The 283,276-nt window shown below is 40.9% G+C and overlaps 6 protein-coding genes across 6 annotated transcripts; 3 read left to right on the top strand and 3 right to left on the bottom strand.

Moving 5' to 3' along the window:
- Positions 1–5,875: 5,875 nt before the first annotated feature.
- On the bottom strand, positions 5,876–67,013 carry PTPN12 (protein tyrosine phosphatase non-receptor type 12). The gene is made up of 18 exons (XM_054178048.1): positions 66,675–67,013; positions 39,547–39,655; positions 35,123–35,199; positions 34,143–34,238; positions 33,210–33,248; positions 32,371–32,442; positions 31,565–31,624; positions 29,468–29,610; positions 28,336–28,402; positions 27,606–27,683; positions 27,408–27,506; positions 21,752–21,837; positions 15,031–15,995; positions 11,633–11,710; positions 10,276–10,364; positions 9,255–9,285; positions 8,215–8,331; positions 5,876–7,171 (listed from the first exon to the last, which is right to left on the bottom strand). The coding sequence occupies exons 1-18, from the start codon at positions 66,771–66,773 to the stop codon at positions 7,110–7,112; spliced, it is 2,367 nt and encodes a 788-aa protein (XP_054034023.1). The 5' UTR covers positions 66,774–67,013; the 3' UTR covers positions 5,876–7,109.
- A 36,667-nt stretch (positions 67,014–103,680) lies between these two features.
- GSAP (gamma-secretase activating protein) lies at positions 103,681–153,950 on the top strand. The gene is made up of 31 exons (XM_054177753.1): positions 103,681–103,827; positions 106,406–106,479; positions 108,427–108,483; positions 109,154–109,223; positions 109,620–109,676; positions 109,788–109,876; positions 110,269–110,338; positions 111,378–111,427; positions 112,275–112,379; positions 113,283–113,342; positions 114,119–114,162; positions 115,721–115,806; positions 118,844–118,921; positions 127,920–127,997; positions 128,487–128,579; positions 130,219–130,436; positions 130,711–130,780; positions 131,445–131,527; positions 132,096–132,149; positions 138,155–138,280; positions 138,685–138,740; positions 139,166–139,197; positions 139,918–139,979; positions 142,995–143,090; positions 146,431–146,501; positions 147,050–147,144; positions 148,233–148,352; positions 149,431–149,492; positions 151,293–151,397; positions 151,544–151,637; positions 152,602–153,950. Exons 1-31 carry the CDS (start codon positions 103,743–103,745, stop codon positions 152,700–152,702), a joined length of 2,541 nt encoding a protein of 846 aa, XP_054033728.1. The 5' UTR covers positions 103,681–103,742; the 3' UTR covers positions 152,703–153,950.
- Positions 153,951–154,122: 172 nt separating this feature from the next.
- Positions 154,123–219,123, bottom strand: CCDC146 (coiled-coil domain containing 146). The gene is made up of 19 exons (XM_054178517.1): positions 219,099–219,123; positions 211,798–211,961; positions 188,602–188,684; positions 185,186–185,395; positions 178,145–178,202; positions 177,448–177,624; positions 176,805–176,878; positions 175,300–175,527; positions 174,204–174,390; positions 170,853–170,948; positions 169,568–169,738; positions 168,685–168,773; positions 168,424–168,588; positions 167,163–167,387; positions 166,321–166,549; positions 158,471–158,599; positions 157,078–157,215; positions 155,458–155,706; positions 154,123–154,360 (listed from the first exon to the last, which is right to left on the bottom strand). Exons 2-19 carry the CDS (start codon positions 211,948–211,950, stop codon positions 154,169–154,171), a joined length of 2,853 nt encoding a protein of 950 aa, XP_054034492.1. The 5' UTR covers positions 211,951–211,961; positions 219,099–219,123; the 3' UTR covers positions 154,123–154,168.
- Positions 202,467–207,179, top strand: FGL2 (fibrinogen like 2). The gene is made up of 2 exons (XM_009902264.2): positions 202,467–203,174; positions 205,783–207,179. Exons 1-2 carry the CDS (start codon positions 202,556–202,558, stop codon positions 206,487–206,489), a joined length of 1,326 nt encoding a protein of 441 aa, XP_009900566.1. The 5' UTR covers positions 202,467–202,555; the 3' UTR covers positions 206,490–207,179.
- A 416-nt stretch (positions 219,124–219,539) lies between the features above and the next one.
- Positions 219,540–249,314, top strand: FAM185A (family with sequence similarity 185 member A). The gene is made up of 8 exons (XM_009902273.2): positions 219,540–219,963; positions 225,866–225,975; positions 227,081–227,173; positions 230,729–230,867; positions 234,643–234,684; positions 239,133–239,228; positions 241,479–241,613; positions 248,254–249,314. Exons 1-8 carry the CDS (start codon positions 219,570–219,572, stop codon positions 248,367–248,369), a joined length of 1,125 nt encoding a protein of 374 aa, XP_009900575.2. The 5' UTR covers positions 219,540–219,569; the 3' UTR covers positions 248,370–249,314.
- A 1,562-nt stretch (positions 249,315–250,876) lies between these two features.
- Positions 250,877–283,040, bottom strand: FBXL13 (F-box and leucine rich repeat protein 13). The gene is given in 11 exon segments (XM_054177843.1): positions 250,877–251,017; positions 257,372–257,746; positions 263,862–263,941; positions 270,459–270,565; positions 271,025–271,170; positions 274,194–274,221; positions 274,224–274,355; positions 274,512–274,627; positions 275,043–275,140; positions 279,824–279,953; positions 283,021–283,040. Coding segments are annotated over 11 exon segments (1,368 nt in total). The 3' UTR covers positions 250,877–250,881.
- Positions 283,041–283,276: the final 236 nt, after the last annotated feature.

Below are 283,276 nucleotides of genomic sequence, written 5' to 3'. Positions count from 1 at the left end.
CCAAATCACACCTATAGCAGCAGCAACACTAATATCCCTGCAAGCAGTTTGGGCATGGTCTCCTTAGCACTGCTGTTTATGCTTGGACATATGCTCAGAACCTGCAGCTAAATGAGACTGCTTTTGCAGCAGAGCACAGAGGATGTGACTGTTAAGCAATCTCTTGGAAAGCTGTGTAAATAGGTGCACATTTTCCAACAGCTGCAGTGGCTTCAGGAGCAGTGATTTTTATGGTGTATCTAGACACACACTGAGTTCACATTACATGTCAAGTTCAGCTTTTAAGACTTTCAGACCGAATTAGAGGAACCTTGATGAAGCTTAAACACCTGACAAAAGCTCTGCCCTTCTTTCCAGCCTGTACTTACAGAGAACTCTATGGTGTGGGGAATTTACCTCAGCTTATGGTTCAGCAAGTTAGATCACTTTCAAGCAGTTTGCACTGATGTTGCTCAAGAAGCCCTCAAAGAATAAATCATCTTCTCTCTGGGCATCTATACCTCGCTGTCATGTCATGTTTATTCACTCCGACTCCCATTACCCTTAATTTCAGTCCAAGACAACCAGTTAATGTTTGCCAGTTCTCTATGCGTCAAGGGAGCTGACAGCTGCAACAAATACATACACAAAATTGCACATTGTTGGCAGCAAAGACAATGAAGAACCTTTGAGAAAGAGTAAGCCAGAGCCTCCACACACATCTTACTGGTAACATCCCAGGCAAAGCCCAGAGGACAAAATCAGTTGTGCTTTATGGACCAGCTGGGAGTGGTAGTGCATAGAGAGAAGTCCACTACCTAGGTATGGGAGGTTCTCACTGCAGGTCTGTATAGTTGCTCATCCTCAAAGAAGAGAAGCAAACCGTTTAAGTGTCTTAAATGTTCACAGCTTTAAGGGATGGTGTAGAAGTGACTTTTATGGAGAAACAGTAACGAGTATGGGCTCCCCTTGTAGAAACTAAAACACCTCTGATTCAACTCCTCAAATATTCCTTGACTTCTGCTCTCCCTTACCTGTAACATCTCATCTTTCTTCCAGCAACTGCATGCAATTTTTGTCTTGTCTCCTCAACTTTTTCTGCTTGTCCTCATTTCTGTCCTGTCCTTGATCTCCATCTTGCTGTTGTCTTTTGTGCTTCCCTCACTCTACAGCCTTGAGTGTCTGTGTGGGTGTATACAAGCAACTGAACATAATACCTCAGCTTTCTGCTTCCCAAAACACCGAATATTTGTTTTCATTTTCACCTCCATGCTCACTTCTTGTGTTCTTCTCCTGAAATGCCTTTTTTGGCCTGTGTCCAATCTGTCTCCTCTCTCAAACCAGTTTCCAAAGGCTTTCTTGATTTCAGATTTATTAAATGCCAGATCCTTTTGCTCCTTGCACTGTCCTGAAAATTCTTCTTCCTGTAGCTTATGCTTTTTCTGACTTTTTTCCTGTCTTACTACTCCCCAGGTGCTCTAGCAGCATGGGCACCACAAGTAGTCCCTAAGAAACCCTAGTATCACATAGTTATGTTCTTATACTCTTTCTGCACAAAGGGCTTACATAATTTGTTTTCTCCTTTTATAGATGCTTAACCATTAGCTCCATGGTTAGGAGCTCCATTTGGCTTAATCAGGTCTTTTCTCCTGTTTTTCTTCTTCTACCCTTTCTTCTCATCACTGCCTTTGCTGCAACCAGCTCAGTCATCACTGATGCCTATTCCCTTCCACCTGGCTTTCTTTCCAGGTGCTCTGATTTAGGTTGGTCAGATCTTGCAGGTCTTTCCTGCTGAACATATATAAGACCTTAGCTTCCCAGACTTCTTGCCCATCTCACTTCACCTTCATGAACAAAGTATCTTGCTTATAGCCATGAGAGGGCAGCTGCCATTAAGATTTTTGTGCAGTGCCTCACTTATCCTCATTTTACCTCTTGCTCTGTTTTCCATCACACTAAACAGAACAACTTGTTTCCAGTTTCAGTGTCCTCCACACCCTTACTTTTGCCCTTCCTGCTGTTCTAAGAGATCAGCTTTTGCATGATTGACCTGCCATGCCAGCAATCATGGTCCTCTCCCAAGTTTTAAGGCCAGCCTTATAATGGCTCCCCTGGTGCCTCTCAAGTTTGCAAGTTTCATTCAATCCTTCCAAAGCCATCTGCTTGCATTCCTCCTCCAAGAGTTTTCCTTGACTGAGATACACCACCACCTTGGCTAGATCACACCCAGCGTTTTAATGTCCTAACACAGAGGACTATCACATGTTCCTTGCACTCCTGTCAACCTTGAAATCAACCACCATTGGTTATATTACCCCATTACAAACTCATACCAAGCGCTGTATGACACAGTGGGAATTACAACCTGAAACACTTTAATCCTCAAATACAAGTGTCTTGCACTGGATCTGCATTTTCTTTCACATCTATCTGCAAAAAATCCCAGTCCAAGATTTCAGCATATAAAAGCTCAGAAGTAATTTGAGGTTTTTCATTGTTCTGCACAGTTCAAGATAAAAATTGCAAGTACATGTAAGTGCAGCAGGTTCTCTGAACAGATAAATAAGAAACCAAATTACTGAAGTAATGCGCTAATTAGTAGAAAGAAGAAAGCTGCCTGCCAAATCAATACAAAACCTAAATATGCTGCACAATCAAGATGAGCAGTGGGCATGAGCAGAGCTCAGCCTTCTGAGTATTCACATCTTTAAACTATAGAGAACTCATTTTGCTCTTGATGTGATAATTTACTACATGATTTACTCAATATTGGTATGTCTAGACCTCTGTTCGTTGATACCTTGCAAACTAATATCCTTTCAATGTCAAATTCAATTCCAAATTGAGGTAGCTTTCTAAGTGAGTTGGTCTGGCAAAGTTAATGCTGGGGGGAAACTTCAACCCATCACACAAATACATAAAAGCAAATAAAGTGTAGGAGAAGGGTGTTCTCAGCTTTGGAAGGCCATCATTAGTCTCTGACTTAGAAAAGAATGCAAGTATCTTGTGACTGAAGGAGCGAAACTGGGCAGAATTTGATTGGATGTGTTAACATATTGTTATTTTAGCCTATTGCATGCCTTAATTACACGCATGCCAGTAGAAAATAACCGAGTAAGATGTGACACCTGTGCCTTCTGATGGAGTACATAACCTTGCTGTGTAACAACAAACGTCTTTGCCTGCTTACATCTTGTCCTGCAAGCTGTGCTCAGGGTGATCGAACACCTATGCTACAACAAATGCTGACCCCGACAACAGCGCTCTACTACAACAAATGGTGACCCTGAATGTGCACCTTGAGCAGCTATAGATGACGACTCTGACTTGCACCACCAACAAAAACTTTGGCTTCATGGGGACTGCAGAGACGGTGTTCGCCACCATTACAGAATGGGAGTCTAAGTTCTTAGTCTCTCTGAGATTCGCTGAAGACTGTTGTCGCTGGAAGGGTAGCCTTCTGGTAACAGTCCCCAACTTAGCGTCAATAGAGGCGTGAAAAGTGCCAACATCCCGATGTGGAATTTAAAAAATATTAAAAAACCAAATAAATAAAAAGAAAAATTAGAGGCTCCTCTGGAAAAATGAAGAAATTGAAGAGAAAGAGAATCTGCAGAACTGCGAAGCAGAGGTGAGCAGTTGGGGTAATCCTAGGGGGTTGGAGCCTCCTTTTTTGGCGAGCACATAAAATAAGAGAGATCAACATTTGGAGTCTTTAATCAGATTTGGGGGAAAAAAAAAAGAGCTGTAACTCTCTTCAAAATATTTTAATTGCAGACAGAAGGGACATTTTAAGCAAAAAATATGAGCTGGAAGAAGATACCTGTCCTGGAAGCCTTAAGAAATCCTGCTGTGGGTGATGTGCTGGCAGCTTGCACACATCAACATCCAGTGGTGTGGAGCACGGAAGAAGCAATGGCATTTACTCTAACCATCTTGAGTTTCAGAGTCAGCCACAGCAGGAGGACAAAAGGCGCCTCAGCAGGAGGTTCAAAAACATGAATTAAGCTCAGAATCGCTGCTATCACCTTCCTCAGGGACTTGCTTGTTATCTTCATGTGAGAATTTTACAACTTCTAGGGAACTTACACAACTTTTCAACACCTCTGATGAACGCTACAGCCTGCTACAGCTGTACACCTATAGTACAACACCTATACTACAACAATAAAGTTATTGGGTTTTGAAGAAGCTGGTACAGCTGGAGAACATGTGAAACTATCCAGCACTAGGAGTGCCCAACACAGTACTTCTGTCTGTGCCACCCTCAAAAATGGATACAAGTAATGACATTGGCAGGTTTTATGTCATACACAAAATTGTCAGTTTACCTGAAATTAAACTGGTGAAAACAGAAAACTCAGATGAACAGAAGCAGGCAACAGTGAGCTTTAAAACAAGTCTGTCGAAGGATGCAAAATCCCTACAGGACAACTGCAATTTCCTATCACCAAAGCAAAGACAGGCTGAGAACTTCCTGTGATGAACTCAGTTTAGAACACTATTCAAATCCAAGGTAAAAAGCATGAACCTGGATATACCTGAATTAATCCTTACCAGGTGGCCTGTATACAGTATACAGACTGCTGTCAGCCTTTGCTGTAAGGGAAATTCAGATGTGGAAAGCCTAAAATCTGCAATCTGCATAGGTCTATACTGTCTTGGTAGAGAAATACAGCAATGGTCCTGTCATGGGTTGAATTGAATCTGCTGCTGTTATTCATACCATGCTGCAGTCATGCTAGCTTCAAAAATTGAAGAGCAAAGTATTATGGGGCTTGAAGTTCTCATTGCTGCTCCTGGGTTCTGGGTTCTTGGGTGTGGTCTCTTTTCTGCAGGCATGGCTGTAGAAAGAGTGGAAGTCAGATAGCTGCTGGATTTGGCTTTCTGTTTTGTGCCTCCCCCTCCCCTCCCCCTGCCGTGTATTTCACTGCAATTCTTCTGCAAACAGGCCAAGGTAATCAGGCACTGTATTTTCAGATTAATTAGATTATTAGCTAAGGTAATTATGCAGTGCTCGTGATCTCTTATATTAAACTCTTATCTCTTTATCTCAGCCTTGAGTTGTGTGTGTTACTCTTCCCCTCACTTTTGTGTTGGGGGAGCAGGCAGGTTAGTTTAGTTGCACTACACCATTACAGGTCCTTAAAAAGTGCAGCCAAAATATATTTGGAATTTTTTTTATTTAACACAGCTACTTCAAAAGGTGAAGCTGATTTGGACCATCTAGTGATGACAGCCCATCCTGTGTTACAAACCATGGGAGGTTTGTCAGAGTGAGAGTCTAAGTTAATTGTCTTCACTGCAGGGGAAGGGAACAAAGCTCTGGCTAACTCCATTCACCAACTAGAAGACATTCCAGCTGTCAGAACTTGTTACAGAGCAGGAATCTAGTTGATCCTGGCTAACATAAAGCGCATACAACATGGAATAATTCATTTCCAAACAAGTAGCTGCAAAATCACCATAGGAAGTTGGGGCCTTTGGAAGAGCCAGGTAGTCTGCATGCACCAAGTGCATGGAAATGAATCCACAAAGACAGCAACTGTAGGTTTTGTACCTTTTGGAAGTTACAACAGGACTGCTAGCTGGTCCTCTTTTAGCAGAGAGGCCCTATAGGTACAAGTAGTAAATTAGACATACTGCTTCCATGGCTGAAGTTCTGACTAAAGTTTCACTACCTCAAATGAACATTTTTTTCCCCCTCTAAACATTCTTCTTCATTTTTCTGGCATTATTGTTAGCCAGAACTTTGAAAGTAGTCACTGAAAATCAGGTCCTGAGGGTCATTGTTTTGCTCAAGTATGAGATCTATAAACTAAGCCAGACTGACATGCTTCACTCTATTTTAGCTGCTTCTGAATACAGTTTTTTCTCAGAGTAAAACCACTCTCAGTAAGATTTTGACTTTCTTTAATTTAAAGATTGTATTACAGAAAAGTTTAAGTAAGGAATCCTTATAAGGATTAACTCCTGACATAATATATTGCCAAGATACAGTGTAGCTGCAAGGGCTCTATGTGAACCTTCATATAAGTTGCTTTCTTACATACACAGTGGCCGACCAACAGAAATAGTATCTGCCGTTTGGAAGAAGACAGTGGTATCCAAACAGTCCTTCCACCACTCTACTCTAGTTCTCCCAGACCAGAAACACACTATAGTAAAACTTTTGTACAGCAGGTTGAGGGAGATGGATTTTCTAGACTGCACCTGATGAAAGATTAAAATGAAAATTAAGGAGTGTTGATTATGCAGAACGGTTTCTCTTTTACTGGCAGGTCAAATATACTAGAAACGTACAAATATTGATGATCTAATTCCAGATGAACTCCAAACACTGAGTTCTAACATACACAGGCTAAGAGAATTCAATACTGTTCCAAGGCACTTACTGAATCTCGGTGACTAGATGAAAACCAGAAGGAATTAGGTCTGACAGTTAAACAGCATATAATATAAAAATAACCTTTTGCTTACAATTTACAAAATGTATTACAATCTTTATCTCTGCTAACCTGCAATTCTGGTTGCGTGTCTCCAGCAATTCTTGTAAAAAACCCCAGAAACTATTTTCTAAAACGTCAGGGCAAATAATTTACAAATAAGGTACACAAAAAAAATTTAGATCATGCAGAGATTTCTTACATCTTCTGTTAATATTTTATGATTGCAACTTTATCAAATTATATACTTACTTGCCCTGTACATATACAAAATAATGCATACGTGATACTCAAACGTTAGCAAAAAGTAGTCCATAAACACAACCTGTCCCAAGTAGTATCTATTAACGTGTGCCTACAAGCAGCGTGTAACAGGGTTAAAGACATTAAGGCAATAATACTTGAAGTTACAATATAAATCATAAGTAATACTTTCTCCTAAGTGTAATAAGGCAGGTAGATGGCCCCAGCACAAAGTTAACTTGTAATACTGGAATCCACTGTGGTGAACAATGTGTAAGGTTTTGCGTGGGATGTACTGCAGGAGTGTACCATTGGTATTAGATCTGCACTGCACTGTGTTAGTTGCTCCCCAGAAAAGGTCAACACTAGGTTCTCTAGTTCTCAGTGGCACTTGAGTTTTCCAGTATAATTTATTGATAGTATGTCCATTCGTTCTTGGCATCATGTCCATTCTGAAGGGGGCTCTCTTGGTCCTCTGGGCTTTCCACAGCGGTTACCAAAACCTAAGGAAAGAAATTGCAAAATGTTAGGGGTTGGAAGGGACCTCGAAAGGTCATCCAGTCCAAGCCCCCTGGCAGAGCAGGATCATTTAGGGGATGTCACACAGGAACACATTTAGGTGGGTTTGGAAAGTCTCCAGAGGAGGAGACTCCACAACCTCTCTGGGCAGCCTGCTCCAGGGCTTTGTCACCCTCAGAGTGAAAAAGTTTTTCTTTATATTCTTGTGGAACTTCCTCTGCTCCAGCTTGCATGTGTTGCCCCTTGTCCTACCATTGGACATCACTGAGCAGAGCCTGGCTCTGTCCTCCTGACACTGCCTTTCACATCTTCACCCCTCAGGCTTCTCTTCCCTAAGCTGAAGAGACCCAGCTCCCTCAGACCCCTGTGGCTCTGTGCTGGACTCTTTCAAGCAGTTCCCTGAGGTCCTTCTAGCACTGAGGGGCCCAGAACTGGACAGAAGTGTAACTAATAATTCTGTTGTATGACAGCAGTCTCACAAAGGCTGGCAGCAGTCAGAAAGACCACTGTCAGACACATTCCAGCTGTTAGGGAAGAGTTTTTCTCTCAGGGCTAGAAAACAGCTCTGCAGTACTAAGAGCTCTAAAGGCACTGTGGTCACAGGAAATACAAACATGAAGAATTTGTATATAGATGCAGTTCACTAACCTAATTCTCACTTGCAAGTGCTTTCCAGTACATGCAGTGTTACAGCCTTTGTTAGTATTTATTGATTTCCACCTCCACCTACCCCCTTCTGTGTACCAAACCAGTTTTCTCAGGTATTCTTTCTGAAAGCTTTCAGTGCTCCACAGAAATTACATGCCTTGTGACTAATTGTACGTTTCACACACTTGAAAACGAGGAATGATTGAATCCCTCATCTGACGAGAAACTCTTCCAGCAATGCTGAAGAGGCAAGGCAGGCTTCTTTGACTGGGTTCTGGACCTCAGCAAGTCAAAGGGAGACAACTAGCAGGTATTCAAACCAGTTCTGCTAATGAGGTTATTTTGCAGCTAAATGATGTTTTGAATGAAGTGCAATTACCAATATCTGTCACTTCTTCAGGAAATTCAGAAACTTGACCTCTTGTATCAGTGGAAACAGAAAAAGAAGTCTGAGGTAAAATGTCAGTTGGTGTTTTGCTGCTTCTTTCAGGACGATCTGAAAAACAACCCCCCTTACAGTTAGCACTCTGAACACTACTTGTAAGCACAGCTCAGACCAGAACACAACTTGCTTCAAACATTATTTACAAAGAAAAAGATCTCTCATTTCTTAGAAAACACTTCCAAATAGCTTAGGAATCAGATTTCAGTGACAGCAACACATTCCTTTTCACAGCTAGGAGTTACTGTCTGATGCGGCACCATTCAATGCAGTGATTTAAATGTATCTATCCATGCTCTTTCTACACTGAAGGTGCTCAAGACGACATGAGGTGCAATGATGTGTTGTGTTCCTGTATGACAGTGTTAGTAAATCTGGTGAAAAACCTATCAGGTAATTAACGTTTGGCTGCAAGTGGACTGTGCAAGCTTCTTCAAGCACATGCAGAAGACACAGGTCAAACAGGCTTACAGCTGAAGCAGGCTGCTGTGAAGCTAAACATCAGCTGATAGACTACACTTAATGCTTAGCCTTTCCAGAAGATCAAAAATGAAAGATGGAGGTAAATAGGCAACACATATCCCCACCCACACTGCTGGACTTGCCTCAGCTTTAGTCTTGTGCTTATGAAATGAAAGAGACTGATTTACCAACTTCCAAAATTTCTATTGCAATAACACAGTAAGGTTTTGATTGAGCTGAACAAATAATGAGTACAATATGCATTTAAATTTAATATTTTTGGTCATCATTATTTCAGCATATCCAAAGTTTAACATTAATTTTTTAACTTGCTTCCTCAGAAGATCTCAGAAGCTTTCAGAACAGGAGATCTTTTCAGAAATACCAGCGTTTGATCGCTGTACTTGGGTATCTTCAGAGCAAAAGCCAAGTCTAGACAGATTTCTGTTGTGTGGGAAAACATGCATTTTGGAAAGAAAAAAAGAGAACATAAAAACCTTTCCCATCACACTTACCAGGTAGTATAGGCGAAGTTGTTTTCAAACCCTGTTAATAGGAAATATTTAAAATAACTTTATAAAATGCTTTCAAAATTGTAAAAGAACACCAGAAATTTAAACTTCTAAAAAGCATCATCAAAAACTATGTAACATCTGTGGAAGTTTCGAGTCACACCTGCTTTTCTGACCTGCTGTATCTCTGACCCAAACAGGATGCAGTAAGTATTTAATTAAAAACTGGTCACATTACAAATTATTACAGAATTTGGTATGTCAGTCCTCATATTATATTCACAGTCCCTGAAAATTCCAATCTGTCCTTGTCACATTTTAAAGTGGTGGGAGATTTTGAAGAGGCTGTGATATGTGTTGGGGATGGGATGTAAAGAGGCACAGAAACAGGCCAGGATGTAAAGAGGCTCTGAATGAATCTGACATTTCACCAGCTGTTTATGCTGGATGACTGAGCAATGGTGAAAAGTGCAATCTGATGGGCAGAAAAGGTGTTGTCTAGAATAAATAGGGACAGAAGGAAACAGGCTGCCCCCACAGAGGATATGAAATTGCCATCTCTGGAGTTTTTTGGGACCAATCTGGTTAAAGAAGCCACATCAGAGTCCCTGCTTCATGCAGCAGGTTAGACTAGAGACTCCAGCTTCAATTAGCCTGTGATGAGAGAACTGTTTTTGTTGAAAGAGTCCTCCAAGGTCAAGTCCAGCCATCAACCTAATGCCACCATGGCCATTAAACCATGTCCCAAAGTGCCTCATCTACATGGGTTTTGAACACCTCCAGGGACGGTGGCTCCACCATCTCCCTGAGTAGCCTGCTTCAATGCCTGACCACTCCTGCAGTTAAGGAAGATTTCCTCATCTCCAGCCTAAACCTCCCCTGGCACAATTTCAAGCCATTTCCTCTCCTTTCATCACCTACTGAGCAGTAGCTGTACCTTTTCACAAATCTGTATTCTGCTTTGGTGCAGCTCCCAGCCAAACAAGCAATGCCTGATTTGTTCAGACTTGTCTCCCATACTTACTCTGGAGAGTGTTTCTTCAGGGCGATGCTGATCATGCAGTGTGCTCCACTCTGACTGTGAAATCACAACTGGCTTCAGCAAGGGTGTGCCTAGGAGACATTAAATTCAACTCAGCATACTTGAGGAAACATTCGAACATAGCTTTAGAAATATGCTATACAGCAACTTTGTTTTTAAATGAAATGCTTGTGACAACACAATCCTATCTTTATGAGAAGAGTGTTTAAGATAAGGGAAAGCTCCACAACATCATTCAGAACAGGAGACTGCAGTATCTGCACTGTGGGTGTTCTTTTCCTTCACCTGAGGGCTTCTAACTGATAAAGAATTTGCATCTTATTCAATACCATTCCATGTTTTGTTACACCAGCTGTGCAACAACAGCAGATCACAAAAAGACATAACTAAGTAAAGAAAACACCCAGGTCAGGACAGTCATATCTATCCTTTACTGGCAGCTGAAACCCACAAATCTGGAGTGTTTGGAGAGAATCCAGTCCCTAAGAAATTTTTTGCGTAAGAAAAAAAAGCTGTTTCTTGTGTTCTCAGAGAAAAGCAGCAAGTCCATAAAGATAGGCTCACTTTGAGTCTGAACTCCTTGTGCTTGCAATGCTCAAGGGAAGTACTTCCAGAAGTTTGATGGTTTTATTCTGAACACATCTCTACTAACTACTCAGGCCAAAACTTTTGAAGCTTTCACAAAGTGCCACTACACAAGACCTCAGTAAATAACTGTGTCACATGAGGGTTTTTGGAACCAAATGTCAACCTAATTTATCATTTCAAGTAATCTCTGTTGTATTATTCCATTAGTTGTTTGATGAATGAAATACGAAGATATAAGCACATGATGTGTGTCAGTTTTCTCTTTCAGTTACCCTTGATACAAAGAATAAACTATGTTAAACTCAGATGAACTGGGCGTGTTCCCTAGGTGCAGTGCATTATGAAGTCGTCATCATTCCTTTGCCCAAGAAAGAAGCACTGTACCTGTGGTTTCTCACTCTGTACCTGGGAGCAGTAGGAAACTCAAACAGCCGGGGAATTCCCTATACCACACGGCATTTCCCCACTGTATCTCATTTCTACATCCTTCAGACTGAAAACCAGCTCCACTAAAATCTATCCTGAAGTATCCAATATAATTAAGTATCCTCTAACAGCATGCTTAGTCAGAGAAAGAAATTATTTGCCTGTATTCAAGGGCTTGTGAAAGCTAAGTTCAAAACAAGCCATTACATGTGCTAGATTGCATTCCATTTTACAATATACTAACCAGAAAGCAAGGGCATTCAAACACTATATTGAACTGCATTTCACATTTGTCCCCAGTTATCACAAAGCATTAAGGACTCACTGTGTTCACTTGCTAATACAAATGATTCTGGTGTCCTTTCTGGGAGTGGGGGAGAGGAATCTTCACTACTATCAGCACCTGGATCAAACATGACATTGAGATAAGTTAAAGTACACTTACATTTTCCTCTTAGGCTCTTGGAAACTGACATTTTGGTATGTGAGATAGTCCTAAACTTGGTATTTGATTTAAAGCTAAGAGAAAATTTGCTCTAAATATTATAAACCATTTTGGTTTCCATTCAAAAGCCTTGGGAAAAACTTCTTGCTACTGACACTATCCTCACATTAAGGGGTATTGGCACTTAATGTTATGAGAGAAAGAAAAGGAAAACATATTTTCAGCCTAAATAATTTGGGAAATTTTTTGGGAAAAAAAACCAACCCTCAGCCACTCCAATTAATACTTTTTCTTCATCTTTCAGGAACAGCATATAAGCAGAACTAACAGTTTGTACTGGACCAGGACCATTTGCTTCTTGAACTGGTGGATCTCTCTAACCACAGCAGTTACTGTAACTTCACTGGATTTCATGACACATCTACTTGCCACCACTCCAAGTGACTATATCTCATTTGCAACGCAGTGGCTTCTTGAATCCTGCAGAGACCAGCTGGCCTACCAACTCAGCATTGGCAGAGCTCCTAAAGCCTATTAGAAATGTGCACAGGCTCTTGAGGTGTGCTGAAGTCAGTAAGGTACTGCTGGTGAGCAGTGATTTTTCTGAAACAACTCTAACCATACCTCCTCACAAAGTGAGCACAGCAAGATTGCTTGGTGCAAGGACATGAAACAATTTTGGTTTTCATGACTGCCTCCTGTGAAATTAGTTCTAGGGAAGCACTGTATTACCTGTTTCTCTAAAGCCTCAAGTTATGCTTCCCAAGTCCATCTTGGGGCCTAGTCAGACCAATATAAACTAGTTAAACAGTCTAGTGAAAGGTTTATGGGCAGGAGCGTAAACAGGAGCCAGAGATGGCTACTGTGGTGCCAGTAACACATCCCATCCCCAAGCCTGTTCGCTCTCAGCTGGCAAGAGTGTACTAGCTCTTCTTGAAGCAAAAGGCCCATTCTAGTTTGCTAAGGAATTTGGAGTAGAAATTAAAGGTTTATAACCATTCCAAGGGGCTGCTGCCATAAGAGGTCTCAGCTGACAACTGCATTCTACCCAGGGTTCATCAAAAGAAATGTTTCACCTGTGGAAGCCATGAAGCTTGTCCTGCCAACATGACAGCAGCTGGGACAGAAACTCCATCATATTTTACAAGTGGCTGTGCTCAAAGTGACTTCTCTGAGATCTGCTCTATCTCAAGTTTACCATACAGCCCAAGAAAACCTACACATATTGAAACAGTCTCTAAAAGTATCAAATAAAGTCACTCTGGAGCATGCACTACCTGAAAGTGAGAGTTTGGTTTGGGTTCCCTGGGGGTTTTTTGGTGGTGGTTGTTGCTGGTTTGTTTGTTAAACCTCTGGGTACAACTACTTTTTACTTGATTTTAATTAAAAAGAGCATCTAATTAGGTGGTAAGATCATGCATGCCAATAGTTATGATTAAGTAACTATAGTACTGCTAAGTTCACAGCAAGCTTCACTGGTGACTCTACCCACATCCCCTATTTCAGAGAGAAGAGATGTGGACAAGCATGACAATGACACGGCAGCTGTAAAACATGGTTTAGGATTACTGTTGCAAAGCAATCTAATCTTACGCTCTTGAGCCTAAGATTAACAGCCTCAGGATAAAATGGGAACTGTTCACTATCACACAAGAGGGAGCAGGTACACCCTAGATAACAGAAAATTACAGCATCATATAATAATTTTAAGCCATTCATGTGAAATCAGCAACATACCAGCAGCACGACGTCTGTGCTGTCACTTTGGGATGTTTCTGATATGCAGTTACATGAAGCAAACTCTTGAGTTACATTTTTCCCCATTCTTTTTCAGATTTATGTCATACCACATCTTATTTGCATATTCTTACAGCATCTACACAAGGAGATGTTTAAAGAGGTAATGATTTTCAAACAGGGTAAACAAGCTGCAAGGATATGAAGCAGTGTTGGTTTTCATGACTGCCTCCTGTGAAATTGGCTCTAGGGAAGCTCTGTATTACCCGCTTCTCTAAAGCCTTAAGTTTTGCCTTCCAAGTCCCTGGGAAAGAAGGAAAAACCTTGGCTAGAAGCAGCGTGGGGAAAACACTATAGTATGCTTGCTATAAACACTGAAGTGACTACGACATAAAGGGCTTTGTCTGCTATGCAGAGCATGTTTGAAGTGTCACAGAGTTAACATCATACATGCATGTGCAAGTATTGCTTTGTGCATATACATCATCTCACTAAGTCTATATAAATCAGACTGCTTTGAAAACTGCAAAACAGCTCTTGTTTCTGAATATCTGAGTTTTGGTAAAAACTTAGCTCACAAAGCAAGTATTATTACAATTCAGCTGGTTCTGCACCTTACATTTTACACTGATCTCCATTTTGTCTCAGAAAGTCACACAAACCTCACAGACTGCTGAAGCTAGGTCATGGCTGTAAGGAACTCCTAGCACGAGAGTCTCATCTAAAGAGAGCAGCTCGTGTTCTCCTTTCAGCCTTACTTGGTGGTGTGTGGAACTTCGGGCAGGCAGTTATCGAGGCCACCTTTGTTCTTCCCAGTGTGCCAGCCTGACTGAAATCTGTGTCTGCACATTTTAGGACCCTTTAGCTCTCAATAAAAGATTTCAGTTTTTGCAGAAGCAGTCTTGCAAACCTTCCTTGCTCAAAAAATTGCCAAAAAGCATTAAAAGATTAAAAGCAGCTGAGTACTTTTCAAAGCACTAAAGCAGCACCTGGATTTTGAGATGAACAGCAACATCACTTAGTCTCCTCTGGCCATGTACAGAGTAAGAGGAAAGCAGGACAAAACATTTATAATGCAATTAAAATGCAGTGGTCAAATCACACTCAACTTGCAAGGCCTGTACAGTGACAGAGGTTACAGCTACAGCTTTAGGACTCACTCATCAATCAGTAAACGTGAATTTGATGCATACTTGCACAAGCCTGGTTCAAATACTTCCACTACCCAAAGCTGCCATGGCTACAGACACTTCATGAGACTGGATGTGGAGGAAAGAACACACCAGTCAGTAACACAGAAGCCTGAAATTAAAATTGCATTCATGCCTTGCAATAAAGTTTGTCAAGATCTGTAGTACCTTGGAACAGACAGAGCTTATGTGCAAAACTGAAAGCTGGGAGGAAAAGAGTTGTGCCCTTCCTGAAGCTGCCACACTTCAATTTACATTTAAAAAATGGTGGTGTCAAGAAATTTACATTGTCCAGCCCTACAGATGCAACCAGGTTAAAGAGTAGCACTTCTTAACCATAGTGAAACCTACCTTTGCCATCTTTGGAACACGTTACAGCTGCTAAGTCTTGCCTAGCAATAGACATTGGCAACACTTTCCTGGCAGCACTGTTTTCAGTACTAGCGGCAGCAGAAACAGTGGCGCTCGCAGTTGAAACATTAGATGCGCTTCTGCTGACAGCTCCGTCAAAGTTCATCTCCTCCACGTCAGAGTCATCTGAGTGCAGAGGATTAGTAAAGCAGAGGGGTGCTCGCATAGAAACAGCAGTAACAGCAATGCTGTCAGTGGGAGGATGTTCAGCTGTGGTGTTTGATACCAGAGAGAGAGTTTTCACACTGGGACACAGGAGATCTGAAGACACATCCTCAGACCCTGGTGTACGCAGTGCATTGTCAGGCCCGTGCAGCGACCACGTGGCATGTCCCTTCTCTGCCAGAGGCAGACGGTCTGGTCTTGGTGGAGGATCAGAAACCTGCTGACTCTGCAGGCTTTCTGGTGAAGATATTAAGGCTGTGTGAGACTGTGGCACACTGCATTCCGCACATGAGTTTTGAGAAGCATCTACAAATAAATCCCCAGAAAGCTGTTTCTGTGGCTTAAAGCTTTTATCAGTTACAGAGGATGACACAGGCTTCACTTTAATAGCATGTCCCCTGTTCAACAAGGAGTTCCCATCAAAGCTTCGTGGCCCCTCCTGAAGAGGAACCTTCTTGATCTCAAAACTTAGGTTGCGCTCCAGCCTCTTTTCTGAACGTTCACTGGGCTCACTCTTCCCTGAATGCTCTGTGGACTTATTGTAATTCTCATTGAGGTCTGTCGAATGCTCTGAGGAAACCATGTGCAAAACTGGCTTTGGATGGTATCTGTCATTGTCCTGCCACACAGTAGTTACTGTCGGATAAGCTGAGGGTGGAGATGGTGTTAAGATTGGTGGTACTGGCTGAGGCTCCGGAGGCTGTAAAATTTCTTCTTTAGCATCTCCTTCCACAAGGCAGCTGCAGAAAACAACAAAACACAACCACGTAAGTTCTCTTTTTGGCAGTGTTTGAGACTCCTATCCAGCTAACTCCATAGCAAAGCTTTCATACCAATACTGAACTCCAAGCAGTGCTCCCACTGCATACAGACAATGGTTATAAAATATGACTAATAAGGGAGGAAAGAACTAAGTCAACACACTCAGAATGTCTTTCAGAACATCAAAGACATGCACTCAGACCACAACTAATCCTGAGTTCCAGGATTGCTCACATCCTTTCCCAGCAGTGTTTTGTCAGACTCTGAGAAAGGCCCTCTTGTGGCAGGATTTCTGTACTTTTTTTGCTTTTTCAGAACTCAACATGGAATTCAATTTTCAGTAAAGCCAAAAGAAATAAATCTTTCCAAGACAGATTTCCATCTTCCTTTTATTGCTACTTTTAAATCTAAAAAAGCATTTTTATTGAGACAACGTGGTCTAGTAACATAGTTCTAGGTCCAAAGAGTCTTCCACATTCTCAGCCAACAGCTTTTAAGAAAAGCACAGAGTACCAACTTATCTTTCATATCCTTTTAGTATCTTATTACCCAGCAATCCACAGTTAGGGTTCTCCTATTACTGCTGGCAGATTCCAACCTGTCTCAGTCATACAGCAAGAGAAGAAGCAAGAATGATTCCAAAATCTTGATCACATTTTCAAAAGGTTACCAGAGAGCACAGCGGATAAAAAAAGTTCCCTAACTACTGCAGAACTTAACTGCTACTTCTCCAAGGGTATTATATGAAGCACTAAGTACTGAATGCAGTTTCTGCTATGGTGGAATGAAGCCAACAGTAGGGTTGCTCTTAAAGGGAACAGGGCTAAAGACCTTTGTGATCATTAACATCAAGCTATAGCAATACAGGATGAAGAACTCATATCCTTCTATGAATGACTCCAAACTGAAGAGAACTCTTTAGACTTTCAGTTTATGAATATCTTCACCCACTGAAGTGCCACAAGATCCCCAGATTCCAAATTATCTTCTAAAGTCACTTGACCTTCATAACTGGAAAACCCCAAATCCCCTTGCAGTTCTTCCATGTGTCCTCTTCCATTCTGTGCCTGACACCTGTTCTCAAAGACTTGGACCTCAAATTCCATCTCTTCCTCCCTCTGCTGTGTGTGTATATTGCTGTTTACCTTTACATTAAGATAGCAGAAATACAGAGCCCATCCAAACAATTTAATCAAAGTAGTCTCTAGACATTCTTGAAAAACAAACAAGCTTGAGCTTAAGTTGTTTGCTTGAATTAGTAAAGATAAGGGGGAGCAGGGGTAAATCAGCTTTCCTCCAGATTAACATACGCTAAGGACAGGAAAACATTTCTCTTCTAGGGAATGGAGGGAGAAAGAGAGTTCACTTGCACAAATATTGACATTCCTCTTCACCAGCAGTGATGCTTATCAGTAATCTACACTAAATTCTCCTACTGAAAATGAGGTCATTTCCTTTTGGCCATATTTTCCTAACCCAAAGTTATAGATGCAGTCAGCAAAAGCAATTTCCTACCTGGTACAGACATACTACTAAGCACCACAATTAGCTAAAGCAGTAAATTAGCATTAAACTAGTTATGACAAGATTATAGGTCCATAACATCAGTACAAAATGAATCAATTTCTTCCCTTATTACTGTTTCATGAAATCAGTTTCCCACTGGATACTGGTTGATAGTAGGCTGAACATAAGCCAGCAGTGTGCCCAGGTGGCCAAGAAGGGCAGTGGCATCCTGGCCTGCATCACAAATAGTGTGGGCAGCAGGAACAGGGAGGTCATTCTGTCCCTGTACTCAGCACTGGTTAGGCCACACCTTGAGTGCTGTGTCCAGTTCTGAGCCCTTCAGTTTAGGAAAGATGTTGACTTGCTGGAACGTGTCCAGAGAAAGGCAACAAAGCTGGGGAGAGGTCTGGAGCACAAGTCCTATGAGGAGAGGCTGAGGGAGCTGGGGGTGCTTAGCCTGGAGAAGAGGAGGCTCAGGGGAGACCTTCTTGCTGTCTACAACTACCTGAAGGTAGGTTATAGCCAGGTGGGGGTTGGTCTCTTCTCCCAGGCAACCAGCACCAGAACAAGAGGACACAGTCTCAAGCTGCGACAGGGGAAGTTTAGGCTGGATATTAGGAAGAAGTTCTGCACAGAAGGAGTGATTGACCATTGGAATGGGCTGCCCAGGGAGGTGGTGGAGTCACCATCACTGGAGGTGTTTAGGAAGAGACTGGATGGGGCGCTTGGTGCCATGGTTTAGTTGATCAGATAGTATTGGATGATAGGTTGGACTCAATGATCTCAAAGGTCTTTTCCAACCTGGTTAATTTTATTCTATTTGATTCACTACTAAACAGAACCCCAAAGCTACACAAACTGATGCCTTAGAGAGATGCCTAGAACCGATGCCACAAGAAATACTGCATAAGTCAGCAACCCAAAACTTGTTTAATCACCTTCCTTGTACACAGCTAAACAATTATGAGAAATGTTTCTCATTATGTTTGAAGTTGTATTTCACTGAGAGCTTACAGTGATTAAATAAATTCTGTACCAAAACCATTCTTTGCCTTATTAATCCTGAAGAATATCCATCCTCAGAAAATAAGATCCCTAAATTGCATTCTGATATATTTGTTTTTTAAAGGACATAGATGACATGCAGGATTTCCTGGTTTTCCCTAAATACATCACAATGTTTCCATTTTACCAGCATCGTGATATCCTCATTTCACATGTCCAGCCTTACAAGTAACATTTTTGTTTCTTTTTACAAAGCAGAAATATGAGGATATGAATACATTTAAGAGCTCTTTGTCTGCCACTAGCTTTTTCTAAAACTCTTGCCAGAAAATCCTGGACATTTGGAGCTGCTGCATAATGCTTTCTTTAGGCGTTTCCTTCAACAGCTGTGCTCTACAGACACTTCTCCCCCCAGAAGCTGAAAATTATCTGAAGATAATAACTACTAATGTTACTACAAACAGGAGACAGTATAGGAAAACCAGCTTGATTTCAATTGCCAGGAAACTAACAGAAAGCTCAGAGAGACAGAGGAATCAGTGACCCAAAGAATACCAGATCATTTGAAGAGAAGTAAGCTTTCCTGTGCTGCATCTTCAAATTAACCCTGCATTGCTTCTATATACTGCAAAAGAAAGCATTTCTCCAGCACATTTGTAAGCTCACAGAGTGTGACAAGAAACAAGAGAACCTTCCCATTCCTCGGCCTTGACAGGATCTCTTCATGCACACCTGCTAACGGCTGTCTTGTAGTTCCACTGCCTCACATGCCACTGTGAATGGCATTGCTCTAGGTGACCAAGGCAGCTGTTTCGTGCACTTTTGCTGCCACACAGCCTGAGCATCTGGACTTAGTACCAGAGACCTCAAGTCAGTGGCTTCTAGCTGTCAGATGACTTAGGTAAAAAATAACTGCGGGGGGGGGGGGAAGATTTCTCAGAGTAAAAGTTAATTATAAATTTGCTGAAAGTACAATAATTTATGGGGAAAAACATAACAAAACAAAACCAAAACAAACCAACCAACCAACAAAAAACACACCAAAAAAAAAGTGCCCTTCCACAACTTTCCAACAAAACCAGACACATGGAAAAACCCAAACCCAAAATGAAGTGATGCCACCACTACTGCTGCTTTTTCTTCATATTCTATATATTCAGAATGCTAAACCATCCTACACTTAATGGAGAAGAGCTGTATTATTAAAATAGGGCACCACGGGTTCAGACTTCAATGAAACTTGGACAGTGTTCAGAAGAACACCTTAAGTAATCCATGATTATTCTACACAGCATACTGTAGGAGTTTATTTTGAAACAAGAGTGATGCCAAGGCTACAGAATGCTGCTGCTGTCATCAACCAAAAAGAGGCATAAAGCTGAACATTAAAATAGGAAAATGAAAGTTAATGGTAAGCAGGCTGCCACCAGACAACCACATTATTCTGCTTTAGCATTAAACCACTACCACTCATGTCAAAGAAAGGCTGCAGCTGAGTGAAGCTGTCAAACTATATTACAGATAATGTATGTAGAATCATAGAACTGCTTGGGTCAGAAGGGACCTTAAATATCATCTAGTCCCAACCTCAATGCTTTCCACTAGACCAGATTGCTCTAAGTCCCATCCAACCCAGCCTTTGAACACTTCTAGGGATGGAGCATGCTGCTCTAAGGTCTCCCCAGAGCTTCTCCAGATGGAATAACCCCAGCTCCCTCAGCCTGTCCTCGTAACAGAGGTGCTCCAGCCCTCTGATCATTTTTGTGGCTCTCCTGTGGACCCACTTCAGCAGGCCCATGTCCTCCTTTGATTTACTTTTAATAGCCTAAAGATGCTTGTAACTTCTAAGAAGAGACGAGCATGGAAGAAGCCTAGAAAAGTACAATTAGAAGTTACACTTTGTAGGATTAAATACTAAAAGGATTAATTATCTTCCTCCGAGTAAGCTTCCTATCTTAAACGACAAAAGTCTTTAGCAGCATCTCATCCTTACTTAATGCACTGAGATGAGAGTTAACTTGATACTCGGCTACACTGTAACAGGAAGAGAGCTGCAGATTTAAAGATAATACAGAGATGATCCGTCTATGATCCTGTCACAAACAAGAGACAGCTGAGAAAGCTGGAAAATACTGTAGAGATGTCACCATCTCATCTAGCAAACAGCCTCATGATTGTCAGGAAACAGCTAACAGGAACCATAAGCAGCACTATCTAAGCAAACAGAGCTTGTCTGGTAGCAGTATTGAAGACAAGCACCCTGAGGCCAAGTGATGTGAATCAATTTTCCTCCTGAAAACCCTCTCTTTAAGGAAAAAAAGCACATATTAAAGCTTCCTTTAAAAAAATTAAAATGCAAGCTGCTTTACTAATTACACATTCTAGAGCCAACTATGACACAGTATAGAAATAATTTGAAAGCCTTATTGCTGTTTAAAAAAATGCTATCAGCTTTAGCAACTTGCTTGGAAGCTCTTCAGAGATGGTGCCTGTACAGCTCAAGAATACATTTGGCTGGCATCCTAAAACGTCACTGAACAAAATATTTTAAGGCAGTTCCCAGAGAGGATTCTAAAACAAACAAAAGATGGGAGCACAACTGGAGTTCTTTCGGAGTACATGTTGAATGTGAGCTTATCCGTAAAGGCAGTGACACTTAAACACCCCTTGAAACCAGTGCCTCCGGAAAAGAGATCTACTCATACTTACAACAGTTGTGCCAAGATACTTTCAGTCACAGCAACGCAGATCAAAATAAAAGAGGGACATGGAAAAAAAGTAGTAACAACGCTCTGGGGAAGAAAGCTACAGATGTGATAAAGAGACAGATGATAAATTTAATAGTTTCCTTCTCCATACAGTGATTACTTTTGAATCTTTCATGGATTCTGCTGGCTCTAAGTCATGATGAATCAGACTTCAAATTAGTAAAGTTACCTCCCGTATCAAGACCAAACAGTGGGTATTCTGAGCAGATGTGACTAAGAGCAAATCAAATCTTTCCTCAGAAACATCTTGCAGGAGGGGAGGTAATTACTTTTCAAAAATAACCTGCATTTAAAAAAGACAACAGCTCTGCTAAAAGCTTCTATTTATTCACCTCTAAGGAACCACTTTTTCTGCCAGAGCATCTTAAGATCCTACAGTATTGGTAGTTTTAGTCGCTATTTCTGAAGCATGCCCATCTGTCAGCTCAAAACTGTATGTTAATATAGTTAACTACCTGCGGGTTCGTGGAGGCTTTGGTGGAGGAGAATCCTGTTTCTCAGCATCTGAAGAACTGACAGCATTCTCTGTATTATTTTCATCCTGATAGAAAGAAAAAAAATAAAATCATGGCTGTAAGGCAGATACATACAATACTTCAACTGCAAGGTCCAAAGATCCACGATAACAGCTCAAGAGCAAGATTACAGTCTTACAGAGTTTTGGCCACAGAGATCACTTTCAAAATTCCACTCTAAATTCACAATATTATTTTATATCTTGTTTGTCCGACTTCAAGTTTTTCTGACTAAATATTGTTGTAATTGTACAATCCACTAGGAAAAAATAATCCTCAAAAGCTCAACCCTATTAAAGAACCTAACAGATGTCAAAGGTGTTTTTAAACTCTATGCATACAGTATGAAGCTGTTTCTAGTTAAGACAGGAAGTAGCTGAAGAGGCATTGCCATTTTTGCTACGAGTAATGAAAGTTATGAATATACCTTGCAAAGATGTGTAAACTCCAGTGTTTGAGGCACACACACAACCACAGTTTACAAAAAGAAGTCTTTAGCATTTTTTTCTGAAAAGGCAAAATCCCTCAACCCCAACCAACAACAAAACCCAACAAAGAGGAAAGACGGCACTTTCAAATTCAACCACAGAAGAAAAGTCAGTGGTTCATACAGTCGGAAGTTGTCAGACAGATTCATGTTCAAAAGCGGTCACTTCTGCAGTAGGTTAAAAATCAGGATCAGTTCACCCTGTTCTAGTTACATGAAATTAGGAGCAAGAATGTTACCCCAAAAAAAAGTTACTTCACTGTTTTGCTTAATTCGTTCAACAGATTGATGCTTCTGTGAAGACTTCATTTACTTTCATACAACTCATTCCCCAGAAAGTGAAGGAATTTTACTTGAGAGGCTGAAGAGGATAAAAATTTAATGCACTAAGCCATGCAGGCAAGCAATGTGTTCATATCAACTTCACACCGCAGCATTTCTAAGCAGTCATGCTCTGTTACCACTGGATCTCTTCCTGTTTTTAACTGAGGAGATACTGCTTGCTGAACTCTCAGAGTGAGTCTCTTACTTGTTCTGAGTTCCAAAAGATAGTGAACAACTGGTACTTTGAGCATTCTTGAGTGGTACCAACTCACAGATTTCCCCTTCTGTCATCTATCTAAAGAACTGAACTGGAAAATATGCAGAAAAACTAGCGTGGAGCAGAACAGAGGCAGCTTAAGTGTAGAAGTCAATGCAGTATCTCACTGGGGTGACTGCATCTGTTGAGAAGAGCAGATGGCAGTATCAAGAAAAAGCCTCCCAGCCTTCCTAATCACAGCTTACTGGCATCAGCAGACCTTCTCTTGCTTCTACAGACAGATGTTACATCCTCAGGCAGAACACAATTTTTGAAAGTATTGGCTTAGATAAACCAGGACAACATGCAGAGCTCACAAGGGTCAGCATAGAGAATTACTAGTTTTTTTTTCATGTGCAATTCAGTCAATTAATTGAGCACTCAGTGCAGTGCCTTTCCTTCTTACAGACCATTTCTATTGGGGCAAGCTTGTCACCCTGGAAAAATGAAACCATTAAATAAACGTTGGGGGGGGGGGGGGGGGGGGAATACAAACTTTGCTTAACATTTGCTTTCATCTGCATCAACTGCTGAACAGATCAAGAGTTAAAACATCCTTGACTTGAGGGAGCAGCTATGCTGATCAAGTAAAATCCATCCAAGTATTCTGTTCAATTACAGACAAATATACACATAGATGGGAAACGTGTACACATCTATGAAAGCCTGCATCAACAAATCAAAAGACCAGAAAGTCAAGCAAGTGTGGATTACATCTGGGCTACAACAATACAGAGCAACTCCTGTTCCTGTGGTAATGTAAAGGAACCAGGAGTTTTCCTGGCAGATGCAGTGTCTGAATTCAACTTGCTAAGGTGACCTAAATTGTGCTATCATCTCCTGAGGGTGAGTCTTTTCCCCACCTACTTCCTCACTGGATGAAGTACCAAATGCTGCTGTCACTAACTGAGCAAACAGAGGGCCACAGACTGAGGTTTCACAGACATTGCCTACAATTCAAAACTGCCCAGGAATTGCAATGCCCAATTTTCTTTTGGAACGCACAGTGGAAACATTTAACATCATTCAGAAGCTTTCTGCACTGTTAAAGTACCATCAAATTTACTGCAAATACTGTTCCAGAAGTAATGTCATGGTTTCCCTTAAAAGGAATCGAGGCATTCCTTTTGCCCTTATCATAAAGCAGCATGGGAACCACAGAGCATCAGTAGATAAGAGAAATAATTCAGACTGAAATGGTGCACTCCAATGATTCATATTAAATAAAACTTTACAGGCACAGACAACAAGATAAATGCTTCTGAAGATAATTAATTTTTTTTAGAACGCTTCAATGGCAAAAAATCTCTTTCTAAGCTGCAAAACAGTGAAGAGAATTTGAACAACAATCTTTTCACTTAGAGTTTCCAAACTGATAACATTTTCAATACCAACATTCTTTCTATTGCAGCCAATTCCTCCACAGCTTCTAAATCTGAGATCAACTGCAACAACAAAATTCTATCACTTTTACTGGAAGAAATCCAGGAGACACTTGAGAGTACCACCAATGCCTTATTTTGGAGAAAGAAGCTTGTATTAATATTACACACTATAAGTAGATAAGGGTAAACCAAGGACTTGCAGTACTGACACACGGTTGGTACTGTAAAGAGACAAAATCCAACAATAAATATTTTTAAAGACATATTTGTTGCTTATCTTTTAATCAATTTTCCTGTTTCTACATACAGAACATCCAACTTGATGGAATTTCTTCGGACTTCCCAAGATGATGATGGCTCACTTCAGATCATGAAGATATCTCTCAAGCAGCTCACAAAACATTCTACTGATACAAACCTAGCTGGTATCTTACCAGATAATCAACACTAATCAGTTCAGGTATGTTTCAAAGCTTCCAAACACAAACCCAAGTGTAGTACTAACAAAACTAAAGATGGCAAGACGACCCAGTTCATGACTTCAAACACATGACACTATCAGCAAGAGTTTCAGTAGGAAAGGGAACCAAGTCCAACACTCAGTTCTGATTTGTCTGATAGTTTAAAAAAGATTGGGGGAGATGGTGGGGGTGGTGTGTTTGTGGAAGAAGCAAAATAGTTTTGGTTATTAAATTTAGCCCTGAAGTTCGCCCACTGTGGGGATTGTTGAAAAAACTCTATCTAGTATCCGAAGAAAGCTCTTCCTCATCCTGAGGGTATAAATGTAATGGTTTCAGCACATGAGGACTTACAGGTCTATCCACTCACTAGATGTACAACTAGATGGTAAGAGTATACAATTACTACATGATCTTATATGCGCATTTTCTAGATGGTTTTGGATCAAACTCCAACAGACATTCAATCCCTATTAAAAGTCTATTTTCAAACACTGTACTATGTTTTTTGTTGACTTTTTACAGTGTTGTTTCCAGTAGGGTGAAACTGGCAAGTTCACAGGAAGATCACAAATTCAGGATTGTCTGAGTTACTTGCCTATGAATGCTGCTCCTTGGTGTTGATCAGATGAACTTCTTACTCTGCTGTTACTGGCAAACACTGCTTACAAAGCCTAGGTAACTCAATTCCAAACACTGCTTCAAATGGGAACAGCAACTGGGTAACAAAATAATGAAGCCAGCCCTACAAAGTACTGCAACTCTTAAGAATATTATAAAAATATAATAAATGAAAGGTAAGTGAAAATTTCCTCTTCAGTTTAGTATTATCTGCTGTATAACTAACAGTAGCATATCCAAAGTAGGCACATTCTTTTATTTGGCATTAATTCCACTGAACATGATGAAAACCCTCACCTTGTATACTATTCCATACTTGCTGCAGCATCAGCAGGCCATTTTTCTTCTAGTTCTGGTTGTTCTTTAGATAGGAGCTTTCTGACACCTTTGATTCTTACCCAAATTTCTAGTGTCTGAATTTTGTAACATGGTTTTGAGATAAGCAGAGTAGATCTGCAGGCAGTATTTGAGTTCCAAGGTATCCATACAATTACATTATGTTCTTTGCTCTTACTAGTTTCAAAATAATTGCTTAAACTCTATTTCTTTGACAGCTTTCTGATTATAACCAAGGTCATATCCAAATACAAGTCAAAGCTCACACTCGCTCACTGCATATTCAGAGTTAGATTTTCCCTGTCTCACTCCCAAACACATTAACCATACAATCTATTTTTTCTTGGTTTATTATTCAGCCACTCAGATACTGTAAGATGTGCCACAGACAGCAGTTCCCTTCGTCACAGACATAGTATCAGCATATTATGTCTCCTTATTCAGATCATATGTATGATGTAATAAGAGACGTTTTTTATTTGATGTGAGAATGTAGATACAGATCAAAGTGCAATAACCGTACAGCAGACTGATCTGCCTATTGGTTGATGACCAAAACTCAATTAATTAGGAATCACTTCCATCCAAAGCTAATAAATCTGCATATTCCAATCCCCACCATGCCCATTCCTTAGTAAAACTAAAAAAAAAAACCACCAACAAACCAATGAAAAACCAACCAACCAACACCCCAACAAACCAAAATACACACCAAAAAGAACACAGCACAAAACAACTAAAAAACCCAAACCTACTAAAAATAAATCACAGCCCATGTAGGCTGCACACCAAACCCGTACCACATTAGAACGGCCTGCCCCCTCCATACAGCATTTAGTCCAGCAGGTTTCTTGCTATGACTGAAGACTATATAGCATTACTGCATGAACTGATATGCCTTTTTCGTGAATTAAAAAACATTTCAGACTTCCTAGAAATCACAGTGCAAAACAGCAAAACCCCTCAAAGTAAAAGGATGCTTTTTAATAAGCTCAGATGCAAAATTACTTACAGATTTTCAAAAGGCCTTGAAGATACCACTCAATCCTTCTAGAAAGCTATATAGCCTACACCAACTATTTACTAAAGAGAGAGATAAAATTACTGGGTAACTGAAATGGTCTAAGGGCATGGGTGGTACACAGTTTTAGGCTGTAGGGGACACACAGAATATATTGACCCAAAAAGCCATTTATCACATAGGCTCAGTAGCAGCCAAGAAAACATATTTTAACACAAAATAAGGGGGAAAAACCTAGAGAACATGACATTTAAAACAGAAGCACAGAAAGAAAGAAATTAAAATCAAATGCTCTGATAACCACTGAAGAATATTAGTCTTCCAAGTATGTTTCTATGTTTGTTAAAAGGGTAGAATATAAAGCTTCCTTACACAGGCAACAGATGAGCTGTCAACTGCTGCCACCTCACCAAGGTAAGGGCTCACCTCCCAATTTAAATACTGACTTGGAACCCAGCATTTCATCCATACAAAACTCTCCCTATTGCTTTCCTCATGGCAATTGCGTTTGGTGTAGGTGGTGAATATTCCTCTAATCATCTGAGATTCTCAGTCCTTCCTACTCAGCAAAAATTATTAGTAGTCCAAACAAGTTCTGTAGGTGCCTTAACAGCATTAACACTTCTCTTGAAAACTGGACTTCACAGGCAAGCGTTGATCAGAAGCTAAGAGATACAGCTGACCGAAATTCAAATGGTAGAGACATACCACTCCATCTGCAATCTTCCAGTTGGCACAGCTCTCGTATTTTTGCAGCTGCTTCTCAAACAGTTGTGCTATGGCTCGGTGGACAAGCTCATACTGCTCCTGGAGTAGGTTAACAGATAGAAATTAGCGTAGGAGATCTTTACAGAAGATGCTGACGTATGCTCAGATGATCAAGATGGATTTTAAAACAACTGATACCTTTGTCTGCACTGCAGAATGCCTTTGCGTCCTCATTTCCTGTATTAAATTAAATACATTGAACTCTTCAGGTATTTTCTGAAATACAGAAGCAAGTCAATTACACTGCTTGTCAGCACAGCATCATAAAATCACTTTGAACTTCCATAGGTACAGCCAACCTGTTCTTTCCACACTGCAGCTATTAATTTATTTGTTTGGGTTGGGTTTGGGGGGTGAGGGGTGTGGTGGTGTTTGGGTTATTTTTTGGTTTTGTTTTTTAAAAAGGCAATTTCTCCAGAGCTTTTTCAAACATTTTCAAACATAATTTAGATCAGAAAAGAGCATTTCAAGTATTTTGAAAATGAGAAATCCAATGAAAGTATGAACATGACACTTCCACCTTAACGATGCTTCATAGTCTAAAAGCCCAGAAAGTTTTATATGAAATATACATTTGAACTATCAAGCTTAAAGAGGCACAAGATCAAGCAGAGATATTGAAAAAGTTGAATTCAAAATAATTTGTATTTAAAAATTTTAAAGGTACTCAGAATGTTAGTGACTTCAAAGATAAAAAAAAATTGCTGTCAAAGGAATGTAAGTTCATACTAAAGCATGACTAATGAAACTAAACATCCACCCTGCCAAAACAGTTCCAGAACATTTCACTATTTTGGAACGCTTGGGAGCTCAGTCACTTCATGAAATGATGAAAATGCCATAAAGTTTCTTCTGTAAGATACCTTACCCCAGCTTTAAGCAAATTCCATGTATAATCTATGGCACAGATGGCTCCTGTTCTTCCACACCCTGCACTATGAAGATAAAGTTGGGGTGTTAGAATCACCTATGCATTTTACAAACACACTATGAGCTTTATATTTCTAGACTCCGTGATGGAGAAAAAAAAATAACATTCTTTTAACTAGCATTTTAAGTTCATTGAACATGACACTAGAGTGTCTAAAAAGATGGAAAATGAAACATTCTAGGTTTTTTGTGCAAGTTTTTCACAACCAATTGAATCACAAAATGGCTCAGGTTGTCAGGGACCTCCAAGATCATACACTCCAATCTCCCCACCATGGGCAGGGACACCTCTCAAACAGACTTGGCTCCTCAAGGCCTCATACAGCCTGGCCTCGAACACTCCCAGGGAGGAGGCATCCACAACCTCCCTGGGCGACCTATTCCAGAGTGTCACTACCCTTGTACTAAAGAGATTCTTCCAAAGATCCAGTCTAACCCTACTCCCCTCAGCTTCAAACAATTCCCCCTTGTCCTGTCTCTAGACACCCTTATGAAAAGTCCCTCTGCAGCCTACCTGTAGGTCCCTTCAGGTATTGGACAAAGCAGCTGTAAGGTCCCTGTGGTGCTTCCCCAGGATGAGCAACCCCAGCTCCCTCAGCCTATCCTCATAGCAGAGGTGTCCCATCCCTTGGATCATCTTTGTGGCCCTCCTCTGGACTTGCTCCCACAGCTCCATGTCCTTCTTACGATGGGGACACCAGAAGTGCAATCATGAAAGATACTTTAACCCTGATGTTTCTATTGCTTCTTCCATCACGCTATTCCTAGTTATACCTGCTTCAACACCAGGGATTTTCCTGAAGTTTAAAATATGTTAACCAGTAGTACAGAACATGTGTGAAGACTTGCCACATTTTTCTAATACAGTACCATATCTGTATTTTCAGGTCAAAGATGGAACTGCTGTTCAGGAGCAAAGGCTTACCAACTGGAAATTGATTTTATCATCATACAGAAGACAGAAAAGTTCTCAGGTAGTGATGCACTTGCTACATGCAACTCATATCAAAAGTCTAGACTTAAAGACTTTTAAAATATATATCAACTTAAAAAACAAATATATTTGCTACCTGCAGTGTATACAGATGGGTACATCTTCATGCTCCTGGTATTCTCTCATCAAGCTGATCATATCCAGAATAGAATCAAAAGATGAAGGGACATCATGGTCAGGCCAGTTAACATAATGGAATTGATAGACACTACGAGTCTCCTAAGGGGGAGAGAGGGAGAAGATTGTTAATGATTATACATATTTGAGGAGTTTGCATGAAATAATTAGTTCTATGAACCTTTAACTTTTTGCATGATTAAGCATGGACAAGCAGAGCAAAAGCCAAACCTCCACAGCTTGGAAGAAAACAGAAAGGAAGTTCTGAAATACTGCCGAAGTGCAGCTAACGCACAGGAGAAAGCATTATTGGACAGTTCACAGAAGCCCCTCTCTCCTGTGGGTAAAAGGATCCACAATGTTGCACTGTGTTAAAAGATTCTTTATCCTTACAGTGTTAAAATGTGAAAGGGAGAAAGACCATCCCAAAAGGTTCTCTTTCCAACCATATTCTGATAACTTACATTGGAAACAAAAGGGGGAGGGGGAAGAAAGGAAATGTTTTTTGTTATTTTGTTACACTGCAAAACAAGTGTGTGTGTATGCAGAGGTGCCTGCACACAGAGGGAAATTAAAACAGGTAAGAAATGTCAGGCCATGCCTAGATACAGACAGTGTTTGCCACAGGAGGTACACTTTTATTCCAGTTAGCTGATGGCACATGAGTACTGAAGACAAGCTACAAAACAAGCTTTAGCACAGCCTAGTTACTCAGCTACCTGAATCCCTGAAATATCAAATTCTCTCATCATTACCAAAAACATCCACAGTGTAACTAGTTCTACTGCACTCTTCCTTGCTGTTGTCACACCTGGATTTTCAAATAACCTCCCAGGCATATCCTAGAGAGGTATATGAAGTTTTTCATCAAATGTTACAAGCTTCAAGACCTCTGCTACTTTCTGTTCAGATAACCGAGGAGCAACATAGTAGGCCTCTTGAGCATGCTAATTAATTTCATCTTCCAACTGAACGAACTATTTCTGATGTTTTACTTTTGCCAGACCTGTGAAAGTGCTGTAGCTATTAAAAACAGAAGAAATTCCAGTCTAAGAAGTGTCAAAAGTCCAACTGTCCAATCTGACATTCTAGTATAACGTTTTCAAGAAAGGCTTAAATCAATTATTCCTTAACACATAAGAGAATGCAAGTGCTTTTATTTCATACTCAGTTCACATTTTACAGTATGTCTCATGTTTCACAGTAGTTTGCATCATAACCTTTCACTGAGCTGAATAAACTCCATTCTTCCTTAAAGAGACTAACTGTAACCATTTACACCCGCCAACTTAACAAACCGTATCAATGAATACCTGTCTGGTAAGCCGGTTCTACATCCTGAACACTAGAATATCAAATTTTCAAGAATTCAAGTCTTGAACTCATTTTTAAAAGCAGAATTCTATCCTAACCCTTGAATATACTGCACACAATTCACCCTTGCATGAGTTCTCCAAGCAAAAAGTCCACGCAGCTCAAGTTAATCAAGAATATGCCACGTTTTTCATGATCTTTTTCAGTTCCTCTTTTTGGAACATTTTACATGATAGAGTGAAAAGCACTGGAGAAAAAGATATTGCTAAGTTGTTGTCATTCTTGCTTTATTTTCATCTGGCAATAAAATTCTATGGATGGGCAACTCTGTTGACAATAAATGAAAGCACAGGGGAAATTCTAACAATGACACACACCTCATCCAAATAGAAGCTAACTGGAAGAATCAGGGAGTCTCCACAAGCTTGATTGAGTTTGTTTATCCCAAACAAAACTATGACGACATGAAATTCACTAGGGTGACAGAAGCTTTCTAGTTGTCAACACATGCTATTGAAGACCATCCCACACCTTTGGTTAACCAAAGAAACACATAAAAGACAAGTAAAGACTTTCAGTACTGTGTTCTTGCATACTAAGTTTTTAACATCACTTCTAAACTTTGTAATTTACATAAACACAGTCAGCACCTACAAAAAAGTGAAGACATTTTAATGAGTTTCCTCTGTAATTTTAGAAACCTTTCTGTAACCACTGAGAGCAGAAGTTATCAAATACTTACATTTTGAAATTCAAGTAGTAATGTTCTAATGAAGTAATCTGTTCTCGCTTGCTCAGCTTCCTAAACATAAAGAAAATAGCAATTGGTTGGGAAGGATCAATATGCAACATACACAACCCAACTAAAAGCCCAAACTTTACACCTGGGTTTCTTTTCTTGAAATTTATTAAGAGTATTTCAAAGTACTTTTTTTGCTGTATTTCTCCATGCATATACAGATTGCCTCCCAGTGCCATCCTCTGTAACACCTCTACTGTACAATGGTCAGCTCTTATCTCTCTAACCTGTGACACCCCCTTCTATTTTCTCCCCTTCCATGATTTCCAGCAAAAATGCACCTGAATGGATCACTGTAATTAGAAGTACAGCTTCTAGGCTATCAGAATCTTCATATTATATTATTCATAGTCTCTTCTCCCAGGCAATCAGCACCAGAACAAGAGGACACAGTCTCAAGCAGCACCAGGGGAGGTTTAGACTTGATGTTAGGAGGAAGTTCTTCATAGAAAGAGTGATATACCATTGGAATGGGCTGCCCAGAGAGGTGGTGGAGTCACCAACACTGGAGGTGTTTAGGAAGAGACTCAATGGGGTGCTTGGTGCCATGGTTTAGTTGATTAGATGGGTGTTGGGTGATAGGTTGGACTCAATGATCTCAAAGGTCTCTTCCAACCTGCTTAATTCTATTCTATATGTGTAAAAAGCACTTGTTTTGAAAACTTGTTTTCGACTGTTTGTTGAACAGTTATTTTAAGTTACAAAAGCATTGAATCCTGCAAATTGAACTTATAAATCTTTATACTTACACAAGAAACACGAAATGGCCCAAATGTCACAGCTGCTTCTCCATATAAAGGCCAGTAACGTTCACATTTTTTCTGTTAAGCAAAGAATCCTAATTTAATTCATGTATTGTACTGAAATGTGATTAACAGAAGCAGAGCAAACAAAATTATAACCTCAAATGCTTTATTACTCTCTCTTGTTGAGTGCTCTTCCTTAACACTTGCCCAGTAGTGCCTTGCTGGACTTCTTTAAAGATAGTAAAGTGAACTTCCTTTTGGATACCAAAGGAAAAACAAACCCCCAAAAATCCCTGTGACAAATAAACACACCTAGACGGACAGGAACTTCATGGCTGCCTACATATGCACAAACATGCCTCATATAGAGGGAAGCAATGAGAGTAAATTATTTTTTGTGCAAGGTTGGAATTCACAACTCTGGACTACATTTTTATTCCTTCTCAGATCCTATGAATGTAGCAGAGAGATTGCAAAGATAGATTGTTTTTGCAGCTGTATCAAATGACAGGAATTTCTGAGGGGCTCAGGATTTTTATAGTTGATCTACATCCCACAAACAGCAAGATTTTCTCCCATAGTGATGTGACCAGAAAAAGACCATTGGTACAGTTCTGTGTATGGACACTTCTGTGTCACTTACACCTGGATAATAATGTAACAGCACAACTGGGCTAAAGCCAAGGAGTCACATGCACCATTTTCCATGCATCCAAACATAAGGACAGGCATTCCCATTCTATCTGGTAGATGATCTTTACAGTTCTGCATCTACAGCTTCACAGGTCTCAGCACACTGCTCACACAGGCATTGCTCATTTGATTTAGTACAGTGTACATACCCTTCCCATTTCAAATTCTCGACAGGCCATTACAATTATCTGAAAAGAACAAAAGGATTCTCCAAGTTAGCTGCTTTTAGATTAAACTTGCTTCTACCTTGGCAGATGCTGATACTCCTCAGTTGTTTACTGCTGAAGAGACTAACTAATATTATTTTCCTACGTGCAGATGCATGCCCTACAATAGTACCCAAGTTGTATCCTGCACAAAATAATCTACAACATTAATATAGTATTTTAAGGTTAATTTGAACTCACTGTAATCCTGTACAAATACCTTATTTATTCATCCTGACTGTAAAGGCTAAACTTAAATATCTGGAATAAATGTAGCTGTACTAGGTTAAAATGACAAAAAGTGCTTAAAACAGGTGCAAAAATTCATTTAAAACACAAGAGTTACATTTCCCAGGTAAAGCTTATTTCAGATACATCCATGTGAACAGTACAACAACACTACCCCAACAAGTAACCCTCATTTAAGCATCTGAGAAAGCAAAAAAATGACAAAAATTTTGTTGAACATACCTAATTTTAGTAATACTAACTAAATTTTAGCTAACTCCTGACAATAGCATTTTAAACAGCTGCAGTAAATAATCTCAAACTAGCATCAACAGAAACAGGCTTTTGTTTGACATACTGCTTCTGTGTCTGGTTCTGTCCCATGAAGTCAAGAGCTGTCAGGTTCTCTATAGGACAGATGTAACCAGGCACCAACCTATTCATTACTAAGCATAACTCCACAGCCATTCAGTAATGCTTTGACTCAGAACTTAGACTATTAAATTGAGTAAATTAATACTAATGTTATACAGAATGCTATTTAAACTACAAAAACATGATGTGAGGACTAAACGGACTAAGCCACCTCAGGCAAAAGATACAATTCCTGTGTCATGAAATAATTTTGGGTTTTAAGCAGGTACTTACTGCAACATTGTATTCCCATATCATCCTCCAGAAGTCTATTACTGTGTTTGCTAATGGTCCCTGGGTAGCAACATATGCTTTTGGCCCATGTACTCCCTAGGAATGCACAAAGGTACCATTAATGTTTATAAAGAAAAAATGTGCACCGAATAAAAAGGTAAACACGCATGTAAATTTAGAACTATTTTTTGATACAACAAGAAAGGTGAATACAAAATTGGTCCATTGACATAAGCAAAAATTTTGAAGGGGGTCCAAGATTATAACAACTACTGTACTGTCAGAAAATGCAACAGAAAATAAAGTTTCTGAAATCTGCATGATGAAAAGTTAAAAACCTTTCTGCCAAAAAGCATCACCTTGAACAAATGTAAGTTTCCCTCTCCCAGTAATAGTATATCTCAAAAAAACAATTTATTTTTTTTTAATATAAAGCTTGAAGATGTTTATAATCAGCTTTTCAACCTAAACACTCAAAAATTAAAAACACCTCTTTTGGAATAAGCATTACTGTGTAGGTGTATCATTGAAATAAGACAGCAAAGAAAGTCCAAGACATTCTCACTTTGAAAACAAGTCTAACCATATTTCAGCCCAATTCTGCCTTCTCTTTCAGAAGGTTGGATAGAATTCCATTGCCACATTTCTCATGAACAGCAAGAACTGCACATTGGCATATGCAATTTGACAAACACCTTATTGTAATCCCTGAAAACAATCATATCTGGATTTTCCTGTGGTAGAGGTATTGTTGCCTGTCATTTTAAAATTAAGCCTTTTTAATATTATACACTTGGAGTAATATCCACCCTTTTTTCTTTCAAATGCTTTATAAACTGTACATTCATTTGAGCCATAATAAAAGAAAAACCTTCCCTCACATGTTTACATTGTTATTTAGGAGTATAATGTTAAAAGTGCACTGATACGAAATAAAAGCTTAACAAGAATTTAAGGATTATTAAGACAGCAGCACATACCTTAATAAAGTTGGCATTGATGTAGTCTGAATCTTGGGGGGGAGTTTTTAATGTCAGTTTAACTCGGCTATGATCAACTAAAAGAAGAATTGGTTTTTTTTAAATAGGAATTACAACACATGTAAACCAATATGGAACAGTAAACATGATAAATATGTATAGAAGAAACTAAGGATTAGAGAATGTTTCCCAAATCTAAGTTACACCATCAAGTCAGTCAATTTAATTTATGGGTAAAGCAACCAAGGTAGGGATAAGCAGAGGAGCTCCTACTGCTATGTGCTTCTGCTGCTCAAGTTAACAGAGTACCAATTACAGGAAATCCAAGAGCAATTCATTACAGAGAAGTAGAAGCCAATTCATCAGAAATAATCTAAATTGTAGTTACACACTTAACACAGATCATGATGGTCAGAATTAAAGGCACATTTAGAGAAAGCAAACCAATAATAAAAGCAGAGGGCAGGTCTTAATATTCTTTGCCAAGGAGGACTCCATCAAGTATTAGACCACAAAATGCACTGGGGTTTATTGGTCAGGCACAGATTGGTACTATTCCCCCAAACACTAGGCTGGGCACTTCGCTGGCTCACTTCAAAATCAGAAGCAGCAGATTTCTGGTCAAGCTGTCAGCCTATGGCTTGAACAGCAGCAAGCTGTGCTGGCTCAGGAACTGGCTGGAGGGCCGAGCCCACAGAGTGGTGGCAAATGGTGCTACAGCCAGCTGGCGGCCAGTCACTAGTGGTGTCCCCCAGGGATCAGTGTTGCGCCCCATGCTCTTTAATATCTTTATCAATGATCTGGATGAGCAGTTTGAGTCATCAGTAAGTTTGCAGATGACACCAAGCTGGGGGCAGGTGTTCTGTTAGAGTGTAGGAGAGCTCTGCAAAGGGACCTCGACAGGCTGGACAGATGGGCAGAGTCCAACGGCATGAGATTTAACACATCCAAGTGCCAGGTTCTACACATTGGCCACAACAACCCCATGCAGTGCTACAAGCTGGGGTCAGAGTGGCTGGAGAGTGGCCAGGCAGAGAGGGACCTGGGGGTACTGGTCAGCAGCAGGCTGAACAGAAGGCAGCAGTGCGCCCAGGTGGCCAACAAGGCCAATGGCATCCTGGTCTGTATCAGGAACAGTGTGGCCAGCAGGAGCAGGGAGGTCATTCAGCCCCTGTACACTGCACTGGTTAGGCTGCACCTTGAGTCCTGTGTCCAGTTCTGGGCCCCTCAGTTTAGGAAGGATGCTGAGTTGCTTGAACGTGTCCAGAGAAGGGCAACAAAGCTGGTGAGGGGTTTGGAGCACAAGCCCTGTGAGGAGAGGCTGAGGGAGCTGAGGTTGCTTAGCCTGGAGAAGAGAAGTCTCAGGGGAGACCTTATTGCTGTCTACAACTACCTGAAGGGAGGTTATAGCCAGGTGGGGGGGTTGGTCTCTTCTCCCAGGCAATCAGCACCAGAACAAGAGGACACAGTCTCAAGCTGTGCCAGGGGAGGTTTAGGCTGGATGTTAGGAAGAAGTTCTGTACAGAAAGAGTGATTGGCCATTGGAATGGGCTGCCCAGGGAGCTGGTGGAGTCACCATCACTGGAGGTGTTTAGGAAGAGACTGGATGGGGCACTTGGTGCCATGGTTTAGTTGATTAGATGGTGTTGGATGATAGGTTGGACTCAATGATCTCAAAGGTCTTTTCCAACCTGGTTAATTCTATTCTATTCTCATATTTACCCTCATTCAGGGGGTTCTGACATTTCACGCATTACTGTCTCAGAGAAAGCAGATCTTTAATGAAAATAGGTATTTGGAACCCAAAATCCTCAGCAGTCTCGAAAATAGCCTTTATTACCTATTGACAGAATAAGCTAAATATCTTGAAATTCTTTGTGTTGGTGAAAAGAATCTTAAGTGTATCTTTAATATAGAAATAACTTGGTGATTCTTACTAAGAAGGGTAGGTGGTTGGCAGGTACATGACTCCCTCCAGCTCCTACTGACACCAACACTTGCTAGATATCATATAAAAATCCCCAAATTATTTCTACAATAGAAGCTGTTTTAACTAGAATACAGATAAAAACATAAGAATCACCTTTGAACTGAGGAACAGAAGTATCTGCAGAAAGAGCATGTGCCCAAGCAATTTCTATTACTTTCTGCTCCTGGGATCAATTCCTCAACCACAGAACAGGTGCTACAACTTCAATGTGTTGGTTTTTTATCTTGAATGTAGCTCTCGTAAAGAAAGAGCCAATTTAAAAAGAGGAAGTATGGTTGGCTGGGGTTTTTTATAATCAGAAGATCACTGACAATAAAACAGGCAGCCGTGCCCACAAGAAGTACATGCTAAGTGTTACTGCCGTACAGAAATAAAGCTGTACTTTACAAAAAGCTTCCAAGACAGTGACATTTTCTGCCAGAGTCATTATAACACACAAAAAATGTTTGTGTTAGCATGTAATGCTTCCTAAAAAAGCACAAGTGTAGATTACTAGATGTTTAGATTGCAGATCTATAGACAAGGCACTCAAATAAAGGCCCAGAGAAACCCTTCAAACACATTGCACTGCGCAACACTCATTGATAGAATGGAAAGGCAGGAGCAATCTAAGCATGCACTCCTGTCACAGACTTAATACTAAAAACTACTTTAATTACTCTGATTTTCCACTTAAAAGCGATAGGCTGGCGAAGGTTCCTATCTTCCCAGCACAGTAGATCCCAAGTTCTAGAGCAGTTTCAATCCCCACATGCCAACATTTCCTGCCTACCTGTATCTGACACAGCTCAGCTCCGTCAGAATTTTAGGTCTGGAATACAATTCTTAAAAAAAAAATATTCCACTGCAAGTTCCAGCTTAAGTGCTTGGATATTTCTTTACAGTTTAAAGGATCGGTTCACAACTGCAAATTAGTATCTTCAGGTAACCAGTGAACTGTAAGGTGGACATGCACATGCTTTACTCCAAGGCTGGTAGGGAATTAGTATTGAGGGCCTGCTTTCTCTGATAGAGAATTTCAGATAAATGTAGCACTAATCTCCATTTAAATTAAATTTGTTAGGTTCTTCACACTATTTATAAAAGATAGGCAAAGTATCAACCTTCTTCCACCTCCAGAATATCTCATGGCTTTCATTTCTGTCAAGCTCATCTCCCACCACTTTATTCCTGAAACCTTTGGATGCTTGAAGATATTCTCACTGTAACTGACAACATACCTTCAATTTCCCTCAATGTCTACTAGGAGCTTCATTCACTTTCCCCACTGCGATGTGTGCACCCTTTCAGATCCCAATGACTGAGGTTTTATTCTTACAAAGAAGAAAGGCACATCTACCACTCTAGCTGCAGCCATTCAATACTGTAGTAACTACCAAGTATCCCTGATATAGCCTATGTGCTACCAAGATTTTGCTATATTGATCAGGATCTACAAAATTCCAGCAAGGAGGAGAGTGTATCACTCTCAATAATAGGATGACAATAACAACTTCCCTTGTCTTTTTCATTACAGCCATTAAATGTGTTTCTTCACAACTAGGCCACACCTTGAGTCCTGTGTCCAGTTCTGGGCCCCTCAGTTTAGGAAAGATGTTGACTTGCTGGAATGTGTCCAGAGAAGGGCAACAAAAGTTGGTGAGGGGTTTGGAACACAAGCCCTATAAAGAGAGGCTGAGGGAGCTGGGGTGCTTAGCCTGGAGAAGAGGAGGCTCAGGGGAGACCTTATTGCTCTTTACATCTCCCTGAAGGGAGGTTGTAGACAGGTGGGGGTTGGTCTCTTCTCCCAGGCAACCAGCACCAGAACAAGAGGACACACTCTCAAGCTGTGCCAGGGGAGGTTTAGACTGGATGTTAGGAAGAGATTCTACACAGAGAGAGTGATTGGACATGGGAATGGGCTGCCCAGGGTGGTGGTGGAGTCACCATCATTGGAGGTGTTTAGGTGGAGACTCAATAGGGTGCTTGGTTGCATGGTTTAGTTGATTAGGTGGTGTTGGATGATGGGTTGGACACGATCTTGAAGGTCTCTTCCAACCTGGTTTATTCTATTCTATTCTAACTGAAAATAAAAAACCGAATCAACCACAAAACCTTTAATAAACTTAAACTACTTTGCTGCAGTGGAGCTTAGTACCACACTACTTTTCAGCAAGTGATGCATCTTATATACCCTACCAAAACAGGAACATGTGCCTTTCCTTCTCACTGCTGCAGCAAGCACTATGTCCACCTTGTTAAATAACCTAGGGCATGTGGCTTTAGGGCAAAATTTCCCATTAGAAGCAGTGCTCCAAGTGCTGACAAACAGTAAAAATTCCAGCACTGGACAAAAAACGAGCACACAGGTACACAATAATCGTAAAGACAAAAACTACATCAAGAGTAACCAGCACTTCCCTTCCTCTTGTATCACCACAGAAATCAGACTTACATGGCAATATATCCTTGTATCTATTCTTTTTAACGTTTTCTTCTTTTTCACCAGTGGCTGTTGGGTAGATCTTCTCTGTTCTGTATTTTGTTGATAATCTTCTTAACCTCTGGAATAAAACAATTATATTTTCATGTCTCAAGATAACAGAAACATGACACGGTATTAGCTTCATTGATGTAAAGTAAGAAGATCACACATAAAAACCTCCTCTCTTTTTACAGTGTTTAAAAATCTCATTTTCAGGTAATCATCAGTTTGCAAATGCATTGAAGCCAGCTCTAGATATCATGAGATATGGAGTGTTGGGAAAGCCACTACAGCAGCGGTATGGAATACAGCTGTACTTCATTTGTAAAAGACACTGCCCTGTTAGAGAGTAACAACTGCACTAAGAGCACCTGTGAGAAACAGAAAATCTGCTATCGCTCAGAATGCGTGGAGGAAGAACAGACTGTCTTAGGTCCAGCTGCTAACAGCCAGTACTCTGCTCTGAAGCCCACTGCTTCTAACACTGACAACCGAGCAAGAAGCAAAATCACTTTTAACAGATGCCAACTCCCAACGCCCAATTTCTGTCAAGTTTCAAGCTTACTTGGAGAGACAGGGTCCCTGACTCCCAGGCACAATGTATTCACAATTAACAGGAGTGATAAGAGATTTTCTGTATTGCCCTGGTTTAAGATGGTCTGCTCTAAGATGACTCTCTCCCACAATCAGGAGTGAGAGAATCATGCAAAATGCCCTGTGGATTGACATATGGAGAATTTAAGGGAATAACACAGTGTGCCATACACCAGCATATTTCACAGAAAAGCACAGCAAAAATCAGAAGGTTTCACCTATTTCAAATTCTAGAAATCTGAAACAGTCATACTCTCCAATAATAAAATCCAGCCAACACCTTCTAGACACCTAGGAAATAACAAGAGCAACACAGCTTTTATCATGCCACTCAAATTAGGCCTTTGCAACCTTAAAACTGAGGAGAAAAGAAAAGAGTGTAAGTTCTATTTTAAACACTAAACCTAAATTCAGAATGTAACCTGTATCCATAACAGGCAGAGAAACCTGGTTTGTAACATGGTACAGACATAAAGGATACTGCTGCACATGGGAGACATTGTCCTAATACAAGACTGCCCTTAACTGTGTCAAAATTAAAAAATATTTGCCTGTGCTAACATTGGCCACAAGCAGGAGTCTAGAAACAGCAAAACAAATGCACATAATTTAGCTATATCAGCTAAGAATTGCAAGACTGAGAAACAGTTTGAAATAGGAATACAACCCCCGAGTTGTGAAAGGAAAAAAATAAAAAGGCAAAGACAAAAATTACTTTCCAAGCACAGCCACTACTATGATTTTAGATATTGTTTCACATCACAACCTGACTGTGAGTTTTGGGATTTGATTTTTTTTTTTTCTCCCTCCATGTAACTGATTTTTGAGACAAACACCAAGACTCTGCTTAGAAAAAGTTTAAAGGGAAAAAAACATCACCCCTAAAACCCACAAATAGAAGTCATCTTGCATGAGAAAGGATACCTCTGAGGAAGTAATACCTGAAAAGGGTTAGGTGTCAAAAAGCACCCAAGGAAGATGATCCTCTTAGCTTTAGCCTATTTTTAAGGCATGCAGGAAGCAAAACTCTTTTCACAGGTACAACTTAGACCTATCATAACCCAAAAAGTCTAGAGTGACTAGCATCAACTTTTGATTTTCCAGGAAGTGACACTCTTGAGAACTCAGAATAGCCTTCTCTCTATGACTCCATCACTGCACAATCTAGTAAACAGACTGGAAAGCAGGATTAGCACAACCCAGGTTTAAGGCAACAACTGAAAATTAAATAAAGATCGATTTTAATACACATTTGTTTCTAAAATACCTCAGGATCCATGCTTTTAATGTTTGTTTGTTAGTTGTTCTGTGACACAAGTAATACTAGTAAGTACCGTACTGAAAGCAATCCAAAAGTGTTAGTAGCACTCTATGATTTGTAGTACTACCTGTTAGAGCAGTATCTGCTTCATGCTTTGGAAGAGGAAAAAGTACAATGGAAACAAATTCTAAAAATTGAGCTTTAAACAAAAAGTACCATAGAAATAGACAGTGCAAGACTCAGCAGAAGATTTCACCCTACACATAACAAATGTCTGCAGAAAGCTATTGCCATGTGCATACTGGAAGATGCAAGAGATTCAGTGCCTCCTAGGTGACAGCCTTGTGACCAGCTGAAGAACATGCTCAGTAGTGGATTGAGGTAATGACAGGGTAGAAGAAGAAAGAATTTTGTTTAGGCTGTGTTAAGTTGATGACAAGATCCATCTCAGTCCAGTTTCATGCTAATTTACAATGAACAGCTGCCTACAATCCAAAGAACACTCATTTGGGTTAAGGCAGCAAACAGCCAAGTCACTTCCCAGAAGATGCTCAGACTCAAACAGCAGGGTTATTAGAGATGTAGCCTGGGGCCTTGGCAGTAACAGGAGATATTTCCATGGCACTCACACTCACTGGAACTGCTACTCTGATACCACAAAAATATACATTCTTCTAGGAACAAAATGGTCAAAAGTAAGGGTGTAGTCATGATTCATCATACTTAAAGAACTACATTCATAAGCCCTTAAGTGCCACTCTTTCAAGTTTAAGTCTGCTTGTTCACTGCATCATACAAGTAGGTTGTGGGGTGATAAATTCTTACCACTTGTGACAGAAGTGAGATGAGCCTTTGAAACAATTTGAGTTTCAGGAACATACTTCCACAGTGGTTTTACAGACTGTACTACACATCTACTAAGGGATTAATAGAGAAATCTGATTAACTATGGTCCCTTGGGAGATTTGTCTTTCATGTTTCATAGCAGGACAATAATGGGTTAAAAACCCCACTGCACTCGAGGAAGCTTCTGTGAAGCATGCAAAAGAAAAATCCTTCCAAAACTAGCCAAGGAAGAAAGGAAGGCATCAGTTGAGCATTAGGTAGTGTACTCTACAGCGCCTTATCTCTGGTACTTTCTCAGGGAAGAGGGGAACTCGTAACTGGAGATTTATATTGAATAAAGAAGCACCAGTCAATGAGAAGAGTGCTGACAGGTCCTGACACAGAGAAGGCCAAATGACAGTACTGAAAAGAACCACCTAAAGAGTATATCCTGCTTTCTTCAGCATCACATCAAAACTGGGAACGGGAAAAACCAAAAACAGAATGAACAACACAGCAGCGTACGCTCAGGAATTCGGTACTGCCAGTGAAAGACTAACATTTTTCACCTTTCCAAATCTGCATTTCCCTAACTTTTTGTTAGGATGTGCATGCTGACAGCACAAGTGTATTTAATCTTGATTTTTCCCTTTAATTGCTTCATTGAACATATAGAGCTCTTATTCATCTTACTTTGCTACATGATTAAAAAGGAAGATGCTGCTCAAGAAAGCTGTGGCAAATAATTTTAGAGAATGGTTTTACAACATGCAATCTGATTCTGTCAATGGAATCAATCAAAATATCTACAAAAAAACCCCCCAGCAGCTCATTACTGAAGAAAACAGCTACTAAACAGTTAAGAAACCTCTGCTAACTGTAGCACCTAAACTATGCCACTTTGATATTTAAGTCTGCTATACCAATCACCTGTCTAATTTTTCACAAGTTGTTGAACTTTCAAGTCAAGGCTTGAGCTGTCTTTCATACAATTTCTTCAATTTTAGGGCAAACAAATCATGATTGTTTGTTATGTGAAAAAGAATTACTACTACCTAAAAACATTTGAACTCTTGAAACTTGCAGAATAACTATGCATGCCAATCTATTCAGTTCCATAGAGAATACCTTTTGCTTTTGTTTCTGTCAGCACTGAAAAAGAAAACCAACAACAAAAAAAACACACCACACAACAACCCACAACCAAAGTTCTCCCTCTTCCTTCACACGATGCAAAATTCTTCTTCTTTTCCCATGCCTTGGAACACATTTCCTTCAAGTCAGTGTTTGTTTTCAGCCCAATTCATGCTAGGGAGGGAGGGGAGGGAAAGGCATCACAAGTGAAACAGGAAACACCAAGCTTTCATGCCAACAGAAGTAAACTAGAATTTTCTATCTGTTGGTCCCCTGCTACCAAAACTGCTATAAACAAAGCCTTTTAAAAAATATCCATCCCACTCCCCCAAAAAAAGGTCTGCTGTGGCTGTTATGCCCTGCCTTTCTAAAAGATGTCAGGGTTTTTAACAGCTATGGCTTGCTGATTTTCCTGAAAGAAAGGTTGTGTCCTGCAAGCTTTTCACCAAAATTTACTTCAAGCTAAAAAGCTGGAGCCTAACAAACGCTCTGTGTAAGAAGCATAACTATTTGTGCAGTCAAACACTGCAACTGAAATTCAGGGTTGGGTCCAACCCCAAATTCCAGAGGGAACATACCCTCTGGAATTCAAAGGTGCTGTTCCTTTCAGTTATGTAATAACCTTCAGCAGACACTGGAATGGCTGTGTGATGACATGAGTTCAGTGTTGAATATGCTGATGTGGGACACAAGCAATTCCAATAAAAATATGCCAGGTTTATTTTTCCCCAGAAGTCTTTTTTCCTAAGTAAGCTTGAACCTTGTACAGAAAACCAGTAACAGTCTTTTAGTAGTTTAGACCCAAAAGCACTGACCAGGCAAGGTGAGAATACCACTAATCTAGTTATGTTAGTTCATAACTGGCAAGTAGAATACCATTGCCCCTCTGAAACGCACAGACACAAACACGAAGGAAGCCCTGGTTTTGGCAAGAACTGAATCAGTACTTCTGCGCAGTAACACATACACAGGGAACATAGAAAGGGATGTAGAGGGAAAGAGAAGGTGTCAAATAGAAAATACATTTCTACTAACTGGAGAAAACATGCTTACAACTATTTTTACCCCTTCTCTGAGGCTGGTTCTGGAAGCCAAGGAATGTTGTAGTTATAAAGAGGCCATTTATGATGGAGTTCAATAGCATTTTAAGAGGCAGAAAGATGTAGCCTCATTAAAGACTTCAGCTGTAATAGCTTTAGCTAATAACCAGCACAATGGTTATGGATAAGCAAAGGATGTTTGATTCATAATTGTCTGTATTTGGAATACCTGTCAATTTTTGTCTAACATCTGTGTCCCCATGAGTTCAAAGCGTCTACTTTTCAACAAGGTTATGCCAATTCTGGTTTCAAAAAGAGATAAAACAGGCCATGCAATGGCCAACATAATTCTCATAATTCCAGAAGAAAGTTATAAAGCAACTACTCAAATAAAACCAAAACAGCAATGACCAGCATAGAAACAACAGCTCTAGACTCTATGTTATTCACAAGTGTGATTTTAGATTAGTTGTCTCCATCAAGGTCTTTGTTTTAAAGGCTGAACATTCAATAGTTAGATATAAAACTGATAAAAGCTGAATTAAAATCCTTAAACCCCTCTCCGCACATGCTATATCATATGCGGTTCTCTTACACAAAAGTAATATAGGTATATACACAGAATTGTCTATGACCTTATAGTACTACCACTCAGAGAAAATGTTTCTTTCTTTATTAATTTTGTTCAATTAACTGCTTAATTTTAATTTTTTTTTAAAGTGATCTTTCATTCTGGGCTGCATCAAAAGAAACCTGGCCAGCAGGTACCTGAGGAGAACCTATATAAAAGCTTGGGAGGGACTGTTTCAAAGGCACATAGCACTAGGGTGAGGGGCAATGTTTTTAAACTAGATAAGGGTAGATTCAGACTGGACCTTAGGAAGAAGTTCTTTAGTGTGAGGGTGGTGGAACACTGGAACAGGTTGCCCAGGGAGATGGTGCAGTCCCTATCCCTGGAGACTTTCGAAGTCAGGCTTGATGGGGCTCTAAGCAACTTGATCCAGTTGGGGATGTCCCTGTTGTCTGCAAGGGGACTGGACTAGATGCCCTCTAGCGGTCTGTTCCAACGCAGTGCATTCTAGGATCCAATGGCTCTTAAGCCTAACCTTTGTAGATTGTGAAGGGTTACAGGAAAATTTTAATTATGAAGACTCAATAAAGCATCCATCAAACTAAAAGGTCAAGCAGCAAACACACTTTTAAAACCAGCACTGAGAACAAAAATCCCTGATACTTCTAAAATAAAGCCTTTAGATACATTTTATTGCCTTCCATACACCAAAACTGCAAGTTAAACTTCAATTTCTAAGCAGTTTGTTTATAGCTGTTTTGCCTTTATTGTATTTATTGTGTAATTACTTATGTAGTTCTTTTAAAGAGCAGAGAAATGTTTACTTCACACAAAGCACACATTCAATCACATAAAGGCTCCTGAAGTAGCCAGTCGATGATGTTTGTACCCTGCAGGTTCGGTTTGTCACACAGGTCATTATGAAATACAGTCTTGCAGTGCCAAATTTCAACAAATAAAAAGGTACTGAAGTCAGCTGGCAAACTTCATCTGACTGAGGCAAGTGTCTTGTCAATTAAGCTGATAATAAATGTTAAATAACTCTCAACTGTCATCACTTTCAGAAGTTGAGTATTTACAATCCAGAATGCAGAAGTCAATAGTTTGTTTGGTGAATAATAAAACCCTTGTTGTATTTTTTTCTGTCTGAAATACAAACAACTTCATTCAACACCCCCAGGTTCTGGATGATGGATTTACTGCCAGGTATTTCAGAAACAGGGGAACACCTTCAGATCCTGTCTCAAGATTTTTATCTATAATTCTCATCTAAGTGGAATAAGTGACACAGTAATAAGACTCCACTTCCTTTCTTGGGAAAAGAAGCTGTTCCAATCTGAGCTTCAAATCAGTATTTGATCTGGTGCCAATTCAGAAGAGTATGTGAATTTTTACAAGCATTCAGGCGAAGCAAGAATCTTCCAGCCCAATCAGGCATTTTCCTTCATGGAGAGTAGAACATGCTAACAGACATTAGATGACAAAGCTAGAGCATGACCTACAAGGGGAAGCTGAGCATAAAACAAAGCAAGCAGACAGACGTCCAGGGGGAAAAAGAAATGAAACTTAACAAATGCCAAATATGGGTGTACACTAGAAGCTGCCAATGAAGGAAACACACCTGCAGATTCTCATAAATCACCTAAGCAGTCACCAAGGTAATAAAGACTTGGGATATTTATAGAAAAATAAGTTGCATTCAGTAGTGATTCCAGCATGCTGGGAAATTTCTAGAGATGAGACAATATCAATTCTCAACCACCAACAGGAGATAAAAATATTTTCTTTGTTTTCCTTAATTAATAGGCCCATTGATTTGGCTTTTTAAATTGGTTATATGCTTTTATTTAAATTCATGGCCTGAAGATAAAACCAATTGAACTTGAAATTTCTGAAACTTTCCTCTGAGGACAGAGACATTCATATTCTACTTTATCTATTGCTTGCATCGCCTAAATTCAAAAATTGCATTGGGTTGGAAGAGACCCTCGAGGGTCCAACACCTCTGCACGGACACCTGCAACTAGAGCTGCTCTGGTCTGCATCAAGACTCTTCTTAAATGTCTCTTGGAGTGGGGCCTCAACCATATCCCTGGGCTATTTGTTCCAGTATTTCACCATTCTCATTGTAAAGAGCTTCCTCCTGATGTCCAAACTAAATCTCTCCTGCTCTAGTTTCAAAGCATTGCCCCCAGAAAGTGTTAGTAGCACTTATATTTGATTGTCTGCTATTTCATGTAAAACGTGAATTTGGTTTTATGTTCATGTTTTCGGTTGTGGTATTTTTTAAGCTGAGGATACTTTCCACCATCACCAAAGAACACCAGTAAGCAGCAAAACAGTGTTAATATCTTTTGGGCAGGAAAGTTGACTTTTTTTTTTCTAGCCAAGGAACCAATAGTGTCATTTTTTAAGTCTGTCACTAAACATTAACACTCTGCACACTGTCTACACTTTCTCTGACTCTGTTACATGAAGCCTGAAAGGCTTCTTTTAAGTCACAATTCAAGTACCTTAAAACTGTCTCTTGTTTTAACCTCATTTAGAAAGTTACTATATGGTCAAAAATCCAAACCCAGTAGGTTATAGTTTAAGAAACACTAGTGCAGAATGACTTAAACCAACAGACTTCAAACCATCTGTAGCAAGGTACTCACAGGCATGACGATTTACTCGTTCACATTGTCTCCAACAGCAGAACACACTGTGCTTATCTACTGAGCTATCAAGCTTTATACAGTATTTATTTACTTTGATGAAGAAATGTGAATTTTATGACTTCCACTGAAACACTTATTTTTGTCTGAAAGGAACACTAACATTTTGATGAACATTTTCAGAAAGTTTGGTTTCTGTTCCCTGATTAAGAACATTCTTGGGAAAACTGCTTTTGTTAAAGCTTTCCCTGCCCCTTGGTTGCCAGGCAAACTAGCCAATGTCCAGGATGAGCTGCAAAGCAACACTATGTGTTATTAGACTTCAAGTGTCATTGGAGGGATAGATGCAGAACTTAAGACAACTCAGAGGCACTGTCTGAGAAGTGAGAAGCTAGAACACGTGCTGCCTCTTGCAGTGCTTGACTACATAAAGCTACCTTTCTTAAAATTCTTGTTCCAAACAACCCTATCTAAACGAAAGCAAAATATAGATAAAAGTCTAGGAGAAAGGTGGCCTTAAAGCAGCAGTTTGATTGCTCTGTGCCTGTGAACCCATCCACTAGATGTCAGTGTCCTCTTGGGCAGAGGAAAATCTTGGAACGAAAAGCAGGCAGCTGAATCATAGAATACCAGGTTGGAAAGGACCTCAAGCATCACCTGGTCCAACCTTTCTAACTAGTCCTTGGTTATCAGGTGAATTGAGAAGAAGGAAATTCTCCTAAAGCATCCCCAGGCATCACCTGGGCCACAACGGAAGCAGACAGCAAGTGTAACATTTGTGGATATCAGACAGCGAACATACAGGCCTAGACACAAAGTTTAGCCAGTGAGGTAAGAGGTTAAAGACCAAGAGCTGTTTCATACAACATCACTGATTAAAACTACAGCACATTGGTCAATAGATATTAAGGCATGTTGAAAATGGGTGATAAAAAGGCTGCAAAATAAAGGAATTTGTTTCCTATTTCGTAAAATGCCCCCATGACACAAAACATTTTAAGACCAAAAAACAAAACAAATGAACAAACAAACAACAACCCAACACCACAAAAGCAACAACAAAACAAATGACAAAAGAAAGACAAAACAACACAAACAACCACCAAAACCCACCAGACATAAGAATGAGCTTTACCTTTACCAGAATTCAAATCAGGCCCCAAGAGACTTAGACTCAAAATTAAGAGAATAAATCCATTTAGTACAGTCTGAAATCCCCTGTGATAGGCATAAGAATACCACACCCTAAGCAAAGGGCAGAGAAGTCAAAGTTCAGGCATATTAAGTGCCCGTTGCAGGAAGAAATGGGTAGGTGTTTCTAGTCACATGCAAAAAATCTAGACAGCAAGATGAACTGTAGATTTCGAATACTTCAGTTGGAAGGGACCCAGCACAAATCACTTAGTCCAACTGCCTGATCAATTCAAGAGTGTCTAAATTCAAGTATAAAAGGACAGTAGCAATATAAAACCAATGATTAAACAGGACAGCAGAAGCACACACCAGGAAACTAATGCCACCCCTACACACTATGAAGGGTTGGTTGGTGGGCAAGGCAATGTCAGAGAGGAAGCAGCATCATGTATTACAAAAGCAGAAATACAATCAAAAGGAAAGTGAGAAAAAGTAAGCCAAGTTGTAATCTATTTTACTGCCCTCAGGACTGTGTAAGACATATACCATCAAGGAAGTAATCACAGTAATTGTAGCACACACAAGAAACCTGTTTTTTCCACATGGAGGAGACTGAGAAAGCTACAAAGCTGAAAAAGCAGAAATTAAGAATTCAGAGGGGCACAATGTACAGATTTCTTTTTTTAAACCTATCAGATTAATTTGCTGGAAAACAATCTCACTCCGTCTTGATCCCCCAGCAAGAAAAAAACCCTGAAGTAGATTTGAGCAAGCACCAGATCTGGCTAAAGGCACAGCTCCAAAAGAATCATTTATAGTTACTGCATACTTTATACCTGGTATCCTTGCCAGACAGGAAAAGGCTGGGGGGAAAAATTAAAAAAAAAAAAAAAAAGAAAATTTCACCACAACTTTTTCCTTTAGAAATAGGAACCTTACAAAAAAAAAAAAAAAGGAAGTTGAATGAAAGGAAATTATACAGAGCTGAAAAAGTCAAACCTTTGCAAGCAACAGAAGGCCTGTTTAAACATGCCAGTTAGCAGTACTTGCTACTGTCCTATACAGCAGTGATGGGTCCTGGTGGCACATGACCGTCCACCTGCTGCTACTGTGTACACAGTCTGGGATCTTCTACTTGGACCCTGTCACTGAAAGAAACTGGGAGGATGGCTCTATCTCATGCCCTGCTGGAAAGCAGCTCCATGGAGAAAGGCCTTGGTGTCCTACTGCACTGCAAGTTCTCCATAAGACAGCAATGTGTCCTTGTGGCCAAGAGGGACAATAGTATCCTGGGGTTCATCAAGAAAAGTGTGTCGAGCAGCTCTAGGGAGGTTCTTCTCCCCCTCTACTCTGCCCTGGTGAGACCACACCTGGAGTATTGTGTCCAGTTTTGCACTCCCCAGGGATCTGCTGGAAGGAGTCCAAAGGAGAGCCACAAGGATGATTAGGGGACTTGAGCGTCTCCCTTATGAAGGGAGATTGAGAGACCTGGTGCTGTTCAGTCTTGAGAACAGAAGACAGAGAGGGGATCTGATCAATGCCTATAAATATCTGAGGGGTGGGTGTCAAGGGGAGGGCACCAATCTCTTTTTGGTGATGCACAATAATAAGACAAGGAACAATGGATGCAAACTTGAAGACTTCACCTCAACACGAGGAGAAACTTCTTTACAGTGAGGGTGTTGGAGCCCTGGAAAGACTGCCCAGGGGGTTGTGGAGTCTCCCTCTCTGGAGACTTTCAAAACCCACCTTGATGCATTCCTGTGCAGACTACCCTAGGTGATCCTGCTTTTGGCAGTAGGGTTGGACTCTCTGGAGGTCCCTTACAACACCTAACATTCTGTGATTCTCTCTCAGTAACCATAAGTCAGAATACAGCATTAGACTGGGTGTATGCATTATTTGAGTACAGAATTTTAAAAAAAAATATTCTTTTAAAGATATAGGAGTCTAAAATTTACCCACTTTCCTCACTAGTTAAGAATATGCCTATTGTACCATGTACAGCTTATTGTATTGCACTGCCTGGAAAGGATATACAGAAGAATTCTCTCATTCACGTTATTGCTTTTGTCCCAAACACCACAGTTGTTGTTATGATCACTTCAAATGTTCATTGGTTTATAACTAAGCTATTTTTAAGGGCCTGTCTTCTAACGAGCTCCTATTTCCCTGAGCAAGACCCAGACAATTTTAGCCCTTTCACTCTAATGCTGTAAATAAGAAGAAAACATGAAAACTGCCCTCAATATAGAAATAACCCCAGATTTTACTTCCCACGTGCATACACATGCACTACAAGAATAGAGAGTTTGCTGGTCCATCTCTTTTCCAAAATCTCTTTCCATGTGCTGGGACACGTCCAGAGAAGGGCCACAAAGATGATCAGAGGACTGGAGAACCTTTCCTACAAAGGCAGACTGACAGAGTTAGGGCTATTCAGTCTGGAGGAGAGAAGGCTCTGAGGAGACCTTATTGTGGCCTTCCAGTATCTGAAGGGGGCCTACAAGAAAGCTGGGGAGGAACTTTTTAGGGTGTCAGGTACTGATGGGACTCAGGGAATGGAACAGAAATAGAAATGGATAGATTCAGGTTGAATGTTAGGAAGAAATTCTTCCTAACATGAGGGTGGTGAGACACTGGAACAGGTTGCCCAGGTAGCTGGTAGAAGCCCCATCCCTGGAAGTTTTTAAGGCCAGGCTGGATGTTTCTCTGAGCAACCTGATCTCATGTGAGGTGTCCCTGCCCATGGCAGGGGTGTTGGAACTAGATGATACTTGAGGTCCCTTCCAACCCTAACAATTCTATGATTTTAATGAGCAAGTGATCCTTCAGCAATAATGGGAACATCGTGGCCAAATACCGACTCTGACATTTCCTGTCCTATATAGACTGTATCATCTTCATCCAGCATGCTGACACTACTGGTTGGGTAAACACAGGTATACTCAGTAACAACGTAACTCATCTGTAGATTCACTTAGTCATCTTTCTGCCAAGTTATGAATATACTTATTGAATCATGAGCATCAAATTGTAGCACAAAAAAAAAAAAAAAAAAAAAAAGAGAGAGAGAAAACCCCTAATGATATTTATAACAATTTGAGATCCTTTCCAGGCAGCATAAGACGATCTCACTCATACTTCTTCAGTGGTTGGTCCTTGGATGCTATTGAAACACTAAGGTATACATGCTAATGGATTAGCGGGATGGAATCACAAGTTTTTCATATTAAGATATCAGAAAAAATATGCTAAAGTAAAAAAATAAAAACACACACCCAACAGATCCTAGGTAATCACTTTGGATACAATTCCATGGTACACTTCATATTTCAAAAGACTCTTTCCTCTAACTTGAGGCATAAGTACATAAACTGTTATCTATCTGTTTCTTCCCCATCATACATTACAGAAGGTAACAAATGGAACACGGGACAGAGGTTTTACTATCTACATCATTATAAGATATGGATAGCGGACTTTTCTACTTCTCCAGCTTTGGGATTTTTTAAAGTTTGGTATGACCCATGCTTCTTCACACAAGACTGCTCAACTTCTGGTACAATGAACTATCACCAAAACCAAATTACACACCCACCCTGACAGACAAAGGTTAGCTGGACTGTTTTTACCATTTTGCAATAAACATTTAATATAATGACAGCAGCTATTTATATACTGAGATTTTGCAGAGCAATCACTTATCCATTGCACCAAGTAGAACAGTTTTCCAGCTCTCAGTAGTACATTCCAATTCCATTTCCCTTATTTTCCAAGTCACTAATCCCATTTATTGCCATTTCTTCCTCTTATCAGAGCAAATGCTGTCTGTACAGCAACGTGCTACTGACACAGAATTCAACCCGTACATGCCCATCTAGGAACAGTAAAGTTGCTCAACAAATGAAGTATTCCTCTTTTCTCTGTTTACAAATATATTTAAAAAAAATTTAAAAGATACAGTTGTGGTCAAATTCATACCCTAATTCTGGATAACTGGAAACCAATTCGGTGAAGTCATAGATTTAACAAGGTGACTTAGTGAGACACCAACTGTAGAAACATCAGAAAAGAGGGAGCAGGTGGATCCCATCAAAAAGCCTTGTTTGTAAAATACTGGTGACAGTTCCTGGCACAAGCAGCACTTCCACATTTTGACTCTTTCAACTCAGTATATTGCTCAACATACGTTATGCACAGAAAAAACAGCAGGCTGCTAACCTGCACTCAAACAAAGAGTACCTTCCCATTTTAGCTGACTGAAATGCAATGTAATCTCCACAAAGAAACTCCTGCTGCCTCCTCCATCAAGATTTTTTTTTACCTCCCTCCAGAAAAGTCACACTTTATAGCATTTTACCAAGTATTGAATAAGAAGATGTAAAATTGGAGAATTGACACCTAATTACGTTTTCATATTGTGGAAATGCAAGTTTGTGAAACCACTAGTCACAGCTCTGCAGAATGATGAAATAAGCAGATGAAATAAAGGAAATGAGAAGAGTTGCATTACCAAAGTTACTTCCTCAGACCTATCAAAGCCACTCTTGGGTGCAAAAGAAAGGTAAGAAAGCATGGAATCAAAACTTTTACAAACTAAGGCAGGAAATACTGAAAGGAAGAAAAGTGTGGGTTTCTTATTTTTATACAAGAATAAAAAAGAGCACCTGGGCAAGTGAGGCTACATCACACTGAACACTCTAACAGTTTTCAAGGCTGTCAACAGCAGCACGACCTACATGAATTGCTTTTCAGTATGGACACATATGCCTTTAGTCAGAAAAAGCCCAAACTTCTACATTCCTTGAGATGTGGAAGACTGCCTATTGCAGTATTTCGAGCTAGGAAACAGGCTAGATATTGCATGTAGTTTGGACAACAGAGAAACAGTGATTTTTTCCAAATATCAGGACTCCCCACATTCCCTGATAGGATAAGTATTTAAGCACTCTGTAAAAGTAGGACACAAAGTTTTCAATCTTATTTTCCTTTGATGGAAGTGGCAGTATTCTAAACAAAATCAATAGCTTTAAAAGATCTCAATTTATTTTCAGTACAACAGTTAAGTTTAACCTCAACCCCAATGTCTGCAGCAGTTTGACTTTACAGAATAGCAGTATTTTTCTGAAGCAATGGCCTCTTTAATCCTTGCATTGTGCATTCCCTTAAAGGCTACCTTCTTCTCATTCCCAGTTGCTAGCATTGTGCATCAGTATTCCACTGGGGAACCAGAACAGCTATTAATGCTAATAAGTCCAGACAGGAACACACGTTTGTTCTAAAGAGACAGTAACTGCATGACAAGTAATAGGACGAAACACACAGGATTGCTATGTCCTGGCTTTAAAATAAAAAATGCAGAAATACATCCTTTAAAACCAAAGCAAATTAATTCACAGGAACAGTGAAGTATCACAATGGCTTATCAGGACACAAGTGCTTCTTATGGATGTATCACGGTGAATAGTACATGATGTGAAAGCAATCAAGTACACTGCTTACTAGAAAATAACACCATGACCACACTGCAAGGTGTGCTGCTGTTCTCTGAATGCTGATTGCATTCCTTGTAACTGTCAGGACTCAGTATTTATGTCAAAATAAAATCAGGCTTTGGACTCCAGAATTCTCTTTTTAAAAAAGGCTTAGACAATGGGTCACTTCTACAGTTCTTCTTTTGAGGAAACTGACTCCTAAGCAATATAGTCTAGTCGACTGCAAACTCTGGAGTATTAATTCTGGTCAAATGAACAAACAGCTTGGAAGAAACTTTTTTAATCCCTGCAGCTGCTTTTAGCCACTCTGGTTAAGCCTCATTATTTGTCTTCCCAGGATCTTGTCCCATTGTCTACAGCTAACACAAGTCTAAGATTTCTACTTATTAAAATAATGTTTATTATCAGAGTTAGATAACATTCACAAACAATTTCTCTTTTAGAAGATAAATTCAATAAAATGTGTGGCTAAGATGATTCTGTTCTGAATTTAAAACCAGACCCAGGTAGACCAGCCAGGTCTACTCTGATAACTGAATTAAAAGAAACAAACAAAACAGAATATTTTTTTAAAAATCCATTTTCTCTCCTGTAACTCAAAAATTGAGCCAATCAATCAAAAAAAACCACCAATGTTTGCACAGCTTACAATCATTTAAGATAATCACTAGACAATCACTTGCCTTCATTGCATTTAAGCAACAATAACCTGTATAAAGTTAATGCTTGTTCTTGTCTAAAAGAAAGACAAAGTTGAAGAAAGGTCTTTAATTATTCACACGCTTTTCCAGTCATCATGTAATGGCCTCCATCTTCCAAAAACAACTGATGGTTTAAAAACATAAGGGAATAATTTTGTAGTACAGGGATAAGGTAGCACAAGCACAGGAGTAAAAGGGAGGTAATTTAAAAAAAAAATCTCAGCAGAAAGAGAAATAAAACAAAAAAGATCAGAGTTGATATGTATTGAATCAAAAATACAGGTTGCAATGTGCATAAGATCTGACAGATTATGGCCAGTGGAAGAGACATTTTGCAGTAATGATTTAACTATCAACTGACAGAAATGCAGAATTCCTAAAGGGTAGTTTGGTTATACAATATCCAGAAGCTAGATCAAACAAGCTAAAGACAGAGCAAAAGAAAGCAGTTTGAATGCAAAAGGAAGCCCACGCAAGTGTTTCTTCTATCTTCTGCAAATATCCTTCCTCCATAGCATTTGAGATACCCTTAAAATTCACAACACAATTTGCACAAAGTTCCCCAGCTTTTTTCCTGTAGGCATTTCTCAAGTCCATTCTGTAAATTTGAAAGGGTTTACATACGTAACTTTCCACACAATCATAAACACATTCAGCTGACCCACCACAGGAAGGTAAGACAGTTGTGGTCTCTACTCAAATCTTCAGCTCAAGCCTAAGAAGTTGGTAAGCTACATTCCTACAAACAAAACATTTCATGTTCTCACTTGTTACCCATAAATACTGAATTCCAATAGCACAGTAGCAAGAATCTGTTAACAGGGAAAGGAAAACTAAAAATGACACAAATCTTCCAAGTAGTGTTGTGTTGTTATCGCTTGTCTTGGAATAGTATGCAAGGAACAGTATCTGAAAGTCTACACCATCAGTACATGATTCAGGGAACTCCAGACCTCAAGATCAAGTTCTGGAGGTTTTAAAGTGGTAATATAATGGCCTTAAAAAATCTGAAGGACATGGCAGTGAAATGTAAGAACAGAAGGAACTAATTTTTGCATTGTTTTACTAATGTCAATTTCAGTGACTTGCCGACACACCCTATAAAATCCCTTAGTTGACTAAAATTACGGTCACTTTTAGTTGAATGGTACTGACTCTCTAGAAATAAATCAGCTCACTACTTAATTGTATCCCTGCATTGAATTCAATTTCTACTTCGCTGATACTTTTCTCACTTTGACACACATCCTGGCCTGATTGTACACTTAGTATGTCTGGAAGTTATCTTCACCAATTAAAGCTAAAAATACCATCAGTGAGGTTTTTATATTCACATACGTTCTTCACCGGATGATCATACTACCTTACTTCATCAGACAGAGTATTATTTCTACGAATTCAGGAAAGGAAGCCTATTATGTATAAAACTGTATGAACAGGATGCTGGCTTCATTTTCACACAATCACCAATTTAAACAGTGCTAATGGTTTTTAAAATACTCTGCCAGAAAGATACATTACTATAGCTCTGCACCAAAAATGCTTAATAACATAGAAGTTACTGCATGCAAGCTCTCATTCAGTCTATTCCATATTAGAATTACTTGTGGAATTAACAGGCATTTTAGAGGTAACTATTATTTCCCTTTAAGAAATCACACTTTATACATAGATTTATGGCAACAGTGTGCTGACTTCAGGACACTTTTTTCCCTAGTCTTTTTAGACTCTCAATTTAAATCACTGACTGCAGGCAATATATTTCTGTAATTTAAAAGACAGACAACTAGGCATCTGTCCGCCAGTTTTCATGTTTTTCTACCTGTTTTTCCAAACAGCAAAAATAGGAAGTCAGCATCCTAAATACAGTCAAAATGAAACCTGCAAATTATAAAAAAAAGAAATGTAAACTCAAATGTCATCATCTTAATAAAAATATTAAGAAATTACATCAGCAGTTGAAGAAGCAAACGGAACAATGTTACCACTGAACATCAAAGCAATCCCCACCACAGTTCTGTGGAAAAGCCTATAGAAAGGTTCTATTGTTTATAAGGAAAACAAGGGTTGCAATTGATTTGTGACTACATGGTTTAACATTCAGCTTAATGACAACTTACTTCAGACCATTCAGTTTTAAAAAACCAGACTCATGACTAAAGCTTTAAGTGCAAAGCCCCCATGTTCCAGTTTTACAGCAGAAAGCTGTTCAAGGAAACAATGCAAGTTACATGTCTGCGACCTTACAGGAAATAAGTTAAAAATAGTTTTGCATTTTAATTTGGTCATAATGAAAAAAAACAAAACAAAACAACAACAAAAAACCAACAGTGTGGCTTTGGGTAATCACTTATACTACTAAAAATGGAAAACTTTCAAGAAATTGTCAAAAGCTTCTAGCTACCTGGGGAGACCCACACTCTATCTAAAGAGATTATATCCTTCAGCATTTTGTGCAATAGGGCTGCTGCCCTATAGGCAATTTATAATAAACTAATTTCTGTGAGAATTCTCAGGGTTTTGAAGCAGTTAAACTAACCTACATATGCCCTTCCCTCCAGAACAGTGGTTCATTTCATGCTTTATTTTGGGATAAATTATTCCCTTGGGTACTACTACTGGACAACTGCTTTCATTTAATTTAACAATTACCTATTTGCTAAAATTGTCAGAATATACATGAGGGAGTAACTAATAATGGAAGCATAGCTTTCAGTCCTAATCCTGCTTTCCAAGCAGGAAGGCAAAGATTCAATTTGAAAATAAAGAAATAATTAAGACTTATTTTCTACAACCAGAAAAGTAGCAGTAAACAAACAAACAAACCCCAAACCACCAACAACAACGCAAAAACCAGCTCTGCACCGCAAAAATTCAGACATAATATATTTACAACTGAGGCATCCCTATGATCGATTTCACTCACTCACACAGCAGCTAGTCATCAACTTACAAACGCAACCTACCCATAGACTAAGTGCAGTGCATTATTCATATAGTTTGTTTTCTTCTCTTCTGCTTTTCATGTTAATCAATTTCTCAGTTCTGTGCAGTAGGACTTTGCAAATATTGGACAACTAAACCACTAAGAAAACATGTCTAAGTAGAAAGTTCTATCCAAGCACCACATATGCTACCAGAACACTGAGTGCCTTTAGGAAAAGAAAAAAACAAACCCACCACACTATTCCACCACAGGGTTACACATTAGAGAGCCAAATAGAGTCAAAAAAGAAGCTAAACATTTAGGACAGAATAGAACACCACTCAGTCTTCTCAAGAACCATGCAGCTCTCACAGCAATCAGTTGTTTCAACATGATGCCTAATCTACACTGGCAAGTCCCTTCAACACTTACAGACATGAAACCCACGTAGCATCCTTTGAATTAACAACTCCATTCCCTCAAAGACAGCTGTGTCCTCCAAAAACTACCAGAGGAATAAAAATAATGCCATGCTAACATAAGTGAAAACCATCTATTAAAAAAATAAACAATGGAAAACAATATGAAAATTCTGGAAACTCTCAAATCTGGCAAGTGACTGGGAATGATGCCTATCAGTCCAGACAAAACCTGCATAAACTAGAACCTTGTCTAGAGACACCCAGCTCAGAACAAGACATGGATAAGAAAGATAGCAATGATAGCAAAGGTACTAACTCTCCATTCTCAGTAAAACCAGGAAGATAAGACAATGGCACTCATTACCACATTCTTTTCAGTCTCCCATTGATTGTCCTTTATTAGCTGTTGAGAAGAAAGTCTTGGCCCCTTGTTCCCATTGTAGCCCAGCTGCACAGATGAAAGATGATCATCTACCTCTTAAGAACCAGAGAAAAAACTGTTTTCAATCTCCCTGACCCACGTAGAAGCTGTTCTTGCTGTGATCATGAAGACTACAAAACATCTGTGTGTTTTCAGATGAAAAACAAAAAAGCAGATGTCATCCACATGAGGCAGTAAGAATGACAAGACAGCAAGACAGATGCAGCAAAATGCAAAATTGTTCAAGAGGACACCACTGTATTCTGACCTTAGAAAAACAAACAAAACCAGCTATGACTTACAAGACTACAAATGAAGAAAGAATGTAAAAAAGTTGAAAACAGAATAGTTCAGTACTGTAACTATAACAGAGATTGAAGCAGTGCATATGCTCTTTAAAGCTATATGGTTTTAACTAAGTTAACTTCTCCTTAGAGACTGATGCTTTACAACCCATGACTTTAAACACCAACACTCACACAACTAAAACTAATCTATTTCAATAATGTTTAAGAATCAAGGTCTGCTCTGCAACATAAGATTATGCCTTTCCTCAAAACAGAAAGGCACCTAAATTACATGGATGCACTTATGACACTTAACAACTGCCAGGATTTCTTCAGATCATGGCAAATTAAAAACTGAACATGCCAACTGAACCATATAGCACTTACAACTTTCAGTTTATTAATGTAGTTGCCCTTGGCACATTCCTAACGCTAGGTAATTCAATTATTTTTATTGGACTAAGGGGGCTCAGAATTAACTGTCAGAATTACTGGTGCTTCCTTCTAGAAATCTGAAAGAATGTAACATATACCTTTATTTGCTTTTGTGCCTAATGACATGTCTAGCCTATCAGGCAACATCATTCACAGCTTCAGCCCTCTTATAATAGCTAGATATTCCCCCCTATTGAAGCTTCTGTAGCCAGTTGCTTGCTACTTTGAACAGCTGATAATTCAATTCTTCAAGGCTTTTCTTTCACAACACTTCCATTACAGCAATATTGCCTTTAAGTCTTCCCATAAATCGATTACCACCAATAAAAGTACCTTTTAAAATAATTAAAAGTACCAGTTTGTAAAAGGATAGATAGAAAGCAAAATTAGGTCAAACTAGGTCATCCATTTATACCTCCATCTGGTACCTTTTGGGAAACGTATTTCTACGCTTCATCTTTTTAGCAGTGGAAGAATTTTTCCTTCTAAAGTTGATGGCAAAAGGGTAGCTAGAACACAGCCCTCAGAGATACAAGCACTAACTTTCCTATGCAAACCTCACAGTGCCTTTCCATCCCAACAGCAGTATTCAAAGATGCTTTAGAACACTTCTCAGCCAAGAATAATGTTCCTGATGTGTGACATACTTCACTCTGCTCTTCTCTCACAACTCCTTTCTTACCTTGCTGCTGCATGCTCAGCTTAGTTAGTACAGCTTTGCACTTCCAGGGTCTCAGCAGTATTGGGTCTGAACACAGCTTTGTTTCTCAAAGATACAGAGGGACTTAAGACAGTACTATTAACAATACAGCTGCTCTCTGGGGCACCTGGTTCTGGATCAACTACTCTTAATTGATACATCAAGACTGTTCAAATTCAAACAAATAATTCATGACTTAAGTTTATCTTGGCAAGTTTGGTGTGTGCTTGTTTTTTTCCCCAGATGAAGCAGGAGAGCAAGAAGCTTAATCTCTTTGCAACATTCAGATGCTAGTTAACAGAAGCAGAAATGCATATCCATACTTCATTTAGGGCAAGCAGTCACAGCTGAGTTCTCTGAGCCTGCACTGGTGTAGCTGTAGCAACTGTGGAGCACAGCATTCCAAGGAAAGCACCAGGATGCAAACACTGCACTTCCCTAATGCACAAAGAGCTCCTGCACTACCCAATTAACTTACGCTGTACTCAGTTCCATATCTGACCTTTAGTACTGATGCCTCTCCCTCAGTGAAAGCTGTTATATAATACCATGAAGAAAAATGCCATCTAGCTTCTGATTTCAGTTCTACAAACAGATACTCAAGTAACTGCTACTAGACACATCTTTTCCCCACATTAACCAAGTCCACCACTCTTTTCTTCTTGTCAAAATTTCCTGTGTGCATATTAGTGTAGACCTGCAGCAGTACACAACACAAAATCCATATGTCTTAAAACAGTAACAGTGATGAAAACCAATCAGGTTTATTACAAATTAATGGCTTTAAAATTAATTTTAAAAGCTTCAGAGTATTTTTGCACTTACTATTAACAGACATACAGATATTAGATAAGCAGCTATTCAGAGCAAAATTCCCTACTTGCAGAGCTGATGGCCTCTATTTAGCTGTAATAACATCAAGGGAAAATATTCTGAAACTGCTACAGTTTTAAGATAGATTATGTACACTCTGAGAAACAATTAATTCTTACCATAGCAATCAGCCACACATATGTAGAGTAGCACATAGACATACATCCAGATCTATACATACCTGGATATACATATAAATGTCTATATTTCCAAGTACACATAGATGTACAAAGCTGTAGACCAGGGTCTAGAATTGAAGAACTACACCCACATGAGATATCTATATATATAGGTATCTGTATACACATACAACTATATACAGCACAGCAAAAGGCACTGTAGAATTGAGATCAGAAAAAAAGTGAAAGATGCATTTGGCATGCCATTTAAATTATTTGGAATACATGTAACATGCCATGAGAAAGCAAGGTGAAAAATCAATGTTTGGTCCTCCGAAACAATTCTCTAGTACTCATCAAAATCAGTAGACAACCCTTTTCTCCATAAGGACAGTAGATTTACATACTGGCTGTCTTCAGAGAATGAGCTAAGAGCACTTACTGCCACAGAAGCTATTTGACACAACCCAGATCATTGCCTAACTGACTTGTTTTAGTTTCATTTGCCTGAAAGAACTACTATAATTTTAGGCAAAGTTCTCAAGTTCTCATACCCCAGGGTCACTATAGCAGCTTTTTGGTTGTATTCAGCTGCCTCTATGGTAATTTATAATGGCATCCTTGAAACAACAGGAACAGCACTCATCTCCTCAAAGGGGACAAAAAAGCTGCATATCTTAAATGAGGATTTGTTCACAGAAAGTTGCATTTCTTGTGTAACATTTTAAGAACAAAATTTCAGAAGCTTCTGAAGTTAATGGTTACTGAAATTATTATTCAGACACAGTGCTCCAACCACATGTCGTCTGTGTAAGTGAAGCTTTTTGAATGGCCTGGATGACTGTCACTGCTCACAGGAAGTAATCACCGGTCTGTGATACACACAGACACACCCCACACCCCACCCCCAGTAAAATTAAGAGCACCTAGCTGAAATACAGCTAATAGAAAGATGACATAAAAAAAACAACAAAAAAACACACAAACACCACAAAAAACATACAACCATTAAGGTTCAAACTAAAGCATAATATGGAAGATGAGTAGTAGCAGACCCATTTTTTATCCTGAAGTTATAAAAAGACTCTAAGCATATCTAGAGTGACATTTGTCTATGAGCTATTAACACACCTCTAAGAGCAGAGCTTCTTATAACAGATCATCTGTACAACATACCTACAGATCAAGGCAATTATTCTGTCACATTCAGGTGTAATGTTCAGAACTGTTGATGTTTGTTCAAAAGCCCACAATTTACAAGAATTTCATGCAAATCTGTATTTACACCAATTAAATCCTTCTTTAAGTTTCAAAAAACAGTCTGCCATCTAGTTGATTCCACCAAAGCATTTTTCCTAGCTTAGCCTTAGAGATGAAAATACTTCTCTTGAAAAAACACTTAACATGATAAAGCATTAAGTTGAGAGCTTATGTTTCAAGCCATATGCTTAGCTTTTATGCCTTTATCCTTCCACCTCACCTTTTTTTAAATAGGATTTTCAGAGAACAATGAGGTAGAAGTACTTCAAAATTCTGAAAATAAAACTATCAAGGTTAAAAGCACAGAAGCTGCCTTTTTGCTTGTTTCAAATCAAGGAGACATTTGAACTCACTTTCATACTTTAGAAAAGCACACACAAAGTTTTTACTATCTCCAAACTTAAGAGTTTCAGCTTAGATGGATTAAACAGAACACAGATACACAATATTCCATTGTGGTTGTTAGCAGTGTCCTCTGAGCGAATGGCAAGGTATAAAAAGATCTGAGACCAGAAGTAAGTACTTAGTAACTCCTTGCAAAGTCATTAAAAAGAAGTGCTACTTAGACTGATCATCTAAGACAGGGTCATTTTGTTACAGCCACCTCCAGGCAACTGCCGAGGGTCCCCTACACAGTACCCATTGCAAAAACCTCAAACACTTTCAGCCTTTCTGTGTTCCAAGACAACAGACTAGCCAGATATAACCCAAAAGACTAAGCAAGATTGTCATATACCATAAAATATTTGAAACATAGCAAATTATTTTTAAGGTAAAGCTTTACAGCAGTTCTCAGTTCTGCTATAATAACTGCAGTCAGCATCAAACAGAAACCAGAGTATCAGAATGCTTTTGCTGAGGCTATTGTGTAGGAAAACAAAGTGTTAGTTGAGGATACATTAAATAAAAATCAGGAAAAACTATTTTAGGTGGCTTGGGTTTTTCCCCTCTGAAATTTAGACCCCAGGCAAACTCTTTTCTTTACCTTGTTTGATGCAAGACACATGTTCATTATAGAAAATCAGAATCCAGATCAGGCTGGTTGTATTTGTACAACATGAGACACCACAAGGAAGCAATCTATACTTAGTTCCTTTTGCCTAAATAACAATATCAGCAGAAAACAAGGAAAAAGTACACTCTTAGATGTAACTATACTAGTAAAATCCTGACCTGCATTATTCTAGGAAAAAAGCACATTTGCTATATTTGCAGACACGCTTATTGGCAAAACACACAAGCAAGCTATGCTGTTTTGAACTATCCACCTCATTTAAACCTAATTGGGCACACCCATAGTATTGAAGTGATCTACTAATAACTCCTGCTTACTTTCTAGTGCAGACTAATTAAAACTAAATGAATTTGATTTCCAGTAACGACCTTGCTATTATTGCCCAGATGATACAATTTATCCTATAAGCAAAGTGGGGGGGGGAGCAACCAGAAATAACACACTTCTACCAAGTGGAACATGTTCTCAGGCATGTCAATAGCATTATTAAATAGCAGCCTCAGTCAGCTACACTATGGACTTCCAGTTATGTCTGGCCACGCTAATCAGTCTACCTACGTACAATTCTAGCTTCTTGACCCTCTCTTCCAGTGCTCCCTGGCTCCAGCCTATCAAATACTTTTTGTTCATTCACTCAGGATCGAAATACAATTCTGTGAGCCTATTACTCAACACATTCAAAGGCAATAAAGATGTGGAAATAAAGAATTGTTTTCAATTGCATTCACCCTCTATTCGATTCCTATTTTTAGATTCCATTCTGACTTGGAAATGAAGTGATGAGTAACAGCAATTCCTATTCCACAAATTTCCCACTGCTTAGCAGCAACACTACATCCTGCACTTAAGTGAGAAAATACAACTTCCTCCCTCCTCCACTCCTCAAAATATCTCTACTAAATCTTAAAGAAAATAGAATACTCAAGGTTTTTACTCCCTTTTCAATGATTTCAAAGCACATTTAAGCATGGTTTCATAAAAAAAAAACACACAAAAGACATCCAAAAAACCAAAGTGAATACCCCAACATATTATTAGTGAAAAAAAACCCATAAATCGGTAATTCTGATTCTTGTTGCCATACTACTTTAAATATGCCTTACTACATGGATGTGAATATTGAGACTAATCTGACTATTAAGGCCAAAGATCAGCAGCCTAGTTTCCTGGTTTTCCTATCATTTATTATGCAAAAAAATTACACGTTTGAAAGTGTTCAGAGAACAAAAGGAATTTTGCATTCAATTCTTTCCAAAGCACTTCACTCTGTTTCAGCTAACACATCTTTCTCTTGAAATGCCTCTCCAGTTAGTTCCTACAACCCTATTTCCCTGGTTTTTTAGCAACAATCTCTTTCTTTGCTGCTCTGTGAAAGTAATAGGAAAGCTTACTGACTATATAGTTGAAAGCTGTAAAAGCAACATGCTGCAAAACAGAGAAATCGAAACAAAAGCTATTATTCTGTTCAGAGGTGTGTTACTGCTTAGGAGAAAAGATGACAAAACCATTGCATACCATTCAACTATCACAAGGCTAAAACATCAAGCTATTTATCAGACATGAAATGGCAGAACTGAGTTATAAGATCTAGTACAAAGTATTCAGCATAAAAGCTATTAAAAACTCCTGCATTTTCCACTCATCTAGGCCACCCTTTCTGTGAAGCACACATAGTTTACGTGAACAAGACAGACGTATCAGTACAAGACCTCAATGTGTGTTTAATAAAACAATCACTAAACGAAGCAGTTCTGTCAAAATATTTAACCTTCAGATTCTCCTGTGAAGATGCTCTATTCAGCAAACAGATTTAGAAGTGTCCCCCAATGCTACTCATTTTACATATTTCTCTCTTCCTTTCCCACACTCAGATGTTTCAGCAGCATACTTCCAGTACTTGCAAAATCCTGCTCAAAGAGCGTGGCCGATTTCCCACGGGTTCCCACCCCACCCTGGATGAACTTGTTACTTCCCGAAGTCCACTGCACTTCCTCTTCCACCCCTGGACCTGCCAGCACTCCCAACGCCCCTCCACTTTGCGCAACATCTGCGGTCTCCTCCCCACGTTTCAGGCCATCCCTGACGTGTCACTTACATTGAGATTTGTATCCTTTTTTTGTTATTTCCAAACCACCAGCAAAGACTGACAGCTTAAAGAGCAAACGATGTGGTTTTGATTCTTAATAGCACCAGACAGTAAAATAAGATAAAGACACACGTACATGTAGGTCGCTAACCCAGCCATCTTCAGTTCTCCTGTGGGTCACATTGGATTTTGATATTAAGTATTTAAGTATTGAAAAGTGTCAGTGGCATCTGCCCGATCAAAATTATTGTTCACAGCTCAGACCATTTATTCAAAAGATAAACCTCCTCAAACATTTTAACAGCCCGATTAAACAGCTAAAACAAACCAGGAAAAGAGTTAGGTGTCCAATAAACTCTTCTCCAGCACACACGTTAACCAAAGGCTGAGGGTGAACTGATCTGGAAGGAAGAAAGGACGAGGGATACAGGCAGGGCTGCGATGGGGGATGGGGAGCAAAGGGAGATGTTGGAGAAGATGAATATTCCTCCAAGGACTATTCTATATATTTAACACATCTCCTCGGAAAGAAGAGAAATCTCAAGCAAGCGGCTACAGGGGCAGATAAAGGGTAAAGGAAGGAAGGAGTGCTCTATTATCCCCAGATGACATTATACATGGCAACTCCGCCAGAAAAGGGGCTGTAAGGGAGAGGAAGCGCTAACAGCCCTCCCTGAGCCGCCTCTGTCCCCTTTATCTGCTCAGGGAAGGAAGGAGGGGCGGGGGGGGGGGGGGGAGGGGGGGCGGCGAGAAGGCTCCCATTTAATATTGCAACAGCCGATCACCTATCATCTCTTCAGGAGCTGAGTAGGGCAGGGACAGGGGGCTGCGGTGACAAACCTTCCTGGACGAAGGAGGCAGGAAGAAGGGCAAATTAAGGCGGCTACCTCCACCTCGCGGAACTCAAAAAGTGGTGGGGGGCACAGGAGAAACGACCGATCTTCGGGGCTACACAATAGCAGGTCATTCCCTGGGAAGCGATGCTGCCCCTGATGCCCGCTTAGCCGCAGGGGAATGGGGAAGGGGCTGCGGGGGCAGCGCGGCACCACGACACCCCCCCTGGCGGGACTACCCCACCCCCGCCCTGAGGGGAGGCATGAGCCCTGCTCGCACCCCCCTGCCGCGCCGCCGCCCCTCACCATGAAGTCGCTGGCGAAGTTGTCTTCCCCATTGTGGTCCGTGTCCTTCATGGCCTGGACTCGCTTAATGAATCTCCTCAGGATCTCCTCCTGGCTCATCCTGCCCCGCCGCCCGCTCTGCGGAGCGGGAGCCACAGCCCCGGCCGGCCAGCCGCTCTCCGCCTCGAGCCCCCTGCGCCGCACGAGCCCGTCACCCGGCTGCTTCCCCTGCCTCGCCTCCTCTCTCCCACACTCGGGGCCTGCCCCGCGGCCTGCTAGCGCGCCGCGGCTCCCCACCCCACTCACAGCCGCTCGGCCGTCCGCTCCATCCTCCCCTCCCTCCGCCCGACCCTTCCCGGACGCTGCTGCCGACACAGGGACACGACGAAGTCCCCACCTCCTATCCCCGCGCAGGCGCGGATCCCCCTCCTCCGACACCCACCCCTCCGCGGGAACCGGCTCTGCCTCACACCCACTGGCTCCTCTGACGGCGGCCTTGTCCTATTGGTGGCTGTGCACGCTAATCACCAGTTAGACAAGCCTCGAGGGAGAACTTTGTCTTTCCCCACTCTGCCAATCCCTCCCTTTTCCCATGGATGGGTCGTTCTGAAGGGCGCCCAATGGAGCACTGGAAGGGACCACTCGGAAGGCGGGGGAGGGAGGAGAGCAGAGCGAAGTGCGGCTTCCCCTGGTTGGAATACAATGGGGCGGTGGTGGGTGTCTACAGCTCCGGGGCCGGGAGGCAGCCGTCGGCCCTGCGGCATGTCGGGACCTGTAGTTTCGCCAGCGCTGCGTCCCCCGCGCCCGGCGGCCCATAGCGGAGGAGGGCTGGGGGACTGGGGATTGTCACCTCTTCGCGAAGCGTCCCACTGAAATGCCCAAGGGAAAAGGATCGCCTCCTTGGGTGGGAAAACAGAAGCCGTAGAAAGTGCCCCGGGGGCTCCCCGTGGTGGCAGTAATCGAGGAGAGGCGAAGGGGCTCCCCGTGGGGCCGAGCCGCGGGCGGCGCCGCTGCTGTGGTAAACACCGGGAGCTGGGAAGATGGCGGGTCGGGCTGGCGGTCGGGCCGGAGCAGGTGACAGGCCGAGCGCGGAGCCGTGACCGGGTACTGCTCCCCCAGTGTGCATACACACAGCTATATCTATATCGGTCTATGTCTATATCAGCTGTATATCCACACTTAATGTACCAGTGTCACACGCGAAGCTGAAAGGCGGCAGTGCTGCCCGCCCGTCGGTGTTTTAAGGGGCTGGGGGTTCCTTTTGGGTGGCAGTAAGCAACACTGTAGGGAATCTGGGACACGGCTGGTTCAGTATGTCCTGAAGGGAAGAGGGGTCCCCCCACCCCGCAGTACAGCAGCAGACTTCTTCGGGGCACCTCGGGCCTTCCTACTGGAAAATACTGAGAAATGTCCTTGCCTGGTGATGGACGTTTTGGCAATGTCAAAACATGACAAGCCAACAAGATCATGTTATTTCTACTTTTATGTGAAAAAATTAAAATTTCCTCAATTTTGGTGTCCTGACTACATTTGTAACTTCTGCTTCAGCAAACACATTTTAGAACTGTGTGTAGGTATAGCCTTATAGCATAATAAATATACTCAGTATTTTAAAGTGTAGTCTTTACTGATGAAGATCTCTACAGCCTTTATTGTAGTTGACCCAATAAAACTTTGTCATACAAACCAATGCTAAAGGTTCATGCTGAGAAGCATAACCTGATTAAAGCACTCCAGCCAAATCACCCATTTTCCCCTTCTCGATCCTACCCACTGGAGCATGTTGTGCCTGCAGCTGCACCAGGATGACCATTTGTTGGACAATACATTGAAGCAGTTTAGGGACTGATTGAGCTGCAATATAAGTGCATAGAAATATTGGGGTTTTTCTTCTCAGACAATTCAATTAAGATGCTGTTGCTATCAGAACAACCCTACCTAAAAGCTTGGTCTTCCTGTGATGAGGTAACGTGCTGCTATTTTAGATGACTGCCAAGAATCTGCAAAATGCATCTTGCCACCCTCAGCCCAATTCATTGTCCATCAACTCATCACCTTCCTAGTGAATACAAGTTTTGAGCTATGACAAGAAGCCCTGAACTGTAGCTGCTGCTGCATGACCACGTTTCCTTCTCCTGCACCTGCTACAGAAGCAGTCATCTCCGTCAGAGGGGCAGGGTGGAAAATTGAGAGCATTAGCATTCTCACATGATTTGCTGCAAACCTCAGCCTCGTATGAAAGGATTATTTTTAAGCATTTGATGCTCATGGAACCTACTATACAGCAGACATAAGGACACATGAAGGAACTGGGAAAGTGGATCCGTTCTTCTGTGCAGAGGTAGTGAGTGTTGAAAAATTCCCACTGCACACGAATATTGAATCTTGAACACTCCACACAAGCACATCAGCTGTCTGAGCTCAGTCTCCTCTCTCTATTTTGCAGCAGTATCCATACGTAAGCTAATCAGTCAGCCCCAAAGAGCCACAAAGATAACTGCTTTTCTTGCTTTTAATCTCCTTTTCCTTCTCCAAGACTCCTTTCCCCACCACCAAGAAGCAAATGGAAATATAGAAACAAGATAGGTAGATGATAGATAGATAGATAGATAGAACAAACACAATGATCACCAAGGATAGCTGTAACTTGGATCAACATAGAATCTTTACATGCCACCTTGTTGTATTTGTATCTACTTCAAAAAGGCTGCTTAGTTTGTTCTGCAGATGCCCTGGCAAATCTACTGCCAGATGTTATGTAACTTTACATAAGTGATAGCTGAGCCTAAGCAACCAATTGATCAAAATCTTTACTGTGGTATGGTTTTCTTCACTGCTCATTTATTCACAGGACAGAGTCATAGTGGACTTGATTAGGAGAGAAGAAAAGATGATTTATTGCTTTTGAATCTCCTATCATTATTGCCTTCCACTGGAAGAACCCAATTACCAGTCTGGCCTTGTTCACAATCTGTCACTGTGTTGTAATAACCTGTTGTAGACTAGCAAGTGTAAGAGTGACCTTTCATTTGAGTTAACTGATAAGAAGGATCTACAGTCTCGAATGGGAAAATGAAGGCGACCCCAAACCAGGCATGTGTGGCAGCCAAATAAGGGAGTATAACAAGCAAAACAAATTAGACATGTCTGGGTGGAGAACTTTGCTTAGTGTTGTTTGAATACCCATGAGAGCCGCTAGACAGTCCTAAGCTCAACAGCACCATTTTTGCCTCTCTCAGCCCTAAATGTTGCACGAGGCCATCTTACCTCTGTGCTATGAACACAGAAACCTAAACTTTCAGTAGCAGAAGCAGTGTTTTAGCCAGGACATCTGATCTGAAAAACGGTCTGGGTTTAGCCCAAGCATCTGACCAATCTAGCATGCATGGATGAGTGTCTATTTGTGTAGCTGTAGGAGAGAGGTGGAAAAAAAGAGAGGCACAGGGTGAATTACTCACCCTACAAATACAACAGGAAGTTGCACACAAAATCTGTAGAAAAAGTTGTTGTGTCCTAACAATCTACAGGAGCATGGTCCTCAGAGGAAAGTGAGTGCATCAGCAGCAGCTTCTCTGCTATTAATCTCATTTTGTCTTGCCATGCACTACTCCAGCTGCTGCAGGGAAGGAAGACAGATTTTTTTTGTTTTCTATTCAGAGTTGGCTTCCCATGTTCCCACACGGTAAGCATGTGTTAACTGGTAAATGTCTGCATGCATACCATGGTTACACCCAGTCAATGGGCAGGAGTACCAAATGCCCTAGTTTACCAAGCTTCGGAGGTTTCCCTGAATGAGATGGAGCACTCCTCAAAGCTGTTTGGCTACACTGCCTGTTTAGCTTGGAGGCATGTTCAAAACCCAGTGCCTATCTACCCAAAACTGCACTCCATAAAGAAACCCAAGAACTGAGATGAGAGAACAGGCTGAAAGAACCCTGCAGCTCCGAGTAAGGGCATAGTCTCCTATGGTTTGATTCCTCCTTTGTCCATCAAAACCAGACAGTGCATTCTTTGTTTATTTGGGGTGACTACATTAGTGACAGTGATAGCTCACTTCATCATGGATTTCTCCTCCCTTTTGCAGTAATCTACAAATTCTTAGATGTTAACTACTTATTTGGAGTAGCTTATTAGTTAGTGGGATGTAATTAGTAATATATTACTGTAATTATAATTAAGTTGTTACCAATACATCCCCTAAATGAAACCTCAAATAATTGTATCTATACTGAGTCTGATTTTTATTCTTTTTTAAATCACAATCATTTAGGAAAAAAATAAGATGCTAACATTCAGAGGTGCTGTAATAATACTCTTGAAATACATTTCAAATGCATTTGGTTGGGATTTTTCTAAAAATGTAGTGTTTCAATGCAAAATGCTGTTTCTATCAAAACATTTTCCAAGGAAACAATTTTGCCAACTATACACCATTATACTTACAGATGCAGGAATGTCTTTACTACTGAAGACAGTAGTAAAGACAGTAGCACTTGGGACAGGGACCCAGCACATGAAAGAACTGGAGTGCAGAGTATAAATACCAGGAAGCTGTTGAGCAGCTTAAGGGTGTATATGGAAAGTCCAAATGGAACATTTGTCTTTGATCTGACAAACTGAAATGCAGCGTACCTTTCCACAAATTTAAAAATGGTTTATGCAGGTTGAAAATGGATAAATGAAACATTCAGGAACATTCAGTGGGTTTTTGTGTATGCTGACCCTCAAAACATTATGGTATTTAGAGTCACTTTTGTTTCTGAAGAGGATACAAATAATCATATGGGGGTGTAGGGCAGCTCCTCAGTTACCATTTGACCACTTCGATTACAAGTAACAAACTAACAAACAGGAATGCCTGTGGTTGCTCAGTTTGAAAGGATGCCGTGGATAATAAATTTGAAGAAGATGCTTTGTATACAACAAATGAATTGAATTTCTGATTTAAACCTGAAACTAATCTCATTTTAAGTGAGTCATAAAGACCTGATCAGCATCTGTATAATATGTTCCATTCATACTAATTAAGTGCCATATGACTGCTGGATTTCTTGACATTTGCCTCTCTAACTCTCGGTTAGGCAATGACTGACTCCCCTTCTAGAATTGCCACTGAAAATGCTACTGCTACAATTTCATTTCACCTGGCTCCATTAGTTTTTATTTGTATACTTACCAGCTTCTGGGATTCATTGCACAGTATTGCTAAAACACTTTAAATGTGGCATTTCTTATACAGCTAATAAATATTTTAGATCATAATTACTGTGTTTCATAATCAGTGCATAATTTGGATTCCTCTATAACTGTAACATACACACACACACCCCCATATGCACAGTTGCCATGCACAGAAGAAACTTTGTTCTTGCTGCTGCTGTACTTACTGTGGCTGCACTGAGGTTTAAGGCAGGTTTGAGGTATTGCTGACACACAACTGAAATGAAAATAAGAGTGTCCATTATGATCATCAGCATAATCCTCTAGCATGAGCAGTTCTAAAAAGAAATACTTAACGTGTTTCATAGAATTAAAGATATACTTTATTGACTGAGGTATTTTGTTTCATTTTTTGAATGTAAAAAAAAGGGGGTGGGGGGGTAGGTGTTCAGAATACAGTTAATATTTTCTGCAGTACATGAATGGTGTTAAAATAAATACCATATGAACCCAAATGAATTGTTGTGTGTCCTTTCAATAGCTGGTTTTAGGCAGTTTCAATGTAAATCACAAGGAGGCCTGATGATGGTTGTTTATGTATGTGGCTCTTAGTGTAGGAAGGCTGATTTAAGTAGGATACTTCCTTTGCCCTGTTGGACATAAGATCAGGAAAGTCTGTATCTTTTGACCCTCTTAAAACTGGATATGCGATTTCAGAGGCAGAAATATTTCTATCTTGCAACTACGCTGCACATTTGACACAACGTCACACATCCCTGGTTTGCTGTCAGCCATCAGCCAGCTGCAGCACTATGGTGGGCTGCACTGGAGGAAACCTCATTTGCCTTCTTGTGACAGAGCTTTCATCATGGGTATTCCCCAGGCACATCCCAGCACATCTGAAACACAAATACCAGCAGCAGAAGGTAAGCCTGTGTACAGGGCATGTTAAATATTTGTGCTCTCAAGTCTTTGCCTCCAAGTACCAGGAAAAGCATAATTTCAAATATCAGGGTGTTTAAGATCCAAGGGAAGAATCTGCATTTTCTAATGAGAGGCACTCGTTCCAAATTAGATTTTGAAAACAGGTGATCGAACAAAAATTAAGTCTGCAGTATCCCTTAAAAAAAAATAATCTTAGTACTAAAATCACGTGATAATGAATCCAAAATACGTGTAAAAACTGCACAAGCTCTGCATCATTTACTTGTCTATTTTTTGTGTATCAGCCTCAAGAACAAAAGAATTAATATTTTTGTTACCAGTTCTATTTCAAGGTTCATACTCATTAGTGTAGCAATATTTGTATTCTGGTTTAAAATCCCCTCAGGATAATTTTTGTCTCTAGTTTTGTATTAATTGATACAAGTTAAAATATTTCCACTTCCCTAAAACATATCTTTACTGAACATAAAGCTCAAAAAATGATTAGACAAAGGCTAAGCCAAAATGATTTAGCACCTGGCATTAGCATTCTCTGGATGCACATCCTAGTCCATTTTATTCTGAAAATCCTATTAAATAATAATAACAAGGACTTAGATTGTTGCTACTAATGTGTTAGATATGCTGGTGGACGTGAGCTCCCTAAATGTTCCTCCTGCAAAATGCTTTCTGTTATGACCATTAGTAGTTGTAACAGTCAGCTCAGATTCTCTACTTTGTAGATTTTATTTTATTTTATTTATTTTATTTTATTTTTCATTAGTTTGTTCAGGAAAATAGTGAGCTTTATAGTTTGGGCAACAAAACCATATTAAGAAAGAAAAAAAGTAAAGAACAGCCCTCCCCTCAAGTCCATGAACACTGTACTGTAGGGAGCCACTCCATATGTGACCAGGTCTGGTTTTATGTTCACTTCAAACAAATCTGTGTATGGTTCTGACTTAGACTTTCTGACTGTAATGTGTTTCCTCCTACATTTCAAGTGAGAGGCTTTCTGTTTTATCTGTGTACACTTAGCAAAGTGACATAAGCCCAGCATCCACTATATGTTCAACAATAGTCATATTTCATTATCAGAGAGCACAACAATGGTTCTATTGTACAGGGCAGCTCTCCTCAGAGGTGGAAGGAAAGCTGCACACAGGCTTCCAGAGTGGTCCATAAATACGATGGTGACACCCGACTGGCTCATGTAAACAGGAAATCAAACCAGGATGTAAACTGGACTGCTTCCATATTCAGTAATACTCAGCTAAAAATAAACAGGTTGAATAGAGGTAAGAAAGCCAATTCTCTCTGTAAACTAATTTGTCAACTTGAATCTTTCAAGACCTGATAGGAAAATTCAAATAAATGTAGTTTTACTGCTACTTCAGCAATATGTTTCTGATGAGATTGCAGTCTCGTCCAGGGGGGCTACTAACATGAAAAAGGAGAATGGAAAGCCTCTCTTCCCAAAGAATACTAAGGACTTGGAGATGAAGACTGAAAAGAGATATGACTGCTTTGTGAATGCATCAAGTGATTAAAAAAATGAGGGAAAAAGAAGTTCTACTTAAAGACAATGTTATCATGACAACAAATAAACATGGACTGAAATCTAGGAGGAGTAAGGAGTTCTCAAGCAGTTATTACAGAATGAGGAGGGAAAGCTGTTTTTTCTCTCTCAGAATTATCTAATGCTGCTTTCTTCCAGACCATCATGTAGAGTTCACCTAGAACATCTCCTGCAGCTTTCTGTTGCTTTTGATTTCTCTAACATTTCTAACGGCTGACCATATCGGTCTCAGAAAAGAAGCCTTTCAAAAAAGGAGGAATTCTTGAGGATTGTTTAAATGACATAAGAAATACACATTTTACACTCCTATGGCAGGGGGCTTGGAACTAGATGATGTTGAAGGACCCTTCCAACCCAACCCATTGTATGATAAGAATTGCCTACCTGTTTATTAAGGTTAGGTATATCTCCTTGGCTTTGCTTTTGTTTTATAAAGAAATAAATATCAGCATTGAAGCTCAACAGTAACATCTGCAATCACTTAAAAAAATGTTGGCATTCACTTTCGGCCTCTCTAACCAACCAGACTGTTATGATGGAATATTCTTTTTAAAAAGCTAATTTCTGTCTGTTGGCACCTATAATTGACACTTTTTGAGTTAAATTTGATGCAGGAATAGAATCCAGAGAATCAAAAAGTTTAGCATGCAATGTTCAGTACTTAAAACTCTTCCATATTCATAACACAGACTTTGGGCTTCTTAGTTTCATGGCAAGTTACAGTGGATGGTAAAATCTATAAATTTATGAACTAAAATAGAAAGATGAAGAAAAAAATGATTCAGTTACGATAAAAGGAAATCTGCATAAAGAATGAAGGTAGACTACAATGCAGCTGCTACATTTCAGTATCACTCATTGAAGACAAGTAGCATGAGGCTCTTTTTAAATGATATCTTTTCCTCCTTTTATGTAGCTCTTGTGTACAAGTATGCAGCAATTGCTCAAATAAATCAGCCATAAAACTATTTTGCACATGTATTTGGCTATCATTTTTGAGCACACACTCTTGAAAGTACTAAGGCTTCAACACGAACGTGGCTTGGGTTCAGTACTGATTGTATGTATTGCATGCATGTTTTTCGTCTAATCATTTAAAACAGCAAAATGCCTTTTCCTTACTAGTTGTACCAATTTATGCTTTCCACTACAGGGAACACCCCCATTTTCATTCATCATGAAAGAAACTGTGTGTGATTAGAGTCAGGAACTATTACGCTTGGTATTTTTTACAGATGACCATGGCGTCAGCCTCTTGGAAGGATATATCTGCTGAAGAAGTGGCCAAGGAGTCTCTCAGAATAAGAAACATAATTGACAACCATTTAATAGAACAAATCTGCTCTCTACAGACATAGGCTGTCTGATTGGAAATACCTGCACACTCCACTAGAAGCTCTTGGCATTACACTATTTTTCTCCCAAACAATCACGAACTCAAGAGCCTGTAACATACAAAACCACTTACCTTTTTTCATCATCTGGCCATGTCAATGAGTAGGTAATATCATGGCTGAATGCTTTGAATACCAAATATACAAAAATAGAGAAAACTAAACTGCTCAGGTCCACAGACAACTACTAAAGCAGAATGCTCTCAGAGTTAGCTGTACTCATGGCTTACATCTGCTTCTCATTTTAGTTTTTGCTTCCATTTTACAAATTCAGAGAAGTCAACTGTCACAGTGTGGTAAACCTGCTAGAATTAGCTAAATAGTCTTTTAACATGCGCAGCAAAATGTGCCATGCTTGAAAAGCCTGAGTTATGGTTAAACTCAAATCTAGATGCTTCTTGAGCTTTCTTTTTAGACTTTTTAAACATCATGAGTGGTTGTCTTGAGGGAAGTGTTGAGCTCTATGCCCAGAAAGCGACCATGAGAGGCCTGTGTGCCATTGCCCGGGCAGAGTCCCTGTGCTACAAGGTGCTGAGAGGCTTAGCGGCGTGCTGGTGAGTACAGCAACATGAATGGCATGGCCCAGCCACTGGCATTCAAAGGCCACCCCAGAAAACCTCCTTGCCAACTCTTCCATTGTTTGGAAGTCCAGTAATGCTGTGCTGGGACAGGGCAGCTCATAAGAGAGATGGACTTTGGGGTGCTGGTGGGTGGAAAGCTGAATGTGAGTTGGCACCGAGTGCTGCTAGCCCTGTCCTGGGACGATCCTCAGCAGTGTGGGCAGGGAGGAGATTCTGCCACTCTGCTGCACTCTGCTGAGACCCCACCTGCAGGGCTGGGGCCAGTTCTGGCGTCCTTAGCACAGCAAAGACAAGGACCTGTTGGAGTGGGGCCAGAGGAGGCCACAACCATGATGGGAAGGCTGGAAGCCTTCTGCTGTGAAGCTAGGCTGAGAGTTGGGATTGTTCATGCTGGAGGAGAGAAGACTCCAGGGATACCTTCTGGTGGCCTTACAGTACTTAAGGGACACCAGGAAAGCTGAGGGGAGAGACATATTAGTAGAGCTTGTAGTGATAGGACAAGGGAGGAAGCTCCAGACTGCATGTAAGGAAGAAATATTTTTAGGCTGAGGGTGGTGAGTCCCTGCCCCAGGTTGCCCAGAGAGGTGGGAGATGCCCCATGCCTAGAACCATTCCAGATCAGGTTGGATGGAGCTCTGAGCAACCTGATCTAGTGGAAGATGTCCCTGTTCACTGCAAAGTGGTTGGACTAGATGACCTTTAAAGGTCCCTTCCAACCTAAGCCATTCTATTATTCTGTTCTATTATTCTTCTATATTGCTCGCAGAAATGCAGATCTACACAGGACAGGAAACACTCCACAGCGACTTTGTAATGAGGCTTCTACAAAGCAATGATCCCAGCAGCACTGCTCAACCCATGTGGCAGCATGGACACAGCATCTTGGAGATGTCTCCTGCATGCAAGTCAAAGGCACAGAGATCCATCTCCCTAGCTGTTTGTCTACGTCATACATCTCCCATAGAAGCCAGCTCAGAGAAGCCATCACTAAGCAGTGTTTATTACCCTGATACCAGTTTTTAAACAGGACTCCAGGACAGCTTTTCAGTACTTTGAACTTATAACCTGTATTGGTTAAACCAGAAGAAACTACAATAAACAACAGAATGAGTAGACATCAGGATAAATATTTGTATGGGGTTTGGCTGAGCTGGAGTTAATTTTCCTCAGAGCATCTTTCTAGTGCTGTGTTTTGCAGTGCTGTAGCTGGGTGTTGATAGCACACCACTATTTTGGCTACTGATGAAACAAGCACCCAGGCTGTGCTTTTCCAACATTTCCCCACCCCAAAAGTATGCTGAAGGGTGGGCAATGTCTTGGGAAGGGACATGGTCAAGCCAGCTGACCTAAACTGGCTAAAGGGGTATTCCATGCCATATGACATCAGTTCTGATATAAGAACTAAGTGAAAGAAGGAAGTGGGGGGATATTCATCCGTGGGTTCTGCCCTCCAGAGAACCCACTACACATGTTAGAGCCCTGCTTCACAGGGAGTGACCAACCACTGTGTGCTGATGGGAAGTGGAGAATGACATCTCACTTTGTTTTTGCTTCCATGCGCAGCCTTTGCTCTTCGCCTATGCTTAGCGTTATTACTGGCTTTTGTTATACTTCCCCCTCTCCCCTGTCTATCTAAGAAGGGGAGTAATAGTGGCTTTGGTGGGCATATGGCCCCCAGCCAGGGCCATACCACCACAATATGGTACAAGAAGAAGAGTTGAAAGACTTTTGTAAAGGGAAGTCATGCTTCACTAATCCACCCGAGTCCTCTGACAGAGTCAACAAAACATGCTGGCAAACACAGATCTGTTTGATACCATCTGCCTGGATTTCCAGAAGGCACTCAAGAAGTTGCTTCCCTCAAGGCTCTTGAGGAAGCTACTCAGACATGAAGAAAAATTCAGAAGATAGGAAGAAGGGGGAAGAATTAATATTCACCTTTCCCAGTAGAAAGGGTTCACACAGAGTGGGTCCCATCTGGCTCTGTGGCGAAGTCTGCATTGCTCAACACACATCAGAGGTGATGAGAAAACACTGTTGAAGAGGGATGAAAATGTTTGCTGGTGACACTGAATTAGTCAGAGTAGTAAAGTGGCTGATTACAGACTCATGGAAGAACCTCCTACCATGCAATGACTCTACAACAAAAAGTCACAGTAGAGAAATGTAAAATGAAAGCAAACAGTGCTAGAATTCACTACAAAAGGAATCCACAACAGAAATTATCTTTTTGCTGTTGTATAAATACAGGACATATCGACACCGTCAGTATTGTTTATAGCTGTGCATCCATCTGAAGACAGATATAGAAGTACTGCAAAAGACAGAGAGAAGTGCAGCAAGTATGGTTAAAGACATGGAGTGGTTACAGGGTGAAGAACAATAAAATCCGTTTTTGTGTGAAAAGCACTAAGAAGACATAGCTACAGATCAATAAAATCAGTGGCCTAGACAAGGTGAATAGGAAATAATTGGTTTTTTTTCAATCCAAAATCTGGAAGATGTCAAATGAAACCAGAATATAAATAGCCTCCAGGAGAACAAAAGGAGCTATGCCTTCACTCATCACAAAAGCTCATCCTCTAACCTGTGGGACTTGTGACAGAACACTGTGGATGCTAAAAATGTACCTGGGGAAAAATACTGCAAAATTCCCTGAAGAGAATAACACCAAGGGCTGTCCAATACAAACCAACGGCATCTAGCCAAGGAAGCCCTAGAATAACTTATCACTCAAAAAATATTTTGGGAACGTTTTCTACGGGGTCTTACTAATCTTCTCATGACACTATTGGAGACAAGGTGCAGAGCTAGAGGAAAGTCTGCTCTGATGTTATTCAGGTTTGAATTTGGGTTATGCACTGTCAATGTAGAGTCAGTGTGCAAATACAAGTCTCTGTGCTGGACCTGCAGAATGAGCCTGGATTTTTTTGGGGCACTGCCATCACACTGTGCATGCACAGCTACACCTTTTAGGGGAACATCAAACCTGTGGTACACATGAAGCCTCAGTCTCCAATTTACTGTGAATGTCCAGGGTTCCCAAAACTATGCCAAGCCTTCGCTCACACCTGTGCATGCTCACTGTCATTGAACTGTCAGATTAACCAGGAAAAGGGCTCCTGCATACCTCAAAATTTTAGATAAACACAGAATTCCTCTGTATTGTGCCAGATAAGATTTCTAAGTGAGAAAGATGTATTCAGGAGAAAACAGAAGGATGGGAGTCCTGCTTGGAATATCCTCTTTTATCTGGAACAAACATGGCTTCTCTGACTTGAAAGATAAGTTTTATATCATTTATATCTGCAAATGAACTGTGTCCTGGTCTCTTTGTAGGATCTAAAAATTTGCTAGACAGTTACTTTTCTTTACCCTCATAATTTTTGTTGTCACAAGTTGCACTCTAATAATGACAGGTGGTTGAGTTTGTGAGAACACCCTCAAATGTCTGGAATTCTGCCAGATTGATCTTCCTGGTCTATACCGCACATGTGAATGAGGCTCTTGAATGCAGAGGTGTGGCTTTGTAGTGAAGTAAACCAAGATAGAGTCTTCATTATCTTCATTTGCCTTTGTGTTTGCTTTGCTGTTTCAACATAGTTTTCAAAGTCCATTGAACTCTGACTCATACAGGCTGCAAGCATGGCTATGAAACCTCCATACCTTTCAAATACTTGAAATTCTTGAGATATTCAATGTGTTCTGTTATCTGAAACAACTTTATCATACATGTTGTTGGCTAATGCTGTCCTGATGGGATTAATTTACTTGCTGACTAATATATTAGCTGAATTTAATAAAACTAGAGCAACAGTCAGTCAACTCTGAGCAAGTCCCAGTCACCTCTGTGTTCAAACCATTTCCTTACCAGATGCTTCCAGGCTCTGCTCACTGTCACACAAATGAGCACAGGCTTATCGTAAGTTCACCCTTAATATTTTCTGTACAGTGAAGAAATAATTTCTTTTGTCTCTGCCTTGTATTGGGTGTTTTACTATTCTTGGATGTTCTCTTGTCAGCACACCACCACCATGCATCTATGTGTTTTCCTCAGAACTGCTTCCTTTTCTTTTAGGACTACTCCACTTCCTACAGTCAACTGTAAGAATTTATGAAGTTTTCAACTAACCATGCAGATTTGATTTTTCCCCCTGTTTGTTTCTATAAAAGCACAATTTTGCTTCTTCCTATGTCTGATAGGTTACTTGTAAATTATGGTAAGTGTACTGTGCTCTTGTTTCTCCTTGATCTTGTATCTTCTTACTTGGAAACTGAGTGAGACCTGTTTGTCAAAACATAATGTAAAGCTCCAGGCTGACACTAAATTGCTTGCTGTATTTTTCATTTTTAAAGTTTTACCATTGAAAAGTTTGCAGCAGAGACACCAAACTTTCCTCAAGGATATTTTGTAGGAATACTACATACAATTTATCTACCCAAAGCTTGTCCAGACTGTTATCTTTGTTGTCCCTATCACTGTGTCTCACTTCAAAGTTCTCATAAACACATGACCATTTTCATGTGTCTGACAAGAAAATATCGAAAGTTTCCTTTCTGTTACTGATGTGAATATCTCTTAGGTGAGGCTGGTGCTTTTGGCTGCTGCTGAGTGATCATAGATAAACTTCCAGATATCTAGTGACAATGTGAAATAATTCTTTTTCTGCTTGAGAACAATCCTGCTACTTCAGCATCGGTGTTCTCCGTTTGCTCCATTCCTGCCACAAGGCTGCTCCAAGGGCTGTTTATGAAGCAGTTTATCATTTAGCATTTTCCCTTGTTTCACACACCTTCAGGAATTATTTGGATTTCCAACTTGAAACAGATTATAAACATGTAGGATTTTCCCTTGTTTAACACACCTTCAGGAAATATTGGGCTTTCCAGCTCACACTGAGCTTTTTGCAGTCAGCTCAGCAGAGGCAGGCAGTCAACACAAAGCCGGAGCTTCCACGGATTTCAGCTGCTTGGCTTTTCTAAAATGATGCATTCTACATACAGATATTACAGATTCCTCTCATTTAATCTCCTAAGGGCCTGAGCAAATGTGATTCATCAATAATGTACAGCCTAGTTTATATTTTATAAAGAGTCGTATTTTAAGGTGAAAAATACCCGGTTTCCATGGGAGATTCTTATGCACCCAAAAGCCAGACAGGAGACAGAGGACAATATGGGAACAGATGTTTATAGCCTTTTGTCCCTATACAGCATTTCTGCCAGAGGACACCAGCCCTGTTTAGGTTTCTTGTTCCACATGCTGTGAGAAGGAATGGAAGTAACCAGCATTAACATTCACTGGGGTCATCCACAGGAAAAGGAGTAGAGGGAATTCTGGATAGAGCTGCTGCAGTCTAGTCAGCACCAGCTTAGCCAGTTCTCTATTTAGGGTGTACTGATAGCTGTGGACTTCTGGATCTCTTCTTTGTGGTGCAGTCACAAGAAATTAAGACCTTGCACTTGGCCTTGTCAAACTTTATGAGGCTGGCTTGGGCCTACGACTCCAGCCTGTCCAGGTCCCTCTGGATGGAACCCTTCCCTCCAGAGCATCAGCTGGACCACACAGCTTGGCGTCATCCACAAGTTTGCTGAGGGTGCCTCAGTGCTACTGCCGCTGGCCCTGACAAAGATGTTAAACAGCACTGGTTCCAGTACCAGTTAAAAATGTTAATGGTCAGTAACCAAAACGTCAAGGCTTACATTTTATCTACCCTTCTTCATTTTTCTTACAGATTTTTGCATATTCCACATAACTCCTTATCAGTTCAGTTAAAAAAACCCAACCCAAAACAAAACAAAACCCACCCCCAGCATATTTCCCCAATGCCTTGACTCAAAACTTCCATGCATGCATTATAATTTGCAGAATAACAGCCAATTTACAATGCAAAATGTCATACAAATTTTTATATACAATTCAAATTGCCAGAACGATGGCACAGGCATTAAAAAGACTGCATTTCGAAAATCTCATCTTATGCAGGCAATATATTGCTGCTGCACCCATAAAAAAGGATCTTAAAACAGTCAGGTATGTCTCACAGGTCATAGCAGAATACACATCAGCACTCCAAGCAGTAGTTTTGTTTGCATGAAAATTAACACTGGGAAATTTTACTGGGAAACTGAGTGCTTGGGTTTTCCATTAAAAGACTGACAGCAAGATATGGAGTTATTTTGACTTTCGTCATGCTTGTGTTCTGCCAGTTCCCATGGAAATACCCATTACTTTAAACTTTCTGGGAAAATCCCACTGAGTTTTAAACAAACTGTGTTTGTATGAAACTCTTTGAAACAGAAGAGTACAACTGTGCTGCCAGGGTGCCTTTGGGGAAGCTATCATCACTAGTCTGCAGTCAGGATACAATGGTGGGGATGTTCAGAGATGGAGAAAGGCTAAGGGAATACAGCATTTCCAGGTCTGGACACCTACCCTAGTCACTTCTTAATACCAGAGGATGATTTGTAAAGTGATCAAGGGCAGAATCTGGCCAGCATTTAAGCAGTTAGAAGTTAGTGCCACAAGACCTAAAGAAAGGCAGAAACAGTCATGCTTTGGAGCTCTCTGCTATCTCTGCAAACTGATTAAGATAGTGTGGCATGAGTTCTGAAGCCTGGATAAAATGGCTAATGTGAGAGATTTCCATAACTATGAGGGTTAAAAAAAATCCCTTTTTGTTAATGATTCCTGAAATTCTGGATAGTCTGAATTTGGTGGTAGGCCCCCAAAATACCCCTTTACTTTATACAGACCCATTGTGCAATCTGTACATGTAATAAGCCTGCTTCAAAGCATGCAAGGGGGCAGATGAGAACCTGCTGAAACATACTTGCTATTTCTTAGAGTTAGTTTTGTTCTGCTGAGTTCCTTTGAAGCTTTTACTATCCTGAGCTTTTTACTATCTCCATTTACTACACTTGCACTAAGTTCCCTCTACAAAGTCCAGAGTAATGGCAGGATGACCATAGCCACTCTTCAGAGAGTTTGTAACTTACATTGAGACCAAATATTGGTCACTGAGGTAAACACTTTTTTCTGTTGTAAACTGAAATCTATATTATGTTGAGAAGTTAATATTTACCATTTACATACCATATTTCATGTTTCTGAAATACTGAAAACATTTGACTTTGATTAATCTGTCTATCGTACACTTTCAGGTCAAATTTGTTTTTATGGGCAGCAATGTTACTCCATCTTTACATGATAAGATAATTTGGCTTTTAATGTTTACTAATCTTTTTTAAGAGGTTAAAGCAATGAATCAAATTTTGTTCTGATCTGCAAATCCATTGCTGCGGTCTTACAGGATTACATAGTTTTAAGCAATGGCTGGATCTGCTCATTTTGTGGTTAAGGGATTGTGTAAGGGCTTACTATGTTTGTGGGATAAAATTTATGCCTGAAACAAATTCACTGAACACGGGTACTTGACAACATCCTAGGCCCTTGCTACATACGTCCTACAAGTGCAAAAATTTATGTCTACACCAATGCATGCAGATACAAACATTCCTCCAGCAGGAGGAAGGGCCTCTCCTTGTGCTAAGGAATGCTCACAGGCTGACACAGAGAAAGAAGAGTGAGCCTAAAGACCACTAACTAGGTCCAATACAGGAAATCCTCACCCTACCAGTGCTATTGTATTTTATCATCTTACAAATATATTCAAGTAATTGCAGGTTTTCAAAACTGAATCAATTCCTCCTTAAATGAAGACCAGATGGTGGATTCTTTTTTAGAGGAAACCTAAGAAATAACTGATTTGATTTATAGCATGGCAGGTTTAGTATAGACATTATGGAAACGCTTTTCAACCTGAAAGATTGCTAAACACTGAAATAGATTAGCTTGGAAAGTCATAGAGTCTTTTATTGGGGATGGTTTAGGATACAGTGGACAAGCTCAGTGCAGGGGAATGGACTTGTGATCTCTTTGAATTCCATCCACTACAATTCCAGAAGGGTAGGGCTGCTTCTAGACTGTTGCAAATAAATCTGAAAGTAAATGACCAACCCAAAACAATTGTACAATTGAATAAATTTAAGAGAAAGAAAATGTCTTCAGAGTTTTCTTACTCTTCTTTATCTCAAAGCTGTGCATTTTATTGGGTCAGCCAAGAAAACAAATGCCACGTTCTGATGCAATTCAGTCCTGTCTGTGTTGCCCGCATTGTTGTTTCTTTTTCCTATCTAGATTATAGATCAGAGTAGCAGGGGCTTAAAATTGCAGTTGTCAGAAGAAGAGGTCACTTGAGTCAGTGCAATTTTCAGAAATGTGGCTTATGCCCTCAGCATTTTCTCTGGGAGTGTTTTGTTGTAAATGAATCATATTTCATATTGCTGGATTTGCAATATTTCAGGAGGTTTGACAAAGTGGGATGGAATGGCTGAAGGTTTTCTGCTTGGTTGTTGGTTTTTTTTTTTTGACTGCACAAACATTAGAACAATACATTTCTGGTTTGGTCTGTTTCATGGCTCACTGCCTGCCCTTCTGGTAAAGGGATAGTTTAAAGGAACCAAACTGAACACTGGTGCTCTAATTGCAGTCTTGTTTTCTGCATCACCCCTCCAGAGAGGACAAATCCTTTTGAGTAGCCAGAGCTAGGCCTCTGAAACAAATTCTTCACTGGTGTAAGTTCTTTGATGTGTATAAACCTGACTTTTGCTTTCTTTAGTTACTGAAAAATTTGTGATTTGTGTTTTAACAGGTATTTTTCATGGCACAAATTACATTTGTCTGTAAAAATCCAATTTCCGACCTAAATGCAGTCTTGGCCATCTAACACTGTAAAGTTAGAAACTCAGCGCTGAAATGACACATTTGAAAATATACAATCATCCTAACTCATATTAGAGAAAACAACCCTCAAAAAAGTGGCACATAAGCTTCACTCATACTCCCCTTAAATCCTGATTTTATTCCTACCAGCAAAATTACCTGTCTAGCCAGTGATTAGATTGCTAATATGTGATTTTCAAATGTGCACCCATACTTTGCTTCTAGGTATAGTCTGTAAAGCTGCAAATGGAATGCAAATGTCCCAAACACTGCAGCAACTTTGGTCCAAACCAAAACCAAATTATGTTCTAGTTTAGCACCGGTAAATCCCCAGTGTAGGTCAAAGGCACAGCCAGTAGCCAACAGAATAGCTGAGCTCTAAGCAAAAGGTTTACTGCAACAACCACACTGAAACAGGAATAAAAATCAGTAGCATAAAATAATAGTAGAGAGTGAGTTACATTTATTCTCTAAAGAGCAGACTAAGTGCATAGTATTTGTGGTTCTCAGCTGCTTCAGAAGATTGCAGAGTATTTAGAGGAAATCTTTCTGACCTGCCAACGAAACTGAGGGACATCTTGTTTCTACACGTTACATTACCCAAATTGGCCATTACTATATTTAAATGAGGCTTTGTTGAAGTTTTTCACGTCCCACCAGTTTTGGACTAAACCAAACAGTGGTTTATTGAAATAGAAACATTTTCCAGTTAGTCTGGCCTGAAAACAAGCCTTAACTGACTTTAATTCTGGAATTATTTCAGTTAATAAAAAAGGAAGAAGGAGAAGCAGAAGCTTAGAGATGCTATGCTAATCATGTTAATTTAGCTTTGCTGCACAGATTTTTTTTCCCAGCTTTTATATTTATTACTTATATTTCCAAGATTCTAATAGCTGCTTCTATTTCTCTTTGCATTTATTCTGTATTCTAGACAGGAAACCTAACCAAAGATTTGGTTATGGTGTTTAGAAAGTATGTTGTAAAATGTAACTCCTAGGAGTTCAGCAATAGAAATAGGAATCTAGCGTTGGTTTGAGAGCAATGAGCCAGTTAATTCACAATGACATTCTCCTTTCCGTTGGGCAAATAGAGAAGATATTTACTGTGGTACTTACAGAACTCAACACATCTTATTACTGTTCAAAGACACCCCATTTTAGGCAAAGATGATACATGCCTTACATGTGCATAGTTGTGCTAAAATTTGCAGCTATATTTTTCCAGGCTTGGCAATAATTTCTGCGCTTTTCTGCTTCTGCAGCACTTATACCCCTGTCTAGTCCAATCCCAGCAAACTCATGTGAAAAAGCCACAGGTTTTCCCCACCTGTATTAGCACAACTCACCCTTACAGACTACTAGGCCAATTTAGTTCAGGAGCAGGCCAAGCTTGTGGTTGCAATCATTTTGCTAGTTGAGTTCATTACTCTTACATATTGCTTGCATGGTTTTGTATTACAGGACCAAGAGTTGCAAAGCACACGGGGAATAAGGGAGAGAACTCTTTCTCCTCTTCCTCCACAGTTTCACAAGTTTAGTTTCTTAGGTAATTCTCAATGACTTGGATGTTTTCATTATCCTTGGCTATGTTCTGAAACTTTATAGCCTCCACTAGAGAAGATAAAGCGTTCCACCTCATACTCATCCCCTTCAGTCTTGGGGAGAACTCTGCGCTCCCTGAAGCCGTCACTGTGTGACTCCAGATTTTGTTCATCCAGGATCTGTAAGTGACTGAGTAGCATTTCACCTGAAAGGACCAGTCTGCTCAGACTAAACTGGTTTTCCAGGAGCAACAGCGTGTTTCAAAACACTCAACTTTCCCTGCTTATGACAGTGCTCATTGAAAGGACATTGAGAGAGGAGTCATTAGAGTGGGGCTGCAGCTCAGAACAAAATTGAAAGCAGCAGACACAGAGCTAATCTTCTAATGTTTGTAAGATGTACTTACACTGGTTGTTTGGAAGCAAGAAGTAACTGTGCATGCCTGGTGAGCCATGGACGTATCTGAACATGAAGCACTCAGAGTGCTCTCTGTCCTCCATGGTGTGGGGGAAGTCATGTCTTGGGGATCCCACTTTTAGATTAAAAGACACAGGATAAAAGGCTGGAGTACAATACTCAGGTTTTCAGTCATGTGAGAATGACAAAAGCTGTTTGGATTTGCATGTTGTGCATTCACACACTGCTCTTCAACATGTTTCTCAGCAGAGCCCAATTGGTGAACTGGTAGTGCAGCTCTCCAAGATGCTGGATGCCCTCCCCAGTGACCCTGATGTTTATTTCATTGTGTTGTTCTGTGAAAGCAAGTTTTCTAACTCCACCTAGATTTTAAGAAAGGTTTCTCTTTTGCAAACTTTCCACACTTTAAACAACTTCAAACCTTCCCAGAAATTACAAAAAGCAGATCATCCATAGCCTGTGTTACTTTCCACTGACCTCACTGGCTTTAGTTTAGGCAGTTTGAGAGGTATTGATATTTAAGATTACCTGTGAAGGTACTTTGACATTGAGAACCAAAAATACTATTTTTTGATTTTGAGAAAAGGAGACTAATATTGACACTGTACAGTAACAGAAATTAAAGTGTAAAGAATAGTATTGTGGTTCCTGAAGCCCAGAATATTCAGAATTCAGCTGAGCTACAGAAAAAATAAAATAACTTAAGCCAGCCATGTGTCCTTAAGGTACTTACACAAGTGTAACCTCACTTCAGAGGGAAGTCACACAACAATCAGACAATTAGAGTTAACACATTCTTTGGTGCATTTAGCTCCTAAATAATTAAAACTGGCTTTTAAAGCCTTATTTACATTTTTGATGTAAATGTTGTTTTTCATCCTGAGAATACCACTCAAGGCTGTTATTCATGGAGTTCTTCAAATAAAATAGTGTAGAAACATTCACTCTTCACAACATGGGACATATAACTCATTAGCTAACCCCCTTAGGCTCTCAGTCCAGAAAGCAGTTCAGAGCATCTAAATTGAGGTCCTTAAACATTTCAGAGCATGAAAGCTAAGCAAGCTTCTTGTTCCCATAACCAGGAGCCACAGATCCACTGATTGCGTGTGAGACACCACCCTGCACATTTCTCTACCCATAGACCCCACCACAAATGCATGAACACATAAACCCTACTGCAACTGCATGGCACTGCTGAGTTTTGTGGCTACTGGGCAAGAAGCAGGTGAGAAAATGGGTTTGGCATGTATCAACCATAGTCATAGCGTGGCCTAGTCTGGAAGAGGCATTTAAAGATCACCTACTGCAGCCCCCTTGCCATGGGCAGGAACATCTTCCACTAGATCAGGTTGGTCAAACCCACACCCAGCCTAAGTCACTTATCATAATGAGGCATCCAGTGTCTCATCAGCCACATGGTAAAAAATTTCTCCCTTATGTCCAACCTAAATCCACCCCCTTTCAGTTATAAACCATTAGTCCTTGTCCTGTCACACTACAGGCCTTGGTACAAAATCTTTCTCTAGCTTTGAAGGCTGCAATAACATCTTCCCAGACTCTTCTCTTCCTCAGGCTGAACAACCCCAATTCTCTCAGCCTGTCCTCACAGCAGAGGGGTTCCAGCCATTGGGTGATTTTTGTGGCCCTCCTCTGGACTCACTCCATCAGGTCCATGTCTTTGCTGTGCTGAGGGCTCCAGAGCTGGACACAGTACTCCAGGCAGGGTCTCACCAGAGCAGAGCACAGTGGACTCAAAGAATCATTTAATTAGGAAAAGACCTTTAAGGTCACCAAGTCCAATCATAAATCTAGCATTGTCAAGTCCACCACTAAACCATGTCTCTAAGCACCACATCTACATGTCTTTTAAATGCCTCCAGGAATGATGACTCAACCATTCCCCTAGGCAGCCTGTGACAGTGCTCGACAACACTTTCAGTGAAGAAATTTTTTCTAATATCTAATCTAAACTTCCCCTGGTGCAACTTGGGGCCATTTCCTCCTGCCCTGTCATTTGATACTGAGACCAACTCCCACCTTGCTGCAACCTCCTTTTAGGGAGTTGTAGAGAGCAATGAGGTGTCCCCTTAGCCTCTTCTCCAAACTGCACATCTATTTCTGCAGCTGCTCCTCATAAGGCTTTTTCTCCAGAACCTTCACCAACTTTGTTGCACTTCTCTGGACCTGCTGCAGCATCTCAATGTCGTTCTTGCAGTAAAGGGTCCAAAACTGAACCCAGTATTTTAGGTGCAGCCTCGACAGTGCTGAGTACAGCGTAACAATCATTTCCCTGCTCCTGCTGGCCACACTATTCCTGATGCAGGCCAGGATGCTGGTGGCCTTCTTGGCCACCTGGACACAGTGCTGGCTCATGTTCATCCTGATGTTGATCAACACCCCCTTGTCTTTCTCTACTGGGCAGCTTTCCATCCACTCTTCCCCAACTCTGTAACATTGAATGGGGTTGTTGCAACTGAAATGCAGGATACATCAATCCAGGCTGCCCAGATCCCTCTGCAGAGCCTTCCTACCCTTAAGCAGATCAACACTCTCACCCAACTTGGTGTTGCCTGCAAATTGACTGAATATGCATTCAATTCCCCACACCCAGATCACTGATAAAGGTATTAAAGGGCCCAAATACTGAGGGGCAGAATTACCTCCCTCAGCCATTCTTCTTTTCACATAGCCCAGGTTTTCTGGGCTGGAAGTGACACCTTACAGTCATTTTTCTTGTCCAACAGTACGCCTGTGACCTCCTTTGTAGGGCTGCTCTCAACCTATTCATCCCCCCAACCTGTATTGATATTGGAGATTGCCCCAAGTGAGATGCAGGACCTTGCACTTAACCTTGTTAAATTTCATGTGGTTCACATGATGCTATGATGTCTTACTGTTAAACCTGAGAAATTCCATTTATCTTGATATTCTGAAACCTTCAGCGTAGATGGCGCAAAGTACGGACTCTTTCTGCAGCAGTTTTGCTGTCCCCACCAGTCTGCCATCCTAGACAGCTGCTACCTTCCCTATGGCTAAAGCCAGCCCTGACAGGTATTCAGGGACTGCAACAAAAATGCCATGTGTGAACTACAGTTGATAATTAGCATCATATGACCTTTGTGCCTGTGAAAAGCAAACCACTCATTTACATGCCTTTGTAAAAAGTGCTTCTGGGAACTAAGATATCAAATGGAAACTAGAAGACCTAAGTGGGAATTTGACAAGCAAATAGGCATTGACGTAAGACAAATTACAAGGAATTTGATTACAATGTTAAAACACAAATTTTGGATCCATGGCCTTCCAAGAAAACAAAAACAATTACAATGAGTAAAGCTTCTGTATCCCATTTCAAATACATTATACAGGCATAGAAACATGCAAAGAACTGTAGTAAGTATAGTAATAGGCAAGGGATGGATTTTACTTGAAGAGACATTAAATAGATGCCTCACCTTAGAATAAAGATGAGAGGTAAGGAAAACATCACAAATTTGTATAAAACCCTGATTAAAGAATGATTATGCATTATTTTCCTGATAATAAAAACTAGAGTACATCACACAGAATCATCAGGCAGCACCAACTTCATGAGGTTCAACAAAACCAAATGCAGGGTCCTGCATCTGGGTTGGGGCAATCCAAGGCACTGATATAAGCTGGGCAGTGACTGGCTTGAGAGCAGCCCTGCAGAAAAGGACTTGGGGCTGCTGGTGGATGAGAAGCTCAATATGAGCCACCAGCGTGCACTTGCAGCCCAGAAAGCCAATCACATCCTGGGTTGCATCAAGCAAAGCACAGCCAGCAGGTCGAGGGAGGTGATTCTCCCTCTCTACTCCACTCTGGTGAGAGCCCACCTGGAGTACTGCGTCCACAATATATGGACAACAAAGATAAGGACGTGCTGGAGCGTGTCCAGAGAAGGGCCACGAGAATGATCAGAGGGCTGGAGCACCTCTCCTGTGAGGACAGACTGAGAGAGTTGGAGTTGTTCAGTTTAGAGAAGAGAAGGCTACAAGGAGATCTTACTGGGGCCTTCCAGTATCTGAACAGGGCCTACAAGAAAGCTGTTGAGGGACTTTTTAGGGTGTCAGGTAGTGATAGGACTAGGGGAAATGGATCCAAACTAGAGGAGGGTAGACTTAAATTAGACATCAGGAAGAAGTTATTCACCATGAGGATGGTGAGACACTGGAACAAGTTGCCCAGGGAGGTGGTGGAAGCCACATTCCTGGATGTTTTTAAGGCTACGCTGGATGTGGCTCTGGGCAACCTGATCTAGTGGAGGGTGTCCCTGCCCATGGCAGAGGGGTTGGAATGAGATGATCCTTGGAGTCCCTTGCAATCCTGACAATTCCATGATTCTGTGTGATTAATTAAATACATAGAAGTACCATGTCACATTAAACTGTCACAGGAATTTTTGCATTCCAAAATAATTAACAGGTTACAGATTGCTTTGGTGCCTGAAAGTTACAGCATAAGGAAATACAATCTTTGATGGTTTTGTTCATACTTTCTCTCAGCATCTGTTACTGGCCATGTCAGAGGCAAGATGCTAGTTAAATGAGCTTTGATTGGAACAGCACAGTCAGGATGAAGGTTTTTGCACAACAAATAATCACCCTAGTTTAGCCTTTGTCTCATCAGAGAACTTTGGCTGCAGTCATATTTTATTCATAGTAAGAATACAGCAATGGCAGAAAGATTACAAATATAAACTGATTACAATATATAAACTGATCTATTTAAAATAAGGTCCAGGCAGGACAAATCCAACCACACTGTAAGGATGAGAAAGTTCACAAGCTAATATATAAATGATCTAAATATCTAATGGTATTAGAAGTCTATAACGTGTGTATAGATCTACAAAATTAAGACCAAAAAAAATCAAGAAAGATTTTTAGGAATTACAAGACAAAAGTCTTTATCACAAGGTCAAGTGGCTGACAGTCTCTAATGACAGACTTATAAAAGGCCTGACCATGAGCATAATAGGACAAAGAGCTCTGTCCAAATAAAGGAAAACCATGCTTCTTATCATCTAATGGACAACAAGCACATATAGCTTATTTTGGGGGTTTAAAGGAAGTTTTTCAAAGTCTCACTTCAGAAGAAGGAAAGGCTATGAAAATGATCCAGAGCCTGGAAAGCATCTTCTCTGAAGGCATATTTGAAAGATTAATAGTGATTAACTTGGGAAAGAGCACAGAAGCCTAGAAGGTACTACAAGGAAGATAGAGCAGAAGTTCAATTCAAAGCAATTAAATGATGGCACTTCCTTAAATAATTCTTTCTTACTTCTCTCTTACTTCTCATGTACTGTGTAATTAGATTGTGGATAAAGGAGATCACTGAACTTTAAAGTTAAAAAGAAATTAAACATTTCAAGAATATGCAGAGTTCTAATTAATCTGAATACCCTGGAATATTAAATGTTAGACTTTGAGGCATAAATCAGTCTTTTATTATTAGATTTCAGAATGAAATCTAATGCCCACGACAGGTGCAGCTGACAACTGCAGGACTTCTTGCATCTTTCTCAGAAACACATGAAATGGACAAGGTCTGAAGGTACAACAATGCAATTCATCTGCAATTTTAAATACACCTTCTATTTCTGTACTCCTGCCATGACAAAAACAATTAAGTCATCTGTGGAAAGAGCCCAGCTGCAGCATTCTAGTGGTTAGGGACCAGTAGCATTTATAGTGGAATAAGAAGCCAGTAGCCCAAAAGAGGAAAGAGGAAGCGGGGTGGGGGGAAGCCTCTTGGTTAAACACCAAGGTAGATGGACAGCTGTAAGAATATCAGATATGATGATTTCAATGCTTGTGTTTGCTGACTGGGGTTAGGCCAGAGGAGTGTGCAGAAGTAAAAATGGAAGAGGAGGTGGCTGGCCAGTATGTGTTTGTAGGGAACTCAGCCCAGATACCTATGGCTGTGTTTTGGAGGGAACGGACAGAAGCTGGAGGCCTTAGAAGAAAAGACAAGACAAAGCATGAAGGCTGCTGTTTGTAGGAGATGTTACAGAAGAAAATGCAAAAAATACAGAAAAAAGTACCATGGTCACACTGCACACTGCAACAATATTCTACTTGCAAACAATTATACTTTGGTGAGGAAAAACCTGCTACTTTGTTCATTAATAATTGTTATGATTCAGAAATTTAGTGACTGCTTTCTTCTGAAAACATATGCACTCTCTTCCAAAATAAGGAGAATCCAGTGCTTCCATTTGTTCCTTAAAAAAACTGAAAACCTAATCACAGTCAGCTTATTGTTATGGTACTGCAAGCAGAACTTAAGTGCTTATTTTTTCCTGTTTTTTGTTTGTTTGTTTGGCTATTTTTGTTTGTTTGTTTTTAATTTTTAAAAATTTATTTATAACATTTCAAAAATAACATATGCAGCCTCAGGAGATGATTCTGTGACATTTACCAATTCCAGGCATCTGGGAACTAAGCCTTCAAAATCATACTCATGAGAATTGACTCGCCAAGTCAGCTCGCCAAACAACAGCTCCTCACATGAGTAAAGCTGTAAGAATAGACCACAGGAGGTGAAGGTCAGTGGTGAGTTTTGGCTGAGTCAGGGTTGGAGGATAAAGCCTTTATGAAACCTTTAAATAGTTAATTGTTACAAGAGGTCAGATTCTGGAAGTATTTTGAGAAAAGAAGCCATTGCGTGACCAGTGACGTACATCTCCCCGAGCCTCTGCCCATTAATGTGACATTTGTTTAGAACCACACGTATAATAAGTAAAAGATATTTTTAGGATCTGCCAAGGAAATGCATTCAGATCTTGAGAGAATACTTTGCAAGGAAAGTATTGCACTGTACCATAGGAGTGGTTGTTACAGCACACAAGTAAGTTATCAAGAACTAGTGGTTACTAGTGGTTTCTAGTGATTCTTTTGATTTCTATTTGATTCTTCCTATTGATGGAAAGAAGAAATCAGGACGACTTATATCAGATAAGAGCTAATACCTAGGCAGGTGTACAGCCAGGTAGCTGTAGTCAGTGGATGCTAGTTGTACAGCTAGAATCCTTTTACTGTAATTTGAAAGAAGCAGGTGCCTCCATGGACAATCAGCCTCATCCTAATGCTGTAGTCTGGCACAAACTTAAACTGGCCTAACCGAGCACCAGCAAAAGCAGTTTTCCTAAGGCTTTTTGTTCAGCATGAGTAGTTTGTTCCCAGTTCTGTGGAATATTTTCATTTTTGTTGGCATAAGAGTTCAGTAAATGCAATGGGTAGCTGATACTACTGAAACCATCCCCTGCTCCCTCCTCCTTTCTCCCCTCAAGGTGATTTTTCAGTTGGATCAGTTATCTGGTCTGGAAACTATGCCAGCGGTGGCTGGACAATGGAGATGAGTAATGCTGTGCCAAAATGACTGTTTCCTTCAATCTGACAGCCAGAGGAAAGTGTTTGGCGAGGGCTCTGAGTGAGCCATACAAGTCTGACACTCCTGCCAATACAGGGAGGTCTTCTGTTCTTCTGTTCCCCTCCCTGCTGCCAGCTGCAGTCTACCACCACTTCCCTTTGCAGCGGCTGTGGCACTTGTAAAAGGCCTTCTGAGACCAGCAAGTAGGGCTCTATCACTGAGGCATCAGATGCACAGTAGAGCTGGCAAATGAAGAGGTGGGATGACCTGGAGATGAGGGTAGGGAGCAAAAAAACAAGAAGAGAAGGAAGTCCAGTACTTTCAAGAGTCATGAGCTGTTAGATTGCCTGCTCATTAAACCGCACCTTCAGAGTTCCACTCCATATCCTCTGAACCCCCTTCCATATTACACTGCATGCTTTCCACCAGGCCTTCAGCTGCACATTCCCAGTAGGCATGACAGGAGGTGGAAGTAACAGGAGACCCAGCATCTAGAACAGGGTTAGATTATGGAAAATGCATCCTAAAATGTGTGGCAAACCCAGGTTCTATAAATTGCTTTCTGGAGCTCTTGTCTTTCTTCATTAAGCTGAAGGAGGCTTGAGAAAGAACTCATACTGGGGCTCTGTAAGATGGCTGAAGCCCAAGGAGATTTAAATTCAATTTATGCATTCATCCTGTGCTGTCCCAGTCTGTAGTCTCCACTCTACCACGTTGTAGCACAAATTTTGAAAGAATGCATTTCTTTTTTCCTTTATAATAAAAATAACAATGAAAACTAAAAGAAACCCCAAAAGTGAAAAGAAGTGGAACTGATCTGCTGATAAATACATTTTTACATTCCTTCCCAAAAGCATTGCAAGTCCATTACAGAGTATCAACACAGTTGCCTTGCAATATAAATTGAAGCCAAAGCTGAAAGATTACAAAGAAAAAAGGCAAGTTTCTAAACTCTATTGATGCGTCCTAATGAGGCTGTAGCTGGAAGAATAAACACAGAGCAGAGCTTCTTCAACAGCTGTTGAGACAGAGTGCGCTCAGAGCTTTCATCGGCGCTAGCAGGGGTTAGTCTCTGGAAAGAACAAAGGAGCCTCAGAGCCTGGGCCACGGAGGGAGAACTGTCAGGAACAAAAAGGCCACTTGGACCACAATCAGTGACTTTGTTAGTTTCCATTCTCTTCCTCTCCCTCACTTTGAGGAATACCTTAATTGTTTCAGAAGCTTTGTTGACTTGAAACATGTTATTGGCTTGAGTATGTTATTGACTTCAGTGGAGATATTTAAAAGGTACTCTGCAGTATGAGCATGAATAGTAAAATGGATTTTTTCTCCTTAGTAGCTGAAAGACTCTTTCCTATGATTAACTATTAAAGAGCTGAAAAACACACCCATGAAGCACTGGCATCTGTAAAGGATGCTGACCGACTTCAGTGAAACTGTTCCAATTTATGTTGATGTTCTGTGGTTAAAGATTCTAAAAAAATATTATTCCCCTACACTGAAATGCAGGTATGTGAGTTTAGTGCCCTTGAATCCCAACTTTTATTTTTAGTACCAAAATAGTAATTTCTAATTGTATCTTGTTTGTGGTTCCTAGAGGGTTTAATAAACATATTGACCACCTCCTTGAGGAAAAATGTTCATATATTTTGTGTTTGGCTGGATGAAAACATTCTTCAAGGAAGCAACTGTCTAGACAAAATGACAATAAACCCTCTGTTGCTAGAACAGTGGGAAAAGAGGTTGCCCTGAAAATGCAGTCATGAGCTGTTTTCTCAACTGTCACATGTTTAAATAATTATTTCAGAGATTAATTCTTCATAAGAAGTTATAAATTACTGATGCCATACACATTGATGACTTATGGCTTTGTGTGTTGGGTTTCTTTCTACAAATTAAGCTTTATTCTGTTGAGAAAGCTGAAAGGTATGTTACACTCATCAGTGCTAGGATGGGGAGCAATGGCTCATCAGACCTCCATTTGTTTCATGCCATGATTTTCTAACTCCTGATGCTTGAACTATTTGGTAAAGGCACATTCACAATTAACACAAAAATTACTGGTAAAAAAATGCTGATGCACCATATCATCAGTAGTGCCACTACCACTTTCTGATTTGCCTGACTGTGGTCAAGGCCTAATCCAGCTAAGAACAGAACCTTCCTAGAACCTTTTTCCCTCTGGCGGATAGGCCATTCTCATGCGCTACGATCTTCTCCCTCTGGGATGGATGTACTCCATCTGTTGCTAGCTGACCTGGTGCCATAGAAATTTCCCCAAGATTGGAAAACCCAAAATTCTTTTGGTGGCACCAGCCTCTGAGCCACTTGTTAATTACAGCTGCTGTCCTGTTTCTTTCAGCATTCCTTCCTGCAACTAAGGGTATTGATGAAAAAATCACCTGTGTCCCTGACCCCTCAACCAGTTCTCCCAGAGCCTTGAAGTCCTTTCTGATTGCCTTGGGGCCTCTGGTTTCAACATCATCGCTCCCTAACTGCATAACTATTAAGGGATAGTAATCAGAGGACTGTACCAGACTAGGCAGCCTCCCTCCCCAGGCCCCAGGGAGGCAGGGACACAGCAGACACCCCTGTGGGAAGGATCCGGCTGACATATGTGCCCTCTGTTACCCTCAGGAGGGAATTACCAATAACAATTACCCTCCTCTTTTTTTTGAGGGAACAAGTCCTGAATTGGAGGGACATCCTCCAATTGGTAAGATGGGAACAGATTCCTGATAAGAAAAAAAAAAACCAAGACAGAAAATTTTAATCTGCCATTTTTTTTTCCCCCTAAGAGCTTTAGTTTCACATCCCAGAGGTTGCTCCATGGGCATCAGTTCCTGTGCCTGCACACAGATTCAGTTCGGTCTAGAAACCCAAGCTAAGCGTGATAACCAGAAAAGGAAACTGAGTATAAAAAGAAAGTGAAAGCCGCGATTTGGTTTTAATGGTGCAAGCAAAAAGGAAGCAAAAGTCAGAAATGGGTTCCAATATTAATTTCACTTGGCAAAGACAAGAATTTGTTTTGTTTTGTTTTTTTACACCAAGAACCTTCTCCACTTAGCAACACTGGCAGATACTATCAAGAATTCAGCAAGCCCTCTGTCTTAGTTCAAAGGCTGCTGAAGAAGGTGCAAGGGTTTGGGGTTTTTTTTTTAGATGCTTATAGCTTTTGCATCAAGCTTTTAATTTTATGTACTAGTGTTGAGGTGGTACAATACACTATACTGAGTTTATACTTGAAGTACTCTGAATGAGTCAGCTTTGCGGTTTCTGAGGAATGTGTGGTGTTTTCTAGGAATTCAACCTTGGTCTCTGGGCCTGTAGATAAGGGCTCTAATGTGCACAGCCAGACTGACAGGTCAGGGAATGATGAGCTTCATACAACAAGCTCTAAATCTGGAATCTTTGCTGTAACATGTCCAGAGAAGTGCAACAAAGCTGGGGAGGGGTCTGGAGCACAAGCCCAAGGAGGAGAGGCTGAGGGAGCTGGGGTTGCTTAGCCTGGAGGAGGCTCAGGGGAGACCTTATTGCTCTCTACAGCTCCCTGAAGGGAGGCTGTAGACAGGTGAGGGCTTGTCTCTTCTCTCAGGCAACCACCAACAGAATAAGAGGACACAGTCTCAAACTGTGCCAGGGGAGGTTTAGGCTGGATGCTAGGAAGAAATTCTTCACAGAAAGAGTGATTGGCCATTGGAATGGGCTGCCCAGGGAGGTGGTGGAGTCACCATCACTAGAGGTGTTTAGGAAGAGACTGGATGGGGCACTTAGTGCCATGGTTTAGTTGATTAGATGATGTTGGGTGATAGGTTGGACTTGATAATCTTGAAGGTCTTTTCCATCCTGGTTAGTTCTATTCTATCTATGATTTTAGTTTTTTTTTTCAGTAGGCACTCTGAGTTTCACTTTAAGGTTAATGCTGACATCAGCTGCCAGCATTTTATGTTTCCTTGGCTAATTTAACTATGCTAAAGCTAATTGATTCAGAAACTGCACCGACTTTGTCCATTTACTGTGAAAGTGATTTGCTTGTTTGGAAGTATTTCCTCTGTACTACATAAACTCACAAACAGGCAGGCAAACCATCTACTTTCTCTTACAATGTATTTTTGGCAACTGAATGCAGATCTATGTATTATTCTCATGACTGTAAATTAAGCTCTCAATAAATTGCCCAAAAAGCAGTTTACACAACCTCAATTAGTTCTCTTTGAAACATCATTCATCTTGTAGGATACAGTCCACTTTCCTCGTGATTTCCCTTTTGTTTTGTTCACAGCATGGATTACATTTTAGAAATGAAAGAAGAGTGAGACCAGAATGATTTTGTTGTCATTCTTATTTGTAACTGTGTGTGAATTTTTGAGGAAGTCCAGATAATTGCACCATAAAATCATAATGACATTCCCAAAGGTTATCAGCAGTGTTGGACCTGTAAGACTCGCATGGAAACCTTTACCACTTGACCCAAAGAAACAGGCAGTAGTATCATTTTATATGGATAAGCCATTGGAAAATAGTGTAATTCAAATGATTTGTTGGACAATAGAGAAACCTATAAATCCTGACTTCACTTCTGGGACAACTGACCTCAGTTTTGCACAAGTTATAAATGTCTGTCTTGTCTTTCCAGATTCCCTCCTTCTCATTCCCTTCTGTTCTGGCTCCTGACTCCCATTAATTCCTCCAGCTCCTGCTGGCACCATCTTCCCTTGCTCTATGTGGTTGCTCTTCTTATGTTTCTGTATCACTGTATCTTGATAGTCATCATCCTTTCCTGTTTCTCAGATCTCTTTATCTGTCACAATACCACTTCCTTCTTCTTACTGAAGACAGGGAAATTTCTGAGAGAATTTATCTTCCTTAGTTTCAGGGACTGGCATCAGAGTACCTTCCATGTTCTGGGATGGCACAGTGGTGGTGAGGTCTGACTCTATTCCAGGAGTCTCAAGAAAGCAGATCTATAAACTTCAGTGAGATAATGCAAACATACTGGCCATATAAAAATAATGAAGAGTCCTTTGCAGTGAAAACAGTCTGAGTGGAATAGCCAATTCCTCAGCAAGAAAAGCTTCTCCTACCACACACCATGAAGTCTTTACTTGTGCAGACCTCCAGCAACCTGTATAAACTCTTCTAGTCTTTTCCTGAATAAGGACTGTAGAATACTGTCCTATACACAGACCACAAGTGACTGGATCTCCTCCATACTTAATTTTGTGCATAGCTACTCACTAGTTCAAATCATCTAGGAATATTTCCAGTTGTCACAAGTCTCAGTCTGTAACTATTAGAGAATGATTTACCTATCAGTTATGTGAGCTGTCTTTCAAGAACTTTAATAAGTGTCATGGTTGACTTGGAAACAAAAGAGCAGTGGCAGCTGTCTTTATTTGGTTTGTTTGGTTTGGATTTTTTAGATGCAAGACCATCATGCTAGGCAGCCATACTTAATCTTCTTTTCCTTTTGCATTTGGAATCCCTGCTGTTATAGGTAGACTCTTTGTTACCCATCTCCACATTTCTTTCTGTTTTACTTTACAGAAGAACCAAAATTCTGCCACTTGGCCATCCTGGCCTTAAATGCACTCTGCAGGTCTGAGCACAAATTTTCTCTACATGAAAATCTTCCTGTGTGGCACATAGTTACAGAGTCATTCATATTATTTGCTTCATTTCCCTCCTTTGCTGACCTCTCTGGTTGTGTCATTCCCAAATACTTGTAACTGTGAATTAGTCCCACCTCATTTCTTAAAAAATGCATCCATTTGGGACCTTTTGACTGTTTTCTGCATTTTTGTTGGAAAGAAGCATTCTGGTCACACTTTCAAGCTTTATTTCAAACCAGTGAAAATACAAGCTGAAATTCTCGCACAACCACTTGATCCATGATGCTTCCTGAAGAATGTGGATTGTGAAACTTGTATAATGTTGTAGAAGTTGGCAATAGGGAGTTTGAGAAGAACCACTTGTCTGCTTTGCGTTTTGACTATCACTTTGCAGGCATACCTGATTCTCATCTGGTCTTTATATACCTTAGCTTAGCAATGAGGAGGAAAGATGAAGAAAAGGATTTGGGGGTGCTGGTGGATGAGAAGGTCAACATGAGCCACCAGTGTGCACTTGCAGCCCAGAAAGCCAATCACATCCTGGGCTGCATCAGGAGAAGCACAGCCAGCAGGTCGAGGGAGGTGATTCTCCCCCTCTACTCCACTCTGGTGAGAGCCCACCTGGAGTATTGCATCCAGTTCTGGAGCCCATATTACAGGAAGGATTTGGATGTGCTGGAGCATGTCCAGAGAAGGGCCACAAGGATGATCAGAGGGCTGGAGCACCTACACTATGAAGACAGACTGAGAGTTAGGACTATTCAGTTTGGAGAAGAGAAGGCTCTGAGACCTTATTGTGGCCTTCCAGTACCTGAAGGGGGCCTACAAGAAAGCTGGTGAGGGACTTTTTAGAGTGTCAGGTAATGATAGGATGAGGGGGAATGGAACAAAACTAGAAATGGGTAGATTCAGATTGGATGTTAGGAAGAAATCCTTCATGATGAGGGTGGTGAGATGCTGGAACAGGTTGGCCAGGGAGGTGGTGGAAGCCCCACCCCTGGAGGGTTTTAATGCCAGGCTAGATGTGTCTCTGAGCAACCTGATCTAGTGGGAGTTGTCCCTGCCCATGGCAGAGGGGTTGGAACTAAATGATCCTTGAGGTCCCTTCCAACCCTAACAATTCTACAATTCTGTAAAAGCTTGGTACTGGATTACAGACTCCAGCTGTCCTATACTCAGCATATGTCTAGATTGGTGTCTACAACCCATCCACTTTGATACCACTTGCGGCTGGCTGACATCAGCCAGCACATGTCAGAAAGGAAATGGTAATTAGAAGCAGACTATAGATAACAATGTAGTAGCATCTTATCAGTGCTGCAAGTATTTTCAAAACCTAAAAAAGTCCCAAGCAACTAAACCACAAAACTCATAAAGACTACCCTAAGGTTTACCTCCTCTGCCAATAAGCAGATGAAAGCAGGATCAGGCCTGGCTTAGCTTGCGAGAACACGCTGAGCTCTGCCAAAGCAGTCTGCAGACACTCGATCTGTTCAACAAGTCACAGTATCACAGTATCACTAAGGTTGGAAGAGACCCCAAGGATCATCAAGTCCAACCTGTCCCAACAGACCTCATGACTAGACCATGGCACTAAGTGCCACGTCCAATCTCCCCTTGAACACCTCCAGGGACGGTGACTCCACCACCTCCCTGGGCAGCCCATTCCAATGACGAATGACTTGCTCGGTGAAGAACTTTTTCCTCACCTCGAGTCTAAACCTCCCCTGGCACAGCTTGAGACTGTGTCCCCTTGTTCTGGTGCTGGTTGCCTGGGAGAAGAGACCAACCCCTTCCTGGCTACAACCACCTTTCAGGTAGTTGTAGAGGGCAATGAGGTCACCCCTGATTCTTCTCTTCTCCAGGCTAAACAATCCCAGCTCCCTCAGCCTCTCCTCACAGGGCTTGTGCTCAAGGCCTCTCCCCAGCCTTGTTGCCCTTCTCTGGACACACTCAAGTGTCTCAATGTCCTTCCTAAATTGAGGGGCCCAGAACTGGACACAGTACTCAAGGTGTGGCCTAACCAATGCAGAGTACAGGGGCACAATGACCTCCCTGCTCCTGCTGGCCACACTATTCCTAATACAGGCCAGGATGCCATTGGCCCTCTTGGCCACCTGGGCACACTGCTGGCTCATGTTTAGGCAGGTGTCAATCAGCACCCCCAGGTCCCTCTCTGTTTGGCAGCCCTCCAGCCACTCTGACCCCAGCCTGTAGCTCTGCATGGGGTTGCCGTGGCCAAAGTGCAGCACCCGGCACTTGGACTTGTTAAATGCCATCCCATTGGACTCTGCCCATCTGTCCAGGACATCAAGGTCCCTCTGCAGAGCCCTTCTGCCCTCTAACTGATCAACAACTGCTCCCAACTTGGTGTCATCTGCAAATTTGCTGATGACTGTCTCAATCCCCTCATCCAGGGGCCCAGCACTGATCCCTGGGGGACGCCACTGGTGACTGGCCGCCAGCTGGATGTGGCACCATTCACCACCACTCTCTGGGCTCGGCCCTCCAGCCAGTTCCTAACCCAGCACAGAGTGCTGCTGTCCAAGCCAAGAGCTGACAGCTTAGCCAGCAGTTTGCTGTGGGGGACAGTGTCAAAGGCCTTGCTGAAGTCCAGGTAGACCACATCCACAGGCCTCACCACATCCACCAGATGGGTCACCTGGTCATAGAAGGAGATCAGGTTGGAGAGGCAGGACCTGCCCTTCCTAAATCCGTGTTGGCTGGACCTGAGCCCTTGGCCATCCTTCAGGTGCGCAGTTATTGCCGCCAGGATAATCTGCTCCATCACTTTCCCTGGCACTGAGGTCAGGCTGACTGGCCTGTAGTGTCCAGGTTCCTCCATCCGACCCTTCTTGTGGATGGGGACCACATTGGCCAGTTTCCAGTCATCTGGGACCTCACCAGTGAGCCAGGACTGGAGGAAAATGATGGAGAGCGGCTTGGCCAGCTCATCTGCCAGCTCTCTCAGCACCCTAGGATGGATCCCATCCGGTCCCATGGACTTGTGAGAGTCCAAGTGGCTCAGCAGGTCCCGAACTAATTCCTCATGGATTCCTCAAGTCATTTCAGACAGCATAATCTCAGAAAACAGGGGCACTGATGGACACTCTGGAAAACACCTAACACTTTCAGGGGGAACCCGAGGTGAATAACAGACGATTGGGACCTTCCAATCAGAGGACAACAGATGACTGTAGACCAGACCTCACCCAAGGTACCCTGAGTCAGTCTGTGAGTAAAGCTTTAGAACGGCTCACCCTTTCTTCCAGCGCTTTATCGGAGGAGCCAGGGCGCAGGCCCCAACGGGAAAACTAGGGCCTTCGAGTCTACCTGGAGCTTGTCGGTCACCTGCGAGCAGGCTGCCTCACAAGCCTCTGGGGCTCTCTCCCTACTGCCCCCGTCCCCTAGGAAGCGGAAGACCACAGAGCCTGACAGTACGACCGGCACCGCCGGAACCCCACAGTGAAACCGGGGACGGGGGACGGGGGGAGGCGGGAGCGCGCCAAACCACTCCGCGCCTCCGCCGACTGAGTGACATCCACCCTGGCCAGTGGGCTTAGAGGCGGCCGCAGCGGGTGCCCGCCCTGCAGGAGGCGGTGTGAGTGGGGCGTGGAGCGCCGACGTTCAGAGCGTCGCCGCGCTGGATTAGCTGACTGCTCCGCAACCTCTGCTGGTCAGGTCGAAAGGAGGGCGCTATGCTGCTGCACCTGGTAGCCGAGTTTGACCTGCAGAGGGATGTGGTTCCCTGGCTGGTGGCACGGGGCTGGGCCGCGGCTCTAGGTAACGCCGCGGCGGGTGGCGTTGCGCCGGCGGGCTCCGCTGCCCCGGGGCCGCCTGCTCCCGAGCTCCCCAGGGAAGACCGAAGACAGTCCCCTTCCTCTCTCCCCTCCGCTTGCTCCCGGTCGCCCCCATGCGCTGTCTTCGACGGACGGAGAAGTGGGCCTTGAGGCGAGGCCCGCTGTGTGCTGTTTCCCCCGGGGCTTGCGCCCCGCGCTGCGCCTTCCAGTCAGGCCGCGCCGCCTCTGGCCACGGGGGGTAGGGTCGAGGGGAGGGGGTCGAGGGGAGTGGCGGCGGCGGGGCGTTCCCGACAGGCTGCGGGGAGCGGCCACTGGCCCCTTCTCGGTGGGGCTGCTGTGCAGCGAACTTTGCCGTCCCCGTACTCTGCATCCGCAGCGGGGCTCGTCTCTTCGGGTGCCTGTAGCCGGGATACTGGAGTTGGACAGCTTTGATGTTTCCAAGGCAATTTGCCTCTGCAGCATTCCACCGCTTGCTTCTTTCTTCTGCTTCCTCGCACTTCCTCCCCGCTCCCCCCCCCCAAAAGACTTTTAGTTTGACACTCTTTGTCTCGCTACTGCCCTTTCGGAGAAGGGAAAGAAAAACCAACAAACCACAAACGCTTTTGTCTACGTGATAAATGAGCGCTAGTTAAAATCAGACAAGTATTAGCTCTCGGCATCAGTGTAGCGAGGGCCTGATGTAGTGGTTGGAAAAACAGAATGACCCTTCTTGTATTCTTGGCCCTGGGGGTTTCTGGTTGTGTTTGTTCTCATTCATTTCCAGGGCAGCAACCTCAGTTCTGCTTATAGGAAACTAGTTAAAGGTACTGTAATAATCATTGCTTTAGTACACGTAGATGGTCGTTGATGCACTGCTAGATGAATTGGAAACCTCGGCACCTTTGATTACTTTTAATTAACTCATATTTAACTTGCCTCCCTCATTGAGGGGCTGTTATCAAATACCTTAACAAGCCCTTGTTTGGCAGTAAACCTGAAAGTATCAGATTTTTTTTGGTTTTATAGAATAAAATTTTTACCAAGCCATCAATTATCTGTTAACCCCAGATAGTTTGCTGAACAACAGTTGAATACTGCTTGAGGTAAAATTCTGAAATTTTCCATACTTAATTAATCTAGGCATTTATGAGTTTATCTGTGATGAATTCGATGAGTCAGTCTTTGCATTTATGTCATCACAATCTCAAAATGGTGCTGACTTGGGAAGGTGCATTTGATCAGATACCAGTTTTGCTGTATGACATCTGAACTAATGTGTATACTGACTTTCCCCTGATGTAGCACAGTCACATTGGGAATGTGAAGGTGGTAGGTAGGATTTGAAAAGATTCAATTAAACAGCAAATAAATACCTATTCACAGAAAGCAAATAATTAGGAGTCATGGTACTTCTGTGTCAGTGGTTTCTGATGTTGCAGTTTTTCATATTTGTTATTTTCTTCCCTGAGGACTTGAAAGCCCTTGACAGTGTGTGAGAATTTCTAATTGCATGAGAGCTGGGAGTAGCTACGGGAGGGGAGCAACATGTGAAGAGAACCAGCTTTGTTCTCTTTATTTCACACATTTTTTGTATGAGCTGCTTATAATGGCCTTTAGGAAATTGAACACTGCATTCTCCTGAGTATGTTGATAAGTGCTGTTTTCTGGGCACACAGCTTGGGTTAGTTCTTTTGCAGCCCTTCATCCCCATTACTGAGACCTAAAATTATGAGGAAGAAGTGATTCTATACCCCGAGTTTTACTGTTTTGGCTCCACATTCCCACTTACAACATTCAGTGACATGAAACTCACCTCTAACAGTGAACTACTGAAGTTCCATGCCACTCCATGGCTTTTTCAAAACCTTTAACATCTCTGTGTGAGGTGATACAGAAATTCATTCGCAGGGAGCTTTCTTGTGGACCTGAATGTTCTAAAGAAGTATTGTACAAGAAAGAAGTGTGAAGACAGTTAGTATTCATCTTGAAAGTGTGAGGTGATTGTTAAATTCTGGAAAGTTTTCAGTAACAGAAGAGCAGAATATGTGGTTATCTGAGACTTTCTCAGACATCACCATCTAGCCCTAAAGTAGTTTGATCTGAAGCCAGCAGAAAGTGATGTGTGAAATGTATGCTAAGGATTTTCATTGTCCTCCCCCAGCAAAAACCAAAATCTTTTTCTTTCTGATAATACTTGGAAAAAGTGTTTTGTGTTGTTTTCCATAGCACTTTTTTTTTCCTGTGAATGGAAGATAGTGAAAAAGCACTTCTCCATTTTCATCACAAAATGTAGTGGCCGTTAGACTCACAATTAAGAGTTTACATAATTACTTTCTCCTGTGTGTTTTGAAAGCCCTCAACTATTTTCTTTCTATGGTATTTAAATCCTGGTGTAATAAATATTCTCCCCCTTCTTTCAGAAGGCAGCAATTTTGGCATGTATGAAGAGTTATTTATATATAAAAGTGTAGTTAGTATCTGTGCTTGAAGTGTGCATCAGTGATATGGCTACGGCTATGAAAATTCCTCCCCCAAACCAGCTCAAAAGAAAATCCTGTGCCTTGTGGTGCTTATCATTTCAGATACTTCTGAGAAGCCGTCAGCACTCTACATTCTAAATGTTGAGAGAAATGGAAAAATTATTTATACCTGGAAGGTAAGGCTGTCTTGGCACATAACAGAGAACAACATGGTGTGTGTATCTATGCCTGACTTAGTCCTTGTGATTTAAATGGCTTGTAGTGAGGGTTAGAACATGAAAAGTTGACTGATTATGACTTGGGGGTTGGACAATGGGAAAATATCTATCTCCACTTCAGACGAAGGTTAAAAATGATGAAATGGAGTGTAAAGTAATTACCTAGTTAATACATAGAATTTTTGCTGTTGTGGGGTTTTTTTTGAGGGGTGAGGGTGCTGAATTTCCCCCTGAATGAAATGCCATTTCTTTAACAGATAAGCTTTTTGAAAGCAGCACATTCTTTCAGAGTATCTCAGGGAAGTCTGACAATTAAATTCATGTGTACTACTTTAGTCAAATATATTTCTCCTACCAATAATTATGTTAAGATGTCATTTATCTGACATTTCATTCTGCTTCTGCCTGCCTTTCTTACTTCAAGGTTCATCTATAGTGCTTTATTGCAAGTTGTTTATTAGATGTCTTGAAATATCTGGAGCTGTTATTTTTAATACAGGACTCTGCTCTCCATGGCATATGTATAGCTTTTAGGTTGAAAGTCCTGTAGTTCCAAGAGGTTTTTTTAAGGTTTGAGAAGTTTTCTCCTTGAGGAGCCAAGCCATGCTTCTGTCTGTAGAACACAGCTGTATTCTGGATCTTGGTTCTTGAAGAGGATAGATTTGAGATAGAAGACTCCAGTAGAGTGGGGTTGCTTTTCATTCCCCTTCAGCTCAACAATGCTAAAACTCTCCAGCTTCCTTGGGGTTAAGGGAAGAGGTGAGGCCTCCATCAAGGTGTAGTACATTTTAACTGTGGGTGGATGTTTCCTTTAGTACAAGCATAGGGAGGGGAGGCTGTACAAGACAACAGTAATCATAAAAACAACACTAAAGAATGTGTCAAGTTGTGGGTTTTGTCATTGCTCAAAGCTTTAGAAAGACTTAATGAAAGTAGCCTATCTAGCTACCATCACACAAGGGGGGGATGCCTTAACTTTGTAAATAACCACAGATTTCTTCCCTCTTCCCACAAGCTGTAGTGAAAAACAATGATGCTTACTGTTTGGGTACAAGCTGATGTAGCTGGATTTAATTTCAACTGTTTAGCAATTTAATGCCTCTACCTAGAGTACATTAATTGACTTTAGCTTGATTTGATATACAATATATTCTGCCAAGCAGAACTTATTCTTTGTATTAGAAAATAATTAGAAAATTTAAAGCATAGTAAAAATTACCAGGAAGAAGAGTTTTTATTTGTATTATTCTAGAAGTGCCCCTAAGAAATCATTATATGTTATTATCCACAAGCTGGAAAGGATGTGTATTATATTTCTTCCCAAAGGCAGCAGCCTAATGGTGTCATCTGAGCTTGTGAAATACATTTAGCTTTCAGACAATCATTTCCTAAGGCAAAGTTGAAATGCCTTTTTCCCAGCCTGCATCCAGGTCACTGGATGCTGTGTTTGGTGATGTTTGATGTTTCTGTGCTCCCTGTTGGAGCAGTGACCCACAAGTTGGTGAGGTTTGGAATACCAGCCTTAAATCTTCCAGGGGCCTTTGCACCCCCTCTTCTGTTCTTGTACAAACATCTCTTGGCCCTACTGCCTAGAACTAAAACCAGTTTAGAATCAAAGCAAGAGAGAGACACTTGGATTATGCATGGGATCATGGGCTGTGGGCTGGCCACATGTCAGCTTTATCCCATGTGTCAGTTCTAAGAGTAAAAAAAAAAAAACAAACTTGGTTCTCTTTCTTGCTTTCCTTTCTTAGCATTACATAATTAGCTGCCTGTTGATAAGAGAGGGAAGTGTGTAAGGATGGGTGCCAACAGGAGTGGGGAAGAGGAGAGTGAGATAGGAAAAAGTAACCCCAGTGTTTATATTTATTTACCTTGCCAGTGCTAATTTGGGTTCATTCACAGGGAAATCAGCGAAATACTCACATTGGATTGTTTGATCTTCACACTAAACAAAATGAGGTGAGAGCAACACCAGGCTTCTCTCTGGTGAAGACAGTGCTGTAGTGTTTCAGTTTGATGCCTTGCAACGTCATCTGTCATGTCCTTAAGGAGTATATATGTATTTGAAATGGGTGGGAGACCAGAGAAAATGTTTCAGTTCATTAGTATTAAGATGCAGAACATTACAGAACATCTGAATGACTTAAGACCACTAAAGCATCATGGCTGCAATCTTGATTTGTAAACAGCCAACCCAAGCCTTTTCCACTCCTTTTTGTGCTGAACATGTATGCTAAGAAGTAAATATTTTGCCATTTTTTTTTTCCCCTCATGTGGGCAACCTCAGTCTGTTTGGTGCTACCATTTGTTAAAAAATATTCTAAACCTGAATGTATTGCAAGTCAGTGGCTGGAATAATGATAACAGACCCATAACAGTATTCACATAAAGGTCTGCTGTGCTGCCTTTGTGGCAATGCAGAACTCAACCAGTAACAAAGAGATGAGCAAAAAGAAGTGATACAACTGAGGCTTGAAATGTGATCTGGCTGTGAAACTATTTGTTTTAAAAATAATAATTCTGTATTGATCAGGAGAGCTTTCCTCAGAAGGAGTAATTAGATTATTTTCATTTTCTTTATATAGCAAAAAGAAAAAAAATTGATTAGCATTAATCTGTTTCTTTGTAGCACCTCTATATGTTTGAGAGGGATCTACACATAATCAGTTGTTCGGTCAACAATGAAAGGACATTATTGGGTAAATATGTGTTCTATCATTACATGTGTTTGTGTCACAGGAAAGATGATGTGGTTTAGCAGGCTGATACATTTGGGTCTGTAAGTACTTGCATCTGTTTTGACCCATATGTTGTCCACAGCAGTTTGTGTGGATCCATGATCAAGTAATAGGTAACATCACAAAGACACATTTGTAATGATAGTGCTGGCTTACAACAATCCCAAGATATGCTGACCCTTTGTTGACTTCCCCATCCTGCCTCCTGCATCTAGAAGAGCTTTTTGCTGTTCATTTAACAGTATGTTTTTGGTAAGAAAAAGTTTAATGCTTGCTGTCCCAGAGTGTTTAGTAAGACAGCTATCAAAATGCATGCTCATCACGATTCTGTTGACCTGTGGGTTTTTCTTCTCTTAGCGGTCAGCTTCCGTCAGTATACAGAGGAAGAAAGAGTAAGCCAGCTATTGCAGTCAGGTACTACAAGTGGTTTAATACTGTTAGAAATATTCTACTCTTGTGCTGCTCCCCCCGCCCCCAGTTTCTCTCTAGAAAATAGCATTTTATCTAAAACATGTTCTTTTGCAGTAACCAAGTATTTAACCTTGCTAATTGAAATTCGTCCTATTAATAATGTGAGAGTCCTGAAGGCTGTGGATAGCTGTGTTCGAGTACAGGTAATTTGTTCAACTAAGCATGAAATCTTTTCAATGCACTGTGCTAGAGACAGAAAGAGATTGAGTGCAGCAATATCTTATGTTCTCCTGCAGCTGTTACAGAGACAGTATGTGCATGTTTGTTCATGGAATGAACAAAATGGGAAACTTCATAAAATGTTTGATGTAGACTGTTTCTGAGGTTCATTATTTCTCTTTAATCCCTCTAAGCTTGCAATTATTGTGGTTGGTGACTGCTAGTCTGTAGTAACAACTATTTTGTATTAATTAAATAGTGTTAGTATGTCTCTCAATTTAAGAATATGTAAATATCCAGCTAACCCCTCCCCTGTTTTAGCTCAGGGTTTTCAACTGCTTGGGTTACTTACTTGCTTTTGTGAAACTTTCTTCAGTTTCTTTACCCAGATGAAGGCAGACGTGCTTCTACAGAAAGTCACCTCTTGCTAGTTTCAGAAGATAAATGTGAGTTAATATTTTGAAAATACCTTGTAGTTTTTACTTTAAGATGACCATTATAGATTATATTTTTGGTAGACCCCAACATCCAACACAGGGGAAAAAAAAAGTGAGCTATTCTAGGTGTTCCAAAACCTGTAAGAAGATCGTTTTCAATGTTGGCACATGGGCAGCTTTGACTGCAATTATTTGCTTGGTTCATGTGTTCATCAGTTATCTTTATTTCTAAAAAAGCTAAAATTGACTTTTGTAGCTGCATATACAAATTCAGAGCAGATTGATTGGCTATGAGAGATGGGTTGTGATTCAACATGTGACAAGTGGTATAAAAATAGGACAGTAGTTCCTTGGATACATCTATCTTTGCATGTTTGATCTAATGGGAGGGAATGGATGGAGGTGGACACTTGGAAAAGGCTGTTAATCCCTCTTGCTTTTCAGTCTTAATATAGAGTGAGATTACTTTTCCCATCCTTTTTGAGAGGCTCCTTTTCTCTGCTAAAGGTAGCCGGACTAGGTGGGCGGAGTTCACCTCCTCATGCATTCATGTAGTGCTGGGAACTGTCAGAAACGTTTTGACATACACTAGGTGAATCTTGCACCCTGCACACAGGCAAATTGCCAGTAACTGTTAGGAATTTTGTGGGGGAAAGGATTCTGAGATGATATTCATGCTAGGAAGTAAACGAGGGCTATGATGCAGTCTAAAGCACAGGCATGCCTTTCTGCGTGCTGTCTGTGTGTGCTCCCTGGCTTGGTTTTGTGTGTTTCAGTTAGCAGTCTTCTTGCTGGAGCTGTGCTGAAGTGGGCAGAGAACTCTTTCCATGAGGTGCTGTGGCTAAGACCATGCCTCACCTCAGCAAAGGAAGCGAGTCCAGGGCTCTGCATAGGCACTTGTTAATATTTCACAGATTTGAACTGAGTTGAACTTTCCTGCCCCTAATATCTTCTTACAGCATTCTAAGAGGTGGGCTTGCTCAGTGAGCTGTGTAAAACCCTGTCAAAATCTGTGCTTCTAATAATTTTTTAAAAATACATTTTAAAGATATTGAACAATTTGGCATTCGTGTTGCTGCAGAAGAGGAACACAAAGTGGTAAGACTTGAAAAATCTTGGCTTTTGAGGCTTTTTTTGCTTTAACTGAAAATTTAAACAGATGGAATTTTACCTAACTGATTTTGTAGTTTTATACTTGGGCAACACAAAATGTATTAAAGTATTGGTAGTACGGCAAGTTATGTAGCTAACCATAAGGCTTCTTGAAAAACCTGCATAATGTGTAAGCTATCAGGAAAGATATCTATTCTATAGTTGGGATTTCTTTTTGTTTGCTGGATGTGTATGTTTTAGCAGTTGGGAGTAAACATATTGTATATACATTTTTAAACCATTAGAAATATTTGCAGTCGCCTTCCTAACTTTGCCCTTTGGGAGTCTCTGTGTCCCAGCAACTGAGTCATTTAAAAATCAAGCAAACAAAAGACATAAAACTTAGAACATCCACAGTTCCTGGAGTGTTTCTAATCCCTTCCCCCCTACATCTCTTTCCTGTTTTTTAAATGTGAATCTGTCATAAATTGTGGGTGTTTTGTTTAAAAGGTTTATTAATAAGCATACTTCCGATATAGTGTAAGAATTACATCATGAAAGCCACTGTTCCACTTTATGGAGAAAAATGTAGCTTTGGAAGGAAAAAATGAAGGCTGTGATTTTCAGTGACTTTGAAGTCTTTAATGTTTGCTTTTGTTTCTTCCCAGTGGTTAATGTATCGGGTTCTGAACTGACTGTGGTATTTCACTCCTCTCCCCTTCTCTGTGCCATCTGTTTTTCTTCGTTTGTTTTATGCTTTTGCTGTCACTGCTTTTCTCTTTAAAGCACAGACTACACACAATTGTTACAAAACCTTATTTGACAACTTCAACTGTTCTTTCTTTCCTTTCAGGTGATTCATAACTCAGGTCAGCTTCCAAGAGTCAGAGTAGCAGATGATGTCATTTGGGCACAATGGGATATGATGGAACAAAGGCTCTTCTACATTGTTCCAAAGGTGAAATGAAAGTAGTTTTGTTGCTGCTTGTCTCATGAGAATAAAGTTTTGAGTGTGTGGGGTAATAACAGCCTGAGTTTGTTTTTCAGTGTAGTAGGTCTTGCTCCTGTCTCAAATAACCCAAAGCAGAAGACAGACTTGCCTTAAGCTCTATTTGTGTGGTGAATTGCAAGAATACTGGTGGTCTTAGTGCTTTCTCTAAAAAAGAGTGGGTTTATTAGATGGTTTGGCTTTAAAAAGGTCTTTTATTCAACAGGATCTTATGCCAAAAACTGGCGTGAGTATAATGCCTCTGTTCTAGGGAATTCCCATGCAGAAAGTATGGTGTACACAGACTTACTGAGTGACCAGACAATGGCAGGTTCTTGGCTAGAAATGGTGTAACTCTTTTCCTTTTTTGTTTGTGGGCTGGTTTGGGTTTTTTGGGGGGGATTATTTACACTTGATGGATTCTACGTAAAAGAAAATTACTTCTTCTTAACTCTTCTTAGCCACCAAAGAATGCAAGCATTAGGAAATAACAGGAAGTGAACTGTGATGGAGAAATTGGTTCTTGTTTTTGTTTCTGAACTGACTGAAATAAGAGACAGTTCCTTTTGTGATCTAGGTGCTTATGAAAAATCTTTTTTCACTTTCTAGAGCTTGTGTGACATGTACTTGAAGGGGGGCCCACGCAATTGGAGATGAGCAGTAGATAATGAGCTGGGACAGGAGGGAAGCATCCATAGTGCTATTGTGGGGGGTTATATGTGGGTTTTAAAGTAATCTTTTGTCCCCTAACTTCTGCACATTTGTTGGCAAAACTGGTTGGGTATGGAGAGGGGTGTGGAGTATCCAGTCACTTTTCCATCTCTATTATGCTTTCAATTTTATCATTTACAAAATACATCCTCTTCATTCCAGGAATCAAAGGCTACTTTAAAATGTGTCCAGTTTTATCCTGATGAAAATTTTAGCTCAATAGTAAGTCCTGAGTATTTTATTACGCAGTGATTTTGAGTGGGATGTAACTGCATGTTCCAGGCACTGATGGGAAGGGCACTTGGTGCCATGGTCTAGTCATGAGGTCTGTGGTGACAGGTTGGACTCGATGATCTTTGAGGTCTCTTCCAACCTTGGTGATACTGTGATACTGTATTTCCATGTCTTCTATTCTTGGAATTTTTGTAGAGGAAAACTGTGGTTTGGATTTCCCTTTTTTTTTTTTTTAAAAAAAAATAAAATATTAATTATTTATTCAAGAACATATTCAGTCAGATTCAAATTGCACCACAGTCAGGTAACTTAGGTAACTTCAGTAGAATTGCACAGATACTGACCTAGAAGTAAGTGACATCCATGACCTAATACTGATCTTACACTTAAGTATTGAAAAGCAGGGTTATCAAGTGCACTAAACAAAGAACCAGTGTACAAATTTTGTGTCCCTTATAAGCAGGAGAGGTTTGTTGTACAGAATATCAAAATGAGAATTGTTGAACGTGTAATTGTTACCAGACTTTTGTCCCAGTGCCTGAAATTTGCTCTAATGCGGGAAGTTAAATATCTCACAAGTATTTGATTCTTTTAAAAGATAAAAACTTTATGGGTTTTGGGGTGACTTATAAGGACTAGGGAAGGATAAATAAACTTTGTTAAAATCTTGAATCTGTTGAAATGTGAGTTTGGCGTATTTTACTGGTCTAGAATATGAATCAGAGTGTACTGACCTCACTAAACAGATTTGTTTTGGTTAACAGCTGGAATCACACCTGGATATTTCTATAAATGACACACAATTAAAGTAAGGGCTTTTCTTAATGTTCTGCTTTGCTTTCCTTTTAATATATAGGGTAGCGTTTTACCAGCCTAAGTAACATTTGTCCAAACCACAGCATCTTTCTTTGCAGCTGCCTACATCATATTGGAACATAAGCATAACATGAATACTGTGTCCAAACCTCTCATTCCTCTTATTTTCATTGGAGTAAACTGTAACATGGAATTTAAGCTTTGACTGCTTACTGAAAAAATAATAAATTGTCCAAAGAGCTAGCTGTAGGTTAAACTATCCCTTCCCTGAGTTTTCTGTATCTATTTAAACTAATTTGTTCTAATCTTGGACATGTTGTAGTGGTGATGTCAAAATCCCTGTCAAGGGAAGCTTTTAGTTTTTAATTGCTGCTCCATGTTTTACTGGACAGTTAGCCAGACCAGTAGCTCCTTTTTATATCCTGTGAAACACTGCCTGTATTATTTTCTCCTCTACCATGCCGTTTCCAGGCAGCCTGTACTTCTAGAGACTAAGATTTGTATGATTCTAGCTGTGTGTACCATGACTGTGTCTGAGCTTGTCTCCTTAAGGCTGTCTTTTAATTGAGGAAAAACTAGTCAGGATGGTCTGACTTTCAGTCCTAATTAATCTCATCCTCACCTATCTTAAATTAGTCGAATTTACATTCCAAAAGGGCCTGTTTCTCTTTGTGAGCAAAAAAGTTGCTAGATCAGATATTGATAACCAAAGGGAGTCAAGTTTCACCCTGCCTGAAGTGTCTCAGAATGTCTCAATGCTGTGCAAAAGGCTCAGTGTGATGCTGCACATGCAGGCTGCCCTAAAAGGGCAGTACACCCCCTTGCAGTTAGTACTGAAAAAATTCTAGGCCTTGTAAGAACGCTGGAATTTTAGAGTTTTTTTTAAAATTATTGCAGAAGACCTTGGGAAAAATCCCTACAGGATCAGAATGTTTTCTGGAGAAAAGCCAAACCAAATGAAAATGCCACCAGCAAAGAAGCTGGAGCAGACTGACTACAGTCTTCTGTTGCATGTTCTGCTGGCAGAAATAGGGCTTGTAGATTAAAAGATAAATAAAACCACTAAAGCACAAATAGCACGCTACTGAAACATGCCATGGTCTAACAGGTTCCATACAATGTGATTTATGTGCTTTCCTTTTTGAGCATTTCTGCTGAAATTAGTGTGTCTAATTGCAGATTAAAATGTAGCTTTACAAGGTTAGGGATCATAGAGTAATGATGGAAGGTCTTGGAGTTCTCTGGTTTTTGGATTTGCAGTACTTTATCAGAGCTTTGACTTCAGAGAACAGGAATGGTTGGTCAGTGCTGCAGTAGGTGAAGACGTTTGCAGGCATAATCCAAATTGTTTCTGATAACAGTGTGCAGTCAGGATTCTCTTTTCTGACAGCATTGAGTGGACTGGTTAAAGCTTAATTTAACTTGAATTAGAGAGCATCTGATTATAATTAAATGAGTATGTTTTGATTACATAGTGACTGTTGTCCAGGTCTTTGATGGACAAGAGATTTAGACAAGAGATTTATTAAATGATCTTTCTTCGCCCATAGATTTGTGAATTTTGGATATGATCACTGTGAAGACCAAGATGTGGCATCTAAATCTTTGAATCTTCAGATTTTTACAAGTAAAGCAGGTAATGAATAAGTACAGGTATTGGCAAAATGATCTCCAGTAGTAATTAGCATGCAGTGTAATCATAATTGATCACTATTTTTTGGCAAGACAGCTCTGTGTTTTGGGTGGGGTGGGTGGTTTGTTTGTTTTCCTGAACGTTTCACATTGCTGTAAGCATGTGTAAGTACATGATACTAAACTTAGTATGGGATACTTAAAGGTTTAGTATATGTATGTTTTTTTTAAACTTAAAAATGTTCCTTAAACCTTTAGGATTTAGGAGTCCCTCTGCATCCTAATGTATGCCATGAGGTGGTTTTGTTTGTTATTAAAAACTGGTCTCAAAAGACATCTGTTCATCACAGATGCCTGCATTTTCAGCTTCTAAATTAGACCATACCACAACCAAGCAGAGGTGGATCTCATTAACCTTGGAATAGGTTGCAGAGTTGTGTAAGGATGTGATGTGTTGCAGAAGTGGCTTTGCATCTCTTAAGGAGTGCTGTATGCACACAAGTGGATTGCTGAGGTATGTGCCGGTTGCCTTGAACTGACAATCAATGCAAGCCAAGTGAAGTACAGTTTCCTTACCCAAACTTTGCTTCTTATCAAGGCAGACAGCACACTTAAAAAGATTAGGGGGAAGGAATCAGAAGTGAGGGAAAGCCAAGTTTCTATGTACCATATATGGGTTAGGCCACTTTTTCTCTGGTAGCAAGACAGACTATTTCTTACACAAATAGTGTGTCCAATAATGGTAAATGTATATATTTATTTCCTTTTAAACCTAAACTTCCCTAGGGTTTGTTCAGATTGAAGCATCTCCTTCTAGTTTAGGATGGAATCCAGTCTTCCTCCAGCCAGACTCATACTTGGTTACCCTGAAGTAAAATGTTCTTTTCCATCTGGTAGCAGTGTTCAGATCCTGCATGGAACCTTTCACATGCAGTTTTCATTGCACTTAGTGTAAACACAGAATTTGACAATTACTAAATGAGATCATTGTATGTGGCTTTTCAGTGGGTGTTGTTTGAAACTGAGGATTACTTTGCACAGCCTATTTTCAGTAACTGAGAGTTTGAAGCAAATGGTTTTGATTGTGAAACCATATCTAGTTGTCAAAGAACACTGTGGGCAGTAACACTGAAATTCTCTCTTGTACCTCTTGTTTGTGGTGGTTTACAAAGCTGGCCTGTAAGCTCTCTGGGGCACAGACTGTGCCTTCAGTGAAACCACTAGCACACTTTAGATGTTAATGCCAGTATCCCTTTTGGTACCATTCAGACATCTCTGTCAGTGAGTAATTGGCATAACTTCAAAATGGAATATTCCATGCAATTTCCCATTTAATAAAACTGTTAGTGGCTGCTGCCAGTCTGAACTCTGAATGAAATCACTCTTCCTTTCTCAGACTTCCACAGCAGAAGAAAAGTAGCCCTGTTCCTTATACCCAGCCCAGACAAAACGTCTCCCTATGTACTTATAGATTAGCCAAACTTAAGCAGTTCTTGTCTCAGAATTAACTTTGAGTCCAGAAATCAGTAGCTATTTAAACAGCACTGAGCTGTTACCTTTTCTTTTAGTGCTTGGCTGCTCGCTGATCCGAGGCTGTCATGTTTTTATCTGTAGTAATAAAGCGCTATTTGGTATTGTCTATTATCTTTACTTCGGTTTGTTGGACCAGAGTCCTGGAGTTGAAAGATACGTGTCCTATTAATAGTCTCCCATAGGCACTGTTGGTGTGATCAGCATGCACCTCTGACACTTTGCTCTGAGCAGGCTCACTTGAATGTTGTGCAGTTTACGGCACAGTGCATACATGAGCTTCCAGCATACAGGAGAGAAATCTGTAGTCCTGGAAGGGAGCTGTGGATAATAAACCAACATTGTGGGTTGCTGGAGCTTTTCCAGTCTTCCTCATGAGGCCTGATGCTGCTACTTTAAAAATTATGCATGCTCTGAAAGATGCCAAGTACTCTGGCAAAATGCCTTGTATGTTGTTTAAGTCACTCAAATATCCAAACAAAACTGCATCAGACAATGTCCAATTAGCTAGGAATAAGCAAAAAACCCCAAACCACAAAATCTCTTTTTGGATGCACTGTTTACCTTCCCCAGAAGTGTGGAGTGGCCCAGCCACATCTGTGTCACAACTATAGTGCATCCTTGTGGTCTGAAGTAGGAGGCATTTAACCAAGTAAAATCCTTGGTAGCTGTACATTTTTTGTACTTGTGCTTTTGTTGTAGTCTGCCTTTTCCTGTATATCTTGTACACATCAAGCTTCATTTTTTACAGAACACTGTCTCTCTTAGCATTACTCTCTTTGATTTTTCCTTTTTTTTTTTTTTTTATCCTTCCCTTTTTTAAGTGGTAAACTTTCAAAGATAACAGGTGAGTAGTCATAGTTGTGGCCCAGCTTTCCCAACTGTATTGGGATAATGTGGTTTGGTAGCTGTTTCTAACAAGAGTGCCAGAGCATTGAAGTAAGTGGATTAACGTTTTTCAAAGAGATGGAAGGAGTGGAGTCAAAACAATATCAGTCTGATTTAGAATTCTGCTGAGAGTAGGGAGCATTTCTGCATGGAATACCTTGGCTGGCATAGGCTTGTGCTGAGGACTGACTTTTCTCCTGAAACAGGGATTGACATCCTTCTGGGCTGCGAAGGGGAGAAGTGAGAAAGCTCCTGTAGTGTATCATGCAGCTGCCAATATGAAAGTATTTAGAAAGCAAAGAGATTATTTTACTAAGTTGTTCTGTACACATGGAAAATCTCTAGAGATCGAGGTAGTCTGTGGAGAGAAAGTCTTGATCAGTTTTCTCTCCAAGCATGATTTCTGCTGGGAAGGGCTAAAAATGTATGTCTCATTGCTTCCTCTTCTCTTACTTTTTGTTTTGCTATGTAAATAATGGCTGGAAATACGTAGTATGTATTTCTGTAATCCTCGCCTCTTTTTGAGAGGTTAGATTCTAATTTGAATCAGTTTAGTTTTGTGCAGGGTAAAGGCGTGGAGGTATTCAGACAAGTCAATTTTCTTTTCCTTTTTATTTTTGTAGGAGGCTTGTGTGTGTGTTGTAGTCCAGCCTCTGCTATTGCTGATGAAATAACGTACTCCATACATTTTTTACATAAAGGTAAGATTAACCTGTTATGCTATGCTTGATTTTGAAGAATGCCACTTTGGTGAAAGAGTCACACAATGTCTTGCAAAGCAAGTAACTGGCAAGATCTGCAGGCAGACCACTGTGGCTGGAGTTTGAAGAAAGCAGTTGCCTTCAGCTGCAAAGTTGACTTTGCTGTTGTAGACTTGCCTAATGCTGAATGAGTTAACTCAAACCAGTGGCCTATGAGTGGCTATTAATCTGGTCCCTTATTTCAAGCCAAGCTTTTCCAGCATGCTGAGCACCAACATCAGTGGAATCTGTGGGAGCTTGCAGGTGTATTGTACTTATGCCATAAGTAGGGGAAACAGAGCCAACAGCTCTTAGCTTGAATGCCCATTTAGAGTTCCAGTTCAACATGTCATTTTCACAGCAAGTGGTGCAACACTGTGGCCGTTTGACGCTGTGCCTTTAAGGAAGGGGCACACTGGCTAAATGTTTGTAAAATATTTTGGTTTTCTAAACGAATTTCATTGGTAGGATTGTGGGAGGTCAGATTGGACCTGGGGGAGCTGGGAACTTTCTCTCAGTCTTCCTTCCTTCGCTGTCCCTTTCGGCTGGATCTGCTTCTGGGATTCTGGCCAACTAAGATAAGATACTAACTCCTGTGCAAGGCCTTTCTTCCTTTCCTGCCCTGTTAACTGTCCTCGTCTCTTCTTCTACCTCCTTTGGGGGAGAAGGGAGGTAGGGGGTTGAAGGGGGCACAGGGGGAAGCCCCCTCTGTGGGGGGTCTGGTTTCTGGTTGAGTTCATTGGCTGTATATTCCTGTATATACTGTAAAATACCTGTATTTGTTGTGTTACATAGAATCTGTTTCCTTGTAAAATATACTCTCATTTCTCCGACTGGGTTTAGCCATGGTCTCTTTCTCAGTGGGGGAGGGAAAGCAGAGCCTTTCCTTTCAAACCACCACACTTTTTTTTTATTGGCTCACCAACGTGGGGCCGGGCAATTAAGGAATTAAGTTGATTTATTGCTTGTCTCAGCCGGAGAAACAAAATGAAGGTGCTCTGGGTTTTAGAACGTTTATTCTTCTCGGTCTGTGGCATGTTGGTCTACCGGTACTGCATCGGGTTGATGTTAGACCAGATAGGTAAATATTTAATGCGTAAAATCTATTTGTGGTTTATGCATAGGATCCAGCTGTTGTATAAACACTGTTTGGGTTTTTTTCGGCTCACTAATTACGGCAATAGAACGTCTTCCACTTTGCCGATCGAGATAAGGGAGTTTAACACTTCAGGAGGTCAAAGAGTAACTTTAAGTGCTGGCTGGGATCTTAAGGTGATTTATTTGACAGGTGTAATCCTGCTGTTGCTGATAATTATTGTGTGTCTGCTGTGGGCTCTATATATAGAGAAAAAGGTTTCTCGACCATGCTTTGTGATTAAGCAAAAATCTAGGAAGCGTAGGCGTTCCTCTAAATCTGCCCCAGAGTCCTCGAGTGACGAGGAAGGGGCTGCGTCAGTTAGAAAAATAGCAAAACCTATTGGCAAAGCAGCCTTAAATGCTCCACTCTATGACTTTGGCAAGCAGCCAGGGGCGGCTCCCATTCCCAAGATGGCGACCGGTAGTGAGGCAAGGTCATTTCCGTCCGCCATGACAGGACCGGAAGGGGCCCCCACGGCGGCTGATTTAGATCAGGACCTGTCAGCTTCTATCAGGATGGCTGTAAATTCAAACACAGCTCCAGTTAAACAAGTAGCAGTCTTAAAGACCAGAGGTGGAAAGGCCAAAGCTGATCCAGGAGCTAGTGGAGCTAATGGAGGAGAAGAGCAGGAGACCGATCCCGGTGAGGGAACCTCTGCTAGACAGGATGATCCTGGTGAGGGAACCTCTGCTAGGAAAGTGCCTGCTGAAGATGAGGAGAAGATTTGTCTTAGAGATATAGCTGAGTTATTGAGATCATCACAGGATGGAGATGCAGCTAAGACAGCAGCTGGCAGTGGCGCTTTTCAGCTTAAAGAGGTCCTTAGGAGAGTGACAGCAGGATTATGGGGACAAAAGGTTCAGGAAGATGTGATAGATGGAGAGCAAGATGACATCACCGAATGCTCGTCACCGAGGGAGGAGATTCGCAATGTCCGCAAAGATTACCTCAGAGCAGATAAGGAACCCATCCTATCTTGGCTTGCTAGGTGTTATGATACAGGTGCTCCAGCTCTAATAGTTGGAGACAAGTCAGCAGCCCAGCTAGGAACTCTCTCAAAGGATAATGGAATAGACAGACATCTAGCCAGGATTCTTGGTAAGGTTAATCTGTGGATACGCCTTTTAATGGCGGTTTCCCTGAGATACCCTTCCCGAGATGATCTTCCATGGAATCCTAAGCCCTGGACTACCATAGATGAGGGAATTAAGCGTCTGAGGGAGTTTGCCATTAGAGAGATACTCTATGGTGACCATGATACTCTGAATCCTGACGATATTCCTGTAGGAACTGGTCTTGCTAAAAAGCTTATCAAGCTTGCTCCTTCCAATTATGCAAACATTTTGGCAAGTAGAATTGTGGCAAGAAATTATGGTGGAGATCCTCCTACGGTTGGCCAATTCACTGATCAACTAAGACAACTGGATGATAGTATGACACGTGTTTCTTTGGTTTCAGCCATTAAAGCTCTGTCTAGTGAGATAAAGGATTGCATGAGAGAGCTGAAGGATGAAATCAAAGATTCCATATGCCAATTGGCACAAAGAGATAATTCCAATTCTTCCTCCAGGTGGGTGCAGGTTTCAGCTGTGAGGAATAGACATCCTCCAAGGAGGTCATTCCAAAACAGGCCAAACCAAAACAGACCACCAAGGCAATCACGTAGGACCATTTGGATAACTCTACGTGATCAGTTTGGTGAGAACATGAACAGGTGGGATGGCCAACCAACTTCTAATCTTTTCAGGAGACTGAGGGAACTGCAAAGTGGCAGAACCCAGGGTAGCAATACCAGAAGGGTAGCTGTTACTTCCACAGTTCCCCAGGACAACAATGACAGCTCCAACAGTGACTCCAGTTCTAACACTGCACAGTGTGCTCGTTGCACCTGTGGAAATGTTCCCCACAATTAGGGGTGCCCTGCCTCCCGCCAGGGGGAGGAGAGGGATAATGGAGATAACAGAATCTATTGGGATGTGTACATCCAGTGGCCTGGCACTTCACACTTTCAGAAGTACAGGGCCTTGGTTGACACAGGAGCTCAGTGCACCATATTGCCATCAAATTATCAGGGATCGGAGTCCATAACTATTCTGGGAGTCACTGGTGGATCTCAAGAGTTAAGTAAGGTAGAGGTTAATATAAGTCTAACTGGTAAACAGTGGAAGAAGCATACAGTTGTGACCGGACCTGATGCACCTTGTATTTTGGGAATTGACTTTCTGAGAGAAGGGCGTTTCAAGGACCCTAAAGGTTACAAATGGGCTTTTGGAGTAGCTTCTGTAGAAATTGATGGACAAAAACTGAAGCTGTCTGCTAGACCTGAGCTTTCTGATGAATCTGCAGTTGTGGGACAACACAAGATTCAGGACATTAAATTGCCAGTTGCTTCTCGGACTGTGCATCACAGACAATACAGAACCAACCGTGACTCTTTGTTGCCCATTCAGAATCTGATTCGTCAGTTGGAGAGTCAGAAAGTCATCAGCAAAACTCATTCACCTTTCAACAGTCCAGTGTGGCCTGTGCGAAAGCCGAATGGAGACTGGCGTCTGACAGTGGACTACCGAGCCCTGAATGAAGTAACTCCGCCTATGAGTGCAGCAGTACCAGACATGATGGAACTCCAGTATGAGCTGGAATCCAAAGAGGCCAAATGGTATGCTACCATAGACATTGCTAATGCATTCTTCTCTATTCCCATAGCAGAGGAATGCAGGCCTCAGTTTGCTTTCACCTGGAGAGGAATCCAGTACACTTTCAACAGACTGCCAATGGGCTGGATCCACAGCTCCAGCATCTGTCATGCAGTAATCCACGATGCTCTGGAGGAAGGTGGTGCTCCAGAACACATCCAGTTCATCGATGATATCATCGTCTGGGGTAAAACTGCTGAGGAAGTCTACGAGAAAGGTAACAAAATCATGGACATTCTTCTGAATGCAGGTTTTGCCATCAAGAGAGACAAAGTGAAAGGTCCTACCACAGAGATCCAGTTTCTGGGAGTGCAGTGGCAGGATGGACGCCGACACATTCCAGTGAATGTGGTAAATAGAGTCTCTACCATGGCAAATCCCACGAACAAGCAAGAAACTCTACGTTTCTTGGGGATAGTGGGATTTTGGAGACTACACATTCCTGGATACAGTCAGATTGTGAAACCTCTGTATGATGTGACTCGGAAGAGGAACAGTTTCCACTGGGGACCTGAACAACAAGCAGCCTTTGACCAGATAAAGCAAGAAGTGGTACAAGCAGTGGGTCTGGGACCTGTGCGAGATGGTCCAGACATTAAGAACATTTTGTACACAGCTGCAGGTGACAATGGTCCAACCTGGTGCTTGTGGCAAAAAGCTCCAGGTGAGACACGTGGACGACCTCTTGGTTTCTGGAGTCGAGGTTACAGAGGTTCAGAGGCTAATTACACTCCAACAGAGAAAGAGATTCTAGCTGCCTATGAAGGAGTGAAAGCAGCTTCTGAAGTGATTGGAACTGAATCACAACTTCTCTTAGCTCCCAGATTGCCAGTTTTGAATTGGATGTTCAAAGGCAAGGGTTCCACACCACATCATGCTACAGATTCCACCTGGTCCAAGTGGATGGCTCTGATAACACAGAGAGCTCGAATGGGAAATCTTGAAAGACCTGGTCTGGTGGAGGTGATCTCAAGTTGGCCTGAAGGTACCAACTGTACTAAACCTCCAGAGGAGAGAGTAACTCGTGCTGAGGAAGCTCCTCCTTACAATGACCTTTCAGATGATGAGAAGAAATATGCTTTGTTCACAGACGGTTCCTGTCGTCTCGTCGGGAACAAGCGAAGGTGGAAGTCTGCAGTGTGGAGTCCAACACGCCGAGTTGCAGAGGCGAAGGATGGAGAAGGAGAATCCAGTCAGTTTGCAGAGGTAAAAGCTGTCCAGCTAGCTCTCGACGTAGCTGAACGTGAGAGATGGCCAAAGCTTTATCTCTACACCGACTCATGGATGGTAGCCAATGCTCTATGGGGTTGGCTAAAGAACTGGAAGAAGAATGGCTGGCAGAGGAAAGGAAAACCCATCTGGGCAGCCGACCTGTGGCAAGACATTGCTGATCGAATCGAGAGAATTCCAGTGAAAGTGAGACACATTGATGCTCACATTCCTAAGAGCAAAGCTACTGAGGAACAGCAGCACAACCATCAGGCAGATTTAGCTGCAAGAGTTTCTCAAGTAGACAAGGACTCTGAACTTGATCTCGACTGGAAACACCGAGGGGAGATATTCTTAGCTCGGTGGGCTCACGATTCGTCAGGACATCAAGGCAGAGATGCAACATACCAATGGGCTCATGACAGATCCATAGACATTTCCATGGATGCTATCACACAAGTTATCCATGACTGTGACATTTGTGCTGCTATTAAGCAGGCAAAGCGAATTAAGCCCTTGTGGTATGGTGACAGATGGTCCAAGTACGGGTATGGTGAAGCTTGGCAGATTGACTACATCACTCTACCACGTTCTCGTTCTGGTAAGCAGTACGTGCTTACTATGGTAGAGGCAAACACTGGATGGCTGGAAACTTACGCAGTCCCACATGCAACTGCACGCAACACCATTCTCGGTCTGGAGAGACAGATCCTGTGGAGACATGGAACTCCAGAGAGGATTGAGTCAGACAACGGAACTCACTTCAAGAACAACCTTGTAAAGAGCTGGGCAAAAGAGCACGGTATTGAGTGGATTTTCCATATTCCTTACTATGCACCAGCTGCAGGCAAGATTGAACGCTACAACGGTTTGTTGAAGACCACTCTCAAAGCCATGGGAGGTGGATCTTTGAAAAACTGGGAGAAACATTTAGCACAAGCAACCTGGCTGGTGAATAGTAGAGGTTCAGTGAACCGAGCTGGACCGGCACATTCAGATTTGCTACGGAGAGTAGAAGGTGATAGAGTTCCTGTTGTTAGAGAAAAGAATCTGTTAGGTAAAACTGTTTGGGTATTTTCGCACTCAGGAGAGGCTAAACCTGTCCGAGGGGTGGTTTCAGCAGAAGGTCCGGGTCACACTTATTGGGTAATGCAGGAGAATGGTCAAATTCAGTGTATTCCACAAAGAAATTTAACTTTAGCTGAAAAAGCTTAATTTCAGACTGTTGTACAGCTACAACGCGCCCAAAGGAAGAATCCCTGAGGAATCTACAGTGCACGAACCCTGAGAACCCTGAGTCAACTGAGAGTCCCTGTGTTCCTGTTTGCCTTTTCTTCACTTCGTCTGCAGAGAGACAAGCTGGTTTCCATTTTCTTATTTCCTGACTTGTTTGGACTTCTGAATCGTCTACATCTGAGTGTAGCCGGAACGGACTATTAACTTTGCTCACGAACTGTAAATATTGTTTCCAATTGGATGGACAGTGCAAACGACCAATGAAATTGTTTAGAAGGGGTGGATTGTGGCCGTTTGACGCTGTGCCTTTAAGGAAGGGGCACACTGGCTAAATGTTTGTAAAATATTTTGGTTTTCTAAACGAATTTCATTGGTAGGATTGTGGGAGGTCAGATTGGACCTGGGGGAGCTGGGAACTTTCTCTCAGTCTTCCTTCCTTCGCTGTCCCTTTCGGCTGGATCTGCTTCTGGGATTCTGGCCAACTAAGATAAGATACTAACTCCTGTGCAAGGCCTTTCTTCCTTTCCTGCCCTGTTAACTGTCCTCGTCTCTTCTTCTACCTCCTTTGGGGGAGAAGGGAGGTAGGGGGTTGAAGGGGGCACAGGGGGAAGCCCCCTCTGTGGGGGGTCTGGTTTCTGGTTGAGTTCATTGGCTGTATATTCCTGTATATACTGTAAAATACCTGTATTTGTTGTGTTACATAGAATCTGTTTCCTTGTAAAATATACTCTCATTTCTCCGACTGGGTTTAGCCGTGGTCTCTTTCTCAGTGGGGGAGGGAAAGCAGAGCCTTTCCTTTCAAACCACCACAAACACCCACTGACTCTAAGAATAACTGCTATGTAAGTGGTATTCTAGCTCTTCAATTGAACTTTTTTTTTCCTTGAAAAGAACAAAGAATGTTGTTTTATGCTGATCAGAATGAAAATTGTCATCAGCAAGATCTTTCTTGTCTGCTCTGTGGAGGAAAGAAGTGAATTGTCAGTTGAGAAGCTGAATATTGTGGAGTAACCTTGTTCAAGTGGACAGCAGGTGTCTTAGGTTTTTGCTTTCTCATGTGAGAGAGCTTGTCATGTGTCAGAGCAGCATCAATGTGTTGCTTTGCTGCTGGAACCTTGTGAAATTGAATGCACTACATTGTTGTGCACTAAAGAATTGGAAAAGTCCCTTCTGGCTGTGTCAGTGTTCCACACTGCACTGCTGTGAAAGGCTGATTGCCCCAGATGTACTCGAGACATAGCTGAAGGTTGACAGCATTGCTTGGCGCCAGCCACGGCTCTTACACGCACCTAGCTGTACCAGCAAGAAACTGGGAATCAATGTGTTGACCTTGACCAGCTGCATCTGAAATGATCTTCGTGGAAGGAGTTTAGTGCAGAGCTGTTTGTGGGTTCGTGTAAGATTCATCAGTCATGCAAGAGAGTCTTAAGACTGATCCCGAGGTGACCCACATAAGCAGCAGTATATAGGGCCCATAAGCCACACACTGGAGACATACAGAGTACAGTCTGTGCTGCAGCACCTGTAAACTCTGAAGGAAGCTTCATGCCCCCTGTTAAAACAGTCACTTGATGCAGCTAAACACAAAAGCCAGAGTGTTGCAGGTGTGTTCTGCAGTGCTGGTGTTAGCATGCATGTGTTGGCATTGTCAAGTCACAGGGTGGCAGTTCATGAGTATATTGACTTCAGTCAGTGTCTTGTGTGAATAGCTACTTGGTTTAGATTCTCCTTCATCTATTGTGTTGCTGTTGGTCTTGGAGCTCTCAGTTTTCTATTTTCTTGCATCAGAGATGAAGTGCATCTCTCTGCTGAGCTCAGGAATCAGTCCTGCCTGAGTAGCTGAAGCGTGGCCCATGATCTGCTTTTTCCCTTGGTGGTCCTGTAAACTGTGGATCTCTCATCTTCTCTGGAATTTTCATGCAGCGTTTAGTAGCATCCTGTTTGTGACACCATTCAGCCTTTAGGATAGTGTAGCATGGATATTTGGAGGACAGTCATTGTCTCTTCAGTTGTTTTAATCTTCAGCTGTTCTTAGAGTCTGAGGGAGTTTGAGGCTTCTTGTCATTTACTAGAGTTCAGAAGATGTTTGGCGCAAGTGTAGCATAAAATAGCAGCTGTGCTGATGCAAAGCCCCTGCAAACACAGCAGGTCTGCAGATAGCCACTGCTTAAACAGAGCTGATTCAAATTATTGCAGTAGGGCATCCAAGTAAACAAACTGGAAATTCTGTAAAGCAGTTGAAAGATCACCAAAATGTGAAGCACAGCTACATAAAGAATGTGTTTGGCTTTTGTGTTGTGTTTTTGTGGGGTGTTTTTGTTGTTGTTGTGTGGGGTATTTAGTTAGGTTTGGGTTTTTTTTTGGTGGGGGAAGGGGTTGGAGAGGTATGTTTACACAAGCCTTCTCTGAGGTGGAATGCTTCTTTCTACATGAATGTGTGTAAAGAAGCATTGGCTAGTTGCCATGTACTGAAGAGTGGCATTGTGTGGGTGCAGGTCTAAATGTGCTGCAGCTCTGCATACGATGAGGTAAATCTGTACAGACAGCCCCATAAAACAGTTTAAAATATCTCTGGGTGTATTGGCACTAATGAAGTTTTTTAGCTATAAAGTAATACTTGGATTGTAGCAGCTGGTGTTTATTGTTTGGGTTTTTGTAAAGTGATGTTATTTTTCCTCAGGTTACCACAAAACTTTTACAGTTTCTCTAGAAAGAACAGAATATCATCAATTGAAGGAAGTGGCTTTTATGAATCTTGGTAGGTTGCTTGTGTTACTTCCCTGTGTGACTGCTGTTCTGGCCCCAGCAGTGAGACAAATGGTTAACCCTTCTCTGCAAGGAAGGGATTTTTTTTCCTTGACTTTTAAGTAGTTGTGCTGTTTTGCTACTTTTTTTTGGTTGGGTGGGTGGTTTTTTGCTTAACTTTTCTATTTGGCATTTGATACTGCAATGTTTCACTATATAAGTAAGCAACCTCCTCTGAAATTGCCTTAGAATCTGCTCTGGAGATCAGCTGCTGAGTTCTTGAGTGTCTCAAGGCTCTTGAATCCTCCCCCAGAAAAGCAAATGAATTGCTAGTGTTTCCTGTGCTAATACAACAGCAGCTTTTAATTAAGTCCTTTATATTTCCTAGATGTAATCAATTGCATCAGAGAGAAGTGGGCTGAGATGAGAATCATGTGCAACAGCCTCTTAAAGCAAATAAGTGCACAAGTGCTAAATTGACCACTGTTATTTCTTTAAATAGACTATTATGTGGCTGCTTATTTGCCTGGTCAGTTCCTGCACCTCCTGAATATTCAGCATCCTGACCTGCTGTGCTATAGTTTGTTTCTGACAGGTATGGTAAGACTGCTTCTTGAAGTAATTGCGGTGTTGTAGTGGAAACTTGTTCAGATCTCTTTACTTGAAGGTTTAATTTCTCAGTGTTTGCTTTGTTACACAGTGCTCTGAAGGAGAGAGACTGAAATACTAAGATTGGCATTTTTGCCACTTTCCATTTTAAAATGGAAAAACCTGCCATGTGAGGAAATGCTGAGAGAGCTGGGTATGTTCAGCTTTGAGAAGAGAAGGCTTGGGGGCAACCTTATTGCCATGGACCAGTATGGAAAGAGTGTATACCAGGAGGATGGAGACTCCTGGAAAAGGATGGAGTCCTTTGGAAAAGACAAGGGGTGAAGGGGACAAGTTACTGCTGGGGAGATTCCCATTGGACAGAAGAATTCCCCCATGAAAATAGTTGGATATTGGAATCATCTCCCAGGGGAAGCATGGAATCTCCTACTTTGGACAGGTTTAAGACAGCTTGACAGGATGCTGGGCCAGCTCATTTCAACTAGACTGTGACCTAGAAAGGTTGGACCAGATAAGCCTTGGGGTCCCTTCCACCCTGGCATTCTGTGATTCTGTGTAAAAGAGAATCTGAAGTAGCATTTCATACTTCATCTGCTGCCTACTTCCAGCTTGTTATGAAATGGGAGAACACGTTTCACTGAATTTGAAATGCTGTACTTAGTTTTATAGTTCCCCTTCCCCCATCTTTGCACATACTTGGTTCTCCACTGTTCTCAAATTTCACATGGAGATGTAAATTTGATTTTACATTTCCTTCCTCCAATTGAGTTGCTCTGAATGTGTGTGTTCGGAGGGTGTGGGGAGAGGAAATCTGTGTTTCCTTCACCTGATCAGGCTGATGCAATTTGATTTAGAGTCTCATCTGAGAGACATGTTGTTTCATTCCCAACAAACATCTTTATGGGAAGCAGGTTATTTTTGGAAGTGGGGGGCCTTTGTTTGGAACCAGAAATTTGTTGTTCTGATTGGCTGAAGGAGAGGTAAGTAGTGGGAGCTGGTGCAGGGGCAGCATCACAGGAAGCTAATACCTGTTGTATATCCATAGTGGACTGGTGTTCTGCTAGAGGAGAGTGGAAAGCATGACTGTGGTACAGTGGGACTGATTTCTGTGATGCAAAGGGTCTGGAATTCTATATAGAAGTGTGGCAGTGAACTTCAGTGTTAGCATAAATAAAGTGGGTTTGAACTGATACTTCAATCAGTAGGCATAGAGCAGATTCTTCCTCTTCTGGCCTTTGACTTCGATGACAGGAGTTCCATCAGTACAAGTCTGTGTCATGAGTCTGCATGTGCGTGGCTCTGATTTGTACTAATATGCTTTTAGATGCTAATTCTAGCAGCAAATCTCCACTACTAGCCTTGTGTCCTTCTCTAGTCAGTCATGACAGCACTGTGAGCCTCTAATCTGTGCACCTCTGCTTCAGCAGTAAGGAAGGCAATCAATGAGCATGAACTGTGCTCCTCATTTACAGCCTTTACACAGCTAGCACCATTCCTTCTCTTCAGTGTGGTACCAGGGCAGGCAGTACAAGAGGCAAACTGTTTCTTACTGCTGAGTACCTGCAAGTCTTAGCAGTCAAATTTTATGTTCTTAGTGCTTTTTGTTCTCAAACCATGTTCTTCAGGTGAGGATGCAAGAATTGACATGTTACAGAACTGCTGCATTCGCTCCCTGCTCACATCAGCAGTGCTGGATTGCCAGGTGGGGAGGATGTATGCAGTGAGCATCAGTGCCAGTGCCTTGCTGAGCTTCCTGCAGGGCAGCCAACAAGACAGCCAGAGGCTGGCAGCTCTGCACTGTGCCCTGCTCTACTTCCGACTCCCAGAAGACTTGGAAATGCAGGTGGGAAAAGAATGTCCTGTAAGTTTTTTCAGTGACTGACATAAATCAGAGTCAGAGCCTGAATGATATCAATCAAGGATTCACAGAATTGTAGAATTCACCTTTAAGGGTCATCTAGTCCACCCCCATGCTGTAAGCAGGGACATCTTTAATTAGATTAGGTAGTAATTTGGAGTCCTAATTGCCATGTGCCTTTTGGCAGTTCTTATCTGAGCTGCCCAAACCACTTTACTGCAGAGAGAGATGACAAAGTCCCCTGTTCTCATTCTGACAGATTATTTGGTGGCTTTCTGAGAACCTGTCAACGTGTCATTCATTTGACCCTATTCAAGAATTTATCATAGGTAGGTATTTCTTTCCTGCATGCCCTAACTGTGACTTCAGAGGAAGCCATGGTGTCACAAACTGACTCTCTTCTTTCCAGACTCTTTGGTTACAATTTATGTTAACTGACCTGCATCCTCTAGTGACAGTAGCAGGAGTTTAAGAGATCGATAGATCTCTCAAAATCAGATTGGCAGTAAAATGTTTCAAATGCATTTGTCTAGTGAGACAAATAGATTTATTGGTGTTTTAGGTCACTGAAGACCAAATTCTCTCTCTGGCTCCTGTCTTGGCCATCTAGGATGTAAATAAATGAGATTGGAGCAGAGGAACAAATCTCTGTTTTTTGTAAGGATTTGGCACATCATGATATTCTCCTCTTAAGAGCTGATTCCTCAGCCTAGCCAGTGCATGTCCTGTGTCCTGAGCCGTTGTACAAAGGACCCCTGCAGTGCTGAGCTGTAGCCAAGCAGCTGACCCAGCCCTGCAGCCATCTGGACTTCTCTTCCTCCTTTTGTGCACAGAATGAGACCAGTTCCACCATAGAGGAAGCTGCTTTTCAGAGACAGCAGCAGGATTTGTCCCTAAAAAAGTTCCTACATAGGAACTGATTCTGAAGTCTTCTCTTGTTAAGAGGCAGTTTATACAGTCTTGTCCTTATAAATCTTTTTGCATTGCATTTAGCTTCTCTGTACTGCAGAATGTGTGCAGAAACTCACAACCTGGATAAACTTTTGCCCTACACATCCCTGCTTGACTGGATTGGGGTAAGATGAAAGCTTGTTCTTTAATAGCTAGAGTGAGGTGGTTTATTCTCCCTTAGTACAGCCTTACGTTTTCATAGACATGCTCCAAATTCATGGGCTTCATCCCCGTTTTATTTTGTTAAGTCTTAAGCTTAGTGGAGGTTCCCATGAGTCTTATTTTTTATTAACAAATAAAAGCTTTTGTAAAACAAGAACAGGTACTATAATGAAATGCGTGATTAAGATCTGTTTTCATAATGAGGTATTTATTGCTTATCATATTATGTTTATAATGAATACAGACTGAATAGCCAGCAAAGTCATGCAGTTATTTCCAAGACAAATGGTAGCAGTTAAGATTTATGAGCCAGTAGCTTATTTCAGTTTCTCTGATCTGACACTGCTCTAAAATTCAGATGAATGAGAGAAACATCTTCTGTATTGTTCTTGGGCAAAACTGCATGTACAGGTTTGGCTAGCCAGCTAGTTTTACAAAGGAAACTGGTTATGAAGATTCACTGAAATCCCCAAAGAGGCTCATGCTTTTTGTGAAATGATTCATATTATTATAATTTGTCTGTGTTTCTAGAGCATCCCTGGAGTAACATGTACAACAGACATAATCTCTCTACCTGTCTTAGAGGTAAGTTCCAGTATAAACTCACATTCATATTTACAGATTAGGAGCTTTTCCCCCCTCCCGTGTGTGTAGGTTGGGTGGGTGCTAAATAGCAATGAAAAAATGTCCCCCCACAGCCTCATCCAAAAAGAGGGGTGAGCAGAAAATTGTGCTGTTTGAAGTGGTTTATGCATTTACTAAAATACTTGACTTGTTCAAATAGCTATGTCAAAGATGGATTTTTTTTTTTCTCCCCTTTCTGAAGAGACTTTTTCTATTCAACAGGCAAACTCCTCCAAGAATTATTTCTAGCTAGATTTGATTTGATACTCCATTATCTCTGAAGGTCCCTTCCAACCCCTAACTTTCTGTGATTTTGCAGCTTCATTAGCTGGAGATAAACTTGGCACCATGTGTAGGATTTCTACCAATGTCTACATATTCCCCTTTGAGTGGTATTTCATTGTGCTGCCGCTGGTACCAATGGCTCACGACCCTCTCACTATGTTTTGTCCAGAGCATTCTGTGATTACACTGATGCCAGGGTTTTGGCTAGCTCAGTCTAGACACATTCCTGCAGAGCCTGGAGAGGTGGTGGAGCTGGCTGGGAAGAGCACATGTTGTTGGGCAGGAAATTGTGCATTGCGTTGAACACAACAAAATGATTCTTCCCATCTGCCATCCTGCTCCCTCAGCTCCAGTTTAGACAAATACTTGAAGTTTTCCTAGGTGCTGCCATACCAAATTGAAAGAGGCTTTTAAGAAGCAGCTTGTTGTGGAGGAGCTCATGGGAAGAGTCAGAATTTGGATGCAACAGTACCAGCAACACGTTTGCAGATTCTGGATACATGATGATGTTGTTTCATGTGGTGCTTTAAAGAACCAAGTCTCTCTTTCCTCCCTGGTGCTTGTAGCCAGCTCAAAGCTTCACACAAAGTCTTTTAGAATCAGTGGAGTTACTCTCTGCTCACTTACTCCACAACAGTACATCGTAGCTGTGCTGTGTCAGATGCATATGACTGCTGTCAGGGAACCATGCTTCACATTGTTTGCTTGGGAAGGCTGTCCTGAGAGCTGGGACACCTGGGAAAATCAGATCTTGAGAAAATTTGTTGCTAGATAATCTGTGTAATTCACTGAGGTCCAAGTTAGTAGACCTTCGCTTTGTCTGAGATTGAATCTCAAGTGCTTGGGGGCAAATGCCTTCAGCTATACTTCCTGATTATGGAACTCATTTCCTATTTCTGTCTGAAACCTAAACAGATTGAGGAGGTCAGAGCTGAGCTAAAGACAAATATTTTGTGCTACTTCTGTCTGCAAATTCCTCTTGAATAAGGACAAAGATGATAGCACAGGGAAAGGTTTAGTGCTTTGACTGCTTTGTGCTGCTCCAGTGGCACAAAATCACCATGGCTTGGCTTCCTGTGGTCAGTTGTCGGTGTTTCAGTTGGTGTGTGTGTCATTGGCATCACAAGTCAGACCATGGTGACAAATCTGGTCCTGCACGTAGGATTTCTTTTGCAAAGGCTTTGACATTTTTTGACAGACAATGTTTCACAGAAACAACGGTGAATTGTTGGTTTGAGAAGCTTTTTGGACTTCTCAAGGCTATGAATTGTTGACAGCCTTTGAGAGGGCTACATCCATGTTAAAAAAACGGTCCTAGTTAGGTCACAGGTGTATTTTTATAACCAAATTTCTGTTCAGTAAGAGAGGCTGAGTCTGTGAGGAAGGAACAACAGTCAGTCCAGTTGTCAAAAAGCTTTAAATAAGGATTGCAATTAATAAGATTCTGATTTGTATTCTTTTTTAAACATAGAAACCAAACTTGAAGGCATGTGCACAGGCTTGATGAGAAGGGGAGAAGGAAGGTGCAGAAGGAAGAAGGGAAGAAAATAGGAGGGGGTCTGGGAGAAGAATGAAACTATGTAGCATAAGCGGCTGTCAGAGATCAGCGCAAGAAAAGGCAGGCTCTGCCTCATGCTGTGCTGAGCCACTGGGGTGAGGAATGATTTAAGGAGTAGCTGCTTATGTAGCTAGGTAGTTAGTTACACTTTCTGAAGTTACAGCTTTCTGAATATCTTCACTGCTGGGGACACATAGCACTACAGAACCCTGGGAGAAGACATACACCTCTTGAAGGTCATTGTCACTTTGCGTCCTTTCAGAGGGGCAATAGCAAAGAGCTCTCTTTGTCTTAACTTAAACCTTGTACTTAGGAAAGGTTTTCTGGGAGTTTTTCCACTGAATGCAGTCTTCTAAACGGTAATGAAATGGCTTTTAGGTCTTCATGCTTACTTATTCGTGATTCTCTAGAAGTGTTTGCAAAATAACCACCACCTAAGGTGAAGAAGCCTTCTCTTCCCAGGCCTTGCCCTGGTGATGCTCAGGAAATAACAGGTTTGATTAAATGAATCCTTTCTTTTAGACTTTTGACTTTTCAGTGGTACCTAATACAGTGCAGGTTTCCAGTGGTGTCTGCTTTTAATTCTGTAGTTTCCACTTCCTGTTACAGTTTTAGGCTCAAGAGTTCAAGAGGGACAGTGATGTGCTGGAGAGGGTCCAATGGAGAGCTACCAGGATGAGTAAAGGACCGGAGCATGTGCCCTGTGAGGAGAGGCTGAGAGAGCTGGGGCTGTTTAGTCTAGAGAAGAGAAGGCTGAGGGGAATTTGATAATTGTTTATAAATATGAGGGCTGGGTGTCAAGAGGGTGGGGACAGGCTCTTCTCAGTTGCACCCTGTGACAGGACTAGGGGTAATGGATATTAACTACAGCACAGGAAGTTCCATCTCAACATGAGGGGGAACTTCTTTGCTGTGAGGGTCACAGAGCACTGGAATAGGCTGCCCAGGGAGGTTGTGGAGTCTCCTCTGGACACTTTCAAGACCTATCTGCATGTGTTCCTGTGTGACCTGTGCTAGATTCTCTGGCCCTGCTCTGGCAAGGGTGTGTTTTGATTGGGATTAAACTAATGAGGTGGGAATTATAAAAATACAGTTAACTTTATTCTGGGGTGGGGTTATTGGGAAAAATAATGTATAAAACTGATTAAATTATTTACCAGTTCTATTCAGTCCTGAATTCTACCAGGATGCTTCTGGGCAACTAAAGTACAATTTAGATAATTCAGAAAATGGAAAGGCTAAGCCACAGAATAGCTTTACTCCACTTACAAAATCAGAGAAAGCCAGGACCTTAGGGAAAGAATGAGAATGCCAGTTGTACTCACGAGGACGGAGCAGGAAGTTGGAGCTAGTCCCTAGGTCATTCTTCAGTGGCAGGCTCCAGAACTGCAAGTTTATAATCAATGTGTGGATAACACATTGAGACAGCTGCCACGAGGGAAAACTCCTGCAGGAGCACTGTCTGAGCAGTGGAAGGGAAGTCACAGTTTGACAGCAGGCAGGGTCACTCCAGCAGCAGGCAGGGAGCAGGATCCCAGGGCAGGCAGGTCCGGGGAGAAGCCAGGTCTGAGTGCTGATCTCTCCAATTTTGCCACAAATCCAGAGCGAGAGCAGAGCGAGTCCAGAATGAGCACCGAAACTGATGCAAAAATGAGACCCAAAATGAGAGCACAGGCTGCTTTCTGGTTGCTCTATTTAAGATTTTCCTAGACAATGTGTCCAGTGCCAACATATACTTGGGTGCGAAGAACCCAGCCAATCACAGTTCCAAATCCCAGCATGGGCTTCCCCCCATGGGTGAATCCATGTGAGTGACCTCTGCCCCGGTGGGAAGAATGGGTGCCTTTTACCTGTCCCCAGGGGGCAGGGAAGGCAATTTCGCACCTGTAATAGAAGTAATAGAATTAACCAGGTTGGAAAAGACTTTTGAGATCATCCAAGTCCAACCTATCATCCAACACCATCTAATCAACTAAACCATGGCACCAAGTGCCCCATCCTGTCTCTTCCTAAACACCTCCAGTGATGGTGACTCCACCACCTCCCTGGGCAGCCCATTCCAATGGCAAATCACTCTTTCTGTGAAGAACTTCTTCCTAACATCCAGCCTAAACCTCCCCTGGTGGAGCTTGAGACTGTGTCCTCTTGTTCTGGTGCTGGTTGCCTGGGAGAAGAGACCAACCCCCACCTGGCTACAACCTCCCTTCACGTAGTTGTAGACAGCAATAAGGTCTCCCCTGAACTTCCTCTTCTTCAGGCTAAGCAACCCCAGCTCCCTCAGCCTCTCCTCATAGGGCTTGTGCTCCAAACCCCTCTCCAGCTTTGTTGGCTTTCTCTGGACACATTCCAGCAAGTCAACATCTTTCCTAAACTGAGGGGCCCAGAAATGGACACAGTACTCAAGCTGTGGCCTAACCAGTGCTGACCTCCCTGCTCCTGCTGGCCACACTATTTGTGATGCAGGCCAGGATGGCATTGGCCTTCTTGGCCACCTGGGCACACTGTTGCCTCATGTTCAGCCTACTATCGACCAGTACCCCCACGTCCTTCTCTGCCGGGCTGCTCTCCAGCCACTCTGACCCCAGCCTATAGCACTGCATGGGGTTGTTGTGGCCAACATGTCTTCCCTCATTCAAACCTGCACTGATGCAGGTGGGGGAAGCGGGGTTTGGAGCACCCTGTAACAGGGGGTTGGATTCGATGACTTTCAAAGGTCCCTTCCAACTCCTAACATCCTGTGAATACATGACACAAACTTGCAGTCTTGCTTCCCCCCTGCCACACCCCAAACAAAATCCTGTGTGCCCTGAGTGCATTTCTGCAGCAGTGGTGGTGTTGCAGTTGCATCAACTGCTCACTAGATGCTACTCTTATGCTATACTCTTGATATTCCTCTTCGTTTCTGATGAGTAGCATCTGGGGAACATGCTGCAGGAGTAGATTGTAGATCTTGCTCGTTAGCTCCAGCAGGCTGAACATATGGTGCCATATGCAGTCCTAGTGTCCAGCTGCTAAATATAACTAACTTGAAGCAAAAAAGAGCTTGATTTTTTTAATTTTTTTTCTCTGCTGCCATTACAACAATAAAGTGAAAGCACTGGCAGTGAGAGGGAAGTGGCTGGCAGGATTGAGTCTCTGAAATGTGTTTTCCTTGGCAAATTGTAGTTTATAGTAGGAATTGATTTGTCAAGGCTTTTGAGAAGTTCTGGAATTATCAGTGTAGAAAAGTAGAGGGGAGAGAGCAAAATCCAACATGCTAACACAAGACAGAGGAATAGTGTGAACTCAGCTTCTTTTCCTTCAGCAGTCACTGCTGTGATGCCTGTGCTGGGAGACAAATGTGTATGAAGAGGAGCAGGAACAGCTAGTACCACCTCTTGCTTTTGGAAACTGTAAAGAAGAATATCTTGAATCTCTTGTCTTCCTCAGCAGTGATCACATCACTCCCTTTCGTAAACCGCACCTTCAGATCTTTACAGCCAGTCCAAGAGCTAGGCCAGGAAACCAGCACATGTGTTTGGGTTTTCCTCATCTGCCTATTCACAGCTGAGTTTAAATTAGTTACAGCATTACATTGGCAAATGGGTATTTGCAATGTAAGTATTAATGCAGCTTGAAAATGATGGCAGTCTGCAGCTGCCAGTGTCATGGTAATGTTCCTTTACTTGGAACTACCTAGAAACCTGGAATGGGATTTCTTTGACCAACTGTAAATATTTAGAGCCAGGTCAATTGCCTGATGCTCCTGCAGTCAGTGGAAGTCTGAGACCATATGGCCGGTGCAGGCTGTGAGGCAGTTCTTCCCAGCCCATCCCAAATGTGTGAAAGAGGTCAGAGGAATTCTGACCTACAAGTACTTATTTCTTCCCAGTGACTTTAAAAGATTCTAAGATGACAAAGTGCGTTACAGGCACCAAATCTTGACCTCAGGTTTAAGCTAAGCGCTACCCATGGCATCAAATCAAAGAAATGAAAATACTGAAGGGAAAAAAAATTGTGTAGTTGCTGTGGACTTTTTTCACTTGGGTTGCTATGAATTGCTATGCCAGTTATCACTTAGTGGGAGAGTGATTAAGTATTTGAGTGCAGCCTGTGTTCATGCTTTCCCTGCAATACTTTGCAGTTCCAAAACTCTAGAGGCTTCTGGGAGAAACTTAACTCAAACCTGGAGAGTGTGAAGTACTCGGAGCCGCACTTGCACTACCACAGTAACCTGCTGAGGAGGCAATGGCGCAGCCTTTCTGAGGAGGTAAATATGCAGGCTTTAAAGAGTCTCCAGAGCTGCTTTGAGGTGGGTGTTTTAAAGCCAAACAAAGAGGAATTTGCTTTATTTTGAGGATAAAGAAATGGGCATATGCTTACGAGAAGTGGAAGAAGTAATTTTACTTACAAGGTGACTGTCTGCAAGTCTTACTCTGTTAAAAGAATGCAGGAAACTAACCAAATGCAGAGCTTGCAGGTACCTGGGTTGTGGTGTAGGTCAGATGTGTGTCAGTGGGTGTGAGCAGGGGTGGTTGGGTTGAATCCCTACTACGTGTTATTTCCATTCAGAGGGAAAACAAGCTTAATTTCTTACCTGCATTTTATTAGAGTATATTTTAATTGGTCTTCTGCTTTTATTCATGTGGGGATATTTGTCTGCTCACAAACCAGAGGGAAGAGAGAAGCAGCACAGCTTATTTGAGGAATATTTTCGAAAATGCCCAAAAGTAGGTACTGCATTCTGTTTTATTTATTCCTTTTTGTTTGGTTCAAGCATATGGAAGGATTTACTGTGTCATTTAAACAGTTGAAGAGGTATCTGATTAGATATCTTGCTTTAAAGAAGATGATCCAGCTGAAAATCAGTTATTGGAATCCTTGTCATCACTATGGCACGATCTGAAATACACAGGCCTCTAGAGCTAGGGAAGTTACGGCAGGTGGGAAGTTGTGCAACCTAGGCAGAATGTTATCAGTGCTATTTACATATTTACTAAATGTAGTCACATGCACAGTTCTTGGATTTCTTTAGCTGTCTTTGGCAGATCAAAGGGTCATGTGAACTTTCTAATGTTGGTGTGAAAGTGTGTAGAGTATTCCATATAAAACAAGCTGACGTTGTTGTGTTCGTGCTTTTCTCTCTAAACCCCAGGGTGCTTTCTCATCTGGACACTTGGGACTCTGGTAAGTAAAACTTCTCTTGATACAGGCCACAGGTGTAAGGCTTATTGGAATATTTTGATCTAACTGTTGTTTGTTGAAGATAAATTCCTGTGTGTGTTTTTAGAACTCAAGAGTTTGAGGGATTAAGATGAGCAGTTACTAAATTAGAGGAGAACTTTGGTAGTCATGGTAGGACCATATACTGATTATGACACCCTTGAAAATTAAGTTCTTACTTCTTACTGGATTTAACAACATAAACACTAAGCCTTTGTCTGCCAAAAGGTTTCTTCAGGGTTTTTCTTCTGGAGCAGAGTATGAGTGATAACATGTTAACTGCTGAGTCTTGTCCACTTAGAGCTGCCCTTGCAACTCTAGAACTTGTGTACAGCTGGTTGAGCTTGTTGGTTTGTGAATGACAAGATCTAAACAGTATATGCTGAACACCACATTGTGGTAACCATTATTTAAAGAGTAAGACAGATGAAGTGTAAGGTGTGACAGGCATCTGTGTTCCTCTGGGTTCGGCACTGGAGAGAGGAGACAGCGATCCAGGGCTGGTTTCCGTTCCTCGTTTCTCTCTTATGCAGTCCTCCATTCTTTGCTCTCTTAATGTTGTAGGTGAGTAGGTCAAACCACAATTGTCTGTGTACTTTTCTGAGCACTGGTGAAGCTGGCTGAAGTCTGGTGGTGGTTTTACAGGGACATGTACTTGACTGATTGTTGCTGTGTTTATTTCAGAGGAAAGGCTGGCACCTCTCTTCCAAGAGGAGGATTACCAGCAGCAGCTGCTGATGGGACTGGTATGTGCTTTTGTCACCTTGTGCACTAGGGGACGCACAGCCTCAGCAAATGTAAAGCGTAATCTTACAAACCCCAGTGCTGAGTGGAAGCTCACTCGGGTACCATGGGACAACGATGGTGTTTCCACAGGTTCAGATTTCATAGGTCAATGTTTTTTCCCCATGCAACTTTTCTTTGGCTAGGAACTGTTACTCTGTCCCCCTGGAGTTCATCTTAATCCATCACTTATTTTTGGACTACTCTACATCTTTTCAACATGTATAAGTGAATTTACCACCCGCTGCTTTGCTCAAGGAGATCACAAGTTGTCTTGCTCTGCAATTTAACCTTTTTACTCTCTTCCTTCTACCTCACTTCCAGGATTACCATGGCTGTTGTGAGACCCCTTCTTTGCACTGTTTTCACTAATGATTTCTGTAAAGAATCCTCTTCTGGGTAATAAGTCCTGTCTCAAATCCCTACCTGTCTACCCTCTGTCTAAATACACACATTTATCTCTTTCCTCTTACTATTATAACCAAATAAAGCTCTTCAGTGTACACTGGGATGCCTCAGCACTTCATCGGTGAGCAGCACATCAACACTGTCCTGTCTGTCCAGCCTCAGGCAAGTTCTCATTCTCTGCACTCTTGCCCCCTTGTTTTCAAGTTCTGACTCTCATTCTTAGAACTTTCTCTGCATTCCTTTCCTGCACTTTATTCAGACAGATCCAAAAAGCAGGTCACTACTGTCCTTTGTCTCTGTTCCCTAACACATACTGCTGTCCTGACACAGTGAGATTAACTCACTTGTAAACTCCTTGAGACAGATTATTTGCCTCAGTTTTAGTCTGAGCTTTGAAACAAATAATGCTTCATGATAATCCTCAGCAAAGACCTGACAAGGACTTGAATTGTAATCTGAAGCTATATGAGATCAGAGAGTATTTCAGAAAGGAGGGGATATGGAGTGGTATGGGCTATGTGATAACAATACCTGATTTTAAAGACTCTGAAATTAATCTTGAACCTGAACCTGAAGTTGCTGTTCATCACTCAGGTTCTCCATTTCTTGGCTGCTACCTGTTGTGAAGGCACATTATGCCCAGAATTAAGCCCCAGATACTGAAACTTGTCCCAGCATGTGTGGACATACCCCACTCCTTTCCTGAAGGGAACAAAGGCCAAGCGGTCAGCCAGGCAGCATAAACAACTGCACGCACCCATCGCAGGGATGCGCGTGCTAATACCAAGTGTGGGCATAACTCTAGCTTCACGCTTTCTATAGGCTAAAGCTGGTTGTTTACAAGAGTGCCCATTGGCAAAATCTGGCCTTGAGAAACTATAAGTATTACCCCAACTTGTAATCAAGTTGCCCTCTTTGTCCTCTTTGCTCAACCTACCAAGCTCTCTGCCTACATCTCATAGCTTTTGCTATTAATCCATTGCTAGTAAGTCTTCTCACTCCCACATGCAAGCATGCTAGTGGCCTCTGCAAGTCAAGGAGAAGCCAGCATCTGGGCAGGCCTGTCAAGCCTCAGCCCAAAAGTCTCCAGAGGAGGGACCCTCGCTGAAAGCCTGAGAAGCCACAGCGTTGTATTGCCAGCCCTACCGGTCAGAAGAGCCCACAGTGTCTTCAAGAGGACTGGACCCCCGAGGGTAAGACTGCCCAGTTGATGGGGAAGGGACTAGCTGAGTCCGGCAGTCCACACATCCGCTACAGCCTTAAGTAGCAGACTAAAGAGCTGCACAACCCTGTGTGCTATCTTGGAAAGCAGGACCAGCACCTACCCGCATGCCTGCATGACCCCACTGTTGCGGGAGAGAAGAGGAGCCGCCACTTCACAGCTCCGTGCCCTGTGAACGCCCCCAGAGAAACCCAGAGCACCGTCCGTGCCTGTGCTCCAAAGGCGGGACCACTCCGAGAGGGTCCCGCCCGCTCCTTCGAGCCAAGCAAAGGGGAAGCCGCCGCTCCGCACAGCCCTGCCTCTTCCCCGGGGCTGTCCTCACTGGCCTCGAAGCTCGTTATTGCAGGGCTGACCCCGTCCAGGGACCAGCCCTACCGGCCCTGCCAGGCTGACCCCGCAAGAATGCTCCCTGCCATGCAGAGGGAGCCGCCTGAGTCCCGCAAAGAGAGCCTGCTTACCGGCTAGCCTACGTTCTGCCCCGTCTCCGCTGCCGCGGGAGGGAGAAGGTTGCCCCCACTGTCACTTGTCTGGACCAGCCCAGGAGCCAGCCCCGGCGCCAGCAGCCTGCTGCAGCCTAGCACCTAACCTTGCTACAAACAAAGGACAGAGTGTACCCTCCACATGCTTTCCACTCACTAACATTCAGTTCAAAGCACCCGCGCCTAGCAGCGTAACATTTCCAGTTCAAACCTCTGACACATTGTAATACTCTGTATATAGTTGAGCAGCTGCCAGCATCCTGTCGAGTTGCTGCCTGGTGGACAAGCGGCAGAATTGCGCCCTTTGTTCCATTAATAGAAATTAATTCTATAAATATTCTAATTGGGTCCAAATTGTAAATACTAAACCACTTATGGGATGTACTTCACAATCATGCACTAAAATATGTATATAAAATAGTGATTAATCGGTTATTAATAATGTTCATAATTAATATTTATATAACATTCATAAATTAATAACCTCTTCACCACACTACCACAAACTGTACTTGTGCTAGTTCTCTCTGTTGTAAAATCCCTCACCTTTATTTGTGTGGGCAGTGTTCCTACTGAAATCCTCTTTAACCCTGTTGACTCAGAGGTGTAAGAACTGCAAGCTTTTTCTCTTCTATGTCCCTTAAAGTTCAGTTTAGCTCTCATTTTGCTGAATTTGCACCAGGTGAAGATGTTCACATCTGCTTTAGAACTTGGCAAGATTGCAGGGTGGCCTGGGACCTCTGAGCTGGAGCTTTGTGACATGGAAACGTTTTGCTGTGCTAATGCTTATTGATCAGGTCCTATGGCAGCAGGGCACTGTCTGTTTGAAGATGCCTGGGGACACTGAACTGTTGGCTTTTGTTTTCTAGATGGTTGCTCAGCTAAAGGATCACCTTATGAGACATCTCCAGTACGTAGGAAAAAAGAAGATCGACCAAATAGTTTTGGATTACGTTGCAAACCTGGTTAGTTTGATTTCATAGTTGCTGTTGTGGACAAGCATGCATTTGTTGTAGGGTAGGGTCTTGGCTATGTGTTGTGTGTATCCTGCATGTGTCTAGTGGGGATAAGATGCTTAACCATACTTGGCTGCTTAATAGCGTTTAATTGAGAAGAAGTAATAATGCTTCATGTTAACCAGACTTGTTTTGGTCAGTAGGAATACAGAAGAAACAGTTCCCCTTATAGCTTGTACACATGTGATCTGCTCCCAGAAGTGAGAACATGAACTCATCCTGAAAGTTGAAGGAATAATGTTTAGATCAGTTTTGTTTTGTGTACAATACATTGCTGCATGTAGTGAATAATCAAAGTGCCATCAAAGAAACTCCCCTCAGGGCTGTTTTCTAGAGGTGGGAGTCTCAAGGAGCTTTGCTGAGGCTGCTATTGCCTGCATCTTTTCAGCAGTCCTGTGCAAACTGGTTGCACTGTCATTGTTGCAGTGTTCTCTGAACTGCTGAAGCTTCCACTGAGGTTAGTGACTCACTCTGTAGCCTGACAAGTTGTTTCACTGGTAATCAGCATCTGTATCACCTATGTATCTTTACAGGAAACAAAGAAAATATAGTGGCTAACTAAAATAGGAACAGTACAGTATGAATCAAAGCTTTGAACCTGAAAAGTGTGCTGAAAAAAATGCAATGTTTGTCCTTTCAGTTCTTTCCCAGTTATCATTTGTTCACTCTTGGCTAGGGTGATAAATTTGAAATCATCTATGAAGCCTTGATCTGCAAGGCTAAATCACTGTAGACTAAGTCTTATGATCCACACAAATGTCAACTGTTTCCAGCAGCAAATTCTCAAGGTTTTTTGTTGTTTGCTTTGTTTTTAAGTTCACTAGAAGTAAGAATTCACTCAACTCCTTTTACAGACTTCTTGCTCTTAGAAACAAAGAGAATATGTCTCTGAAAGTTGCTTCTGCCCTCTGGCTGGCACATCTGTGAAGAACTCTAGAATCTGTTTAGTTTTGGGTTTTCCTTCATCCTAATCAGAAGCTCTTAAATTTTTCTAAATGTTTGGAATTTCTTCAGGGGAATGAAGTGTTCTGATTCTGACACCAGTTTTCTGTGGCAGCATCAGCATGTAGCTGAGCTACCAAAGCTGATGAAACAGCAAGAGACTTGAAATTGCTTGTCTGTTTTCAAGAGATACTTTTTATTACGTTTAGAAGCAAAGTTGTGGCTGAGAATAGGGCTCCTTGGTGTGTAGCCATCAACTGCAGCTGAAGTGGGATTAGAAAGGACATGCAGCATTGACAGTTTCTCAAAGCAGAGGAGAGGACAGCAGTGATAAGGACGGATCAGACGAATAGGGGAGTTTGATATTGTGAGATGGCTGGAGGTTTCATGTTAATAGCCACTGTAATGAAGTTGATTGCCCTCAGGATTGATGAGATGCCTGCTAAGTGGAGTGAGAAGATGGCTGGTTGCTGTCAGAGAACTGTGTGTGTTCGTGCACAGAGAAGTGACATGAGGAAGTGGGAATTAAATGTCTCAGTGGGAATTGCCTCATCTGCTGAGGAGGTCTGCACAGCCTGAGTGTGCCTGGTGACTTCTCAGTCTACATGCCACCTAGCCTGCAGCAAGTGCTGCAGCTGTGCTCTCACCCTCCCCTGCAAACACTTTATCTTAGCACTACTCCATATCTGGTTTTCTCACTCTTTTAATTTCAGTGGAGCAGCAAAGGGGAACAATAACTTAGAGAAGCAGATGAACAGCCAGCCTGTGACACAGGATGGCAGCAGACTGAACTGTTGACGTTTCTCTGAAAGTCACTGCAGTGGATGCACCTCTTTCTCTGATGCCTGTGGCTAGGTGTCTTCTGATGTGGTCTTCAACTGCAAGGGAACAGAAGACAGCACCATTTGGAGGAGTTTCCTCAGCAGGAGGACTGCCTTGTGTCCCCTGTGCAGGAGGGTATCCAGAAGACAGCAAGGCTGTCTCATTGAATTTTATCCTTTGCTCCTGATTCTTTTCTCTGGCTACTTCCATGTCTTTCCTGTAGAAACAGCCACAGGAACTGAGCTCTTGTGTTCCCAAGTAACTTCAGTCTGCTCATCACCACTGCCTGGAATTGTAGATGTTTCAAGACAGCAAGGTGCTTCACAAATGTCAGCTTAGGCCCTTCGCTTGCACTGTCTCACTTGGGTTCATTCATTAGTTTAGAGCACTTCTGGTACTTGCTCAGAAAAATCTTATGTTATACATCAGTCACCAGAAGGTGGTGATTCTGTATCAGGTAGCTGTGCAGGGCTGGATGGAATGGTGGAGAGTGGAAGCAAAAGGTGCTGCCTCATAGAGCTTTCTGGCCAGCATAGAGAGAAGAGCACTGGGGAGCGGTACTGAAGACTGATACTGCTGTGCTGGTGTTGCCTGTGAACATCTCCTGTGTGTCCTGTTCCTTAGTCTGCTAAGAGGCTGGAGAGGTCAGAACCAATGAGGAGAGGGGGAAAAGAGGATTCCTGGTTTCTGGCCATCTTGGGGGTTAAAAGGGTTTGTAAGTTCTCATGACACCTCTCTGCAAAACACAGGGCACTCTTGCTTCCTTGGAGTTTACTGGGATTGGTTGATTAGTGCACTTTGAGGCCTAGAGATAAAAGGCATCTCAGTTCTGTTACTGAGACATGGAAGTGGTTACATGGGACACATGTGAGGGGCTGGCTAGGGGAAGTGATTTCAGTTCTTTCACGAGTGGTTTCTCTCAGCTGCAGAAGCTTAGAAGGTCCATGTGAGAACAGGGCTTGTGGCTTTTCTACTGGAGGTCCATCTGGGAGCACAGAAATGACAATGTGGGTCAAGGGATTGTGGTACTGTGTTGAGAGGCATTTGCTTGTCTCATCTTTCCTCCTTGCTAGGACTAGATTTTTGGTTCCTCCTGCAGGCTTTTTTTTCAGCAAACTGAGCATTCAAATGTCTTCAGCATCATCCTGTTTTGTTCCTTGCCAAATGCTCAGCCACTTGGACATGAGATTTTTGCTGTCATGGCAAACAGCTCTTTGAAAATGTGATGCAAGAGCATGAGATCAGTTGATATCCAAGAAGCATGATGTCTTAAGATGCTTTATGTCTTACATAGTGCTCTGATGAGCTGTAAGCATTTGCTTTAAACTTCTGGCATAGGACAATTCAGTCACAATTCCAGTTTCAATCAGTGTCGCATTTGAAGCCTCTAGGGCAAATGGATAAATAATGAAGGCATAGTAGGGGTCTCGTGGTAAGTTTTTACCAGGCTGGTGTGTGAAATGCATGAAGGCCACACAGCTCCAGTGCTCAGGCTCTTGCAAACAGCCTTTCTCTTTTGTTTTAGCTGAATCTGGTACATCGAATAATGAAAGAAGTTTGGAGAAGATATGAGCTTCATTCCTGCATCTTCTGCTTGTGAGCAAGTAATTTGTTAAACTTTACCACCTGATTTTTGAAAGATGGGCACAATAATTCTGGTCCTCAGCAGCCCTACTGGCTTGGACAGTCAGTGCTTACTCTGCTGGGAGGGTTGCTGCAACTGCCATGCACTCCCCATAACAAAGGCGCTGGCCCTCTCCAAGCCAATGTGAATATTAATCATGGAGGCAGTTTTGTGACTGAGTTCAAAGCTGCTGGGCTCACAGTGGTCTCAACTGGATGTTGGGGACTGAACGTCTCTAAGAGCCAGATCACTCTCACCAGCACTTGAGTCACCTGCTGCTTGTACTAGGGACTGCTGAGAGACTGGCAGTGGGACTAAGGGAAAGGGGACACCACAGAGACTCTGTCAGCATGGAACAGCTGCTGCTGTAGACACCTAAGTAAACCATATAGCACCCCATGGCAATTCACCCAGAATGTAGGGTGCACTAAGTGCAGGTGCAGTTCAACAGAGTGACCCTGTCCCCAGGAGGGTGGGGGCATCTCAAAGCACTGATGTGTTGCTGCTTTTTAAAACACAGTGAGGAGAGAGGGAGTGCAGGAGAGTTTGCTGTGTTCCACATCATGAGTCGGATCCTGGAAGCCACAAATGGCATGTGCCTGCCTTTGCCTCCTGGTAAGTCTTGTCTGTTGCTGGTTTAATCATCAGGGAGGAGAGCACTGCTACCAATCCCTCCCAGAAGAGCTCTAGCTGCAGGGCAAGTGTTAAGTTACCTTTGATAGTACTGAACTCTGTCCAAGACAGGGTGGGGAATACCCTCCATGAACATATGCAAGTGAAACAACCCAACACTGAATAGTTACTGCAAACAGTAACAACACATCAGAGGTATAGTTCTGCTGCCAGTAGAATGCCTGAGCACAATCTTAGCTCAGAACTAAGATTTAGACTTCTTTCATTTATATATTTTTCTTGGACAACTGGACTTTTAAGTGTAATGGGCAGCAAGGGAAAATTCTGTCCTAGAGGAAAAAAAAAAAGTTTTTCTGATGCTGCTGCCCTGATAATATTTTTAAGTTGTTGTTTTCTAAAATGATTACCTCCAGCCTTGCTGATCTTGATAGTGGACTTCGATTTCACAGCCCTCCTCAAAATCACTTCCAGTCTTTTCAAAGCACTTGCTTGTTTTTATTAGAATTTGAAAGCATTCAGAAGTCTTTTACCTGTTTGAATCTTTCTAGTTCACATTTCCTGATGTGTCTCCACTGTGTGAAACTGTTTGGGTGCAATCTGTTACACTGTGTGGGTGCAAATGGCGCCCTGCGATGACAAGAGCATCATGTGGCTGATAAGTAACAAACCCAAAGTCTTAACTCTGTCCCTGGGAATATGTGGGTGGCATCCATATACAAAGGGTGGTGAGGCCTCAGGTTTTGATTAATTAGAAAGAAAGAGGAATATACAGACAAATCAATAGAACAATTCATATATAAGGCAACAGCTTGGAGATATTTAATGACTATGATTATAGTGACCGTGTTCAGTCCCCCTGGCTTTCCCTTTCTGACAGGGTTGTACTTGAGAGGACTTAAACCATGCCTGAGATTACAAGACTTTTGATGAACTGATTTCCTCACCAAATAGAAATGGAAATGAAGAAAAGTGGTTGCTTTTGCTTTAGCTGGAGTAATGCCAGTCCCTCGTACAGGCTTAGGGGAAACCCCAGCATGGTTGTACCACCCAAGTGTGTCTCCCTTTCACAGGTTTTCACACTCTGCACTTGGGGCTTGGTGTTAGATGTCTCCCTCTGCACACCCTCCTGCACTACATTGATATTGGAGTGCTGCACTTGACAGAAACCTGTGTAAGGAAGCTGCTGAAAGGTATAGTGAGTTCCTTTGTTGTCATCTGGCTAAACTGGGAGCAGTGGCCTTTAGCTGCTCAAACTCAGACACAGAATTCCCTGCCAGTGAGACTCACCTTCTTGCAGTGCTGTTTCACTGATGATGGTGTCCAGCTGAGTGGAGAAAGTTAGGGTTCCAACTGTAGGGCTGCCAGAGCAGACAAGGAAATCCCCATTTGGAGAGTATCTGAGTTGATCATTTTACCACATGCAGCTTCTCTGTGAAGTGAATAATGAAGCTCATCATAAAACTTGCTGGAGAACTTTGTGATTATTTCTGGAAGTGACAAGGAAGTCAAGTTTGCTGTCCAGGCCTCAGCTTTTGCCTTCCTTATGTTTGGAACCAGATAATCCTGGGGCAGGGATTAGCAAACGGCTAGAAGCTCTGTGCTGGGAAGTAATTTAAAAATAAGGAGACAAAACCCTGCCTGAACCAGCATCACAGTATTTTAGTAAATATTAAGCTTGTGGACATCTAAATATAGTGTAATGTTAACTGCAAATGGGAGTTAGAATGAGTTATATAGAAATCTGTGTAGTCCTCAAGAGCAGAGTGTGTCTGAATGTGGCTTTATCCTCAGGAGAAGCTAAGTACCTCATTTCTACAGAGCAGGCTTACGGGCTTCAGAGTGAAATGGGGAGTGGGAGAAACTGGCAGTTGGCATCACATCTGTTAACTACCTTTTCTGCATCAGAAAGGATAGAACTGCAGCAGAAACTTCCTGGGATGCAGCAGTACTGTGGTAAGGTTCTCCAGCAGTAATGCATTTGATCACAGCTGCAGCCACATCCCCTTACAAGAGGGGATTTCTTTGGTGTTCATGAAGAGGGACAACACAAGATGCTGTGCCTGGTCTTGATCAATGAAACACTGTAAATGTGGGAAGTTACTTAGTCCAAACAGGTTTGAATGACTAAGTTGTTAACTAAAATGGTGATGTTCTCTACAAATACACAGGAAAATATTTATCTGAAGGCTATAAATGTAAACAACTCTGCAGTGAAAAGTGACAGTTCAAAGTTTTAGTTATTGGTGTTTTGGGCTTTCTTCTTTCTAGATCTGGATGACACTGAGCAGAATGAGAAGCTGAAGCTCAGTATTGTCATGAGGCTTCCTGAGGTAACCAATGACTTTGGATGACATTTCTTGAATCTTGGAACTCATAGGAAATTCTTCCCTGTGATCAGGATCAAGCCAATGGAAGACTTACCTCTGAATATAATAGGGCACAAAGGTCACCTGAACCTCCAGTTTCTCCATTTGCTGCTTATGAGCTGTGGGGTAGCAGATTTGTCCATGGTGGGATCCATGCAGGGGTTAGAGGACTGAGTCTGTTGTGCATGAAGCTATAAGGCTTTAATGGTGTATGGGGTTTGTGTGTGTGGTTTTGAGCATCCACAAATGCCCTTGTTTGTGAGGTCTGCGCTTGGCTTTATGTATTTTATGTCCAAAAGCTGACAGAGTAAAAGCAGTAAAATCTGATCCTGTCAAATCTGTCAGGAGTTGAACTACAAAAACTCCTCTGAAATTCCCAGCTTTGTCCACTGATAAACTGACTTGTTTAGCCACATGCTGGGACTAGCTACTGATGCTCCATTACAAGTTAAGCAGAATGAGAGATTGACTTCCCCTTCCCCCTGTTCTTAGTGCACAGCACTGCAGAGGAAACACTGGGTGAGCAGAGGAAAAGTAGGGATCCCCCCTCAGGAACTGCCCTGCTGCGAAACAGGCTTTTCTCAGCATAAGTTTCTTATTGTTTGCTCATTATGGGCTCTGACATATAGTTCAGAGGGCCAGAAGTGCCACTTGGGTTTTCCTCTAACAAGGGCTTCTTTATTTGACAGCAGTTTTGAAAAGGGGCAGTGAAGAGGAGCCCCACAGGAGGCTCTTTGTCCTCTGTCTTGTTTTGGTCAGGGGTTGGTGAGCCGGGGTCAGTGCAGGGCCCCTCTGTGCTGTCAGCTCCAGGCCTGGTGGGTGGGGAGCTCCATTTCAACTGCACTTGGATGTGAAGAGCTGGGAGGAACTTCAGGGCTATGCACTGCCAGTTCTGCACAGCAGACTCAGTGCCTTACTGTGTCTATTTACAGCCTTGGGGGAAAACGCAGAGAATAGTTTGTTTGCCAAAAAAGGACACTTTGGGGTGAATTGAGCTATTTTGAGCAGGGTTTATTCAGTAGATGACTTCAGCTGCATCAAAAGCAGCCATCATTGAAGCTGTCCAGTATTTCTAAATGAATTCTTTCAGTAGTCTGTGCTGCAGTACAGCTGAGAGTGAGGACAGGAGGAAGATCTAGATGGGGAAAACAGCAGGAGTTGGAACTGACTTCATTGCATGTTTGTTTATGTGTTGGTTAAGACTGGAAGCTTTGGGATATCAGGACTTGAATCTCTTTTGCCTTTGGGAATGTGAATTGATGTTATTAATTCCCAGGATGGTGTCCTAAATAATGGGATGCAAATTCTGCTCACAGTATCTCTCCTTGTTGGCATTTGGCTTTTGTAAGAATCCTTAGGCTGAGCCTGAGCAAAGCTCTGTTCTGAACAGAGCACTGAGGAATGGGCCATCTGTGTTACTCTTTGGGAGAAGAGAAAAGGAGAAACAGTCATTTATCCTCAATTAATAGTTAAGTATGCATGCAAAGAGCGACAGAGGGCACACCAATCAATAGAAACTTGCTGCATAGCTCAGTGGGTACTGAGCAGCAAGGGTTTGGTTCACAGCTATCTAAGAAAGGCTACAAATGATGACAGCTTATTGGCGTAATTTCTTTTGTCTTCTATTGTCACTGTCTGAAAGCAAAGCATCTGTGATACAGCCTGGTTTTCGTTCCAGTGTTTTCCCTTGTCTTCCCCCTCCCTAAACTTCTGCTGTCCTGTGCTTATAAGCTCAGGTTTGGGGTTTTGTTTTTTGCCTACTAGGCTCTTGGTCAAAAGGTCCATCAGTTTTGGGCTCATCCCATAAATGCCAACCTCATTGCACGGAAATACGTGAAATTTTTGCTGGAGAAGTTGGGGAACAGGCAGGTAAGAGCACAGAGTCATTTCACAAAGCTTCTGCTTTGACAGTGGTGAGATTCCTGGCCGCTCTGTAGGCTGTAAGACACTGAAGAGAAAGCCGGACTTGGTACTGTACACATTTCTGAACTAATCTGAAATGCTTTCCCTTACAGTGCAGTAGGCCTAGCCCTGAGAGGCTCTCAGTCCCTGTGGAGTTCTTGCCACTGAACTACCTGACCAATGTGTTGGCAGAGATAGAGAATCAAGGTACCGTTCCTTCTGTGATTTGGGATGTCAGTAGTTGTTACCCTCAGCTGTGCCCTGACTGTACTGACGTAACTGAGTTTGAGAACTCTAGAGATGGAACACTGTAGATTTGGACATCTTTCTGCTGCTTAGGGCCATCAGGGCCGCCTTCACTGCAAGTCCTTCCATCCACATCCTCTGTGTTTGGAATCATGTTAGCCAAGTTGTTGTCTGAGAACACAAGTAGTGAAATGTGGTTCTTGTTCTGTGTTCAGATGGAGAGAAGGGCTTGCTCCTGTGGTGCCTAAGAGGCAACCAAAATCAGACCTTCCACCTCAGGAAAAAGCACTCACAGCAGTAGGCCCAGAGGTACTTGGGAGGAACAGATTTATCATTTTTCAATGTTACTACTTTTTTAAAAAATGAAATATACCTTAGGGCACTTGCTTGAGAGTGAAGCAGATGGAGATGTTCCGTTCCAGAGGGAGAAAAGTGTATTAAGGCAAGTTTCAGGCTTTTTACATTGCTGCCTCTGCCTGGACTGGGGAACAAAATAAAGTCAGGGCAAGGAGCTGGAGGCTGAAACAGGATTGTCCATGTGTGGACATCTTCCATTTTGGAGAAGAAAGAGTTAAACCATACAGAATCATATGGGGATGTGCCCTGGGCCATTTTATGTACTTGCACCAACACAGCCATGGTGCTGAACTCTTCTTGAATCTCTCCAGTGTAGAATTAATATGGGAGTCCCTAGCAGCCTCCAGAGACGGTCCCAGCTTTCCTGCAAGCAGGATATCATTTACTTGTGTCCCTCTTAGGGGGAAGCTTCTGCTGTGGGTGAGCATCCAAAATAGGTATTTTGTGCAGAAAAAAGACAGGCCCATCTCTTCCAGTGTTCAGGTGGAGATGTTGAACAGGCTTCAGGACTAAGTTTTGGAGAACACTGAGGAGTTTAAATGCTGACTGCCTCACAATGTTTTTGTAGGTGTGCATCCACATGAAAACCAAGATCCTGTTAATGTCAGATTTGTAGAGGAAACAGCACTCAAACATACTGTGGCACTTCTGGGCCTCAAGTATTCCTGAAAAAAGCAGCAGCTGAAGAAAACTGCCCGGGTAACTCCTTCCATGAAAGCATTCACACACACACATGACCAACTCTTTTGTTTGTTTGGAATGCCAGCTTGTTTTGTGTAGCCACTGTTACTGACGTAAACTACTCAAAATACTGCTTGGTGCAAGTTTTTTAGGCTGAAATCACTGACTTCTAGAGAAATCCTAGAGAGATTTATCTGACACAAACCCAGGTTTCCAGCAGGAGAGATCTGGTTTCACAGGTTCATCCTGAAGGGGTCAAATAAATGCAGCTACAGCAGGTATTGAAAAGGGCTGTGAAAAATTGGTATTGCTGATAGTTATTTTAAACAGATAGTCCTGAAAAAGATAATCCATAAACTGGGCACTGTTTACTCATTTAGATTCATAAAACGATTTCTTGCTGTGGCCATGTGCTACAATCCTCCTGCCTTTGAGCTGGTCCCTTTTGGAATTATCATGAAATAGCATCCTAAAAAGCATGTGACAGGATTTTGTTTTGTTGAAGATATGTGAAATTTGTTGTAAGCAATACAGGGTAAGAAAAAAGCTCTTCAGAAATTTACCTTAACTGTGCCTTCAACAGATTCTTACTCAATTTTTCTGTTACAACTTTTAGTGTTACAGTTCCAGCTTCATTTCTTTTTGAAGCTGATGGAGGTTGGTTTTCCTTAATTTTCTACTTTTATGTATATATAACTGAGCCAGTGTTGTTTGCTTTTGTTAGTTTTATGTTCTGGACTGTGCCATTAATTTAAAATAGTAGATTGCTATGCAGAGAGAATCTGAAGTTCTGATGTAAGATTGCTGCAGTCTTTGCTGGATTTAAAACAACTCCATCAAAACTTGCTGATACTGATAGATTTTTAAGTTGTTTCAACAACAGCCCCTGATATTCTCTTAGAACAGTGTCCACAGCTGCTCCCTGTTCCTTACCAGTGAAATAAAATGACTTGGTAAGTTGGTGGTCATTCCCTTGTCATTACCATCAGTGGAGAGTTTCATTTTCGCAGAGTTTTTCTCAATATAATCTGTCTGGCAAGTGTAAACTCCAGCCAAGCCTGCAGCAAGCGGGGTGGGTGTGTTTGTGTGAGTGGTGGGGACTCTATTTCTATTATATTAATAAGAGAAGATTTTGTAACCTTTTTTGTTTTAAGGAAATGTATTATAAAATATAACTGGGTACAATAAAACCTCACCTGGAAACAAAAGAGCCTTAGTATGACGACCTCTCATTTTTCTTAACATATTAAAGCACTGCACTGCATTTGGGATACCAGGCTCCTCATAGGCAGAAGGGTCACTGACTCTTCAACTATGCTGTAGTATCAACTCTTGTTTCTGACATGGCGTTTGGCTAAACACCAAGGGCCATTGTTTCAGTGCAGTGTAAATGCCGCTGACCCTTCAGATCCAGCTGCTGGTAATAGCCTCTCCTGCTTTCAGGTGCTGTCTCTTCAGACTTCAATGGGCTTCACAAGAGGTTTTCTGAAATGTCTCATATTTGAACCAGGCTCACTTGGTTTGAAAGGAGCCAGAGCACCGTAGGGCCGTGGCACCGGGAGGCTGAATTCATCATCGGGGATGTAGGCGGTTGGGCGCTGCACAGCTGTGTGCATGTTTGCAGCTTCTTCCTCCTCTGTAGCATGCTGTGGAAGAAATGCACTTTGATTGCTCGCTGCTGGCTGTGAAACTCCAGTATTCTCCTAAGCCAACCTACAGAATGCCTGACAAAGGACATGCCATTGGTTTGTCCTGAGCAAAGCAGGAACCCCAGAGGGCTGCTGATTGTTCAGGGAAAGGAAAGTGTGAATTGTTCCCCACTTAGACCTGGGTGCACAATTCAAGCCTGCAGTGCCTCTGCCACTTGTGAAGAAAACGGATTAGATGAGCTCTTAGGTGGTGGTGTAAGTGTGCACAGAACAGGAACAAGGTAATAGCTCTGTGCTTTAAACCATGGCTGTGCTCACGCTGACAGCAGCTGTTGCTAAATACAGTTACTGCAGTGAGCTTCTACCACAGTCCTGAAAGGGAAGCATCTTCAGCATAAGAAGTGTTAATGACTGAGAAGTTTGTTCTCTAAACCAGTTTTACTGCAGCACTTTTAGTGTATACACAGTGTATTCCTCTCCCAGCATTGTGTGCCTTTCAGGGTCCCTTGGAGTAATCAGCTAAAAGGTTTACAAAGCAAAGCTAATTCCCCAGCAGCAAGTGTTTTCTCTATACACATCTGATTTCTATGCTATTTTTTCCTCTTCTGGGAGTTCTCTGCTCTAGGTTCATTGGTGGTCTCAACTAGGGAGGCATACTGTCCAGCAGCGTAGAATCTGAAGCACTGATAAGCTAAGCTGCCTTGCCCAGCAGTTTGATTTCTTCCTACTTCTGATCTGATCACTGCAGCTGGTACATAGGAAATGCAAATCAATCAATATTCCTGAACCCCACACCCAACCTTTTGCAGCATTAGTTTGAAATCAAATGGGAGCTAAGCCTTCCTTTTGGTGTATTCTTTCCTAAAGACTCAATGACCAGGGCTAAGTGGTGTGCCTGAGTGCAGTTATAACTCCCAAACCCACAATATTTCACTTCACTGCTTGGCTCCATCTGTACTGTCATCTCCACTGACTCCTGCAGCTCTCTGTTAGGCAGCAAGCAGCCACTCAGTGAGCTAGCATAGCTTTTTCTGAACGAAAAGCAGTGAAAAGATGGGGCTGAAGATCCTAAGTGCAACATGACCAACCTTTACCTTAGCTCTGGCTTCAGCTGCTGCTTTTTGCATCTTCTCGTTGCGTAAGATCTTCAACCATTCATTTTCTGTTTCTTTGGGAGGGGGAAGGCCTTGATCTATCCTTGATGAAACAGTCATCAAAAACTGTTCTTTGTCTCTCATTTCCTGCTGGAGTTTAGTGGCAAGTGCTTGTTTCATGGATACCTCTGCAACAAGAGCCATCACCTGCCGTGTTTGGTCCTTTGTTTTCTTCCGCATTTCATTTGTCTGAAGGAACAATTGCATGTTGCTAAAGCTTCCCTTTAGACACTTAACAGGGCATGCTACTTAGGCCTAAGTGCAAATAAATATAACTTGACAGGGTTTTAAAAGTAGTGTGCTTGAAAATCATGTCATGGAATAGGACGAGTCAGAACCACAGAAGTGGGCAGCTTAGGAAGTCCCATTCACTCCAAGACACAGGAAAACAAGTTAGTAATTTCCTGCTGCCTTTCTTGGCTTAACAGCAAAACTCCCACTGATTCTCACTTTCTGCAAAATTAACTTCCTCAGAAAGGTGCAAGAAGCCTAATCCTTACAAGACAATTGAGAGAGAATGCAGATGGAGCAGGGATGTGGGTTGTGAAGTTATCCTTTGCAAGATGATGACCAGAAAAAGAACAGGACAGGAATCCTTGAGTCTGAGTGGAGATGATTTAAAGAACAAACCCCTAAACCACAGCAAAACTGAAAGGCTCTTTTCTGACTGACAGGAATGGGGACAATCAGAGCAATTGTGCTTGTAACTTATGGCACACTGCTGTTTTTACAAGAGTTTATTAGCCAGTGGCAGTTATTTGGGTGTGTGAAATCATGTTACTACTTGTTTGTGAAAAAATATTTATTAAAAAGATTTGTTTAAAGCCTGAGTGCCAAATTTAACACCTAAGTAAAGGCACCAAAAAATAAATAAATAAAAAAAGCAGCAACCCTGGCCCTGTTTTACATTAATTATTTAACTTTTTTTTTCTTTATATCTTTTACTCTAAATAGAGCTTTTTCGTGAAGGACATGGTGTGGGTGAGAGGATTTTTGCTATGGCAGCTAAAAGGAAATAGCTATAATTATATAAAAGCAACAGTACTGAAAATGCTGTGTTGTTCTTGTGTGGTTCTCCCTACCTGAACAACAACAAAACCTTTAGCCAGATGTCAACTTTATCTTTTCATGTGATGGAGTAGAATTTAGCTGCCTCATCTTTATGTCTTTTCAGCCTTTGATATGTTTGTTGTGGAAAGGCTGTTAAGTATTCTCATCGGATGGCTTAGGTTGGAAGGGACCCTAGAGGTCATCTACTCCAATCATGTGCAAAAGGAGGGTTCTACAAGTTTGCAAGCATTTACCTGAGAACTAATCCCAGACTTTGATGAGAGGAGCTATTTATGGTGCACCTTTCAAAGGCAAAGTGCAGTCACTTACTGCTTCTGGTTTGTCTGTGTTGCTGTTACTACTAAACGGCTAACATTTCTGAAGACTAACTTGATTTGTCTCTCACTATTTCCAGCCACTTTAGTAATCCACAAGTGAGTCACCTTACTTCTTGCCTAGATATTTCATTTCTCACAGGCCAGCTTGCAGAATGTGCAAAGCCCTTCTTACCCTTTTAGCCAAGAGCAGTGCTTTCTGATTCCTGTTTGCTGCCATGGTGCGGATTCCGTCTGTCAGCCTGGAAACGTGCTCATAGAGAATATCTTTTTCCAGTAACAACTTCTCCTTCTGCAGCAGCTCTGCCTCTAGCTGTAGTGAGAAGGTGTATATGGGGTCTAGGTGAATGACAGGGGAAGGTGCAGCACAAAGTGTTCCAGCAGTTGCATTGAGAACTGCTGAAATCATGCTGGTGTAGATGTAGCTAGAAGTAATTCCTCAAGGCCTTTACCCTCTCTGCCAAGTATCGGGCCCAGGTTGGTTTCACTTGGTTACTGTCTGTTGCACAGCTCTTCCATAGCAGACTTGGCCCTTTTTGGAGCAGGGGGGTTACACCAGCACTATTGCTGCCTTGCTGTGATTTTCTTGAAAGCAATGGGGGTTTTACAGTGGTTTGTTTGGGGCTTTTTACAAATCTTCTGGCTCTTTGAGTTGAGAATAATGAGAAGGTTTCAGCTCTTGCTTTAAATAACTTCTCTGTGCTGCCACTAAAACCAAAAGAATGTAGGAGGTGCAAAGACGAAGAAAGTCCTGTGCAACTAAAAGAACTTCCAAATCACAAAGAGATTGGAAAAGAACACTTAACCTTATTCTCAGGAGTCCAAGCAACCTGGCTTTTTGACATGGAGGTTGCTGTGTTGTAGCCTGCTTGGCTAGGCAGAGTTCCTTCCTGTGAAGGAATATGGGACAGTAGAGCAAAAAGCTCAGGTAATTAGAAGTGTTCATGGTAAATCCTTACAAACTGGATTTCACAAGGAGGACTTAATTATGTTCTGCTCCAAGCTTGCCATTACCGTAACAATTTCACAGCCCCACCTCAATCCTAAACATTAAACCCAGAGAGGGGACTTTTGTGCCCCTGCAAAGGGAACAGGCAACAACAGCTAAGAAAATACCACAGCTGCTTCTTCCCTTTCTTTTCCCCCATATGCCATACAGGAGGTGCCCTAAATTAGCTTTCATATGAATTTCATTTTGCAGCCTCTCCTGGCAGCTACTGACAATGGTGCAGCCAGGTGTGCAGCTGCTTGGCTGGCCTAGCTGCCACTTCCATGCAGCTTTCCATGCACTTCTGTGGCTTCCTGTTTACTGTGGAAACAAAGCAGTCGAGCCAGAAGACAGGTGTTTGTTTGATTCTGTCATGTATGAAGACTATGCTAAGAGGGCAGCAGGACCGCCTCCTGCTCACAGCCCCTGCAGAGGTGAAACAGCTCACAGCCAGCTGCAAGAGGACAGCTTTATTAGCACTTTGTTATCACAGAAAGTTTATTTCTAAAAATCCAATATTTGATTTTTCAAAGTAGTCAAATCACAGCAGGAGGGATTGGAAAGTGAGAAGTAATGTTACCTGCTCAATCTTTTTTGTCAGCTCAGGAGGAGATGGGTCCTTCCCTCTCAAGTCTCGCTTTCTACGCTCATTTGTGGGCTCAGCCAAGATGTCCTCCATGTGTTTAATCCTGTCCTTGCACTGGGAATACTAGCAAACAGAAAGACACCACAGTTATTTTTCCAGCCCAAAAGCCCAAAGCTTTGCTGTTACTGGGTGACAAGAGAGGGATGGTCTTCATGTGTCTGACTTACAGCAGAACTGCACAAACATGGCCGGGGTGGCTGCACAGCCAACACCTGGGCTTGGAAGCAGGACTCCAGCCTTGCTGGGAGATGCTTGGGGTGTTTGGGCAGTGTAGGACTAAGCAAAACGATTCTAGTCAAACATTAGGAACCATTTCCCTACAAAACCGGAGATGGCTGTTTGCCATAATGCTGTTCTACTGCTAGTGAATGACAGTTTGAAAAGCAGGAGACTGTCCCAAAAGGTCATCTACAGAGTGCACTAACATAAATCAGCTTCATCTTACTAGTGTTTTAGATGTTTTGCACACTTGTTCCTTTGAGCCCTTCTCCACGTGCAGCACAACCATCTGTAATTGTGTATTACTAACTCAGCAACCCAGAAGAGGCTTTTCTGAGTCACCAGGTATCATGACAAGAGCCCTAGACCAGAAGATGATTCTTACATGCTGAACACGTTTGGTAGATCAGGAAAAGGCTGTCTTGAGGCCTGATTACCTTCACCTTCTCCTGGGTGGCCTGGATGGAAAGCACCTGGATGGAAAGCACCCCCAGGTGAGAATCCCCACCTAACTCACCCCCAGACCTTGATCCTGCAGACTTTAACAGACAAGGTGTCCTTGCACTGGGAAGGAGGGAGGGTAGCACAGAAGTTAATGAGCCTTTTTAATTTTTTTTTTCTTTCAAGGAACTACAGTGTTGTACTTGCAGGGCATAGGAAAACCCTGCTGTCTGCCAGAAATTCAGTCCCACCTGCTGCTTTTTCCACAGGCTCCTTCTTTATCCTCCAGAAGAGACTGTTTGAGGTGGAGATTTTCTTTTATTCCCTACAATCTTCTATTGTACCCACAAGATCTATTTAGGGATGTGGGAAGGATGCAAGTGCCTGACACTTTGGTTGCAAATCAAATCTGAAAGTCTCACTTCCCTGCTGGTTAGCAGTAAAGCTCTCATCCCTACAGGCATCCAGCTTTTTTGTGTTAAAGTTCTCAGGCATGTGTCCTGAAGTGACTCAGTGGTGGCAGTGAGCTATGTGGTGCTGCTGGAACCCAGAGAAGCAGGTGTTCTCTGACCTTTCTGATGTGAGAGTTTCCCATGGAATAATACTTTCCAGAATACATCAGATGGACACCCGTGCTTTGTGTAAATACCCACTGAAGAAGTGACTGGGCCCATTTCTTCATGTTTGGATTTGCAAAACTGACAGTGGTGAGGTTTTGTGCTTTGATATGCACCTGAACATCTGTCAGTACATTGTCATTCCAACCTTAATCTATTAGTGCTAACCTACCATGACCCAAACAAGTTGATCTAAATGCAGTCAAATGCAGGTGATGATAATGTTAAGGAAACAAGTGGTCAGTGGCTCTTAGGAGCAGTCACCAGAAAGACAAAGAAAATATTTACATGTTGCTACCGGGATGGGGTTTGTCACTGGAAATTATCATGTTTAACTGGCAAAAGGAAAACTGACAGATCTTGGGTGAACACTTGTCTTAAACACTTCTTTTTCTGTTAAAAGAAGCCTCATGAAGCTCCTTCTTTCGTGTTTTGTCTGAGAGCAGGCAAGGTAAAAACCTTAAATAACTGTAATGAAAGATTTCCTTGTCATGTCATGACTCAGTTTACAGTGAATGCCAGCTAGGTACTTGTTACAGTTTGAAGGGAGAGCTTAAGCCTAGTCCATGACTGCAAAGAAGTAAAATAAATTACCATTGGATGTAAAAGGAAAACAATGATCAAGTCTATATAATTCATTGGATTGCTAACGGGAATACAGAGAGAGACATAACCAGTTCTTTCTCTCTTTTCTTCTTTTGTCACTTCTGCTTGCACCTTTCTCTCTCCTGTGGCCTTGCCAGGATATCTTTGTTTTGACTGCTGTGTGAGGTAATGGGAAGGAGGGAGGGAGTTGGGGAGGAGGTGAATGGGTCCCCATGATCCATCCAGGGGGTTCTGAGGAGTTTCTGTGTTGTTTGTAAGTTATAAATATATATATATATATATATATATAATGTATATTTTATACACAGTCATTGTATTTCATATTTCTAGATTGCATTTTGCTTGTAAATATAGCTTCATTTGCTTCCACCCTAAACTGAGATGGTCTGGCAATTTATTTTGGGGGGTAGTTTCTCCAAATTAGTTGGGGGGTAATTTCAACCCACCACAGTACTGAAAGGTTTAATGCAATTATAAAAAACTAAACCACAAGACCAATAATACATGGAGTGCATGAATGTAAGAGCAGGACCAGCACAAACAACAGGATGCAGCTATGCTTCCAGTGATGTTTCCTATCTGGGGCCACCCAGATAACCACTAACTCAGCTGAAAATGCCTTGCTGGAGGCAATAGTACCTTAATGAGACTAGGGACAAGTCACCAAGTCAATTTTTGCATGATTGAATAGTTACATTAGAGAAGAAGGACTCCTGTAGCCAAATCACTGTCCAAGATGGTAAAATAACCCAGCCAACATAAAAAGCTTCATGTTAAACTTAAACATTGGGCTTCATTTCTTAGTTTTCAATACACTATGAATCAGGAGTGATTAGATGCAGGCTAATCTGTAAGTCCAGAAAACAAAGCACATTTAGAGATAAGCACACTTCTGTGTCTGTTTCAGGGATCTGACCATATATATCTTTATTGTCTCCTGTTTGTGGTGTTTTCCTTGGACAGACCTTATCTCACTTCTGAGAGACTCTAAGTCTTAAAACCAAAGCCCCAATCTTGGAGTGGGTTTGATAGAGGTGATTGGAAAAGGCCCTGCCAGAAGGGCTTTCTATATCTGAAGGTAATCAGTCCAGAGGCATTCTTGAAGGATGGACAGACAAGAGGGAGTGCATGCCAAGACAAAGGAAGTGCTCTGAATAGGTGGAGATCTGGTGCTTATTTTGGAAATGCCAGAGAAGGCAGGTGAGGTCTGCAGGGCATTAGGGCAGATATCATAACTGCTTTTAAAAATAGCAGGGGAAAGAAGCTATGGAACCACAGAAAACTTTGGGTTTTTTGAGAACAAATCTGGAACAAATCATTCAGCTTGCTTTGTAGGCAGCTAGAAAAGGAACAGGATAGAAGTCACAGCCAACACAAGTGTGTTGAGTTGTGCCACACCAAACCCCATTTCCTACAATGATAATTTAACAGGTCTGAGGATGACAATACATCTGGATTTTTACATAGCTTCAATATTGTTTCATATGACACATACACAAGGTAAGAAAATGGATTCTTGATGAAAATAAAAGTACTGTATCAGCAGAATGAGATTAAGCTGAAACAGACTGCAAACACTTTTTGGAGGAGAAGATTCAGAATTACCCTGTCCTGAACAAAAGGGAAAATATCCAATAACAAATGCAGGAAAAATTACCTGTACAAATATAGACTTGAGGCCATCTGATCAGATAGACTTTCTTCAGAGAAGGCTCTGGTTGCTACATGCAGAACCAATATGGCACCTTGCAAGAAAGGCTCCCATCCTATCTGCACACAAAAGCATCAGTATAACCTGCAAGATGCCTGAATGAATTCTCTCACTCTCAGCTAATGCTATTAGACACTGCACCTCAAGAAAAATAATGACCAAGTTCCCAGAAATAAAGGAAATATTGAAAGAGAATGATGTAAGAAAAATCTGTAAGGGCTGATTAATTGAAACAGGAAAAGGATGGGAGAGGTAGATGATTAACTTTCTTCCATTAACAAGAAAGAGAATGATCCATTTATCATGTCACTGGTAGATAGAATACAAATCAATGCAGCAGGAAAGATCCAGGATAAAGGTTAAGAAAATCCTTCCACTCTTAAGGAAGGACTAGGATAGCTTGCTGAGGGACTGGGTGATGGCTTAACCCTTAGCAATGACAGGCAATCTGTTGCTGGAGCAGGAGCAGGACTGCCTAGATGAACTCTCTACCTCTCTACTAGGCCCATTTTTCTGTGGTTGGGATGATGTAGTCTGGAGTTGTATTAAAACTTGGCCAAATGCCTCAAATAAATGGTTGGTACCTTTATGCTAACTGAACTCTGAGGCACTGAAGTTCCATATACAGCATCTTGACAGCTCAGCAGTGTTGAACTAATTAATGATTAATGCCAAGTATTTCTCATTGATGCATGAAGGCAGATTAGTTTTCACAGGTCACTTCAGCCAGCAGGAACAGTTCCCTGCTGTGCAGCCCCAATTAAAAGTTACATAGTTTCATGACCAGAGAAAACCACTTTAGGATCTCACTAGGCGGTTTTTGTGCTAGATAAAGGAAGTACCTGTAAGTATTTATGATTGTAATGTTTTACATTCACAGTAACAGAAATACCTAGTCCATGCTATTAGCACTTTCACATTTCACTATTTTCACAAATTTCACTAGTATTCACTAGCTGAAGCCTACTCACCCATGTTCTGCTCTCTTGGGGAAGAATGCAAGTTCTGCTGAGAAGCACATGGGTGGAACATGCATCAGGCTGGTGATCAAGCAGCTCATGTGGAATAGAGGAGTCCCAGGTGACATTTTTGTTCTGGCTGAATTGGCACACAGCCCTGAGCTGTGCTTTTGCAGTAGGGTACCACAGCCACCCAGACAGTGGGGGCAGCTTCTGCAGCCTACTGCTGATTAAAGCATGTGGTGAGAATACTGGGACTTAGATTCAAACAATGTTTCTGTAAGAGTCAAAATACCTCAAATGCAAGCAAGAAATTCTGAAATCTTTTCTATTTTGTAAGGCTGAATCTTGTTTTCCTTTCAGATCTCTCCATATGTTTGAAGTATTACCAATTATGTATATCTGTTGTTGGAAAATCCTTCAGCATTTAGTACTAGAAAGTTTAATTCACCTGTGGAGTGAGAAAAAGGAAGAAAGGTCTGGGGTAATGGGAAGGGTGGGAAATGCAGGAGAGCAGGGAAAAAAATTAATTGGAGTAAGATGGCAAAACATGAACAATACCAAAGACTTAAGGAGACAGGAAGGGTAAGTAAAGTGAAGAAGAAAATGTAAGAGGTACAGGTATGGGATTCAACCTAATTCAGATGATCTAAACTGTATTTTAATTGTAGATGCCTTTTGAAGCACTCTTCTCATACGATTCAAAGTTTCCCACACCACTGATGAGGTGAGAGAATAAAGACCTCCAAGAGGAATATTGCACTCCCTAAGTAAGGGTGTCAGGATCTCCCTCTGGAGGCTAAGGCATCCAATTCTTGCCACTAATAGAGAGAACTGCTCCCAACAGAAAGTTAAGGTTGATATACTGACTCTTACACAAGGTCACAACAGTAGGGTTAAAAAATTAAGATAAAAACTCAGAAATGAGATTTCCTATCTGCATTAGAGGACATCTGTGTGCCCTTTGACAGAAACTGGGGTTCTGTGGTGCACTGCTCAGCTGTCTGTACATTCATAATTAGCTAAATTGAAAGATAGACTAATGGTAGTACAAAAGGAGCTCCAGTTACAATTTCTTCAGATTTCTGCTTGGCTTCAGAGAATAGAATAGAATAGAATAGAATAGAATAGAATAGAATAGAATAGAATAGAATAGAATAGAATAGAATAGAATAGAATTAACCAGGTTGGAAAAGACCTTTGAGATCATTGAGTCCAACCTATCACCCAACACCATCTAATCAACTAAACCATGGCACTAAGTGCCCCATCCAGTCTCTTCCTAAACAACTCCAGTGATGACGATTCCACCATCTCCCTGGGCAGCCCATTCCAATGTCAAATCACTCCTTCTGTGTAGAGCTTCTTCCTAACATCCAGCCTAAATCTCCCCTGGTGCAGCTTGAGACTGTGTCCTCTTGTTCTGGTGCTGGCTGCCTGGGAGAAGAGACCAACCCCCACCTGGTTACAACCTCCCTTCACGTAGTTGTAGACAGCAATAAGGTCTCCCCTCAGCCTCCTCTTCTTCAGGCTAAGCAACCCCAGCTCCCTCAGCCTCTTCTCATAGGGCTTGGGCTCCAGACCTCTCACCAGCTTTGTTGCCCTTCTCTGGTCACCTTCCAGCAAGTCAACATCTTTCCTAAAGTGAGGGGCCCAGAACTGTACACAGTACTCAAGGTATGAGGTTGGTTTCATAGATGGAACAAGTGATTTGGAGCTGTGTTCACCACATCAAGTCAAAGTCTTGTAAGACCCTTTACAACTCATACCTGAACAGAACATGAGTCAGATTTCACCACGGGGCAAATCTGTAATCAGTACACAAGTTAGCATTCTTTTATTTAAAGCACAAAGATAAAGCCAGATAATTTGAAACTGTTTCTCACTAGCTATAATGACTGTTGCTAGTGGAAGAATAAGAATGCTAGAATGAACTGGCTGGGTTGATGGCCAGGTTGAACTATGCAATGTTCAATAACCACAATATCTAGTTATTTTAAAGGCTGGTAACTAGTTATTTGCCATTGTTCACTAGAAAATTTCTGCCTTGGGAGCATTTGTTAATACTACTCCATGTGCTGTATCTCACCACTTTGTATTTTTCTACTTTTTAAACCATGTCAATATTGCAACAAGCTTTAATGCACCTGTTACACTATCCTCCCTTTATGAGTGTTTTCAGGCTTCACATGAGCCATCACCACAAACAAGAAAGTTTTAAGAATGCAGAACAAGCAATGCAAAGCTTTATGAATGATTTTGAGTCCACAAAACTCATCTGCTTTTTGTCACTGTATTTGACTCAGTCTCATTCTAAATCTTACCTGAAAATCTCTCTCTTCTAGTTGTCTTTATCACTGTATGTTTTTCATACTGCCCCTGTTCATCATTTAAATCTGTAGTGGCACTGCCAAGCTCTTTGGGGTATGACTTGCATAAGGTATTGTCCAACATCTTACTCTTTCAGCAGAACATACAACTTCTTTACAAGACCAGAAGTACCAGAATAGTGCTAGCACTATCTAACAGTGAGTCACAGCTCCCAAGGATGTGATTATGAAAGGCAGTGGTACAGTCTCATTTATGATTTTGTGCAGACATTAACAGAATATGTATGGAAAAAAATTCCATCTGGAGAGAAGGTCAAAAGTAAATGAGCCATTTCAGAAAGCAAGGAAAGAATGTCCCAAGCACTGCAGTTCGCTTAATGTCATTTTGTAACTAGAACTACAACTTACACTGGTGTTATGTAGGAGAAAATCTATGTGGATTATATCATTGTAGGCAGCAGAGCAGGCTCAGGGTCAAGTGTGAATTGCGTTATTATTTTCGAAATTTGAAGAGCTAAGTAGATCTTCCACCCCTCCACCTACCCCATCAATACACTTCTAACAGATTTCATCTACATTCCCATTTTTTCCCCATGACTCCCATTCTCCAGCTTAGTCATTCTGACATTTCAGGCTGTGGGGAGCATTAGCTGAGATTCCATGCCCAGGAAGCATTTGGCATACACATAGCAAAGGGCATCAGCCAATTACCCATAAGTGTAGAGACTCACAGATCTGAAGTTAAAAATGTACATCAGTGGTTTGCTAGACAGGTGCATTGCTGGCCTTAGTTTGAATATACCTCCTGCATCCAGACATTTTTTTTTGCTGTGCAATTATGTTAAGCCTTAAAATACAGAAAAATACAAACAAAACAAACAAGGTTTTATTTGTCACCAACCTGTATCTGAAGTACCACCAGCTGTGCATCCAGGGCATTCTTCACTGGCAGTGTTCTGAACCACAATTTAATCTGTCTCTTTTTCTCAGCTATCTTCAACTTCAGCAATCTGATCCTTTCATCCATAGCTTGCATCTCAAGATCTCCATTCCTACACAGCAGCTCTTGCGTGTTTACTTTTTCATATAAGATGCATAGTTCTTCTTCTCGCTCTCTCAGCAGAAGACCACTGCAATAAACCCAAAATAAAAGGGCAAAAATTTAAACAATTTGACTCACATTCAGCTTATATTCAGTATATTCCACTCAAGAACATAGCTGGTGACCAAAGACAGCAATAATCCAGGAAAACGCACAAAGCTTTCACAACTCTCGTTTAATATCATGGCAACGTTCTAAATCTGTAACAAAACCATTACAATGTGATAACAATAAACAATTGCAAAGGTTACTCTAGTCTCTCATTTGATTTGGAAAGCTCTTTTGGCCTTCCACAGAATTAATTTAAGAATGGTTTAATGATTATGATCAGGGAGATTTACATCTTTGTTGTTTGTATATGTCATTTGCACAGAAATGGCAGCAAGAGGCTGAAGTTCTCAATCAGGCAGCAGCCAAGGCACCCTATTTATTTTAATAATAGTTCTGAAGAATGAACAACTTCACCAATCAAGAAAAAGTCTGTGTAATGCACTGCACTGAGGCAGATGACTGTTTAGCCAGTAGACTGCAGCGAGGCAGCCTTTTAGTATTCCCAATTTGGAGTGCTTGTAAATTGAGAACTATGTTGATTCATCAGTGTCAAAATTAAACACTATATGAGATCAAACATCCACGCCTACCTGTTTGTTTGTTGCTGAATAGCCCTTTCATATTGTTTGCATTGCTGCACGATTTCCTCTTCAATGTGTGTGACTACGCTGGTAAATTTCTCAAGCTCCAGACACTGTTGCTGCTCCTTTTCTTTCATCTCATGCATGATCTGTACAATTTTGCCACAATCACTTTTGAGACTCTCTATAATTGCTGCATTATTTTTATTCTTCAGATGTAGTTTCTGCAATTTTCTTTAACATAACAGAAAAATAGGAAGGTTTTTAGTCTTTTAAATTTGAAAGCATTTTCAGCAACTAAAAGCAGAGCTTAAACTAATTCCTCAAATCCACAAAATGTTGCTCTTTTTGACAGAAGAATTACAAGAAGCAGAAAGACTCTGAGAACAGCTTTTGTCTGCAAGCTCTTTCCAGCTTGAGAACTGGATTGTGGCCCTAAAGCACAAATGGAGCCCTGCATTAGCTCTTTTCTTCTCCACTGGGTAGTCCAAGTGGACCTGAGAAATGAAGTTCAAGAGCGGAAGCATAAACTGTGGTCCTAATGTGTAGAAATTGTTCCCCTCTATTTGAAGAGTGACATTTAAATACTTTTTTGATTGCAATTCAAAGTTCTGGGCCTCTCAGTTCAGAAAAGACAGTGAGCTGCTTGAGGGAGTCCAGCGCAGAGCCATGAGGATGATTGAGGGAGTAGAATATCTTCCGTATGAGGAGAGACTGAGGGAGATGGGGCTCTTTAGCTTAGAGGAGACTGACAGGTGACTTCATCAACGTTTATAAATACGAAAAGAGTGAGTCCCAAGAGGCTGGAGTCAGGCTCTTCTCAGTGATACCAAATGACAGGACAAGGGGCAATGGGTGGAAGCTGAGGCATAGGAATTTTCATGTAAATATGAGGAAAAAATTTTTCACTGTGAGGGTGACAGAACGCTGGAACAGGCTGCCCAGGGCGGGTTGTGGAGTCTCCCTCTCTGGGGATACTCAAAACCCACCTGGATGTGTTGCTGTGTGATCTTTTATAAGTGCTCAGGGGGTTGGACTGGACAACTTTTCAGGGTCCCTTCCCCTGCCCCTGCAATTCTGTGATCTACAAGTGTATTGTTTACAAAACAATGTATCACAAAGTTCACACAGGAAAGAAAATTACCATTTTCCATGATAATTACTATCAAGGATGGTACAGGCATAGCTCTAGTTGGACTGGATTATCTCTTATGACTTTTTCTAATCTTACATTTCCATAATTGTGCTCTATAGCTTACTTAAAACTCACCTTTCTTTGGTTAGAACAATACTCCTTAAATTTTCCATTTCGTTTCCTAGCAATTTTATCTGGTTTCTAATTTCTCTTGCTTTGTGCTGACAAGCATGCACCAAATTTATACATTTGTTCCTTTCCTTTTGGATAACATCACACATTTTAGCAAATCCTTGGAGTCTGAAGAAATGACAAGTGTGGACAAAATTATTAAAATTTTATACATACTTTGGCTACAAATTCTTTTTAGCTAATGTATGATTATTATTGTCTTACTGCTTTTGAATTTCTCTTTTCCTCATTTTATAGTCTCTTATTTCAAGATCCTTTCTTTTTATTTCTTTAATAACATGTTGGATTTGCACCTGAAATGTAAATAGACATCAGTGAGCACTTCAGATATGTCAAAGAAATACCTCAAAAAAAGTTCTCAGAGTGGCTATTCCTCTTAGACAAGGAAAAGACAGCAAGGTGAGATTATTCTAAGAACTTCCTCTATAGTAAAATGCTTTTATCATAACAACATTTCAGAACACAGTTTTTTCTAGGTATATTAAGCTTACAACAACTGTTCTTAATGTAGACATTAGGTGCTACATCATAAAATGCTTAGTCCCTTGTATCTGGAGTTCTTCTCTCTCTGTTACTCAGCCTCTCAGTTCCATCACAACATAATGATTTGGCACGTGCACCATTGAAACGGAACCTTTTCAAACAAGATTTCTTTTGTACCCTTTTCTGGCTTTTAAGTAATCACTGATGAATGAATAGAGCAGTACATTTTCATTCTGTTACGGCTCTAAACCTTTTGTTTTCTGTTGTGTTCAGTCTTTAATACCCCATGCCATTAACCTTCAAAGGACAGGCCTCTTCTCACCTCCCACTGCTAGCAGGAAGAGGAGATTGATATGCAAAAAGCTGGTGCACATTGGGCTGCAGCTACCTCATTTGAGTTGTGCCATGATATTTTAACATGCTCTTGCACTTCACCATAAATTACCAATGAAACAGCACAGTATTGTGATTTTCCTAAGCTGTGATGGAACTTCAAAACGTAAGTGGGAAATGGCAGTCCCTGAGGCTCTCCTTACTAGTAATTCAATTTGCCCATATGTCACCTTTCACTTTATGAGAGTCTTACAGTCATATGAGATTTTACCCGTGCTTTCTGAACATCCCTGGATTTCTTTTCCCTCTCTTCAACTCTGAGCTTGGTCAGATGTACAAGTCTGGATAACTCATGTCTGTGTTTTTCCTGCTCTTGGAAAAGCTGGCCCTCTTCAGCAATACATTCTTTTAACACCTGGGCATCCATATTTGACATGGTTTCCTAAAGGAAATTCAATTAAAATCCTTACACATTGATGCAGCAATGTTGGCACACATTTAGTCAGAAATGTTTTGGGTTTATCTGCCAAGTACGTATAAACCCAGAGTACAGAGAGATTGTTAAAAAGGGAATATTGCTTTAACATACCAGCTGAAAGGCCATGCACAATCCTTATAATAATGTCAGAACATTGGGCAGGATGGTTCTTTATGGCTGTGTAATCTTTAAGCTTGCTGTCAGTTCTTAACTACACAATATATGACGCTAGGCTTTCACATTAAGAGACCAAATTTAGACATTGAACCTGGAGTAACATAACTAGACACTGGAATTGTTGAAGAATCAGTCAATACAGCCAGAGAACTCTGAAGAGTTATTTGTTGTATCCAGTGTATGCTAACCTCTTTAGGAGGAGGTGTGGGGAAGGCTTCCCAGGCTCCATGGACTATGGTGGCATGCCAGATACATCAGCCACACACAAATAGTAATGTGTTCAAACAGAACTGAATGTCATCTGATAATGCTAATGAATTCAAATACAGCACAAAAAAAACCCTGATGTAAGAGAAGGAAGCTAAGGAGGCATGAGCTAAAGATGAAATATGTCTGAAATACATTACTTCTTATAGTCACTTACAGCAGAGGCAAGTACTAACATTCTCATAATGCGGACAGCTGCATTCCCACACAATACATGGCTGTGCTGATACATCCACAATGTGGAGAGACACCCACAAATGACAAAACTCTGGAGATTAGAGTGTAGTGTATGGACACTGAATTGTCCTTGTTTCAGCAGCACATTGTGCCATATCCCAATGAAACTTACAGCTATTGTTTTTCTAGTTCAAATGCCATTAATTATACCCAGAAAGACTTAACCTAGAAAGTAAATTTGCTTTCTACCTCTCAATATGTGACCACTAGCACCAAAAGATGTATTTGAGACATGACAAAGAAGTGGTCTTTAAAACTGAACAAACACCATCACACTTTCTCACCAGAAAGCTGCAGCTACAAACTCTCACCATTTTTTCCTCAAACAGTCCCTTTATTCTCATAACTGAAACTCAACTACTGCAGTGACAAAGTATGAGAAAACAGAACTCAGCACCTGCTCAGCTAAACGTCTCTTGGTCACTTCCACTTCTTTCTGCAGCTCTCGGCGTCTTTCCAACAAAACTCCATTACTTTTAGAGAGAGTTTCTACCTGCAAACACAAACCAAGCACACTGAGTGTTGCCAACAGAGATGTGAAAAAAATGTAAACCGTAGGTCATATATTTGAAGCAGTTACACAAAGGAAGAAATTAATTTTGTCTTGCTACCCTAACTAGTCCAAGAGGTGTTTGGTGAGTAGAGTTCCTCAGCAATATATCCATATTTATCTTTTTTTAAAAATTTTATTTTAAAAATATAACTATAAAGCCTAAACTTCAGAGAGCCCAGTTTAAGCACTGAATTTCTGAGAGCTGTATTTGTTAGCATCTAAACAGTCATTAAAAAAAGTAAAGATCACTAAGACTCACCTTCCAAATTCACAGAGGATTTTTCTGACCTTACACAGATTTTAATACAGACAGCATTTCACATCTGTGTAGATTTGTTATATTTCATGGGATTTGTTATTAAAAGTAAAGATTTTGATGTTTCATCCTTAGACTCTAGGAAGTCAAAACTAACACCATAAACAGTCATGTACTATTATTTCTTGGGAAAATTTGTTCATTCAATCAGATTTTATAATGGAGTGCACATAGGAGGACAAATTAGTAACTACCTTCTAACTGAAACCTATCATCTTGTGAGACCTTGAATACTGCGTCCAGTTCTGGTGTCCCCAACATAAGAATGACACAGTGCTGATGCAGTGAGTCTAGAGGAGGGCCACAAAGATGGTCCAGGGGCTGGAGCACCTCTGCTATGAGGATAGGCTGAGGGAACTGAGGGTGTTCAACCTGGAGAAGAAATCTCCCGAGGGGGACCTTAGAGCTGCCTTCCAATACCTGAAGGGATCGTACAGGAAGGCTGAAGAGGCACTTTTCATAAGGGTGTTTAGCAATAGAACAAGGGAAAATGGTTTGAAGCTGAGGGACAGTAGGTTTAGGCTGGGTCTGCAATGAGGGTGGCAGACTCTAGAATGGGTTGCCCAGGGATGTTGTGGATGCCTCCCCCCTGAGGGTGTTCAAGGCCAGGCTGGATGATGCCTTGAGCAGCCAAGTCTAGTTGAGAGGTGTCCCTGGCCATGGCGGGGAAGTTGAAGTAGATGACCTCTGAGGTACCTTCCAACCTGAGCCATTCTACAATCTGCACAATCCCACCACCACTACTTGCCTGACAAAACTTGTAAGGCAAAAGGTTGTATCAACCTCACATGGACTAATTTCTTAGATTTAAACTTAGGAATTCTTCAAGAAATAAACACAGAAGGCTAAGTATGCAGGCAGATGTTGCACATTCATACAGGTGGGGAAAATATGACATGGAATCACATGTCTGGAAGCTATTCAAAAAGGATACATGCAACCCCATGGGACTGCTCCCGTATCTCAACCAGATGTTAAGAGTGCCAAACACTATCACTCAATATAGCTAATGAGATGGTTTGCATTTATATTAAATAATGTTATAAAGCTGGATGTTCACCTGCATTAGGGAAAGGGAAACAAGAGGCACAGTAAAGGTCAAACTGCAGAGTTACATAAGTTTCATCTGCCAGCTTTGAGATTTGATTTGACTTAGGTTTGCTGAAAGGTCAATAAAACCTGTTCTAAGGAAGTAACTTCTACCCTTGTGGAAGGAATAAATACGGCTCTTCTGTGGACCCCTGTTTACCAGTTCTGCTGTGTAGAAGGCTGCAGTGTCTGGAAGTAGGCATTTCCACATTTTCAAGATGAGATTCTACAGATGCCATCAAGTTCTTGAGTCTCAAAGTAGAAAGCTCATATAAACACAAAACATCACTAAACTCAGATACTTTTGGCTGTCTCTGCATTGGCCTGGCTGAAGAGAAGGCATGCATGGAGAGGAAGAAGGGGCTCTGTTCCAGTCTGGTGGCAGCCAGAGCGGCCAATTCTCTTTCACACAGAAGGTTGGTGTTTAGCAAGAGCTGACCTTTCACAACTTACTGAGAAGAATAACATATTTGAAGGAAGTGTTCCTGTAATTAGCTTATTTTACAAACCAGTTATTTTGTACTTGGCATGTGACTCAAAGTAAGAGAAATTTGGGGAAGCACACTGTTTTAATATTAGCAATTAATTCTTGTGAATTTTTCACTTGGAGCCACAATGGATAAATGGAAATCCAGCTTTCTAAGCAGTTGAAGGACCTTCAACTACTTAAAATATTTTAACTCTTCTAGGTGTGCTACCAAGGCTTCAAAAAATAGTCTCAAGACAACAAAGGCCAAGCAGAATCAAGATTCCCACTCCAGTACCACAGCTGAACAGCTCATGCTGCAAAGAAGCAGCATCTTCTAAAAGAGCCATGAAAGGAAGCAGAGAAAATGCAGAGCGTGGGAGGATGGGCTAAAATAAGGATATTGCCTGGCCTGTTTGTGTTAGAGTAGCATCCTGCAACTTCTGGAGTAAAATACTGCTTAGAATTCTATGCCTACTGCCATTGGAGGTGTTCGGGAGGAGACTTGATGGGGTGCTTGGTGCCATGGTTTAGTTGTTTAGGTGGGTTGGATTGGTTGATGGGTTGGACGTGATAATCTTGAAGGTCTCTTCCAACCTGGTTTATTCTATTCTATCCTCTTTCCTTCACTCTTCATGATGATGCTACTTGCAAGACACATCCAAGCCTAGAGGGTAACCTAGTATTAGCACCAAGCCTTTAGGGGTCTCATTACAGGTCTCTCCCTTTTGCAATGTGAAGGGGCTGGGCTTGGATTTCACCCAGGACTGTGAACCAGAGCCATCAGGGACTTATGGCATTCAATTTGAGCATAACATGGGTTTGAACAATCGTGGTTCTCCCTCAGGAATATTTCTTCAATAGAAACACAGGAAGAAATATGATTTCCCAGATTCTCTTAGCTGATACTGGACAGAAACTCAGTATGTGGTTTAGGATCAAAGACTGGAATATGAGTCAGGCCTTTAATCAATATTCCAGACAATTCAATGTGAAACTTTTTAGTGTATTTACAGAGCTTTCCTCTCTCCTTCCAGGTGGGCTTACATTACTAATAAGTACATATATGGCTTCAGAGGAACTTCAGTGAATCACAGAGTAGAAGGGTTGGAAGAGACCTCTGGAGATCATCTAGTATTTTTATTACACCCAGAGCACCTAGCTGCTTGTCTATCAGTTTTAGCAACCCTCTTGACACTTTCACCTGCCTAAGATGTAAAATGATCTTCTCCCCTTCCCCCTTTTACAACCAGTCAAAAGAATTCACAGACAGATTTCTTGCAAGCAAATTTAGAATCCTTATGATCAATGCATTCATACAGACCTCCAATTTGAGTCTTTCATGCTGTGACTTATCTTGTTTCAAGGAATCATAAATCACATTCAGTTGTAACTCCATCTTTTTTAAATTTCTCAGTTCTCTGTCTTTCTGTGTTTGCTTGTGGAGGAAAAGATCCTGCTGCTTTTTTATCTCCAAGGCACGTATTCTTAGGTTATCTTCCAGAGCTGCTCTGTAGAGAAAAACACAGATTTTTAGAAGCAGGTAACCTGACCAAAATACACACACAAGCAGTCACAGTCATTTTAGCAGGTTTTAAGTACTGCATCAGTATGGCTGAGCAGCAAGAGAAACTCAAACTGCTGACACAAATTACCTAAGAATATAGCAGTCAATGATAATACTCCTAATAACAGCAATAACGTCTCACAGTCCAGAGTGAAGAGAAATTATTATTTAAAAGATGAGAGCACCCCTCTTAGCATGAGGGATTCTTTATATCTTCACTTCACTATTTCAGTTTAAAGAGTCACTACCCCTTAATACAAAGCTTTGTAGGAAAAGGCATTGTTACAGAGCACATGGCCATAAGTACAACTACACATCTTCCTCTGCAAAGAAGGAAGCATTTGAATCTTTCATTGACTCAATCAACCTAACAGGTTATTTGACCAAGTATATATAACCTCATAATTCAGGGGGATATTAGAAAGGTAATTAGTCAGTCCCCAATGAAATTCAGGAGTATGTGAGTGAAAAGTAAAATACTTAAATACTTAGTTGGTTGTTTTTTCTTCCCGGTTCAATATGCTTTCTGTGGGTTACACCACAAAAATTAAACATTTCTCTGGATTAAGAGATCTTCTAAAAGATTTCTCTATCAGAGCAAAAGCCAGTTTCACACTCCCAGGATTTTACTAAATGCTTATTCTTTTTGATATCCTTCTTCAAGCCAGATCCTAGATTCCAGAAGTCTGTACAAAACATTCTAAAGTCAAAACCAAGCCTGATAATTTCTAATCTGTGCTGACTGCAGCATAAAAACTTGAAAATATAAGTAATAGAGCAGAAGAAAGAACTAGGTCTTGGAGAATAGGGAGTTGTTCACTCATACTACATGGTTTATGTTTACCCCTCTAACCTGTCTAATAGGACTGCTGATTCCTTCTCTCTGCTGATTTCTAGGGATTTTGTCAAAGCAATGCATTCTTTTTCTTTGCTTTCCAGCAAAATTTGTTTCTCATGCAATTCTTCCCTTACATCTCCTCTTTCTTGCAAAATCTCTTCAGTCCTTTTTTCAATGGCTTTCAGAGTGGCATTCAGCTCATCTATTTGGTGATTAAGGGCTTCTTTCTGCTTCTCTGCATCCCTGGGGATATATTTTAACAGAACAGTAGGGGTTAACAGCTCCACCTGTATATTTAAATGGCAAAAATGCAAGCTGCCAGTTTTCATGGACGTGCAAAATCATTTCAACACCACAACTATCTACATTGTATGTTTGCAAGTGGACTATATACAGAGAAAAATTTCAAATGCTAATATAGTGTAACAATAAAATTGTAGACTGGCACTAACATGAATTGAGCACCATGACAGTATTCCAAAGAGTCCTAGTAAACTGATTTTCATCAACATGACATGGATGTGACACTTCTAAACATAATTCCCAAGACTGGGAACTCGGGTTAGTTCACTCTGCAATGTGACACAAGTATAAAGTCTCATTTAAACGCTTCATCTACAAATTCTGCTAGTTTTTGAAATTGCTTCTCTGTAACACCACAGGAAAAAGTTTTTATATTTATGCTGCATTAAGCAGAGTAGTGAGGAAAATGTAGAAGAAAACCATTATGCAAGTTTTAAAACTGAGAAATTGAACATGCTCAAATAATTTCCATGTTACAAATAGGGACTGTGAGCAGCAAACACAAAAACTTCAGTGTTACTCTGTGCCTGGTCAGATATCTGGATAGCAATTGGACTCCTGGGGTCTGTGACTGACCTGGCTGAAGCTGCACAGTGCTAACTAGATTTTACACACAGAAAGCAGCACATAATGCTTCATGGGAGGGAAAACTCAGCTACACAAGAGAGAGAAAGAAAAGTCTGGCTACTGCATTGCATTTTTTCTGTTGCAATACTGGAGACCAGAATTCACACCAGGAGCTTACAGCAAAGCAGGTCTGACTAATAAACTGGTATAGCTGTATTAAAGGAGAATGAATACTTAGCTCAGGCCAGACTATCAGTTGTGAACGCTGCTGCTTTCACTGAGGTCAACAGAGATCAGCTGACGAACAGGCACTGAGGACCCAAAACTAAAAAGCCTAATTGCCAGATTCCAGGGTAACATAATTCTCCATTACAAATCTACTGAGTGGATCTGATATACAGTAACACAGCACAGTAAGATGGTTAAGCATTTTTTGACTAATCTTTCTTCTACAATTTCTTTTGTGTACTTAAATAGACAGTGTTTCACAGCATACAGTATATTTTTTCCAGCACAGCACATGCATTTTAAGTGGATTATAAATGTTTTTTTCTAAACATTGATCCTAAGGTCACTCAACAACGATACTCAACCATCTCTGTAACAAATGGATGAAATCATGCAGAGATAATCATTTATTAAAGGCATACCTTTCTTTTCGATTCATTTTCTCAGTTTCTTTTCTGAGATGTGTTGGAACACGGAGGATCTTAACCAGCTCATCCTAGTGACAAAACAGAAAGGTTAGATTAATAGCCTCAAAATCTGATGAGATTTCACAGATGTAATATTCACCTTGAGCTGCTGTGAAAACAGCCAGGTAACAGTTTCAAATTGCTTGAGCTTGTCCCAGGGAATTGCAGCTTTTGAAACTAGACATTGATAGTTATAATTTCATTATGTCTGCAAGATACAAATTAGGCTTGAATATTATTAATACATCTGATCATGTTATCCCAAAGACCTGCTGATGTTTTTAAATCCTCAGCATAAATCTGTATTAACTTGGAACTGAGCGTCTGTTAGAGAATCCTACAATAATATAATCTATCAAACAAATCTTTAGAGAAACCACTTTTTAATGAAAACCATGACTGTTCTTATTTCCTGTAGAAGTAATAATGGATATGGCACAGCCACATGGTTTTTGCCTACTGAAAAATGGTGAAATGTGATTTAATGAATTTGGAATGACAGTCATTCAGAGGATTCATTTCCTTGGCCGAAGCAGGCACTCATATAGACATACATGCACACAGAGATGTAGACGAGACACAATTCATTTAGGGTTACTTTTAAAGCATCCTGCTTCTCCAGGAGCTGCTCCTTTTCATTCTCATCTGCTAACATCAGCTTTCGCTTGGATGAAATTTCTTCCTTAATTGCATTAATTTCTGCTTTCCTTTGAACTACTTCTTTGAAGAGCTCATCACAATTGTCTTTCAACCGTTTCACTTTCTTTTCTGTTTCCTTTAAGAACAAAGGAAAAGATCAGATTAATTTCATTTTCCCTTCTGTATTCTGCAGGTTGGTGATATTAGAGAATCATTAACATTGATGACAACATTTTACAACAAAGTATGAAACCAGACACGTTTCTTCCATCAACAAACAGCAGAATTTTAATTCCAACAAACCCACATTTATTCGTCAGGATTTATAACCATAAATGTATTTTCCACACTTACATTGTAGAACCAAAAGCCTGCAGCCATCTTTACAAGCAGTATCCATTTGCTGAATACAGTAAAAAACATTCTTGAGCAAACTTCAGAAAATCCAGATCTTTTCTGAATCAGTTGTTTATTGCTTGCCACAGAGTTATAACAGCTGAATAATAAAATATGGCCTCTCCTTGATTTCTCTTTGTATTCAGATTTAAAATAAACTCTAGAGCTACATACACTGTAGCTGTAGACATTTTCATTGATGTTTCTGTATGTTAGCTAACAGAACACAAATCATGGCTTTTCTCATGCTTCGTACTTACTCTTTGTCTTGGAATTCTTTCATACTCATTTTCCAGAAGGCTTTTTTCTTCTTCCAAACTACAAGAAAATCAAACCAGATATAAATACATTATTAGCATGATAAATATTACTACAATATTGTGAACAGTGAAAAAAGGGGAAGTTTGTCTTGTGTTAAGACTAAAATGTATGATAAATTATCACAAGGGACAACTGAAGGGTGCTGACTGGCAACTGGAAGTCCTGAAAGACCGGCTGTACCTGTGCAGGCTTTTTCTGCAGTGCATACATCTAAACAGGGATGCATTTATGTTTGCACTTACCCCCAGGTTGTCTAAATGTATAAGTACATCAATATGGACAATCCATATTCCAAACACATGTTGGCAGAATTCCTCGTTGAACTCCTTGAGAGTGGCATAATCACACTAATTATAATGAACATCCACTTTGCACAAATACCTGTAACAGCTTGACTGCCACAAAATCTGATTAAGTCAGTCCTGGGCAAACTGATCAAAGAGGTTGCATTATTCGTCGTCATTCCATGCTGTGCCTTCTTTAATATCATACCACATGATCAAAAAACAATCTCCAAAACCAGGAGTGAGAGCAAAGTTGACACTTGTTTTGCCTTTGTCACATTCCTCACTCATGAGGACAGATTCCTGTGGAGCCCTTCCAGTTAATACAGACTTTTCCATCCAGGAAAAGTAAAATGATTTGAACATTGCATTTTCTGTGACCTAAACAAAGGCAACACTGAACAGCAGTCAGCAAGGTACCTTAAGAGCTGGCAGACAACTACATCCAGACAAAAAAAACAGTGAAAGTGAGAAAATAAAAAGGGGGTAAAAGAAAGAAGTTAAATCTCTGCCTTGGGAGCAATGAGTTTTGTCCAGCTGCCTACAGCCAAAAGTTAGACAGGCGCCCCTATGCTAAAATGCCCAGGCCTCCTTACTGTCAGAGGTAAAAATGGGAACTTCCAATGGACATGGCATCTGACATCCCAGGGTCTCATTTTAGGAAGATACAAACTATCAGCTGAAGATAACATCTTTCTCTCTGTTGATTCCAGAGGAAAACCAAAGCAATTATCTCAGATTAAGATATCTTCAAAGATTTTAAGTTCAGTCTCTGGTTTAATAGCTATATGGACACAGAAGCTCGATGCAGGGTGAGCAGCGAAAATCTGGTCTTTCATTTAGCATCTGTGTCTTGCTATCTGAATCATGTAATCTGTGATATAGGGACCTCAGCCTCATCACTGCCTATAAAATACTTAGACATCAATCACGACGACAAACAAAATGGCTGCAGCTGGCCTTAGGCATTTATAATTCCCATTGGTTTAGAGGCCTTCTGTGATGAGTGCATTTTTCAACATCATGTGGTTTTTATTATTATCATTATTATACCTATAACAATATACAGAATGAAAAGAAGATTAAACTCTTCAGTTTGAGCATTAATGTTTCCAAATGTTTCTCACATTGCTTTATTTATTTTCATGAAGCTTTATGGCAGTAGTGCCCATGAAAAGCTATCATGGATGCAGATGTAAGGAGCTGCAAAAAAAACCCGCACTCGGAAAATTGGACCATTAATGAAAATACATTCCAGACTTTTCCCTGAGAGATGTCTACAGCTGCAAGCTGACCCAGAAATAAAAAAAAAACTAAGCCAGAGAGATTAAGAAATATAGTGGTAGTTGTCAACAGAGTGCAGCTCCTCAGCTCACAAAATAGCCAAAATGTTGCTATCATTACGAATCCCATCACCAACTCCCTCAGCTGCTCTGATCTGTATAACTGGGATTTCTGAGGAACCCATAGAAGGTGCTCAGCACCTCACAGCTAAATCTAGTGGCCACAAGTAGAAGATATCACAGCTGACAGGATGCCAGCATGAGGTTCCTGTAAGGCTCTTAGCTGTAATTTGTATGTACTGGACAATGCAGTCACAAGACTAGCTGATAACTTTAACGCAATTTATTTTACTTATGGCTTGTAATTCTTTACTAGAAAAAGTAGACCAAAGCTTCACTCCTCACATTCTAATTACTAAGTGACTAATCATGAAATAATTACAAGCATTGAAATAATTTTCCATACTTGCAATGCTTCTACAAGGACAAACTTGGTTTTGCAATCCTGACTTGGATTCAACAGTACTTCTGTGAATAGCCACTTTGCTACATGTGAAGGCTGTAGATTTGATCTAGACTTTAAAATACAGTTGTTTTCCAGAATCAGACCTCTTTAACCTCACAAACTCTTGTGATAGATAATTATATTACAAAATAATTGCTTACTTTAAAGTAGATAAATTAGATTCTGTATTTATTATATATGTATCATTGTTGACACTATTACCTGACAAAAAAAAAAAAGCATAGCTTCTGAGACTCATATGGCTATTAGAATGAAAAGTTTTTGTGCTATAACAAATCTTTGCTGATCACATTCATCCTTTCCTTGTTCTTGTGTTAATCTGATTGCCTACATCCTTATTTACTGAGGCTTGTTCAGTCCCAGTTATATGGTGAAAATTCATGGTTCAGAATGCAATTGTAGCATTTTTCCTTTTACTTTATTACACTTACCTAATAGTTTTTGAACTGAAGAGCATGCCAGAAGTCAGCTCTGATTCTCTCAGTAAAATCCTTCCGATAGCTGTGCAGACACACTAGCAACAAACCCAGCATAACCATGCAGCAGAACAGGAACACAAACTAGAGGAGGCACACACCTACAGTCTCTCTCAGGCTGACTCCCTCCTCAGCTAATGTGCACTATTCAAGCTATGAGAAAAGTCACAGAATTTCTGAAAACCTGCTGATATGGCAGTGCTGAAACCCACTGAAATTTACTCTTGGAGTGATGACTGCTCATTGGAAGAGTAAAGGCCTTTGACACTGTCCCCTCTGGCAAACTCCTAACCAAGCTGCCAGCCTGTGGCTTGGACAGCATCACTCTGCACTGGGTTAGGAACTGGCTGGAGGGCCGAGCCCAGAGAGTGGTGGTGAATGGTGCCACATCCAGCTGGCAGCCAGTCACTAGTGGTGTCCCCCAGGGATCAGTGCTGGACCCCATGCTCTTTAATATCTTTATTGACGATCTGGATGAGGGGATTGAGTCCACCATTACTAAGTTTGCAGATGACACCAAGTTGGGGGTGGGTATTGATCTGTTAGAGGGTAGAAAGGCTCAGCAGAGTGACCTTGACAGGCTGCACAGAAGGGCAGCATCCAACAGCATGAGATTTAACACATCTAAGTGCCAGGTTCTACACATCGGCCACAACAACCCCATGCAGTGCTACAAGCTGGGGTCAGAGTGGCTGGAGAGCAGCCAGGCAGAGAGGGACCTGGGGGTACTGGTCAATAGTAGGCTGAACATGAGCCAGCAGTGTGCCCAGGTGACCAAGAAGGCCAATGACATCCTGGTCTGTATCAGGAACAGTGTGGCCAGCAGGAGCAGGGAGATCATTCTGCCCCTGTACTCAGCACTGGTTAGGCCACAGCTTGAGTACTGTGTCCAGTTCTGGGCCCCTCAGTTTAGGAAAGATGTTGACTTGCTGGAATGCGTCCGGAGAAGGGCAACAAAGCTGGGGAGCACAAGCCCTATGAGGAGAGGCTGAGGGAGCTGGGGTTGCTTAGCCTGAAGAAGAGGAGGCTCAGGGGACATCTTATTGCTCTCTACCTGAAGGGAGGTTGTAGCCAGGTGGGGGTTGGTCTCTTCTCCCAGGCAGCCAGCACCAAAACAAGAGGACACAATCTCAAACTGCACCAGGGGAGGTTTAGGCTGGATGTTAGAAAGAAGTTCTTCACAGAAAGAGTGATTGGCCATTAGAATGGGCTGCCCAGGGAGATGGTGGAATCACCATCACTGGAGTTGTTTAGGAAGAGACTGGATGGGGCACTTGGTGCCATGATTTAGTTGATTAGATGGTGTTGGATGATCTCAAAGATCTTTTCCAACCTGATTAATTCTATTCTATTCTATTCTATTCTATTCTATTCTATTCTATTCTATTCTATTCTACTCTACTCTACTCTATATTAAAGAATTAAAATAGAAATATCCCCTTCAGTTGTTGCAAAAGCTATCTGACTGATCTGGGAAAAAAATCGTTTACAGAGGCAAGCAAACAGGAGAAGAAATATGGAAAAGAGCACAGAATACTAAGGGACTTTGTGACAAAACATAACTTTGCTGATGTTACAGTATAACTAAATGACTCTTCAAGAGAAAAGGTTTACTGCTGTCAGATTTGGATCTGAATGCCAAAGGGGTGCTCTTAGCTATCAGAGAATGTGAAGGAGACCAGAAGTGAAGGAAACAGAGACTAGAGAGATGATTCAAAGAAAGAAAGGCTTACAGACATAGGGGAGCAGATCTGCTGAGGCTCTCACATCCAGCTCAGTGGTATTTCTCAGTAGACAAGATCCAAGACTTCTAAGAAAAGGATAAAGCAATAGATAAGACACACAGATATTGCCTTCAAAAGCTTTCCTCCTCCATGTTCCCCACCTGTTCTACCTAAGAAGGTAAATAAGCAACACGTTTGTTTTCAGACTAATCAACCATTAGTGAAAGCTCCCAAGAGAAGTTCTCTTGTAAGTGCCAAGCACAGCTGGGGCTGTATTAACACAGTTGAACAACAGGGAAAACTGTATTCCAGAGAGATCAAGGGCCAAGAGAAGTTTGACCATGAGGATCTATCTTTCTGAGTGATGAAGGAAACCAAGAAGTTACCTAATAGCACACTTCTAATATCTTTGATGCAGCTTCCCCTCTGTGACACCAGCCACGCACACCAAGATTTTGGAAATTGCTTTATCATTTGTATAAAACCATCAGGCATACAGGTCCTCATTTTACATCAGTGTTCCTGTCAGACCACCTGCTACTCACAGCTCTATTCTGGACATTCATTTCCACTTTAATTCACAGACACCAAATCCATCCCTTCTTTAGAAAGGTGTATTCACATGCAGTAGCTGTTCTGTTTTCATAGCTCATTTCTTGTGTCGCCACTAGTTTCACTTCCCATTCCCAACACAGATGTGTGCTCTGCCAGTCCTGTTCATCCAGCACTACTCCCTGCCATTTCTCTAAAGCAGCATCTTCTCTCCCAATAAACAAATCCACAGAACCGTGTCCCATCCTCTTCACTCCACACCCACAACACACATAAGACACAATGCTCCCACCAGGCAGTAAACAGATTCCAAACAAGGAACAATCTTCAGCTCTTCCGTTTAGAAAGTTGACAAATTGGGAGTGGAATAAAAAAGAGGTCTGCCAAACCATCCTGCAGATGTTCACTGTCTCATCCAATACAAGAACTACAAGGCACAAAATGAAGCTTGCATGAGCCAGGTTCAAAAAAGAAAGAGGTGGCAGTTCTTGTGTAGTTAACCTGTGGAACTCATTGCCCAGGGTGTTGCAATGCCAGAAGTTTATTTGACTGAGGAGGACACATGAAAGTTCAAGGAAGAGGGGTCAGCTGAGGATTCCTAAATACAGAGGACTGTATCTGACTCATGAAATCCCCGCATCACAAATGGCTGGGGGCCGCACTTGTGGGTGTTATTAGATACTGTGCCATGTGGACCTCTGATCAGACTGTACAGCTGGGTTTAATCTAATGCAATACAGAGAAGGAAACAGAGGAAGTTTCTTATTACAGTGAAAGAACACATCTCAAAGTATGACTGGCCTAAAAAGTGCTTTTTTAATCTGCAAGATAAGATAGTAAACTCATGTACAGAAATTAATGCAGGGTATGTGCTAGGGTAATTGAAACAATACCTAAACTGTATTTGTGTCGGACAGAAACCACCTTTTGACTATAGCTTGAAAATACAGTGTATTAAATGGCCTCTGAACATATAAAACCCCATCATACTTTTGAAAAGTAATAAAACAAAAATCAGTTAAAATTGTTCATAAGCTGTGAGGACAAACAGGTAAAAGCATGATATCTTGAAGAGCTCATTTCTGGACTGCTTGGAAATTGAAATAAATTCCATATTTAACAATTATTTCAGGAAACTTCACGTTGCTTAGTTATCTCATAGCACATAATTTTTTCCAGATGCTTTCATGTTTCTTTATTTCTCCCACTCCCAATTTGCTTCCCTCTCAAGCTTCTTTCTCACTTAGAGCAAACATTTAGCTGTAAAAAAAAAAAAAAATCAAGAAATAACTGCCAGAAAAATCTGCTCTATGCAGTTTTTTTCAGTGCCACTGCTCTCCTTGGAGAAAATAGCTTTAACTGCTGAGATGCTGACATCAGTTATTTGTATTACAGGATGAATTCTGTATGAATTTGTATGAATTTGTATGAACCACACTACATCTGGATTGAAAATAGGTAAAAATAGCAAGGACCCCACAAAAAGAAAATGTAAGTTCTTGTCTATAGATTATTTTTAAAATGCAATGTTTGTAATTCACTATAAAAGCTTTAATACACCACACTAATATATGCAGATAATTAAAATATATACAATAGCAACCTTTCTCTGGACTTTTCTCTCTTTACAGAAATGTCAAATATTCACCCCTCTCACAGCCAACTTTTAATTTTTCCATCATAAGCATACAGAATGACTTCTCCTCCTTTAAATACCTGACTAGAGAAACTTGACTACACTGTGCTGCTGATGTTAAAACAGCACTGGATCTATTGATGACATTTTTTCAGTAAAATCTCAGGCCTCTGAGACACTTTACTCATAGACATTAAAGATGTCCTAGACTAGAATTGTTTCCATACTTTTTTTCCTACCTAGACATTAATCATGCAATCTAGTAAAATTTAAACAGCATTTCAGAGGACACCATAGCATGGTCTAAAGTTAACATTTTGCACCAAATTTTGCACCAGGGTAATTTTATTAAGCACTGAAATATTGCGGTCACTAGGGAAAGGTTTTGGCAATTTGTTTACCAAAAGCCATCAAAGCAACGTGTCGCATAAGATGGAGATCAGCTGATACTCTGTTACTAGCTAGCTAGATAATCTATGACAAAACATGCATCACCTACCATTCGATCTGGAACTGAACCTCATACTCTCGGTCTTTAATGGCCTTGTATTCATTTTGGCAACCAAGAAGTTGTAGCCTTATTTGGGAAGCTTCACTGGAGGAGTCTTCAGGGAACTGTTCTGCTTTTTCCAGTTCATGTTGTTGCTGTTCCAGTTCTACACTAAGATGTTTGGCTTCCTGCAACAGCTGGATCTCAGATTCCTGTAAACTATATTAAATACAAAAACTTAGAAATAGGCAATGAGAAGCGTAAGCTTTGCATTTACCTACCTGTAATGTTTAATTCAAGGCTTTCAAGATGAACAGGAGGTTGGATCAGAGACCTCCTATCTTACGATGCTATGAGAACAGTGGAATCTGATATGAAGGTATTTTTCTCCACACCTGGAGCTGGAGTGAGATTCTCTCATCTAATAGTTAATCAGTCTAATTTATGTTTAGCATTTTCTGGAACTAGTGAAGAGACAAGGAATTTGTTTTATCCTATGAAGTGCTAAAGGCTCAATGTGAATCAGCATGAAGACCAAATAACAGAGAGGTATCCACCAGGACAAGGCTCACTGTGGGCTGTAAGACCTTTAAGTTCTTTGTAAATATTGGGACACCTACAAGTGCTGAACTGCATGTAGCTATTGCTGCAGTGTTACCAGGATCTGAAGTAACTCACTTAATGACACACAAGTTGTAAACAGACTTGTGGACCTCTGTGGAAGTTTACTATCAGGCTTGCTGCCAGGATCAGTTATCTGATGAGACTTAGATCACCCAAGTCTAGCTTCACAGAAACAAATGGCGGGAGACTGATGCTCATAATATACTTAGACACCTATCTGGTGATAGCTAAATGACATTGATTATTATGGAAAAGCCTTGAAGGGACTTACAGTATGAAAACTCATAAATACTATACAACATATAAACCTGTTCTTGATACTACAGAAATCATTGTGACTTATTAAAACATTGTAACTTTTGTATAATGGCATGCTAAAATGATGTAGAAGAATAAAGAACTCTATCTCTTGCCATTTATTAATTACAAATACCATGTAATTTAATATCTTTTACAACAAAGGACCTTATAATCTCCAATACTGAGGAACTCTACACACAAATGTTAGTTCAAAGATGACCTTTATGGCTTAGCAACAACCTCAAAATTACCTATCATACTGAAGAATGGAGCTGAGACGGTAACTATAAAAACAAACGGCATACAACTGACTGCCCTGCAGCAGCATAGCTGAAACAATATAGCAGAAGTGTTGCATTGTGTAACATTTCTACTTAGATAACCACTTCCTTTTTTAAACCAGAACGCCAGGAAACCACTGACATCAACAGAAAATAGTGCGCCTTTATCACGAACCAGTAACTTCATGTCTGATGTACTTATAAAGTAACTTTTGAAGGGGAAAGTAAGCTGAGATCAAACTCAACTGTGATAAGCAAAAAAAATAAGGTGTTGCTCCACTGAACTGTACTGCACATGTAAGGCAGGAGAAATAAAAATCCATAGAGTTGTGTTGGTTGGAAAAGACCACTGCAACAAAGAGTACACACACATACTGAACCTGTCCTCAGGGCTCACTTGATAACCAGTGGAGACAACCAGGCACTTGCAGATATCCATTAAAGGTGGATCTGTGTTTTCACTATTTCTTTCTACTGTCAGATAAGAGACTTCTGATATCCAGTTCAGGTGTGCATGCCTACTGGTATTAACAAGTGAATCCCACTTTTTATTCAGAGATTCATAGAATGGTTTAGCCTGGAAGGGACCTTAAAGATCATCTAGTTACAACCCCCCTGCTGTGAGCAGGGACACCTTCCACTAGACCAGCTTACTCAAGGCCTCATCCAACCTGATGTCTGAGAAGTCCTTAAAATACACAGTTTTTGGTAATGGATATCCCATGCTTTCTTCTAGCAGGAAGAACAATTTCTCTGTGGGAATCAGCCCTCTCTCATGTGTTGGCCTTATTCTGCTTCCACACATCTAAGCAAAGAATGTGACACCACTCTCCCTGATCCACTTTCACACTCCTGTGGGAGCCTTGGAAAGAATGAGAGATGGAATCTACCATCTCATGGTTTCATGCTTTTGGTGCACGGTGTTTACTGCAGTTTTGTGTGTGACAGAACAGACAGCTGAGTCCCGTTCTAAGGGCATTTTCCACTTACACACACAAAGGAAGTGTCTTTGCATAAAAGAATTTTCTATACGAAAGAATAAAAGATATAAATATACAGAATAAAACATGTAGCAATATACTTGTCATTTTTCCAACCAAAGGCTGGTTTCAAACTAATACTAGGTGAAAGTCAGTCAAGTTCAGAAGATACTGGATTGAACAATAGTGTGGTAGAAACCTTCTCAAACAACTAATCCAGTCCCACATAATATGTTTAGTTCTGAGCATCATAAAAAATGCTTCCTGCATTTTCTAGGGACTTGAACTGATTTAGGAATGCTGTTTTTAATTTTGCTTCCCAAAAAATACTTGCTATGCAGTAATTTGAATAAAGTCAGTTGACTTTTTACAAAGCTGTATTCCAACTCCCCATTTTATTAAGATGAAGCAAGAAGATTTATCTAACCCCAAGAAAAATTGTGGGTTTAGTATTTTGGGAAACTCTTCTCAAATTCCTTTACATTGCTTGGCACTTGTTCTTCAGGTTGCCAGGAGGCACACCAAAGCCTGGTAAGCATCTTGAATTATTTTTGGAATCCTAAAATAAGGCTTTAGCTTCAGTGACAGAATAGACATGGTTCTCTTACAAGCAAAATAGCCATAAAGGTTTTGATACAGGCTGCTATGGAAACTGGGCCAAACGCTGTTTATGTGGTGGATATGATGACACATATTACAGAATTATAACAGGAATATTCCTATTGATACTGATTTTACTGATAATTATAGATATACCATAAGTAATCTCAAAGATCTTAGTCACAAATACTGATGTAGTATTGCAATGCTTGCAACAAGCCCACTCTGTGCTGTGACACTGCTCATTCTTCTTCGAGAAAGGAGCCTTTACCTTCTGCAGTTGCTCTCTACAATGTTAGCTCAGCAGATCAGAAGCTTTTCAGGTTACAATTCTGGCTACATGATCTTCAAGTACTTATTTATTCAAGCTTCTGTATTGTCTGTTACAATTTATGCTTCCCTCCATTGTCATTATATTTATATATATTATATTTATATTAAAACCAAAGATGTTGTTCAAACAAGTGTTTAAATATCCCAAATTGCCTCAAACATTCCTATTAAATATTACTGCTTTTCAACTTTGTGTTCTTGCTTTCTCTTTATGAACAATTACTGTAAAAAAGCTTAAATGAGCAGGAAAATTGCCTTCAATACATAATGCTCTGGCTACTTAAAGTTTAAAAAAGCATTATTATACCTTATCACAGTCTTATGCAGCAGGGTGTACTTTTCTTTCAGCTCGTTTGCTCTGGTGCCTGTGATTTTTCCAGCAGAAAATAGCTATGGATGGAAAACAGACAGTTATGAAATCTGCCTAGCACTAATATTTTCATCCTGGTGCAACTTTCTGTAACTATAATTGGCAGCCTTATTGTTTATACAGTCTTTGGTGACAAACCAAATTAAATACACAACAAAATCAAGTACAGAGATAAAAAAATGCTCTTTTACATCATAAATCAATGCATGAACACACAGAATGTGTCTGTCATAACTACAGTGCTGCCCACACCACCATTTCTTCTCTGATTTTCTGTCTCCATGAACATTTTGTGATAATTCTGCCATGACTTTGCACTCAGGCTCTAAGTCACCTCTGTTCCACGCTGCTTAATTGGTTCAGTTTTGGTAAATAGCAGGTGGCGTGCACAGCCAATATGCTTGCAAAAAGGAGGAGCTGGGCTCATCCGGCATCATCCGCAGGCCATGGAACTCACTGCTTTCATGTCTGTGCAGACCTTCAGCAAACAACAAATTCAAACTGCTCTGCATATTTAGTACTGCACAACTTATATGTGTGAGCTGCACACCCATCTCTTAAGTAACCCTTTAGGTGTCTTGAGGGCAGAATCTTGGAAAGGGTTTGGGTTGCAAGGCACCTCAATGTGCATCCAGTTCCAACACCCCTGCCATGGGCAGGGACACATTCCACTATATCAGGATGCTCAAAGCCTCATCCAGCCTGGCCTTGAACACCTCCAGGGAGGGGACATCCATGACCTTTCTGGGCAACCTGTTCTAGTGTCTCACCACTCTCACTGGAAAGAATTTCTTCCTAATCTCCAGTCTAAATCTCCCCTCCTCAAGCTTCAATCCATTCCCTCTCATCCTCTCACTACAAGTCCTTGTAAAGAGTCCCTCCACAGCTCTCCTGTAGCCCCCTTCAGGTACTGCAAGGCTGCTCTAAGGTCTCCCCGGAACCTTCTCTTCCCCAGGCTGAATAGCCCCAGCTCTCTCAACCTGTCCCCACAGCAGAAGTTCTCCAGCCATCTGATTTATCGTCACGGCCTCCTCTTGACCCACTCCAACAGTTCCACATCCCTCTTGTGCTGGGGGCACCAGAACTGGATGGTGTGGTCTCACCAGAGCAGAGAGGTAGAATCCCCACATGGCTGCCTCCAGGACTGTCAGTAACCATTGCTGGCTTATGGGGAGTTCGTCATCAGCTGACACCCCCAAGTCCTTCTCCTCCAGGCTGCACTTAAACCACTTCTTACCCAGCCTGTATTTGTGCTTGGGATTGCCCTGATCCAGGTGCAGGGCTTTGCATTTGGCCTTGTTGAACTTCATGAGGTTGGCTTGTGCCCACCTCTGCAGTCTGTCCAAGTTCCTCTGAATGGATTCCTTTCCTCCAGCATGTCAAATGCACCACACAGCTTGGTATCATCAGCAAACTTGCTGAAGGTGCCTCAATGCCACTCTCCATGTCACTGACAAAGATGTTAAACAGCACTGGTCCCAGTACCAACTCCCAGTTGGGGGTACCCCCTAAGACCTTAATTTGGGCCAATGACTCAATCCTTTTCCATATAAATAGGAAATCAAAGCAGGAGCCAGATTTTACCACTGGAAAATATCACAGCAGCAATACAATATCTTGGTTACAGGTAAGGAGAACCGGGTTAAATCCAAGTTAAAAAAATTAGGTGATCTGCCTCTGTAAAAGTGCATAGCTCGCTTTTTATTGCAGCAAGTCAAATCTGCACCTTCTAAGAGAACTTGCCAAGAAATGTGATGGTGCAGATGTCCTGAAATAAAAAATGAAGTTACTGCAGCGCCAGGAAAATCCCAGAAGTTGTACTTCAGCCCTTATGTTTAACAAGAACTCCAAGAAAAGGCCTTTTCCTAAGCTAAGGACCATTTAAGAAAGTAATCTGTGGGCTATTCTAATTTAGTTGTTGGCCATTGGAATGTGCTGCCCAGGGAGGTGGTGGAGTCACCATCCCTGGAGGTGTTCAAGAAGGGACTGAATGTGGCACTTGGAACCATGGTCTAGTAGTCATGAGGTCTTGGGTGACAGGTTGGACTTGATGATCTTTGAGGTCTTTTCCAACCTCATTGATTCTATGATTCTATTTTGTAGGTGCATGTTTCTTGAATATCCAGGAGAAACTGTCCAGAACTAGTCCCATGGTCAAGAATCAGAACCCAAGTTAATATGCCAAAGGAAGTCTACATTTTGTTGGTAACTGTTTGATTTAAATATTTTTTTAAGATCCATTGCAAATATTTCATGGTAGCAAAGACAACCTTTGCTGTCTAAGGCCCTGAGAAAAGGAAAGGAAATCTGCCTTTCATTTGTTTGCATGAGATTAAAGATAAGAAGCTCTCATGTTTATTTTGGCATCCCCTATGATCCAAAGACACCATTCACTGAAGTTCACAATAATAAATAGCTCTTCTGTGAGAATGAAAATACCTCCCTATCTCAACCCATTTATGACTTATATGGAGGTATTATTGTCCTGTTTGAGTCGTACATAACAAATGTCCTCTCTCCGTACTCCTCTGGTCTGTACCTGTGAGTGCCTGCTTGTCTTACTGCAGATCTATGCTATATATTGACAATGTTTCTGCAAAAAGAAACTTCCTTGTCCTTGAGGCTATGTCTTTTCCTTTCTATCCATAAGCTTTTTACACCTTTTACACTTAATTTCTAAGTTGAGTTCAGAGTGAAGATCTCTATGCCAACAAGGCTGGTCCTACACCAAGTGAAGAAACAAATCTTTGAGGCCTACATAAGGCAGACTGTATGGATAACATATCAACATGTCAAAGGGAGGTCAATGTCTGGGAAAAGTATCATCACCATATAGTTCCCATTACCACAGCTTCATCTGGAGAGTTATCAGAGAGTCAGTGCTGGGCTACTCTAATCCCAGGATTTGTTATTATAGACCAGCATACTGATTTTCTCCAAGATTCTTGGGAACGCAGAAAGGAACAAGGTCACCACTCAAGGGGAAGAAACAGTCAGTTGTGAAAGAAGGCAAGAAAAGCATGAGCCTGCTGTAGAAAAAAAAGGTGCTATTTGTGGGGATAAAACCAGGCAAGGGTTCATGCCTCTGATACATAGATATCTACTGCTTTCAAGGCTGCCTTTCCCACGGGTGTGAGAGCAGGTGATGTGCAATGAACCTCACTCAGAAGCTATGTTAGCTGAATCAATGGATGCTTCCAGAAATCCACTGAGCCCCTAGAAGGAGGCTAGCAATTGTTTTCCTGACTTTTTTATCAATCTGTGGACCAGCAAATCTCCAATGCCTGAACATATTGCCTATTGATAACAAAAATTAGAGATAGGGCAGGAACTATAGCTGTGCACAGTCAGCAGAAAATGAGTAATTCTTTTTAAAAAAGATCTTGAAAATGAGTAGGGGTCACCTTTCTTTAGAGCCACCATTCAGGGTACAGTATAAAGGGTAGAGCCTGGCTTGTTTGCCATCAGGGGGCTGAGAAGTTAAGAATTTTCTAACTGGAATGACTTTGATTCCTACTAATATCTAGAATGGAATTAGAGAAAAGAAATTGATTGTACTTCTGTCTTCTGAAAAGGCTATTCACAGTCCTGAAGCAAACCACCTCTTGTGGCCATGGACATCCTCCAGCTTGATGGCAAATTACAGTAACTCTAATAACAACCTTTCCTGTATAGTTTCTTCTCAGAACATTTTACACTTCATTCCATTGCACATTTGGCCTTCTTGGCTTGTAATCACAGATTTTGCCTATCCCTTATACGTGGCAATATCCTTCTGCTTCTGACATTCCACTCCAGGTCATTGCAGTGTATTTTTTTGTTTACAAGGACAAACATCTTATGGTCAAGAACAATATCAGCTACTAAGTTTCAGGGTAGCTGTCAAAACAGCATTTGAAATATTGTAATCTAAGGACAACAATCAGATTATCATATCAGATAATCTTATTTTTGTACATGTTTGTATCTATTACATCTACTAGTAATGTCATGATGTCCATTCTAAATGGCATGTACAGAGGTCTGCACAACCATGTTTTAAAATACAGCACAACCATAGAATCAGAATGGAAGGGACATCCAAAGGTCATTTAGTCCAACACACTACAAGTTAATTTTAAAAAGTCTACTTGGAATTGATTAAGTTAATACTCCCTTCCCTGATGTTCTTCACTTCATCCAGAATAAATCTGATTTTGCAGGCAAATGATACATTTGAATGACAGAAGGCTGTATGGAAGGAAGTGTCCTGTACAAAGTACCTAACACCTCAGACTTTCAGAAGAGAAATTCTTGCCAGAGAGCACTAACATCATGTGTACAGGTCAGAGTCCCCAGATTCCTGTCTTGCAAAGATTAAAAACCAAACAAAACCAACTAAAAATCTTAAACCAGCCATTTTTTAAAATGCAAAGCAATTTGATTAATTCCTAATGATTGCAACATGAAAATTTAACGCAAAACCCCCAGAAAATATTTCTACCTTTATTACTGTTTGTAAAAATACTTGAGGTTAAACAACATACGTTCGAATATGCACTGGGTTAAGTCAAAAAACACTCTACTTTGGCAGCAGTGACTGCCTCCAGATTTCAACCTTAGGGAAGTAAGGTTCCAAGCCAGTTTAAAAAAAGTCATTACTTAAAAGCATGCAAATCAAACAAGCAATAATAAAACAGTCAGCAGTATTTATTTATATGCACACACAAACATGCCATTTCTAAGTTATGGTTTATGGCCATTTTCTTCTACTCTGTTGAATGGTCCATCTTTCTATTAAAACAAACAAACAAACAAACAAACAAACAAAGCTGTGTACAGGGCTAATATCCCAAGTTTTGAAAATATGTTCCTTCCATTTCACTCCTCCCTTTCCCTTCCAAGAGAGACTCAGATTTCAGTTTATTGCTTGGAAGCTCTCACATTGCTGAACTAAGTTTAATACCACTTCTCTGTAGTTCCATTAATTGTGTTGCTATACTGGAAAGGAAAAGAACAAGTGAGAAGACAGAGGAGTGAGAGGGTGGAAAGCAGCTTGTGAATGGCAACTGAGGATGGTGGGTTTTAGTCCTGTGGTAATCATAAATGTCTTGGAAAGCACTGAGAGGACTTTGTCATACTGGTAGTCTCAAATCTAGTCTGGACTATAGACAGAGAAACAGTATTAAACTGCTGAGTCTTCCTGTCTCTTTCCATGCCACTTGCATTTAAATACATTTAGCTTTTTCAGCTTTTCTTTCTCATGATACAATGAGATGGGCTCTCATACCTTTAACGCACTTAAAAGAGATAAATCATCTGGGTAGGCTAAAATAGACTTTTCTTATCTAAATGGAGAATTATTGGAAAGTTGGAGAAGATTTGACTGCTAACAGAGCGTTGCCTGGCAACTTTCTGTTTTCCTTTTCCCCATACTCCCAGCAACGTAATGACATAAAAAGTACACATGGAAGAAGGTATCTTATTATTGGATTTAGTTCTATTGCTCCCTTTTAATTTAAAATTTCTCTTATGTTTATTTTACCCTATTAAGTAACTCTTTCTTTTACTTTACACTTATCTTTAACTGATTAACATGAGTGCAATTTTCTAACCTTGGTACATTTTTTCATGTTACCTCACTATTTGGAGCCTGGCTCTTCTACCAGAAAAACAGAATATAACAAACCCAAACCAAACCCCTAACTGAATTCCAAACTAAATTGTTTCCTTCAAACAGTGAAAATCCCATGAAGTAAAGCATTAGGTACTCCTGTATTATGACAAAGACTGTGGAGCAAGATTCTGCTGAAAAGTGGAAAGGGAAGAGCATATTTTTCTAGGTGGATTTTGTTGGCTCTGGGAAGGAACCTTTTAAGTACAGGAACCCATGAGAAATCCAGAGAATGCTTACACTCCAACAGTTGTTCTGTACAGCTGTGCAACTCTTCCCTATACACATATAAGTAGTAAGCTCTTATTTGCTTGCTACCGACACCTCCCCATCAGAGCTGTCTTCAAAATCTCTCAAAGACAATTCCAAGAAGATGTGAGCATAATATGAGGATATACGTAATGTGATGGAGCTCTCGTATAACCTTCCAGCCTAACTTCAGGTCCACTAGCCCCTAGATGTAGGGCCACAGGAGCTTCCTCAAAGCTGGAAGGTGATATGTTGGTAAGAAAATGTCAGAAATGCTAGACAAGGTACTCTTCCACGTGAGCACAACTAAGGAAATCTGGCCCTAACTCCCCACTCACCCATTAAGTGTAGTAGGCTTTTATTCTCAATCTTAACAGATGGCATTCAGTCTTTTCTGACAGTCAGCTCGAAGTAATACACTCATCTGGAATTTCAAAACAAGTCTTCTGTAACTCAAGTGTGATATAAATAAGAATTCTGACATTTCCTGTTTGAATTTCAGGGCTTTTAAAGCTTCTTTTCGACTCTCCAGAAATGAACAAAACTAAGCCAGATTTTAAACTTAAAAAGATCTGAATGTTCATCTAATTTTAACTTCCCACACTAGGGATAAAAAGCAACAAGAAATGGAAGGTAAATATAGCCACTATCAAAAAATTACTGATTGACAACAATTACTCATTATGCAAGTGAAATACTTGAAGGCTTCTTAGGAGAAATGATGCAGCTAACACATGTTTCTAGTTAAGTTCCCAAAATAAGTAAAAAGTATTCTAAGCTCAGAAGAACAATACTTTCCACCTCTCATTCTAAATTGCAGGTTTTACAATGATAATGAGACATTGTGACTATACTTTATGTTGTTTTACACAGAATAGCCAACATTTTCTAGTATTTATTTCAAACACCTGAAAGGGCTTGTGAAACAACTTAATTGCCTTATATTAGGAGGAAACAGACAAATCTCAAGGGATTAATACATTTTATAGTGTGTATACACTAGGGATTTCAGGACAGTATTAGCCACTTGGCAGATGGCTCTTCTGGCCAGTCTTCTATTTAAAGTTTGTAATTTTTTCTCCCTATTTTTTATTAGAAGAGCTTTTTTTACCTTTTTTTGGATAATATTTAAATGTTCAAACATTCAGGAAAAAGAAAGGGTAAGTGCTCATCTTTGAACAGAATGCTCTGTATCTGTCAAAATCCTCACTGAATCCACATAATTTGTTTACTTGCCACTTGGCTGAGGTGGTTTTAGTCTGGGAAAAAGGCAATCCCATCTCCCTTCCAATAACCTCGTTTTCAGGGGTTATTTCTAAATTGCTGAGGGGCAACAGGTACTGGTGTTTGACTTGTCTGTGCCTGATACCTCCAAATTAGCTGGACAAAAGCTTGGACCCATGATAATACACTAAGGGAACTAAAACTTTTCTCCTGTGTTCAGCCCATTGCTCAGAGCAAGTTCATAACTGAGCTTGCACTTATGACAGAAAAGTACAGAACTGGAATGGAAAACAATTAGCATCTCCTCCAGGTCTCCAGAATCACCCTTGCCATCAACTAGGACCGATAGTGATATGCTACAAATACAATCATCATGCTAATGTGGCTTTAAAATGGCCAGATGTAATAGTTTATATTGTTCTCAGTTTCCAAGAAGTTCTATGGTATCTCATTACTTCGGACGATTGTGACTTGGCTACTCCAAGATGAGGCACCCAAAAATGAAGGAAAACCATTAAGTCTATAGAGGTAGTATTTGTAACCTCTGAGGCAATAGATTTCTCTTAAAAAAACCCACCAAACAAAACAAGAAAAGTACTGGTCCTGCTGACAGAGAATTTAATGGTCATAAGGACTTCTGTGACACTGTCATCTGATTCCTTGAACAATACATAGGATATAGGACAATTTTTGCCATCTTTACCCACTTTTGCTACAGGCCTCGAAGTATGCACTTCATTTTCAGAATGCCTGCAAATTTTCAGCAAAATAAATTACTCACATGTAATATAAAAGAGGAGGAGATTTGGAAAAAACAAGGCTGGAAGGAACCTCTGGATACTATTTAGCCTGACTTCCACCTCCAAATAGGGATGACTTCAAAGTAAGACCAGGTTATCTCAGGGCCAGTCAAACTCTGAATATGGATCCAGTGGCTGAATGAGTATTGCACCAAAAGAAGACATTGGCTTGTTCTGAAGCACACTGAGCCTAAACACTGACTAGCTTACTTTGCCTCACTCACTTACTTCTTTCAAACCATACAGTTCAAGATAAAAGTATTGCCTTTAGAATTTAGGAAGCACAAGGATGACAAAGAGATGCCAGAAGATAATAATTAAGCCAGTATATTTAAGATTCCGATCCCTTTTAATAATAAAATTTAACTCAATAAATCACTTCAGACTGCTTTCCAGCATTTATAAGAAAAAAGAAACACCTTCAGTGAGGCTTTTATTGGCCTTTGAGAATAGAGGGAGACAATGATAACTAACTAGCTTAGACCAAGCACCAGATGTTTAGATGACCTAAACTCTTTTTTCACTATAAAGTGCTGCATCACAATTTATATATACCCAGTAAACATCATTACATCATTTTTATTCTGTCATCTATACCACTTCTTGGTGGTATAGATGGCTCAAGGGATGGTGACAGCAGTGGAATTTTGGGTTCTTTGATCAAGGGGCAACTTTTGCCTGCTGGACCAAGATGGGCTGAGTCTGTCTAGAAAGGGCAAGAGGACTCTAGCACTATAGCTAGCAGGGCTCGTTGAGAGGGCTTTAAGCTAGGTTTGAAGGGGGTGGGTGATGAAACTAGTCATTCTGGAGAGGAGATAGAAGGACATAAACCAGAGTTAGTGGAGAAATCAGCAGCCCAGCTGAAGTGCATGTACACCAGTATAGGTAACAAACCAGAGGAACTGGAAGTCTTGGTTCACCAGGAAAACTATGATGTAGTTGCCATTACAGAACCATGGTGGGATGATTTACATGACTGGAGTACTGCACTGGATGGTTACAAGCTCTTTAGGCACGACAGCTGAGGGGGGAGAAGAGAAGGGGTGACCCTGTATATTAGGGAATCTCTTGATGCCACAGAACTCGAGGTAGAGGATGAAAGGACTGAGTGCCTGTGAGTTAAAACCAGAGGGAAGGCTAACAAAACTGGTTTCATTGCAGCAGGTTTGCAGGAATCAAAAAGGAATTTTGCCAAAAAGACAGAGCAGGGAGAGGCTTCTGCATTTGATATGTCATTGTTCTTAGTGTATACTCTGCTTTATTTCCTCCATAGACTTGGCCCAGCCACAGCATTTTCTGTGGCTCTAGACAAAGGAAATACTAAGCAGTACATTCCAGGTTCTGGGCAAGCAGGTCTTTAGCTGTCATGGAGAAACAGAGTGAATAGGAACTTAGCTCCTGGGAAGTCTTCTTTACAAATATGGTCTTCACCTTAACAGAAACAGTGATATTCTTTGACCAATGACCATGTGAATTTTGTAATATGTATTACATTTACAATAGCTTATACAAACATGCGGTCTGCTTCTGGTATGTATTCCATATTATGGGAAATCCTGAAAATAACATGTCACGGTATCACTGAATCTTAACACACCCCAACTCTGCCACCAAAGGGGTTTCTATGAATAAGCCCAGATGTGGTTCAGGTTTGTTCATCCCTATAACTCAGGCTGCTTACACAAACCTGGATGCTTTGCAGCAGCTCTTCTGCAGACGTTAAACCCCAGCATGAAGCCAGAAATCAAACAGATGGCAAGCTGTCTTCTTTTAAATAGTCACAGTCACTAGATAAATTAATATCTGCCTACAGCCTTAACTTTGCTGTTTTCTATTTGACCTACATTCCACTATCTGGCAGGGAAAAAACACCCTTTGCTCTGAAAAATCATGGGAATTGTCCATGCTGCTTTTGATAATCTTTGAATAAACAGTTCTCAGACAAGTCTGTTAAACCAAAACATTTTACTTCTTTAACCTTGCAGCTATGGGTACTTCTGGAAACACCACTGAAATCTTTGTTAGTACGGTAAGCTCCCAGTCATTTACTTCATCTTTAGGAAGGTATGTCTGTAAGATCCCTCCACAGAAGGAAAGATAGATTCCTTAAAAGACTAAAAGATATTAAAAGCTACATGAAAATGACCTTTAACCAAATAAAGGTGCTTGGTAGAAAATTCTCACTTGTGGACATCAGCTGTTACTCTGTTAGATCCTTTCACAGTTGACAGATTGGCTTTTGGGCTTTGTGATTGCTTAACTATTTTAAAGTACTACATAGAACACTCTAGGGATCTAGAAAAGCTCCATTTGTGAAGAAACTTTGTTTATAAACAAACTGTAGTTCTCAGTTTTGATCTGGTCCAGTATTTTTTTCTATTACTTAAGCTGCATCAGCATCTAACAGTTATATATTGCCCAGTGCCCTTTCTAAAGGCAAAGACTTGTGGAAAACTCAGTTTTGAAAGTTTGCTTCATTTATCCCAAAGGAGATAAGAGGCATGAAACACTGAAAAAGCTGTGACATACCATTCTGAGTGCCCAAAAGAAGAAAACAGACCGGACAAATTGCTGGGAGTGAATGTTCCCTGACAGACAGGAGAAAAGACCAGTCCTCAAAACTTCTCCAGGTATGAGAAGCATACAGACATCTGGTGGAGAAATGTGTCTTTTAGGCTGATAACCTAGCAGCAGAACAGACTAATAAAATAGCAGAGCATCACAAGATGACAGAAATCTCATTCAAAGGAGGAAGTAAATATCCCAAACCAACGGTATATAAAGGACCAAAGAATGAATGTTTCTGAACAAAGCTGTTTGAAAAGCTCAGATACCTCACATTACCTCAGGTTACTATCTGAATTTTCTTTTCTTTGACATTCAACATTGCTAGAAATGTCTGCCCTTTTTGAAGTTAGTAAGTTCTAATGATACTTTTAGCTTTCAATGCAGCATAATTATATGCAAAGCAGTCATAAACAATACTTGATATGTATTCAAAACATTACAAGGCAACTCATAAGATGTGGTCTGCCAAGAATAGTTATTATTCATTACAGAATCACAGAAGGTAGGAGTTGGAAGGGACCTCTGGAGGTCATCTAGTCCAACTCCCCTGCTAAGACAGGTACACCTAGATTTGGCTGCACAAGAACATGTCCAGGCAGGTTTTGAAAGCCTCCAGAGAAGACTCCACAACCACACTGAGCATCCTATTCCAGAGCTCTGTCGCATTCAAAGTAAAAAAGATTTTCTTCAAGTTCAAGTGAAAGCTCCTCTGGTTTAGTTTGTACCTGTTACCCCTTGTCCTATCACTGGCCACCATTGAGAAAAGCCCACCCCCATCCTTATGACCTTCACTCTTTAGATATTTATATACATTTACAAGATCCCTTCTCAATCTTCTTTTTTTTTTTCAGGCTAAAGTGCCCCAGGCCCCTCAGTCTCTACTGTCAAGACTCATGGTCCTCCTTTGGACTCTTCAACTGCGGAGCCCAAAAGTGGACGCAATACTCCAGATGTGGCCTCACCAGGGCAGAGTAGAGGGGGAGAAGAACCTCCCTTGATCTGCTGGTCACACTCTTAATGCATTCCAGAAGAGCACTGTCATTCTTGGTCATCAGGGCAGATTGCTGGCTCATGGTGAACTTATTCACCAGCACTCCCAGTTCCTATTCCACAGAGCTTCTTTCCACAGGTCAACCCCAAATCTGTACTGTTCATCCCCAGGTGCAGGAGCCTACAATCGTCCTTGCTGAACTTCACGTGGTTCACCTCTGCCCAACTCTCCAGCCTGCCCATGTGTCACTGAATAGCAGCATAGCCTTCTGGTGTGGCAGCCACTCCTCCCAGTTCTGTATAATCAGCAAACTTGCAGAGAGCACACTCCGTTCCTTCATCTAGGTCAGTGATGAATGTTGAGCAAGGCTGGACCCAGCACTGAGCCTTGGGGAACACCACTAGCCACAGACCTCCAACTAGATCTTCAGACAGATACAGAATAGTTTGTCCAATCCAAAGTCCCAGAGCAGATAGGAGAGTTCATCGCAAACTGAACAAAACCCAGTGAGTAGGGATTGCGGCTTCCCAAATAGCAAGGATTTAGGAATACTGTTATATTTCTAAATCCCCTCAAAAGAGCAGGCAGAGCTTTTCTCAATTTGATAGGAGCAGACATACAGGAGAGCAAAATACCTGATCTTAGACTGATGAAAAAAGAAATGCCATAAATGAAAACAATTCAAATTTTACTCACAAATTAAAGTAACAAATCTAATCCGTTACAAATAGTTCCGTTTTGATGCAGAAGTGATATCAATACCTTACATCCACGATGCAGTCTGGAGGGAGTCTTTCACCTCCCATGAACTGGAAGGCAGAGATACACACGTTTCCCATCTAACTAAAAGCACCATGGCAGGTTCTGGGAGGTTAATTTAGAATACAGCAGAGGTAGATTCAAAGTTCATTTCCCAGAAAAGTGCCCAGGGCATTGTGCTATGCAGGAACCCAAAGCAATTGTTGTAACAGGTTAGACAAATAAGGTTTTTTTTTTACCAAAACTCCTTCCTACCCTATCAGGGTAAGTAACTTCCCAGAGATCATGAACCTGTGTGACTAATGTGTTTAATGTTTAATCTGTATTATGACTAATTTCAAACAGGGTTTAGAGAAATGAATTGTTCAAACTGGACTAATTAAACAGTAACTGGTGTAAAGCTGCTTTACTCATGCAAGTAATTTGTCTCTCAACTGTGTTCTGAATGCATGAAGGCATGGCCATGGAGTGTTGCTTTGGGGCACAAGAGAAAGCATAAGGAACATTAAAACTGTGTGGGGCACAAGAGAAAGCATAAAGAACATTAAAACTGTGTAGGCAGCGTGTGAGAATGGCCAAGGTAGTGCAGAAGAAAAATGAGGAAGCATATGGCAGTTGTCACCTAGAGCTGAAGTATTCCATCTTAAAACTTATACAAAGGCAGAACAAAAAGAAAAGCAGGAACCAAAAATCAAGAACATAAAAAAAGAATATCCCAGCCTGATGGGCCCACAGGAGCTCCTTCACTAGCTCTCTGCCTTGCTTTAGATTTGGAATTCAGGACATCACGCAGAACACCAGAATCTGCTTAGGGTTTTCTGGACAACCAATCCTACAGCTAGGATCCTATGCATCAAAGGGGGCTCTGTTTGTGTGTGTTCCCATCAGTTAGATTCAATAAGAAGTACTCAGAACTAGCTACCAAGGAATTTTAACTGTAATGTGTCACATAAATTATTAGTAGTCCAGATAACTCTCTTAAGCAGTGCCAGGCAAAGTAGGAAGGAGAAAGCCCTGCTCATCCTCCTTAGTTTGTGACTGTGTCCTGAAACATGTTTGAAATGAAACCATATGTGTGTTTCAGTATGCTTTGGGATTTAAATAATTTTCATTAATATATCCACTAATTTAAAACAAGTTTTAGGAAGAAAGGGAGTGAATGTCAGTGAAGCTATTGCTGTGATAAACCTTGGATAGGGAAAGGGGCTGGTTTTCAGTTTCCCCACCTGCTGTGGTAAAACCAGCCTGGTTTTCAGAAGCAGTTTTCAAAAACTCCATAAACAGATGTTAAAGACTGCTGTAACACAGAACTAAGTGATTTCCATAACCCCCTACCCACCCCAACCCCCCCAAAAAAACCCCAAAATAATCCATGAGGATTGAAATTAAACTGCCTAAGTGATCAGCACACACACATTCCATCCTTTTGCTTACATACAGTAGTTCTGTGTCAGGAATGCCCACTGCAACGCACTGCTCTGGAAAGCACTACCTCCTTGGCTCTGCTATTAATCACTCATGATGCAAGCACTCCCACCCATTTCTGAGAACAGTGGAGGCAGTCTGATAACTTACAGGCTGTAAGCTGCCCTTATAAACTTGTTCCACTTTTGCATACTTCCTCATACTGCTAGCTTCTCTGTGAAGATGAAGCTGCTTACTTACTTAGTCTTGCTGAAGACAGCTCTCCTTGCTTTAACAAATGTCTTTGCAGTTGCTTTAGAAGATGAAGAGGAAGCTAAAGAGAAAAAAGTTGCTGAGACTTGTCCTATAAAGCTCAAAACTAATCAGAAGTGTGATGGAGAGGATTGTCCCTATCAGATAAATCTGCCTTCGATGACCATCCAGTTACCTAAAGAATTCAGACTGTTTGAGAAGACTCTCAAAGAAGTACAGACCCTTAAAGAAGCAGTAAACAAGCTGAAGAAATGCTGCCAAGACTGCAAGCTGCAGGCAGATGACAACCAAGAAAGAGACAGTAGTAATGAATTTCTGCTACCCAGTGCAGAAACTCCCTCAGAAAACAGCAAAATCCAAGATAACAGAGTAAAGGAGCTGCAAAGCAAAGTTAACAGAATGGCAACCAGCTTAAAAAATGCAAAGAGCCAGATCCAGACACTGCAGGGTCATGTAGAGAAGATGAGCCTCATAAATATGAACAATGTTAAACATTATGTTGACAACCAAGTTGCTAATTTGACATTTGTCGTTAACAACCTTGATAACAAATGTTCTTCTAAATGTCCAGCAATGCAGCCAAGACCTGGTACGTAGCCTGTTTATTCTTACTGTCTGTATAAGCTTTCTCTGCATTTCATAAATATCAGTTAAAAAAAAATTAAATCTATTTTAACCAAGTTGCTGTGCTAATAACTTTACAAGTTAGGTGCTTGCTCTTTTAGTATTTATTTGTACTGTTGTAAAACATTGCAGCTGCCACAAGAGGGTTACAGAGAGCTGCAGGTGTTCGGTTCCTCCTAGAACTGCACCTTGTTGTGTGACTTAAAACATGAATTTTCAAAGGACCTTTATTTGCAATTCAGTTAATAAACATGAAAAAAAAAAATTGATTTTACACACCATGCTACCCTTCATTAAGGATATTAAACATCAAAGGACGACACATTTTCTTCTTGTATGAAAGGGGGAGAATTCTCTTTAGGTACGCCTTACAAAACTCCATGGGTTTTTTTCGATGTGGAACTGAAAAGGTTACTAAGATATTATTAAACAGCAAGTGCATCTAGTAAGTGCTTAGTTTTTGACATATTGTTTCTATCATCACAACAAATATCTGAAAGGCTCAGCTAAAACCTTATCAACAGTATTTCTCAAGAGGGTAACATATGTATGATAATTTTCATACTAAATCCTTAGCATGAAGATAATGCATAAGCAATATGAAACACAAATCAGGAGTTAGCACTGACCTAATTGTCCTAATTAAAATCAAGAAATAGAACTTAGAATTTCTTTCTAATGTTGGCTTACTAAAGGAAGATTAACAGGGGGGATTTTTGAAGCAACAAAGTTTTTATATCACCTACAAGAATCTCTGAACAAACCCAAGCAATATTCACTACATTGTTTGTGTATTCTACCACTGATAACATGCACATGAGGATAGGGCTCTCTAGAGACTTAAGCAAAGGAAGATTAGGCTGTATCATCACTTTTAAGCATTTGTTGCTTAGTATGTAAATGTAAAAATCAAACTCTTTTTCTGCCTACTCATGTTGAAATTTGGAGACTCTGCAGATGGTACAGCATCGGTACAGCGTCTGTACAGCTGATATTCTTGAAAGTGTGAGAAGAGCAAATGAACAGAGTATATCAACAATCTGAAATCATACATAAATCAGTACAAATCAAATAAACTAATTCAGACATGAAATATCGTCAATAAAAAGAGAAAAGGCAATATACTGATAATGGGCAACGAATCAAATTCAAGTACAGTGCTTCATAACATGTTAGATTAATTTGAGATGTTGGACACTGTTTATGATCATGTAGATATTCCTGTATGTTTTACAGTAACTGATGCCAAACGTTTTGTAGCACCAATATATAAATTATGAAAACTAGCAAGGGTAGCAGCTATGACTTTCTCCTACACAGAAACTGTTCCTGCATCCACTGAAAGTATTAACAAAACTTTATTTAAATAAGAGTTGATGTGGATTATAAAAGCACTTTATCTGAAATTAATATTCTCTGTCAATATCTGCCCTGAAACTTAGCCCACCAAAGATCTTACACAAAGTTCAGTGAAATAAATTGTGGCTTTAGATTTGGGGTTTGAGCCTCTGATTTCTGTAATTGTGCTATCACAGATGCCCAATTTTCTGTACTGGCAAACACGGAGTCCTAACACTTATTCCCTGCTGCAGACTGCAAGCACTCATCCCTTTCCAGTGGTTTGTTTAAACTTCCTAGGAAAAAAAAGCAATTCAAGCCTGCAAATTAACATGCCCATAAATTCAAAACTGCACTATAAATTAACATGATGGGTTTGATTCTTCACTCAGAACCTCAGAGCTCTCTGTATCACCCACTTAAGAACAGGATTACTGGATGACATAAAGCGATCATAAAGGGATTTTCACTCTGCCAAAAAACCCTGGGGTTATTTTTCTTTTGAATAAACTGCATCACCCATTGTTGAGCAAAATCTGTGATAATGGCAGATGCTCAGAGTTTTCCTTACTATAAAGTCAGCAACACCACATACACAGGACAACACTGTTACTTTCCTAGCTTCATCTTTCTAGAAGTCACAGTATTACTATAATGGATGAGATAATTTGATTACTTTTTGTCCCGCTTTCTGAAGTACAATCAACATGACCACTGAACAAGGGCCAGATTCCCACATGGACAAAGCTTTTCTCTAACATACTGCTGAATGAAGATTTAAATGACAGGCAAGGATTGATGGTATACTTTTAAATACAAAAAACACCAAGTGTGTAACCCCAAAACATTAGAAATATGGACTAAAGAAATCAGGCTGAATTTACAGAAGACAATGAAAGGATAAAAAGAATAGTAGATAAAATGGAAAGTAGACAATCAAAATGCCTCATATTAAGCAGCTTTTATTAAAGAAAGTAATTTAAATTGGGAGTTTTGGACAGGTATCTAATGCTGTGTGGCCATTTGAACCGTGTGATCCTAGGTGGCATCTATTATAGAGTTAACCTGAGGGAAAAAAGCAGGTTCTACCTAGAACTGAAATTGCTTCCGCACTATTTCCTATGTATAAGTCTCCCCAGTTCAAGCTCTCTATGCCACATCAATCTGAGTACAAAATTGTGTTTAGTTTGAAATGGCAATGATGTTTCTCATAAGATTATCTGTTCTTCCACCAGTTATACAAATAATGCAGAGAGACTGTGCTGATCATTACATGGCAGGCAGAAGAAGTAATGGGCTCTACAGGATTAGCCCTGATCCCAGAAATGCTAGCTTTGAGGTTTACTGTGACATGCAGACACAAGGAGGCGGCTGGACAGTACTGCAGCGGCGTCAGGATGGCAGCACTAACTTCAACAGAACCTGGAATGACTACAAAAATGGCTTTGGAAACCTCAGCAGGGAGTTTTGGCTGGGGAACGACAAAATACATCTCCTGACAAAGAGCCAGGAAATGCAACTGAGAATTGAACTTGAAGATTTTGATGGTATCAGGGAGTACGCAAGATATGACCACTTCTATGTGGCCAATGAATACCTCAAGTACCGGCTGAGTGTTAACGGCTACAGTGGCACAGCCGGGGATGCCCTGCACTACAGCAGGCATTACAACCATGACCAGAAGTTCTTCACAACTCCAGACAAGGACAATGACAGGTATCCTTCAGGAAACTGTGGAGCATACTACAGTTCAGGCTGGTGGTTTGATGCGTGCTTGTCTGCCAACCTCAATGGCAAATACTACCACAAGAAATACAAAGGTGTCCGCAATGGCATTTTCTGGGGTACATGGCATGGTATTTCTGATGGTATTCCCAGTGGATACAGGCAAGCCTTTAAATCAGTAAAAATCATGATCAGACCAAAAAGCTTTGTGCAGTAATTCCATACCTTTCTCTTAACTAGTTTTCATTGGATTGCACTCAAAATCATACTTACTCAGTATTAGAATTCAAGTATTCAGTAATGTTTGGCATAAAAGAGCTCTAGACTAAACAGCATCCTGCCCATACTCTTTTAGAGATGGTCTGACCCATACCATGTATTAAAACCAGCATGAATGTTTCTAAATAGTTTCTGCTAAAACTTTGCACAGGTTGAGTCTTGATATCCTTATGTAAATATTCTAAACACTGCTTTTGGTGCTTTTACTGACTGTGATATACCAGTTTTCACCATTTCAAAGTTACATCATGGCAACATCAGTATCATTAAGTACTGCAAATAATTATTTTTAAAAGACTAGGAGAGAGAAGGCCACATGATCTGCTCAATCACACACACACAATAAAAACACTTTGAAGAAAACTTAGAAAATGAAGATGAGTCCTCAAACATTATCTCTTTTATCAAAGATCATTCAAAGAAGTTGGTGAAGGAATTGAATAAATGCAAGTGGAAATAACGTAGAGAGTATGTAATGAAAGACAACAGCTCTTGCTCATGTTGGGTCCTCCACTCAGGCTCAAAGTTGTAATGTCATTTGTAGAAGAAAGCAGCTGTTATGTAGTTTATTGCACAATTCTGTGGGCAGATAGACAGGTAGGAAGAAGACACATCAAGAAGAATCCATGTCTCTCTCTAAACACATACAAAAAGAGTTTCCAGGCCACTTTGCTTTCTCCTGGAGCTTTTAGGCAAGCCAAATGCTACAAGATGGCTGTTGTAGACACTCCAGCTCTCATTTAAGTACTTCTCACTCTAGGTGCAGCTAGTACTTAATATTATAGGAAAGATTATAAATTTCTGTAAGATAAAAGAAGATTGTGTTCTCCCCGCTTTCGGAGCCACAGAAATGTGAACAAACCACCGACAATCACAAACAGAACAGAGAACATGTGAAAGACTTTTTTCTTCTAAAAAGTAACAAATGAAACAATCAAATTTTCATCAGGAAAATCAATCCAATTTACATCAGGAAGTGCAAATTAGCTCTTGCTGTAGATAGCTGGCTCAAATGTAGGTGTGTGTATCAATGGCTTATCCTAGGAAGGACAAGGTTCTGTAACTCCAGTGACTAACACTGAGTGGAGATGCAGTTAAGCTTAGCAAGAGGCTATTTCGCTTGTGCCAAATCTTGAGATGTAACTCAAGACAGTAATTCTTTACCAGTTCAAGTGTGGTCTTTGCTGGCATTGCCTTTTTGACAAAAAAAGAGGCACACCAGAAAAAAAAAAAGTGTTCACCTCACCCAATGCTTTACAAAGATGACCTTTACTGTTTTGTAAGATTATGACAAGAACTCTTGTGGTTACAAGTTATGCAACATGCAACAGTGGCAATTGCTAAACTGTAAAATATTAATATATATTTTAAGGAAGTAAATACTTTGAATGATATTTCTGTGTAAAATGTCATTTGGTTTAGTTTGTTTCCATTTTAAAGGCAATGGAAAATTTTAATTCTAAGATGTATAATCTTTGCTTGAGAACTTGTTTTGAAGTTATAGAATATTTATTTTGGAATAAAAAAAGGTATTGTCTAATTAAAAAAAAAGAGGCAATTAATGAAGTATTGGCTAGAAGAGCAAATATCTATTTGCATATGGTTATTTTAAGCATTTTGCATTAAATGCCCAATGTGCTCCTATTCTTCATGTGGTAACTAGCGAAGTATCTACAGCTTCTACTTGAAAATGTCTTTTTCCTGCTAATTTGTTAGAAAAGAAACTGTTCTCTTCATCTTATTTGAAGGAAAGTTTGTAAAGCACAGACATTTTAACAGACTAAGCAAATGTGACTAACATAAGCTACAAAACCCTGACTGTTTTTTTTTAAATAAAAAGCAGTGTGATTTTACCACATACATCTGAATGTTACCTGCCTGGAACTGTTGTAGCTGAATCTCTAGCAATGTGTACTAGCTTTACAAAGTGTAATTCCAGGTACTTTTTGCAAGCATTGTTTTGGTTTACTTTGGTGTAATAAAGTTAAGTCACACTGTTAAAGCTGGACTACTCTCATAGATGTTTGTGGGGACTATCCAGAAAGTTCTCATTGATTCATTTATTGATTTTTCTGTAAAATTCAAAGCAAGAAGAAAACTTCAGATGTCCAACAAAGACAACTCAGTGACATGCCAGGAGAGTAACTGCTAGTAACGATAGCTCTGTTTTATACCACACTGCAGCTGCCAGACAGTATCAAAGACTGAAATCTCAGACATCTTTTTGAAACCATTCATATTTTGGAAGAGAACAAAGTAATTGACCAGTCCAGAGTTTACACAAAACTTTATCTTCAGTATGAAAGAGGAGACACAAACTCATCTGGTTTTTGCATTACACAAAACCTGTCAGGTCAGTGCAATCTTCATCAAAGCACGTGCATAGAAACCATAACCCAAATTAAAGCATGCCATTCTTTTATCCAAACAAATGCATTTGGTCTCCGCTTAAGGCTTAATAATTCAAAACACATATTTCAATTTACAGAAAATATCTATGTAGCACTGATTAGCATATGAAAACATTTGTGGGTTTGTTCTTGCTAATACTTACATTGTGAACTTTAGTGAAGATTACTAACAGCAGGCTTCCTAGCAAAATTCCTATGACTCATTTCCAGAAAAATAAAGGCACAAACTCATCCTTCAATGTGATCAGACAGAGAAGAAATGAAAATGAAGTCTGAAAGCAGCGATTAACAATTTCTTTCTTTTCTTTTTAATGCAAGTATCTGTTTCCTTAATGGTGTTTTTTGGGAAATACTGCAGTGAAACACAGAGTGAGCAGCAAGCAGCACAGTTTGACTTTTTTTTTTGAGAATAAACTGAAATTTATGTGATTATTTTCAAAAGGAAATTAAGATGGTTCTCAACTCATACCTAGAACACCATGTTTACAACAAGATAGAAAGGTGCCTATCACAACAATCAGTCTGTTTATGTTCACCATGTAAACTACAGCTTGCTTGCTGAGAGCTGCTGCAAAAGCCCCAGACACTCCAGTTTTTATCAGCTCTATAGTCCCACATTATCATCCCTGACTCTCCAAGTGACCATACCAATACAGCTAAAAAAAGGTTTATTTAATTAGCACTCAGATTCCTATTGGTGGAGGTGGAAACAACATCTGTCTTTGCTCTCTGTGTCAACATACTTACACAGCTTTTATACTGCGCCAGGAGCCTTTCAAGTGTGAAATGTGGAGTGTGCCAGGATCAGTTTAAGTCAAAAATGTTGTTTATGTTCAACAGCTGTGTTATGATTTTTACATTAATTGAACACATACATGTTTGGAGAGTACTGAAACAAATTATCCACTGCCATGGTTACCATGCAAAAATATACTGATGATCACGCTTTATAAGAGTAGAAATAGAAAGCACACAGAATCACAGAATCTTACGGGTTGGAAGGGACCTCAAAAGATCATGCAGTCCAATGCCCTGCCAGAGCGGGGCCACCTACAGCAGGTCACACAGCACACTACAGTACACTTAGGTGAACAGAAACCAAATTAGTGATCATATTAAAAACAAAAATTATTTCTTAATCTCCTAAACTAACTTTTCTAGGAAGATTTTCATTTAAAGAGGTATTGACTTGACCTTTTTAGACAGGAACATTGCCTACACCTACCATTTAACCTAAGTTAGGAGAGAATTAAAAATAGTTTGTTAGCAGAAGAAATTGGAAAAGTCGGTTTAGAGTGACAATGTTAGCTTGCTGGAATGCTATTGAACAAATGTATGGAATACAGATATCGAGTATTTCTATTTGAAAGATGTAGCCAACCTTTACATGGTTTTCTCCTCTTTCCTGCACCTCAGATGAGGATGTTATCCCATTTAGTTTGGTTTTATTTTATTTGGGGAAGGGAGAGATCTTTTACCAGGCATATGCTTCCTGTTGACATATCAAAAATTCTACCACAACTGAAAATTCGAAGAAAAAGTATGGCAGTGGCTGGAAAATAAAGTACTCTCTGTGGTACAGTTTCCATATTTCCAGTAGACAGCTGGATTTCTGCAAGGTGGGACATCAACTGCCTTTAAGAGTTGAGCTGTCCTGGACTTTTGCAGCTGCCTTGGACTGAGAAGAAAGGACTTCTGTGCTACAGCAACACTGGAAGCTGTGAGCTCCCCATATACTGGCACTGGACTGCAATTGAAAAATCTTTTTCCCTCCCATATGCTTCACTTGAATGCACATGACATTAGAGAGGAAGACTGTGCAGCTTCATTCCATGCTCAGTATGACCTAGTAGCAGGACAGGAAAGGGACAGTCCTATTATCCTCTTCTCTACAAATTCTCAGCCCCTCTTTTCTACTGACCTAAGATCTAAGGCAGAGAGTTTGCTGGGCTAGCCAACCAATCTGACAGATCCAAACTGGAAAAAGCTCAAAACAGTGAAATTTTAAGTAAGAACTTTGAGAAAAATGTGAAGGGTACAAAAGAGATGCACATTTTTATTATAAAGTGTGCAGATATGGACTGCTCTCCACTCTCACTGTAGGAAAGACATGAAGAAAGTTGCATTCACTCAAAAGGAAAATTTACAGCTGTATTTAGGAAAAACTTCTTTTTAAAAAACTCAAGCAATGCTAGATGAAGTGCTGGAAAAGGATACCCGAAGAGCTATCTCCATAAATTAAAGCTTTAAAGGATAATTTAGACAAATATCTGCAGAGAATTTACTTCAGTGCAGATTCTGGATTAGATGATCTCTTAATGTCTTTCCTGGTATTACACTTTGAAGGATTCCATTTGATATCTTACTTCTAGAATACCAGAAATATTTTAGAATGTGTGCTTAACAGAAAATTCCACAAAAGAAACCAAGTTCCAAAAAGTTTCTTCTATCAGCATCAGCTGTCAGTGAGCCACTTACCTTGGATTTTTCTGCAGCTGTTGAATCTTTAAAAAATCATGATGCAATTACCTTTATAGCTAGAATACTACAAAACCAAGAACTCTCTACTCTCATTCCTCTTAAGGCCATGATCACTGAAAGAAATAGCATGTTTATCTATAAAACACACTAGTCCATCAGGAGCATGCCCCATGTATGTTTCTGCTTCACAACACATTCTTGCCAATCAAAAAAATATCAGAGAAGAAACAGAAAAGCTACAGTTAGCCTATGGTTACAACTTTCAATTTCTAACAACAAAACAGACATTTCAGATTAATCGATTTGGACAAAATATGCTCTGCTGTAGGCAGGAAAGGCTGGGTTGTGTCGTACCTCATCCAAACACTGGAATGCAGGACTTGCTGTTACATCAGTGGATCCCTCATCTTGGCTATAAACTGTTGGAGCTAGAGCATAGATGGGTTGCTCCTCGATTTCCAATTCTGTGTCACTGGAACAAGAACTTTCTCCACTTGCCTGACTCATTGTTTGAAGTTCTAGGAAGTAACAAAAATACCAAAATAATGTTAATTAGATCCAGGGATATATATGACTGTGCAAGACAAATGTGCAGTGTAAAGAACATGACATGGACCCATGAGACCTATGTGCCAACAACAAAAGTCACGACATGAGCAAAATAGGCAAGTCTACAGTTCCAACCCTGTCAGAGACTTGTAAGAGGCTTCCTATCACTCCATCGTGAAGTAGTTTTTAATTCTTCTAATAGCTGGAGTTATTATCACATAAATGTCAGACAATGCACAAAACAGTATGTCTTAAAGAATAGACAATAAATAACAGACTTAAACTAGAAAAGGCCTCTGGGGCCATCTAGTTCAAAGTTCTGCTCAAAGCAGGGCTAATTTCCAAACTAAATTGGGTTGTTTAAAGCTTTCACCAAATTTTGACAATCTGTTAAACTGAGGAGTCCAGACATTGTCTCCAGGCAGGTCCTTATAAAGCAAAGGACCAAGTGGATGGGACTCCCATAGGTATAACCACTACAACTTACATAAAACCTTATCCAAGAATGTGTTTCCCCCCTCTCTCCATCCAACTAAAGCTTAATCTTCATGGTGTTCCTTGACCTTGCAGAAGGTAATTACATATAGAAGGAATCCTTTAACAGAATGTACAGATCTTGAGGAGAAAGAACTGATCTAACTTATGTGAGTAGTATCACTGAAGTTATTCACAGCTCTAAGTCATTGCATGGCCACAATTAAACGCAAACAAACAACAACAATCAAACCAAGCAAATAAATCCTGAAACCATACAAAATGAGAAAAAAATTATATAGAATCTGGAGGCAGAAAAACACTGGGAAGAAAAAATCATTCTGAGATCTTCCCAAGTCAGAGCTCCTATGTAGCAGTTACATAGCAGGTTACATAGCAGGTTATATTTTTAGTATCTCTCTAAGATCAAGTCCAACCATCACACCAACACCACCATGGTCATTAAACCATGTCCCCAAGTGCCATGCCCACACATTCTTTTTTTAACACCTCCGGGGATGGGGGCTCCACCTCCTCCTTGGGCAGGCTGTTCCAGTGCCCAACCACTCCTGCAGCAAAGAAATTTTTCCTAATAGCCAACATAAACCTCCCCTGCTGCAACTTGAGGTCATTTCCTCTTGTTCTATCAATACCAGGTAGAAGAGACTAAAACAGGTAAAAATTCAGCCATTCTCATAACATGGGAGACCCTTCTCTTTTAAAAGAAATCAAGGGCAATCAAAATCAAAACTGCAATAAAATTGAGAAGCAATTCTGAGACTATTTCAATAGCATATACAAGCCTTCTCCAGTGAAACAACCACAACACAGTTTTGCATTCCACAGCCAGAAAACTGCCAGTTAATAAAAAGTTTTGGGTTTGGGTTGTTGGTGGTTTTTTTTGGCAATTGTGAAGTGAAAATGGGTACAAAAATGTCATGCTGCATGTATCCAGCTTTGGAAAAGCCACTTGTCTATAAAGGCAGGGAAATTTAAACTAGCAAGTTTATGACCTTCTTGAGTCCTGTTTGGAATTTGTTCTCGAACATTTTGACTTTTAGAGAGATTTGAGTGACTGTATTTGTTTATTGAAGAAAAAAAAAGAATTCATGATCCCTTCTGGAGAAGACAACACATTGTGAAACAAATGTAAACATCCTGGAAGCCAAGAAATACTCTGAAATACTGTACACAAACATGTACACACATTTAGAAATAGAGCAATTTTTCATCTATAAAGAACTACTGAATATTTTAGAATATGCATGTTGTGGGCTGCTGCTTTGTTTGTTCCACTAAACCTAGCTGAGGAATCCAAACAAAGGAAAAAGCCCAGTACCAGAAAAAAGCACAGAGGCAAAAACTCCAAGCACAACAAGGCCAAACCCTAAGTGCCTCATGGGTGTAAGCATTTTTGTCCATACTGTCCATACATGTGAAATGTTGATGCCAGTCAAAAAATACACTTCCTTGCACTACAAGTCACCAAGCCTCCAACTTACTGGGCAGGGAGAGAATAAAAATGATTGCCTGAATCTGAAAAGTTTCTAGTACTATGTTAAGGCACAACTAGATAGAGCTGAGACAGGAAAACAATGAGGCAGCCTTAGCTAGTGTGATAAATGCTTCAAAGAGGGAAGGGGAGACAGTAACAAAAGATACATGGGACATTAGAAAAATTTTAGCATTCTTCAATTACCTACTACATAATTAAAACTCAGCCCATACAAAATAAAGTTCAAAAGCAAAATGGAAATGTAATTTTTTGCAGTATCTGGGAAATAAATAGTCTAATTCAAATAGAAATCAAGGTTGGCATGATTTCTAAATTTACAGAATAGTTCGACAAACACAGATGATTTCAAACTGTAGAGCTGCAAATAATCTCACTGCCTTGATCCAACACACAAAACTTCAGAGAAACAGAATTGCAAGTCTGTTTTGGAACCCAGGTCAAATCAAGCTGAGAACCATAAAATGTTAGGGTTGGAAAGGACCTCAAGGATCATCTAGCTCCAACCCCGCTGCCACGGCCAGGGACACCTCACACTAGATTAGGTTGCTCAGAGCCACATGCAGCCTGGCCTTAAAAACCTCCAGGGATGGGGCTTCTACCACTTCCCTAGGCAACCTGTTCCAGTGTCTAACCACCCTCATGGTGAAGAATTTCTTCCAATCTGAATCTACCCATTTCTATTTTTGTTCCATTCCCCCTAGCCCTATCATTACCTGACACCCTAAAAAGTCCCTCACCAGCCTTCTTGTAGGCCCCCTTAAGATACCAGAAGGCCACAATGAGGTGTCCTCGGAGCCTTCTCTTCTCCAGACTTGTGAAAAAGTGTCAGGACAGCAATAAGAATAGATCGCCAAGATGAATGCCAGGTCTGTACTTCAGAACCTTTCTGGCAAACAGCACTCTTGATAGTCAAGAAAGTGCAGAATTCAGGGAGGTGACACTTAGCTGCACTGACTCTTTGCAGAGTGATAGGTGCAAATAGTAGTGAATTCTCATTCCAAATATGAAGAGATGCAGCTCCATGTATGAGGATGCACCAACCAGACTGATTAAGAAGACATCAAATGTATAAAAGTCTGTGTTGAGGGAACTACATTTCAGGTGATCAATTCATTTACATATACTAATTAAACCCTTTGAACTTTATCTTTACCCCTTGCATTTGTAAAGTCAAATGAGAAACAGATTCATGTTCGGAAGCGTCAGGAAGATTTTTATAGCAATTACCCAGTCGTATGCTTCAAACTCAGCCTGAATGTGCTTCAAGTTTAAAAAAAGCACAACAGGGGGAAAAAGCAATCATAAGAGGTATGAATTAATCATGGGAATAAAACTATTTACAGTGTTAATGCTGGAGGCAAAAACTGTTACATCTTGAAAAGCACATGTTAAAATAATGCTTTTTAAATTATTTTAGTAAAACATTTTTTTATGAATGTACATTCAAGGAAATTTATAATACCAACCTACTAACATCAGGCCAAAGTGTGAAGTCAGAGTGTGAACAGCAAGCAGTTATTTGTGTACGCAGCCTGACTTAACTCATGAGGAAGTTCTTATGAAGCAGCTGATTACCAGTGTCCCATGAGGGTTTGTAACTGGATTTATAGTTGGCACAGTAGACATTGACATATGTGCCACTTTCCTTCCTGATGGAAATGATACATTTTTTAATATACTCCCTTATTCATTCTTTCTTGCCACACAAATCTGACCTGTGTCAGTTAAGATGGATTAGTTAAGCTGGTGTAGACACATAAATGCTCCAGCTCACACAGAATCATTTTAATACAACACAAGTCTAAGGTTTAGCCAAGTTTAAACAAATGGGTGTAAATATGCATTAAGCTGAGCTCAGGCCATAAACACAGCTCTCCTTCCACAAACAGCTGCATCTGTGCATGTTATATATTATTTCCACCTCTTGCAGGAAGAGGTACCTTCCTCCTTCCTCTACACTTATTTACAACCAGGACCAGCTTTATAACTTCCTCAGGCAAAAAACAGCTAAGGAAGCCCCAGTAATTTTAATCAATGTTATGAGCATCCCCTGAAATTTCTTTCCCACTATTTCTTCCCTAAAGTTAAAGCTCACAGTGTGTAAGCACAGCCTTTCTGTTTTAACTGGTCAGAGCCTGGGCTTCAACATGAAGGGGTTTGTCTTCAAACAACAAAGCTATGCCAACATTAAATCATCATTAATATTACATCATGTGAAACAGGGCACTATAGTATGCATGTCATTCAGAATGGATCCTTTGATTAGACCCTACAACCTCATAGGCAGCTACTTTGGGGAAATCAGAGTACACCATGCACCCAAACTGCTAAACAATTGATTGTTAGGTTCCACTGTTTCCCCTTGTTTTCAAGTCTCTGGTATTTGGGATGGAATCGCACTGAGCCATACACAGACTAGCTGCTGGAGCTCTAATTAGATATGGCTAAGACAGGGGGAATTGGAACGGTAAGATTTGCCACCTCCCTTTTCATGTGGTTTCCATGAGGAACTTCATTTTCTCAGAAAATTTTTGGCAGTGTGACAAACCAGAAATCCCTGCAATCCAAACCATTGTATGTTTTGGAGACTATCTCCCTCTGCCACCCTTGAGAAGAAATGGTTACCATCACTACACACACTAAAACAGAATCACAGAATCAACAAGGTTGGAAAAGACCTCAGAGATCACCAAGTCCAAGGGGACTTGAATACTGAAGGGGAAACAAACAAACCATGCTTGATCTACAAACTGAAACAAACATGCCTTGAGAACTAAAGTGGCAGTTCAGAAATACATCACTGAAAAAATACAAAATACAAAGAAAGGAGCTAATATAATGCAATACAAATATTTCATCATAGAAAGACACCAACATTTTTAATGAACTTGGAAAAATTATCCTAACTACAAAATTCTTAAGCCTTATGATATGAAGGCATGTTGATCAGTAGTTGACCCTGTGATGTTAACTTACACCTGCAGGTGTAGGATCCTCTGTATGAGCCTAGCACCAGCAAGAACACTCTCTGCAGGTCATGCCCATTTTCCTGAGCAGAGAAGTGGCAATATTTCTTCATTACAGGTATAGAAAATGGGTGAACTTAATTCTGACCAGGCAGACTAGATTTATATCCGGTGGATGCCTGAAGCTGCCTGATCTTATTCTGTGATTAATTCCAATTAGAAAAGTTAGAAGAACATATTCCTTCTACAGCCTGTTCTTTATGTTCTCCATATTCAAATCCTTTTCCCTTGAAACTTCTCTCTCACTTACCTTAGCCTAAAAACACCTCTATTAATATTTGTTCTATAACACTTTATAATCTCATTTTACTGTTGAACTCTGCCACGTACCATATCAGCTGATATAGAATTCAGTCAAGCATGAAAATAAAATTAAATCAATATTATAGCCAAAATATAGATATCTATCATAACTACATTGCAAATATAAGGATGGAGAAAGAAGAACTTCTTCTTTGCAATTACTTTTTATCTTTTTTCTTCAATATTTTTAACTAAGTATGCTTAGATTGTATCTAATGAAAAGAAAAAACAACAAACCAAACCAAAGGACGCAACCACCAAAAAACACAAAACAAACCAAGACAAACCAGCAAAATATATACATAGCTTAAGCATCTTCGAATGGATTCTTAAAGTTCTCAATTATGCAGAACTTGACCATACTGAAGATAATGCATAGCATAACACAAAGCCAAATGTGATACACCTCTGCGTACATAAAAAGCATGGAACACTAAGATACTGGAGGAAAATCGGGCAGTGGGGAAGCAGCACTAACGTTTAAGAAGAGGTAGGAGATGATGACAGGGAACAGCAGCCCTGACTTCAGGTGGCAGCAGGAAGCCCCAACTAACAAAAGCCCGGGGATTCATTTCACAGTTAACAGTTACTTTGGCTGTCACCTAGCGGAACTACAGCACACTGCACTACACTTCTTAGAGGTCGGAAACCGTTTCCCCTGACAAATTACCTAACTTGCAAATTTGGCATTTGGTTTCAAGAGTGAGAATGTTGTTGTGTTTTTTCCCAAATCAACTATTTCTGAAGACTTAAAAAAGGTAACTTCTATTCCCCATCATCTCTTATATTTATTTTTGTCTTTTCTCCCTTCTATGCTAAATTAACATATGGCATGCTAGTCCTTTTGGTGTTTCATCTAATGACTTTTGAGTACTAGCCCTGGATGCCATTATTTCTTGGGTTGCAACATAGCTAAAACAACACACCTTTCTATGCATGTTTTACTCTCATTGTTGTTATTAAACTACATCTATGGCAAAAATGCATCCACTGACTTTACATCGTCTATACCCCCATTCCCCACATAATTAAAAAGATTTTTATACACCGATAATGTGAGCTATTATGTCCATTAAAGTCCTTCAAACTCAATTAACTAGTTCCCTCTTGTTTGTAAACCCTAGAAGTACAAGTGTCTCATGACGTATTTGTACAGAACTTGGGAAAACATTTATTTGGCTGGCTTTAGAACTGATGTATTCTAACTACTAAAAAAGTTACAATAAATAACATGTTAATCAAGCTTCCTTGGCAGAAAGCAATTGTGAAGCTCTGCAATACGACTTGAGGGGCGGGGGGGGTGGGGAAGGGAAACGTTTTTCCAGCTCATCTGCCAAACTGCTTCTTTATCTCCTGATCGTGGACATTTCAGCACGAGTCTCCCTTCAGGCTTATGCATAACAAAGCCCAGGCTGACACACAAAGTCCTGTTGCTGACCCCATCCAATTCCTCTCTTTTTCTTTCCCTCTTCCTTGCAGGTGTTAAACCCTGCGGGCGCTGAGGGTGCTGCAGAAGGGAACTGAGCAGGCTGAAATCCAACCAGCGCGGCTCTTTTACTGGAAACAAGTGCTTGGCCCTCACACCCTGAGGCACACCGTTTTCTCACGCGCGAGACGGCGCTACCCTGAGCCACCAGGAGGGTGGCCCGACTGGGCCTGAGGGAGCCTAGGGCTTGCTTCCCGCTTCCTACTTCTAGATCGGAGCTGCGGCTTTAGTTCGCGCACTCTCTGGCGCCGTCCCTCCAAGCCGCCCAAACCTTGGCGCCCGGCCCGCCTCAGGAGCCTACCTGTGCGGCTGCAACCGACACCATCTTGCTGACCCGCGTCCCGCGTTCCTATGGTGACGCGATCACGTCCGTTGGCCTAGCCCGCGCCCTCCCTCTCGCTTCTGATTAGCTCCAGCATCCATCCCTGCTGAGCAATAGAAGCAGGCTACGGAGATGCTCCTCCTGCCTCCTTCGCTGATAGGCCGGGATCGCCCCTTTTCTGGCAATTATAGTTCCCGCCGCTTGCTGCCGAACTACAACTTCCAGAAGCCTTTTCGGTGAAGGGTGCGAGAGGCGTCCGTCGTTGCCGGGGCGCGGGCCAGCGGCTGCCGCCTGTTTACCGCCGCCCCGGTGCCTCTCCCCTCGTACAGCCGCGCCGCGTGACGTGGCGGGGCGGAGCTAACGACTGTTTGTGGCGCGTAGGAGCGGTTCTCTGTCCCGTTCCGCCTCTCTTTTGGGGCCTTCTGTCAGCCGGTGCCCCCGCCGGGTGACATGAGGGCGCTGCCCCCTCGCTGGGGGCCTCTGGCTGTGAGGGCGGCGGGCGGGTGGTGGGGTCCGCCTGTTCTCCGCCGCGACTGCAGCGGCTCCGCTGAGGCCGGCGAACGTAAACCTCTTCAGGAGTGGGCGTTTACGGTTAGCCCGCGGGGACGGCTGCAGGTAAGGCTGCCGTGCCAGGTGAGCATCCGCCCGCTGGACCCGCAGCGCTACCCAGGCGCAGACCGCGTACTGGTCGCCGTCAGTGGCGCCGGCGGCAGTCCCCCGCCCCGCGGCCGGCAGCAGGACCGCGTCCGGGTGGAGTACGACGAGGCACTGGAGCAGGTGGCGATCGTTGCGGACGGCGTGGACAGCAAGACTGCCGTGGATGTCAGGACGCCTGTGAAGTTCGGTGGGTGAAACGGGGGTGGGTCTCTTCCTGTGCCTTCGTTGGGAGAGGACGGCCCGCCCAGCTGTCAGCCTGCCCGGCTGCTAGTCCTCTTCTTCCGGTATGCTAGCACATGAAGCCGGAGGAGAGAGGGGATCGCAGCCGCAGGTGGGGCTCAGAGGGGACTGCCGGCACTGCTGCTGCTTCGGCTGGAGGTGCTGGTGGCGGCGGATATTCGGAAACGGTATCGTGCGCCCTCTCATTAAGGAGTTTCAAAACGGCCCGGCTTTTTCTTAGGTATACGCGATTTGTTGTTGACCGTTTTGTCAGCAGTAGGTGTGAGGACTTGAGCTCTTAAGTGGAACTTGCGAAGCACCCTTTTATCTTTGCTCTGACAGCACATGTTCCAGAGAAGACATAACTGCAGCTCAGGTGGGAGACAACAGTTCATAGTATGTGTTGTGTGCAACTGCAGTTGAAGGGGTTGTACCCAGTAGGGTTGTTTGACCTACCAACTCCGTTAATGGTTGTTATGCTGAGTGGCCTTCTACTGATCTCATAAGATTGTTTTGGTTGGTTTAAAAAAAAACTTCTGGAAGGTAAAAATATAGATTAAATACTTGTCTTGCATTGTGCTTTTGGGCAGAAGGCAAAAAAGTCTGTGCAAGGTTACTGGTATGGAACCTACAAACAACTTTGGAGAGTGGTTGTAGTGACTGAAACCAATAAATGTCTGTACCAAACTGACATGCCATCAGTAGCTCTAATTTTGAGGAAGTGAAAGGGCAAGTTTGCTAGGGTAATTCCCTTCATTGACCTGAGGTTTAGAGATTACCTGACCTGTAGACATCTCTGTCTAGTCATTGATGTGTTGGGGTTTTTTTTTGCTGTGGATTTGTGCCATTACTTATATACACACACACACACAGAGAATCAACCAGGTTGAAAGAGTCCAAGATCATCAAGTCCAAGATCATCAAGTCCAACCAATCACCCAACCCTAACTAGTCAACTACACCATGGCACTAAGTGCCTCATCCAGTCTTCTCTTAAATACCTCCAGGGATGTTGACCCCATCACCTCCCTAGGTAGCCCATTCAATGGGCAGTGTCTCTTTCTGTGAAGAACTTCTTTCTAAGAGCAAGCCTAAACTTCCCCCTGCACAGCTTGAGACTCTGTACAGTGCAGAATAACTTTCACCATGACTGGAAAACCTTTTTGGTTTAGAAAAAGCCCAGCTCTTTACTTCAGATGGTTCTTGAATACTCCTGCTTTGTTTCATTTGATGCTCTGCTGTAGTTGTACGTGAGAAAAGGTGAATAATTTCATTATATTTTAGCTTCATGCATCTTGTCTATGACTTATATAGATCATGATGTTATATTCTCTTGGTTATAACTTCTCCAAACCTTGAAGCAAACATACTCTGCACCTTTAATCTTCTCTTACATTTCCCCCCTATATCTTGAATCCTGCTGTGTTTATTACTCTCTGATGTAGTTTACTTTTTTGGAACACTGTTGATAATTGAAGGGGTGTTTCTTAAATGTGTTTGCCAAAAGTTATTGTCTCTTGTTTCCTAACAACTAATGTAGAGACAAACATTCTATAAATAAAATTGGAGCCTTCCCCCTGTTTTTCTGCCCTCACTATACTTCATGTTAGAATGGCTATGCTGATTTGTACCGTAAGTCCAGCTAGCCCACTGTCCTGTCTCCACAAGTAGTCATAAACAGATGCTTAGGGAAGAGTAAGAACAGGGCAATCATAAAGAATTTTTCTCCTGAGTGTTCTCTTAGCCATAAACTGTTTTCACTTGAGGGATTTCCTCAGCTACTCAGTGGGTCTTTCTTCTGAGTGTCCACTTAAACACATAGACAGTTTCAGGGTGAGAGCTTCCTAGCAAGATCCATGCCTCAATAATGAATCCTGAATGATTGTCTAAAAATCATTTCGCCTTTGTCCTGTCTTTGAGCATCCTCTTATTCTGATTATCAACCAACCCCACAGACTGTTACAGCTTTCCTTGAAACAGACTTTATTAGTTTGTAGTTTTCTAAGTTGTTTTGCTTGGGTTGTGGTTACCTCATGTAGTTGAGGTACACTGGACAGTATGTGGATTATAGTCCACTTCTACTGGCTCTAGTTTGTCACCTCGTGGTTAGCGTGATGTTAGTATTGTCTGTTCATGGTGTTATCCAGGTGTATTCAGACAGAATTATCCATTAGATATCATTGCATAAGCAAAAGATCTTATCCCCTGTAAAAACACAGCAAACAAGAAACAAACTGTTGTTCAAACACATTGTCTTTTCGCTGGCCTTCCTTGAACGTGTGAGTAGGATATTAACTTGTTCTGTTCAGACCCTTTTATTTGCGCTCTCAGTCACTTAGCTGTAAAAAGTTGGGGAGTTGATGTGTATGTCTTCAGTGTTCTAGTTTCTTAATTTCTGAAGTTGAAGTGTTTCATAACATCTTGTGCAATTTAGGTTGGAGTTTATCCAGGAAACTCTAAGTTAGCCAAAACTCCACAGACTCTGAAGAGCATACACAGAAGATACTAGATGATGAGCTTAAATACACACTTTAAACCAAAGGCAACTTGTGCTTGGCTTGCTGGGCTGCTTACTAAACAATCCTCTATCTCTTATTGTCAAGTTATATACTGTGTATAGCCTTTCAATCTCATACACAATCTCATAATTCTCTCTGGTACATGTAACCTTCAGAAATGATAGATGTCAATAAAAGCCCATGAAATCTCTTCCCTTTTTAGCTAAAATACTGTAGATTTGTGTGGACTGAAGTAGGCAAATTGAATTAGTCTGTGGTTCTTGAATGTTTCTGTAAATCATCAATGTAATTTTATTATATTGTTTAAATTATTCTTCTGCCTGCTTATGTAAGGAGAGAACCTAAGCTTCTGGGACTTCTTTTTGGTCTTTTTTTTGTTGTTTGTTTGGGGGTTTTGGTTTTGTTTGGGTTGGTTGGTTTGTTTGCTTTGTACTTTTTAAATGGTAATGGAAAGCAGGTGTGAAGGTTTTCATCAGTGTGTATTTCTGAACTCTCAATGTATCACAGAATATTAGGGGTTTGAAAGGATCAAACCCCCTGCCAGAGCAGGATCACTACAGGCCTTTGGAAGCAGTTTCTCTGCAGCTTTCTTGTAGGCCACCTTCAAGTACTAGAAGTAGTCCTGAGGCACTGGAAGTATTTTACCAGTCTATTTCAAATATTACATCTTAAGGTGCTATTTCTGGGTTATCCTTGTCTACATTCTGATGCCACAGGTGGTTTGTGGGTTGTTGTTTGATTTTTTTCCCCTGTGTACCTTTATTTCCAGTACAGGTCCTTTACACCTCAGATTTTCACATGTTCTTTGAGATTTGTGTAGATAAAGTTTGCTTCAGCCCTCAGTTTTGCTAAGGAGGAATCAGACAAGTTAATTTTGGAGCTCTGGTGCTGAAACAGATTGTATCTTTTTCCTCCCAGCTTGTTGAAATTTTGTTCTCAAGATCGTCCAGCTCCTAGGCTGCCTCTTTGTGGAGACGCTCATGTCTGCTACAAGGGGCCTGTTCGTGAGGCGCAGGGATTCCATTCACTCATCACTTTTTTTTTTTTGCTATATCAAGGCTAGCAGTGCTCTGGGACTCTGCAAGGGATCAAAGCACAAAGGATGTTTCCAGAAACCCCTGGTGTTTCTTAGCAGCATGCTTGTGACCCCCCACATTTTTGTGTTTTATTTCAGCCCCTGTCTTCAGTACATCTAGGATTACACTGCTGTCTACCTGTCAAATAATGTCCATAATATGCTCTGCAGGATCAGAAGTTTTTATTAACCTTATTCTTATAAAAGCCATATTAAGTTGGTATTGTGGCTAAACCCACTGCTCTTAAGCCTCTTCCTCCTGCCTTTTGAGGGAGGCTGTCAAGCTGGTAAGAGTTAAAGATGTGCCCAGGCAAACTAGATTTTGGACCTCTCACTTCCCTTAAAGCAAAAATAGCTGAAATCTTGGGAATAGGCCCTTCAAAGGACCATGCAGTTTTCCTGTGGGTGAACTGAGCAGTTATGAGCAAGAAAAACTGTCATTTTTGAAATACAGGCTTCTTTCTAGCCTCTCCAGGTCTGTGCTGTGCAGGTACATACTGTTTAGAGCTTAGATGTTTGGGGAGTGCCTCTGTTTGTGTCTCTCTGGGAACTGTGTTTAGACAACCCAACTGTCCCCCAAGAAGCAGCACCTTATGGAGAAGTTTCATCTGCCCTCCTTACTACCTTCAGAATCTGCAGATCAGCATTGGTCAGATTAAAAATGAGTGGTATCAGAAATATGTCAGTCTGGTGAAAATGTTTGGGCTTTGCCTCTGATGCCTCTGAGTTTGCCAGGTTTTGTGCTTTTACAGGCCTCAAAGCCTTTCTTAGTGTTTACTTAAATTTAAGAAACTTAGAGTTTGAATTAGAATCTTGGTCACAGTAGGTCATTTTTGGAAGTCTTCTGTGAAGAGACTAAGAAAATAATACCTGCAAATACAACAACTTTCTGGGAAACCTTCTTATCCACATGTTCTAGCTGCCTTTCTTAGGGAATTGTTAGCTGTGAACACTGTCTGCATCCTTCACTGAATTTAATGTCTCAGCTTACCGTGGCTAGCACTCTTGTAGCAACACATTTTGTCTGTACCTCTTGAATTCTCCTGGTTTGTCAGTGACAGCATTTCCCTTTGTTGTTAATTGAGGTATTCAGTCTCTATCCCTCATGATCTGCAAGCTATTGTCATGGTTCCAGCATGAGCACTAGTGGGACAGTATTGATCTTTAGCCTGTATATGTTGTGCTTGCTCATTCTTGTCATTCTTCTGGTCACCTCGGCAGATAGTGGAGATGAAAGACTTTCACAAGTGCTTAAATGGAGGTTTCTTTCCCAGATAATCTTCTCTTTCTCTCTCAACTTCTCAGTTCTGTCTTGTAGCATACATTTCTGACTCCTTTTCAGATGTCCTTTTTCTTCCCTCTGGCTTTTTTTCCTTAGAGAAGCCTTTACCTTTTTCCAGTGGTCATTAATATAAACTATTATTAAGCCAGCCAGAATCTCCAGACTGCACATTCTCAAACTTCTCCCCTGTTCTTTAAACTCAGGGGTGAACTCAAATGGCAGAAAAATACTTCTGCTCCTGTATGAAGCATTACAAACCCACATAATTCTCCCTTCGTAAGAGAATTATCTACAAGATGTAGGGATTTTGCGGGATCCTGCGAATGGTAAGGTGAGGTGATTCAGGCCAGAGGCAAATAGATCTGTTCATGCCAGAAAACTAGGGAGGATTGATGCATGCAGAATTTTCTGTACCTGTTTTTTGTGTTATGCTAGTTGAAGGAGAATAGATCTAAACAAGATCTATGTATTTGTGCTGCTGAATCTTGTTACCCAAACAGCCTGCTAACCTTCCTATCCCAAAAGCTATGTCAGGGTACCCAAATGTCTCAGTAGAATTGCTAATAAAATTGATGATTAAAGTAGCTATGAGATGGGAGGTGGAGTTTGGGAGTAGGTTAAAAAGCCCTCAAACACACACACCCCACCCCAAAACCCCCCCCAACATCCTGACCCAAAACAACCTTTGCAAAAGGACCTCACCCTGCATATTCCAGGCTAGGGGTTACAGTCACTCTGCTGTCTCTCAACATTCTCTTTTGATGCAGGATGGTTATACACAGGCTTACAAAATTGTCAATAATACTTGTACCTAGTGACTATCATGCAGCCAAATGGCCAAATATTGCAAGAAGGGTCTCTAAGTAACAGAGCAGCTGCTTCCCCCCATCTTCCCCTCCCACTGTATGTAGTTACTATATAAACTGATGAAGTACTATGTGAAATAGATCTGACTTTCTTAATTCTGTTGCTAATAAAATTCTTTCAATTCTAGATTTGGATATCAAAACATCAGGGACTGGCTGCGTGAAGGTACAGAAAATAGAATGTGATAACTGCAAAATAGAAACGGAGAAGGGGACTAGTGTCTTGCAGTCAATAAAGGTACAAAGAACCTTCCCCCACTCCATCAGTGGTTTCTTTTTTTAAAAAAGGATTGTGTGATAGAATGAAAATTTGGACTGCATTCCTGGAGATGAGTAGTACTCTGATATTTCTAAGTGTTACTATGTGTGTACCTCAGCTGTTTTGTTTGTGTGTTTGTTTTTTAATTATTGCATGCAATGGCAGCAGAGTCAATAGCACGAAATAACATGGAGTCAGAAGTCCAAGTACCCTTGATTGCCAGTCAGCAAACACAGTGATGGTAGTAACCCTGAGAAACAAGTGTTTAGTTAGGAAAGTACGGAAGTCAGTTCTGTGTTCCTGGAGGCTTCAAGTATCAATGACAATACTCTCTAATGCACCGAAAAAAAGGCTGCAAAATGACCAGTTTGGGGGCTCTGAGACTAATGCCTTTGTGGCTTCATTAGAGTTCAGAGGAGGTTGGTGTTATTTTCTCTGTCAATGCTGAGCCTTGCTCAATTCACAAAAATGTCAGGAAAACTCGAAGTGTAAAATATGATCCTTCCCTTCTGTAGGGCAACAGTAACTCTGGTTTCTAATTTAGGTTTTGGAATTATACTCTCTATTAGCAGTAAAGCAGAATTATTGGTGTGAAGCAGAATCGTTGGCCTTTTGGATTTGGCCAAGGTACTACAAATCTGACAGTCCAGAATCTGTAGCACAGTACAAGGGCTGGTTCTCCCCTTGGAAAGGAGCAAACTGAAGTGAGGCTGCCCTCCCCTGGATGGAGTAAAGAGCCGTTTAATGTTGCTTCACTGTCACATTGTTCACAAACCTCACTGAGTAGGAAAGCAGGACCCCCTTTCTTTACAGTAGAAAGTGGAGTGCTGATCAATGGCTTCAAATGAAAATAAAGGTTCCTCAGCATGATTCTTTTCCTTGTGTTTCTGGTGACTTGTTTTGGTTTTGACTCTACTGGAAATAAACAGCATATTTAGCAATCACTAGAGAAGAAAACTTCACAGTAAAAGGAATGCTTGTGATTCAAGGTGGTTGTTGTGGTGCAGCTTAGAACAACGATGTAAACGTGTTTCGAATTGCAAATATCCCAACCATAGCATTTTTAAACTGTTTTTTTTTTCAGAGCCATAAAATTGATATAAGAACAGATGGTGGCAAAGTAATTGGTCTTGGAACACTTTATGGAAATACAGATATTTGTGCAACAGAGAAGGGTGTAAGTAATAAGTAAAACTTGCTCTTCACTGGCTTGTTCAGTTTGTGTGTTGCAAAATGACTAAGATTTGAACAATATGCTGAGGAATGTTTAGTGACCCTCATTAGCTTATTGTGATTTCTCTGTTAACTTATTTCTCTGTTCAGTTACACTATCTCACTTCATGCTTGATTTGGATTAGTAAACAGGCTCCACAGAAAGAGCAGTAACAAATGTGATTATTCCATCAGCACAGTGGCTGTGCTAGCTGATACAGTTCACCAGCTTTAATTAGATAGACTCTCACAATGCTCTTAAACTTATTGCTTGGCTGTTGTTCAGACACCTGGATTCTACAGTAGGCCCATGAGTTTGTTTTAATGTCTCATTAATACTGTCTTGATATTTGTACATGCTGTACATACACTTCCATCATTATATGGTTGCAAGAAAGGAAGAGTGGAAGGAGTGTGTATTTCAGCTGAGGAAATATAATCACATGTAGTCTTGTCATGAGATGCAGAAGAGTTTTGTAGAGAAGTAGGTTGTTTTTTTCAGCAGATGGCAGCAGGAGACAAAGCTCCTGCTGCTCTAATCCAACTTTGTTTCTTGCCTTAAGTACTCAATACTTCTCCATTATTTAAAATAATGTAGAGCTAGGCTCCCTTACACAGTACTACAGTTCTCATACTCAGGCTGGGTTTTAGGCTCAGCTTGAAAGCTTAGGTGTCATAATGTCCATGCATATGGTTGCATTAGGACGCCTTTGTTCTGAAGCGTTGGTAGATGAAGCCTGGAAGTAGCTTGGATGCGTGCAGGATTCTGTCAGAATCAATAGGTACCCTTAAATTCAGTACAGTCCATGCAGCTAATGTCAAGTAGCATATGACTGGTGTTGATAAAAGCAAGTGAATGGTAGAAAAACAATTAGATACATCTATGCAAAAACATATTTCTCATTTGCATGAACTAAGATTGTTTTGTTTTAAAAACTTTTTTCAAACACATTGTCCTTTTGAAGCGAAACAAACCATGCAGATAAGCTGAATTTCTTCTTTGTGGTCATGAATATTTATAATAGTCTGTAATATTGCTGGAAGTCCCTCTTGGAGTTGTAAGCTCTTGAGTGAAGTGAGTAATTTTGACAGGCATTTACAGCTATGGAACAATATTTTGGCTTACATTATTAAACTTGTTAACAAACCTGACTGTGTAGTGTGAGATTTCTTTTCTCAAGTGGCCACTTGTGTAATAATCACTTAGCCTCATGTCTCCTGTGTGTGTTTGTATAAGATGTTTCTTCCATCAGTTGTCATTATTATGTAATTATGGTTCTGTTAGCCTTTCCAGTCCCCTCCTGGAGGTGGGTAGGAAAAGGATGTGGTAAAATACACTAAGCACTTGAGAAACAAAAGATTGTTAAGGGGGGAAATGGAGAAGACATTAGTAAATATTTTAGCAAGGATGGCACCAAAAGGAAAACCAAGAAATGGAATATGTGGGTAAGGAGTCATTTTCATAGCAAGGTGCTGGTTTTCACCTTGAAAATGTGTTAAGGTACAAAACCTTCTCAGGCTGATTTTTAAAGATAGACTGTCAGTTTTGCTTTAAAGGGTAAGAAACTAACGGAACTTGGGCACGTGGTGAGTAACTGCAACTCCCAAGGGAAGGAATTTTTCCAGAAAACCTGGTGGTTCAATGGACAATCAAATTTGTTTGACTGTGGAGTCATTAGCTAATCTGTGCCACAGGGACTTGTCTATAACACTTGTTAACAGAGCCAAACATCTATGTTCTGCCAAAAAATTAATAAAAGTTAAAGAATTTGAAATTGAAAACAGATTTAGGCTCAGCAAAAAGCAATCCTGTTTGTTTGTTTTCTTTCATGCTTTCCCTATCTAGAGTATTTATTTATTTATTTATTTTTAGTCTGGTACTTGAGCAATCTGACCTCTCACCCCAGCTCCCCCCACCTCAATTTGGGTTACTCTGAAACAAATGTACATTTCACTGCTAGGTTTGGGTTCATTCTTTATACTAACTAGCTGACTCAGTACTTTTTTTGTCATGTGCTGAGATGACTCCTTTTATTGCTGTGTGTTTTTAAGAGAGGTAGTTTAGGCTAGTAAATGAGCAGAGTTTCTGTGTGAGCTTGTTTATAATAAAACACTTCATGATATTTAAAATAAGAGAAATACTAAATAGAGTCAAAATTTGCATACCATAGCAACAGATGTAGCTTTTTGGGCTTTCCTTGTCCCGTTTAGGAATAACACAAGGCAGCCAGTTTGCACTCAAACTGCAGATATTCTTGTCTCCTCTGCCTTAAGTATTCTGTTTTTACTGTACTGATAGCAATGATGGCCCTGATTTAACTGGAAAGGTTCTTTGCAAGTAGTTTAACACTCTTGGAGGCCTACTTGGTGTTATAGCATCATGTCCGAAGTTGTAAGTCAATAGTCCATTCTGTAATCTTAGGACTTGAAGTATAAAGATGATGTAAAGCTTAGCATGTTGGTAAGGTCACAGTAGAATGTGGGTGTCATGTAGTCCATACTAACCCAGTGAACTTTTTAGTTCACAGGACAGAATGGAGTTTGTGCAACACTACCCCTTATTTCACCCCTACCTTACGTTTTATGTAATATACACTGGAAAGGCCAACATTGATCTAGAAGGCCACATGATGTAATTGATAAGGATTTTGTGCTATGTGCTTAGTCTTCATAATTAAAATAAAAATTGAGTGAGGATTAAGTAAGAAATACTGCAGGATTCTATCATAAATCAAGGTTAACTGAGAAAGAATAGGGTTTCATTCACATTGTTTTGTTCAGGTAAGTGCAGGTTAGGTCATGCAACAGGTTCCTTGTACACAGATTATCTCCTTTATCATCTTTTACTCCCCAAATCTATCTATAGCACAACTTTTCCAACTTACCCTTTGTCTGCATTTCTATTGAGAAGTAGAAATGGAGATTTTGTCTCTCATTTTTCAAGACTTTGAACAGAGGCCTTACTAAACAAGGAAACAGGAACAATTTTACTGAGAAAGGGCAGCTGTGGCCTTTTTGCAGATTTTCATCAGAGCTGTGTCTAAGAAGTGAGCCAGCTGAAGGTCTGACTAAAGAGCTGTGTGTAACAGAAGCACTGGGTATGTTAGCATGTGGAGCCAGAAAATTGCGTACTGATGCTCTTAGTGTCAGAATAGTTACAAACATTAAGGCTTCATTTTTAAAGTTAATTGTTTTGGGGTTTCTTACCTTCACAATGAAGGGTTCTGGGTTTCAAAAAGAAATCAAGCTTTTCTTTCATTTATTTGTGACATTTGGGTCCTTCACTTGTGTGATGGATGCAGTAATTCATAGCAGTGTTGTAAAGAATTACTAACTTGGTCAGAGCTCTTGGATGAAAAGATTCTTTTTTTGTTGTGTTTTTGTTTTATAGCTTTTGTTTGTTCTGCACCAATGACTGCTTTCCATTTATTTTGCCTCTTAATACTGTTACTTCCTTCTGCCTTTTTCCAACTGTGATGACAGGTTTTCCATTATGTTTATTTAAGTCTGTTTCTCATAGAGTGTGAATATAGAGAAGCTGCAGGGGACATCTATCAACATATCTACTGAATATGGGCTGCTGAAAACTAAGTACCTCTACGCAGAGTCATCATCTCTGTCTTCAGTAGCTGGTGATATTCTACTGGGAAGCATTCATGGTAAGAAAGACAGTGTCACATGGTCAGGGAGAGGGTGCCACAAATCTAGCTGCTTTGAAGGCCGTGTTCACAGTAGGCAACGGGCATAGTATATGAGCAGAACAGCTCTATGTTTGTTGGAGACTGAGTTGATGAGAATTAACTTGCCAAATAGCACACTGTATTTGGTTTTTTTAAACAGTTTTGCAAGCACACTTGTGAAATGGCAAAAAGCACACATTATAGGAAGAAAACATCATGCATACTAAGGATGTCAAGATATTTTACATTTCACCTGTGAAAATTGTATACCAAAAATAGTAAAAAAGGCTTTTTCCCCCTCTTTCCATAGGAGAAGTAATTCTTGCAGCAGTGGCAGAACTCAGGCATGTTTAGACTCTTTTAGCAGCGATAGTCTCTGTGTGCTGGCATTCTCTGCTAACAGTGGGGACAGTTTCTGTTCTTTTTTGGGGAAAAAGTGTCTCTAATCCATCCACCCTTTAACCTCCTTCACCTAGAACTAAAACTAATTTGAATGTCTTTCATATAAACAGCGAGGGAGGTTGGAATCTCTGGTGGTTTTCCAGTTTAATAAAATACGCACTTGGTTCTGACTGTGCTGTAATGTTTGTGGTGATTTAAGTAAAACAAACTGAAGGATATACAAAGGGTGAATATTGCACAGCTCAGAGTTCCAGGTTGTCAGCTTTATGCCTTATAAACAATTTGCTGTAATTCCTTTGAAATTTTGTGTTGTCTTCTTGCTTGAGAAATGACTCTCCTTTCTTCCTTAAGGGAGTAACTCCTTTGTCCAGCTACACTAAGTTTAAGAACAGTTTTCAACCTTGTTAGGTAAAGTCTGGTAGAAATAAGCTTTATTTCCCTTCTTGCTGTTACTGTGTTTTTCTAACATGTAGACTGGTACTTTTGTCTGAGAAGATGTTTTGCTTTGGTTTGTGGATTTTTTTCCCCCCTCTAACTTCAAACCAAAATAATGATGCTGTGAAGTGGTCAGTTTGTGACCATCTTCTTGCCTCAGCACACATCCAAAAGATTATTTGTACAAGCATTCCATTTTTGTACCAAGATAACTGCTGTAGTTAGTGACTTACTTCCTTAATAATGCCCTATTGCCATTTAGCTGATGAACAATGTGAAAACCTATGGATCACCATACAAATGACGCAGACATTTGCATTACTTCAGGTTTATTTTCATGAGATCTCTTCTAAATGGGTCTGGAACACCTAATGTTATGTTAGCTGTTTCCTTGGAAAACAACTGCATGACAGCATTTGCTTTGTCCTTCTAGTCTGTTTGTTCAGAAAAATATTTCTTGCAAAACATCATGTTCCTCAATCATGTTTTAATAGTGAGAGCAAGTATTTTTAAAGTCTTTTAAGTTATTATATTGCTTACACATAGGTACACACACAAATGTTAATGGCAAAGATAAACTCCGGTTACAACTTCATGATGGAAATGGGACACTTTCACTCCTAGTCTTTGCTCGCAAGGTGACTCCATTTTTTTCATTAATGTTGTTTGTAAAAACTTGGGCAGATTGTTTCTGGGGCAATTGAGGCCAATACTCCCTATAGCCAACAGTGTGCTGATATAGTTAGCATAAAATCAGCACAGCTGAGCACAAAACTGGGCTGGACTTCATGGCTTTTGCACTGAACTTTGAAGTTAGGGCAATGCAAGCTTTACAAATCGTCTGAGACCCATTTTGTAGCTGAATCTTGAGCAGAACAATTCCAACACTGTCAGTGCCCAGGCATTCTTTTGCATGCTTCATACTAATATGGCAAATGAATAATGCATTATTTTGAAGAAATTAGTCTTGAGTAATTGTTACCAATTTCTGTAACGGGCATTAGAGATGTCAGGCACCATGAAGCTTTTGAATTGACACATGAAACAGGCAAGAGCTCTGAGCCTGGGAAATGTGCTGCTCTCTCCATAGGCAATAGTGTTATGGTGAAACTTCCTCACAGCAGGGCACACAGGGGAAAAAGGAAAGCCCTCTTGGCAGCTGTGCCAAAGTCTTGGGCTGAGTTGCATTAATTGTTAATTTGTTTAATCCACAAAATAGTTCAAGCTGGAAAGGAATTTGACATAAGTCCAAACTAATGCTCAATTAAAGCAAACTTACTCATGGCTTTGTCTGTTTAAGCCTTGAATATTCTCTAGGACAAAGATTGCGTGACCTTTCTGGGTGACTTCTTCCAGTCCTGAATTCCCCTTCTGGTGGGGAAAAACTTCCCTCTTTTTTCCTGCTTTATGGGGGTTTGGTTTTTTGGTGGTTGTGTTGTGAAATTTTGGGGGAGGGAGTGAAGGGTTTGCTTTTAATAATTTCCTTTATGGCAATATGTAACCATTGCCTGCTGTTGCTGCATCATTGTGAGGAGAGTCTGGCCCTGTACCCTCCCATTAGGTAGTTGAAGACCACAACGAGGTTTCTCCTCAGCCTTCTCCTTTTAAAGCTCTCTGAGCACTTGTAGTGTGCTCTGAGCCCCTAATCTCAGTACCCTGCTCTGGACACAATATTCCAAATGAAAAGCTGCCTGGTGCTTTTATTTGCTTTTTGCACAAGAATAGCTCTGCCACCTTGAGAGCCTTCAAAACATGGGAGGGATCGTGAACCTGTCATGCTGATATGTTCACATTGTGCCACATTAGTCATATCTGCCATCCAAGCCTGTGGTTAAGAAGAGTTGCCAAAAGCCTAGGATTTGTTACAGTTTGTACAAAAATAAGTACCAGTCAGGATAAATTGGAGAAAGGGTGAGATAATTATAATGTGCCTTTTAAAAGCAGCTACGATTAAAGCCAAACATCTTTCAAGTCTGTTGAAATATGACTTTTGTTTCAACTCTGATTTCCAGAACCCTTAAGTATTTTATGTAGAATGCTGTTGAAATGGTGAATTGAAGCCTGTTGATGATAGGCTGCTTTTCTAGCTTTCAGCCCACAGACCACTAAGAAAAACAGTGCAGGTCATATAGAGTGGAATGCATCCTGCCCTAATGGCTGTTTGCTGCTGTGCAATTAAGAGAAGATGGGAGCAGAGATTTATTTTTGCACATTTTAAAGGAGCCTTCAAAAAAATAAATTGAAAATTGGTGTATTACAAAATAAGGTTTTGGGTTTTTTTATTTAAAGCATTTTTTGGTGAGGGAATTATACCTTTGTAGCACACATGGAACTATGGAAGTTCCCACCAACTTTTCTAGGCCATTAGTAGTATAGGTAACTTTTCTTTTAGTAGGTGCATCTGTTCTTCCAGATTCTCTTCATGCTCTGGGTAAGGAGTGTTATGTATTTGGTAGAGAGGGTATGTCTATATAAAAGAGGAAAATACAATCTGTTTCTCTTAGGCATCTTATTAAACTGCTTGAATCATCCATAGTGCTGTTGCATGCATCAGAGCAATTAAAAAGAGAATTGGCCCCCAGATAAAATAACTAATTATTGTGCTTTATCCTTGCAATGCCTCTCTGCTTTTCTCTCCCTCACATCCAGTCTGTCTTTAAGTTTTACTCAGTGTTTTTTCTTGTCTGGCATCACATTGCTTTTACCCATAGGTAGTATGATTTTTGTTTTTAAAGCAGTAATATTCACACAATAGAGCAGTTTATGGTATTTTGCTTTTATATGCTGTATGTAAGAGATACTTCTACAGCTACACTGCCCTTGTATGGGATCTCATTACTTTAGCTTTTGTTATGATTTCAGAAAACAGTTAAATAATATGTTTAACATATTTTTTTCCTTTTTCTTTTCCTAATAGGTAACACCAGTCTTCAGACCAAAACAGGGAGTATAACAGTAGGTAGGTTCTACCTTTTCTCTAAGATATCTCTTTTTCACTCTTCCCTTCTGCTTTCCAAAAGATGAATATCTGCAGGGATAGTAAAAAGGACATGATTCCTTACAGATGTTTCTGCCCTTTTTTCAAGAGTAGCACTGATAGGTGGCAGAGATCTTTTCCAAACTTGGCTGTCAGCCTTTTGCAGTTGGGCAAGGCTGTCTAGTTTTTGCTATGACAATACCTTCTGAGCTTTGCAAATTAGATGAGACTAGATGTCATGTTTTGTATTCGGTGGTGATAAAAGGACACAAGGAAAGACTGCATGCATCAAACGCAGTAATTTTGCATTTGAACCTTGTTGTCTTTCACATTTGCTGATACCACTGATTAGCTATATTCTGTATTTTCTTTTGATACCACAAAGCATTAATCACTGATATCTTGCATGTTGTATGGGGAAGGCTTCTGAGAATTTAAATGTTTCTGAACTGTTATTGTAATCATTGTTTTTTCCTTCAGAAATAGAACAGCTCAGAAGTTTTCCTTCAGGGACTGAAGCTTTCATATAATAGGAGCATAACTCAGAGTTGTCAATTACAGTTGATGCTGTATCAGTTGCATTATTCTGGAAATATATTAGGAACTCTTCTTTAACCATAATGCATGAACACAAGTGAGAAACTCATTCTTTGACTTTGTCATAGAGATAAGAAGTAACTTAATCCTAGATGAAGCCAAATGTCTTTTGTATGTACACAGAAGAATTTTCCCTTCTGTAAATAAAGTTGGTTACAGGCCCACAGCTCAAAGGCTTCTGCTAGTGGTAGCACCCATAGTCACTAAGCACGGTGCAGAGATGAGATGTGCTGTTACAGTTCTTATGTTTCTAAGTGATTTTTACTGACTCTCTGGAAAATGAGTTGGTCTTTAAACCATAGAGTTAAATTAAGCTTGCTAGTTGGCTCCTCCTTCAGTTAAATAAACATTCTTCATATTCTGAGTTTAAATAAGTTTCTTAGCACAGGAGGCAGTTTTTTCCATCAACAGATCATGCTTATTTTCCTTAATTAGCCAGGTTCAGCTTAAATGTTAGGACACCTCTTACAATTGAATAATAACTTTTTTTCAGATTTCAATTCTGAAGGTCTTATTTGGGCTTAATCTTTTCCTAAAGAACATCAAACAACCTTTAGATTTTTATTAATTTTTTCAAAGGCAAATAATTGTTAAGCTTCAGTGGTTCAACTCTAAAAGCCTGAGAAAGAAAATGTTGAGTTCTAAGTGAAAGGTTTTTGTGTTTGAGAAATTTATTCCACAAGATAGTTGGTTGGATTGCCAGAGACCTGACAGGGTTTTGCTGTTAGAAACAGGAAGAACAATTCAGACCTTCCAACTTCCCTGGCTGTGTTTTCATTGAGATGAATTGAGGATTTGATCAGTTAATGTGGCAGTTCAGGCTGGGTGCCTCCTGTTCCTGCCACATAGGTTACACATAGGTGTTCAAGGGGAGATTGGACGTGGCACTTGGAGCCATGGTCTAGTTGTGAGGTCAGACTTGATGATCCTTGGGGTCTCTTCCAACCTTAGTTACTGTGATACTGTGATACCTCCAGTGTCCCGAATGTCCAGCCTGGTAGCTGGACACAGGGAGCTGCATATTTCATACCCATAATATCCTGCGCCCTATAAATCCAGCTGTAAAGTCTTTCACTTCCTCTTTCTTCCCGTTCTGCTCCTGTAGGGAGCATCTCCCAATCAGGTAACAGTGGGGGAGTATCTCAAGGCCTCTTAGGCCTGGCTAGGCCTAATGCCAGGAGGAGAAGGGGGAGGGGCAGTCTCAGACCTGGCCAGCTGAGACTAGCCTAATGGGGGGCAGGGAAGAAAGAGCCCTGGGGACGTTTGGATATAGCCCTAGGTGGGGAGATGGGAAGTGTTGGGAGGCTTTTGGGTGTGCTGTGGGGGCCTCTATGCTTTGGGTGTCTTGTCACTATGCTTGTAGCTTTCTGTAAAACACTAATTGCTTTCTCATTTAAACTTTCCATCACTTCTGCAATCCATTTGTGTGAGTGTCATTCTTTTGCCCCTTTAGGGGCAAGAGAGGATCTGTCTGGCCTCAAACCCAGGACAGTTAACTAAAAAAAAACACAGTCATCTCTACATTTTGGGGATGCATCCTTACAGGTCAGGCTAAAACACAGTCAAGAATGCTGGATTCTTTTCCAAAATACTGTGGGGCAAATACTACTGTGTAGTTCTATGTTAAAATGGGGAACTAATGCTGTTCTCACCCTTTAAATTTCTGCTTTATTATTTATAAAATAAATATAAATAGAATTAATTTTGTTACTGTTTGTGTAATCTATTTTAATTTTTTTTGACACTTCATAGAAAATTCTGTCTGCCATATGGCAGAGGCTTAAAATCAGTGTTTCACACTGACACTGTTGAAGTATGGAAGTAGGGATTCCTGATTAGTCACAAATAAATTGCTTTCCAGCCCTATACTAGAAGCTTTCTTCTTCTAACAAACATTCTGAAGATTTTGAATGGATTTGAATTTAAAACTTATTTTTACTTCTAGCTGAAGTTGCTACTTAAAAGAAACATGAATAACCTTACAAAAAGCAATGTGGTACTTGGGTTTTAGAACAGCTTAATCTTTTTAATTTGGTAAATTAATAGTAAGTCTCAGGTTGGAAGAGACCTCAGGAAGTACTAAAATCCCAGAATGGTTGAGGTCACAATAGACTTTCAGAGGTCATCTTGTCCAGTCCTGCTGTTCAAGCAGTCTTTAGTCTTTAACTTCCTGCTAGAAGCCTTGCCATCTGTGAGGCTCCTGAGTGCTTTATCCTGTGTCTTGAAAGCCTCCAAGGATGCAGACACCCTCTCTGGGCAAGCCGTTCCACTGTTGACTGTCTGAGAATTAAAAAAGGTTTTCAGACTGAAACTCTTTGTTCAGCTTACGTCTGTTGTTTATTTGGCTCTCATTGTGCACCACTCTGAGGAGCCTTGATCACCTCCTAGCAGATACTGTGAAGCTCTGTCAGGTCCTGAAGCTCTCATCCCTTGGTCTGTCCTGATGGGGAAGGTGTTCCCTCATTATCTTGGTGCTTCTGTGCTGAATTCACTTCAGTTTGTTGATGTCTACCTTCTCTTGGGAGCCCCCACACTGGATGCTGTATTCTAGATGTGGTCTAATGAAGTGCTGAGTAGAGAGACATGATCCCTTCCTCAATACACTGGCCATGTTCCAGTTAATACTGCCAAGAACGCTATTGGACTTCTTTCCTGCCAGGGCACACTACTGGCTCATGGTCAGCCCTAGAAGTTGCTTGCTTTTCAGTGTTATTGGTATGGTCTGATTACGTATTCTCTGTGGGGCTGCCAAGTCAAATTTTACCAGCTGGGGAAAAAACAACAACTTTTCCTTCCTGGATTACCTGTGTAATTTAACCCAATTATGTATTGAAGAAATGGGTCTTCTGTGTTTGGTGTAGTCAGAAATGATAAAGCTTGCAGTGGCTGCTTTGAGTCAAAGGGGAGGAAACAACCCTAACCTGGCAAGGAAAACTGTCAATTGAGATCTTTTCTTCTGCCAGTCCCATGGAGATTCTGTGGTTGACTGTTACTAATTTGGTTGGGAACATCTGCAAAAATACCTTGTACATGAAAATGTCAAGCTTTCAGTACCGGAAATGCTCATTAAAGAGGTTGATTCATATTAAATGTTCCTGGTTTAATGACTTGAACTTTCAAATATCTATTATGAACAACCTTTAAAAAAGCCATCAGTAAAATGTTTCATTGCCACTAAAACAAAACCTTTTTTCCTAGTTCATTGATTTCAGTTAATGAAGATTTGCTGTTTTGTTGTTAGCCAAAGATGGTCTCAGTTTCTCAGCTGAATAAATGTGGATTGGCTACTTTTTAAATTACTTCCCTCTCTAAAGAAATCCATTCTAGCTGTGGGATGATCCCTTTCCATGTTTTCACTGTCATATGTAATACACTGATCTTCCACATCTGTGCTTGAGAACTGGCCTCAGAAAAGCTCCAGATGAGCTTATTTAGAGCTAAAACTGCTATGGCAAGAGTACAGCATTAATGCTGGACATCATTGTGATGATTAACCAAGTTTATTTTTACTTTTTGAAAGGGGAAGCATCTTTCAGGTTTCATTTAGTTGGTTTAGCTACTTTTGAAAGTTTGACTGTTTCGTTTTTTGTTGTTGTTGTTTGCACACCCAGAAGCTGAGAAATGTCTCTATCAGGACTTAAAGGTTTTTTGCCAAAACTTTAATTTCTGGTGTTGTATCTAAAAACATATTTCACTGACTGTCTCTTGCTCATGTACATAGCCCCTTTTTTTTTTATGCTTCTCTAGAGTTGCTCCACAGCACAAAGATTCCAGCAACATTCTATGTTAAAAAATGAATGATACACCAGTTCTCTCCTCTTTGTTTTCTTTAGATTCATCAGATGGAAATCTCAAAGCTTCTACACAGCATGGGACAATAGATGTTTATGTCAGTCAGTTAAGAGAAGTGGATCTGAAATCCCAGACAGGTTAGCAAACTAAAACATTTTTTTTTCTGTGTCAACTTATGATCTAATAGAAAAGGGAATAAGTTGTGGGGGTTGTTTGTTTGTTTTTCTGTCTAGTTTGTGATTTTAGGTTATCTACAATTTTTTAAAACCTCATTATTAGAAGTATATAAACATGTGCAGTAAATTCTGGAAGGGGCAATGATACCTAAAATGGATTACAGAATTTTTGTATTTTTCAATATTTTCCTTTTTTCTTGGCAATATACCCAGCAGAAATCTGCAGAGTTGGATTCCATTTTCCCTTTGCTTTGAGCAGTTTACTCCATGATGCTGTTATATATATGTGCAGAGTGACAACTGACACATTTGCATGTCTTTTTCCTGCCTGTTAAGGGTGAAATGTCATGGTACAGAAATTGGAAGGCAGAAAAACAAAGATGAGAAAGTCTTACACTGCCATTCTTCCTTTTTCTCCCCTCCTGATTAATCACTAGAATTACACTTCTTAGTGAAGCTCACTCTAAACTTGGATTTGTAATTCTTCCATGCAGAAGACAGGATACTGTAAATGACAAAGCCCTGAATACATCTTGGTTTGCAAAAAGCCCACTACAGCATTTTTATACATCATGATGTCAGGCACTTCAGGTGGTTTAAATGAACATGGTACTTGATACCCCTCCCTCATCTGTGAGGCAGTGCTTGTGCCCTTGTAAAACCTAGCAGATCCTCAGAATGGGAGTCATGAAGGAAATGCACAGAAATCACTTGTGCACCATCCTGCTGTGCAAGCTGTTCTGGTTCCTTCCACTGGTGCAAAGGAGGCTATTTTTATATAACTTCTCAGTTACCTTTTGGATCACTTACTACAAAGTTAATGTCTTTGTGATTTAGTGAAAAAGAGGAACATATTTAATAAAAGCTATTTCAAGACATTGCCTGCCATCTCCTCTGGCAGCACAGTTTAGAAAAGACAAAGCTCATGAAGTTCTGGTTGTGCTTCTCTAACTTCAGAGTAACTGCTGACAGCTGCAGTGCAGAAAATGCCCCATTGGTGATAAATTAGCTGCACATGTGCTGGGGTTTGTGAGTCACATAGCTGAGCAGCTCTCCAAGGAGAACCCAAGACAAGACCTTTTCCATTTCTTTTACTAAAGCTTTTGTGTATCCAACAGAACTTAAGCTTAAATGATACTGACAGTTACTTGTTCATGAGGTCTGCCCCAGGCAAGTGATTGTGCTGAATTTAAATTGAAAGCTAGAGGTGCTTTATGACTGCTCTTCAGCTGTTAGGACATCAGTTTTCTTGTGTTCTGCTTCAGCTTTTGTGACCTACTTAAAGACAATTTACTTCTATGCCTAACTGTTTGGTGGGATTTGGCTTGGTTTTTTTAAGTGCATGTTGGCACTGGGCAAAAACTAAGGAGCACATGTACAAACACAAAGATTTTTGTGTTAATGTGTAGGGTGCAGCTTCTTGACATTGTGACTAAGTCATTATAAACATGACTAATGTGGGCACGCTGAGGGCCTGACATCTACCTTCAGGATAGAAGCACATACTGAAGGGGAGCAGAGTTCAACATTTCTTTTTCTAATGTCAAGAGTAGAATTAATTATTCAGGCCACCAAAGCTGCAATTTTGCTAATAGTTTAGACTATGTATCACAAAAATGTAAACTGGTTAGTGACTGAGCCTGAATCTGCTTGAGGATGTGAACAGCTGGCCCTGTGCACTAATGCAAAAACAGTTGCTAGTGCTGACAGTGTGCAAGGGACATCTGATCATGCCAGAGGGGCAGCTGTTTCATAATGTGCCATGCACTGGAGGGATCAGTCATCAAATCCCATCCCCTTGCTCAGGAGTGTATATATGCAGCTAGAAGATGCAAGTAAAGGCATTACAGTTGAGAGCTGTTAGACTTGATTCCCTTGATCATTCCTGCAATGAGATCCTCTACCAAGAGCCACTGCTAGTGGTGTATGTCACTGTTAATTTTTCGTCTCTGCCAATGAAATACTGTAACAGCACTTCCTGCCTGTGACATACAACATTCTGGTTTTCATAAATGAAAATATCTTCATTTATCCATTCAGAGTAAAAAAAAAAAAAAAGGTTTCTGTCTCTAAGCTGTAAAAACAAAAAACAAAACCCACAATCCAAGAAAATAAGCCAACAACAAACCAGCAAAACAACTATTTGATTAGTTTGCCTAGTTTAATCTTTGATCTCAGTGCTAAACTAAGTTTCCTTTATATTTATACCAGGTTCAATTACAGTCAAGGTGCCTGCATCTCTTAAAGCCTATTTACAGTTGTCTGGTAGGAAAGTGGATGTGAGCTCAGAGATCCAGTTAGAAGAAACACAGAGTGCCTTTAAAGAGGACCATGTAATTCTAAGTGGTAAGACTTACTAATCTTGGCTTTCAGTAACTGTCTGGTCTTAGTCAGAGGAGTTTATTGCTCTTGGCACCTTGTTTTGTCTGTTTGAGGTTCAAATGTTTGCTTGTGCCATTGTACTCCCCATGTTTCTAGGTAGCTTTTTTAATTTTGTTTGGTATAAGATATGTAAATGCAAACTGCCTCTCTAACCAGAGTCTTAGATCATCTGCAGCATTATTCCAGTGAATCTGTGGGAGGTAATGCAGGGCTGAATTTGACCCATTGCTTGGTTGGCTTAGACAGTCACATAAGGAATTGCCATGGAATGTCTATTAAAAATATACTGACAAGTTTTCTTTTTCTGTCAGGCAGGAGGGGGGGAACATGGCCTATTTATAAATGTACAATGTAAATGTTAAGCAGTGAAGGACAGAGTGAGAAATGAAGTGTGGGAGATAGCTGGAAGAGCTATAGAGGAACAAAGAGTATATGGAAAGGTGCCTGCAATTACTGGAAGCATTCTTCCAATGCATTTCAAATTGAACTTGGGAATCCCAAGCTATGCTGTTTCCTGCTTTAGACAACAGTTGTGCAATTCATTGTCAGGGTGTGTGTTTCTCTCCTCCCCTCCAGATGTGTCTATCTAGCAGTTAAGGCTGTTGCTGTTACCAATCACTCAGTTTGCTCAAGAGAAAGCATTAACACAATGAGTCTGAAGGCTCCAGCTTTGGTTTTCAAATGTCTTATGTCACTGTGACCTGATTTGATAGCAGATTGGGTGAGGCTTTCAGTTTTTCTTTGCTTTTAAACCTAAGAGGAAGAAAAGCACAGAATTCTTCTGTGTAAGATGATATTCTCAAATTAAGGAAATGTTAGAAGTGTTTACACACAACTTTAATCTGTAGCCTGCTTGTTTAGAATAGTAGCCTTGAAATGTATAGGCTTTTTTCTTCTTGCCTTGAACTGTAACCAGCATTTAAACTTGCCAGTGCTTATAATACAATTGCTTTTAAAACCACGGTTACAAGTTCTCAGCCTAGAAACCTGTGAAGGCTCCCACATTCTAGCAAGGCTCCAAGGAATTAATCTCCTCAAAACATTCCTCAAAACTCCTCCCAGTGAACAAGGACCACTAGGCAGGCAATCTTGTCACTGGAAGCAGTGAAGAGTGAGATAGTCACAGCTGAGTGGCTGCTGTGGTTCCAAGTTCACTGAGTGTTTATGTAGGATACTCCTTGCTGAAGCGGATGCAATTTTTCAACCCACCACTCTGTGGAAGTGATCAAGGCAGTTGAGGTCAAAAGCAGCTCTGAGTAGTTAACCCTTAAATTCATATATCCCAAAGGCATGGAGATCAGATGGAGTTATGGAGAGGCAGCAACATTAGGCTGGTGATGACCAATTGTTTGAAGAGGTTATGGCACTGCACAAAATGTTTATTAAATACAGCTCTAAACTGATTGTAATACAGCTGGATGAAAAATAGCCCCTGGAAGGGATTTCCTGTATAACACAACTCTGCTGAACCAGTGCTGGCCTGAAGTAAAGCATCCTCATCTGTCATCATACTCAGCACTGAGCTTCGAGTGTTTTCTCATATCATGTAACCAGTTCTTCATAGGAGCTCTGTGCTTGCTCCCTTCTCTTCACTGATCAGCAGAAAACAAGCCTGAAGGTTGCTTTTAACATCTGTTTTGCTGTTTTTCTTGCCATTTGGAAAAGAGGGCCTCCCCTTTTTGTTCTAAGCCAGCAATATTCCTTTGCTATGATGAGGGAGATGCTTCCAGTTTCTCCTTCTCTTTGCCTTATCTGTGGAGATAGTGCATCATTTCTGCAGGCCAAGCACCTGTCCCCTCATTCTCAACAATCTCCTCTTCTTCAAGTTGGTATTTGAGAATTTTCTTGTACAGGTAGATTCTGAAATAAAAATTGTGTAATGCTGTTTATATAGCATGAAAACATTATCCAGTGTCGAAGTTTGAAGTTCAGAGGCTGTAGCTGATCTTCTGCTGTAACTGAAGGATAAGATGTAGACAGAAGAGGGAGTTTTGCAAGTAGAAAACCTCTCTGTACCACAAGAGTATGGCAGCTGAGATTGTGGAAAAAAAAAATCTATTTCTATATTAACCTCTGAGCTCAGAAGCATAACAAACTGGCCAGTTCTTGTGTGGATGACAGGAACCAGCTGCTTCCAGGAAGCTTTACTTATATCTGGGAATATTGTGAGAAATCTTCTACAGTGGGAAGACAGGGTAGAGTTCTGTGACTTGGGTAAATATATGTGCCTAGTCTGTCACCTACTTTAGGCAAGCATTCCCTGCTCTGCTACAGTGGCTCTGATGTGTTGGCATCTCACCCTGCTTCATGGCTCCCATCTCCATGCTGAGTGGGAAGTCAGTACACAGCAATCCCACGAGCAGTCACACCCAGGGCTCTGCAAGATAGCAAAGGAATAGAGCAGGACTTAAAGCTAGAAGATGAAAGCCTGGAGTGAGTGCTTGAGAGGCAGAATAAGAGCTTTCAAAAGTGTCTTTCAAATATCTTGGAAGACTGGGGCATTTACTAAGAAAGGGCAAGAACTAGAGAGAAGTGCTAGAGCGTTTACTCTTTGGTCTAATTTGCAAGGGTAAGGCATCTGTTTCTACTAGCATCAGTAGGCACTGATGCCTGTGCCTCCCACTGTGTCCAGGTCTGCTGTACTCTTAAATCAGCCTGTAGAGATCATTACCTATATCTCAAACTACATATGGTAAGGGGCAGGATAGCAGTTAGAGTGTCAAGCAGAAAAGAAGCTTAGGAGACTGTCAAGCCAAACTGGTTGCAAACTGGTGGAAGGGCATGGTTAAAATTCAAATAATCTTCAAATTCAAACATTTAGGGCATCTTTCTAATAAGGCCATTTCAGTTCAAAGTACAAGAGGAGAATTATCTCTGTGGGCCCAAAAGGAGGAATGCAGGGGGTTCAGATAGATGTGTCCTACCTCAGTGTCCTTCAGGAATGACTTGTTTCTCGCTGCTCCCAGAATGGCTTCTCATCCAGTAGTACTGGGGAAAAGGCCTTGTGAGGTGCTGTGGACTTTCCCTGTAGGGTTGCTTCAGAGCCAGGGTGAAAGGAGCTTGGTGACTGCCTGAGTCTCATACACCACACAAAAAGCTTTACAGGTGTTTTAACTGCTTTGGTCACCAGAAATTCTGTGGTGTTTGAGGTAATTTCTGCTGCTTTAGCTGCAAGGTGTCCCAGGGTTAGATAGAGCTGAAGGGGGACAGTAAGCAAGGCAAGCAACCTGCCTTTAAAAAGGAAATCACTGGAAGAGCTTGTATCATGGCAGCCTGCTGAGGCTTAGGTTTCTTCTGGAGTTGAACAGCTGTTTGCAGCGCTTCTCCCACAGTGAAGCTGACTAGGGCCTTTTGGACTGAGAGTTAGGATTCTGATCCCAGCAGTAACATTATCCACTTGCTTTGTCCCTCCCTGTTTTCTCTGTTCTCAAGGTGCTTCTTCAAAACTTTCCTTCTTTCCTAGAAGCAACTTTTATTGACTCCCTGCCACTAGAATTGAGTGGGAAGGGCTTTGTTTTACAGTGTCTCTCTAAATACTCTTCCTCTGTGAAGCCTTGATCCTTAAGCAGTATCTTAAAAAGACAAGGACAGACCCAGGTTGTATCTGGAAAAGATTACATTCTTTCAAGTCAGAGAGAAAGTTCATCCAGCTGTTAGAAAGTACATAAGAGGAGATGCTGTCCTGCAGATTTGTATTGGTTTCAGCTTGGACTGAACTCAAGCTGTCTCACAGCCTTTGAGATACCACAGTCTTAACCACACCAGTGAGCAGTGTTTACAGGCTGCCTGCCCAGGGATGTTGTGGAGTCTCCCTCTCTGGAGACTTTCAAAACCCACCTGGATGCATTCCTGTGTGGACTATCCTAAGTGATCCTGCTTTAGCAGGGGGGTTGGACTCGATCTCTTGAGGTCCCTTCCAACCTCTGCCATACTGTGAAATAAGCTCCTTTTCATGTGTTTTATGATATGAAAATGGAGCTCTTTTTAACTTCTCCAGTTTTCAGTAAGACAAGTGAGTGGAGTCAGTACTCAGCTGTGTAAAGTTCTGCAAAGGCGTCCTCTGCCTTTAGACACCAAACAGGGGCACAAACCCTCTTTCCTTGGTGTTCAGTTGAAATGGTGGCCACACAGCACACCAGTATAGGTATCTTTTCCTGAGTTCATGCAGTTGTCCTGACTGGTCGAGTTTGAAGTGAATTTGGTTTTTTCCCTTCCTTATCCTCAATCCATCAGACTGTTTGCCTTCATGGTTTAATTGTGCTAGCAAAGTCATCCTCAAGCCACTGATGTTCCTGGTGTTCAGGCTACAAGCAGTGAGTACAGTTAAGACTGAACTCATCAAAATATCTCCAACCAGACCTTGGTACTTGATTAGGGCCTCACATATAAAGCTGTTTAAATAATCTTAAGCTTGATTTGAACCTGCAACTGGCAATAGGCTTAATAACCTTCAAATGGCTTGAAGATCTTTATCCCTAGGGAGTGGAACCTGACACTTCCTTGCAGGCAGTTTGATATTTTCTGTGTTCCCTTCACAGGCAAATGTCCAAAAGAAGCATAAGGAACCAAACACTTTTCTAAGTTCACATTAGCAAATGTAAAATGAGAAACAGAGCCCAGACAACCCAGCCTTACAACAGCTCTTGGTCATTTGTTTCTGTCCTTCTGCAAAGCTCTTTCAGCAAAAGTGTAGCAGGATGTAAGCAGGGCATGAAACTGTTCCTTTCTAGGGCTGATGCTATGCTTCAGTGTTTATTCTTTGTGCAGAAGTACAAGTCACATCAACAGACACAGGAGAGGGAGGAATTAACACCAAGCAGTCCAATATGCATTTCCTGGAAATATATCTCTGCCTGACTTTTATTGTCTTCTTCTTAAGGAAAAAAAAAAACCACAAACCAACCAAAACCCCAGCAACAAACAAACAAAACCAACCAAACCCCCCAAACCACAGTATTTTCAGTGCTCCACAACTCTAAGAGATCAACTGAAATTTTCCTTTTCATTGCTGGGTTGTTTTTTTGGGGGTGCGGTGGGTTTGTTGTTTGGTTTTTCTTTTATGCCTGGAGGCTGTTTCTTGTTTAAAATTCAGGTAGATTTAATGTTTAAGGTCTATCTTCTATTCAAAGGTAGACTCTGTTTTCTGTTCTGCATTCTTTGATACAACACTATTGATTCAGGAAAGCATTCTGAAAAATTGAAGCTTTAGATTTGAATCCATTTCATGTACAACATATTCATCTGTGAGTCTGTAATTAGCTGGGGAGCAGAATTGTGGAGTCTGCCTTACAGCAGGAATTACACTGAGACTGCTGCTGCCTGGGGCAGTCAGTGGTGCAGAAATGGTACTAGAGCATTCACATGAAGATCCTTGAAGGCATGCTGTGGTCTGATAACAAGGGACACTGAAATAACTCTGCTGTCAGTGTTGGACTTCTCTGATGGTCACATACCTCTAACCAGTACCTCAGCCTGCGAGTGATGTGGCTTTGACCTGTGACCTTATATGAATCCCACTTAGAAGCACCAAAACTATTGAAAAGTTCTGGCACATGGGCTTGGGCTGTAGAAACTAATGCAGTGATGTCACTTGGAGTTTTGCCACTGGTTTTGACTTGCCCAAAATTTAATTTCAGCTGTGTTACGAGTCAGAGCAGAGCATGTTTGCAAAGTTGCTTCCCTGCCATCTCTCAAGTTGTTCCAGGCTCAAGTTAGTTCTAAACTTAGAACTTTCATGCAGTGAGACAAAAACTAAAGTAATTATAAAAGATACTCTCTAAAGATAAACCAAAGTGAAAGCTGAGCTTGTGATGAAGCACTAATTTGGGTTATAAAAGATCCCAGTTGAGCTCCCAGTTTGGTCATAACTTTTTCTGTATAAATCTGCCCTCACTTTCTTAGTTGTGAAGTGACGGTGAGCTGAACTTTCTCCATAGTCTGTTCTACAGTGAGCTTTCCAGAGCATCACCTTGCACCCTAAGTCTGCATGAAACATGTAAGGCAGACATTTCCCAAGAAGGGGTTGAAGCCATTATCAGAGAGCAGTGATAGCAGCAACATGTCTGGTCATCTGGAAAATCTGGTTTTGCATAAGGCTCTTCTCTGTGCTTGCAGTGAAGGTGAAGGCTTCCCCAATGAGTTAGCCACATGAATGTCCTATGTAGGGGTATCTGTTGGGTTTGCGTGGTAGTGGGGGGCTGCAGGGACAGCTTCTGTGAGAAGCTGCCAGAAGTCAGCCAGCTCCAACATGGACACATCAGCGGCCAAGGCCAAGCCCAGCAGTGACAGTGTCAGCGCCTCTGGGATAACGTATTCTCATCCAGAGAATGGGGTGATGCTTTGTGCGAGAAAACTCCATAGGTGCCAAGGTCATTGAAGAAGGAGGGAGCGGAGGTACTCCTGGCATTGGAGCAGAGATTCCCCTGCAGCTATGGTAAAGACATCATGACAAGACAGAATTAAATGTCAAACCCCTCTATTAGAAATGCTTACATTCTCCCAAATAAGTCTTAGGAATATTCCCAGGGGGCTGGAAAAAATGGCAATGTGAAGATGATGTGTTTGCTGTGTGTCAAACTCAACTGAACAGAACTCTCTTTTCTAGGTCACATGAACCAAAGGAATGAAACAGACAAATGGATTAAGGCTGACACACAAAATGGCAAAGTGTATCTTAAAAGCCAAAGCTGGATCCAGTCTGTCAAGCTGAAGAATTCTTAAAGGTGAAATAGGCCCAAGAGATTCAAGCAGGAAATTGTAAAGGACTGTTTCTGTAACACTATGACCCTTGGCTCATGTACTTGCTTAATAGAAAGGAGAAAAGATTCATGAGGGTGTCTGAAGCCCCTGACAGTGGCTGGTGCTTACTAGGTCTGTTTTAATTTTAGTGCCTTTTAGGAACAGCAAGATCTTAAATATGCAGAATTTGTGTGACCTGACCCACTGACCACAGCAGTTTAAGAGCTGGAAACTCAGACCTTTAAAAATAAAAAGCATTTTCAATGTGTCCTATTTGCAACATGAACATTCACTTCCAAGATGACTGTTCTGCAAGCCATTTTGTACCTTTGAATTAAATGTCTCACTACTGTGGGAATTCTGCTGGTTCATGCAAAGTGCAGAGGATTTTCTTAATCCAGATGACTTGTATCATGGATAGGATAAAATCACTTTCAGGACTGTAGTTCTTTGGTCTTAGGTGTCTGATCCCTAAGCAGTTTCTGCCATGGGTACTGTATGTGTAAAGCTATTTACATGAAATGACTGAACTTGCTCTATGTCATCCACAACCACTTGTTTGTGGATGGAAATAAGAAGTTTAGCTGTTTACCAATGTTTGTTCCCCTGAAAGAAAGCTGCCAAAGAATGGAAGCAGTGGCCTAATAAATGTGAATTGTAATCTGTTTGATTGTTCCCATTTCCAGGGGCTTGCTGTCAGCCTTGTATGGCAGCACTGCAAGCTCTTCAAGGCAGGAAGGTAGAAGAGGTGAGGGAAGCAGATATGCCCTGCACGAGGGCACACAGGACTCTTGTGGAGGAATTTGTGTTACCATAATACACAGTAAATGGACTTTTTAAAAGCCATTCCATACTTCTCTGTGGTACCTTATGAAAGAAGCAGTGACATTCGTGTTCTAAAGCTGAGATGCAGGAATTCCTGGCAGCTGAGTGACAAGAGTTCAGAGAGTCAGCTTGGGTTTTGTGTCTGTACTTCAGATCATTATGGTGCGTCATGAAATGAACCTCTCTCTTCCCATAGGACACTCCAAGAGGTATAATTGGCCTTGGCTAATGGACTTTGGTAGTCAAGGGCAGCATTTTTGGTGTGACTGGGGGTGCTCAGTTTATCATTGTGTGCACTGTTTGTTTGGCTGAGGTAAACACTGATGTGTGTTGCAAATTAGTTGTATATTTAATATAAATACTAATATATAAATCAGTAGTGATAATAGTTCTTAAAGCAATCAAATATTCCTCTTGTTTGGAATTATTATTCATTCTGCATCTTTTAAAAGTATAATAATAAATGAGTACTAATCTTAGATTGCTGAAAAATGTTTGAAGCTAATAATTTCTGTGCATTGCTGCAGACAGAGTGGAAGGAGCACCTCTGAATCCATACTGCTTTGTGCAGTAGGTATTTCACAAAGGCCCCTTGATGGTTCCATTATTCACCTGCAACACAAAGCCTGGCAGCACCTGTGAGTTAAGGTTGTGCTTTTTGGGACCTGCTGCAGCAGCACTTCAAGGGAGAACACAATAAGCAAACAAGTTCTTTCTTCCATGTTCAGAGGAAAGCAAAGATATCAAAGCAACTGTCCTACCACTAAAGTCACTATGATTTTATTCTTTCCAAGTTAATAAATGTTGATAGCAGGTCAAGCTTTAGTGTAAAGGTCAAGACTGAGCTGAAGAAAGACAAATCTTTGGGAGCTTCCCCAGAGGCATTTGAGCAATGTCTTGTTCTGCTACAATGAGGTGAAACTCATTTGCTCTGACAAGGAAGATGAGTTATCAGTAACTGACAAATCCCATCTGTGCGCTCTCTTTTTTGTCCATTTGATGGGAAGACATGTTTGTGTAACTGCAGAAACTTGTCCTTTAGCACTTTCCTCATCTCTGCTCCTTTTTATTTCATTCTTCTGCCAGCCCTCAGCTCAGACCTGCAGATGTAAACAGCAGCTCACTTAGAGCTGAACTCAGCCTGAAAGGCTTTTCTGAGTGTTAGGACTCTGGGTGCATGAGTGGCTATTGAGAAGCACAGCACTGTGCTGGAAGGGACACATGTAGATGTATGAAGGGAGGGGTGGTCAGTGCCTCTTCATTGTTCTCTGTTGCTCAAGAATACTACTTGATGAGTACCAGCTGTGTCACATGTGAGGTGCTGTGAAAAGGCAGTGTATTTGTTGTGGAGAGGATCTTTGTGCCAACCAAGCCCCCCCAACACTCAGATACATTGATTGCTTAGTCTGTGTGGTCCTACAAAAACTTGCTCTTACTGGAAGAGGAAGGCACCTGAAAGTCAGCAGTGTGGTGCCAGTGCAGCTGTCTTGCTTGAAGGCACAATACAACTGTGAGAGTGCTTCCTCAGTAATGTGGTGAAACACCTCTTATTAAAGTGTGATTAGTTCTAAGGAAAATAATACAGTGTCCTCCTCATGCCCTAGTGAAAAACTCTGGGATGGTAGAAGAAGTTGCGCAATTTCTTCATCTTTCCTTTTGAAGGATTTGTTTACACAAGCTTTGCTGTGTGTGTTTTGGTGAAGGAGAGCATGCTATAATCACAGTCATACCGAAGCCAGGAAGAAGGGTCAGCATCATTCTGTTGTTGTCTCTCCAGCTTGGCTGTGTGTTTCAAGACAGCTTGTCTGCAACAAGAGGTTAAAAAAAAAAATAAACACAAAAGTTAAAAATAAAAGCATACAGAGGCTGTTTCTGCAAAGAACACTAAAAGTTTTTTAATGAACAAAAGCTCCTTCTTAAACTGGAAGCTATCACTATTACAACAGATGTTGTAGAAACTAAAAAAGAAGATAACTGGTTAGGCCACAGAGTCATGGAATTACTCTGGAAGGGTCCTCTGGGCATTGTTTAATCCTGGTCTTGCTCTAAATGGATCCAACTAGGCCAGATGGGTCATGCCTTTGCCAGCTGAGTTCTGACTATCTCCAGGGATAAAGATTGCACAGTGCCTCTGGGATCTTGTTCAAGGGTTTGACCAGGTTCCTGGTTGAAAAATAGTCTCTTTGTACTATCAGAGCACCTCTGGGAAGAGCCTGACCATGTCTTCTCTTCTGATGAAGAGTTACAGATAGTAAGACCTCTCCCCTGAGTTTCCCTGCTTGAGACTGAGCAAAGCAATTCTCTCAGCCTTCCTTTTATATCTTACATCCTCCAGTCCTTTAAGGGGTGTGGTGGCACTCATCTGCTTTGCGGTGTTAGAACACAGAACCAATGGACCAGAGCAAAGTTAGACAGAAATAAGGGTTTCTCACTCAGCAAGACTGCTTTTCCCCAAAAAGAAGCCAGAGCACAATGCTCTCCTCTCCCCTCTTTACAGGCACTATCAAGCCAGAGCTTGCATTGCTTTCCTGAGCTGAAGAAGCTCAACCCACCAATTCCATTCTTTTGAACATCTCTTTCCATCACTTCTGCACCTTGTCTGCTGGCCTACTCCAGGCTGCACAGAACACCCTCCTCCCCCTGCCTCCCCAGGGCTGGTTCCTGTGCTCCAGACAGTCCCTGGACTAAGCCTGCTTGTGCGGGCTAGAGAAAAGCCAGCTCTCCATCTCCTGTCCTCTGCTGGAGTTTGGGGTGTCACAGCACAGCAAGGCAGCCTTGCTCCATGCTGGCCACTTGCCTAAGCTCTGTAACAGAACAGAGGACCTGGCACCTAGACAGAAACAAAGACTCACATTCAAGCTGGCTGTTATCTGCTAGGAATGCTCCTACAGTCTGGGTTTGCTTTGTCCCCAAAGTGCAGACACTAGCTGATGCCCAAAGAGGCAGACACACACTGCTGCCATACTTGCACCACCACAGCAGGAAAGGAGACATGGGGAGGGGTGCAAAATGGACAAAATTTATGATGCAAGGAGGGCTCTTTTCCAGCTGCTGCAGGGTTGTTTGTTAAGCTCTGACAGTGGCACATTGTGTGACCCACAGCAACACAAGGCTGGGGCTGTTTCTGTGCTGGGGAGGCCCCTGCACTGAGGAATGTGTGCACAGTTTATATGCACTATAAGCTCTGAGCTATAAAATAAAAAGCAACTCATACACATCCAAATTCCTGTTTTTCATGGAAAGTGCAATGTATGGGGGCTGGCTGAAGCCTCTGTAAGGAGAGCTTTTACTGCTTTTTTAGAAACTTACGTTGTCCCTTGCTTGGAGCTACAGCTGAGTAGTCTGCCAGAAAGACCCATTCATTAATGATCAGCCCATGGCAAAACAGATTAATTTCTTTAAGATATACTGCACTCTGATAGACTCTACTTACTTATTTACATGGTGTCTTAAATGAACACACTGATGAATAAAAGCATTGCAGCACAGAATTACCATGCCCTTTGGCAAAGCAAGCATGTTGGGCCAAGCCCATGGCTTGAGAAGCACTGCAATATATAACCGAATCCTTACCCAGACTGTCAATCCCTTTTGCTAAGAGGAAGGAGCTGGAAATGACAGTTTTGCATCAGTACAGTTCTGCATTTTGGGCTGAATCCTGATGACTGTATCCATCATAATAAAAAGCAGAGATTTTGAAAAAGACTTTACAAAAAACAATCAAGAGCAAAAAGTAACAGAAAATAAAACCTTAAACATGAGAGAAAGAGCTGAAGAGCCAGGTGGAGGCAGGCAGCTAATGGGAAAAGCAGAAAGCATCCAGCAGCATGCTCCAGGTTACAAAAAGTGATAAGACTACATTAAATGTGAAGTATTCTGGGATCAGTCAGCTGCAATAGTTGTATCATTTGATGGCAGCTGGTTCAAGTGCACAGAAGGCTGAAACAGCACTCCAGGTGCTTTCATGTCACTTCTCAAGTGTGCTTTCCTGTCAGTGAGGAGACAGTTCAATGACATGCTTGTTGCTTCTTCAAGAGAAAACCTAGGAGCAATGATTCCTAGTCCTTTACCAAATAATGCACAGACTGCCTTCATTTCCAATTACCTCTGTGTTGGACTCCCAGATCCTCCCTCCCTTGAGACCTGAATATTTGGGTAATAACTAAAAAATTCTGCTTTTTCAAGAAAACAGTTTCTAACCAACAGCAGCCTTCAGAAAACACAGCAACAACCCCCCAAACAAATCAGAATGCTCTCCACTTGTCAAATGCATTGTAGCTATTAAGACCCAATGGCATTTCTGTTTCAAAGGCAAAAACTGACCCAATATTTGTTGTTGGGTCACTTGCTAAGAGAGTAGCCAACAAGGTTAAAATAAATGTAACTGGTTTCACAGTACAGACAAGAAAGAAAGTAGTATTTAAATGCTCTTAGAAAACAGCTTTTGATGGGAGCAGACTGTTACAGATGAGACAAGACTGGCTGCCAAGGGCTACTTAAGGCAAGGGCAGATTTCCTTTCTCATTTTGCACCAGAAATCTTCCTAGACAGCCACAACCTTTCTCAGCACTGCAGCTGACTTTAAAGGGTGTTTGTGTTTGGAAGCATAAAGAGAATGTTTCACAGGGCAGAGAAGAGTTTCTTTGAAGCTCTCAGTGAGTTCTCTCTTGCGGGATTAGTCCCAGGTGACTTAGAAGCACCCTCGTTACACTGGATCGTTAGCTTGCTTTCTCTCTACTAGAAGAAATTAATTGTACCAGTACCACATACTCCCACAGACAGAGTATCCATGATCCTTTATGGCATTGAGGAACAGGGTTAACTAAGAGTTCATTAGCCTCTGGCTGCAGAAATAGGCAGCAGGATATCAGGCCATAGATCTTCTGACATTGAACAAACCTGGCACCAGACTGGTGTGTTGGCAAACATCACATTGAATGTTCCCTGATACTGGAAAGAGTGGACAGTTCATATGCTCTGAGCTGCTCCCTGTGGAGCTGCATTGGACTGGATTGTGAAGAGCTTGGTGGCTCCAGATGTTTCCTATTTCAACCTAACAAAACAGTAAGAAAAGGAAAAAAACAGACTTTGAAGAAGAACGTGACACAATACAACAGCTGCCTCTGTGTTTGCAAGGCTGAGCCTGCTGAGAGATGGCTGCTAGGACTGGTTAGTGGCTCACAACAAATACTGGGGAATTCCTTTAGCAGAATGAAGTATAGATGACTAGAGATTCTGTAGGGCAACTTAAACTAAAACTGTATTTCTTCTATTACATATTTAGAACCCCACCAGCAGTGTCTTAGTTCTCCAGATTAATCTGATTTTTACATTATCCCATCTCCTTAAATGGGGACTGAAATGTCTCTGCAATGTAGGTTTCACACCTGCAGGAACACAAATCACACCCGAAACCAGCCTCTTCTAAATCCTGTGAAAACCAAAGGACCTGAGTAAGATTTTAATAGTTAGTCTGGAAACAGAGAATGGGGCCCTGTTCAGTTTTCTGACAACCTGTTGCTTTTCACACAGAGAGGTGGTGAACGCAAGACACAGTTGTGTAAAACCATTGTGAGACAGCAGTGACAGTGCTGCCTCTGCTTTAGATGTCACTGATGACGGCCCGTAGAATCACTGGTATTTTGTTGTGCTCTTCATGGTGGAAGATAATTTTTTTGTTAATCTTTGCATTACTGGCCTTCAATTCCAATGTAAAAAAAAATTTCCAAAGTGTGCCACATGCAGCATGTGGAATGTATCTGAACATAGCTGTGACTCTCCTGTGTTTTCTGAACACCATCCCATCGAATTCAGTGCTGAATTTTTCTACCTGATCAATCCAACTGATACCTTTTGTCCCAGACTCAGATGGCATAGAGTAGGAGTTTCCAATCATTGAACATAGGGTGCTGAGAGGTAGAGACTGGGGCTGGCAAAGAAAAGAACTGCCCACCAGCTCATACCAGAAAATCAGCAACTCAGGGTTCGAGAAAGTAAAAGCAGCAACATTTGCCTAGTTCTAAAAACCACAAAAAGGGCAAAAATGACCCTGGGTGGAGATGTGTGTCTCATGGTTGCTTTTTGTTTTGCAAAGAGCTGTAAATCTCCAGGGATTTCTTTGCAGTAAGGATAACTGGTTGGGAAATTGTTGGCTGAGTCAGAAGAGTTTAGTCAAGGCATTTGGAGAACCCATAGCAATATGGGACTTTGAGGCAGAGGCATAATCCTGGGTCATCCTGCAAAGGCTGCAATAATGCAAATGGTTTCTGAGAGGTCAAGTCAGGCCTTTGATGAGGGCTCACCCAACATTGCCTAGAATTTGCACAAAATTCTGTTTCTACTGCATCTCACTGCTATGGGAAGAAGTAGAAGCAATCAGAGCCTGAGAGGAATCGCTGCTTTTGGCTGGATGGAAACAGATCCTGAAAGGGATGGCTGCCTTGGTCTGAATGAAAGCAGAGCCTGAGAAGGATGACAAGGGTGGGGAAGGTGTTTCTTTCCTCTCCATTCTCTGGTGACCAGTAATAGGATAAGAGAAAATGGACTGAAGCTGCATTGTCCATTAGGAAAAGGTTCCTAACTGAGAGGGTGGTTGGTCACTGGCACAGGGTCCCCAGCGAACTGGTCCAGCCCCAACCCTGTCAGAGTTCAAGGACAGTGCATTCTGGATTATGCTCCTACTTGTATGGTTTAATTTTAGGAAGTCCTGCAAGGAGCAGGGAGTTGAATTAGATGATCCTTGTGGGTCTCTTCCAACTTGAGATGTTCTGCAATTCTGTTATTCTAAACCTAACCAGAACTGACAGGCTTTTAACTGCCATGTGTAATCAGAATTGGTCCCCTGACACCAGTGGGGAAGCTGGGTTACTTTGTGGTACATGACCTATTTTTTCCAGATGTAGTCACACAACAAGCGTGTTCCACTTGATGAAACTGAACTTGATACCTTGACTCGCTGGCTGTAACCATACTGGATTTTGAGCACAGACCCACATCTACTTCTACCATACCCTGACAGCCAGTCACTGGCAAACAGGTTCCCACAAGGCTTCAGAGGGAGCCTGAGTACCTTGTGCAATGGCTGGCAGCATTAGGTTCAGTCTGGGGTTTTCCCACATGTTCCCATGTCCCCTTCAGGTGAGATCCTGTGCCTGCAGGAACTTCCTTGCATAAAGAGAGATGGGGTCCCTATTCCTCTTCACTTCTGCATGTCATTGGAATATGTAGAGAGCCCCATCAGGCCACAGGGCTCCTAATGCAGCAATGTGAACATAGAATCATAGAGTTGTTTGGGTTGAAAAGCCCCCTAAGATCATTGAGTCCAACCATCCACCTAACACCACCATGGCCATTAAACCATGTCCCCAAGTACCTCTGAGGATGATGACTCCACCACATCCCTGGGCAGCCTGTTCCAGAGTCTGATCACTCTTGCAGCAAAGAAATTTTCCCTAATCTCCAACCTAAACCTCCTCTGGCACGATTTCAGGCCATTTCTTCTCATTCTATCATCTGATACTAGGGAGAAGAGACCAAACCCCACCTCACTGGAACCTCCTTTCAAGTGGTTACAGAGAGCAACTCAGTCTCCTCTTCTCCAGTCTAAACAACCCCAGGACCCTCAGCTGCTCTTCACCAGACCTGTTCTTTAGACCCTCCACCAGCTTCACTGCCCTTCTCTGGACATGCTCCAGCTCCTCAATACCCTTCTTGTAGTGAGGAGCCCGAAACTGAACCCACTATTCAAGGTGTGGCCTCACCAGTGCCAAGTACAGGGGGATGATGACTTCCTTGCTCCTGCTGGCCATATTGCTGATCCAGGCCAGGATGCTGGGCACACTGCTGGCTCATGTTTACCCAGCTGTTAACCAGCACCCCCAGGTCCTTCTCTGCCCCAAACCTGTAACATTGCATGGGGTTGTTGTGTCCCAAGTGCAGGACCCGGCACTTGGCCTTGTTAAATCTCCTGCAACTGACCTTGGCCCATGGATCCAGCATGGCCAGATCCCTCTGCAGAGCCTTCCTACCTTTGAGCAGATCAACTCTCCTGCCCAGTTTGGTGTCATCTGCAAACTTATTGAGAGCAGATGACACTAGATAAAGGAGCAAGATGGCTCAAGCCAGATAACAGGCACCATGGTGACAATTTAGAGAAAAACAATGAATTAACATAATGAAATATCCTCTTGGTAATATTTCTGCAATGCAGCATCTTGAGGGCTCAGAGTCTCTTACAACCTTTCCAAAGACATTTCAGTGCTTTGTCAGTAAGATGAATGCAACCTGAAACGTCCAAGAAGTGAAGATAATGGCAGGCTGCAGCCAAATACTGAATACAGCTATCAGTCATCTGTAAATGAAGCAATGAGAGATGCAGAAGTTGGAAGATTATTCAACAGCTGAAGATAAGAAAACATAGAGCATGATTTCAGTGTCTGATTTGTGGGAAAACTGTATTGTACAATATTTTGTGAAAGAGAGGTTTAGCATAGCAGAATTCTGAACCCCTGCAAGAGGCTCTGCAGGAGCTGTCGCTTAACCATCAGGACCATATTAGGTATTACTGTGAGTCCAGCACAGTCTAAAGTATTCTTAGGATTCTTTTTTCACTTAATCAGAATGGTTTCATTTTCCCAGCCTCATCATTTTGCATGCAGCAGATATGAGCCTTTAGCCTTACCTGCTGTTGCATTGCTCTTACTTAACAATTAGGCTGCACTTACAGTTTAGTTTTATCAGTTTTGCATCTCAGTTCTTTGTTACAAATTAGTGTCTCACAACAAGACCTTCTTAAGTTGTAGCTCTGAAGCAGAGCTGCTTAAGTTTCACCTCACAACTCTATTTTTCTAAACTGAAATTCATTGCCATTAATGCTGGAAGTTGCATTTCAGAGAAATGTGAGACATGAAGTCTGCAAGACACACAAGCAGCCACTCAAGCGACTTAATTGCTCCACTGATCTCAGCAAGAAGAGTCAAGAATACATTATGCACGTATTTTAATTACATTGTTCAGTCAGAACCAAAAATCAAGAGGGCATACTAAATACCTTTTAAAGATGCTTGATTAAAATCAGGAGTGGGATGGTGGAAAGAGTCATGAGACTGTCACTTGCATAAAACAGCCAATCTCATGAGAGTCTAACAGGGACACATAGGCAAGATTAAGCTGGGACCTTGTGTTGCAGAACAGAAAATGATCACACCAGTTTGTGACACAGTCCTCCTGGGACACAGAGGTAATTCTGCCCTTTGCTTATTCCAAATTGAGCTATATGCTCAATGTTAAGATCTGTAATGCATTAATAGATTAATATTCCTATTGAAATAAAAACCCATTTCTGACTCTGAAGGCAGTAATCAGCATCAGATGCATTCCAGAGAAACTACATTAATCACAAACTCAGCCCTGTTCCCTTTAGAGGACTGAATTTAGAGGACTGTGATGCTCTGAGCCTGTGAATTACAGAATTCTCTGTTCATGGAACCATGTCTTCAGAACTCTGCTATTTAAATAGCTGATTCACTTAACAAGAGATTTCAGTTCTCGATGTGTAGGATGTTTCCCACAGCAACTTCATTTTTTTCCTGTGAAGAATTACTTCTGAATCATAGTATTATAGTATCAGTCAGGGTTGGAAGGGACCACAAGGATCATCTAGTTCCAACCTCCCTGCCATGGGCAAGGACACCCCACACTAGATCAGGCTGGCCATAGCCTCATCTAGCCTGGGCTTAAACACCTCCAGGCTTGGGGTCGCAACCACCTCCCCAGACAGCCCATTCCAGGGCTTCACCACTCTCATGGTAAAGAACTTCCTCCTCACGTCTAGCCTGAATCTCCCCACCTCCAGCTTCATTCCATTCCCCCTAGTCCTATCACTACCTGATATCCTGAGAAGTCCCTCCCCAGCCTTCTTGTAGGCCCCCTTAAGATACTGGAAGGCCACAATTAAGTCACCTCGGAGCCTTCTCTTCTCCAGACTGAACAGCCCCAACTCCATCAGTCTGTCCTCAGACTGAATCATGCTCAGAACTACACTGCTGCCTATTGTGCAGTATCAGCACTGGCAAAATGACTTGTTCACGTTGTAGGTACAGAGAAATATGACAGGGAGGCTTTCTGCATGTCCACTGGAGCCAGTGCAGTTTGTTCAGACAGCTAGTTTGCACAAGTAGATATGACTAAAGTGACTTTAGAGTAATCTACAGAAGACACACCAAAACACTCTTAAGGCACATGTATTTCTGTACTGATTTTTCCCATGGTCTCTTGCTGATTTTCTGTTTTCAATTATTTTCTGATAGAATATAGCTGATGTTGCAGAATATGACTGTCAGACTTAACACAGATCCTTTAGAACAGGTTCATTCTTACTTTAATCTCCTGATGATTCTTAAACAGTCTCTGAATGGAAAATATTTCCTTACTTAGCAGCTGGATTCCCTCCATTTACACTAGAGATTGCCAAAGGATTTGAAAGAGCCATTAGCTTTAACATCTACAGGTGTACCCATCTAGTTTTATGGATTCAAGTTAAACAAAGACTTGTAAACTTATGTGTAGGGTTTCTTTGGAAGAGCCTTCATGTTCTTTTCTGAAAATAGCGTGGTATTAGCAGTTAATAGCTTGGCTTCATAACCATTTAAAGGAAAGATACCATCTAGGAACAAAGCATTGGAAGGAGATTGAGTCACCGAGTCTACTTCTTGTTCCCATTTGCAGGAACTACAACATAAGATCAGTTCACTCCCTAAGCAGGAGCCATCCTAACATTCATTAATGCTTTGTCCCCATCTCCCTTCCCAGGTACTGCCCCAAAAGTTCTGAAAATCAGAAACACTCCCAATTTCCCATCCACCCCATTCTATTGGGATTTGGTTCAATTTGATTTCCTGTATTAGTATCCAAGGTGTAGGGAAAACATTACAGAGAAGACTGATAACAACACTGCCTAACTTCAATGACTTTGGGCAGACCTCTATGCACAACTTCTAGTGCCATTGCTATTGTGCAAAAACAGCTTACTATGTGTCTAAAAGCAAAGGACAGAGTAAATTGAAACCTATCTATATAATAATTAATGGTGTATAATAGGTATCTGTAAGATACAAACCAAAGGCTGTTGTAAAGAGCAGAGCAACTACCTCGGCCTGCCAGAAGCAGCCCCATGGGTTTTATGCTCGCAATCCTCAAAATAATTCAGCATGGATTTACATCCCTGAGTGCATCAGCTCTTTCTTAGGTACTACTGCTGTTCTCAAAGTAGCCAGAGCCCTGCCATGTAAAGCCACAGGCAAAATTTCTCATGTCCCAGTTTTTGTTTTACCTGGGTGCAGAAAGAGTGCTGGGGAAAATAAAACATGAATATACCAGGAGTTATTAAAACAAACACATCACCCTTTGGAAGCACCCAAACTACCAGAAGCTGAGAGAGTATTTGTAAGAAGCATCACTAAAATCCCTTTTTTCTTCACCCTTTACTAGACATCAACCCCTGGAGAGACAACCTTTACCTGATGCAGTTTGTTGTAACTGCAACACTCTCAGGAGCCAATTCTCAAAACTCATGGGATCCCAGCTGAACTTGAGCTCCGAATTCCAAATTACCTGAGTACATTGTACAGTTGTGACAAGACACAGACCGTAGAATCATAGAAACACAGAATGGTAGTGGCTGGAAGGGACCTCTGGAGATCAGCTAGTCCAACTCCCTTGCTAATACAGGTACTCCTGGGTCAGGTTGCACAGGAATCCAAACTCTGAAAGTTTCCAGAGAAGGAGACTTCACAACCTATCCGGGCAGACTGTTCCAGTGCTCCATCGCCATCAAAGTTTCTCAAGGTCAAGTGAAACATCTTGCAGAGGAATGGTTAAGCATCTCAGGGCTGCCACCATGGCTGACCTGCTGGTAAAACCAGAGGGCAAGTTGGGACTACACAGGAAATGGAAGAAGGGATAGGCATCCTGGGAAGAGTATAGGGACATTGCCCAGTCATGCAGGGACAAGGTCAGGAAGGCCATGGTGCAGCTGGAATTGAACTTGGCAAGGGATGTAAAGAAAAACAAGAAAGGCTTCTACAAATAGGTTAACCAGAAAAGGAGGGTTAAAGAAAGCGAAACCTCCCCAGTGAGCAACAGTGGGGAACTTGTATCAATGGACAAGGAGGAGGCTGAGATTCTCAACAACTATTTTGCCTCAGTTTTCACTGGCAATCCCTCTCCTCATGGCTCTCATGTTGATGGCCCACAAGTTGGAGACCAGGGAGATAAAGTCCCTCCCACTGTAAGTGAAGTCAGGGTGCGTGACCATCTGAGGAACCTGAAGATATAAAAGCCCATGGGACCTGATGAAATACATCCCAGAGTCCTGAAGGAATTAGCTGATGTAGTTGCCAAGCCACTCTCCATGATATTTGAAAAGTCATGGCAGTCAGGTGAAGCCCCTGGTGACTGGCAGAAAGGAAACATTACACTACAGGCTGCTTGTCACCTGAAATACTCTAAACCCAGAAACTGGATGGGTTTTAGAAATGTATAAGAGAAACTACACTCCCTCCAGAATTCAGCCTCAGCTGTGATGACTTCATCACTACATTCTCAGCTGGGGTATGTAGTACAAGCTGACACCAGGATCTCACTGCCTGTGAGATAGGTTTATCTTGTTTTTACTGGCATCATTTGCCTACACACAAATTTAAAATACCCTGCACAGTTAGGTTCTGAATTTTCTCTTAACTTTAACTCTACATTATTTCACAGATAGCACTACAATTATATTCGCAACCAAAGGCAATGGAGTTTTGTTTGCTGTCTTCATCTCTGTATCCCTGATTCTGTGCCTATAAAGAAAATCACAGAAAAGGTTGTGAAAAATAAATAATGTTAGAAAAACATTTGGACACTCCATAGAGTCAAATACCATACAAAGGAGATAACTTTCTAACTGATTTGCAGAGTTTTAATTCTGGGTAAGTAATGCCTGAGGACACAAGCATCAAGGAAAATGCAAAATATGGAACACTAAATTGCTACTCATTAAGAGAGCATCATCTGAGTTATGAATGAGCAAAGATCCTACTCATAAAAGATGTGACCACATACCTGTTTTCACACTGTCACAAGGGCTGGGAACAAGTAACAGAATTAAGACTGTACAGTCAAGGTACATATGATCATAAAATCATATGATTTTGGGTTATATTAGTTATTTAGAATTATTTCAAATTAGTTATTTCATAACTTTCTAGCAATTTGCCTTTTCACATATCTTAAGTATTGTGTATATAATCAAAGGATAACCAAGTCACGCAGCATACAATGGGGCTACTCTCTTTTTTCCATAGAATCATAGAATTTTTGGGGTTGGAAGAGACATCCAAAGGTCATCTAGTCCAACCCCCTGCAGTGAGCAGGGACATCCTCCACTAGATCAGCTTGCCCAGAGCCATAAACTTATGGTTAGATTGACCTTACAAAAAAGGACTTGCCACTTCGAGTTACTTCACACCTCTTCTTTTTTCTCCTACCTAGATCCATGCCAATATGGCTTCTGTAACTCCTGTAGGTACTCCCTGCTGAGGCTTTCTCCTCAAAAAGTTCAAATTCATAGGCAGACAAGGAAATCATGAGACAACTGAAACAGCTTCTGAGCCATAATCACAGCACCAGCAGAAGGAAATATTCCCCTTCAAATGCACTGGTGTTACATGAGGTTCCACAAGGTACAGAAGGTGCACTTCGTTGTTGTTTTGGGTTCAAACATAGAACTTTAGATAGAAATTCATGAAAGGCGAGTCAGAATTACTCCTAAAGCAGCAAATCCTAATGGCCTGCTAAATGTGTTGGGTAACTAAATTCAATCCAGATGTATCCCTGACTCATCCTTACAATATATGGCTATAAAATGATGGTTGTTGGAGCTTTATAATGGAAAAAATGTAGACGCTGAAGGCTAGGATTGTATGATGGCATTGTCTGTACCTGCAGCCTTGTGATCTGCAACTGTTTATGGATGGGCAGGGAACTGATATAATTAAAACCCATGACCCTAGGTGTTTCTGTTACATATGGTTAGGAAAAACTCTCAGTTACAGAAAGAAGTGCTGACATTTGGTTGTAAGTCCTCAACCCTTCCTAACAAGACAAAGCATTATTTTTTCTACTGAAGATTACCAACCAGATTATTTCTTTCATTGTTCTCAAACACAAAGCAACAAATCTATGCAATCATCCTGAACTTGTGAAATCTCAAAAAGGATTTAGGTACATTTCAAACAACCTCTGTTAAGGATAGGGAATTCCACAGCTGAATTACACATTTTGGAAACAATAATCTCCTTCTCTTTACCCTGAATTTATCCTGGAAGTAAATACCAAAAAGTCGACCCCTATCCAAGTGTTCATGCCACTTGCAATTGAACAGATCTCAGTCATATTCTCCTTACAGACTGCAAGCTCCTTGCTCACTTATCTGTTCCTTTTATGGCGATTGTATCACAGCTCTGATCATCCCATTAGAGAGAAACGAAAAGGGAGAAGCATTTGTAAGAGTGAGAATGCAGAATGGTGCTATGGAAAATGAATGATGATGATGCGAAGAAATAGAGAGGCTTCCAGGAAACCCTAAGCAGAGAGGTGAAGCCTTACCTGAATCCCAGTATCACTGGGATGTTTCTGCACTCTGAAAGTTCCTTTGTTTTCCCCTAGCAGCCAAGGGCTCTCAGGCCCTAAAAAATTCCAGAAGAATTAATCTTAAAAGTCAGTAGATGGACCATGTGAAGATAGTCAATAATCTCTTCTGCCTGTATATTAAAACTTCTACCCAAGAGTTACAGCACCTTTTCAGACATTCTCTTCAGCAAAATGCATACAGTTTATCCTCTGAATTTTGCTTGAAGTACATGTACAGGAAGAGAATTCTTTGCAGAAATAATTCAATTGAGAAAGCAAAATAAAAATAATTAGTTAAAAAGTTTAGATTTTCCTACTTGTTCAGCAAGAAGCTAAAGAAAACTACTGTAGTATGAAATACTTTTACAGGACACAGACCAGACTGTCATAAATGAAATACATTTACACATCTCCAAAATTTAGCATTGAAGGAACTTTTAACATTTTGGGGTTTGTTTTGGGTTTGTTTGTTTGTTTTTTGTGTGTGGATTCTTTTGTTGTTGTTGGAAGACCATAATATTGTTTGCTACAATCAAATAATATCTTTACATTTCTGTCTTTATGATTTGCTTACTCTTAAGAGTTTTATGGCTACAGCTATGGTACAAGACAACATTTGAACTGGTACAGTCACATTCATAGGTGAATGAGCAACCCCCATATTCAAGACAACAGGGAGGTGAAAACTGGTAAATTCCTATTTCAGGAGTGCAAAGAGAATACATAGAATACATAGAATAAACCAGGTTGGAAGAGACCTTCAAGATCATCGCGTCCAACCCATCAACCAATCCAACACCGCCCAAACATCTAACCCACGGCACCAAGCACCCCATCAAGTCTTCTCCTGAAAACCTCCAATGATGGCGACTCCACCACCTCCCCAGGCAGCCCATTCCAATGGGCAATCACTCTTTCTGTATAGAACTTTTTCCTAGCCTGAACCTCCCCTGGCACAGCCTGAGACTGTGTCCTCTTGTCCTGGTACTGGCTGCCTGGGAGAAGAGACCAACATCCGTCTCTCTACAACCTCCCTTCAGGTAGTTGTAGAGAGCAATAAGGTCACCCCTGAGTCTCCTCTTCTCCAGGCTAAGCAACCCCAGCTCCCTCAGCCTCTCCTCGTAGGGCTTATAAATTAGGGCTTATAAATTAGATTCAAAAATGCTTTATGATTTTTACTGCTTGTGCATCAGGAACCAGGAACATGCTTTGATCCTAAACTCACTGATCTGAACAATTAAATGTTGACTTTGTAAAATGCATTTTGATAGTCACAATATTTCTATGCTTCATATCAACAAAGTAAACTTGTCTGAAAACTGAAGTGATCGCTTTCTTCCATATGGTTAATAAATTATCTGTAATTAGGCAGTGCACAGAGAGGAAACATCCTCTTGAGAGAATAAGCACATGTAAAGAGTGTCTGGAGTGCAGATGTGGACACTGCCATTGATAATGCTGGAAAAGTGCGGCTGGAGTTCAGATTTTGCAAATTCCTGAAACCTCATGGGCTGAGCGAAATGAAAAAGTGGTCCAGTGGAAGAGCTCTCCAATCCTGGATGCTTATGCAAACAAAGACATTTGCATTTTTCTCAGCACATACAGTCAGGTGGTGACCATTACTTTCAACGGTTTCATGGAAATCCACAGGATGCACATTTGTACAGAGCAGAACCCTCCTGTTCCAGATGAAAAACAATTATGTACTTAAATCCCAAATGGGTTTGCATCAGAACTTGCCTTTCTTATGCCAGAGACTGATAGTGGAGGTGTGGTCTTACAGACATCATTTCTTCTTGCATTTTTCTCTGTTTTAAAAATGGCCACTTTAATGCACTTGGTAACAAAATATTAAAGAATATTATCAAGACACTTTTGCTACAGGACCACAAACACTGCTGTGCCTTGAGTTCACTTGCCATAATTTTCTAGGATTAGAATGACAATGAATCACAGGACACCTTCCTTCCTTCCTTCCTTCCTTCCTTCCTTCCTTCCTTCCTTCCTTCTTCCCTTCCTCCCTTCCTTCCTCCCTTCCTTCCTCCCTCCCTTCCTTCCTCCCTCCCTTCCTTCCTTCTCTTCCTTCCTTCTCTTCCTTCCTTCCTTTTCTTTCTGAAAATCAAGGTCTCCTTTGAGGTGCTTCATTAATAATTCCAGATTTGAGAAGGGAAAGAATGAAGCCATGGAAGACAAGCAGTGTCATTAGGAACTGTCTATTATGTAGATACATGAAACTTTTACATTTCAGAAAATCAACCTCTTCAGATAAGACCTCCACACTCTATATGAAACTATTAATGATTATTTTTTGATCTATCATATATACAAAGGAGCCAATTGTCACTGGTTTCATTGGATTTCCTGATTTTTTCCAGTAATATTTGCTGATAAATATCATCAGAGGTCCCCATCCAGGATACTGATCTATTTCCAGAGACTTTTGTTTTCTATACTAAGCCTCACACCACTTTTTATAGATATGATCAGAGCTCTCACATTGCCATTAGAACTCCTGGAAGGTGATGCTATCAAAACAAATACTGTGCAGCATACAGACTAGGATCCTCCACTCTGTTTGACTCCAGAAACATATTTCCCCTTTAGCATAATGAAATCACCCCCTATATCTTACATCAATCTCCTTTTGCCATAGAGAAAGGGAAGACTTTGCCCTGCGTCTCTTGTACAGCATGCACAGTACCATTTCCATTTGGTAAACAACTTCAAAAGAGACCTCTTATTCTTCTCCAACAGCTGGGGTTTTCAACCTAATTTTGCATTTTTATTCTGTTTCCTTTATTTTATTTTATGAGGCTATAAACATTTACAGAACATGATTAGTTGTTATTCCACCATAGTTTTTGTAGATGAGAAAATGAGTATCAACTACACCAACTAGTGAGGAGCTTCACTCGCTAGAGACAAAAGCCATTGAGGCTACAGCATGCCAAAGAACCTTTCATTATCTATATTCACAAGATGTAAGTCTCTCTGCCTTTCAGCTGCAGACTCTCTCTAACAATAACCATGTGCTACACTATTTTCAACTTCTTCTGAGATCTCTATTCACATATCTCTTCAGAACCTTAAAGGTCAGCATCTGTAATGTATCTATACGTTCCAGAGATATCTCACTTCCTGTTTGTAGCCCAAACCAAACAGATTGACCTCAAAGTGACTCCAGTATTGGAAGACCTCCCACCTTTCATTTCTGAGCCATTTCATATTATTCATCCTCTGAAATGCTCAGACTTCTGCATAGATTAGCCACAGACAGGCTTCAGCTTCGTGGATCAGCTACTGCAAGAGAAGGATGTTGTTCCTATCACTCATTATCATTTTGCTGATAACAACACACATATGTGGCAGGACAAAAACAATTTTCAGACAGCAAAACCCTTCTGGAAAATGGCTCATTTCTTAAGCAAATGTAGCTGTGGTGTTTCCAGTTCCTGCCCTAATATTACAGGAACTGTAGAGACATTGTTTCTATTGAATGCAGAGATGCCCCTGTCTGACTATGTATAATGCATGCCATACAATTTAATTTCTCTGCCTGACACTCTTTAGGGTTAGAACAGGTCCCGGTTTGTGAAATAAGGTTGCCAGTGGTGTTGATATTAAGTCCATATGACCTGGCTCCCATTGTAACTGAAGGTTCTGGAAAAATATCAAGCCCAATTGTCAATATTGCTAAGTACCATTAACAACTACTGATCGGCACTGGCACTCAAGGTGCTGCACATCTGACAGCGATTCTGTTGACTCTCTCTTAGTATTTCCTCTCTCCACACAGAATTAAGTTGCTAAGTGTCCAGGTCAAATTCTCTCTTTTCTCCCAAGAAAACTGGAATGCTAACATCTGAATTTGGAGCCCATTTTAATGTATTTTAATATTTTCTTTTCCCTGCCTGGGAATGCATGTGATTTGTTACATCCTCCCCTTTGGAAATCAAATGCAACTAATTAATTTTCAGTCTGCTGCTGGTGAGATCTATTAGACGGATAGTATTTTTTTCTTAACCTTCATGAGGCTCTTCCTCAGTTCTGTTGGGCTAATTTTCTAACAGACTGAAATGTGGAGCTGGGCTATGGATTCAAGTCACCATAGATTCAGAATCCCACTGGAAATGTAAAGAAATTACTCTGGATATCTATAGAAAGTCAAAACTCCACTGCTGGGTTGTCATGTCATTGTCCCCCCAGCCCTCCCAATTAAGAAACTTCTTATTAAAATATTAGTAAATATTTATGTTAGAATTATTGAATCATAGAATGGCTTAGATTGCAGGACCAGCCAGGATCCAAAGATCATTCAGTGCAAACATAAGAACAGACAGTTGAGCTCACTGTTTATACATGCACAAAACCACCACTACAGAGTTCCCAATGACTGCAAATACTCAGAAAATCTGTGACTGGTCTGTGACTGTAGCTGATTGATACCACAGATAGCTCATGAGGAGGCATTTAAGCCACAAAAGAGAATATGGGCTTGCATTATTAAGAGAGAGAATTTCATGCCTGACAGCCACTGAAGAAGAAAATGCAGAAGCAAAGAATATTTCTTTGCATACTTCATATTTCCTTTTTAGCTTTGATTTCAGAAAGGTATCCAAGTTCTTCCCATTTAAAAATATTTTACCTATTTTTTATGTTTTAGGCTCTTTTTTTTTTTCCCCCTCTAATTATTATACTACATATAGTCCACCACTGATATTAATCTTCCCTGTGTCTGTGCCAAGGCATCGCCTGGTTTTGCTGCTAGATGCTCTAAATAACTCAGGAGTCACCTATTCTTTGCTATGGTTTCTCTGTCTAAATCCTGCTTTACTTAAGACATTTTCCTCAAATGTCCTGACACTTCTATACTTAATTCATGTCACAAGAAGATGGGTGGTCCAGGCCATATGCATCAGCAGCATGAAGATAAAGTCAGTCACAGTCAGAACACAAATCTATAAGAAAATCCGACTCTTGCATTTTTCCTTCTCTTAAGCATATGTCATCTTACTGCAGGAAATTCTGTTTTCCTTCAATGGGCAGAATGTTTTTACTGTCATTAAAAAAAAAGCCCCACCAAAAACACAGAAAGGAAAATTCTCCATAGCGCAAGTCTGTGTTGCACATCCTTCGTTTGGACACAAAATAGCAAGACAGCAAAGCCAGCAGAGTTCTACTGCATGGACTGCAGGAAAGCAACGAGTCTTACAGCTTCTCTTTGCCAGCAGAGCATTACAGAGCTGATTACCGCACGTAAGGCATTCTGCTCCCTGTTACATTAATGAAGCAACACTAACAAAGTATACATTGAAAGAGACCTTAATACAACTTCATCTGTATGCTAATAAAAAGTCAGAGCACACAAATAGTAGCTTGTCAGCAAGCAGATTACTAGATTTCCTTTCACCATACGATGTTTTAAGACTAGAAAATATATTTATTATACATGTGTGAATATTATATTACTTTAACACAGTAGCTAGTACTAGCTATCAGAAATTGCAGAAATGATAAACAGTCTGTTTCTGGGTTAATTTATCTATCTTCTGACAGAGAGAAAGCTGAAAGCCTTAGCAGTGCAGCATAAACAAAAGAGGTTGGCTTACAGCCAAGGTCATGGGCTGTGTTATGTGAAAACTGGAGTAAGAAGCAACAGAGCCTTTTAAAAGCCTAGCTGTGGCAGGCAAGGGGAAAGAAAATATTGATGCTGAAATATCATGAGACTGCAATTCAAGGCAGCATAAATTTCATTCAGATATAATTACATGAAACTTAAAATGATCACATTAAATGAAGCCTTCTTGGGTTTCCCAACCCTCTTTATTTATCCTTTTCATGGTTCCATAAAAGATATGGCATTGTAATTGCCTTTTTTTCCAACAATTTAATTATTTTTGGACAAACTCTGTGCTAGAGCCAAATAATAAAGTTTTTGTTCAGAATTCTGACCAGTGACTGAGTGAATAGTTTCTTCATGAGGTTTCTCCCAGGAACTGCAGAATGGGCTCTGAAACCTGTGCAGAAGGTAGTATCTGCCAAGAATATCTAATGTGGAGGCCTGTGATGTTTAACCTGGCTCCCTCACTCACTGCTATGCTTTCCAGGCTCTTAGCAACTCAGTACAATTGAAATTACCTTGTTAGCAATTCTCTCACTAACAGTAATTTCCTAGACCACAGTGTAGAGCAGTACCTCTGCTGGAGCCAGCATTCAGGATTTAGTTTGTGGAAAACACAAATTTTTACAATTTTTCAAAATATTTTTCCCTGCCCCCCCAGTCTCCCTTAGATCTAATCACCCTAGAACAACATGAAAAGAAACACTCTAGACCCACTGAATTGTAGCAAACTTCTGCTGCCTAGCTTACAGAGGCACGTCCATGGATTGTACTCATAATGCATAAGCATTTCAAACCATCAACAGCAATGACATTGAATCAAAATACGGAAATCAAGGATCTGCATTACAAATAGTTTTTACATTATATGATGCTTGACTTGATCCCATCTCCAAACCCCTCATATCTTGTACAAGAACTTCAAAGATCACTGCAATGACAGAATTCACTACCTTATGACTGAACCCACTCCAATCTACAGCTACACAAGTAATGGTAGACAGCAATGAGGACATTGCCAAGTTCTGCAAACCAGCACTCACTGACCATATATGGATGACTGAGTTTTACTGTGTAATTAAGCACTGTAATGCACCACAGCCAATGAGACCTGAGAAACATGACTGCTCAGACAGTTCATCTGTGGTCAGGGATGCTCAGCTATCCAACACAACAACTGAGGAACTGGAATTGGAGAAGTATAGCAGTAGAGTGATTTTTGTTCATACAGACATCAGGATTTAAGTTTACAAAAATGTGACTTATGCACATTGATCTTTTCATACAATATGGTCACTGAAAACCTTAAGCTAAGCACTTTTTTCACCCTAAAATCAGGATTTCACAGGTTTCTGTATATATATATAATGGATCATTTTTAAGGGACTCCAAATGCCAGCAGGGACTACTCATTTATCTAGTCAAAATTTGCTGTCTGTGATTGCCTGCATAATTTTACCCACTTTGGTAACATATTCAGAGCACTAACATTAGAAGTATGATGGAAGTCTAACCACACATGAAAAATATACTGCACTACAGTACCTTTGTCCTATTTCTGTGACAGAAGCATCAGTGAAATGAATACAATTTGCCAGGTTCAGCTCTCTTAGCTTAGCTCCCGAAGAGCCTTGTACAAATGGCCTTACACCACCATTGCTGATTCTAGAAGAGAAATGCAGGGAAAAGCCATGATACAGAATTTTTCTACTCCAGACAAGTCAATATACAATTTTCATTCAGCAGCCTGTATGGTAGATCACAGAATCACAGAATGCTAGGGGCTGGAAGGGACTGCCAGAGATTGAGTCCAAACCCCCACCAGAGCAAGATCACCTAGGGCAGGTCACACAGGAACACATCTAGGCGGGTTTTGAAACTTTCTAGAGAAGGAGACTCCACAACTTCTCTAGGCAGCCTGCTCCAGTACCCTCACCATAAGAAGTGTCTCTTCAAGAAGAGGTGGAACTTCCTGTGTTATAGCTTGTACCTGTTTTCCCTTGTCCTATCACTGGACACCACCAAAAAGAGCCTGGCACCTTCATCTTGACGCCCACCCTGCAGGTATTTATAAATGTTGATAAGGTCCCCTCTCAGCCTTCTCCAGACTAAACAGCTCCAGGTGTCTCAGTTTTATGAGCAGTCAGATGAGCAGAAATTAATAATGGTATATTTTTAACAGCTTTTTATAACCCAAAAGTATTCAGAATAATTAATGGCTTGATTAGAAAAACACTGCTCTTTGGAACTGCTGAAAAGAATAACTTTCTGAAAGAGTCTGTTGGAGATGATGAGAATTTCCATTAGTTCCACCACTCAGATATGATAACACTCCAAAAAAGAGGGCTTGGAAAGTATATGTAGAAAGCATCAGAACCTGCTTAAACACTTCAGAGTAATACTAGTTTGAGTATCTCTGTTAAAGAACTGAAATAATTCAAAGCAAAAATGCTTTTCCAGAACAGAAGCAGAAGTCACAGGTAGTGTATGCATGTTGTAGCTGTTCTGTACACACATGTGAAGAATTAACCTATGCTCTTCCTGAGAGTATTTTACTTAACTGTATGCTTCACACACAAATTGGTAACTCACAGCAAACACAAAGGTTATAAAAATTAAGTAGACGGAAAATCTTTCAGCCAAGTTGAATGGGTTAGAGAGCTGACCCAAATTTGTTTCAACACAGTCAACACCTCTGGCATGTTTAGCATTGCTTTCTGCACTCAGATTCCAGTGCATTCCCAGTATTTACACTGTGTTCCCCAATGTATAAAAAAATTAACTGCAAAATTCTTTAGAAAATAGTAATATTTTGGCTTGTACTGTTTGTTGAGCACAAATAATCACTGCAAATTCCAAAGTCCTAGAGACACATTAATAAAACGATAACCTGAACAGAGCCTCATTGTGAGACCATGAACTACAGATGTAAATCACAGCAATAATTCCAATTTGTGGCACCTGTGGTGTTATTTCACAGTGCAGCACTTTTTCATTCCAGATAGATATATCTAAGAAACATACTCTCAGAAGAATCACCTTGCATAAAATCCGTAAGGAACGCAGAGCCTGGCAACACAGCCAAGTTAAAAAAACAAGGGGAGGCAGATTTTCTGTAACCATACTGGGCCTGGGGGCTGAAATGGTCACCTTGTAACTTTTGAAATAGTTCTACTGTGAATAGAGGTGCTGAAAGTCACTAATCAGGGATTAACCATACAGGACCACAGGCCAGACACTATCATACATGAACATACTTCAAATGGAAAGATGTCTCAAGGGTATGAGCCACCACTCTAGCCTGGGTCCCTTTATAGACACCTTTTCACTCACATATTTATTATTTCTAAATCTAATAATTATGATCATTTGTAACTATGATCAGTTATAGATGCCTTTTTTACTCACACACCTATTATTTCTAAATCTAATCATTATGATCAGTTAATTTCTGTCTTCAGTTTTCACACATAGTCAAATACTTCCTGTAACCCAAGAATTCTGAGTTGTTAGATTTGCTCTGTCTCTTGCATTTCTCAAAATATTTTCCATATCACTAAATTTGAAAGGGCTTTGACTCATAAGCTAAGATAAAATGTCAGTGAAAAAAGGGAACTGACTAAGAGCACCAAGATGGCTAAGTATTGCAAAATCTGTTCTTATTAAGATTCTGCCACCATCATGGTGATTCCCTTGATTTCTAAGAGAAATTCCTAAGTGTTTCTGACTCACAATACGAACTTTTAGGGCAACACACTATCCAAATAAGAAAACCATAAATACTAACAATTTCCCTTCTGTATTTTCATATCGCTTCTGATAAACTCTTTAGTAAGCTCAGATGTGTTAAAATCTAGAACTTTGTTATGCTGAAACTTCTACAGGTGTCTGCAAAAGTAATAAAACAAGTACAGAGTTTTACAATACTACTGCTTAAAATGTTTTTAAGGCAATTCAGCAACGCTTTAACAGTAGAGAGTGTAGACATGTGCAAACACACTCTAGGACCAAGATCTGGCTAACAGCCTGGAAAATCCAACCTTCTAAATATTAAACCAGAAAATGCAAGCAGCTGTCCCATCTGTCCAGCTGAACTATCAGCATGATGTCATATTACTCCAGCACTTCTCAGCTCATCTACAGGCAATGTTATCAGAGTTTTAAACATCTTAACAGGCACAAAAAACACTTCGGTCACAAACTAAAGCAGAATCTCTACAACTTCACATCAGAAATTTTAAGATACACAGCAGCTCTATCTCATTTTTATTATTTAGTAGGTCTGTTTGTTTAGGAATGTTTGGAGGTTTTGCCTTGCCTGTTCTTTTGCTTGTCTTTGTTTCTACTGATACATGACATACCTGAAGCTGAGAACAGCCTTCACATCATGTATACCCTTCCTCTGCAGCAGGAATTACAATGTTGTCTTGGAAAAAATGAGAAGTTGTGTTCCTAAATTTTTTTGCTTGAACTGGGAAAATAATGACTGGATTTTTGAAAATATGAAACAGGAACAAAAGAACTGCTTGTATGAAATGTTTTTTTTTTTATGTTAACATACATGTACCAGCATTCTAAGAGTTTATTTTTAAAACTGAAAGATGTATGAACAGACTTAGTATGAGCACAATTAACTTTACTGACATTCCCCTGCAATGGTTTGCAGAAATCTGGGTTTAATACAGTACCTTATGCAGTCTGCTACGTTCAGTACAAAATATGCTCCAATGGGGAAAGCATCTTCAGACCAGTGTCTGTAATCTTCTGGCAATCAGCCACATGAATGTGCCTGACATACGGGCAGCCTTTAGTCATCAGTTCAAAACTTGAATCAGTAATTTGGTTATTCCCTGTTGAAATACATCAAGACACAAATTACACGTCTGACACGCATTAAGGGTCTGATCCAAATACTCATGGAAATCAGCCAAAAGATTCACATCAAATTTTCTGGATTAATTTTAAAAATCCATCATGCTAATAATTCTTCGAATTATTATACCAACCTTCAATGTTGACCTTGATAAGTTTACATTCAGCAAGAGCTCTAAAAGTTGTATCAGAAAGATGTGGAGAGTCAAGAAAGACAACAGACATCTGTTGGCATTTTTCAACCAGAGCCCTCAAAGGAAAACAGATCAAATTAAATTTTCCTATACCTAAGCTGTCACGTAGCAAAAGACAAGCAAATATTCTGCCTAGAATACCAAAGATTACCATGTCAAACAGTTCTATTCCATTTTAACAGTGATTGGAATATAAAATACTGAAATACTCCATACGTTTATCATGTTGGGAACAAAAGGAAAAGAAGTAACTAGTGACCTAAAGTATGGCAGAAAATTCTTCCTTGATGGTCAAAATCAGTAGCAAAACAGTATTTGCTTACACTGAAAAAAATAAAACTTACTCTTTTATAAACTAGACCATAATTAAGCCATACCTGTGTAGCAAAAGAAGACAACTGATACTGAGATTATAACCCAGTCTGAATATCAGAAAGTCTATTGAGTACAAATTTATTTTCATTTCTTACCTGAATACAGCTCTCTGTAAGAGTTGGCATTTTGTTGATTAGCAAATCTCAAATCCCACTGCATCCATTGGCAGTATTTCTGAAGCCATCAGATGAAATCTAAGTAAAAAATCAAATATTTATGTTGTAACAAGTCTAACAAAATCAACACAGGAAAGGTTTGACATTTTTGTCAATACTTCACAATCGCAGGTACCTAGATGCTCACTAAACCATGAAATTAATTAATCCTTTTGAATGAAAAACAGACCAAGGAGGAATACTCTGAAAGAGCTGTAGAAGGAAAAAGAGCTGTTTTGGGAACAGGAGGGAAAGCTATAGTAAAGGATTATACAAGAAGATAACCATCTTGGAACCAAGAGCGGGTCAGACCATGTAGAGTCTGTTGGTACACTCCAGCACTCCCACCCCCTCCAAATGAGGCATGTATGCTAGACAAAAAGAAACCTTGACTTTGGAAATGTGGTTAATGTGGGTAACACACCAGTGAGGATGTGCAGATAGTACTGCTGAGACAGTGCAGATCATGCCATATTCAGCTATGCTTATTGTTCATACCAAAGAGAGTTTGCAAGCCATGGTTCAAATGAACGCACCACTTGTAGCCAACTACAACTCACTCCTAGAACTACTAATCCAAGGATGGTACCAGGCTTAAAGGGCCTGTTGCATGTTGTTCTTAGGATTTTAACCATGAACACATCATTAATGACTAAGAGTACCCACCCAGGCTGGTGACTACAGTTAGACAGAGAGCAGGAATACAAGATCCCTTCTGTCTGGGTACCTACAATTCAGATGCAAGGACAATAAAATGATGGATCTTACTTACCTTATATATTGCTTTGGAAAAGAGTTTTAAAATGTCAGTGAAAAAAAAAAATAAACACAGACTCAGGAGCCTGGTTTTAAGTTCCTGACTTTGCAAACAAAGTCATTTAATTGAGCAGTAAAATAAAAATTTGCAAGGCCTAAAGGGTGTTCTGATAATTGTAGAAAAGGAATCACAATTTAGAGGACTTCAAAACTGAGGCAATAGGAAACATGCTAAGTCAAGAAAGTGCCAAAAACATTGATGGTGATTTTGAAATTAGACTGCAAATGCTAAAGCCTCTGTTTATGCAACTGAAATTAGAAATATAACTGAGGAGTCTGTGCTAGACAGTTATGAAATCTGGGATATCTGTACAACAAAGACAAAGAAAGATCCCAAGACAGGTCAGTCCTGAAAAAGTCTGATTCACCTCTGGAGACCTTCTCTCCTTGCTTAATTGTTATATACACAAATTAAGGTAATTTTCTAGGCACTGCCTTAGATTAGCATCTAAAATGAAGTGAATTTCCCATTCTCAAAAGATTAGCTAGTAGCTTGCAGGTAATCAGATCAAACTCATCCATACTGATGGACAGAAGTAGTGTATCTGTTTCTGGAACTCAGTAATGATTGCACAATGTTAGGGGCAGTCTAGAAGAGTTCCACTGAAACCACTGTTTCCTTAACAGCCATTTGAGACTACTAATTACATTTGCTTCCATGCAAGGCAAACCAAATTATATTGAAGCAGCTAATATCCCTTCTTCAAACTGTCATTTCACTTGAACTGTTTTGTAAACTTAAACCTGGAAAATGGATCTCAGGCAGCAAGTTGAACTAGATCCAGTGTGAAACATACATTCAGATAAAATGCAATTAAATTGCTCACCATTTAGATGCTGCTGCAATATTGTGTGTATTTGTCTTTGTTTTCTTTTTTCCTTCTCAACATTTAATTTCTTTTCTGTAGTCCCTGTGGATTATCAATGAAACTTAAGGCACTCTTGAAGATAAGGTGTAGAAAATCTGGTATTTTGTGCACATTTTAATAAAATAAATGCTTTCTCAACTCACTTGGAATTTCAGTGTTTCAAAGACTGCCTCAAGAGCAAACAGCTTGACCCAAGAATCAATGTTAGGATATATATGGAATTTAATAATGCGTTCTTTGCTCTGGATCAGTAAAATCCCACTTAAACCTCCTTCTTCAAACCAGTTGTGAGGGAGGATGTTTTGAAATTTACTATGAGTCTTAGATCCTATAAAATTCAGCAAAATAGATTTTTCCTGTATGACTCAGTAAGATATTTTGTAAGTGTATTATTTTTCTTGCATGTACAGAGTTAGAAGTCAGTGCAATGATTGTACATAAGATCTAATTCCTCGGCTCAGAGGAGTGTTCAGCCTAATATGCAAATGACTGATCTGGGTTTTTTCCTTAACTGTATGCCAGTATACTGTGATCTGAAAGTACATCAAAGGAAACATGGAACAAACCACAGGTAAAGACTTGTCCCCGTAGTTTTAGAAAATAGAGAAATAATGATTTGCTTGTAAATATGTCAACATTTATTTTATATTGTTATATTTATGAAATTTAATTTAATCTTTTTATATCTTCATAATCTCAAGGATTAGGGGCACTTAGATTTTTTTATTCAGATTTTGGCTTATTTGCTACATACACAGTACTGCTTTCAAATTCTTTCTTTCTCACCCTGAACAGATTGTACCTGTGGACAGGAGATATTTATAAGAAACACTATTTTGTATTTCTACTGTTGTCCATGCACTCTGAGTGCAGAAAGTGGAAAATCAGTGTTCAGGATTGAGGAAGTATTCTTATGGTGCAAAGGGGCTGTCCTTTTATTTTTGTTCTGAGTTTGTCAAGACTAATACAATGAATTGTGACACCCTTTCAGCTGCTTGGCACATTACATTGATGGCTTGCCTCCATGTGCTATTTTTCATTTAATATTCCACTGTCAAAAAAAAGCTTATCGTAACAGACTCCTGAATTAGCCTGTTTCTAAATAGAAATCATAGAATCACAGAATCGTTTGGATTGAAAGGCACTTTAAAGATAGTCCAGTTCCAACCCCGTTGTCATGGGCAGGAACACTCTCCACTAGATCAGGTTGCTCAAGGCCTCATCCAACCTTGAACACTTCCAAGGATAGGGCATCCACAACTTCTCTGGGCAACCAGAGGGTTTATTGAAAAGCCTCATATCTCCAATTCAACCATCATTGTTACCATGAATTAATAGAAGAGGAAAGACTGCCTTGGTTTATAGCAACAGACTAGGAAATGTGTGCTTGATTCCACCTTCTAACTAACTCTGTTTTAACAAGCTATTTAAAAGTCTTGATCTCCAAGCTGCCACTTGCAAAATCATGAGCACAACCACACATTTTACAGATGGCCTTTCTAAACAGATGTGCAAATCCTACAGTAGTAATGGTAATCGAAGAACTCCTATGAAAAGAAGTGTCATGGTAAAATGAAGGAAAAAATAGGAAGCAAGAAAAAAGGAAAAACATATATTCTACAGAATGTATGTTTTGTTCTATAGAACACGTGCTTAATGTTTGCACTCTAGTTTCACTGCATTTCTATAAATAGTTCTGGAACACTGGTCTTACAGATGTTCCCTTTGTTTAAATTCATCCAGTAGTGGTGGTGGTGAAGAAAATTCTATGTTGTTAAAATGCAATTTGATGCTCTTTTTTGTTTTACCTGTGTACTTAAGCACTATTCCAGAATCATTAAGCACTGTTCCAGAATCTTGGGGAAACCTGAAATGGAGGAAGCTGTGGAATCCCTTCCAGTGCTCTCAAACTCACTTTCTTCTGGCGAGAGAAGGGTTGTGATTTGCCCAGTTTGACGATGATCAGCCTTCTCTGACTATTATTAGCTAATGCTTTCTAGAGACAGATCAGTACAGCTCATGATTGCACTTCCGGACAAGCAGAAATGTTGCTTTTGGAAAAAAGAACCAGTTCCTGGCATTTTGAAAAGGTAACTCAGAGGTAGGTAGCTTTTACCTTCCCTCTAACCTCAGCTCTTATTTCAGATTACACACTGTCACTCCACAACAGTCTCTGTGTGATTCTCAGAGAAAAGAGACACCCACAGTAACAAGAGGTCAAAATAGGACTGCTTCCCCTATCCGTCTCCACCTCTGGCTCTGGAAAAGCTTTGTTAGACCAGAGTTAAACCATTAAATTCCTCAGCCTCATCTCTTTCTAATTTCACATGTATTTTCTAACTTGGGGAATCTCTCAGCGTATAATGAAATAAATGTGGGAGTCCTCCTTAAAACATTGGCAGACTTCTGTTGCTTTAGAGTTTGTCTCTCACACTGCTTTGGAAGTATGCTTCATGATAGAGTCTGTATTAGAAAGTTTCTAAAATAGTACCAGATTCTAAAACCTTGGTTGTCTTTAGACGTTTAGTAGGAGATTAAAATAATCCAAAACATTAACTATTTTTAGACTGCATTTATAAACATTATATATTAAACCGATATAAAACAGCCACAGAAGTCCCATTTTAATTAATTTCCTTCTCAGGAAATCAAGTGTAAATTTGTAAATTTCTGTTGCAGAGTAGCTTTTATATGTGTTGATCTCTTAGTAAAAGCTGCATTTTCAAAGCTGCTGATTTAAAATCCCAACTAATAATGACATAAAATGAGTCTATTTATGGCTACAGAAAGCAAGCCTTGTTCTCATTATGCAGTCAGCACTAGCTGTTTATAGATCTGACAGTTAGTTGGAAGGGATCCAAACCTATAGTGCTATTATTCCTTAGTAAAACTTAAACAGCTGTAGTCCTGTAATTCAAAACCCTGGAAGTCTGCTGCAGTGCTTGTTCTGCTTCAGTATACCATGAATGCAGGATGCAGCCAGTCACATAAAGGATTCTCTTCTTCACAGAATGAAAGAAAGATGTGAATGACAAACCTGAATGCAACCTGAAAGGTCCAAATAGCGGAGCTTGTGGCAGCCTTTTCCAGAGCCCAGGTACAGTAAACCTTTGTCTGTGAATTTTCTGCAGTGAGCTAGACTCAGATGCTGTAAATTAGGGAAGCTGCTTTGTAAGAAAAACAATCCAGAGAGCAAATTATTACAAGGGTATCTTACAGAATCAAAAGAACATAAAATGCCATATTTAAACTAGTCTGAAAACTACTGTAAAGAAAGGATGTTTGAACTGAAATAGAATTATCTACTTGCTGAAGTTTCAAAATCTCCTCTCCTGCACTTTTTACTCTGCTCCTTGTACTGCAAATTCCTGGAGAACAGCACTATCACACAACATATTCCACCATAAGAAAATGGAATAATTTTAAATGTATCTCAAATAACTGCAAAAGCATGGAAGTTTAATTACATGGAGTTTTCCTGTGCATACTTCAAAGGAAAGAGACTTTTCAAAATAAGTTTGCTAGACTGTGTTTGCCATTGATTTCACAAGCAGTGCCTGCTGGAAATGAAAACCACAACTCTGACAAAGGATGTTAAAAGCATATATGCACAGCTAGAGCTTCTCAAATCGTGTACTGATTTGCAAGAGCACTATTAAAAGAATCTGAAAAACTGAAAGAGATACAGAAGAGAATTACCAAAAAGAATCACCCAGGGTTAGGGCTCGAGCTGTTCTTTTGGAAAACATTTCTTTATAGTAAATGTTAGTTACAAGAAAGCAGACTGTGTGAGTGGAAAATGTTAATCAACAGCACTCTGTAACAGCAAGAGTTTATACCCTGAATACTCTTAAGTTTCCATCTGCAGCTTTGGTTTAGAACATACTGAAAACTATTAATTTTACTGAGCTACATTTCTAACTGGAATAAATAACAATTGCCACAAGCACAGAAATGAAAGCATGCAGAAAAACCAAACCTAGAATTAGGACCTACTGCTCTGGTAGACATTTACTTGTAGACATACAGTCATGCAGTTCTGCAAGTCAGCAGAAGTGGGTATTTTGAAGAGAGATGGGAACACCCACTGAGGAGCTGACTGCTTAAGGAGCGGCACACATTTTTGGAACTGACTTTATACTTTCAGTATAGAGTGGGGAAATATGCTGACTTGAACTGAACATGAAGAGAAAATACAAAGGAAGATGAGAAAGAGTGTTCTTGTGGAAAAAAAATTTATAACACAAGAATATTAAGAAATTAAAAATATTATATTTCATAGGGGGGAAAAAACCCAACACCAAACACAAAAACCCCCAAGACAGTGTGCATGAGAACCGGCTACTAGAATATAAGGGCATGTATTTGTGGTACATGGTTTTATAAACAGAAACATTTAATTACTATGAAATGCAGTAATCAAAGTACCCTTTATAGTACCCTTTACAGAAGCATAAGCCTTTTTCCATTTTAGTGACATATTCCACAGAAAGGAGGGGAGGAATACAACTCTGAGAGAACACTTCCAAACTTATCTGACAAAATAATTTATAAATTAAGAGACTGATTTTCATACCCTGGCAGTTCTGAGTCTTTCACAAGTGTATGTTGCTACAAGGTTGCACAACTTAAGACGCACGGAAGCCTTTCTTACTGCACTTTGAAGACTGAAATCAAAACACTTTTGAAGAGACATTGATTTTCTTTACAGGTCATATGACCCATTTTTATGATCTGAGAATTTTAACACATGCCACCTTCTGCCAATTTGAAAGTAACAGAGCACACAGACTACTACTACACAGAGATACAGCCAAATTCTGCAGTTCTGTCATGCTAGTTTTTCAGCTAATTTTGGCATTATCAATCTCAGAATCATTTTAAAGCAACCTGACAAAATCACCTTCTGACATATACTCCTGCTTGACAATACTTATGTCAACTATAATGCAGCATAACTTTTCAGAGGAGATTGTAGTTGATGATCCCTAGCGTGTAATATGGAGGTTAAAATGCCTCTACAGAACAGTAGGAGAGAATCAAAAATGACCAAAGAGTTTTGAGCACACAGTTTACATTTCAGTTGCTCCTTGTTCCAGTAATGGGAATTTGATGCACAACAGCAAACTTCATGTGCAGTAGTGTGAAAGGCAATACTGCCACCTCTAAGAACTTTCTGTTAGCTGCTTGCTAACAGAGCTAGTGCTCTTGAGATGGCATGCAACATGTTTATGACATTTGTCTGCTGTCAAAATCTTCACAGAACACCAACTTTATTACATTCCCCATAATCTCAGTAACAACGAGCTTTGCTTTTTATTCAAAAGTTGTCAATAAAACCAGTGGTATTATACAGGTTTAAATCAGAGTTAAATCATGTGTGTTTTGGAACATGTTTTATTAACACAGTACAGCTTAACTGCAAAATATATTTTGTTGGTGAAGAGTTTTTATTTTTGCTTTAAACATTTTGTTGCATTAAAAACTTTACCTACTCTGGAGAATTATTCCTTGGATATGTGCTATTTATACACCAAAAGAAAGGAATGGTTCTGACTCTTGTTGGCAACAGCATGCTTGGACAACCAGAATAACATAGACTGAGATTACTTCTAGAACAGCTGTTCCAAACTTCAACAGGAAGATAGGAAAACTAAAAAAAAAGTCAAAATATCAGGCAACATAGAGAAAACACAGATCATTAGGAGAAGAATACTGAGGAAAAGATGAGTGGTAAGATTGGAGAAACTAAATGGAAAACTTAGCCAAAACAAGTGCTAGCTATGTGAGGATGTGGCATTATGAACTAAGTTTAAAAAAAGTCAAAACACGCTATGAAAATGCCACAGAAAATCATGGTTCTGGACTTCTTGGGGCTGTTGTTGAAAGGCAGGCATAATTTCTCCCTCACAGGAAAGAGAAACAAGGTACAGCTAGCTTCAAATCCACATACATTTCTGTGATGGCTTGTGTCATAGACCAGCAAGCCTCTTTCCCTTTATGGCAGCTTTATATGCAGCAACTCTACCTTCCAGGCAGACTTCAAATCTCATGAAAGAAGACACCTAAAAGAGACTTCTCTGCAAAAGCAAATTTTCTACCTTCAGCTCACTGAGCTTCCAAATAAGAGTTTGGAATAACTCTTCTGCAGTTGTCACACAAGGCCTTGGCTCACACAATGCACCTATCCACTACTCCCTTTTGCAAAATGAAATTTTTAAGAACATATCTAACTTGCAAACCTCTTGCATCATCGTGACTATCTGGACATGCCCGAGACACTCTTTGCTAGCTTGTTCTTTTGAAACTTCATGTGAAACTCAGTGAAATACATAAGGTAGCCTTGCCTGTATTATAATTATACAAAAAAAGAGAACAGAACTGCTAAGTCAAGTATATGGGGCACTTTTTTCACTTTGTATAGCACACAGAATGCTGTAAATCACTTGTAAAAAGCATTTCTGTTACAGCTGCCTTTAAAGTCCTCTGC

The sequence above is a fragment of the Dryobates pubescens genome, chromosome Z (assembly GCF_014839835.1).
Source record: "Dryobates pubescens isolate bDryPub1 chromosome Z, bDryPub1.pri, whole genome shotgun sequence".
Taxonomy (NCBI): Eukaryota; Metazoa; Chordata; class Aves; order Piciformes; family Picidae; genus Dryobates; species Dryobates pubescens.
Note: the sequence above shows the minus strand (reverse complement) of the source record. Positions and strands in the feature narration are given on the sequence as shown.

Excerpts from the sequence above, each read along its gene's own strand:
- CCDC146 (XM_054178517.1), bottom strand. The coding sequence starts at position 211,950 with ATGAGTCAGGCAAGTGGAGAAAGTTCTTGTTCCAGTGACACAGAATTG. Across the intron at positions 176,879-177,447 it reads AGAAGCAGGATGCTTTAAAA|GATGAGCTGGTTAAGATCCT; the intron begins GTAACCCTAAAT and ends TTTTGTCACTAG. Across the intron at positions 154,361-155,457 it reads CAGCTGAAGCCAGAGCTAAG|CATGCTACAGAGGAGGAAGA; the intron begins GTAAAGGTTGGT and ends TTTCTTCCACAG.
- FGL2 (XM_009902264.2), top strand. The coding sequence starts at position 202,556 with ATGAAGCTGCTTACTTACTTAGTCTTGCTGAAGACAGCTCTCCTTGCT. Across the intron at positions 203,175-205,782 it reads AGCAATGCAGCCAAGACCTG|TTATACAAATAATGCAGAGA; the intron begins GTACGTAGCCTG and ends TTCTTCCACCAG.
- GSAP (XM_054177753.1), top strand. The coding sequence starts at position 103,743 with ATGCTGCTGCACCTGGTAGCCGAGTTTGACCTGCAGAGGGATGTGGTT. Across the intron at positions 128,580-130,218 it reads CTATAGTTTGTTTCTGACAG|GTGAGGATGCAAGAATTGAC; the intron begins GTATGGTAAGAC and ends CATGTTCTTCAG. Across the intron at positions 132,150-138,154 it reads TCTCTCTACCTGTCTTAGAG|TTCCAAAACTCTAGAGGCTT; the intron begins GTAAGTTCCAGT and ends AATACTTTGCAG.
- PTPN12 (XM_054178048.1), bottom strand. The coding sequence starts at position 66,773 with ATGAGCCAGGAGGAGATCCTGAGGAGATTCATTAAGCGAGTCCAGGCC. Across the intron at positions 34,239-35,122 it reads TCAATGCCAACTTTATTAAG|GGAGTACATGGGCCAAAAGC; the intron begins GTATGTGCTGCT and ends GTGCATTCCTAG. Across the intron at positions 27,507-27,605 it reads ATTCTGCAGTGCAGACAAAG|GAGCAGTATGAGCTTGTCCA; the intron begins GTATCAGTTGTT and ends AACCTACTCCAG.
- FAM185A (XM_009902273.2), top strand. The coding sequence starts at position 219,570 with ATGAGGGCGCTGCCCCCTCGCTGGGGGCCTCTGGCTGTGAGGGCGGCG. Across the intron at positions 239,229-241,478 it reads GGATCTGAAATCCCAGACAG|GTTCAATTACAGTCAAGGTG; the intron begins GTTAGCAAACTA and ends TATTTATACCAG. Across the intron at positions 241,614-248,253 it reads GGACCATGTAATTCTAAGTG|GTCACATGAACCAAAGGAAT; the intron begins GTAAGACTTACT and ends TCTCTTTTCTAG.